The sequence below is a fragment of the Giraffa tippelskirchi genome, chromosome 5, assembly GCF_054371585.1.
Source record: "Giraffa tippelskirchi isolate mGirTip1 chromosome 5, T2T-mGirTip1v1.2.pri, whole genome shotgun sequence".
Taxonomy (NCBI): Eukaryota; Metazoa; Chordata; class Mammalia; order Artiodactyla; family Giraffidae; genus Giraffa; species Giraffa tippelskirchi.
Window position 1 is genome coordinate 43,848,161 of NC_137279.1, and position 288,358 is coordinate 44,136,518.

Sequence of the window (288,358 nt, forward strand, 5' to 3'; positions counted from 1 at the left end):
TAGAGCACAGGAGTCACAACTACTGAAGTCCCAGCGCTCTAGAGCCAGGGCTCAGCAACAAGAGAAGCCATCACAATGAGAAGCCTGTGCACCACAGCTAGAGAGTAGCCCCTGCTTGCCCCAACTAGAGAAGTGCCACGCAGTAATGAAGACCCAGCACAGCCAAAAATAAATAATCTTAAAAAAAAAAAAAAGTGTTTTAAATCATTTAAAGTGCTTAAAGAAAAAAAAAAGAGTGGTTCTAGGAAAAGTGATTCTGATGGGGAATGAAAATAAAACTGGTGTCATGATAACTGGAAGGAGTGTGGAGACTAGCTTATACCATGATAAATATTTTGTTGCTGCTGCTGCTGCTGCTAAGTTGCTTCAGTCATGCCCGACTCTGTGCGACCCCATAGATGGCAGCCCACCAGGCTCCCCCGTCCCTGGGATTCTCCAGGCAAGAACACTGGAGTGGGTTGCCATTTCCTTCTCCAATGCACGAAAGTGAAAAGTGAAAGTGAAGTCGCTCAGTCGTGTCCGACTCTGTGCGACCCCATGGACTGCAGCCCACCAGGCTCCTCCGTCCATGGGATTCTCCAGGCAAGAGTACTGGAGTGGGGTGCCATTGGACAGTATTACTCCCAGTGTCTGATACATGTGCTAGTCAATAAATGCTCACTGAATAAATGAGTGAATGTTTAGTAAATATATAAGTGACTGCAAGGTCAAGTTTTGGAAGATGGTAGAAGGAAATAATCCAGAAAATAATGATAATAATAGTAAAGGATGGATTTAAATTTAAATATAATAGAAAATTCTGGAGACCAAATAATATCCAATTAGATATGCTATCTTCAGAACTAGTAATCTATTTTAACCTTTTACATTTATTTCTGAAAGACTGATATTATCTTCTTTAACTGAGTATATTCATAGAAGAAAATCTAAAAATAGTGACACAATAAATTGACTCTAACAAAATACTGTTGGTTTTATTTAATTTACAAACGTTCTTATTAAGTATAATGGCATTTAATTATGTATTAAAACTCAATGTTAAAGCATAGCTTGACCTTCAATTTCAGTATGATTTAATCCTTTACTGGCAAAGAAGTTTAGTGCAAACAATTATGTTGTGGGTTAACAAATCTCAGTGTACTTTCAGTTCAGTTCAGTTCAGTCGCTCAGTCGTGTCCTACTCTCTGCGACCCCATGAATTGCAGCACGCCAGGCCTCTCTGTCCATCACCAACTCCCGGAGTCTACACAAACCCATGTTCATCGAGTCGGTGATGCCATCGAACCATCTCATCCTCTGTCGTCCCCTTCTCCTCCCGCCCCCAATCCTACCCAGCATTAGGGTCTTTTCCAATGAGTCAACCCTTCGCATGAAGTGGCCAAAGTATTGGAGCTTCAGCTTCAACATCAGACCTTCCAATGAACACCCAGGATTGATCTCTTTTAGGATGGATTGATTGGATCTCCTTGCAGTCCAAGGGACTCTCAAGAGTCTTCTCCAACACCACAGTTCAAAAGCATCAATTCTTCGGCGCTCAGCTTTCTTCACCGTCCAACTCTCACATCCATACATGACCACTGGAAAAACCATAGCCTTGACTAGACGGACTTTTGTTGGCAAAGTAATGTCTCTGCTTTTAAACATGCTATCTAGGTTGGCCATAACTTTCCTTCTAAGGAGTAAGCGTCTTTTAATTTCATGGCTGCAGTCACCATCAGCAGTGATTCTGGAGCCCAAAAAAGTAAAGTCTGACACTGTTTCCACTGTTTTCCCATCTATTTCCCATGAAGTGATGGGACCAGATGCCATGATCTTAGTTTTCTGAACGTTGAGCTTTAAGCCAACTTTTTCACTCTCCTCCTTCACCTTCATCAAGAGGCTCTTTAGTTCTTCTTCACTTTCTGCCATAAGGGTGGTGTTATCTGCATATCTGAGGTTATTGATATTTCTCCCGGCAACCATGATTCCAGCTTGTGTTTCTTCCAGCCCAGCGTTTCTCATGATGTACTCTGTATATAAGTTAAATAAGCAGGGTGACAATATACAGCCTTGACGTACTCCTTTTCCTATTTGGAACCAGTCTGTTGTTCCATGTCCAGTTCTAACTGTTGCTTCTTGACCTGCATACAGGTTTCTCAAGAGACAGGTCAGATGGTCTGGTACTCCCATCTCTTTCAGAATTTTCCACAGTTTATTGTGATCCACACAGTCAAAGGCTTTGGCATAGTCAATAAAGCAGAAATAGATGTTTTTCTGGAACTCTCTTGCTTTTTCGATGATCCAGCGGATATTGGCAATTTGATCTCTGGTTCCTCTGCCTTTTCGAAAACCAGCTTGAACATCTGGAAGTTCACGGTTCACGTATTGCTGAAGCCTGGCTTGGAGAATTTTGAGCATTACTTTACTAGCATGTGAGATGAGTGCAATTGTGCGGTGGTTTGAGCATTCTTTGGCATTGCCTTTCTTTGGGATTGGAACGAAAACTGAACTTTTCCAGTCCTGTGGCCACTGCTGAGTTTTCCAAATTTGCTGGCATATCGAGTGCAGCACTTTCACAGCATTACCTTTGAGGATTTGAAATAGCTCAACTGGAATTCCATCACCTCCACTAGCTTTGTTCGTAGTGATGCTTTCTAAGGCCCACTTGACTTCACATTCCAGGATGTCTGGCTCTAGGTGAGTGATCCCACCATCGTGATTATCTGGGTCATGAAGATCTTTTTTGTACAGTTCTTCTGTGTATTCTTGCCATCTCTTCTTAATATCTTCTGCTTCTGTTAGGTCCATACCATTTCTGTCCTTTATCGAGCCTATCTTTGCATGAAATGTTCCTTTGGTATCTCTAATTTTCTTGAAGAGGTCTCTAGTCTTTCCCAATCTGTTGTTTTCCTCTATTTGTTTGCACTGATCGCTGAGGAAGGCTTTCTTATCTCTCCTTGCTATTCTTTGGAACTCTGCATTCAGATGGGAATATCTTTTCTTTTCTCCTTTGCTTTTTGCTTCTCTTCTCTTCCCAGCTATCTGTAAGGCCTCCTCAGACAGCTGTTTTGCTTTTTTGCATTTCTTTTCCATGGGGATTTTCTTGATCCCTGTCTCCTGTACAATGTCATGAACCTCTGTCCATAGTTCATCAGGCACTCTGTCTATCAGGTCTAGTCCCTTAAATCTTTTTGTCACTTCCACTGTATACTCATAAGGGATTTGATCTAGGTCATACCTGAATGGTCTAGTGGTTTTCCCTACTTTCTTCAATTTAAGTCTGAATTTGGCAATAAGCAGTTCATGATCTGAGCCACAGTCTGCTCCTGGTCTTGTTTTTGCTGACTGTATAGAGCTTCTCCATCTTTGGCTGCAAAGAATATAATCAATCTGATTTCAGTGTTGACCATCTGGTGATGTCCACGTGTAGAGTCTTCTCTTGTGTTGTTGGAATAGGGTGTTTGCTATTACCAGTGCGTTCTTGTGGCAAAACTCTATTAGCCTTTGCCCTGCTTCATTCTGTACTCCAAGGCCAAACTTGCCTGTTACGCCAGGTGTTTCTTGACTTCCTACTTTTGCATTCCAGTCCCCTATAATGAAAAGGACATCTTTTTTGGGTGTTAGTTCTAGAAGGTCTTGTAGGTCTTCATAGAACCATTCAACTTCAGCTCCTTCGGCGTTACTGGTCGGGGCATAGACTTGGATTACCGTGATATTGAATGGTTTGCCTTGGAAACGAACAGAGATCATTCTGTCGTTTTTGAGATTGCATCCAAGTACTGCATTTTGGACTCTTTTGTTGACCATGATGGATACTCCATTTCTTCTAAGGGATTCTTGCCCACAGTAGTAGATATAATGGTCATCTGAGTTAAATTCACCCATTCCAGTCCATCTTAGTTCGCTGATTCCTAGAATGTCAACGTTCACTCTTGCCATCTCCTGTTTGACCACTTCCAGTTTGCCTTGATTCATGGACCTAACATTCCAGGTTCCTACGCAATATTGCTCTTTATAGCATTGGACTTTGCATCTATCACCAGTCACATCCACAGTTGGGTATCGTTTTTGCTTTGGGTCCATCCCATCATTCTTTCTGGAGTTATTTCTCCACTGATCTCCATTAGCATATTGGGCACCTACTGACCTGGGGAGTTCATCTCTCAGTGTCCTATCCTTTTGCCTTTTCACACTGTTCATGGGGTTCTCAAGGCAAGAATACTGAAGTGGTTTGCCATGCCCTTCTCCAGTGGACCACAATCTGTCAGACCTCTCCACCATGACCCATCCGTCTTGGGTGGCCCCACACGGCATGGCTTAGTTTCATTGAGATAGACAAGGCTGTGGTCCGTGTGATCAGATTAGCTAGTTTTCTGTAGTTTTAATTTTAGTGTGTCTGCCCTCTGATGCCCTCTCGCAACACTTACCGTCTTACTTGGGTTTCTCTTACCTTGGGCCTTGGGTAATTCCTCTTGCCGCCAGTGTACTTTACAGACCAATAAATGTGCTCTTATGGTTAAGACAATAAGTTAGTATAATTTTAACTTTCATATATTCACTCATTTATTCATTAAGTACATGTGTCAATCATTGTGTTAGAAACTCAGCATAAAGTGGTGAGTGAAGCAAGCATTTTGTGCAACTTATCACAGTCCAGAGGGTAAACAGAAGAGATAAAAACAACCCAGAGAGTAAAACAGGTAAACTAGTGAAGCGCTATGAAAAGATGAGATGATACAGAGATAGAGAATAAGGGAGGTGAGATGAGAGAAGTCATAACGGGCAAGGGGCACAAGGTGTCACTAAAAGCCTCGTTGTGCTCAGAGCTGAAGTAGAGAGCCCAGCTTTGTGATGTCAGAATGTAAGAGTTGACTACATTTTCCCTTCTTATTATTTTGGTCGAAGAAAAATTTTTTCTTTATGTATTATTTGTCAGCATTGGGTCTTAGTTGCATCCGGAGGGATCGTCCTTGCAGTGCACAGGCTTCTTTCTAGCTGTGAGGTTTGCGCTCCAGAGTGCACGGTTTAGTTGCCCCGCAGCGTGTGCGATCCCAGTTCCCTGACCAGGGATCGAGTCTACATCCTCTGCATTGGAAGGCAGATTCTTAACCACTGGACCACAAGGGAAGTCCCAAGATTTTTTAAATATTATGTAATTTTTGACTATGCCTGTGTCTTAGCAAGCACAATGGGTTTCAAGTCCTGCATTAAACTATTATTATTCAGTTCCATGACCAGTTAGCAGAGACCTAGAGAGAGCAAACCTGGCATTAGGTTCTCCCAATAGCATGAGTGTATATAAGCAACAGGCCTAGTCACACAGATCTAGTCTTCCAGCGTGGCCCATTTAAACAGAACTAAACTACATCCCTTTCTTGCAAAATACATATATCAGCCTTTCCCTTCCTTAATACTTTATTTACTAATGGATTTCAATCCTGAGTCCAAATTGCTTGTTATATCCTAGTTGATTCCCAGAACACATCCCAGGAGGATGAAAATGCATGGACTGTATTACAGCTGTGTTACATATACTTTAAGCCTAAATCTCTATTCCTTTTGACACTATGGACAGGAAAGGGGAAGGTGACTATTGCAAACTGGGCATCTATTATGAATCAAGCCCCAAGGCAATCATGCTATGGAAGATGTCCCCCACTCTTTTTTTGTTGTTGTTAAAAAAAGAGGTCTGTGGCTCAAAAAGGGTAAGAGATGGTGAAGACAGTTTGGACAACTCAGGACTGGACTGGCTGATTTCAAAATTTGTGATTTTGTTGTTACACAACCTATTGTACTATGGGGCAACTTCTATTACCCCACGACATCCATAGGGGAAGTGTGATGACCCTGCTTACCCTGTAAAGATGTGAACTGATCACGTACATATGAAGTACCTCTTAGTCTGCTGAGTGGGCTCAGTGGTAAAGAATCCACCAGCCAATGCAGGAGATGCAGTTTAATCCGTGGGTGGGGAAGATCCCTTGGAGAAGGAACTGGCAAACCACTCCAGTATTCTTGCCTGGGAAATCTCATGGACAGAGGAGCCTGGTGGGCTACAGTCCATGGGGTCGCAATGAGTCAGAAATGACTTAGCAACTAAACAACAACAACAGTCTGCTGAGTTCGTCTTGTAGGAGAAACCAGAGACACATGGTCCCTCAAGGAGATTACAATACTCTTATAAAGCCAAGACCAACTCATAAGTGTAAGGCAGGCAGAGTAAGATGATATGTAATCATAAGTTTATCGTGCAACAATAAACCAGAAAAATTAAATCCCAATGGCTTCATGAAGCAATGAAAGCTAAGTTGGATCTTAAAAGATGAGCTCAGTGTTAAGAAACAGAAAGTATCAGGGTGCACATTTCTGACTGAAAGGTAAAGCAATCCTCTTTGAGTTCTTCTAAGAACCTCTTAGACTCCAGGTATGTGGAGAGGTAGAAATAATAGTCATTATCAGGCTTGTACAAATCTGACCATGCCTTTTGTGGCTGTCCATGGTCTACAGTAGGGGTCTTCAACTTTTTTATGGTATTTTTCCTAACAGAATTTTGAAAAACTATGTATACTCCCATATTTTTAAAGATATATATTTAAATTTTTTTGCCACAAGTTTAAAGAGTTGTGTAATGTAAATATGACTGTACTAGGGAAGAAACCTTGTACTCTATTACAAGTTAATCACTAAAGGGATGTTACCTATAAGCTTGAACTATACATAATGACCCATCTCTGGGAACATTGACTCCCAGGTAATGAAGTTTAAGCTAAAATAACTAAGCATTAAACTAAAATAACTTTGTTTAGCTCCAGAAACATCCTGACCAGGCCCACCTGTGAAAGACCGTAGGAAATAAGAAATGAACATATCTCTTCTGGAGGCTGACTGGAACTAGTAAGTGTTTGCCTCTTCTTTCAGTATAAAAGAGGCATGAATTCAAATTCAGGTAAGATGGTTCTTTTCCTTGCCCCAATAACTCATCTTTGACTTATTGGCCTATTGTTTAGTGAGCAATATGAGCTTGGATTCAGTAACATAAACATTGAAAAATATATTGCTGCTGCTGCTGCTAAGTCGCTTCAGTCGTGTCCGACTCTGTGCGACCCCATCGACAGCAGCCCACCAGGCTCCCCCGTCCCTGGGATTCTCCAGGCAAGAATACTAGAGTGGGGTGCCATTTCCTTCTCCAATGCATGAAAGTGAAAAGTGAAAGTGAAGTCGCTCAGTCGTGTCCGACTCTTAGCGACCCCATGGACTGCAGCCTACCAGGCTCCTCCGTCCATGGGATTTTCCAGGCAAGAGTACTGGAGTCAGTTGCCATTGCCTTCTCTGAAAAATATATTACTTTACTCTTTAATCATATTCAATGATTCATAAATGTTAGTAATTCCATTCACACATTTGTATCTAATTTGTGTATTTATTCTTAGACATGTATACATAAAAACACACACACACACAAGTGATTAACTATTTAGACTCATGTTTCCCTTCTGCTTTTCCCCTAAATTGTTTTTAAACTTTTTATTTTGTATTGGTCCCTAGCTGATTAAAAAACAATGCTGTGATAGTTTCAGGTGAAGAGCAAAACCACTCAGCCATAGGTATATATATCTATTCCTCTCCCATCCACTAACTGAAATTGGCCTGTGCTGTGCTTAGTTGCTCAGTTGTGTCCAATTCTTTGCGACCCCATGACTCCTCTGTAGCCCACCAGACTCCTCTGTCCATGGAATTCTCCAGGCCAGAATACTAAAGTGGGTAGCCATTCCCTTCTCCAGGAGATCTTCCCAACCCAGGGATTGAACCCAGGTGTCCTACACTACAGGCTGATTCTTTACCAGCTGAGCCATCAGGGAAGCCCAAGGATACTAGAGTGGGTAGCCTATCTCTTCTCCAGGGGATCTTCCCTACCTATAAATCAAACCAGGTCTCTGCATTGCAAGCAGATTCTTTACAAGCTGAGCTACCAGGGAGGGCCCAAAGACAAATATCATGATATTACTTATATGTGGAATCTAAAAAATAATGATACAAATGAAATTATACAGAAATAAACTCACAGATATAGGAAACAAACTTATGGTTACCCACGGGGAAAGGTGGGGAGGGATAAATTAGGAGATTGGGATTAACATATATACACTACCATATGTAAAAGAGATAACAAACAAGGACCTACTGTATAGCATAGGGAACTATATTCAACATTTTATAATGATCTATAAGAGAAAAGAATCTGAAAAAATACATATGCATATATATGTATAATGAATCACTTTGTTGTCAACTTGAAATCAGCACATTATAAATCAACTATATTTCAATAAAAATTTTAAAATGCATCAAAAATTCTCAAAGCCAAACCCTAACCAAAACAAAAATCAGCTGCTTTCATATTGGTATTCCCTCTGCCTGCAAATATGACAAAGATCTCACAGACATGTGAGAAGAGAGACATGTAAACAAATAATTATAAGCATGTGATAAGTACTAAAACTGAGCTGTGTTTGGGGACCTGGAGAATGCAATAAAGGAAGTACTTAACTCTTTGCTGGGGAAGATTTTAAGAGAAACCAATATTTGGAGCGAATATATCAAGCTGAAATGAATTTATTACTTTCCTACCTGAATACAAATAAATTGGAAATAAAAATCTATTACCAAAGAAAAGCATTTAAAAAAATTAGAAGATAGTATAATTTTCTTCTCATTCTTTTTTTTTAAAGGTTTATTTTTTGATGTGGACCATGTGGAGGGAGTTTATCAAGTTGAAAAGGATATTTCAAGGACATAGTGCATACAAAAGCATGGACATGAAAAGAGGCATTCAAATGTTAACTCCATGTATTAGTTTGAGTCCAGTAAAGTTCTTTGTGATATAGCTTGATGGTTATGCACTATTTACAGCATTGATCAATAAACATACATCATGCACACATAATATGCCAGGCACTATGCTAGACAATGGAAAAACAAAGATGAATTATAAACAGGGGAATAAATGATTATGAAACAATTTGATAAATTCTATGATAGAGGAATGCTTTTGAGGCCAAAGTCCTGAGTTCAATTCCAATTTCTATACACAACTACCATGTCTCTTGGAAAATTAATTAACATTTCTGAACCTCAATTTTCTCACCAGTAACATAGGGGGAGCCTGGTGGGCTGCCGTCTACTGGGTCGCACAGAGTCGAACACGACTGAAGTGACTTAGCAGCAGCAGCAACGTAGGAATAATTGTACCAAAAGTAATTGAGTAGCTGGGTGCCAAAATTGCTTTAAGTGGTAGAAAGTTAGCAAAGGCACAGGAGTAGGTGGAACTCGGCAGCTTAAATACAAGTCTATTAATGCTTGCTCCTTGGAAGAAAAGCTATGACAAACCTAGATAGCATATTAAAAGGCAGAGACATTACTTTGCCAATAAAGATCCGTCTAGTCAAAACTATGGTTTTGCCAGTAGTCATATATGGATGTGAGAGCAGGCCCATAAAGAAGGCTGAACACCGAAGAACTGATGCTTTTTGACTGTGGTGTTGGAGAAGACTCTTGAGAGTCCCTTGGGCTGCAAGGAGATCAAACCAGCCAATCCTAAAGGAAATCAATCCTGAATTTTCATTGGAAGGACTGATGCTGAAGTTGAAGCTCCAGTACTTTGGCCTCCTGATGTGAAGAACTGACTCATTGGAAAATACTCTGATGATGGGAAAGATTGAAGGCGGGAGGAGAAGGGGACAACAGAGGATGATATGGTAGGGTTCCATCACCGACTCAATGAACATGAGTTTGAGCAAACTCCAGGAGTTGGTGAAGGACAGGGAAGCCTGGCGAGCTGTAGTCCATAAGGTCGCCGAGTTGGACACTGAATGACTGAATAACAAGCTTGAGAACCAAGTCATTTTCCCTATTTGGCCACTAGATGTCCCTGTGGAACTTAATAAAACCCTGCTATTTTTTGGCTTGAATAATAGAAAGGGAAGAACTAAAGAGCCTCTTGGTGAAAATGAAAGAGGAGAGTGAAAAAGTTGGCTTAAAACTCAACATTCCAAAAACTAAGATCATGGCATCCAGTCCCATCATTTCATTGCAAATAGATGGGAAAACAATGAAAACAGTGAGAGACTTTATTTTCTTGGGCTCCAAAATCACTGCAGATGGTGACTGCAGCCATGAGATTAAAAGATGCTTACTCCTTGGAAGGAAAGTTATGACCAATCTAGACAGTTTTTTAAAAAGCAGAGACATTACTTTGCCAACAAAGGTCCATCTAGTTAAAGCTATGGTATTTCCAGTGGTCATGTATGGATGGGAGAGTTGGACTATAAAGAAAGCTGAGCGCCGAAGAATTGATGCTTTTGAACTGTGCTGTTGGAGAAGACTCTTGAGAGTCCCTTGGACAGCAAGGAGATCCAACCAGTCCATCCTAAAGGAAATCAGTCCTGAATATTCATTGGAAGGACTGATGCTGAAGCTGGAAACTCCAATACTTTGGCCACCTTATGCAAAGAACCGACTCATCTGAAAAGACCCTGATGCTGGGAAAGATTGAGGGCAGGAGGAGAAGGGGACAACAGAGGATGAGATTGTTGGATGGCATCACTGATGTGATGGACGTGAGTTTGAGTAAACTCTGGGAGTTGGCGATGGACAGGGAGACCTGGCATGCTGCAGTCCATGGGGTCACAAAGAGTTGGACATGACTGAGCGACCGATCTGAACTGAACTGACCAATCCTACCTTAGTCCACCAACCCCAAAGCCCTCAACCCATGGGTTGTAATGTGTCTCAGGTCCTGACCCTGTCTGCACTCTGCCTTGATCTCCCTGTGTGATCCCTTGAGGTGTGCCGTGTCCTTCCTCCAGGGCTGTGAGTGATAAACTCTGTCTCATTTTCTCCCATGGTCCTTTATTGAAACATCAGCTCACCATCAGAAAAAAACAGTTCCTGCCTGAAGGTGAGAAATTAGGTCCTTGAGGGCAGCCAGGGTGGGAAGGTAAGGAGGTAGAGGAAATATTGGAAAGATGTTGAAGCTACAGGAGAGTTTGCTGCTTGTGAGAGGATGCTCTGAGTGCACATGGTAGGAGCTCAGGACTGAACCATATCAAGAAATAACACTGAGCCATAAAGAGATCCTAAGGGAAATCCTAAGGAAATCAACCCTGAATATTCCTTGGAAGGACTGATGCTGAAGCTGAAACTCCAATGCTTTGGCCACCTGATGCAAAGAGCCGACTCATTGGAAAAGACCTTGATGCTGGGAAAGATTGAGGGCAGGAGGGAAAGGGGGCAACAGAGGATGAGATGGTTGGATGGCATCACTGACTCAATGGACGTGAGTTTGAGCAAACTCCGGGAGAACCGTCTCCAGGACAGGGAAGCTTGGTGTGCTGCAGTACAAGGGGTCGCAAAGAGTCAGAGACGACTTAGCAAATGAACAACAACATAAAGAGATGTGAGTGCAGTCATGGCCAATGAAAGGCTTTCCCTTTTGGTGAAGACTGACCTCAGCAGAGCTGTGAGGTAGGACCAGATTTGTTTTCCTCATCTTTTGGGGGGTCAGGAGAGGGTAAAATGTGTTTCCAGAGGCTGGACCCTGAATGATTTGCTCAGTGGTATGTTTGTTTCTGGAACATGTACTCCCTCAGATGTCACACTGTGGATCTCTGTATTATTTGCAATTTTTCACTCTTCTAACAGTGCTTTGAGAAGAGATAGCACAACACAGGGCCCTTGGTTCAGGTTCCACATCCTCCACTTTTTATGTGACCTCGAAAAAGTCAGTCTCCTGGTGCATTAATTTCTTTATAAAACGGGTAATAGTATATTATCTAGCTACCTTGCAGAATTGGGATGAAGATAGAGTTAATGAATATGTGTAAAGCAGTTTTAACAGTACCTGGCATAGGGTACACATTTAACAAGTGTTAGCCATGGGTATTACAATCTATTAGCTATATATTTACACACATCCATGATTACTTCGTTAGGATAAATTCTTGGCAATATAATTGTTAGGTGAGAAAGTGTACAAAATTTTAATGCCTTCAGTACAACTCTCTAAATTATCCACCAGAAGATAAACTAAGTCCCTACTACCTTATCATAAGATACTTGCTTTAATGTCATATGCATGACAATCCACCACCCATGCAGCAATCAACTACAACTGCTCTCTGTATACTCACTCACCCAGAATGTAAGGGTGGTACCTGGTAACCTGTATTTTAAAGACATTCCCATTTGAATCATAAGAACTCAATTTAAAACAATAACTGTATAATTTTATCAATTGACCTATCAATTGCTATTAATAAAACATTTGCAGCATCAACACTTTAGACCAGGCTCTTTTTAAAATTCACCTTGGTTTCTACAACCTCTGTCCTGACTCATCTCCTATTTCTATGCCAGTTTTGTATTTCCAATAGAAATATAATGTGAGCCACATAAATTAAGGACCTGAAATATATCACTAGGATTACGTTTCTCCCCTCCCATCACTGGTTTGGTAGTTCTCTATTTGATCTAAGTCTCAGACAGACTCTGGTAATCAAGGTACTGTCATCCTCTGATTCATATCCTTAAAGTTCAACAAGTACAGGAGGAAAAAAAAAAAAAAAGAGTGTATATTTTGGAATCCTAGAAGGGAATTTTCCTAATCCAGGACAGTCCAGAGGTTATTGCATTAAATAGGGCAGGGCATCATGGTTGCATTCATAACAGGTCCCTATCCACTAGCTCTTCCTCTACTGTTTCCTGGTTTTTCTTCCTTTCCTGTAGCACTCACATTTAATCAATCACTAGCTCAGGGGGGCTTCCCTGATGACTCAGCAGTAAACAATATGTGTGCCAATGCAGGAGATGCAGGTTTGATTCCTGGGCTGGGAAGATCTCCTGAAGAAGGAAATGGCAACCCTTTCCAGTATTCTTGCCTGAGAGATCCCATGGACAGAGGAGTCTGGCAGGTTACAGTTCATGGGGTTGCAAAAGAATCAGACATGACTTAGCAACTAAACAATAATAAAATGTTAAACTGCTCTACTATTTCATTGCTTGATGAAACATCAGTGAGTGTGAATATGATTCAGTTATAGATGGTTTATTTAGTCTTGTATTGGCTTCTCTGAAACTCATGGGATATTATTATATACATATAATTTGATTCATTTGCTCATAGCCTGTCAAGTAAATAATACCTCTCCAAAAAAAGTATGCTAAAATACTTTTTCATTGATTTGAGGTAGTTGTTTGCAGTGTGTAGAAAGAAACATTTTAAAAAAGATATTTAAAAGTTAATAAGAGAACAGGACAAAAAAAAAACTAAAACAATACAAAAATATCATCCTTTCATTTCTATAACTACTTTGCAGAGTTATTCTATTCCTGAATGAGATGAATGATTTTTTCTAAAACCCCCCAAAATCTCTAGTCTGTATCTGATAATTGGGGCAGGATGAGATATATTCACTGTATCTATGAATCTTGTTTTGGAGTTTATCATGAACCTTCGGGTGGAAGCCTCTGCTAATTTGCGAGGAAACAGAGATGAAGGAGTAGAGGGATGGTATGTAAGGGGGCAACAGACAGCAGTCTCTACCAACAGTGACCCTGATGCAGAAGCACTGCGGGAGTCTGAAGATGTTGAGGAAGAAAGGCTAAAGTGGGGTGCATAAAAGAAACTTTTACTCGAATGCAGTTTCTCCAACTTGGCACTGTGGACATTTTGGGCTGAATAATTCTTACAGGGAGGCTATCTTGGGCATCCTAGGATGTTTAGCAGGACTTCTGCCCACTAGATGCCTGTAGCATCCCCTTCCCAGTTTTTATAACCAAAAATGTCTCCAGACATTGTCAAATGTCCCCCAAAGAGCTAAATCACCCTGGTTTGAGAACCACTGCCTTGATGGGAGAAAATTAGTAAAATGATTAGAAGAAACATTTCGTAGATTATTGAAATGTTCCCTATTTTTAAGTAGCTTTATTCACTCACATAGGTTTATCCTAAAACTAATTACCTGTGCTAACAATACAAAGATCCAGGACTATGGTTTTTGATACATTTTCCCAGACTGTTCCCAGTGGTGCTCTGTTCCTTGGTTTGAAACTAGAAGAAAAGAGGTGCTGGAACCTGCTAGTTGGCATTCCATTTTGCAAAATTTTTTTGCATGCCTGTGAAGTGCAAGACATTGTAGGGAATACAGAGGTACAATACACACAGACTTTGTTTTAAAAGAGATTACGGTCTCATGACAAACTATTTCCAGTGCCGTTCTCTGGTTTTTCCTTTTAATAAACACCTGGTTTATACTTGTTTCAGCAACAGAGAGCATTGCAAATAATGGTATGTAGTCATAAAATAGAATTGTCAAAGGAACAAAAGGACATACAACTCTTTTTAATACTTCACTTAAATCATTTTAGGAACTTAACAACTACATTAATTAGCTAAAAACAAAATCTCCTGCTCTTCCTCAGCAGTCCATTCCCCCAAATTTTTTCATTACTGAAATTTAGTCTTCCATCCATAAATTTATTTAGTCTTCCAACCATATGGATGGTTTATTTAGTACAAAGTCTTTGTACAAATCAATTAAATTTAAACACATATAATGAAATTATAATGAAGTAAAATTAATACTTCCCCATACTGATTCATAATATTTCTGTTCTTATTTTTATATGTATGAGATTGTAGACTTAAAAAAATATCCACAACCTAAAAGTTGAGAGTTATGTTTTATTTGGTGAGAATTTTTAGGACTTTAAGCCTGGCAGACAGCATCTCAAGCAACCCTGAGAGAACTGCTCCAAGGATACAAGGGGAGGAGCCAGGTTACATGGAAGTTTTGCAATAAAGAGCAGGTAGTCAGGAACAGCAAGTAATTATTGTTAAAGAAAACCAGATATCCCAAGTAGTGGGATTTAGTACTTTCCTATGTGTGGGAAGATACAAGAGTCTGGACTCACTGAAATAATTCCTTTGATAGGCACCTCAGCTCTCTGGGGCCAGTATCTTGTTTTCACACCCTGAGCTTCCTCAGGGCTCACGAAGGGGAGTTATTGCAGTCTGATGGCTGTCAGAGGGCAGGTATTCTTTCTTTCCTGAGTTCCCTCAGGGCTCACCAGCTCTCCATACGTGACAGCTGGCATTCCTGGTCACAACATCCTTGTTTACTGATATGGCAGGAAATATTCCATTTCTCAAGATGAATGAAAGAACAAGTAAAAGTCTGAAACAAACAGAAATGGGATGCTCAAGGGTGTTAATTTTATGACCTATAATCAAAAGAATTGACATAAACCCCACTGCACGTGTATCCCCTAGGATTCCTGTTTCTTTAAAACTGTAAGATGCCTAAATATGTATTTCCTTCTGACTGAATTACAAACACGTATTTACCTTCATACTACACTTTGTCAACCTTGCAACTTCAAATCCAAAGTCATGTCTTTTCCTCTGATATCTATCCCTTTATTCATGTACTAAGGGTTAAAAACATATATAACAAGCAAATGTCAAAATTATAGGATATCAACAGAAACAAGTAAAAATACTATATTATAGAAATGAAGCTCTTGACATAAAAACCAGGATAAACAGTTTGCTTTGATTTCAGGTGTGAGCTTAAACTCCCTTCTCCTTCCAGTTCTAGTTGACCCAGTTTAATTACACAAACTGTAATTTATAAGATGATTTATTTGTTGAAAAATAAATGTACTCTAAAATTCTAGAAACAACCACTTTTAAAATAGTGATGTGCTGTGCATTTTTACATGCAATAAATAACCATCTTGAGATAAAGGCAAAGCAGAAGCTACATCTCAATTCTAATTAATGGATCTGAATATTTACTAGGAGAGAGTCCAGGCAAGTCAAGTCACTTAATTCTTCCAAGTCTTATCTATAAAACGGATATAAATATCTGTCCTATCTTACCTTACACAGTTGTCCTGAGGTTCATATAAAAAATGTAATTATTAGGAGAAAATATCCTACAAATGCTGTAGCAGAACTGTTAATACTCATTTTGGAGTCAAATTCTTTCAGTGGAATCACTCCTTATCTTTGTTCATGCCTTACAGAAAGCTGGAGGTATTGTGCCCCCTGCTGTTGAAATGTGAATATACATATACTGAAGTCAAGTCGTGTCGGACTCTCTGCGACCCCATGAAGTGTAGCCTACCAGGCTCCTCTGTCCATTGGATTTTCCAGGCAAGGGTACTGGAGTAGGTTGCTATTTCCTTCTCCAGGGGATCTTCCCAAACCAGGGATCAAACCCAGGTCTCCCGCATTGCAGGCAGACGCTTAACCATCTGAGCCACCAGGGAAGCCCTTGGTTGAGCCCTCCTTCCCTAAGCCACCAGGGAAGCCCAGGGAAACCATATGCATATGGTTGTTGACTAGAAGAGTAAGAACAGTACTGGAAACAATGCCTCTTTATCAGAGTAAAAATACTGAGATAAAAATGTTTAAATCTTCAAAGAGGAAGCAACTACCCTAATGCAATAAAACCAGGACTTCCAAATTTCCTGCCAAGGTAGGTAAAACTAATCCTAATCAGATTTTTTTTTGGTTTTGAAACTTTATGATCTGCTTCTCTCATTTTGTTTTGTTTTTTTTCATGGTAAAGACTGCTTTATTGGTGGCAGCTAGTACAAGTCAATAAATATTGATCCCCAAACAACTCAGTTATGTATCAGATTACTGGTCCACAGAGAGCTGAATGAACTGAACAAACTGATGGCTGGAGGATAAACTGAAGTCAATCCTGCTTCTTGGGAAATGGAGCCACAGCCAGTTCATACATGGCATATGCCGTTCCACCAACTGTAAGAATCATGGTGGCTCTATACTGGAAGGCATCAGCTATCCCACCCTTCAGATGCACTGGAATTCCATATCCTCCTGAAACAGATTTTGTTTCTCTGGAAACTTATTTTCAAACTGCCTGCGTGAAGCAGTACTTATGGTCCTCTTAGTAATCTGATGGAGAGCCAGAAGATTCCGTAGCATCTTGGCCCAGTTACTGCCTACCAATGGCGACAACTTGCTTCTCTCATTTTGATTTCTTTGTACTTCTACTCCCTGAACTCTGAACACTTTGGGCTTCTGGGACCCAAACCAATCTTTTATACCGTCTCTTCCCTCCATTCCCCAGGCAGGCCAGAAAGCTTCTGATTAATGGCAGAAACTTCTTAATTAATTGAATGTTAGCTGAAAAAGATTTCAGAAAGTATTAACTGATCTACCTTTTATTAAGCTACTTGTTTCCAACTGCACAATAAAAGATTTTGGTACCCCCGGTACATGCCTCACAAATCACATTTTTGTTTTTCCTTTTCTACTGAGGAGGAGGGAGAGAGGGGAGGTGGTTATAATGGGGAGTATGATTGATAGAAAAATTAAGATAAAATAAAACATACATCCTCTAATGGATTGGTACTCAGCTACAGAGAATCTGTCATTTATTTTCCTATTTCTAATCCCTAGAACAATGCAAGTTCATAATCCACAATTGAGGTTCACACTGGTTTGTTGAATTAAATCACCTTGATTTGGATTTCTTAGATTGATAAAAAAGTCTACCAGCATCCTCAGTACCCTGAGATCTGTCCCTAGCACCAGTCTCACTGAAAACACTCCTCAGGCCCAGGCTTGGCCACTACTCCTGACTTAAAAAATATTTACAACCTAAAAATTGAGAGTTATGATTTATTCAGCAAGACTTTTCAGGACTTCAAGCCTGTGTGACAGCATCTCAAGTAACGCTGATAGAACTGCTCTGAGGAGGCGAGGGGAGGAGCCAGGTTGTATAGAAGCTTTGTAACAAAGAGCAGGTAGCATGAACATCAAAAGATTATTGCTAATTAAAGAAAACCAGATATGCTAGGTTAAGGAATTTAGTGCTTTTCTATGTGTGGGAAGATGCAAGAGTCTGGGCTCATTGCTATCCATGGCAGTAGCCTGTTTCCACAGAGAAGGCAATGGCACCCCACTCCAGTACTCTTGCCTGGAAACTCCCATGGATGGAGGAGCCTGGTAGGCTGCAGTCCATGGGGTCGCTAAGAGTCCGACACGACTGAGCGACTTCACTTTCACTTTTCACTTTCGTGCATTGGAGAAGGCAATGGCAACCCACTCCGGTGTTCTTGCCTGGAGAATCCCAAGGACGGCGGAGTCTGGTGGGCTGCCATCTTTGGGGTCGCACAGAGTCGGACACGACTGAAGCGACTTAGCAGCAGCAGCAGCAGCCTGTTTCCACATCCTGAGCTTCCTTCCCTCGGGGCTCACCATAGGGATTGGTATGGTCTGATGGCTGCTGTTCTCCTTCCTAAGTGCCCATGGGGCTCACCAGCTCACATTGGAGGACTACAATCACTAACTGTGACATCCTTGTTTACTGATATGGTAGGAAATATTTCATTTCTCACTGCCAGTCCAAACCCAACTTTCATTCCCCTGGCCTCCAAGACTCCAAAATGAAGTTTGTTCTTGGATTTGGGGTGATACTTTTAAGTAGTGTGAGGCTTCCCTTGTGGTTCAGCTGGTTAAGAATCCATCTGCAATGTGGAAGACCTGGGTTTGATTCCTGGGTTGGGAAGATCCAGAGAAGGGAAAAGAGAAGGGAACGCTACCCACTCCAGTATTCTGGCCTGGAGAATTCCATGGATTGTACAGTCCATGTGGTCACAAAGGGTCAGACACAACTGAGGAACTTTCACACACTTTAATTAGTATACAATGGCTTCATGCTGATGTCCTGGGATGTATTAATATCATTTCTATTATTTCCACCTCTGGTTCTGAGGTTCCCATTGGGGGGGAAAAAAAAAGTCTATCTATAGTCATAGTATACCTTAATGCTGGGCAACTGAGAAAAGATATAAAAGACATAAAATCCATCTTGACCACAAGAGTTGGAAAACTTTCTGTCCATGCTTTTGAAGATTATCTTTTGACACTAACATTTAAATATATTTTTTTAACTTAAAGGAGAATTTTAGAAGTTTCCAAGAAATCAATAATATTGTCTCCAATTCAGTAAACCATTTTATAAATTAATCTTTTATTTTTTATTTCACACATCAATATTTTATAGAAAACAAGAGCCTCTTAATGTTAAACTCTAATTACAATGTTTTATTCTGATCTTTCCAAAGTAGAGACCTCAATTTTTACACAGTCAGTAAATACAATAACTTAACACTTTCGAGGCTCATTTAAACATTTCCCATACAGTTTTACATATATCAATACTATTAATGGCTATATAACAGTCTATGAAAGCAATAGCAATACATGAAAATTTACTTATCCAGTTCCCAATTACTGGGCTCTTTTAAAAATTCAAATGAATGCACTCACTAGAAATATCTTTATACAAATAGCCTTTTTTTCTCCTAAAATATTTTCCCGGGCATATGCTACTCAGAGTGAGTTAAATCTATCAAAAGACAGACTGGTTATAGGGTTCTTATTACATTTTTCTAAATAGTTCTTCAAACAACTAATATAATAATGCTACTGGTATAAGGATACATGCAATTAAAATTTTTTTTCATGAACTACGTCAAAGTTGCTTAGTTTGCATTTTTAATATTAGGAAATCTGAATATCATTCCAAAAATTGACTTCTATTGTTATCTTCTTGTTTGAACTTAATTCTTTCATAAATTTGCCTAGTATGCCTTATGGATTTGCATTCACTTTTTAAAAAATAGAGTACTTTATCCTTGTATAATGCAGGTAGGTTTTACCCCATCTCTTGAAATGCAAGAATCCCTTTTTCCTCTGAGTCAAAAAGACATATTTTTGCTTATTTGCCTAAATTATCATAATTGTCAAATTATATAAATCATCCATTCATCCATGTTAAGTGGAAGTGTAGTAAATTTACATACTAACTTCACCTTATTGCCAGTTCTTTGGACATAATTTCATTTACATTAATCCTCACAATAATTCTGAAAACATTATTTCTACTTTATAGATGATGAAATGAAAAGTAGGCAAGATTTTCCCATGATTATACAACTGTAAGTAGTAAAGTGAGGACTACAATTTTGATTTTCAGATTTCCTATTTACTTCTCTTTCATTATAATAGGATGTAGTTCCTTCAATCTGCTTCTATATAAGCATCTTTCTTAATTTATCCCAACATAGTTGTGTAACTTTCTTTAAATGGCTTGCATATACTAATACCCAAACACTTTAAATTGCAGCTTATCATTGTTAGAATCTAGAAATAAGATTAATTTTTAAACGTTATATATCCTGCAGTTTTCTGAATTAGTCTTCTATGTTTATGATACTACAGGTTTCACTAGTTTAAAAGCCATATTAATAGAAAATATTTGTGCTTTCCTTATCTTTCTCATTTACATATGCTTAGTAAGCATTTATTACAATGATGAGTTTTCTTCAACTGTATATAAAAAATAGTGCCAAGATTATTTAATTTCTGGTTGAGAATTGTTTTTTATTTTTCCCTAATAGGAATGATATAAGTTCTTGGTTTTAATAATTACTTATCACAATGAGAAACAAACAAAGTCATTAACAGAGATAAATATTTTTATTAATATTTTTAAAGTTACCTGTAGTTAATACTTCAGATTTTTACTACTTTGTTCTGTTGATATTGATTTAATGGTTATTCTATTGAACACTAACCACATAATTCTGAGTGACAGTAAATAACCATTTTTCATTTGTTAATATTTTGCATTTGTTCAGATGAGACCCTTTTCAAAATGTTTTCCTCCTAGTACTGAGGCCATATTAACTTCAAAATGCAAGTGTTAGTATATCATCTTCCTGATACATAGATATTATTTATTCTTTGAACATTTGAAAAAGTTCACCAATAAGCCCATAAGAGTAAAATGGGTTTGTCAGAAAATTATACTAGGTTGGGACTTCCCTAGTGATCCAGTGGTTAAGACTTTGCCTTTCAATGCAGGAGGTGTGAGTTCAATTTCTGGTTGGAGAGCTAAGATCCCACTCACATGCGTCACAGCCAAAAAACCAACCAAAAAATAAAAAGGAAGCAATATTGTAACAAATTCAGCAAGGCTTTAAAAAAATGGTCCACATCAAAAAATAAATCTTTAAAAAAAAAAAAAGAATGAAAAGAAAATTATACTTGCCTCTAATTTTTAAAATGCTTTTCTTTGGTAATAATTTTTTATTTCCAATTTATTCGTATTCAAGTAGGAAAGTAATAAATTCATTTCTTAGTTTTTAAAACCCTTATTTTATCTAATCTAACATTTTCCTGTGTCTATTACTGTGGTTCTATCATCTTTTGCAACATCACATTGATATTCTCAAATTCTTATGAATAAAAATATTACTCATATTGAAATTAAAATATTTTCAATAGGTCTGGATTACCTTCACTTCCATTTAACATCTCAAATTCTTTTACATTTTCATAACTAATTATGAGGTCTATTTCAGACATATCAGTTGTTTCGATAAGTATAAGCCTAGAAGCCAACCAATAACAGATTTGCTAGATTCAAAATACATATATTAATATCATGACTTCTCTACTTCAATAAGTTGAAATTTACTTAAATTGTTCTTGTTTCATTTTCCTCACATACAGAAGAGCAACAAAAGTCTATTTAGAGCATATTTTGGCCTAGTAACATGTTACTTTTTATAACATCATAATGAAAATATAAATTAAAAAGAATAATTGTGTTAAAGCTTAGACAAATTCTACTTCAGTGAGATCCATAGCTCTAAGTTACATTTATTTTTAATTAATCTTTACTTTCATATTTCTCTGACTCAGTAATAAGCTGAGACGTCTGCCTACTTTGCTTCACTAGCAATGCGGGACTGCTTCTCATGAGCCAGTAATCTTTTCTTTCTCCTTCAGTACCTACACACTTCTAACAGTTAGCATTAGTTGAAAGATTTTGAAATGAAAGCCTGGATTTCAATGTTGGCTGTGCCACAAACCAGACTCAGAGTGAATTACTGTCTTGATTTCCTTTCTGAAAATGTATTATCTGCCTCACAGTTGTTGAGAAACTATAATGAAAGAGTACAATAAGTGCGTAGCACATAGTAAATGCTCTGTTCCAGGGCAAAAAATTGTAATTAAAGGGCTTACTTCCTATAGGATTATTATTCTCTGTCTGAGGAATGGAAATGGTGACTTAGGAAGGAAGTTTACTTCTTCTGACAGTTCCACAAGCTTGCCCTGCTAGAATACAAGCAGCTTTATAACTTCTGGTGGTTCTGGAAAAAAATGTTTCTATCCTCTAGATAACAGCTAAGAGGCAGGAGCTGATTATGAAGGCGTTCACCTTGTTACTTGCTGGGACACAACCAAAGGGACATAGTAAAGTTTCCTCTGATTTACTCCTAACAACTGTAGTGTTACTAATTAAAGTGGTGGGGCCAACAAAATGGTATACTTCACTTTCACTGAGAAATCTTGGGGAATGTACTCACAGATGGATTTTTAAAACCATCTGTAATCCCAGATTAGAAATGCTTCACTCAGTTTCTCCTTAGCAATTTCAGAACAGGCATTCTGAAATATCTTTTCCTGGAGCAGTTCATTTTTTCTTTAGCCTGAATTACTTAGAAGTTCTTTTCTTTCAGGTGCCAGAGCAGTGCTCTGCAGAAATTTTCTAAAATATCGAACCAGAACTAATCTTTCCCCCTAGATTTTCTTTGGACCAAACTGCCCAAGAATGAGCTTTGCAACTACTAACTGAACTCCCTCTTTCCAATGTATAAGACTGGGGTGACATCCCTGCCTCATTGATTACAAGGGTCAAGCAGGAGAATTAAACTGTAAGATGCATTCTAAACATCACCTTCACAAATAAAAGATCATGCAAAACTATTTTTCCAACAATTACAAACATATTTTATCATATTGGCACTTGCATTAGTTGCTATTGCTGCCACCATATCTATATGTTTATATTATAAACAAAAGACCCACTTAATTTCCTCTGTGTGTGTTTCACTACTCACAGGTGGTGGCAACTGTAATAGCTGTAAAAATAATTAAAATATTCCTTAGATATCACTGTTCTGTAGACAATAATAAAATTTAAAGATAATCAGCAGATATAATATCATCTTCCTTTAAGCATCATTGCTAATATGGAACTCTCACATATATACCCAGTACTAAAATAAAGCTAATTCTGGGTCATGGAGCCCATTCTGAAACAAAAACAAGTCCAATAACCAATAAATCAGTTATTGATAGCTTAACAAAGGCATCCAATGACTGAAAGTCACAAAGAGAATTATAGACAACATCTGCTTGGCATTCATCATATAACCACATCTAATTACTCATACAGGAAACTGTCCTTTAAATGAGAATATTCTGATGCCAGGACAAAGGCCCAAAGTAGCATTTCCAGTTTGTTTTTTTTTTCTAATGTTGAAGGTGCTTCCCTGAACTTTCTAGGTTTTTGCTTCCCTCAGAGGATTCTAGTTTGGCCACTGTTATATTATTGGTTCCAAGAGGCTCTGCTGGCTTATCATCACCGTCAAAGATAATGTCTTCTGGATTTGGAGGTGGGGGGCAGAATTCTTCACTTGGAAAGATCTCGTGGAAGAGTGTTTCAGCTTGCTTGACAGCATGCTCACTTCCGAGGCCACAGTCGGGCCCAGTGCAGACATAAACGTTGGAAGGCAAGCCATTATATGAGCTTCGGCTGACTCCCGAGGAATCTCTCATGTTAAAATAAAGAGCCCACAAGAGTCCTGGCTTTGGAAGCTCTTCCTTGTCTGCTTCTGTCTCAGAATACGGGGTGAATAATTTCTTCACCACTGATTCTAAGTCTTCTCTTGCTGTTTTGGAAGATGAACAGGTCAGATGTACCAGGTAGGTGTCTTTCATGCACGTCATGGTTGAAGAACACAATTCAGTGATTCGGACAGCATGTGCTCCCGGTTCCACCGGAGGTACTATCAAAATGGAAATCTGCTGATCTGAATCTGTCTTTAGGACAGACTGATCCGTAATGAGCACTGCCCTGGAGATCTGCTTGTATTGTACACTTAAGCATGTTTCCTCAGACAGGTAACTATCCTCCACAATGAAATATTTAGCATTTATCCTTTGACCAAGGTGATCTATAATTGCTTTACATCTTCCAGATTCTCTGTCAACTACAAGGCATTGTACTTTATGGCGAAGACAATATATTCCACCGAAAACTGCACACATCCTGCAGAAACACTGGGGAATTTCGCCTTGGCCGTATAAGGGAAATAAAAAGGGAGTGTTGCCAAACCGTCCAAGACACTGAAGAAAGTTTTTTGTTGCTTTAAGGCCGTCTACTGTAGTGCAAGATGATTCTGACGTCATGGCAATCGAGTGAAGTATAAAATGTTGGAGGCTGGGGGTTAATTTTTTGGTTTTCAAGTACTCTGAAAATGAGCATTGTGTGAAAGCTTGGTATTCCTCAGGATGTTGTTCATAATCTAAACAAAATGTAAGAAATTTCATTAGCATCCTCTTTTCAACCATAGTGAGCTCTTTGCTATTAAAGACATCTGCTCTGGAACAAGGCACCTGCTCTACTTTTCCTTCTCGAAATGCAAGAATCCTAGTGACATTTTTAAATTCCGCATAACGACTAACACTTGATTTGATTAACAGATCAATTAACAGTCCTTGAGAATAAAGCAGCTTCGATGACAGATCAATATTAAACCTCCTGCCTTCTTTAACTATTTGAGAGTAAGTAATCTTCTTTCTCTTTGGTGGCACACTGTTGTTTTCCAATACAGGTTTGATTTCATCTCTAGGGCCATCTGAAACTGTGTGGTTACAAGTATTATACCCACAATATTCTTCTTTCACAGAAGTTTCTGCTGCATCAGTTATTTCTTCATTGTTTTTTGGAGTGTCTTGTGTAGGCACTTCATAGCTAGCAACTTGTGATGAGTGTGTTTCCTCAGACAAGCATGCAGAATCCAGAGGTTTTATGAGGGTGCTAGATGCTACGTAAGAAGGATTTTTCTGCAGAGCATCAAGCTCTTCAATATTGCCATCCATGCCCTGACTGGTATAACAAAAAACTTCAGCGTGTTGAATGGTTTCATCCTTCTTGCGAAGAGGGATGGCTTCTTCTGTCTCATGGATCATGTCTTGCCATGCAGCAGGGCTTTCTTCCCCAGTGTCACTGTTTTGCCGATGTTCCTTCAACCAGGACAGCAACCCTGGAAAGCTGAAACTAGCCCAGTTTCCCCCATAGTAACTTCTCAAATCAAGATGCAGAACCCTTTGACCACTTCTGGAACATGCAGCGGCAAGAATGGATTCAGGCAGACCTGTCCCCATCACTATCACATCGAACTCTGTTGGGAGACTGTTGGCCATCCTGGAAAAGTGTCTGGTGACAACTTCTAATGAAGAAAATGTGTATGAATCTGGGCTGAGGGTTCAGAGAGGGTGTGAATACGCTGTAGTAAAATCTCTCCTTGTGATATTCCAGATCATCCCAGAGATACTGAAGTTGCAGGTTCCAGGTATTCAACTGCTACCCTTTTTTAGTATTATTTTCTTATAGGTCAGTAGCATAAAACCATGATAAAGTACATCTAATCATATCTGAGAATAATAAAACAAGTATATGGTGTTCATTTCTGCATTTCATCTTAGCAGTGAATGTCAAAATGTATCACACATGCATCTGTGACTGGAATTCTGTTCTGAAAGGAGAAAATTCAAGAAAGAAAACAATTATAAACAATACTAAGAGAATAATAATTTCAAGTATCGATAATTATAATCCTATGGAGCGTGACTTGATATCAGGACATAAGATTCTACTAAAGCAAGTCGTTACATGCTTTCTCACTCGTTTTCTAACTTCTTAAAAATAAGCAAAAGATATAGACTTCTCCAAGTCAGGCAATTCAAAAATGAAGAATGGATATAACAACATCCCACAAAAATATAGAATTAGCGTAATACAATTCTATAACTTTTGGTTTTAAGTATTTGAATAAATGGTACCCAAGTAGGAGACTGAATTGCAAGTAACGTGGCTCCACTGTGTTTATGGAAACATACTATATACTATGTGCACGCTGCTGTGATTATGCATATTTCTGTGGCCCATACAGTCTGTGGATGCTTCTAAGACAAATGAATAGAAGACTTTCTCATGTCCCACCCACCTTTAGGTTCTTATGGGAACAACATGAGACTATTTCAATTGAATGGGCCACTGCTATAATCAGAAAAGGGTTAACTCAATAAAATAACTAGCATATTAAAATGTTTAGGTATAAAAGAATCAGTCTACTGAAAATGCAGTTGTAAGAAATCCTTATATAAATGTGCATATGCACAGGTGTGTTTTTTAGGCGTAAGTTAAAAAGGAAAAGTCCTGGGTCCATATGTTAAAACACTGCAATATAAAATAACATCTACTTCATTGGAAAGACTGATGCTAAAACTGAAGCTCCAATACTTGGGCCACCTGATATGAAGAGCTGACTCATTGGAAAAGATCTTGATGCTGGGAAAGATTAAGGGCAGGAGAAGGGGACGACAGAGGATGAGATGGTTGGATGGTATCATTGACTTAGTGGACATGAGTTTGAGCAAACTCTGGGAAATAGCGAAGGACAGAGAAGCCTGGCATGCTGCAGTCCATGGGGTCACAAGGAGTCGGACACAACTGAGAGACTGAAGTACAGCTTCTAAAACCCATGTCAACAGAGGGTGATGTGCATTTTGTGAGACCCTAGCTCTGAGACTGAATCTCTTCATCCCAAGATCAAGGTCTGTCTAAACATCCTCTGCCAAGATTAGCATGTTTGCTGTTCTTATTTTTGAAGGGGTAGAAGGTGGTAGTAAAGAAAGTCTCTCCTGTTAATCTGTAGCATCATTCTGGTTGTATTCCATGTGCAGAACACCTGCATGGTGGTAGGTGTGGCCAGAGGTGCAATAGTCAAAGGGCTGAAAGGCATACTCACCTGGAAGTTCTTAGGTTGAAGTATTACACACACCACATGCTTGATGGCCTTTCTATCACTCATCATTGCACAGTAAGGGAGTTTCTTGAGCTGATTTTTCCTACTACTACACTTACTGAAACCTAGATCAGTGCATACTGGCCTGCCTAGTCTGAGATGACTAATTATCCTGGATACCGATATAACAAGCCATTCAATTGGAACTTAAAGTGACTAATTCACGGAATTGACAGTTCAGTTTAAATGAGATGGCAATCTTCACAGTCTTGTCTGGTCAAAGCCTCTGCCTCAAGAATATTAGGGATTCCACTTGCTTTTAGCATTCCCTAAGAAACCAGGAATTGAGCACAGAATGAAGTGGTTGCCTGGCCTACTCATATATATATGTGAATTACTTATTCTGCTTTCTTCCTGCAGGGTGTGGAGAGGAAGACAGAACCCATGAGGGTATGTGAAGAAGCGTAACCATAGTATGTACCTATTTTTGGCTTAGAAGGGGATATAGTAGAGGGTTGGGAGTAAGAGAGAGGATATAAGCCATAAGTGCTGAAACCAGCCACCTCCTAACCTACAGGTATCAAGGAATTCTCATAATACAAGGCAGGACAGGACAACCTTAAAGAACATTTAGCTCAATTACCCTGTAACCCCAGGTAAGAGAACTGATGGCTGGAGAGATTAAGTGACTGGGAGAGTCCACATGATGGGTTAGCCAAAGGACTGAGTGGGACCCATGCTCACACCATCAGGCCAGTGGTCTTTCCACTTGACAGAGCAGCCTCTCTAGAAGCCTCTGAAGTAAGCAGTCACTTTTGATATTTTAGAATGTCCTGCGCTTCACTACTCCAGGGTTAGTTAGTTCTTGCTTAGGGCTAACAGTGAGGAAAGCACCCTCCCTCTCTTTATCTTTAACTCTTATCTAGAAGCACAATGTTTGGAATTTACTCCAGAATCCGCCTATCAATGCAGGAGACACAGGTTCCATCCCTGGGTTGAGAAGAGCCCCTGGGGAAGAAAGTGGCAACACACTCCAGTATTCTAGCCTGGGAAATCCCATAGACAGAGAAGCCTGGTGGGCTACAGTCCACGGGTCGCAAAAGAGTCGAACACGACTTAGCAATTAAACAACAAAAATGTTTTCAGCTCTATCATAATCCACTATTGACCTGTCTCCCAGGGCTTGAACAAGACTCAGAACGTTCTGTCCCAGAGTTTTCACCTCTAACTTAAAAGCAGGTTAAAGTCTTTGTCGAAAGCACTAACTAAATGCCTAGAAAAAGAGAGTAGTGGTCAGGCAAAATACTGTGTGGTGAACATTTCTAGCAGTCTTAGAAAATCCTTTCAGATTGGGGTGGGAATGGAGCAGGGATGATGAGGGAGGAAGAGGATGGAAGAGAAAAGGAGATACAGTAGGGTGAGGCCACAAGAGAGAAGGGATGAGGAAGAAAGCAAATGTTGGTACTAATAAAAAACTCGACATACCCCTGTTTCCGAACTCCCAGGCACTGAGTTAGAATAGAAACTGAATTTCCCAGCACAGAAAATGAACTTCTTGAAGATAAGAACTTTAAGTGCTTATTGGGGAAGGGGTAGGTAGTAGTAGAATATTAGAATCATTGAGACAATCAAATAAAATTATGATTTCTATGACATTTTCTTGTGTCCTTCAACATATAAAAAAGGAATAATAACAAATATCCGGGTTTGTCATCACATAGAAGGTTGGTGAATAAAAAAATACTCTTGATAATGCTACAAAGATTTTATTCTTGTAAACTTGCCAAGATAAAAGCAGTAATGAATTATCAATGAATTTCAGGATTTTTTTTTTAAAGGAAATTTACCTGAGAAATATACATTTTTATTTCAAACTTTTGTACAAATGAAATTACTGGAGCACATACAAAATGATAATTTCTTTTCCAAGCTTAGAAAATAATGTCTTCAATGAAACGCTGGGTGGTTCATCCTTCAAAATGTCAAGTGTCAGTGAGACTTAAATCTTGCATCTGGGTTAAGAGTATTGTATTATCAGGTTCTACTTTAATGAAACCTACTGGTGGCACAGCTAATTATATGTTCATTTTCAGTTGGGATTCTCTCATCCATTTGCAATCTCACCTGACACTTTCGTGTGCTGGAAACTATAAGGAAGAAAACACAGAAATAATAGCTAACAGGATACATGCCAATGTGCATTCTGAGGACCTGAATAAAACTATCTCACTTCTTAGGAAGCAGTCAAAGGTTTACAACTGCTAATGGGCAAATTTTTAAAAAGAATTTACACATCGAGACTATGTTAGGTTTCTACCTCTCATTTTAGGAAATTAATATAGGAATTAGATCTCATCACCCTCTCCAACTTTCACAAATCAATCACTTTTTTCCTTGAATCTCTTAACTCCACGGCCCTTAATTTCTTTCCTCAAAATGTATAAGCCATTGTCTCGTGCCCTGTTGAATTAAATGAGGAGACAGAAAGCAGAGAAGTAGATGAGCAGGAGAGCGACCAGAGATGGGGTATGGAGGAACTGGGGCCACCGGAGAGCAGGGGCTGCAGACAGGCTGGGGTTTGGGTGGGCGTGGGGCCTGGTGAGCGCAGAGAAAGAGGGAGGTGAGCGAGGCAGGAGGACGAGGCCAGCGGGGGAGGAGGAGAGGTGCGCAGAGGGGGTGAGATGGGGGGAAGGTGAGGTCACGAGGGAAAAGTCGGGGCTGGGGTGGAGGAGAGGTCAGAGGAATAGAGGTCAGTGGGGAGGTGAAGTCAGGGGAACCCCGCCGCGAGGCTGAGGTCCCCAAGCGGGAGGGGGCGGAGCCGGGAGCAGGAGCGAGAGGGAGGTCCACCCCGACCACTCACCTCACAGACTGTTGCTGAAGCCCACTCGCCGATCGTGGTGCCCCCCACCCTGCTGCCCCTCAGGGGGAACGCGAAAGCCAGCGCAGCCTGGAGGATGGACGGTAGCAGATTGCCGAGGCTGACGTGGAGCAGGAGGAGGCGGGCGGGGCTGCGGACCGCGGCAACTTGAGGTAGATGACGAGCAAGCAGGTTGCTGCCCACGTCCGGAAGCCCCACGGAGCCGAGCAAAAGCACCATGCGCTCGCAGGTGCCCTGGCTGACAGGCGGAGTGAGGCTTGACTACTCCGCCCTTCCGGCTGCCGCCGCCGCGCCTCCCCGCTAGCACGACAGGCGCCGGCGCACTCGGTTCTGGGAGGGGCGCAGGGCGCCCCGAGGCACTCGATGGTATTAGATGCGGCTCCGGGCCTTTTCCCCGCCCCCGGCGCGCCTCATAACCCCGCCCCTTCCCGCCACTGTAGCCCCGCCCCGACTCGCCTTGTAGCCCCGCCCATTCCGGGGCACGTCCTAATCCCGCCCCCTGTCGCAGTCTTTGGAGAAGGAAATAGCAACCCACTCCAGTATTCTTGCCTGGAGAATCCCAGGGACAGAGGAGCCTGGTGGGCTGCCGTCTGTGGGGTCGCACAGAGTCGGACAAGACTGAAGTGACTTAGCAGCAGCAGTCGCAGCCTTAACGGAGTCCGCGCTCTCTCGGCCCCTTTCTCCCGCACTAACCTGTATGCCGGCTCCAACCCGCCCAGTCCATGAGAGCCAAAAGGGAGATCCACAGCGCTGGCTTCTCACTTCGCATCCCCACCCCTCCCCCAGCCCAGCCGGAAGACCTCTTGGCCTTCACCACTCACTCACTCTTTCAGGAACATTTATGGCCCATCAGGTGCTCACGAGGGGGTTATACGAGCGACCCCTAGCCTTGGCTTCTCCCCTCCCAGGAAGCTGTTAGGAACCGCTGCCAAATAGTGTCACACATTTAATGCAAACCCAGGGAGCACCCCAGGCCTGCTCATATTGTCCTTCGAGTCCTCCCTGCAGTAGAAATGGATACACCCTGTCACTAAGGCCCTCGCTGCGGCCACCCTCTAGCCCCACACCACATCTAGCAGGTGCAGAGGTGGTCTCTGTGTTTGAAGCAGCACACTTCCTCTGACCTTCTACACTGTGAAAATAGCAAGTTAAAACACAGGTACATGAACCGATCAGTCATTACAGGGCTGCGCCACTGCCCTACCCAAGCCACAAAAGGGCCCAAGGAGGACGCAGTCACTATCCAGACCCGCAGGCTGTCCTGGGCACTGCTGGCCCACACAGTGTCTGCGCAGGGGCAAAGAACCTGCCCTCCACAAAGATGTGTGCCTCCTCCCACCTCTATTCACAAGATATGTTGAGAATGAGTAGGGTCAGTGAACTGCCATTACAAGTGTTTTGGAGGTAAGGTCTAATCGTCAGGGCAGGGTGGCTCTCCATCATGGTGCATTGAGCAATAGCTGAGGGGCAGTGTGCTCTGCCCTCAAAATTTTGATTTGTCCTTAAGGCTTCCCAAAGCTTTTGACTGTGTGGATCACAATCAACTGGAAAATTCTTAAAAAGATGGGAATACCAGACCATCTGACCTGTCTCTTGAGAAGCCTGTATGCAGGTCAGGAAGCAACAGTTAGAACTGGACATGGAACAACAGACTGGTTCCAAATAGGAAAAGGAGTACGTCAAGGCTGTATATTGTCACCCTGCTTATTTAACTTATATGCAGAGTACATCATGAGAAACGCTGGTCTGGAAGAAACACAAGCTGGAATCAAGATTGTCAGGAGAAATATCAATAACCTCAGATATGCAGATGACACCACCCTTATGGCAGAAAGCGAAGAAGAACTAAAGAGCCTCTTGATGAAAGTGAACGAGGAGAGTGAAAAAGTTTGCTTAAAGCTCAACATTCACAAAACTAAGATCATGGCATCTGGTCCCATCACTTCATGGGAAATAGATGGGGAAACAGTGTCAGACTTTATTTTTTGGGGGCTCCAAAATCACTGCTGATGGTGACTGCAGCCATGAAATTAAAAGACACTTACTCCTTGGAAGGAAGGTTATGACCAACCTAGATAGCATATTTAAAAGCAGAGACATTACTTTGCCATCAAAGGTCTGTCTAGTCAAGGCTATGGTTTTTCTGGTAGTCATGTATGGATGTGAGAGTTGGATGGTGAAGAAAGCTGAGCGCCGCAGAATTGATGCTTTTGAACTGTGGTGTTGGAGAAGACTCTTGAGAGTCCCTTGGACTGCAAGAAGATCCAATCAGTCCATCCTAAAGGAGATCAGCCCTGGGTGTTCATTGGAAGGACTGATGTTGAAGCTGAAACTCCAATACTTTGGCTACCTCATGCTATGAGTTGACTCATTGGAAAAGACCCTAATGCTGGGAAGGATTGAGGGCAGGAGGAGGAGGGGATGACAGAGGATGAGATGGCTGAATGGCATCACCGACTCGATGGACATGGGTTTGGGTAGACTCCGGGAGTTGGTGATGGACAGGGAGGCCTGGCGTGTTGCGATTTATGGGGTCGCAAAGAGTCGGACACGACTGAGCGACTGAACTAAGGCTTCCAGTCTGGACTTACCTGTGAGATTAACCCACCCACTTTAAAAAAAAAACAAACCTCTTATAATTTTGTATTTTAGATTTAGGCAACCGTTTAACAAATTCTATATATTTAATGTTGACTATATTTACTGTCTAGTCTGCAGTAAGGTCTCAATAAATATTAGTTGAATGAATGAAGAAGGACTCATATTTTTCTCTAAAGCATTCATTCAATCATTGGTGCTGAGTCCCTGCTTATAAACTTTAAATTGTGGTGGTGATGGGAGAACAGACAATTATCAACTAAGTACATATGTAGTGTTGTGAAATGTGGCATTAAGAAAAATAAGGCAGGGCTTTCCTGGTAGCTCAGTGGTGAAGAATCCACCTGCCAATGCAGTAGACAAGAGTTTGATCCCTGGTGGGGGAAGAGCTCTCATGCCTCAGCAACTAACACTGTGTACCACAACTATTGAGCCCTAGAGCCTGGGGACCACACCTACTGAGCCCTGCAACTACAGAGTAGCCCTTGCTCACACAGCAATGAAGACCTAGCACAGCCAAAAATAAATACATACATAAAATTTTTAGAAACATAAATAAGCAGATAATTTCTAATTATCTTTAATTCCTAAAGGAAATCAGTCCTGAATATTCATTGGAAGGACTGATGCTGAAGCTGAAGCTCCAATACTTTGCCCACCTGATATGAAGAACTGACTCATTTGAAAAGCCCCTGATGCTGGGAATGATTGAAGGCAGTAGGAGAAGGGGAGGACAGAGGATGAGATGGTTGGATGGCATCACTGACTCAATGGACATGAATTTGAGTAAGCTCCAGGTGTTAGTGATAGACAGGGAGCCCTGGCATGCTGCAGTCCATGGGATCACAAAGAGTCGGGCACGACTGAGTGACTGAACTGAAGGCAGATAAAGGGTATTTGGGAGGGAGGGAAGAATTTGTTATTTTGTATAGCATGGTTACACATAGCCACCCTGAGTACAGTAGGTACAGGGTAGATGTAATGGAGTGGGTCCATTCTTGACATATTGGAGGAAAAATAAAGAAACCTATGTGGCTGGGTGGAATGAGAATTACAAAAATAAGGGCAGGGAACTAGGTGAGCAGTGATTGGCCGCAGGTTCTTGGCTATTTTAGAAAAATGACTTTGGCTTTAAAGTCCAAGGCAATGCCTATGTAAAAGGAATAATAGTGAAGGATAAAAAGAATAAGAGGCTGTTAGCAAATGTTTAAGAATTTTGGTAGATTTATTTTTATAACACTATGAAGGGTTAAGGTTATCTACTATACTTGGGGTTTCCCAGATGGCGCTAGTTGTAAAGAATCCAGTCGTAAAAATTCCTAATGTAGAAGATGCAAGAGACACAGGTTTGATCCCTGGGTAGGGAAGATCCCAGGGAGAAGGAAACGGCAACCATGAAAGGAAATGCACTGTAGCATGCTAGGCTCCTTTGTCTTCCACCATCTCCTGAAGTTTTCTCAAATTCATGTCCATTGAGTCAGTGATGCTATGCAGCCATTTCACATCCTCTGCCACGTCCTTCTCCTTTTGCCTTCCGTCTTTCCCATCATTGGTGTCTTTTCCAATGAGTTGACTCTTCGAATCAGGTGGTCAAAGGATTGGCGCTTCAGCGTCAGTCCTTCCAATGAATATTCAGGGTTGATTTCCTTTAGGATTGACTGGTTTGATCTCCTTGCTGTCCAAAGGACTCTCAAGAGTCTTCTCCAGCACCACAGTTTGAAAACATCAATTCTGCACTTACTCTTCTTAATGGTCCAGTTCTCACATCCATCATCCATATAGGACTACTGGAAAAACTATAGCTTTGAGAATACAGACCTTTGTCACCAAGTGATGTATCTGCTTTTTAATTTGCTGTCTAGGTTTGTCATAGCTTTCCTTCCTGGGAGCATCTTCTAATTAAAATTTAAATAAAATTTAAAATAAAAGGTCTTTCTGTTCAGCTCAGTTCAGTCACTCAGTCATGTCTGACTCTTTGCAACCCCATTGACATGCCAGGCCCTGGCATGCCAGGCCTTCCTGTCCATCACCAACTCCCAGAGTTCACTCAAACTCTTGTCCATTGAGTCGGTGATGCCATCCAACCACCTCATCCTCTGTCTTCCCCTTCTCCTCCCGCCTTCAATTCTTCCAGGTATCAGAGTCTTTTCAAATGAGTCAGTTCTTTGCAAAGTCTTTGCATCAGGTGGCCAAAGTATTGGAGTTTCAGCTTCAACATCAGTCCTTCCAATGAATATTCACGACGGATTTTCTTTAGGATGGACTGGTTGGATCTTGTTGCAGTCCAAGGGACTCTCAAGAATCTTCTTCAACACCACAGTTCAAAAGCATCAATTCTTCGGTGCTCAGCTTTCTTTATGGTCCAACTCTCACATCCATACATGACTACCAGAAAAACCATAGCCTTGACTAGACAGATCTTTGTTGGCGAAGTAATGTCTCTGCTTTTTAATAAGCTGTCTAGGTTAGTCATAACTTTCCTTCCAAGGAGTAAGCATCTTTTAATTTCACAGCTGCAGTCACCATCTGCAGTGATTTTGGAGCCCAAGAAAATAGTCTGCCACTGTTTTCACTGTTTCCCCATCTATTTCCCATGAAGTGATGGGATCAGATGCCATGATCTTAGTTTTTGGAATGTTGAGTTTTAAAGCCAACTTTTTCACTGTCCTCTTTCACTTTCATCAGGAGGCTCTTTAGTTCTTCTTTGCTTTCTGCCATAAGGGTGGTGTCATCTGCATATCTGAAGCTATTGATATTTCTCCCTGCAATCTTGATTCCAGCTTGTGCTTCATCCAGCCCAGTGTTTCTCATGATGTACTCTGAATATAAGTTAAATAAGCAGGGTGACAATATACAGCCTTGATGTACTCCTTTTCCTCTTTGGAACCAGTCTGTTGTTCCATGTCCAGTTCTAACTGTTGCTTCCTGACCTGCATACAGGTTTCTCAAGAGGCAGGTCAGGTGGTCTGGTATTTCTATCTCTCTCAGAATTTTCCACAGTTTGTGGTGATCCACACAATTAAAGGTTTTGGTATAGTCAATAAAGCAGGAATAGATGTTTTTCTGGAAATCTCTTGCTTTTTCAGTGATCCAACGGATGCTGGCAATTTGATCTCTGGTTCCTCTGCCTTTTCAAAATCCAGTTTGAACATCTGGAAATTTACGGTTCATGTATTGCTGAAGCCTGGCTTGGAGAATTTTGAGCATTACTTTACTAGCGTGTGAGATGAATGCAATTGTGTAGTAGTTTGACCATTCTTTGGCATTGCCTTTCTTAGGAATTGGAATGAAAACTGACCTTTTCCAGTTCTGTGGCCACTGCTGAGTTTTCCAAATTTGCTGGCATATCGAGTGCAGCACTTTCACAGCATCATCTTTCAGGATTTGAAGTAGCTCAACTGGAATCCATCACCTCCACTAGCTTTGTTTGTAGTGATGCTTCCCTAAGGCCCACTTGACTTCATATTCCAGGATGTCTGGCTCTAGGTGAGTGATCACACCATCGTGATTATCTGGGTCATGAAGATATTTTCTGTACAGTTCTTCTGTGTATTCTTGCCACCTCTTCTTAAAAGCTTCTGCTTCTGTTAGGTGCATACCATTTGTGTCCTTTATCGAGCCCATCTTTGCATGAAATGTTCCCTTGGTATCTCTAATTTTCTTGAAGAGATCTCTAGTCTTTCCCATTCTCTTGTTTTCCTCTATTTCTTTGCGTTGTTCACTGAGGAAGGCTTTCTTATCTCTCCTTGCTATTCTTTGGAACTCTTCATTCAAATGGGAATATCTTTCCTTTTCTCCTTTGCTTTTTGCTTCTCTTCTTTTCCCAGCTATTTGTAAGGCCTCCTCAGACAGCCATTTTGCTTTTTTGCATTTCTTTTCCATGGGGATGATCTTGATCCCTGTCTCTTGTACAATGTCATGAACCTCCGTCTATAGTTCACCAGGCACTCTGTCTATCAGATCTAGTCCCTTAAATCTATTTCTCAATTCCACTGTATAATCATAAAGGATTTGATTTAGGTCATACCTGAATGGTCTAGTGGTTTTCCCTACTCTCTTCAATTTAAGTCTGAATTTAGCAATAAGGAGTTCATGATCTGAGCCACAGTCAGCTCCTGGTGTTATTTTTGCTGACTGTATAGAGCTTCCCCATCTTTGGCTGCAAAGAATATAATCAATCTGATTTTGGTGTTGACCATCTGGTGATGTCCTTGTGTAGAGTCTTCTCTTGTGTTGTTGTAAGAGGCTATTATCAAAAACTAAAAACAGCAACAAAGAGGAAACTAAAAAGCATTGAAAGAATGTGGAGGAGTTAGAACCCTGCTGTGCCACTACTGAGAATGTAAAATGGTGTAGCCACTGTGGAAACAGCTTGGCAGTTCCTCAGAATGTTAAACACATTTATCAATGATCCAGTAATTCTGCTCCTAGACATATAGCCAAAAGAATTGAAGGCAGGGACTGGAGCATGTATTTGCACACAAGTGTTCATAATAGTATTATTCACAATAGCCAAATGGTGGAAATAAAGCAAATGTCCATTAATAGACAAATGAATAAAAAATGTGGTATGTACATACAATGGAATATTATTCAGTAATAGAAATAAATGAAATTCTAATACATGCTACAACATAGATGAACCTTGAAAACCTTAGGCTGAGTGAAGTAAGCCAGATACAAAAGGACAAATATTATAGATTCCACTTATATGCGGTACCTAGAATAGACAAATTCATAGTGACAGAGGGTAGAGTAGTAGTCACCAGGGGCTGTGGGGAGGGAGAAATGGGGAATTAGTGGTTAATGGGTACAGAGCTTCAGTTTGGGGTGATGCAGAAGTTCTGGAAATTGATAGAAGAGATGGTTGCAGAAAATTGTGAATTACTTAACGCCACTGAATTGTACATTTAAAATGATTGAAACGGTAAATTTTATGTGATGTATATTTTAATGCAATAAAAGGCATATGCTAATTATGCCTGCATCTCACTCCCCCAAAGTACGAAAAGTACAGTATAGGCAAATGTAACCAATTTACTGAGTGAGCTGGACTCAGTATGTTGTTGTTTAGTTGCTAAGTCCTGTTCCACTCTTTTGTGACCCCATGGATAGTAGCCTGCCAGGCTCCTCTGTCTAGCACAGTGCAAGCAAAAAGTAATTTTATTCTCTTTGGTACTATTCATTTCAAATATTTTCTTTCCACCGATTCTTCACTGCCCTTGGTTGACATTTTATCAGTTCTCAAAGCCTTTCTGATCACCTTCAAGTAATACAAAGTCTGGAATATTGTAATTCTGACACATTAAAACTCATAGAAAACTCATCTGTCAACCCTCCAAAACAGAGCGTGCAATAGCCTGGAGAACTTTTGGGGGGTGGGGAGGTGGGAGTGGAGGGAACAACAACCAGTTTCTCCCATTTCCTTGAGTACCACCTTTGATGCTGCTCTGGGCCCCTCTGGGATTTTGAGGAAAATCTTCCTTGATTGGTAAAGTTGTCATCTGATGTTGGTGCCCTCTTCTTGTGCAGATTTTCAGTTTGCATTTTTCCCTCCTGGGGTGATCTGTGGAGTGTCTAGAGGACCTGAGGTCACTGGAGATATTTCTCCCACAACTTTGTTGACAAGGGCAATGCATCTCTGTTAGCTGGAGCCTTAGTTTTCCCTCTCAGACCCTGACTAGGGTCCCCTAGACCCTCCAGGCAGTCTTCTCCAATAGGGTCCCTCCCAAGATGACCCAGTTTGGAGTCTTGCATCTGGCCCTCTGGAAGTGTGTATGCATCCTTATCTCACCAAATTCTGGATGTGGCCTGCTGTTGGAGAACTGGCCAGACACAGTCTCTCTTCTTCAGGGCCTATTGGGTAGAAATAAGTGGATAAAAGTTATGGTCACATGACTACTCTAAAAATTTTCTCTGGAGGTGTTCATTAAGGGTTTCTTCAACCTCATAATGAACCTGCCTTCTCTTAAGCATTCTGAAGGAGAGAATAGACTAACATGTGAAGAATTGGTTTCTCAGTGCCTCCGTACATCATCCTTCATGGGCTGTATAGCACTTTTTTTTAAAAATGGGGGAATTCCTCAAGCCTGTTGTACCATGGAACCTCTGGCGAGACAGAAAGAAGTCTATTTTAATATCCTTCCACACTGGAGCGTTAATTCATTACAACCTCTATATTTCAAAAAAATCTTTTACAAAGTATGACAGTGTCAATGGAAACAGGCTTTTGAAGTGTTTTTGTTTTTAATTTAATTTATTTATTTTGCTGCATCAGAGCAGGATCTTTAGTCACAGCATGTGGGGTCTAGTTTCCTGGCCAGGAATTGAACCTGGGCCCCTTGCATTGGGAGCACCGAGTCTTAGCCATTGGACCACCAGGGAAGTCCCCCAAAAGACAGGTTTTATCTGCCACTCTTGTTTGGAATCACTGGTAATCCTTAGCCTTCTGTGCCATGAACATGACAGCTAAGAGGAAACTTCAACCCTTACTCTACCAAGTAATCTCTCTCCAAGGAGCACATCTTTCCCAGGCCTGTCTAAACTTTGATCCCCAGTGAGAAGAGGAAGAAGCCTTGAGGAAATTCTGGCCAAATATATCTAAACCATTTCCTGTCTTAGGAAACATAAGTTAGTGAATGTAATTGAACTTGAAAAAAAAAAATCTGGCATACCTTCAAGTTCTGAATGTCAATTCTTTTTGCACCTACAGCTGAATTTCTTTATTGAGTAAACTATTAGCCTTTCCAACATCTCCTTCCTTTTCAAAACACTTTCTCCTCTTGGTTTCTGAAATACTCTTTTCTCTTGACTCATCTACTTCACTGACCACTCCTACTTAGTTTCCGTCAGTGGTTCTTCCTAATCTCTCTGACCTCTGGACAGTGGCATGCTCAAGGTTTGGTCCTCAGTTTTTTTGTTTCTTCAGGGAGATCTTATCTAGTCCAATGGCTTTGAATACCACCTAAGTGCTGATGGTGGCTTCCCAGGAGTTCGGTGGTAAAGAATCCACCCTGATGCTGGGAAGGAATGGGGGCGGGAGGAGAACGGGACGACAGAGGATGAGATGTCTGGATGGCATCACAGACTCGATGAACATGAGTTTGGGTAAACTCCAGGAGTTTATGATGGACAGGGAGGCCTGGCGTGCTGCGATTCACGGGGTCACAAAGAGTCGGACACGACTGAGCGACTGAACTGAACCAATGCAGAAAATGTGTGTTCAGTCTCTGGGTCAGGAAGATCCCCTGGAGTAGGAAATGCCAGCCTACTTTAGTATCCTTGCCTGGAAAATTCCATGGACAGAGGAGCATTACAGGCTACAGTCCATGAAGTTGCAAAGAGTTGGACATGACTGAGCAACTAAACACAGCAGAGCAAGTGCTGATGATTCTTAAGCTCTCCCCTGAACCCTAGATTTTTACATCTGACTATTCAATACACACAATTGTTTATCTAATAGGCATCTCAAACTTAACACATCCCAAATTGAACTCTTAATTCTCCCCTCAAAATCTTCTCCCACTGACTTCCTCCCCAGAAGTGAGTAACTAGTCTATCTTCCCAGAATCCCTGGAATTATTCTTGATTCTTCTCTTGCTATCACATGCCCATCTAATCTATCAGCAAATTCTGTCCTATCTACCTTCACACAGCCTGACATCTTAGCCCTATCTTCATCTAAACCACTATCATCTCTTATTTGGATTACTGAAATTGCCACCTAGTTGGTTTTCCTGCTTCTACTCTTTCTCTTCTTCAATTTATCTCTACTAAGCAGTTGAATGGAGAAGGAAATGGCAACACACTCCAGTACTCTTGTCTGGGAAATCCCATGGACAGAGGAGCCCGGTGGACTACAGTTCATGGGGTTGCAAAGAGTCAGAGATGACTGAGCAACTAACAAGCAGTTGAAACAATCCTGCATTCTACCCAATAGCAGATTAGTGATGACTGTATAGTCTGTCCTTACAATAGATCTGGCCCCACCTCTGACTCTCTGATGTTATCTCCCCACCTTCTCTTCCCATACCATGTCACCCCAGTCACATGACTGCTTTGTTGTTTCTCAGACATATTAAGCACATTTTGCTATCAGGACTTTATGCATGCTTTTCTTGGAATACCTTTCTACCATTTATCCACATGGCTTGCTACCTTACTTCTCTCTGGTTTGTGTCCAGGTGTCTTTCTGTTAATGAGTCCTTCTCTGAGCTCCCTCACCCTTGTCCTTTGACTTATCTCCCAACCCAACATACTTTTACTCTTTTTCTTTAGAGTATTTATCATCTTCTGGCATATTATTTACTTATTTGCTTGTTTGTCTGTCTTCTCTGTTAGACTGAAAGCTCAATAAGCTCTTTTGTTCACTGCTGTTTCCTCAGTGCCTAAAATAGTACCTAACATGAAGCAGGTGTTCAGTGAATATCTGCTGAATGAATGGATGGATGAAAATGAGAATGCATGAGAATGGTAGGAAAAGTGGTCCTTCATGTGTCACTACCTGTACTTTGAAAGCTTTAAAGGGAAAAGAGAAGGAACAAAAGAAATTAGGAGATTTTTTTCCTACATAAAAGTCTTATTTTGTCTTTCTTTTAGTAGCCAGAGATGAATATTAAGGAGACAGTGTTACAACTGGAGGTACCCAGCAATGCTACCTGATTCACTTTTGAATGCAAGGTCTTGCAGATGTTTTTAAAGATGGACTTCATCTAACTCACCTAAAGCATAGGAGGTTAGCTCATGGTGGATAAAATATTAGACAATCTCTCCTTCCAATAAAGAGTTAAATATTGGAAAATTTGATTCAATAGCAATTACACTAAATAGTATTGGCGTATCGGAGCTTGCAATTAGAGGAAAGGAGACAAAGAGAAAGCTTCTTCTCATTCAACTAATGATACCTTGAAAGTACATTCCTCTCAGCAGGAACTACCTCTTCCCCATACTGACTTGCTTTATTATTTTAATTGAAGGACAATACGTAAAGGAAGAAAAAGTATTTTTATTCTCTATGACCTCAAAAACTATCTTCATTTGTCACAGAAAGGTCAGACACTGAAATACATTTTCATCTTCAGAAGTTCAGGTATCCAATCAAGTATGGCTGCAAGAATGAATGTGAATTTTACTCTCCAGGGCATATCCTGAAGAAGGCAAAATGAGGTGAAAAGAGATACAGGAGGGAGAAGGTAATGCCCAGTTTCCATACTTGGCCTTTATCCATTTTTCTTTCCTCTTAGGCAGTATAAACACACACCCCACACCCACACATACATACACACAAATTTGTGGAGAAAGAAATCTCAATCTCCTCTTTATGAAAGAAGGAGGATGTTACAAAGGTATTATGATGCAATAAGGACCATATGAAGGACACTGGTAACATTATGAGGTCAGGAGTTTTACTGAAGCATTTGCCTATATGAAATGCATTAGACCTAAGTCAGTGTTTTCCCTGCTATACTCCTGCCCACAGTAGGGGATGTTAAGATCAAACGAATGAGACCTAGGGCAAAAATTGAGGCAGCAGGGAGGCATTGTAACAACTGGGAGGTTTTCCAAGTTGGCAAATTTACACTGTTATTTCTGGACAGAAATAAAAGATTCCCTATGTCCTTATGGATATCAGGGAGGAAAAACGTTTCAACACTTCACTTCAGGTTAGCAGTTTCAGGACAGCCTTGAGAGGGTTTGAAAGATTGGTTGAACACATAACATCCCAGAAAAGAGATGAAAGAGCCGGCTTGTTTACCCAAAAAGAAGGTAAGATCAGTGAACACGGGGCAGTCCAGTTGGGTCTGTTGATTAGAACTGGGAATACTCTCAAACAAAAAGATGATAGAATTTAATAATTTACAAATTACTTTAATAAATATAATTTGATTACTTCTTGTAACAGGGAGAGGCAACATAGCTGAATAGCAAAAACATTGAATGGAAGGGTGGTGACTGACTCTGTCCTTGAATAGCTCGCTAAGTGGACTTGAGGAAGCTCTTTTCATTTCTCTGAATGTTAGCTCTCTCAAATGTAAAATTAGGGGGGTGGATTAAATGACATCTAAGGTTTCTTCTGTGGAATCTACCATTTGATGTCTTACTGGTTGCTCTGGGACTCTCAATAGGGCATTGCAGGCATGTTTAATCACTCCATTGTGTCCAACTCTTTGTGACCCCATGGACTGCAGACTGCCAGGCTCCTCTGTCCATAGAATTTTCTAGGCAAGAATACTGGGTAGCCATTCCATTCTCCGGGGGACCTTCCAGACCCAGGGATCAAAACCAGATTTCCTGTATCACAGGCAGATTCTTTACCACTTGAGCGACTAATGCATAGTGACCATTCGTAAGCCACATGAACCACCCGCTGTCACTTTACTTGAGGGTATCACAAGGTCATTAAGAATTTTATAAGTAAGGAAAAGTTTCCTACCTCATCATGATTCACTCTCTGGGCCTCTCTTCATGTCTCTCGGCTGGAATAATTTCAAGCATGCCAAGGTAAGGAGATGGTGGTGAGCAGTGGTCTGCCAGGATTATTAGAATCAGATATCAACACAGAACTGAATGTATAGCTCCATGGTCAAGGTTGAAGGGGAGTGGTGTAGTGTGTAGCTTCACATCATTGAGGATAGCAGTGAAGAGTAAGGCTTAATGGTAGAGTAAAATTCTAACAGAACAAATCCTGCTGTTGTAAGGAAAGTAGTGGGGCCCACATAACTTCTAGAGGGTCAGCATGGCCTGCCTCTTAATATGCCAGCCTGGAGTAGGAAATGGCAACTCACTCCAGTATTCTTGCCTGGGAAATCCCATGGATAGAGGAGCCTGCTGGGCTACAGTCCCTGTAGTTGCAAAGAGAAGGACACAACTGAGTGACTGAACAATAATGACAACAACAGTTACAAATAAGTGAAAATGTTGACTTTGGGTGTTCAAACCCAAACCAGTATTATTTGAATAGTCTTGTTGACTTAAAAAAGATGCACAACCTGAGAGTTGCGAGTTAAATTTTATGGGGGGAAAAATGGGGACTGCAGTCTGGGAGACAACACCTCAGATACCTCTGAGAGACTGCTCCAAGAGGTAGTGGGGGAAGATCAATAAATGAGATTTTGGTGAAATGGGAGTTCATGCAATCAAGCACTTATCTTACAAAAGATTTTCTGCTAGTCACAAGGAGCTGATGTCACCATTAAGAGATTTAAGACTTCTCTAGATATGAGGAGATTGCAAGGGATGGGATCATTAAATCAGTTCCTGAAAATATCTAACTATCTAAAGACCTGTTCCACCAGTTTTCCTGGAGCTTGTGCCTGCGTGCTAAGTCACTTCAGTCCTATCCTACTCTTTGTGACCCTATGGACTAAAGCCCACCAGACTCCTCTGTCTATGGGATTCTCCAGGCAAGAACACTAGAGTGGGTTGCCATGCCCTCCTCCAGGGGATCTTCCCGACCCAGGGATCAAACCCAAGTCTCTTACAACTCCTGCATTGGGAAGTGGGTTCTTTACCACTAGTGCCACCTAGGAACCCCTGCTCTCCATCCTGAACTTCCTTCGGGGTGTGTCAAAGGTCAGCTGCTGCAGCAGCACAGAGTCAATCCCAGCAAAGGCAGATGGCAAATGCCCTTGACAACTGCCAATTTGTAGTTGATAGTATTTAAGAATTTACAAATCATTTTAATAAATACAATTTAATTACTTCACATAACAATTCTAAAAGGCAAATATTACTGTCATTGCTATTTTTGTTGTTGTTGAGTTGCTAAGTCATGTCCAACTCTTTTGTGACCCAATGGATGTCTAGTCAAAGCTATGTTTTTTCCAGTAGTCATGTATGGATGTGAGAGTTGGACCATAAAGAAAGCTGAGTGCCAAAGAATTGATGCTTTTGAACTATGGTGTTGGAGAAGACTCTTGAGAGACCAAACTAGCCAATCCTAAAAGAAATCAGTCCTGAATTTTCATTGGAAAGACTGATGCTGAAGCTGAAGCTCCAATACTTTGGCCACCTGATGTGAAGAACTGACTTATTGGAAAAGACCCTGATGCTGGGAAGGATTGAAGGTGGGAGGAGAAGGGGATGACAGAGGATGAGATGGTTGGGTGACATCACCGACTTGATGGACCTGAGTTTGAGTAAACTCAGGGAGTTAGTGGTGGACAGGGAGCTCTGGAGTGTTGCAGTCCATGGGGTTGCAAAGAGTTGGACATGACTGAGACTGAACTGAACTGGACTCTAGTCTGCCAGGCTCCTTATTGCTAATAGCTCCATTTTATTTGTTAACAAATGAGAGATATGTAAAAATAATCAGTTCATATCACTCAATTCCTAGGAGTTAGAGCTGACTCAGACCTTTTATTAATAGATATGCTTTTGTTAAATGATTGAGAACTTGGCTGGGCTTTCTAAACTACTCAATAAGCTTTTATGTTTCCCTAGTCCCCTTGTCAGTTTGTTTTAACTCTCTCTGTAACTGATTTTCCAAACCCTTGCTCTTTTTCTGAGTCCTCAATAGGATCCCACCTCCTCTCAGTCAAGCATCCAACATCATAAGTGAAAGCAAAGCCAAAAGACAAGAATTCTCTCAAACTCTCTTTCTTCCACTTCCAAATTACCTAAAGCAATACCTGTCCTTTCTTCCATGCCTCCTCCCCTCCAGAGCTGTTGCTACCCTGCTGCAACAACTGCAAAAACCTCCTTTTCCACTGGTTTTGTCCTCTAAAACTAAAATTATGATGACAGTCCTTACCTTGATTTTCTCTTCCTTTTAAGCTTGTATGTTTTTCCTTTGCTTCTCTGCTAAATTTCCCCATAGTGTCACCACTTTGTTTTCAGTCAAGTACGGCTTCCTTCATCACTTTGCTGAAAAATCCTCTTACCAAGGTATTCGATCATCTACTATGCCTGCCAAATTCAACAACTTGTTTATGTTTTCCAGCTTACTTGGCCATTTCACTGCATAAACAGTTAGCTGCTACTGCTTCTAGAAATTCTCTTCTGTGTCACTCATTAACACCACTCTCCTCTTATTTTTTCCTCTCATTCTTTCTTTGCCCCTTTTTCTCTTGAGCTTTGCCTGCGTTGTCTCTCAGTCTTATAGCATAGACATCATCTACCTAGTCTCCTAAGCCAGGTGTCTTGGTATAAATTTTGACTCTTTATTTCATGGTATCTCACTCTTGGGTTATTATTGTTATAACAACAATGGCTTCTTTATACAATGGTCTTCTTGCCAAGAGTGATTCCTTTCTGTATACTTCTGCTGGGAGATTTTCCTTTAAAAATCTGTTTAGAATTTCCACATTCCTAGTATATTAGAGCACCCTTAAAATCCATATACGTTAACTTGGCATCATCCCCTAACCTACTCCAGTTGTAGCTCCTTGGAATTGCCCTGTCTGCACCTTCTGTCCTAACATGAACTTCTCAGCATTTCCAAACCTCACATACTGTTAATGACTCTGATTTTGCACATGTCACCCCTGCAAAGTGGTGTACATTTCCTTCCTTTTGGAGGGCCTATGAATACTTCCTTATTTTTCAAGATCCAAATCAAACATCACTTCTTTACAAAAACTTCCAAACTTTTCCTGAGCAAAGCCATCCTTAGAAATTTTGATGCACTTTATTGCCATCTCAAGGAATTTACTGCTAATCTTAACTTGTTGAAATTGGTATACATGTGTGTATTCCTGCCCTTTCTTTCCAGCATTGAACTGTGAGTGCTTTGAAGAGTTGGTAACCTCAGGGTTAGCCCAGAGTCTGAAGCCAGGAAGTACTGCTTAAATGTGTGCTAAACAAATAAACCTTGCTTAAATCTACAAGCTTGCAATTACAATGCCACACTGAAAATTTCTTTCCCTAGTATATATGTTTATATACACACATATACATATATATATATATATATGTTTAGAGAGAGAGAACACATATATATTATAGACATATATATACATTTTTATAGTACATTATACTATAACTAAAATGTAATGTACTAGGGAGTATAGTTTATAGCTGTATATGTATATGTATGTGTTAGATTTGATCAAAACTAAATACTGCTAGATAAATTACCTTTATGGCAGGGACTAAACTAAAAGATTGAGAAGGGAGAAATATAATCTGAATTTTGATCAGACTGCTAATACTGGCATACATTCATTTTTGTTGTTGTTGTTGTTTAGTTGCTTAGTTGTGTCTGACTCTTTTGAGATACCATGGACTGTAGCCCACCAGGCCCCTCTGTCCATGGGAATTCCCAGGCAAGAATACTGGAGTGGGTTGTCATTTCCTTCTCCAAGTGATCTTCCCAACCCTAGAGATTAAACCTGTGTCTCCTCCCTGGCAGGTGGATTCTTCACCAGTGAGTCACTTGGGAAGCCCCAAATCGGGTCTACCTCTCACCAGAGGCAAGATAGGCAAGAAGCTGAGAGCTAGAGAGAATATTTCTTAATGGCACCATTGTTTACCTCAAAAACTATATCAAGTATATTGTAGGAGCTCATCTGGGCAATATTGCTCTTAAATCTTCTTGTTAATTACCCAATAGACTTAAAATCCTCTGAGGAAAGAAAAGTCTTACATTCCTTATACAGTGGCATTTAGAATGAGACATCTATCTGTACTAGTCGGTATGAATTTAAAACAGCTAAGCTATTTGGATCTCTCATATGAATTTCAAACTTAATATTACCAAGACTGAATGGTTTATTTTTCTCAAGAAATATGGCTCTTACTCATTTGCCCCTGTTTTGGTAAATTGTACCAATATCTATTCAGTTTTGAAATCAGAAACCTGAGTGTCATTCTAGAACAAGGTTTCTCAACCTTGATACTGTTGACATTTGGGGCTTGATGATTCTTTGTTCTGTCTGTATGTGTATTCTATGTGTATGTGTGTGAAGCCAGGAATGAGGGCGGGCTATCTTGTGCACTTCAGAATATTTAGTGGCATCTCTGGCTTCTACCCACCCCCCGGCCCCCGCCCCCAGATGTCAGTAGCATCCTCATCTCTCGTTGTAACAATCAAAAATGTCTGCAGACATTGCCAAATAGCCTATGAGAGAGGTAGGGAAAACTCTCCCAATGACAACCATTACTCTAGAATCCAGCCTGTCCTTCACTCACAAATTCTGTCCCCCAAACTTCCAAGCTATTAATAAGTCTTTGCAATTCTACTTCCAGCCATATCTCACCATCTCAGTAATCTCTCTCTGGTGCCTGTGTGTGTATGAGTGTATGAGTTGCTCAGTCATGTCCGTCTCTCTGCGACCCCATGGACTGTAGCCCCCCAGGCTTCTCTGTCCATTGAATTCTCCAGGCAAGAATACTGGAGTGAGTTGCCATTTCCTTCTCCAGGGGTCTTCCCGACCCAGCAATTGAACCGAGGTCTCCTGCATTGTAGGCAGATTATTTACCATCAGTGCCTATACCACTTATCATCCAGTTGAGGACACTTTCAAGAATGAAAGGGGTTGTTATTAATAATTAAGTGCACAAAACAGGTGGGCTTCCCAGGTGGCTCAGTGCTAAAGAATCCACCTGCCAATGCAGGAGATGTAGGAGATGTTCGTTCAATCCTTGGGTCAGGAAGATCCCCTGGAGGAGGAAATGGCAACTCACTCCAGTATGCTTGCCTGGGAAATCCCATGGACAGAGGAGTCTGGCAGGCTACAGTTTATGGGGTGGCAAAGAGTCAGACAGGATTGAGCAACTGAGCACACACGCACAGAGAAAAGAGGCATAAACATATCATCTTGACCTAAGCCTCCACATCTGAAACCTGAATTAAATGCTCAAACCCCTCACTAACTTTATAGTTTTCATCCTTGTCTCCTCATAGCAACCAGGGTCTTTCAAATGTTCTAGTGATAGCTCACCATCATGCTTAGAATAAAATACAAACTTCTAATTCCAACTTGGCCCTCCTTCCTCTCTGATCTCACCTCATGATAACTTTCCCCAGTCCTCACTATACTTTGTATCACTGACCTTTTCAGAATGCACCAAGCTCTTTCCTGCCTTAGCATCTTTGTGTTTGTCAGCCTCTACCTAAAATGCTCTTATCTAGCTTTAGCATATGTCTGACTCCTTTTGCTTATCAGGTCTCATCTTTTTTGCTTTTTACCTGTCCTTAGAAAGGGATTCCCTCAGGTCCACCCTCACCCACCAGCACAGGATACTTCTGTTAATACACATCTCCCTGTTGATTTCCTTCTGAGCATTTATCTCACTCTCAACTTAATGATTCTCACATTGTTACTAAGATATGACCTACTTACAGTAAAGCACAGAAAGTGCACTATTCTTAAGTGTATAACTCAATACATTTGGACAGGTGTAAACATACCTGTAGGTATCAACTAGATCAAGACAGAGAATATCTCTACCATTCCAGAATGTTCTCTCATGCCCTGTTATGCAGATAACCGCTAATCCAGTGTCCATCTCTAGTAATTAGTCTTGCCTGTCATAGTCTGTAAATATTTTGTTCACTTGATTTTCTGTTTATCCCATTAGAATACAAACTACCAGAAGAAGGGGTCTTGGCTACCTAGTTTTCCATTCTATGACCACTGCCTAGCTCAGCTCTGACACATAAGTTGCTTAATGTATATTTGTGTCTAACTCCTTGTTGTCCTATAACTCAATAGCTATGCCCCAGTGAATCACAAAATTTGTCAAAAACAACATTCAGTCAATGGTGTGGTTTGTGTACATGTGTGTTTACAGTGTAAAATAGTCAACAATTGTTCTTCATAGTGATTGTAATTATGCCCATTTAATAGATGGGAAAGTAGAAAGTCAGAAATATTAAGTTACTAGTATGGCTCACAAAAAATCAATAATTAACAAAGCTAGAGTCCAAATTTTTTTTTTTTTTACTTTGTCTAGCATGTGGCAAGTTAGTGATAAAAAGTCAGGAAAAGTCAGATGTTATCCAAGACTTTAGGAAATTTGACATTAGTAAAAATTATTTCAAGCAGAGAGATTTTAGAAGAGATAATGCAAAACAGATTGGAGCCTTTCGACAATTACAGAACAACTGCAAATAGTAAAGAGAAAGAGGGAAGTTACACAAATAATGACAGTAGATACGAAGAACATTATTGAATGGGTTCTGCATGTAAAGGATTGGGATAAACTGTGAAAAATAATGCATTACATGGGTGTAGGGGCAGGAGAATTCTGGGAACCAAGGAACCTGCAGGTAGGTTGTTACCACACCACTTCCAGTAACAATCTCTTTGCTGAGACCTAAGAGGAGTAAGGGGCAAGTGAGGGCTCAGGATCTGTGGGTGTTCCATTGAAAGCTGGCATGCAGACCTGTCTTTCATATGTTGAATGAATTCACCTCTCTTTCCCTTAACATGTATCAGAACTTTATTAGGAGCTGAACTCTCTCATCACATACTCCTGTTCCCATTCTTCTTTCTTTCACAGGAGTTCCCCCCACCCCCAGTAAATTTCTTGCAATTCTGCATCGGTCCTGGGGTCTGCTTCTTAGAGAATCCAAAATGAAACACCCTCACTTTACATCATATGTAAAAATATGCTGAGATGAACTAACGGCATAATGAAAAAAATAAAATAATATAATTTTGGTGAGAAAGAAAAACAAAACAAAAGAAGACATGCTCTTTGCTCACTTTTATCTTCTACCCAAGATTAGTTCGAGGAAATACTCCTGTTAGTAAAACTTCTTCCTAATAGGAAAGAAGTAATTCACTGTCTTACCTTTGTATTCCTGAACAAGACTTCTAAAATAATTGAAATAAAATCTATGAAGGAGATACTAAACACCAAAATAAATTATTTCTTTCTGACTATGTAATATTCTAGCCAAGAGCTTAGTTATATTCCCATGGAAAGATCTTTAAACTTTAGAAGTTTTTATAGGTTGAAATAAGGAAATAGATTGGGCTTCCCAGGTGGCTCAGTGGTAAAGAATCCACCTGCCAATGCAGGAGACATGGGTTTGATCCTTGAGTTGGGAAGATCCCCTGGAGGAGGGCATGGCAACCCACTCCAGTATTCTTGCCTGGAGAATTCCCATGGACAGAGGAGCCTGGTGGACTACAACCCATGGGATCACAAAGAGTCAGATACGACTTAGCAACTAAACCTTCACCACCAGGAAATAAATTAGAAAATAGAAAAAAGCAACTAAAAATGCAGTATAGTCCTTTGAATTTTCTGACAATGTTCTTGTGCTTTGTTACAATGCAGATGTAATTGATTATGACAAGTTTTACAAGATGGTACAGGAACTCTTTGGTCCGGAAGTGAAGAGCCAAGATGTGAAATGCTTTTATAGGAAGCTCTGCAACAACCCAGATGCATCTATAGACTGGTGTGAGGTATCCACTTTTCTTGTTTGTAATATGAAATCCTGGTATTATTTTTCCTTGTTCAGCAAAAAAAAAGTGTTAACCCCATGAGAGTTAACCACAGTGTGCCTGTGGGCACATTTCAATGCCTATACCCATTAAAGGCAAGGCACTGCCCATAATTAAATGTGAGTAAGGCAGACAGAGTAAGGTTTTCATTACATTCTAAATGAGATATTCTTGTTCAGTAGTGTCAATGTATATAAATTTCAGTATATCCATATTTTTAAGAGAAGAATGAAGTTAATCAGCTCTTATGTTTTCTGAGGCATTTTCTTATCAGTATGGTATTGACTCCTTAGATATCATTCTGGTGTTATTGGAAGAACATACAGAAGCATATTTGATTGCAAAGTAATCTGTGAACTATGGAAAAAGAGAGGGGAAATTCTTCACTTCTCATTAAAACTCACAGAAGACTGCATTCTATAGATTTGTTTATAAATCTAAAAGGATTTGAGGTAACTTAGAACTGAAAAAATTGCACACTGCATACAGAGTAATCAAAATGATCTCTTAAATTATTTGACTGTCTCTGAAAAATCAGTAGATACATTAGAAAAAGAAAAAGCAAGGATTTAATGGATTTGACTATCACATTTAAGGAACTAGTAAATATGTATATATAGTATTTTGAATCGAAGATTTAGAAAAGATACATCTTCTCAATTATATATAGGGCCATCACAAAATTGACTATGTGGAAAGCTAAAGGTAATATTTCAATTGATTCCAATTTGATAAAATTAGAAACCAGTAGTAAATGATAGCCCAGATCCTCAAAGTCAAACAAATAATTTCATCAATTAATTTGGGGGAAAAAATTGCAAACAAAAAAATATTTCTATTAAGCCTTTAAGGAACACAAAATTCCTGAACTGAAACCGAGAAAGAACCTGCAGGACCTTCCCAGTAGGTCTAGGACAATACAGACTGCTGTGTGTCCCTGTTTATTGTTGATTGGGAAAAGCAGCTTTAGAAATATACCATAACTCCCTAGGCTCTCCATGTGGAGCAAAGGACAGGCACTAGCAGTTAATGTTTGGGGAAGTAAAGAATGCAGAAACAAAGACAGGAGAGTCAGGCAGGAGAGTACCTATAACTTGAGCAGTTATGGCTATAGCTTAAAGAGTTAAACATAGCAGATCTGTCACAAAGACCCCAGATTCTGTTTTAAAGACCTAACCCTAGTATGAAGCATGTACCTAACTTTTGCAGATATTAAAACACCCATCAGGTTGACTGCAACTTTAACCAGAAGTTCACTGCATCAGTATGCCCCTGGCATGTAGCCCCCAGACTAGTTAGAACCAGAAAACTGAAAATGGAGATTCCAACACATCAGCTAATCAGGGAATTTGAGCACAAGCTGATTTTGATTGTGAGCACAAGCTGATCACATACCCTGATTCTTTGCATCTGACTTATTTCACTTAGCATAATACTCTCAAGGTCCAGCATGTTATTGCAAACAGCAGGATTTTCTTTTACCTAACCTAACAACTCAAACTCATGTTCATTGAATCAGTGATGCCATCCAACCATCTCATCCTCTGTCATCCGCTTCTCCTCCTGCCTTCAATCTTTCCCAGCATCAGGGTCTTTTCTAAGGAGTCAGTTTGTTGCATCAGGTGGCCAAAGCATTGGAGCTTCAGCTTCAGCATCAGTCCTTCCAATGGATATTCAGGACTGATTTTCTTTAGGACTGACTGGTGCTCAGCTTTCTTTATGGTCCATCTCTCACATCCCAAAATGATCGCTGGATGTATTGGCTGGACCAAAAAGTTCCTTTGGTTTTTTAAATAAAAATAAAAGACACATTTTTCATTTTTCACCAAGAACCTTATTGAACGATGTATTCAACGCTTTGTTCCACTGCCTTCAGCAATTTTTCAGGCAACTTCATAATTCCATCTTCCCAAAACTTCTCACCTTTTTGAGCAAAGAACTGTTCCAGTTGCCTTTTCCAGTCTTCAGGGGAATTGAAACTTTTTCCATTAAGAGAATTTTGTGAAGACTGAAATAAATGGACATCTGAAGGTGCAGTGTCTGGTGAATACGGTGGGTGAATCAGAACTACCCAGCCAAGCTGTAACAGTTTTTGCCTGGTCATCAAATAATCATGAGGTCTTGTATTATCCTGATGGAAGATTACACACTTTCTGTTGACTAATTCCTGACACTTTCCATTGAGTGCTGCTTTCAGTTGGTCTAATTGTAAGTGGTACTTGTTGGAATTAATCCTTTGGTTTTCTGGAAGAAGCTCATAATAGAGGAGTTCCTTCCAGTCTCACCATATACACTACATCACCTTCTTTGGATGAAGACCGGCCTTTGGTATGGTTGGTGTCATTTTGCTTGCCCCATGATCTTTTATATTCCATATTATTATACAGTATCCACTTTTCATTGCCTGTAATAATTTTTTTTTTCAAAAAATGGAAAGTTTTCATCACATTTCAGTAGAGAATTGCATGCAGAAATATGGTCAAGAAGGTTTTGTTCATTTAACTTATGTGGAACCCAAACATCAAAGTGATTAACATAACCAGGCTGGTGCAAGTAACTTTCAATGCTCGATTTGGATGTTTTGAGTATATTGGCTATCTCCTGCGTGGTATGACATTGATTGTTCTCAGTGAGTGTCTTGATTGGATTGCCATCAACCACTCTACCCGACCACAGAGTACTGTCTAGTTTGAAACCTCTAGCATGAAACTTCACAAACCACTTTTTACATGTTTCATCAATCACAGCACCTTCTCCATACAGAGGACAAACTTTTTTCTTTTTCCTTGCATTGCAACTATGTTTTAACGTTTCTTGAAATAATGAAGCATAATATGCCAAAATGTTGCTTTTTTCTTTATTCAATATTAAAAATGGCTACATAAAAATTCACCAGTCTGATAAGTTTTTTTTAAAAAAATGCATGCTGATATGACAGCTGTGACAATCTAACAAAATTGTTTGTTTTTTTTAAATTTTGAAAAAATTCCAATTTATCATAGCCAAGTTCTCACAGTTCATTGCACACTTAAAACTGCCTTGAATGCATTTTGTATATTATGCTCATACAAACATTTCACAACCGTCTAGCTAACAAACTTCTTTAAATTTCCTGAACACTTTGTTGGATTTTACCACCTTATTTTTTCCTATTAGGGTAAAACCACTTCCTTTATAATTAGCTGGTGTCTGCATAATGCTCCCTCCAGCTCTATTTCAAAACATGGAAATGAGTATTTTGTTAAACTTATTTCAGCTTCCACATGAGACAAAAGTCTATATTACAGTTGTAACAGACTGAGAATAGCTGATTACAAAATAAAACTCATTTTAAAATTAAATATGGCCATGATAAAAAAAAATCCCCTTCATATGATAGAGTTATCGTGATATAATATCATGATTAATAACATCACCCCCATAAATTTGATTTTTGTCATTTCTTGCTTTCTGAAGGGCTCAGAATACTACAACCAAAATGACAAAACTTAGGGGAAAAGGAAGTGAGAATTTTTTAAAATTGCAGCAAACAAAATATCCATAAACTAATAATTAAGAATACTTAATGTCATAGATTTTAGAAATGGGGATTTCAGTTATGAATGAGAGGGAATACATTACTTATGTGGAGACATAAGTAACTTTTTTATTGTTTCTGGGCTGTGTGATACCAACTTTAATAGTTACTTTTATTAGAGTCATACAAACAGGTGTTAGTTACAAAATTAAAATAAAATGAGTCGAAGAGAAGATGTAAAATGAATACTTCCCATTTGAGACCAAATATGAGGAATGTACACTGCTCATTATTAACAACATTTATGTCTACATTGGAAACACCTTCTCTTCATTTAATTTTCGTCATTTTGCCTGGAGGCACATTCATGGAAATAAGGGAGCCATTCATTTTTCCCTTGTCCCACAGCTAAGCAGTCAACAAAACTCAAGGACTAGAGCGAAATCCATCTTCTCTTCTCCACCCTGCTGCCTCAGCTGTAGCTCAAGCCATCACCCATTCACCTGGTCCTTCAAAACGACATCTAAACTGGTCTTTCTGTCTGCACTATTGCTGTAAATCTCATTCATACCTCTGTGATTATTCTAAATTCTCAGCCTAACTAAAACTTTCATTGGTCCCTCACCTTTGATAGAGTCAATTTCAAGCTCTTTACTTGGGTTACAAGACTCGTCATGAGCTGGTCCAGCCCTCCAGCCTTACCCGGTCCTCTTTCAAGCACAACAGTGCTGTGAAAGACTTGTAATCATGGATATACTTTGGGAGACCATAAATTGTTTGAGGACAAAATTCAAATTCTATGTATATATTTTCCCAGTATAATTATTATTGCTAAACACTGTTTCACATCCCTAGTGTTTTTTGTTCTCCTTTTTAAAATTTATTTCTTTTTATTGAAGGATAATTGCTTTACAGAATTTTGTTGTTTTCTGTCAAACCTCAGCATGAATCAGCCATAGATATACAAAAATTCCCTCCCTCTTCAACCTCCCTCCCATCTCCCTCCCCATCCCACCCCTCTAGGTTGATACAGAGCCCCTGTTTGAGTTTCCTGAGACATACAGAAAATTCCCATTGGCTATCTATTTTACATATGGTAATGTAAGCTTCCATGTTACTCTTTCCATACATCTCACCCTCTCCTCCCCTTTTCCCATGTCCATAAGTCTGTTCTTTATGTCTGTTTCTCTATTGCTGCCCTCAAATAAATTCTTCAGTACCATCTTTCTAGATTCTGTATATATGTATTAGTATACAATATTTATCTTTCTCTTTCTGACTTACTTCACTCTGTATAATAGGCTTTAGGTTCATCCACCTCATTAGAACTGACTCAAATGTGTTCCTTTTTATGGCTGAATAGTATTCCATTGTGTATATGTACAACAAATTCTTTATCCATTCATCCATCGATGGACATCTAGGTTGCTTCCATGTTCTAGCTACTGTAAATAGTGCTGCAATGAACATATATGTGTCTTTTTCAATTTTGGTTTCCTCAGGGTATATGCCTAGGAGTGGGATTCCTGGCTCAATGGTGGTTTTATTCCTAGTTTTTTAAGGAATCTCCATACTGTCTTCCATAGTGGCTGTATCAATTTACATTCCCACTAACAGTGCAAGAGTGTTCCCTTTTCTCCACACCCTCTCTAGCATTTATTGTTTGTTTTTGATAATGGCCATTGTGACTGGTGTGAGGTGATAATCTCATTGTAGTTTTGATTTGCATTTCTCTATTAATGAGCAACGTTGAGCATCTTTTCATGTTTTTGTTAGCCATATGTAGACTTTTTTGATGATGGCCATTCTGACCGGAGTGAGGTGATACAATGATATCTCATTGTAATATTGATTTGCATTTCTCTAGTAGTAAGAGCAGAGAAGGCAATGGCACCCCACTCCAGTACTCTTGCCTGGAAAATCCCACAGACGGAGGAGCCTGGTAGGCTACAGTCCATGGGGTCGCTAAGAGTCAGACATGACTGAGCGACTTCACTTTCACTTTTCCTGTTCATGCACTGGAGAAGGAAATGGCAACCCACTCCAGTATTCTTGCCTGGAGAATCCCAGGGATGGCGGAGCCTGGTGGGCTGCCGTCTATGGGGTCGCACGGAGTCGGACACGACTGAAGCGACTTAGCAGCAGTAGCAGCAGCAGTAGTAAGAGATGTTGAGCATCTTTTCATGTTTGTTAGCCATCTGTATGTCTTCTTTGGAGAAGTGTCCGTTTACATCTTTTTCCTACTTTTTGATTGGGTTGTTTGTTTTTCTGGCATTGAGTTGTATGAGCTGCTTGTATAGTTTGGAAATTAATCCTTTGTCAGTTGTTTCGTTTGCTATTGTTTTCTCCCATTCTGAAGGTTTTCTTTTCACCTTGCTTATAGTTTTCTTTGCTGTGCAAAAGCCTTTAAATTTAATCAGGTCCCACTTGTTTACTTTTTTTTTTTAATTTCTGTTACTCTAGGAGGTGGGTCATAGAGGATCTTGCTTTGATTTATGTCATTGAGTGTTCTGCCTATGTTTTCCTCTAAGAGTTTTATAGTTTCTGGTCCTACATTTAGGTCTTTAATCCATTTTGAGTTTATCATTGTGTATGGTGTTAGAAAGTGTTCTAATTTCATTCTTTTATATGTAGCTGTCCAGTTTTCCCAGAACCATTTATTGAAGAGGCTGTCTTTGCCCCATTGTATATTCTTGTCTCCTTTGTCAAAAATAAGGTACCCATAGGTGCATGGGTTTATTTTTGGCCTTTCTATCTTGTTCCATTGGTCTATATTTCTGTTTTTGTGCCAGTACCATACTGTCTTGATGACTGTAGCTTTGCAGTATAATCTGAAGTCAGGAAGGTTGATTCCTCCAGGTCCATTCTTCTTTCTCAAGATTGCTTTGGCTACTTGGGGTCTTTTGTGTTTCCATACCAATTGTGAAATTTTTTGTTCTAGTTCTGTGAAAAATGCCTTTGGTAATTTCATAGGGATCATATTGAATATGTAGATTGCATTTGGTAGTATAGTCATTTTCACAATATTGATTCTTCCTACCCAGGAACATGGAATATCTCTCCATCTGTTTATGTCATCTTTGATTTCTTTCATCAGTGTCTTATAATTTTCTGTGTACAGTTCTTTTGTCTCCTTAGGTAAATTTATTCCTAGGTATTTAATTCTTTTTGTTGCAATGGTGAATGGGATTGATTCCTTAATTTCTCTTTCTGACTTTTCATTGTTAGTATATAGAAATGCAAGTGATTTCTGTGTATTGATTTTGTATCCTGCAACTTTGCTAAATTCACTGATTAGCTCTAGTAATTTTCTGATACTATCTTTAGCGTTTTCTATGTACAGTATCATGTCATCTGCAAATAGTGAGAGCTTTACTTTTTTTTCAATCTGAATTCCTTTTATTTCTTTTTCTTCTCTGATTGCTGTAGCTAGGACTTCCAGAACTATGTTGAATCATAGTGGTGAAAGTGGACACCCTTGTCTTGTTCCTGATCTTAGGGGGAATGCTTTCAGTTTTTCACCATTGAGAATAATGTTTTCTGTAGATTTATCATATATGGTCTTTACTATGTTGAGGTAGGTTCCTTTTTTGAAGGGTTTTAATCTTAAATGGGTGCTGAATTTTGTCAAAGTCTTTTTCTGAATCTATTCAGATTGTCATATGGTTTTTATCTTTCAGTTTGTTAATATGGTGTATCACATTGATTTATTTGCATATATTGAAGAATCCTTACATCCTTGGAATAAACCCAACTTGATCATGGTGTATGAGCTTTTTGATGTGTTGCTGAATCCTGTTTGCTAAAATTTTGTTGAGTATTTTTGCATCTATGTTCATCAGTGATATTGGCATGTAGTTTTATTTTTGTGTGTTGTCTTTGTCTGGTTTTGGTATTTGTCTGGTAGGGTGATGGTGGCCTCATAGAATGAGTTTGGAAGTATTCCTCCCTCTGCAATTTTTGGAAAGAGTTTTAGAAAGATGGGTATTAGCTCTTCTGTAAATGTTTGATAGAATTCTCCTGTGAAGCCATCTGGTCCTGGGCTTTTGTTTTTTGGGAGATTTTTGACCACAGCTTCCATTTCAGTGCTTGTAATTGGACTGTTCATAATTTCTATTTCTTCCTGGTTCAGTCTTGGAAGATTGAACTTTTCTAAGAATCTGTCCATTTCTTCCAGGTTATCCATTTTATTGCCATATAGTTGTTCATAAGTCTCTTATAATCCTTTTATTTCTGCATTGTCTGTTGTACTTTTCCCTTTTCATTTCCAATTTTGTTGATTTGATTCTTCTCTCTTTTTTTCTTAATGAGTCTGGCTAAAGGCTTGTCAATTTCGTTTATCTTCTCAAAGAACCAGATTTTACTTTTATTAATTTTTACTATTGTTTCTTTCATTCCTTTTTCATTTATTTCTTCTTGGATCTTTATGATTTTTTTTCTTCTACTACTTTTGGGGGTTTTTTGTCCTTCTTTTTCCAGTTGTTTTAGTTGTAAAGTTAAGTTGTCTATTCAATGTTTTTCTTGTTTCTTGAGGTAGGATTGCTATAAACTTCCCTCTTAGAATTGCTTTTGCTGCATCCCATAGGTTTTGAGTTGTGTTTTCATTGTCATTTGTTTCTAGAAATTTTTTGATGTCCCTTTTGATTTCTTTAGTAAACTATTGGTTATTTCAAAACGTGCTGTTTAATCGCCATGTGTTTGTGTTTCTTACAGTTTTTTTCTTGTAATTGATATCTAGTCTCATAGCATTGTGATCAGAGACGATGCTTGATATGATTTCACTTTTCTTAAATTTACTGAGGTTTGATTTGTGACCCAAGATGTGGTCTATCCTGGAGAATATTCCATGTGCACTTGAGAAGAAGGTGTATTCTTCTACATTTGGATGGAATGTCCTGAAGATATCAATGAGATGCATCTCATCTAATGTATCATTTAAGACTTGTGTTTCCTTATTAATTTTCTGTTTTGATGATCTGTCCATTGGGGTGAGTGGGGTGTTAAAGTCTCCTACTGTTATTGTGTTACTATCAATTTCTCCTTTTATGTCTGTTAGTGTTTGTCTTATGTATTGAGGTGCTTCTATGTTGCGTGCATAGATATTTACAGTCGTTACATCTTCCTCTTCGATTGATCCCTTGATCATTATGTAGTGTCCTTCCTTATCTCTTATAATCTTCTTTATTTTAAGGTCTATTTTGTCTGACATGAGGACTGCTACTCCAGCTTTCTTTTGCTTCCCATTTGCATGGAATATATTTTTCCATCCTTTCACTTTCAGTCTATATGTGTCGTTAGGTCTGAAGTGGGTTTCTTGTATACAGCATATCTATAGGTCTTGTTTTGTATCCATTCAGCCAGACTGTGTCTTTTGGTTGAAGCATAACAAAATTGTTTTGAGTGAAGGTGAAGAAAACTAAGTGCTACTAGAGCCATCTTACAAAATATAAATAAAAAACCATTTTGGCCAACCCCCAAAATCTCTTTGTATTAGCAATGCTACAAAAGGGTACATTTTCTTTCTCTAGGTTTTAGATACAAATATACTTGGAAAAAATTGATGTTTATAGAGTTATGAAACTTTAGGACTCAACTAAAATATCATCTGGACCTGTGCTTTTAGTTTATAGTGAGGAAAATTAAATGTAAAGAGATCTAAAGAAATGTGATTGTCTTAAATTTATAAAGCCAGTCACTAGAAGATTCAAAAGAAGATACAATCTTCTTTTCCTGCAATAGTATGTTATTCTAAATTTCCAGTGAGCAATTCACAGACATGTTCCTTCTAGGAGCACATCCAGTTAACTCAAAGAAGAGCCATCCCAGCACATAGACATCTGGGATGTCTATGACTGTGTTCCCCCAAAGTAAATTTAAATTGAATTACTTTAAATCTTCCCAGGAGACTCAGTGGTAAAGAGTCGGCCTGCCAGGCAGGTGACATGGGTTCACTGAACCCTCCCTGGGTCAGGAAGATCCCCTGGAGAAGGAAATGGCAAAAATTCCAGTATTCTTGCCTGGAGAATCCCATAGACAGAGGAGCCTGGTGGGCTTCAGCCCATGGGATCACAAAAGAGTTGGACAGGACTTAGTGACTAAGCAACAAAAATACTATAAACCTGAAACTATCTGCTAACTTCAAAAATGTGAAAAGAAAAGAATGCTCCAGGATAGGTTAAAAAATTAGTTGCATACTGGTTTTTATTTTCCTTTATCTGCTTTCTATTTTCTCCAAATAGTCTACATTGAACATGTGTTCCTTAGGTAATCAGGAAAAAAAAAAGTATAGTTAAAAAAGATAGATCACTTAATGCATGTAGCAAGCCCTTTAAATAATATAGTTAAAAGAAAATTAATACTCTAAAGCATCATCAATAGTCATAAAATTCTCTAAAATGTCCCACTGGTTACTAGACTGAAATTTAAACTATTGAAAGAGAAATTTTGAAATTCTCAAGGCTATGGCCCATCACAAGAAAGGAGATGTTTTCTGTTCTTACAAAACATTTTTTGTAAACCTTTTCTTTCAAAGTGTAATAATGCTAAAGACAGCTAAATAGGGGTCTCTTTGGAAAACCTTTATGTGGTATAACATCTCAAATTTTTTCTAAATAAATGCTAATAATTTGATGTTTTTAGTGTTCTTTGGAAATTGCTTATGGTAAGCATTGCAATATTGTGTCACTGAGCTTAAAAATAGCAAAATGTGTCATTTTCATAAGAGCAGATGTCCTATAGGATGGAAACTATCATAGATGTAACTGTAAATCACATATATGACAGATTGCGTGACTAATGTACTGACCGGGCAAGCAGCAAAGGTGCCCAGTGGACAGTTTAGAACTTGCAAAGAGGATATTAACACAAATATTTATTTCTATTGTCATTTCACATTATTATCTGAAAATTATCTCACACAACTATCTGAAGTTAAGTAGTCTGCTAATATTGGTGTTTGTGTTGTATTTTGCACAAATAGCTTATTGTATTGAACTGCATTTATAAAAGGAGGATGTGATAGGCAGAATGCTAAAGATGTCCCCCATGCCAGCCACCCGCCCCAAGATTCTTGTCCTGTGATCATCCAACAAAAGATCAAAGTAATTTAAGTACTGCTGTGAAGGGACTTCGCAGATGCAATTACGATGACTAATTAGTTACCTTAAGATAGACTGTCCTGGATTATCTGGGTGGACCCAATGTAATCACAGGAGTCTTTAAAAAGGGAAGAAGAAGGCGGAAGAAGATACTGAGTGTGAAGGTTTTGAAGCACCATTGCTGGTGCTGAGATGTAAGGGCCCAAGTAGTAGGACTGAAAAGAGGCCTCTGAAAGGCAGGGGCAGCCTCACCTGACTGTTAGCAAGGACATGAGGACCTCGGGCCTTCCTTTCAGCATGCTCTCAATCCTTCAAAGGGAATTAGATGCTGCATGCAAAATGTTTTGTACTCAAGGAAAGGTAGCAGCAATTTCTGAAAAGTAATAAATTTCTTAATCTTTTAATGAATACTGCTTTTGCTGATGGGAAGAAAAATGGAAAAATACAAGAGTCTTTGATAATCTTGGTCTTCCCAAGGAATAAAACCTAATTGTAGGAAATTATTAAGGCAGTTGATAGATGTTGTGAGGTTTGGATGTGGGAGAATGTAAAGGAAGAAGTAGTAACATTCCTCATGTTCTTCCATCAGAAACAACTGATGGAAGGCCATGTAAACACATAATGCTAAGCCATTATCTACATCAAAATAAACAAATGTTATTATAACAGACTGATATATAGTTGGTCCCTCACGGGCAGTTTCTTAGAAAGGTGCACTCCCAGGCTTACAAGTCAGAACTGCACTTGAGTAAGATCCAGTGGTTCATATCCACACTTGAATTTCAGAAGCTCATTCTGCTTATTTACTAACAAGACCAACTAGTCTCCAGTTTATGAGAAATACAGTGTGTCATTAACTTCTAAGAACTTTATTTCTGCTTATCATAAGACAACTAAAAAAATAGCTATCTTATGTTTCAAATTCCTTGGAATTACACAATCTGACAATTTATTCACGAATAGAAAGCACTTTATTTCTTCAAGATAGTCTTTCCATAGTAATTGATTAATGCAATTCCTGGAGGGTAGGATTTGGAACAGTAAAATTCCAAAGTGAGTGAAAGTGTTAGTTTCTCAGTTGTGTCCAACTCTGTGCGATCCCATAGACTATAGCCCACCAGGCTCCTCTGTCCATGGAATTCTCCAGCAAGAATACTGGAATGGGTAACCATTCCCTTCTCCAGGGGATCATCCTGACCCAGGGATCAAATTCGGGTTTCCTGAACTCAGGCAGATTCTTAATTGCCTGAGCCACCAGGGAAAGCCCACCCTCTGCCCCCCCCACCCCCCAATAAAGAAATGAAAAGTCTTGTTCAGGAAGATTTATGGAAAATGGGTAGGAACAGTTATTTGAGAGTGGCCAAATTCAGCATCAGGGTTCTTAATTGAGCACTGAGAACTGTCTGATGAAGAATGATTTGATTTCCAAACAAGTGCCAGCTCCTAATTGAACTATCAGTCTGAGCAAGGACATCAGCCTGGGACATCAGTTTATTCATTGGAAAGAAAAATCTATGACTGCTCAAAACTCATGCCCATCAGCATGCAGTATGCTGAATAATATTAAACTGCCTTCTGATATTTATATCAGAACTTTGTATTTATGAAGCAATATGTTGACTGTTAATTCAAAGTAAGCCTTCAGATTCAACTGACATTAAATCTCTTACTCGACAACCATTTCTGAGATACTGTGCATGTTTACCTGTGTTGTTTGAAATTTCAGATCTTTGGCTACTTTTCCTCTGAAGAAGATTCTCTTACTAGCCAAATGGATGAAGAAAATTTGGTTTTCCTCGTTTCTAGAAAACAGCGAGTTGTAATTTCAGGTGATAATTTAATTTCCCTAACAAACTAATGTGGGTTTTAATATTTTCTCAAAAATAAATAGTGGGAATACAACATTTCCGTTGAACCATTTTCCATCTTATTTACTTGATCAGTAATTTATAACAAGAGAGGGGAGTGACAGTTTCAAATGCAGTATCAGAAGAAACTTGCAGTTGAGTTGGAAATATTATCGTTGCTCTGAAGGACACTAAGTAGGGAATATAAGGAGAGAAAATTCACATTTTTCAGAAATGGTTCAGATCTCAAGTTAAATCTCTCTACAATGTCACCTCAATAATGTGTATTCTAGTACCAAATGGATCAATCACATTTTTAAAAATATATATTCTTAAAATTGAATTTTCAAGTTTTCACTTATTAGAACTCTTTCCCAAGCTCCCACCCTTGATTATCTTATGGAGGTTAGCCTTACACCTCTCAAACTGTGTATTTGGGTCAATAACAGGAGTATTAGCTCAGTTTGAGGTCTCCAGTTTACATATGTCGTTTGCTTTAAAATTTGAGCCTGGGGCCCATGAACTCATTTCCCTGTCCACTACTGAAGCCATGGGTTTTCTTTCTTTTCTTCCCTCCAGGGAGGCAGAAGTCCAGGATGTGGAAAGGAAACCTCCAGAATCTGTCTCTGTCCTCAAACATTTCAGCTCAAAGTCTGAGATAAAGGGCATAGTCTAGATAAAATGTGGTGTTCTTTAAAAAAGAAAAAAAACAAACAAACCCTGAACTTACTTCAGTCTTTTGTGAACAAAACCCACCCTGGTTTTTGACCCTTCCTTAGCCCAACGATAGACCTCACCAGAGCATAAACTCTGGGCTTCTCCATGGGAACTATCATCAAAGAACAGAAGCCAGGGAGCAGCGGTGATGCTGCTGTCATCACTTATTCAAGAGTGGCCAGTGACCAGGGGAGACGTGTTTCTGGCCTCCTAAATTAGAATTTCAAAAGCATCTTTATAGATGGCCGTTGAGTTCTGTAACTTGTTTATTCACTCAACACATATTTGTTAAGGTCAACTTTGTAAGCCAGGCTTCCCTAGTGGCTCAGTGATAAAGAATCTGCCTGCTAATTCAGAAGATGCAGGTTCAATCCCTGGCTCAGGAAGATCCCCTGGAGAAGGAAATGACAATCCACTCCAGTATTCCTGCCTGGAGAATTCCATGGATAGAGGAGCCTAGCTGGCTACAGCCCATAGGGTTGCAAAAGAGCTGGACATGACTTAGTGACAAAACAACTTTGTGAACTAGATGACTTTCTAAGTTCTGGGGACACAGTGGTTAACAAACAATCATAAATCCCAGACCTCATGGAATCTACATTCTAATGGTGGAAGAGACAGACAATTTGAAAAAAAAGCGAGTAAATTAAGAACGATAGAAAAAAAATAATAAAGTGAGCAGATTGCGGAGAAAAATAAAGCAGGAGTGTGGGAGGAAGTTGGTTTGGACATGCGAACATGTGTTGGGGCTTTAAACAGGGTAGTTGGGAAAGACCTGGAGGAGATATGAAAGTAAAGGACACACTTCAAGCTGGCGTGAAGAGGTGGGGGAGGGAGAATAGTAGAAGAGGGGGAGGTTAGAGCAGCAACATTGGTGAGGGCACTGATGTCCAGGGCCCTGTGGCCACACTAAAGACTTCTGAGACAAAAAGCTGTGAGAGGGCCTGGCCTGAGTTACACTTCAATAAATGTTCTGGCTTCTGTGATTAAAGTGGTCTATAGTGGAGAAGGAATGGAAGCAGAAAACATGATGGTGGCTTGGCATAAAATATTCTCAACAGTTTTTTTTTTTTTCATGTTGACCCCTCCAAGGAGTCTTTTGGAACTTCTTTCCTAATTGCAGGCCCCTTTCATCCCCAATGGAGAAGGCAATGGCACTCCCAGTACTCTTGCCTGGAAAATCTCATGGACGGAGAAGCCTGGTAGGCTACAGTCCATGGGGTCGCTAAGAGTCGGACACGACTGAGCGACTTCACTTCACTTCATCCCCAACTCCCTCTAAACCTCATTCCCCCAAACTTCAGACATTTTAATACCTCAGATACTGTGTCTCTGCCTATGTACTGTATGTATATCCAAACTTTGACCCAGAGAGTAAGAGTTGTTCACATGTCTTGCCCACCAAGAACCAATTTGTACCCTTTTGGGGAAAATAGTTTCTCTGTTGAGAATGTGTGGGTTAGGCAGATAATACTGGAGTATGAAATTTGTTCCCTTGCCTTTTCTCTCTTAACATTTGCAATTATAAAAACTTGATTTAAATCATCCCGGGAAGAGGCTCAATATGTGTGGTTTTGTCATTCAGCACATAGGCAAAGAAACATGAAAGTGTTTTCTCCAAAATGCATAAAGTAAAAAAAAAAAAGAAATCCTAAAACAATATTAAGACAGTTTCATTTTTTTGTACTGGAAAGCCTGAGATAGTATTAGACTTTCATTCTGTGTAAATCATATGGTGACAGTTCAAAGAAAGAATTCCTGAATGTGAAGATCTTAAAATAGAAATAATTCTAAAAGACCTTTGGAAAACTCATTCTCTGAAATGTGCATGTGGAGGTGGGGCTAGGTTGTGATCTTAACAACTTCTACGGGAAGTCATGGACCACGTTTAGTTGGAAAGCATTAAAAAGTCAGATTAGTATCTCTAGGGATAATTAAAAAGCAATAGTTGCTCATTTTTTTGGTTTTATTCTACTTTAGTTTTAAAGTAACTAGAGCCTTTCTAGCTTAACGCTGGTTGTTTCCTTTTTCTTTTATGATTAAAACTCTAGCAAGTGACTTTTAGGGTCTTTACTGCTAGGAGCTGAAATGAGTGTGTGCCATTCACAGGTAGTAGAAGACGGGATGTGATTAAGTGCATTGTCAAGATTCCTCAGTTGGATTTGCTAATAACAGCTTCTCAGAAAGGAATGATAACAGTCTTTAATAGCCAGGTAATTTGAGAGCTTGGTTTCCTTCCTCTCTCCTACCTTTCTCTTTTGTTTTGTCTATGCATTACGCCTATGTATCAGATGCAGCAGAAACCATAATCATATTTCAGAGTTATTCCAAGAAACAAAACCAAGTGTTATTAAAACAAGAAGCTTGCTCAACCCCAGAGCAGCTTTTGAGAATTTAGTAACCACATTTGTCATTGTTCCTCAGGGTACCCCACTGAACCACGTGCATCCACACAATTAAAGGATGCCCTTAGATAATTTCTCAAATAAAATCATAAAAACTCACAAGTCAAGTGATTTTGTCATAATACTACCAAGTAATAAAAGGTTCCAACAAGAAACCTTGTGCTTGAGGTTTAAAAAAAGGCTCAGATGCTAGCTCCTCTATTTTACCATCCTGTATGTTAAGCAGGGAACTTTATGAGCCAAGTTACATCTTTTCCTGTCTCTTTCTCTCATATTTGTAAAATGAGGACAACAGGATCAGTCCCACTGCCCTCAGAGCACTGTAGTGAACATCAAATGAGATAATGAATATGGGAACATTTTAAGGCATTGCTATTATTAATGTCATTTCTTTCTAAATTTATGTTTTTGGACTTCTATTTTCAAAATATGAGGGATTGTAATGGAATGTATGATGATATGATAAAATATGATATAGACAAGTGTTTGGTGTTCAATATACAAAAATTGATTTATTTATTTTTAAGTAGAATCAAGCTTTATACAAATAAAATATGTTTAAAATAATTATCACATGATTAAAATTTCAACAGTGATTTTCAGCCTTTCAATGATTTTCATCACAGGCAGCCAGATTGCGTCAGAGGGCCGCCTGCACCCAGAGGTGCAGCAGGAGATTCTGAGTGCAGGTGTGGAGACTGGCTCCCCCTACCGACCACAGCTATGCATGTTACTTCTAGGCCCCAGTTCCTCCTTATCCAGACCAGAGAGCATCTCTCCCTAGGTAGTTGTTCTGTTTGCATGATTTAATCAATATAAACCACTTAGCTTCATTGTAAACCCTTAGTAAATAATGACAATTATAATTATGAACAAATAATGTGAAAATAAAAATGGATTTGCCTCATTAAGTAGGCTTCCCTTGTGGCTCAGCTGGTAAAGAATCTGCCTACAATGCAGGAGACCTGGGTTCAATCCCTGGGTTGGGAAGATTCCCTGGAGAAGGGAAAGGCTACCCACTCCAGTTTTCTGGCCTGGAGAATTTCATGGACTGTATAGTCCACTGGGTCGCAAAGAGTTGGACGCTCACTTATTAAGTATGAAAACCTTCCTCAGTCTCTTTTTTTCTCTATGCATTATTTTCCTTTTCATTTTTTTACCTTTAATTCTTCAAAAATAGAACTAATATGGTATCTAAAGAAAAACAGTGAGGATAAAAATGATGATGTTCATAATGAAATAGTTCAGGATTATGTGAAATAAGTGAGATGGCATTATCAAATTTCCAGAGATGAGTGTGTATGTCTCTTTCTCTTTCATATACACATAGGGTTATGAAAATTTTAGAGCAGATAAGGGAATTTTAAAGTGACTTCCACTAAAGATGGAGAGAAATAGAAGAGAAATTTCTCTAATCCCTTTATTTTTTCCTTTAGAAAAAAGTCCCTGGTTGGAAAAGTATTTTTGAACTCTTCAGATGAAAGACCACAACTAACAGTTCTAGTAATCTCCTTGATTCACATTTTCTTCTTTTCACATAATCCATCCTTCTAGAAAGCCATTTTCTAAACTTCCTCAAAGATTTGAGCATGCAGAAGAAACTAGGTCATTAATAAACTTCAGACCCTTACCTTTACCTTGGGAGCAGTTAACATGCCTTAAGGGTATAAGAGGGCTTCCCTGGGGCCTCAGTGGTAAAGAGCAAGCGCAAGAGACGCAAGAGATGAGGATTGGATCCTCGGGTTGGAAAAATACTATGGAGAATGAAATGGTAACCCACTCCAGTATTCTTGCCTGGGAAATCCCATGGACAGAGGAGCCTGATGGGCTAGAGTCCACGAGGTCACAAAAGACTCAGATATGACTTAGCAACTAAACAACAACAACAAAAGGGTATAAGAGGCTGCTCATGTACTTACTAGCTCTCCTTAGATAAATCTATGATTCTTCACTAGTATAGTACTTAGGATATTATATTCACTCAATACATATTTATTGGGGCTTCCCTAGTGGCTCAGATGGTAAAGAATCTGCCTGCAATGCAGGAGACCTGGGTTCGATCCCTGGGTCGGGAAGGTCCCCTGGAGAACAGAATGGCAACCCACTCCAGTAATCTTGCCTGGAGAATTCCATGGACAGAGGAGCCTGGTGAGGTACAGTCCATGGGGTTGCAAAGAGTAGGACACGACTGAGCGACCAACACATACACATATATTTATTTATTGAATAAAAGAGAAAACCCACTAGATAGAATGTTCTTAAATCTTAGTAACTTGAGAGATAACTTTCAAATGAAATGCTTTTTTTTCTATATCAATCTATATTCACATTGACCTATTTACCATTCTTGCCATTGCTGTTAGCATTATTTTGCAGTCCCAATTTTTAGTATCAGAGGTTGCTCTGAATAGTTAAAGAATGTGAGGAAGTGTGCAAATAGAAGGAACAAAATCATTAATAAAGTTTAAGAGCACAGTAACTGGGCTTAAAGATAAGACACAGAAGCATAAAGTTGCCTAAAGTGAACAGTGAATTATTCCACAGAGACAGGCTTTTCAGAAGCAGGAGGAACCAGAAGACTCACAGAAGGTAGAAATGACAAATGAGGTTAAACCAAGGAGATACCATAGTGCTTTATAGCTAGCATTTTCATCTTTAATCTTAGTGCCAACGGGGGTTCATTATTCTCTTCCTTTTTTTTTTAATAGATGAAAGTTCAGACCAGTACCAATGTTACAGTAAGTATTTTTTAAAAATTCTTAATCAAGTTAAAATGATTGATGGTAATTCTTCCATAACTAATCAAAATCTCAGTGAAGAGCCTGAATAGGCTCTGAGAATAAGATGTTTTCATAGGTTGTAGTTTTATCTTTATTGACTAGGATCCAAACTAAACCTTGAGCAACAGCAAAGAGGACACAGATCTTGTTTTCTGAGTTAATTTGCTTGGAAATTGATTATTCCCTGGAAGCTTCAATTTAAAAGCTTTGGCTGCTTTTCTAAGTGCTCACTATTAAGGAATGTACAAAAAAAAATGAGCAAAACCCACACATTGTGACGACAAGGAACTAGTCAGTGATAGTTATTTGAAAACATTTTAAACTTGAAAACAGTGTAAAAAACTTGAGTAAAATTTTGTAATTGATTTAATCCATATTACTAATTGGAACAGTAATCTTGTGGCCAATGTTGTAAAGCTATGGTGACTTCCCACTGTAGAATCTGTGGCTTCCCACGGTGGAAACCGTGGCTTTATGAGGGACAGGGAATGGTTGGCTTTTGCCTTGCCTGTATGCACTGAAATGCACTGAGGTACCAGGCAGAGGAGTCTCTGAGTCTCTGTTTCTTAAACTTTCTTAAAATTCCTAATGGGTTTTACAGAAGATTCAGGGCATACTTGGAGCACTTGGAGAAGTTTCTGGCACAGACACACTCACCAGTGGGAGCCTTTGTTCCTGTAAGATCGTGTACTGTCAGTGATAGTATGGGTCCAGGCCATGCCAACCTGGTGGCTTTTGGAAGGCATGAGGCAAACTTGTTGGCCTCAAGTTGATCCCTGACCAGATGATCACCAAGGTCTTATCCAGCTAAAAATGTTAAGCATGAGGACAGGGCCAGAGAACTTGCTTAATCGGTGCCCTAAATCTAGTCTTACCTTCTGTGAAGAAGTGTTCTCATTTAGAAGAACAGCGCATAAAGATGAGTGCTTGGCCAGTGGCTATGTGCTTCCAGGGAGCTGTGCCAAGGCCCCGGCTGTGCCATTCTCCAGCTGATGGTGCTGAGAAACTCAGGGTAAAAGGGAAAAATATGAGAGCCTCTTGTAAAGACATCAAAGAAGAGATATTGTGTGGCTCGTCTGCAAATAAGGAGGCAAAATGGTGCTTTTAATGTAACTAATCTACTCCTTAGTAGCCATCATTATGTGATAGAACAAAACATGATATAGTTCAAAACGCAACATTTCGATTCCATGTTTTTCCATCAGGATACCTCTTGGATTACGGGATGTGATTACCTCTCACAGCTGAAACGAATTGTTGCTACTACGGAAAGGACCATTATTGTCTGGGATTATAAAGCTCAAGGGAGCAGCCAGGTACTGTGTTAAAGGAAATACTCAAAGAAATTGGATTGTCTTTTCCATACTGGTAGGATATGAGCAAATCACTTTCTGTATTGAACATCAGTTTCCTCATATATAAAATGAAAGTGAAGTGAAAGTTACTCAGTTGTGTCCGACTCTTTGCAGCCCCATGGACTATACAGTCCATGCAATTCTCCAGGCCAGAATACTGGAGAGGGTAGCCATTCCCTTCCCCAGGGGATCTTCCCAATCCAGAGATTGAACCCAGATCTCCAGGATTGCAGGCAGATTCTTTACCAGCTGAGCCACCAGGGAAGCCCATAAAATGAGGGGTTAGCTATTAATAAAATAGTCTAGTCCAGCAGTAATATTCTGAGCCTTAATTAAAAGGGAACATATTTTCATTTAGCGTATGTTTAATTTGTTTTGTTTTTGAGAGCGAGAGATTGACTCATTTTACACCTTTCTCTGAATCCAAGTATTATCTTTGATTAGGTTCATGTTATCCAGTTCAGACTTGCCCTTCAGTCCAGCTTTATTTGGCAAGAGAATTACTAAAATCAAATACCTAATTCTGGCAAAACAATTTAATGGGGTAGTTCAGTTCAGTTCAGTCGCCCAGTTGTGTCCGACTCTTTGTGACCCCAGTAAATGAAATGTTACGACTTAACCAATTTACAGTATTTATTGAGCATCTGCAGAAACAAAGAAGAACATGTTCCCTGTACTGAAACAAAACTCAGCCTTGAGGAATCTCGTGAACAAACATAATACGTAATACAATGGTACAGAAAATTATAAAGTAAAAAAGAACAAGTGCTCAGGGAGAGGTGAGATCACTAAGAACTGGGGTTATTTAAATATGCCCCTAGGAAGCAGGCTGACTTTGAAGGACATGGAAGACTAAGAAATAATTTACCCTTCCTCTGTGCCATACTAGTCTCAATGAAAAGTAAATTTGCTTGCTATGCTTGTCCACAATATTGGCCAGCTAATGATGCCAAGATGATTTTAAAGAAGACAGCTGTTTGCTCAATGTATTTTAATATGTGATGTGTCACTATCTCATGTCATATAGTTTGATTATAATCTCCTCCCTCTCACTCTCTTGTTTTGACTCTTGATTTTCAATCTCATAGAAGCCTCCACTGTGTCGAAAGCATCTTCTTCCATGCTTCAGTACCCCTGCTTCTTCTCTCTTTCCCTTCTCATATTACCCCCAAGATGGGTCATCTCTTAAATCTCTGTCCTTCAAAACTTGAATCTCAGGTAGATGCTGTAGCCCTTCTTTACTTCCTTGCAGTGGCTAAGCACTGCTAGAGAAGAACTCAGAACCACACTATTTGGCATCACTACAAAGTAAGGCCCTGCCACCTCACTTGAGCCCTCAGGGTCTTCTATCAGTCTGTTTCTGATTCTTTTTTTTTTTTTTTTAACAATAACAAGAAGACATTTATGGAGTACTGAAATGTCAAAAACTTAGCTAAATATCATAAATGCATTATCACATTTACCCCTCATGGCAACACTATGAAATAGATCCTATTTTATTGCCATCTTATACAGGATGGAGCTGACAGTTTAAAACTAGCTAACTCCACTTGTTGCCACGTGAGTGCATATACACGTGTGCTCAATCATGTACAACTCTTTGTGACCCCGTGCACTGCAGCCCGCCAGGCTCCTCTGTCCATGGGATTTCCCAGGAAAGAATACTGGAGAGGGTTGCCATTCCCCTCTCCAGGGGATCTTTCTGACCTAGGGATTGAACCCATGTCTCCTGTATTGTTTCTGATTCTTGCCAACTCACTTTCCCACTCCTGGTAAGCGTTCCCTTTCAGCAGGTTAACTTCTTCCTGTTTCTGAGAATACTGAGTCTGGAAGGTTTGTCCTCTTTCAAATTCCAGCTTTTTAACTAAGAATGCAACACTACTTCCTTCCTTTCTTCGTTTCTCTCTCTAAAAACAAAATCTGACACTTGCTGTATCCAACACCCCCCCATCCCCTCCTGCCTTGTCCAGAACAAGGCTCCATAGCTTCTTCCCTTTCTTTTTTTTTGACATTAATCTCGTCTCCTAGGATTCTCCTTTTCAACCTCCTCTGAATCCTCCTCTCAACCAATTCAGATCCCAGATCGGAGGTCAACTTCCGTGACCGTGGGACCCAAAGTGACCTCTTCAGTAACTCTCTATCACAGAGCTCTGGCTTATTTTTTAAAGTGTACATCCCATTATCTGGAATTATCTGTTTTATTCATCTGTCTCCCCAACCTGGGATAGTAGTTCCACAAAGTCAGAAACTTTTGTTCATCACTAACAGCCAGTGCCTAGAATGGTTCTTGCCATATTGTAGGTGCTCAATAAATATTTGTTGAATGACTGAATGAACCTGTCAATATGTTCAAGTTTTATTCATTCTATATGAAACAAGACAGATTTTAAAAATTTTAAATACTTTTTGCTTCTCTCTTAGGTAGAAACTAAGTTCCAGGAAAGCAATGGCTATATAACTTAGTGAACCCAGTTTGATAATACAGAGGCAGCTGGATAGATGCTTGCTGCATATTTCTGGATACATGTAGATGTTAGGATATTTTTCTCCTTGTAAAGTAATTGGGACTTTGATATTAGATTCTCCCATTTACCGTTCATTTTTATTTCAATGGTCTTTTAACACCTGAACTTTTTTTTGCTTCCTGTTAATATTGCTTTATAAATTCAAGAAAGGAATATTCAGAGTAATATATCAGAAAATCTCATTATTTATTGGGCCAAAGATAGATACCTCACAATTTTCTCCAACACAACACCCAAAAGCACAGTGTTGGGCTCACAGCAAGTGTTCATTAACTTCTACTTAGTTAACTTTGTTTTTTTCAAGTTCCTTTAACAGTGGGAGTATCTAAAATGAAAAACATCAGAAAAGTAAAATCTTATAAAAAATAGGAGCAATATTTAAATTTAATATTTAGATATTTAGAGCAACACAATAACATTTAAAGCATTCTTCTGTTTCTAGGAAAACTATTTTGTCATAAAACCAATGGATCATTGCCTCCTCTGTGTGTGTGTAGTGTCTCTGCCTGACCAACTCTGCCGAGATGACATCCTCTTGGGGGATGATGGTGGTTTTGTGAGCAAATTCACAGTAAATAGTGAAGACTTTGGATTAAAGCAGGCAAAATCAAAAAAAAGATTACAGAATCAAGTCTTAGACTCAAAGAACTTCAAAAGGTAAGGATATTATATGGGTATTCCAATAGTTTTAATATAGACATTGTACAAGTATTTATATAATGGAAATAATATGCCAGACCCCATGGTAGATATTTTAAATACAAAGCTGAAAAAGATTTTTTTTTTTTTTTACCACAAGGGACTTCCAGTATAACAGGGAAGACAGGAAAATCAGCAACTGAAATCCCTATTTCAAATGCTATTGACAGTTAAAATCTATAGATACTTGAATGAATTAAAGAGTTCAATGAAAAATTAAATCATAAAAAAGGAAAAGGTACATATGACTGTTTACTAATATTTAAATATGCAAGAAGATTCTAAACATAAAAACAATGGATACAGGATTCAAATAAAAAGTTTGATAGATTTGACTATACACAAAATCAAAAGATAATATCTTGAAAATAAATAGCAAACTGGGATAAATATAAAAATATGACAGACAATGGGTTACTGATCTTTAATTGGTATTAGAATTCAATTAAAAAATAATAATTTCTCAAGATAAAAATTGGCAAAGATGACAAACAGATAATTTACACACATACCCACACAGTAGAAAGAGTCATTGAACATTTCAAACTGATCATCAGGCAAAAATGCTAACAACAGATATCTCCAACTGATGAGATTATGGGTGATTTCTATTGTCTGCTTTATAATTGTAGTGTTTTTGAAGTTTTTAGAGTAAGGCATATATTAATTTTATTAGCAGAAAAACAGACATTTTACTAAACACAACCTTTTTATTAATCAAAGAAGTGCAACTTAAAATCATATACGACTCCTCACTTATAAAATTAGAAAAGATTAAAAATGGGTACGATGCTGTGAGATAGGCATTCTCGCTTACTGCTTGTGGTGAAAAAAATGAATTGAATCCCTTTCTGGAAAGCAATTTGAGCAGATGCATCAAGGGTCTTAAAAAACATTTATACATTGAGACCTGTGATCCCCATGTGTTTAAAAATTTAAGCATGATTATCACAGCATTATTTCTAATAATGAAACATCCAGTATCCAATAATAGGGAAATGATTAATTTAAATAAGGAACTATTTAAATAAATAATTTATGCATTATATAAATGTCTAGTATAATATAAATTCTATAAGTATATTTACATATTTTAAAAATGTCTATACGGAGAAGGCAATGGCACCCCACTCCAGTACTCTTGCCTAGAAAATCCCATGGACGGAGGAGCCTGGTAGGCTGCAGTTCATGGGGTCGCGAAGAGTCGGACATGACTGAGTGACTTCACTTTCACTTTTCCCTTTCATGCATTGGAGAAGGAAATGGCAACCCACTCCAGTGTTCTTGCCTGGAGAATCCCAGGGACGAGGGAGCCTGGTGGGCTGCCGTCTATGGGGTCGCACAGAGTCGGACACGACTAAAGCGACTTAGCAGCAGCAGCAGCAGCAGCATACATGTGTAATATATTTATATGTAAAATACATTTTTATCAGAGTCCTAAAAAATGTTTAAGGCATCAAAGGCATGCAATAAATCACTGTATAACCATATTAGAGGATGCCATGCATCTCCATTAAATTATGTTTTGAAAAATATTTAATAATATGGAAAATGTTCATAATATAATATGAAGTAAAAATACTTTTGTTTTTCTTTTTTTTATTAAATTAGTTTATTTTCTATTTTTTAATTTTACAATATTGTATTTGTTTTGCCATACATTGACATGAATCCACCATGGGTGTACATGTTTTCCCCTTCCAGGACCCCCTTTCCACCTCCCTTTGAATCTAGCTTAATTTAAAAAATTCACAGATGTCCATATGTATATGTGTCCATGTGTGTGTCTGTGTACTCCTATGTAGAAAGAAAAATGCTGAGTAAAAATATACCCAAACATTAACAATGATTCTCTTTGGAACCTCAGAGAAGTGACTTTTATTTTCTTCTTTATGTTTTTCTACTTTCTAAATTTTGTACAAACAAAATTTTTCTTTCACAATAAGAAAAAACCTTAAAAAATACAGGATTATATTTTGTTATTAATATAGCAAATGTTTTATCCCAGAGTTAGAATATGTGATTTAAATCTCATTACAGCTATTGCTACAACAGAATTAAGACTAGTCCATTGCTGAAACCCTAAGAATGACATAATACTTGTCTGGCTCCATTTTCCATCTTTCATATATGAACAGTATGACTTAGTTCCACCAAAGTACTAGCCTCTAATGGGAGACTTTCCCAAAATGTGATGGGCTGTTCTATCCATTATCAAGCACTTTATTCCTATTAAGATAGGCTCCTAGATGCTGAGACACGAATCTTCTCTTTATTGAGATGTGTGTCTGCTGTTGGTGCTCTTTAGTCACTAAGGAGTGTTTGATTCTTTGCAACTCTGTGGACGTACCTCACCAGGCTCCTCTGTCCAGGGGATTTCCCAGGCAAGAATATTGGAGTGGGTTGCTGTTTCTTTTTTCAGGGGGTCTTCCTTACCCAGGAATGGAAACCAAGTCTCCTGCATTGGCAGGTGGGTTCTTTACCATTGAGACACCTGGGCATGACTTAAATTATTTGACACTGAAGTACATATGGTGGCTCAGACAGTAAAAAAATCTACCTGCAATGCGCGAGACCTGGGTTTGATCCCTGGGTTGGGAAGATCCCCTGGAGGAGGGCATGGCAACCCACCCCAGTACTCTTGCCTGGAGAATCCCCATGGACAGAGGAGCCCGGGGGACTATAGTCCATGGGGTTACAAAGAGTTGGACACGACTAAGTGACTAAGCACACACACACACACACACACATACACACACACATATATATATACTTAGGCTGAGTGTTGAGGCAAAACATTGTAGAAATTAAAAAAAGAAGTAGCCAATATTCAGAGTTCAAAATTTAACACATTGTGGCATGGAAAAAAGAAATCTCCCCCTTTACTCTGTTTAATTCAATTTGTCAAACTTTCCTGCCTTGAGTTATAAACATATTTATTTCTCAACTACAATCTAAGAACTTTGATGATAAAGATTTTACATTAATCATCTTTATGTCCTCAATACCTGGGATTGAAGACATAAAGCTCAATCAGTGTTTTTGACTGAGGAAACAAATACACTGGCTTCCCTGGTGGCTCAGCAGGTAAAGGAGCCACCTGCAATGTGGGTTTTATCTTTGGGAGCATGGCAACCCACTTCAGTACTCTTGCCTGGGAAATCCCATGGACAGAGGAGCCTGGTGGGCTACAGTCCATGGGGTCGCAAAGAGTCAGATGCAACTGAAGCGACTGAGCACAGACATGGCACACATATGACAGTTGTCCTAGCCTCAGCTTCACCAGTGATCTGGGATTGCAAACTTCCTTGTTCTTCAGTTTTGAATGTACTTATGGGAAATATGAAAATGAATTGACTCATACAAGATAAAAAATATTATAAAACAGTCTTCTGTTTGCTTGATCAGAATTTTTTCAATAGGGTAAGGATGATAGTGGCTTCCCTGGTGGCTCAGTGGTAAAGAATCTACCTGCCAATGCAGGAAACTCAGGTTTGATCCCTGGTTTGGGAAGATCCTATGGAGAAGGAAACAGCTACCCACTCTAGTATTTTTGCCTGGGAAATTCCAGGGATAGAGGAGCTTGGCAGGTCATAGCCCATGCGTTCGCCAATGAGTTGGACATGACTTAGCGATTAAACAACAGCAGCAAAAGATGATAGGGTCAATAGTGGACTGAAATTCATCTAGATTAAAATTTAATTCTGAATCTATAGCTCAAAATCTGATGACAAACTTTTATTTTTTATTTTAAAATATGCTAGATGATGAAAGTGTAGTTAAACAATTGAAAGTTGCACAATGCATAGGATACTGTTAATACATGGAGGCTTTACTACAGCTGAGAGCTGCAATTTGGCTAAAGTAAAAGTGAAATAACAAATAGAAACTCAACATGATGTGTCTGTGAGTCTAACATAATCCCCTTTTCTTCTTGTAATTCCCAGTGTTAAAAGGAAGCTACATAATGACTGGGTTATGAAAATTAGATATATTTCAGCCTTAAATTGCTTTGGATCCTGCTCCTTAGACAGTGTTCATTCATTAGTTTTGGAATCCTTGAAGAGAATTGAGGATAATTTGTAAGTACAATTGTTTATATACATAAACATTTTGTGACTTTCAGGTGTTTTCCTTAAATTCATGTCAGCCTTGGAGCTTTTAAATTGGTTTTTAGAAGTATCAGATGTTAAATATTCCATTTGTTCAATAAGATTAATTAGATTTTTCAGAAGGCAGTTGAAGTTACACAAATATGAGCATGATTTCTCTTTTTTTAGAAGCAATGCTGCTCATTTGTTGTTTATTGCTGTGTTCTGTTAAAACAAATCAATATTTATATATCTATATTTTCCAAATATAATTCTATTGGTAAAACTTTATACTTTAAAAATCATTCTTATAGGTCAATTGACTAGCCAGTTACCTATGAGTATCTGTAGCACAACCATCATGTTTCATGTTTAATAAATACACAAAATGGCTTTCTTATAGACAGGTGAGTTTGAATAGTGTATAATGTTAGTTCCTCCCTAGTTAAATATTTATTAATAGTTATATTGATATATACCAAGGTTATACTAATATATAGTAACTGTAAACAGCCATTGTATTTTTTAAAGAGAGATATATCCTACAGCCTGTATAAACCTCAAAAACGTTATGCTAGGTGACAGAAGCCAGACACAAAAGACTGCATATAAGAATTCCATTTAAAGGAAATGCCCAGAAAAGACAAATTGATGGAAACAGAAAGTAGTAGATTAGTGGATGCCTGGGAGCAGGGGGAAGCAGGGATCCCAAGTGGGCACAAGAGAACTTTCTGGGATTAGAGAAGGCTAAAGAAGAAAGAAATCACAAGATCACATCAATAGATGCAGAAAAAGCACTTGACAAAATCCAACACCCATTCCTGATAAAAACGCTCAATCTGGACACAGTCATTATACAAGTTTTAGAGAAACAACTCAAAATGGATCATATCAGTTCAGTTCAGTTCAGTCGCTCAGTCATGTCCAACTCTCTGTGACCCCATGAACTGCAGCACGCCAGGCCTCCCTGTCCATCACCAACTCCCGGAGTCCACCCAAACCCATCTCCATTGAGTCGGTGATGCCATCCAACCATCTCATCTTCTATCGTCCCCTTCTCCTCCCGCCCTCAATCTTTCCCAGCATCAGATACCCAAAGATAAAATGCAAAACTATAAAACTCCTAGAAGAAAATCCAGATGACTTTGGGTTTGGCAATAACATTTAAGATACAACTGCATGAAAGAAATCATTGGCAAACTGGACTTCATTCAAATTAAAAACTCTGTTTTGAAAAAGACACCATCAAGATAACAAGAAGACAGGCCCTAGATTAGGAGAAAATATTTGCAACATATATGTGATAAAGGACAATTATCCAAAATATACAAAGAACTCTTATAATACAACAATAAAGCAACTTGATTGAACAATAAGCAAAAGATCTGAGCAGACACATTACCAAAGTAGGTATACAGATGGCAATAAGTATATGAAAAGATGTTTCACATCCTACATCACCAGAGAAATGCAAACTAAAGTCACAATGAGATATCATCACACACCTACAAGTGCCCAACATCCAAAACACTGACAACATCAAATGCTGGCAAGAAAGTGGAATAATAGGAACTCTCATTCAGTGCTGCTGGGAATGTAAAATGAGCACAGCCACCTTGGAAGATAGTTTGGCAGTATTACTGATCACCCTCCCTAAAACTCTATTCTCTTGGCTTCTGAGAAGCCAGAGTTTTCTCCCAGGATCTTAGGTTTGTTCTTTTCCCTTGTGATTTCTCTTTTTGCATCTGCTATTTTTGTGATGGCATTCTCCAGAGTTTTGTCCTTAACCAACTTTAATATTCACTTTCTATGCAAATCTTGGGCTATTTTCCTCTGTCCCAATATATTAATACCTGTATACTGATGAAACCCAAGCTGACTTGAAACCAGACTTACATATACCTGCTCACCATGTCCACCTAGATATCTCATAGCCCCTTAAATTTATTGTTCATAGCTAAATTTTACTTCCCTCATCTTTTAATCTATGCCTTTTATAGCATTTTAACTTTTCTTGGTAGCGCTGAAATGGTGCACCTCAGAATGGGACTTGACCCCACGTGGTGGGACTCGGACTCAGCCTAAAGCCAGATTGGGACCTGAACTCACGATTTTTTAAGTAGAATCACTCACCTGGTGTCAGGGCTTACTGTGGCTCAGGTTCTTTGTGCCTAAGTACAGAAGGAATTCAGTGAGAGGCAAAGTGATAGGCAAGAAGTAGATTTACTTACATAGGACGCTTGTGAGAAATGCAAACAGGCTGGTGGGACTCTGCCCTGAGGATTAAGTGAGCTACATTTTTATAATCAAAGGAAAGTGAGGGAGGGGGAAAAGACTGCCTTCTTCCTCATTCTTCAAGTAGATGCCAGGCTTACATCACTAGCTCCTCATTCCTATTGGGCGGGAGAGTGTCTGACCCTATGAGGTCAAACTAGGACTGTCATAGTGCTTATTCAAATCAGCTGAAAGGTGGTAACATTTTTTTCTTTCACTTAATGTCTCGGGGGCATATCTCATACTTTATAGTTCAGCAGGCCTGCTTCATTCCACAATGATCCGATAGCTTTCTTGAGCGATCATTAATTTACAGAGGTCTCCCATCTGTTAGGACAAGCTGTACTTGGTCCGAGTTTACAGCATAATCTCTCTGTAATTTCTCTGTGTGTTAGTTGCTCAGTCATGTCTGACTCTTTGGGACCTCATGGACTGTAGCCAGCCAGGCTCCTCTGTCCATGGAATTCTCTGGGCAAGAATACTGGAGTGGATTGCCATTCCCTTCTCCAGGGGATCTTCCCAACCCAGGGATTGAACCCCAGTCTCCTGCATTGCAGGCAGATTCTTTACCATTTGAGCCATCAGAGAAGCACAGCTGTTTCTTCATCTAATACAAAATCATTTGTTAAGAAGGGTCTCCTATACATTAATTCACAGGGACTGCATCTTAGCTTTTCTTTGGGGGCTGCCCTTATTCTCATTAGAGTAATTGGTAATATTTGGACCCAGTTTTCCTGAATCTCTTGGCATAATTTGGCTATAGTTCACTTCTAAGTATTATTCATTTTTTCCACTTTCCCTGAGGATTGGGGTCTCTATGCTGTTTGAAGGGAGTACTTTCTCCCAGGGTTTTAGCTACTTGTTGGGGCATTTTAGAGGTAAATTTAGAGGTATCACTTTGTATAGATTGAGGTAATCCAAAATGGGATTATCTCCTTAAGCAAGTTTTTTGTTACCTCTGAGGCCTGTTCTCTCTGTGTGGGAAAAACCTCTACCAATCCAGTGAATGTCTACCACTACCAATAAATATTTGTATCGTCTGGACTTGGGCATGTGAGTCATGATAGTATAAGGATTAGGCACAATAGAATAGATGGATTCCATTGCTTTATTAACAGTCCTTAGATCTTGTACAAATTGATACTCCCTAGTGGGTTTGAAAATGTGTTCCTGGTGGCTCAGTTGGTAAAGAATCCACCTGCAATGCAGGAGACCTGGGTTCAGTCCTTGGCTTGGAAAGATCCCCTGGAGGAGGGCATGGTAACCCACTCTAGTATCCATGCCTGGAGAATCCCCATGGACAGTGGAGGCCTGGAGGGCTACAGTCCATGGAATCACAAAGAGTTGGACATGACCAATCCACTTTCACTTTCAATATTGGTATATTACATGGTGACTGACAGAGTACCATCAATCCATCCAAAAGTTATTCCTTTACTAAGGGAAAAGATTCCTCTTTGTGCCTCTGATTTTAGGGGGTATTGCTTTTTGCAGGGATATTCCTGCCCAGGTCTTAACTTAATAACCACTGGCTGGATATCTTTGGTCAAGCCTGGAACCTCGATACTCCACACTCCAGGGTCTACTAAGGCTTCCATATCAGCTTCAATCTGTTCCTTTTCACTTTCCATTAGAACCGTTTGGTGAAGGGGATGATCCCCTTGCTCCTTGAGAAACAGAGTGGTCCCTAATTTAGTTAATAAATCTCTCCCTGTTAAAGGGATGGGACAATCAGGCACAAACTGAAAGCAATGTGAAAACAATTGGCCGTTGATGTTTCACAGAAGGGGTTCCAGGAAACTGTGCCCTTGTCTCTTCCCTGACACTCTATTGTTGTTTAGTTGCTAAATCATGTCTGACTCTTGCAACCCCATGGACTATAGCCTGCCAGGCTTCTCTGTCCATGGGATTTCCCAGGCAAGATCACTGGAGTGGGTTGCCATTTCTGATCTTCCTGACCCAGGGATCAAACTCAAGTCTCCTGCACTGGTAGGTGAATTCTCTTTTTACCACTGAGCCACCAGGAAAGCCCTGACACTCTATTACATATTCCTTATGATTGCTAAGGTTTCCAACCCTTTGGGTTATTATGGAGAAGGTTGCAACAGTGTTTACAAGAAATTCTATCAAGTGGCCCACCACATCAACGATCAATCATGGCTCAACATTAGTTATGTAGATAGTATCTCTAGGCAGAGAAGCTTTCAGCCTTGAGCACTGTCAGTCTTCTGATTGTGAAACCATTAGTGGTCCTCAATGGTCACTCTCTGGCATCTAGGACATTCCCTCTTCCAATTCTCCGGCTTTTTGCAAAGGCATGTTAATTGCAATCCTCCCTCCAGTGCCCCTTTTGTCCACACAGAGTACACTGGCCTTGTATGGGTACCCATTGACCCTGTGGTCCACTAGATCCACAGATTGGCTCAGCAAAGTCAGCCTCCCAGTTGGTGGTCTCTGAGCAGACAAAGTCACTGCAAGTATTTGGAGCCTTAGTATATATCTTTGAGCTATTTCAAATCCTCAAAGGTGATGCTGTGAAAGTGCTGCACTCGATATGCCAGCAAATTTGGAAAACTCAGCAGTGGCCACAGGACTGGAAAAGGTCAGTTTTCATTCCAATCCCAAAGAAAGACAATGCCAAAGAATGCTCAAACTACCGCACAATTGCACTCATCTCACATGCTAGTAAAGTAATGCTCAAAATTCTCCAAGCCAGGCTTCAGCAATACGTGAACCGTGAACTTCCAGATGTTCAAGCTGGTTTTAGAAAAGGCAGAGGAACCAGAGATCAAATTGCCAATATCTGCTGGATCATCGAAAAAGCAAGCGAGTTCCAGAAAAACATCTATTTCTGCTTTATTGACTATGCCAAAGCCTTTGACTGTGTGGATCACAATAAACTGTGGAAAATTCTGAAAGAGATGGGAATACCAGACCATCTGACCTGTCTCTTGAGAAACCTGTATGCAGGTCAGGAAGCAACAGTTAGAACTGGACATGGAACAACAGACTGGTTCCAAATAGGAAAAGGAGTCCGTCAAGGCTGTATATTGTCACCCTGCTTATTTAACTTATATTCAGAGTACATCATGAGAAACGCTGGGCTGGAAGAAACACAAGCTGGAATCAAGATTGCTGGGAGAAATATCAATAACCTCAGATATGCGGATGACACCACCCTTATGGCAGAAAGTGAAGAAGAACTAAAGAGCCTCTTGATGAAGGTGAAGGAGGAGAGTGAAAAAGTTGGCTTAAAGCTCAACGTTCAGAAAACTAAGATTATGGCATCTGGTCCCATCACTTCATGGGAAATAGATGGGGAAACAGTGGAAACAGTGTCAGACTTTATTTTTTAGGGCTCCAAAATCACTGCTGATGGTGATTGCAGCCATGAAATTAAAGGACGCTTACTCCTTGGAAGGAAGGTTATGACCAACCTAGATAGCATATTGAAAAGCAGAGACATTCCTGCCATTTTGTGCTACCAAAAAGACTCATTGAGCTGAACAATGTACTTTCTGGCTTAAGAGGTGATACATCTCTGTCCATTCTTAACACCAGCACAACCGCAGCTCCAGGGCAGAGGAATGGATTTCTTTTTAAACAGAAACAATGCAAATGATGTATTAATATCATATCATGGAGTAAATAGATTCTTTGGGTCAGTAAGAATTTAATCATTACTTACAGTTTTTTTCTGTGGGTAAATAGATTCACAACAACTTAGAGATGAACTTAGAAAGAAAAATAAACAAGTTTTACATTTAGCTTGTGTTTTGCAGGCCTGTCAGAGAGTTTTCCATGCCAAGAGGAGCAAACACTTTCTGTTACTGTATAAAAGCAAACGTGATTGTCACTGGAGGTAAGAGGACAGTCCGCGTTTACACAGAGATTTTCTACTTTGCAAATAGTGCTCTCCTTAATTAGCACAGTTGCAGAGTTTTCACACAGCTATAGCATTTTACTGCTGACAAAACCTTTTAGAGAATTTTTAAGTTTGTATAAAGTCAAATCTGTCATTCTTTTTCTTTGTGGCTTTTTGGTTTGGTGGCACACTTTGAAAGGCTCTCCTTAGCCTGAGAGTGTGTGAAACAAATTTTCCTACATTTACTACAACTTTGTTTGTTTTACAGTTTAACTTTAATCTCTCTAGAACCTGTTTCAGTGTGTGAGAGCATGAATTCCTTGCCTGGGGACCATGTGTGGACTTTAAGGGAGTCCTATAGCCCCTTAGGCTGAATAACTGTGTGTCTACGTGCATTTTTCTGGAGAGAAAGTCCAAAATGTTATCAAATCCTCAAAGGAGTCCTTGACAAAAAGATCAAAAGCCAATGGTTTAGCATTAACAGAGAAGCGGACTAACGATAGAGTGCTTAAAACTACCAACATTAAAGGGCTCAGATTATCTGCTGAGAGTAAGAGGAAAGATGACAAATATAAGAAACTTGAGGAGAAAGATGGAAGGACTGAGCTGTTCTGCTGGCCTGACTCCTTATCTTTCAATCTGGGATGCTAAGACTGTGACGGCTTTCAGCCTGGGCTCTGGAGTCAAGACTGTCTAGGAACAAATACTAGTTTTTTTACTAGCAAGCCCTGGATAGGTTATTTAACTCCCCTAAGTTTCAATCTCAGGCTTCCCAGGTGGTGCAGTGGTAAAGAATCCACCTGCCAATGCAGAAGACTCAAGAGACGCAGGTTTGATACCTGGGCTGGGAAGATCTCCTGGGGTAGGAAATGGCAACCCACACCAGTATTATTGCCTGGAAAATTTCATGAACAGAGGAGCCAGGCAGGCTACAGTCCACGGGGTTGCAAACAGTCAGACACAACTGAGCAATTGAGCATGCACGCACAATACATTAATGCATAAATGAGTAGGAACATATTAAATCAAGAAAAGGACTCATAGAATATGTATGAGAATTCATATTTATATATGTAAATACAATGATTACAAAACAGCCTTGACAAGAAGAAGTAGATCCAAAACAAGTCAATCATAGCCTCCTGGAAGAAACAGACTGTGATTTGATATTAGAAGATAGATAGTGAGAGTCACTCAGTCGTGTCCAACTCTTTGTGGCCCCATAGGCTATACAATCCACGGAATTCTCCAGGCCAGAATACTGGAGTGGGTAGCCTTTCCCTTCTCCAGGGGATCTTCCCAACCCAGGGATGGAACCCAGGTCTCCCGCATTGCAGGCGGATTCTTTACCAGCTGAGCCACAAGGGAAACCCAAGAATACTAGAGATGGGATCATCTCCAGCAGATCTTCCTGACCCAGAAATCAAATCGGGGTCTCCTGATTGCAGGCAGATTCTTTACAAACTGAGCTATTAGGATATGATTAAAGATGAGAAAGACTCTTTAAACTGTGACCACCCGCATCCCTGAGAACATAAACAATCTTCACATGTCCTTCTTTCAGGAGATGATAAAGTGCTCCGGTTGTGGCACCCCAACATCAGCACCAAGCCAGTGGGGAAACTTGTGGGACACATGTTCAGTATCACTGAGATTGTGACAAATGAGAAAGACCAACATGTTATCAGCCTTTCTTCTGCAAAGGTAACCAAAAGAAAACAACAAAAATGAAACAGAACAATTCTTTCCCTTAAAGTCAACTATCGGAAAGTATAGAATACATACAGTTTTTCACTGAAATAGCTGATAGTCAAAGAGAAAAATATTGTTAATATGAATAAGAGAATAAGAAGTCACTGTTCTCTGTTTCTATTGACATCAATATAAGAAAGAACATGTGTTTAAAGGCAAGAGTAAAAGGAATATAACATTGGGAAGAGAGCCATTATTCTAAATAGTAAAACATAGTATGGCCCTTCTGTGATCATTAAAGACAGAAAAAATAAGGATTTCTAGACACAGAAAACAAACTTATGGTTACCAAAGGGGCAAATGGGTGGGAGAGAGATAAATTAGGAGTTTTGGATTAGCATATACAAACTACTATATATAAAATAGATAAACAACTATTAGATAAACAAAATAAAGGTCCTACTGTGTAGCACGGAGAAGGAAATGGCAACCCACTCCAGTATCCTTGCCTGGAGAATCCCTGGACAGAGGAGCCTGGCGGGCTGCAGTCCATGGGGTTGCAAGAGTCAGACACTACTGAGTGACTAAACCACCACCATTGTATAGCACAGGGAACTATATGAATATCCTGTGATAAACCATAATGGAAAAGAATATGACAAGCAATATATATATTTGTGTAACTGAATCACTTTTCTGTACACCAGGAACTAACATAACATTGCAAATCAACCATACTTCAATTTTTAAAAAAGCAAAGAAAAAAAAAGTATTATTGTTGTTGTTGCTATCACTACACAGTATTTTAAATGTTCTAAACAAAGTAATAAAAAAGAAAAAAATGACTTATGACTACTAGAAATGAGGAGACTGCATATTTGCAAATCATGTGATTGCTGAGAAAATTCAAGAAAACCAGCTTAAAAGTTTTAGGACAGATAAATTCAGTAAAGTGGATGGTTATATTGATGATTGCAATTTATAAAAATAAATTTCTATGTAAGAACAGAAACCAGTTAGGAAAAAATGGTCAAATGGATAGCATTCACAAGAGCAAAATTGTATGAAATGCCTAGAAATAATCTTAACAAACAATATTCACTATTAATGTTAAGATAACTATGAAGTTCTGAGGTACATTTAAGAACATGAATGTAGGGACTTTCCTAAATGAGAGTATAGTACTGTGAAAGATATCCTGCATCACATTAAGCTATGCATATTTAATGCTATTTAGGATTATTTAGGAGCTTCCCAGGTGGTTCTAGTGGTAAAGAATCCACCTGCCAGTGCAGGAGATATAAGAGACATGTATTCAATCCCTGGGTCAGGAAGATCCCCTAGAGGAGGGCATGGCAACCCACTCCAGTATTCTTGCCTGGAGAATCCCATGGATAGAAGAGCCTGGTGGGCTGCAGGCCATAGGGTCACAGTCGGACACGACTGAAGCAACTTAGCACAGACGGGAAAGAATAATTTAGACCTCAGTTTGCCAAATCTAAAGTTACTATAAAAGTGTTGACATACAAAAATATCTTAGAAACTTTAGAAAATAAGATTACAAGATGACACTTTCCCTATCAGATATTAAAACATTTAATAAAGCCTCAATAAATAAAACATAACAGTAGTCAATGCAGCAATAGACACATCTATGAAACAAGAGAAGATTCACACATGAGTGTAAATGGGAATTTCATATATGATAGAAGTAGCATTTTAAGTCTGTGAGCAAAAGATGGTTTGTTCACTACATGTTGGGAAAACTGACTAACCATACTAGGAAAAAATAAGTAATCACATCATTATTTCATAATTAACAACAAAATACATTCCATATGGATTAAATATTTTAAATGTAAAATATAAAACCATAGTAGTTGTAAAATTTTCCAGAAGAAAACACAGGTGAATATTCATATAGCCATCAGGTAACTCCTATGCATAACATCTACAACTAAAGAAAAAAAAATGTGACTACACAAACATTAAAACTGTAAATTATTATAAAAGCTGTCATTTATAAAATGCTTACCAAGAGTCAGGCACTGTTCTCATTATTTTACATCACAACTTATTTGATGCTGGTAACAATCCTGTAATTATCCCAATTTTGCACATGTAAAGAAAAATGACATCTATATACTTGCATTAAATAAATGTAGCCAATCTTGTGTCTATCCTGACCCCAGACAGCCTTCTTACCGCCATAAAAAAGGTTAAGACAGATAGCAGAGGGGGAAGCATGTAACATAAATGACATAAACTGGAATAATATTCTTATACAAATAAAAAAACTTTAACAAATCAGTAGAAAAATAGGATGAAGAAAGGAGCAAGGAAAGGACACAGGCATGTTAACATAGTGCTGCTGAGGGTGAAGCTGGCAAAAATTTGAGGGGCATTTATTCTAATAAAATAATCAGATAAGTGCCCAGAGATCAATGTAAAAGGATGTTTATGGTGCTATTGCTTATATTGGTTTAAAAAAGAAAAAAGAAAAGGAATAAAAAGGAAGATAAAAAGGAAGGGTAAGGGGTAGGGAGTGAGAAATTCAGTTTCTAAAACTAAGGCTTTTATTCAGTAATTTATTTTCCCTCAGTTTTATTGAGATATAAGTGATATATAACACTGTATGAGATTAAGATTAATGTGTCATTAAGCATAATGATCTGACTTACATTCATCATGAAGTGATTACTACCACAGTTGGTTTAATGAACACTCATTATCTAATATTGAAACCAAAAAATGAAAAAAATGCTTTTAAAAAAACTTTGTAATGAAAATATTTAGGATTTATTCTCTTAGCAACTTTCATATTTGTCATACATCAGTGTTAGCTATAGTTATCATGCTATACATTATACTCATAGTATTTATATATCTTCTAACTGGAAGTTTGTATCATTTGACCACCTTTCTCTAATTCCACCTCCCCTTAAATCAGCAATTTATGATATCTCTTTTTATATCATAAAAATTGTCACATAGACTTTCAGCATCATATGGATGAATATTGATATGAAAATGTATACACAATATGTTGTGTAAAATATAATAAAATAGTATGTAAGATATTAGTCCACTTTTAATATATGTGTCTATCATATATTATCAGGGATGATAGTGATTATGTGGGTAGCAAGGTTGTGGATGGATTTAAATTTTTTTCCCTTTTTGTTTTCCTTTCCTTTTTCTTTCTTGTATTTATATATTTTTAACAAAAAATATACATTGCTTTTATAATAAGACTATTGTTAATTTTTAAAGTGGTACTGGAAAGACAGTAAGACTGTTGAGGCATAAAAACTAAAACATTATGATGGAGAGTCCTTAAAAAAGCTAGGAATAAAACCACCATATGACCCAGCAATCCCACTCCTAGGCATATACCCTGAGGAAACCAAAATTGAAAAAGACACATGTATCCCATTGTTCATTGCAGCACTATTTACAATAGCTAGAACATGGAAGCAACCTAGATGTCCATTGACAGATGAATGGATAAAGAAGTATGGTATATAGACACAATGGAATATTACTCAGCCATAAAAAGGAACACATTTGAGTCAGTTCTAATGAGGTAAATGAACCTAGAGCCTATATTCAGAGTGAAGTAAGTCAGAAAGAGAAAGATAAATATTGTATACTAATGCATATATACGGAATCTAGAAAGATGGTACTGAAGAATTTATTTGCAGGGCAGCAGTGGAGAAACAGACATAGAGAACAGACTTATGGACATGGGGAGAGGGGAGGAGAGGGTGAAATGTAGGGAGACAGTAACACGGAAACTTACATTACCATATGTAAAATAAATAGCCAATGGAAATTTTCTGTATGTCTCAGGAAACTCAAACAGGGGCTCTGTATCAACCTAGAGGGGTGGGATGGGGAGGGAGATGGGAGGGAGGTTCAAAAGGGAGGGGATTTTTGTATACCTATGACTGATTCATGTTGAGGTTTGACAGAAAACAACAAAATTCTGTAAAGCAATTATCCTTTAATAAATAAATAAACTAATTAAAACAAAAAAAGTTCAGGCCATTCATGTTCAGAGGTGAAGAGACAGCAGAAACAAGCTTTCCAGTTTCCTTTAGATGTAGTGAGTGTATTCAGTGATGCTCTTTCAAGCACCCTAGCAGCTCTACTTGGGCAAAGTACTTAATATATTTCCCTCAATTTCTTTGTCTGTAAATTGTAGTGGTGCTTAGCTCACAAGACTGTTATAGAGAGATCGTTCCTTTGATTATTCAGCAAGCATCTCTTTCTTGAGTGTCCTGTCTGTTTCAGGTATTGTTCTGGGTTCTGGAGACAGAAAACTGAACCAGGCAGTCAAGGCCCTTTCCACAGGAAGTTTACATCCTAGGGGGAGAGGGAGAAAAGCAAAGTAACAAACACATAAGAAAACAGAATGATAACTATTACAATGAATAGGAAATACCACATTGTGATATGATTCAGTATTACCTCTGAAGAGGTGACATAAATGTTGAAATCTGCATGACCAGAGGAGCCAGCCCCATGAAGATCTTGGAAAGGAGCAATTTAGGCATAAAGAATGGCAGTCCAGGCACATACATGTTTTTGCTTAAGCTAGCTTCCTCTTCTCCTTCTCCATCTCCTTCCCCTCCCCCCCTTTCTCCTTCTTCTTCTCAGCAAAAATCATAGATGGGTTTTACACATTTCACATTCCTTCATATTACTTCATATAAATTAGCTTTCATCACATCAAGTTTTAATAAATCACCACGGGTAGTCATGTACCTACTCTGTGCCTTTATCTAAGCTCTAAAAGTAGATTTTCATCCTTCCTCTGAGACTTGCAGACTTTCCACCAGGATATTATTTTCTCCTGCACTGGTAAAATTCTTTTTCTAGTTGCAGAGGTCAAGTATTTAATAGCTATGCCACATCTATTGCTCCCGAAGGATTGACAAACATTGAAAAACAGAGAGAAATACAAATTTCAGTTGCTTTTATTTTATTAACAAAAACAAGAATGATGGTTGACAGGTGGCGCTAGTGGTAAAGAACCTGCCTGCCAATGCAGGAGACATAAGAGATACAGGCTCCATCCCTGGGTTGGGAAGATCGCCTGGAGGAGGGCATGGCAACCCACTCCAATATTCTTGCCTGGAGAACCCCATGAACAGAAGAGCCTGGCGGGCTGTAGTCCATGGGGTCACAAAGAATCGGACATGACTGAAGCAACTTAGTACGCAGGCGATCTTCCCAAGCACAACTCTATAGTTATCAGAGGTTATTTTACTGAGAAGGAGACATGCTTTTATGATTTCTAACAGATGAAAATGAGTGTTTAAACACTGTTATTTTCTTAAATTTTCACTTTGGAAAGTGATACGAAAGGTAAAGCTTAACTAGTCTGTGGGTATGGCTTAGAGCACGAAGCAATGTCCTGAAACCAGGAGCCAAGTGGATAACTCATAGCAAGTCAGCGGTTTGCCCATCTGGCCTGCTGCTCAGCTGGACTTCATCTTATTCATGACTATGTCTAAGATATTGTCCTAAGTGAAGATTTTTTCCTGCCCTCTCTCAATTCCAGGCACATGGCTTAGCACATGGCCTCTGAAATCAGGTAAATCTAAATTTAAGTTCTGGCTCTAATAATTTATGACCTGGGGTGAGCCATTTGAGACAGTTGAGGAGGATAATAGAATACAGGCAGACCTTGTTTTATCATGCTTTGTTTTATTACGCTTTGAGGATGCTGAGGTTTTTACGAAGTAAAGGTTTGCCACAACCCTGAGTTGAGCAAGACTATCTCCACCATCCTTCCAATAGCATTTGCTCACTTTGTGTCTCTGTGTCAAATTTTAGTAATTCTTGTAATATTCCAAACTTTTCCACAATTAATACTGTATTCGTTATAGTGATCAGTGACTTTTGATGTTACTATTGTAATTGTTTCAGGGCACCATACACCATGCTCATATAATCGATAGATACTATTTGTGTCCTGACTTCACCAACTGGCTGTTCCCTCATATCTCTCCTCTTTGGCCTCCCTCTTCCCTGAGATACATCAATTGAAAATAGACAATAACACCACATTGTCCCCTAAGTGTTCAAGTGAAAAGAAGAGTTGCACACTGAGGAAAGATGTGTCAGGCATCCGCACTTAAAAAGGGCCCTCGCGCCAAAAATGTTAGACTCGTGGGCTACACAGGGATGGTCTCACATGAAAGCAGCGCTTCAGGGTGACAGTGGTAACTGTTTATCCAAAACTCGTAGAGAAATATAAGTAAAATGAAGAAGCACAGGAACCTCTCTCAGTTAAAAGATCAAGAGAATTCCCATGAGAGAACAAACAATGAAACAGACCTGTCCAGCCTACTAGATCCCAAGATAATAAAAATACTGAAGGAATTAAAAAAGGCTATCAAAAGAAATGCCTATTAATATAAAAAAAATCAAGAAACTATAAAGAGGAGCCAATTAAAATTAGAAAGAAAATCATTTGCTAAGGTGAAAGCTGAGCTAAAAAGCAATAAATAGTAAACTGAATGATTCAGAGAAATGAGTAAGTGATCTGGTTCAGGAGGGAGGGGACATATGGAAAAAAACAATTAAAAAGTGGGAGGAAGATCTAAAGAGATATTTCTGCAAAGAAAACATACAGATGGCCAACAAGCACGTGAAAAGATGCTCAACATCACTAATTATTAGGGAAATGCAGATCAAATCTATAATGATATATCACCTTACACCAATCAAAATGGCCACCATCAACATATCTATAACAATAAACGCTGGAAAGGGTGTGTGGAAAAGGAAATCGTAACTGTTGGTGAAAATGTAAATTGGTACAACCACTCTAAAAAAAAGGTAGGGAAGTTTCTTAAAAAAAAAGAGTTACTATATGATCCAGCAATCCCATTCCTGGGCATACATCTGGCAAGGACAAAAACTATTTAAAAAAGATACGTGCACCCCAATGTTTGTCGCAGCACTATTTACAACAGCCAAGACATGGTAGCAACCTAAATGTCCACTGACAGAAGAGTGGAGAAAGAAGATGCAGTACAGATATAAAATGGAATATTGCTCAACCATAAAAAGAACAAAATAATGCCATCTGCAGCAATAGGGATACACCTAGAGATCGTCGTACCAAGTAAAGTAAGTCAGACACAGAAAACAAATATCATATGATATTGCTTATATGTGGAGTCTTTAAAAAATGGTATCAGTGAACTTATTTATAAAACAGAATAGAGTCGCAGATGGAGAAAACAAACCTATGGGTCACCAGCGGGGAAAGAAGGAGCAGTAAATTGGGAGATTGGGATTGACATAAATACACTATAAATAAAGCAGATAACTAATAAGCACCTACTGGATAGCAGAGAGAACTCTACTCAATACTCTCTAATGGCCTATATGGGAAAAGAATCTAAAATATGAATACGCTTAGCTTATTCACTTTTAAAAACGGTGGAAAAAATAAGATAAAATAATGACTTTTAAAAAAAAATATTTTTAAACTCAAGTTCATAAAGATATCCTCCTCTAAATTTTTCTAAAAATAGATTTCTTTTAATATTTAGGAGCATGATGTCTGTATATGTGTGTGTGCATATGTGTGTGTGTATCTATATGCTTGCTACTCCATATCTCCTCACATAGGCACTTAGGCCTCAGTTTAGAAATAGATCTAGTCCCTGAACCAGAGGTTACTTTGGTTTAGTTCCTTCTCAGTCTCCTTTTCCTGAGCCAGGAGATCTGCTCTGGGCACTGCCTTGAAGTGGTGAGAGTGCTTGTGGTCCTGTCTGCCCTGCCAGAGCTGCTCCCCTGCTGCCACTCTGCCCCAGACAGTGCCCAGGCTCTGGTTGGAGCCCACTCATTGCTTTGTATGCCTCTCTTAGTTGGATCTATTCAGATCAGTTCAGTTCGATCGCTCAGTCATGTCAGACTCTTTGTGACCCCATGGGCTGCAGCACACCAGGCTTCCCTGTCCATCACCAACTCCTGTAGCTTGCTCAAACTCATGTCCATTGAGTCCATGGTGCCATCAAACCATCTCATCCTCTGTTGTCCCCTTCTCCTCCTGCTTTCAATCTTTCCCAGCATCAGGGTCTTTTCCAATGAGTCAGTTCTTCGCATCAGGTGGCCAAAGTATTGGAGTTTCAGCTTCAGCATCAGTCCTTCCAATGAATATTCAGGACTGATTTCCTTTAGGATGGACTGGTTTGATCTCCTTGCAGTGTAAGGGACTCTCAAGAGTTTTCTCCAACACCACAGTTCAGAAGCATCAATTCTTTGGCACTCAGCTTTCTTTATGGTCCAAATCTCACATCCATACATGACTACTGGAAAAACCGTAACTTTCACTAGATAGACCTTTGTTGGCAAAGTAATGTTTCTGCTTTTTAATATGCTGCCTAGATTGGTCATAACTTTTCTTCCAAGGAGCAAGCGTCTTTTAATTTCATGGCTGCAGTCACCATCTGCAGTGATTTTGGAGCCCAAGAAAATAAAGTCTCTCACTGTTTCCATTGTTTCCCCATCTATTTGCCATGAAATGATGGGACCAGATGCCATGACCTTCATTTTTTGAATGTTGAGTTTTAAGCCAGCTTTTTCACTTTCCTCTTTCACTTTCATTAAGAAGCTCTTCAGTTTCTCTTCACTTTCTGCCATAGGGGTGGTGTCATCTTCATATATGAGGTTATTGATATTTCTCCTGGCAATCTTGATTCCAGCTTGTGCTTCATCCAACCCAGCATTTCACATGATGTACTCTGCATAGAAGTTAAGTAAGCAGGGTGACAATATACAGCCTTGACTATTTCTTTCCCAATTTTGAACCAGTCTGTTGTTCTATGACTGGTTCTAACTGTTGCTTCTTGACCTGCATACAGATTTCTTAGGAGGCAAGTCAGGTGGTCTGGTATTCCCATCTCTTGAAGAATTTTCCACAGTTTGTTATGATCCACACAGCCAAAGGCTTTGGCATAGTCATTAAAGCAGAAATAGATGTTTTTCTGGAATTCTCTTGCTTTTTTGATGATCCAGTGGATGTTGGCAATTTGATCTCTGGTTCCTCTGCCTTTTCTAAATCCACCTTGAACATCTGGAAGTTCTCAGTTCATGCATTGGTGAAGCCTCACTGGGAGAATTTTGAGCATTACTTTGCTAGCATGTGAGATGAGTGCAATTGTGTGGCAGTTTGAACATTCTTTGGCATTGCCTTTCTTTGGGATTGGAATGAAAACGCCTTTTCCAGTCCTGTGGCCACTGCTGAGTTTTCCAAATTTGGTGACATATTGAGTGCAGCACATTAACTGCATCATTTTTTAGGACTTGAAATAGCTCAGCTGGAATTCTGTCACCTCCTCTAGCTTTGTTGGATCTATAGAGATTACATGTCTTGCTTTGAAGCCTTGCTGTTTCTTTCTGCTTTCTCTCTCTTTTTTTTTTTTTCCAAGGAAACTTCAAACTCATTCATGAGATATTTATTAAAATAACACATTTAGGGAAAAAAATCAATACAATGTATACATCATTACTGAAAACTGTATACCATCATACAAAAAAGGATTTTATTTTGGGAAATCAATTCCTAATTTATGGCAAGTTTTACTTTAGAAATAAAACCACAAAACAACACAATCTAATTCAATCTTAAAGGCTGGCATGCTGAGCAAGGAATGTTCTTATTCTTTGTAGAAGTTCCTTCTTTACACTGTCAGGTACCAGGGCTCTGCCTTTTGGTGTGATTTCAGCCACCAAGTCATCAACAGTAACGTGTTCTAGTCCCTTTTCTTTAATTACCTCTTTACAGTGTGCCTTCAACTGATCCTTCCAGCCACATTCAATTAGTTTAGCTCTCAGCAACTCTTTGAGGCGTTCTCTTTCTCCAGTTTCTATCAACTTTTGGTTAATCGCTGCTCTCATCTGCACATCTTTGTTCATCTTGCTAACCACCATCACCGCGGGCGAGGGCCGTCCCTTCCCAGCGACGAAATGACCCTTGCGCTGACGACCGTTACCTACCACACTCTTCGGCTGCCCGGACCTAGACCCTCAGTCTGCTTTCTCTTTTTAACTTTACTATCTATCTGTGTTTGGAGAAGAAATGGTGCATCAAGGCACCATACTGCAAATTCATTGCATTATTCTGACCTGAGCTCTAACTCTTTTCTAAAAAAATACTTTTTATTTTATATTGGAGTGTAGCCTGTTAACAATGTTGTGACAGTTTCAGGTGGACAACAAAGGGACTCAGCCATACATATATGTATCCATTCTCCCATAAATTCCCCTCCTACCCAGGCTATGATGTAACATTGTGAACTCTGACTCTAATAATCTTTATGCAGATTTAAAGAAAGAGAAGCAGTTAGCTAGATAGATAAGAGTGCGGAGAGGAAACAGATGATAGCAAGAGTATGTGTGAATGTGCAGAGACAACAGAGAAAAAGAGGTTTTTGAAAGTGGAAGCAGTTTGGTATGACAATAACTAGAACAACCTAAGGGGAGAGGGCAGCAGAAAAACCTAGAGGAGAGATGCTGCGTAATGAGGAAGGTCTTTGTGCCTTCTGCCAGCCTAACAATCACCACTTCCCTAAAAACATACAAAAGAAGTAGAAAATAGAATCATTCTGCAGAAAACATCTCAGGTATCAAAAGATATTCACAGTGATTCACTGAGGTGGAGAGTGCTGGTGTTATTACGTCCATTCTAGAAACAAGAAAACGGAGACTTAAGAAATTTAAATGATGGGCTAGAACTGAAGCGCCCCAAGCCTCTTTTGCTTCATCCTTTGTTCTTTCTGTGGGCTTCCCTTGGGGCTCAGCTGGTAAAGAATCCACCTGCATTTGGGAGACCTGGGTTTGATCCCTGGGTTGGGAAGATCCCCTGGAGAAGGGAAAGGCTGCCCACTCCAGTATTCTGACCTGGAGAATTCCATGGACTGTATAGTCCATGGGGTCGCAAAGAGTCGGACAACTTACCCTTTCATTTTGTTCTTTCCACCAACCACAATTCAGAGCACATACACAAACAGTGAAAAGACCGCCAACCATGAAGCATCTCAAACAAAACAACAGAACTGGAAACAGAACAGAGATAAACTTCTTTGACACTCCTTGATTGCACTTTTAGATTCTTCCTCTGCTTGTCTGTCTGAACCTAATTCATAAATAGGCTCTGAACCTAACTTCATAAATTGTCCTAAGGGACTCCTCTACTCTGTTATGCAAACAGTGGCAAGTTTCGATATTCTAGATACTCCTCAAACTTTCATTTTTACTAGCACAAAGGAAGTAACAACTCCCAGTTGTACAGGTTCTGAGTAATAGTGGCCTGCAGAGGATATACAAGTGAGCCAAAGTTCCTGATCGCATGATTTTGACATTTATATGTTTCTGCATATAAGTACCAGCCTGCCTTCACAACAGTGAAGTTTTGAACTCAATTAACACTAAGTGTCTTAAGTAAGAAGTTAATACCTCTGTTAACAAAACTACTTATCAAATCTTTATATGTAGTTCTATAAAATTATCACTCATTTATTCAACAAATATTCCAATTTAGTAAGTACTATATAATATAGCAATAGGTAATGTATATAATAATGACTATTATGACATAAAAATGTTATTTAATGCTGATGCATGCTAGGACTTTAAACCCTTCATCAAAGCACTTTTCTTCCCTGAAGTTTAATCACAATGTAACTTTCTGAAAAAGAAAATAAAAAGAATAATGAAGAATACTAAGACTAGCTGTTTCAAATGACCAAGTAAACTTGACCTAGTTTTGCTGAGTTTGTACTTTATTGTTCTTTCTATTATATTATCCCAAGTTCTATCTGAGTAACTAACCTAGGTCTCTTTCCTTCCTCAAAGGAGAGCACTAATAATGTATTTACCTATAGTCTTCCTTCTTCAGTGCATTGTCCCGACCCAGGGATTGAACCTGCATCTCTTAGGTCTCCTGCATTAGCAGATTTTTTTTTTTCTTTACCACTAGCACCACCTGGAAAGTCCCTCCTATATCTACACCATCCCTAAAAACTGTTTTCTGTAATTCTTCATTCCTGGATAGGAACAGGGAAGGTTCTTAGAAACCTCATTTAGTAAGACGTTCTCATCTTAAGTCATGAAAGAGCAGTTTGAAACCCTCCACCTGAACTATGCCGTGTCTGTTTTCTAATCTACACTATAGAATAGAAAACAGAGAAATGTGGCTTCAGATAAACTGTTAGTCATAACCAGCCCTTTATTATTCCTCCAGATTCTTAAAGGATAATAAATTCTATGTCTTTCCCCTATCTTTTTTAAGGACAGAAAAAATCTAGTTCCTATTGGCAAACTTTTAATCACAGCTTTTATTTTCTTCTGACATTAATGAATAACAGTTGAATCACGAACCAAATAAAAGTTTAGCAAATGAGTGCTCATCATACAAATCATACTTTCCTTCAAGTTTTTAAGAGCATATTGCAGATTCTGAAGATGGTTCACCTCAATAGATTTGAGTAGGGAAAGTAAAGTAGAAAAATGGTGACCCATGTTCTTTATCCCTCCAGGTTTTCAGAGTATGGGATATACAGACTCTTTCACTATTACAAGTCTTCCACGATAGCCAGGGAGGACCAGGAGACATGCAGATTTACTCTATGATATTTGATTCCAATCATCGCATGCTTATTACAGGTAAGTACACTCAATTAATGGGCTTCCCAGGTGGCACTAGTGGTAAAGAACCCACCTTCTAATGCAGGAGACATAAAGACATGGGTTCTATCCCTGGGTTGGGAAGATCTCCTGGAGGAGGGCATGGCAACCCAATCCAGTATATTCTTGCCTGGAGAATCCCATGGACAGAGGGGACTGCTGGACTATGGTCCATAGGGTCACGAAGAATTGCACACAACTGAAGCAGCTTAGCATGCCTGCATCCACTTAATGACAAATAAAATCTTGATTTTTTAAAATCTTTTTTTTTTAACTAGCACTTGATCACTGACCAGAAGAAAAACAAAACTAGAAGGGAAATTTATAAACTGTATAGATAACTGAATTCAATTCTGTTCCTTTCTATTTTTCTATAGCTTGGTGGATGAGGACTTGAACCTAGGATGCAAGGTGATGGGGTTAAAGCTGCTGCTACACATAGGGCAAATCCAGCTCTGCACTGAGTGTTGGAGCAGGAATATGATCCATCTTAGCGCAGCTGCACCAGCATGCTGAGTCAGTGCCCCTTTTCTTCAGGGAGGCAATTTGGCCCCATGTACTCTGGTACTGAGACAGTTACTCAGTGGGTAGGGTGTTGACCTTCCCACCTGCCTTTGCTTCTAGACAAAGAACTGTGAAGAGAGAGGATAGGGTTCTGAAGGACAGAGCCACCAGCACTGATGCTGACAGATTTTTTTTCTCCTTTTCCTGCTGCCCCTGATAAACATGCTTACTAAAGAGACAAAAGACCCTGTTAGGCATTTGGGTTGAACATTACTCACATGCATATCCTCAGAAGAAGCTTTAGAAGAAATGAACAGTATTAACAACAGTTCCTCCTTCTGTAACACCAACCCAGAATGCATTTCCTATTGACCACCTTCTCTGAGTTCCTGTGGGATTAATAGGGCAGAGAAATGATTGGTGCTATCTCTGCTGGTAGAGAATATGAATTATTTTTAACTTTTAGGTGTTTTCTGGATTAGAAGTAAACCAGAACTTCATGTTTAGTGGATAATTTTACACATTCTAAAGCAGAAATTAACTCTAGTTGTAAGCACCCCTCCTCTATACCATCTCCTCTAAGAATAACATAAAAATGGCTACAAACAAGTTTTCTCTTAGTGCCCCAACTTGCATGTTTGATTTACTAGGCTCAGTATTTCCATCCCATTTATCATCAGAGTAATTAAAGCCTCAAGTATCAAGGCAAAAGTAAAAACACAAAAGACAACCATAGATCAAAATTTCTTCGTAACTTTATGTAATTCAGATAATACTCTGCTTACAACAATATAGAGCTCTGTGTATTGCTTAATCACTAAAATCACATACATTGACTGCAACCGTCAACGTGACATCAGAATTGCATGAAGATTAGCTCTCAGATTTTAATTTGTGCTTTTGTTCAAATGAAGCAGCCATAGTAATCTTATAAACCCCAGGGACAGCAACACCACATTATAGAATATGCTGTTATTACTGTCACCGTTGTTGTTTTTGTTACTCTAATAAGACAACTACCATTTGATTAGTTCTTTCACAAAGTGCTTTCATGGACTTTATTTCATTTGATCTGCACAACCACCACTGAAGTAGGAATTATTATTCATCCTATTTTATAAATGATAAAATTAATATTAAATATTTCAGGTGACTAGTATAAGGACGTTAGTTGAGATATACAGGTGGGATTCAGTCGCAAAGTTTCTGACTCTGGATCTACTTTCTTTCTCTGTATTGCTTTGTTTCTATACTGCTAACTTGTGTATCTAGCCAAACATGGAGCGGATTGCTACTTGTTCATAAGCATATCTAGCTTTGTTGTCAGTTCAGATAAAATCCATTACAGTCAGTAGAATATGAAGGAGCTCCATGTGTTGTCTGATTATCTGGTTACCACATCCCTCTCAGATTTCCACCCTGTTGTATTTGAATTGAGAAATACTACCAGAAGAGCCACCTCCATTCTCTTTACACATGAGTAGACTTTATCTTAGAATTCAACACTTTAGGAAAGTAACTCTTGCTGAAATTTTTGCTGCAGTTGAGATTTCTATGGAGAGACTTGAGAAAAAGAAGGGCCAGCCTTTGGTAGCTTAATCTCCACACCAATAAATTAGGGAAGAAGCTTCATTTCTGTTTGAACTGTGGAATGCTTTGAGATCCTTATGTATATTTCTAGACATTACACTAAAACAAGTTGATTTTGAGAGTTAAATCATACTTGCAGTTTATAGGATTACTGTAAAAGCAAACCAAATGCCCTGATGAATGGATAAGGAAGTTGTGGTACATGTACACAATGAAATATTACTCAGCTGTAAAAAGGAATGCACTTGAGTCAGTTCTAATGAGGTGGATGAACCTAGAGTCTATTACACAAAGTGAAGTAAGTCAGAAAGAAAAAGACAAATACTGTATATTAATGCTTGTGTATGGAATCTAGAAAGATGGTATTGACAATCCTACACACAGGGCAGCAAAGAAGACACAGACGTAAAGAACAGACTTTTGGAATCGGTGGGAGGAGAGGGTGGCATGATTTGAGAGAATAGCATGGAAACATATACATTACCATATGTAGAACAGATAACCAGTGTGAGGTCAATGCATGAAGCAGGGCACTCAAAGCAGGTGCTCTGTGACAATCTAGAGGGATAGGATGGGGAGGGAGGTGGGAGGGAGTGTTCAGGATTGGGGGGACACATGTGTATCTATGGCTGATTCATGTTGATGTATGGTAAAAACCATCACAATATTGTAATTGCCCTCCAATTAAAATAAACACATAAATTTAAAAAATGCAAGTAAGAAATACCTGCTCTCCATCTAATTCACTATGGTAATTTGGAAATTAATCTTATTTAATACTGTTGCAAGCACTGGCTTGCAATCATTTTCATTCACTACCTGTAATAAGACCATGTTTTTTTGTTGCTGTTTAGTTGCTAGGTTGACTCTTTTGTGACCCCCCTGGACTGTAGCTTGCCAGGCTTCTCCGTCTATAGGATTTCCCAGGCAAGAGTACTGAAGCAGGTTGCCTTTCCTCCTCCAGGGGATCTTCCTGACACAGGAATCAAACTCTCATCTCCTGCATTGTGTAGGTAGATTTTTTGACCACTGAGTCTCCAGGGAAGCACAAGGCCATGTTTACAGAGTGCTTTACTCTTCGTTGGTTGAAACAGCTTTCTAACATATCCCAATCACTAAATGGAAGTTTTCCATCAGCAAAAAGGTGGCCATCACCTTTATTACTGTACACTAGATAATGTAGCAGGCACTCTAAAGAAGGAAAAAACTGACTATAGAAAGTAGGAAAATAGTGGTCACTGAAAAGAAGATATCAAGGAAGCCCAAGTGCCCTACACTTGAAAATTAATGAAGCCCGAAATGAATGCTTTTCTCTGGCTAAATCATATTTGTTTTATTTGTCAAAGATGTTTTTGAATAAATGAATATGTTTTTACCTCATTCGGTCTCCTAGGCATTAATAATCTCACTGATCAGCTATTTCCAAACACAATTAGTTGAATAAAATGTTTTGTGGTTCAAATCTTCTAATATTTGTTATTTATGAGATTCTTATTTCTGTTCAAGGATCTAGTGTTATGGACATGTATCCTTTAACTAGGATGATACAAGATACAAAACAGGTCCCTCACACCCATGAACGAGAAATCAATGTCATGCTTTACAACAAATATTTTCACCAAGTACTTACCATCTGCTCTGAGTCCATAATTAAGGTGAGTACATATTGACTCTTCAGGAAAAAAAAAGCAAAGATAGAATTTTCTCTTCTTATAGATGAGTCTTTGAGTGATTAAATAAAGGCAATGGCATATATGATGAAACCTTATGTTAGAGTTATTTTTAAGCTTTCATGAATGCATGAGAAGTAAGCTTTTTAATGCAGCTCAGTCTGCTTGCTGTTAGGCTACAGGTTCAATTTAAAAAATGAAGCTAGTTCTTATGATTAAAACAGGAATTTTAAGGGAAATATGTCAAGGAAAAAAGCCTAGTGTGCGTAAAAAATTTTTAAACTGAGCTATAGGGAAGAGACTGTTAAGAAGAAAAGAAAGAAATGTATAGATGTTTACTCTAACCCCTATAGGTACAGGATATGTGCCAAGCGTCTTAAATCCACAGTCTTGTTTAATCTTCACACTAGTTCTCTGTGTGAGGTTCCGTTTAAAGATGTGGAAATTAGGATTCAAAGATCAAGCAACTTGCCTCAGTTCATATAACTAGTAAGCATCGTGGCTGGGATACGAACCCAGGTTTGTCTGAAGTGAATACCAACCTCCTTTCCTCTGCAATCCTCAGGCCATGTCATTAATGTGTTCCCTAGAGGCCAGAGTTCTGGACCATCCTAACTCTATTTGTATTTACGACCACTGACTTCATCTAGCAGTGATGGCTGGAGGTATTTGCCTGAAGTGTTTATCCTTTTATTTCATGCATGCTCTCCAAAAGGAGACATAGGGAGCAGGAGAAAGCATTTCTCAGAGACTCTTCAAATTCCCTCTCAACCTTTGACCTTCTGTACTCATCTGCTGGAGATTTTCTCAGACCAAAATCTTCTAAGTTCATGTAATTATCAGTTATTTCTAATAATGCCTACAGAATAAGTAGAGGGAAACTAAAACCTGGCTGTTGTCATGAAATACTGACCTCTTAAAGGGAAAGTGTCTTCCTTGCAAGGTAGGGAGGGGAATAGAAGACATCTAGGTGAGTTTTCATACCTGACTGGTTGGAGACAGATCATACTTTAGGCCAGGAAATGGGTGGCCCCTGAGACCCCTTCCTGTAGTGGTCCTTATTCCTCATTCTCCCTTTAGGACCTCATCTACACCCAGGGGAGCACAGAGGTTAAGAGCATGGGCTTTAGGGCCAGCCTGACTTCATTCAGATCTTGGCTCTGCCACAGCTCAGTCAATGGCCCTCTATCATCTGGTCTTCAGACCAGTGATTACATCAGCTACATCTCCTCCCACTCTCCTTCTTTAACTCCAGCTGCAACAACTGACTTTCAGTTCCCTGGAGGAACCGTGCACCTTCCCATCTCTGGCCCTCTGTTTATGCTGCCTCTGTTTCCGAATACCTCGAGTTCAAACTGTGTTGCCAGTTCAGTTTGCTTACTGGAAGTCTAATACACACCTGAAGTTGGCAGATCCACGAAAAGAGAAAAATTCAGACCGAGACTGCAGGTCTCATGCTTCTACTGCATTTCTAAAGAGATAGTGATAAGCTTTGACATGTTTCTAGGCTATCTGATTACACCCGATCTTCTCTGAAGTCTCAGCCTCCCCCGCCCTTCCTCCCCTGTTCTCTCTGTTAAGAACTGGGCCCATGTCCCTAATCAGAACACTCCTTGGAAAGGTCAATGAGCCCTTTCCTTGGTTTTCTCAGATTTCACACTGTTAACTGTAGATTCTGTCCCATGATCTCTAGATAATTTGGATAAATGACAACAGAGAATACATTCAATTTTATTTCTTTGTGCGCTGACCTCCTGTTACATTTCTAGCCTGCTGCTAGGCTTTCTGCATGCTGAGGGTAGCATCTGATTGCTTTCTAGATAAACAGGGGCTGCCTGGGAAGAGTTGTGGCTTGTCTCATCTCACCTACATATATTACAGAAACACCCTGGGGTAGCACAGTGACTATTAGACAGACTACATCTTTTAGACCTTTCTTTGATTAAACCAACATTCATGGCAGAATGTTGGAAAAGGTGTTAGGTGCGCCCTGTGCCTATTTTGAGGCTATTTTGAATATTGTAAAATTGATGAAAACTGAAGGTCTTATGAAGTATTTTATTGTTCTTTCTTGTAGGTATGGGAACTCGAAACTGGCCTCCAAATATACCAGATTTTAGACCCTCATGGCTTCAATGTTGAACTGACTGCTGCAGCTATCGATGAAAGTGGATTTCTTTTTGCCACAGGAGCATATAATGGTCAGACTAATATCCAGAATATGGCACCCCTGCTTTAGTGTCCCAAGAATTTGTTCTAGGATCTCGTCACAAGTTGCTTGGGTTAGAGGGGAAGCATGAATCGAGCTGGAATATGTGAGCATGCCAGTGAGACTGCTGTGCCTGACTGAACATGCTAGGCTCTCCTCTAACGGACATTAATGTCCTGATATTGATGTTAGTCACAATCAATACCTTACTTATATAGATGCTTATCAGTTTTCAAAGTCTTTCATATATATCATCTCAGTCCATTTTGACTGAGACTTATTTGTGTTGCACTGACTCACTCTGTCCCTCTAATTTTGAGTACGATCAGCTAAGAGTTACTACTGGTGTTTAGTTGCTCAGTCATGTCCAACTCTTTTGTGATCCCAGCCATGGACTGTAGCCCTCCAGGCTCCTCTGTCCATGGTATGTCCCAGGCAAGAATACTGGAGTCGGTTGCCATGTCCTTCTTCAGTGGATCTTCCCTACCTAGTGACTGAATCTATGTCTCCTACATTAATAAGAGGAGCCCCCAGGGAAGACCCATCAGCTGACACAGACATTCTATTTAGTGCTTTTCATAATATTTTTTACTGAAAATATGGGACTGGACAAAATATCCATCCAACTTTGCCATATCACATTTAGGATTCTGTATTGGACTTGTTTATAAGTCTAAGATGCTTAAGGGCATGTGTCATGTCACCCCTGAGAGAATGTCATGCTCCAGTTGGGCTGTGTCGTTTGCTGCTGTGGAGAGTTCATAGAACTTGTTGGAATCAGCCTTCTCTCCTTTCACCTTACCTTATTCTGAACTCCCACGAGAGAGACAAAATGACCTAGACAATATGACCATCTGTCTCACTATATATATATAGTGATTCCCCTTCTCCAGGGGATCTTCCCAACCCAGGGATCAAACCCAGGTCTCCCACATTGCAGGCAGATTCTTTACCAGCTGAGCCACCAGGGAAGCCCATATTTCTTCTAGGGATATATTTACTAAATACATTCTTGTTTGTAAGCCAGTTGATGGATTGAGTATCTTGAGTGAAAGTCAGAGTTTTTAAAGTGTGAGCAGATAACAATATACATTAAATAAAATCCAGAATGCTGAGTTGATGGGGTGTGAATAAATGCAACTTGAGGTCCCTCTAAAAATCCATGTTAGAAGATAATTCTCTACACTGAGTAGAGAAACAGGCATTCAATAAGTATGCTATCATTTCACCTGGCCCTTTCACGAGGATCTCCTACATGAACAAAATTAATTAGAATGTATGATTCCAAATGCAAGAAGAAACTTAACACCCTTTTTGCATTTCCTTTTTATGTAACCAACAACTCAAAACATTTTGTTTTCTACCTGCTGGAATTCTTTTAAACCTTTTATTACCCAGTAGGATCTAGTTCTAAAATATGTTAGCGCCTTAGGAAATGACACTATTGGAGTGACCTTTTACTGTTAATAATCACAGTGGCATGATTTTAGATAGATAGATATTGGAGAGTATTTAGCAAACTGGAAAGCGTTGGGATAATAAAAGCAGGAAAGACCCAACAAAGACAGAAAACTCACACAGGAGAATCGGAGAGTTTCAAAGAATATGTTCACAAATTTCAAGACATTGCCTGGTCCTGTTCATTTTTTATCAGCCTGTGACAATGAAGGCATGCAGAAATATATTTTGTACACAGCAAGGCTGGGGAGACTCATGAGTCAGTCTCAATAGGGAATAAACTTAGGATAAATTGTTGCAGAAAGCTTTCAATTAGATTGATTTTCTCTGAGATAAAAGCCATTCTTTCTAAAAAATGATTTTTTGCTTATAGAATCTTTTCTCTGTGTGTTCAGGAACAGTTAAAATCTGGGACTTTGGCAGTGGACAAGAGTTGAAGGTGTTACCAGAAGGGAAAGACTGGAAAGAGGAAGAGCACTGGCTGAAACGCCTGATTTTCCTGAAAGCTCAGGAAAAACACCAATACTTGCTCCTCTCTTTGGAGCGCAACGGAAAGATCAAAATGATCCAGGTTTGCAATCCCATTTCCACGTACTCTATGTGCTCTTCTTGGGAAAATCAACTGAGCATGGATAATCCCCATTTAACTCTTCTCTTGCCAGCCAGCGGAGGATAGGATTTCTCCACCAGCCTTCCTAGAATGTTCCTAATTAACCTTGCCCATGTCCAAGCAAAGAGCAAAAAAGAATAGCTGGTCGACACTGCCCATCCAATGTTTGCTGAAGGGATTAGCCGGGATCCTTCTGGAGTAGATATCAAAAAGATTAAATTTACATACAGCTGCCACCTCTGACATGGTTTTATCCTCATCTGCAGATAACTCACTGGCAGAGCTGCTCCCCAGGAGGCTTTATGAAAGGGAGCAATGATTCCTCTCTGAACCATATAACCCATAATGCGTTCAGGGGATGTTCAAGGCACTGTTTCAGTTTGTCATCAAAACTGCTTTGTGTACTTAACAGTTAACATGGCAGTCTGTTCAGGGATGTTTTGGAAGGACTGAAGTAGACTAAATTTGTTTTTCCTGTGTGTCTTTTACCACTTAAGCACACTAAAGCCTTCTTCATACTTAAAATGAAAACTAGATCATTTACCCTGGCTATTGACTGGATATTTCCCTGCCTAGAACTCAAGGACTCTTTGCCCTTATTCTTTCCCTTTTGAAGATAGTGAAAAACTTCCCTGATTCAACTAATCTTTCTTTGCTGTCTGAGCAATCCAAAATGGCACTGTACTAGAAAGGAAGTTCTTCAGTGGAAAGAAACAGTTGTAAATTTCTTTTAAAAGATTTTCTTTGTAATTCTGCCATGATGAGGATGTGGAATTCTTACTGATGGACACAATTTCCTCAATATATAAAATGAAATACTGAGAAACATGGTTAAAATTTGAATAACATAAAGACTAAAGGAAAAAGATTAATGTTCTTTTAGATAATTGAGACACAAACAGTCAAGAAATCAACACAATTCTATTTAATTATGTATGAAGTAATTTGTAGCAAAGTGAAAACAAGTTGATAGCCAAGTCAATACATGACTAAATGAACATTTAGTCTGATTTTTCTTTTTTTTTTTTCTGAATTGACAAAATAAAGCAATAATTTAAGTATCATCTAAACATAGCCACATTCCTTCAGAAAACAGAACCTACAGGTAGCATTATCCTTGAAAACTGGGCATAGACACTTGTGGGTTTTCAGCTTGTGAAAGAAGAACCTAAAAGATGACACAAAGCAAAGAGGTCATTAGGAAACTGTAACTTTGGGCCTCAATAAAGTTTTGGCTAGAGATGGCACTAGTCTTTCTTATAGCTTACCATTTTTTCAATGGATGGCCTTAAACTGAACATTCTTATTCTTTATTTCCCATTTTTTTACCACCTGGTCCTGACACAAACGTGCACATCCCTTGCCCCAGCTCATGCAGTCATTCATGTTGACAACTTTACTTTCATCAGAGCTTGGTCTACAAATATACTCAATTTCTAGGGAGATGAAATAAAACCAAACTTATCTCCATCCTCTTATCCCTTGGAATCTTTAATTGCTGTAATGTTTAAAAAATAAATTAAAGAAGTAATAAATAAAACAAGCTCACTTACTCCCTAAAAAAGTGGCACTGTAGAAAGGAACTTCTTAGTAATATACTCTCAAATGTGACAAGGTATTAATTTCTCTGTTTTAAGTTAGTGCAATCTCAACAGACAAAATCTGCTATTATAAACACTCCTTTTTAAAAACTGCAAAATGTAGCATGGTGCTGTTCCCATGTCAAAATTGCTTTTAGATCTACTATAGCAGTTTTTGCTTTGATTATTTTGATCTTTTATGTCTCCAGAACTCCATAGTTGAACTTGATGAGGACTGAAAACCTCTCTTATTCATATTTGTATTCTTGCTCTGCCCAGAGTAGGTGTTCACTAAGGATTGACAGAATGAAGAAATATAAGAAACCCCTTGTAAGGTATACAATAGTAAATCTATGGGGCATTTTAGGATATTTTGTTAATGTTGGAGGGGGGAAATTTACAATAAGGATAATGTTGAAAACACTTATTTTTATTATTGATATCTTATTATTTGCTTATCACTTATGATCTGCCTATTCAAAGTAAAATATGGTTTGATTTTACATACTTAATTTTTGGAATACTTTCATTTATTCACTCATTTTTTTCAGTAACCATTTACCAAATGTTTGCCATGAACCAGAAAGATATCTCCCATTTCACAATGGGACTTATAATTTAATAAGAAGGACTGATATTGCTCCACCTGTTATATGTGTTATGAATGCTTGCACAAAGTGCTATAGAAATTAATGATGGCAGGTGGTGCCTAGCCTAATCTGGGAGTCAGAGAAGAACTGCTTTCCTCTGATTTCCAATTAAACTCAACACAATTCAAGAAATCCTTTGTGTGCTCCACATACAGTAGGTATTTTTCTAAATCCCAGGATTCTATATTAGGTAACTACTCAGGACAGTCACTGAAAACCATGAAGCATTGTGGATAAAATATTTCCTAAATCTCCCAGCTGGTATTAAAGAGATGACAATACAGTAAGTAAATAGCAGACCAAAATTTTAGCGCCTGTGTGTGTGTGCTTAATCACTCAGTAATGTCTGCCTCTTTGCGGCCCCATGGACTGTAGCCTGCCAGGCTCCTCTGTCCATAGGATTTTCCAGGCAAGAATACTGGAGTGGGTTGCTGTTTCTTTCTCCATTCATGAGTTACAGGACCTTTTATTTGGTCTATATGTAGCTTCACTGTCTTGAAATGACAGTGCTGTCAATGAGCAATCCAATACTGGTCTGAGTCTTCTTCCTTTGTAGAAACTTATTCTTTCTCTCTGCAAATTTATAAGCTGTTATCTTTGTCCTTGGAGTTTAAAGTCTATGCCTATGTGTGCATCTTTTCTCATCAATTTCACAGGAAACTCAATCTGAAGTCCTAGATATTTCTTCCAGCTCAGGGGAGTTTTGTTGTATTATTATTTGCTTCTTAGATGTCTCTTTGGCATCTGTTTCTTTTTCTAATTCAGGAACTCATATTATTTGCATATTCAGTTCAGTTGCACAGTTGTGTCTGACTCATTAGGTCTTCTGAATCTGTCCTCCAGATTTCTTATGTTTTTCCTCTGTTTTTGTTTTGTTTTAGCTTTGCAGACTCTTGAGATAGTTCTCTACTGCTAGGCTATTAGTTCAAGTCTCAGACAGGCACTGTCTCCTTTGACTCATCAACTAAATTCTTAAACTTGAAGATCATGTGTTGGTTTTTGTTTCTGTTTTGAACTCCCATGCTTTTGCACTGTGGTGTTGCAGAAGACTCTTGAGAGTCTCTTGGACTGCAAGGAGATCCAACCAGTCAATCCTAAAGGAAATCAGTCCTGAATATTCATTGGAAGGATTGATGCTGAAGCTGAAACTCCAGTACTTTGGCCACCTGATGCAAAGAACCGACTCATTGGAAAAGACCCTGATGGTGGGAAAGATTGAAGGTGGGAGGAGAAGGGGACGACAGAGGATGAGATGGTTGAATGGCATCACCGATGCAATGGACATGAGTTTGAGTAGGCTCCAGGAGTTGGTGATGGACAGGGAAGCCTGGCGTGCTGCAGTCCATGGGGTCGCAAAGAGTCAGACACGACTGAGCAACTAAACTGAAGTATTGTTCAGGTTTGCTCAAGTTATCGTACTTCCCAGAAGTTCTAGCTACTCTGGGATCTGTTCTGCATGTTTTGTCTATTCTTCTCTCTAGATTCTAGGCTCACAACTACAGTTTTTCTTCTCACTAGGCTTTGGCTACTAGAAAAATGCAAGAGGTGACAATCCCAAAGGTCGGATATACAGCCATGGTGTTCTTGAGGGTTGGGGTTCAGCATTCTCCACAGCAGTCCTCTGTTGGGACACCATCAGTAAGCCTTTCTGCTGCCCATTCTCTTCCCAATTTCAAAAGTACCAAAGGCTGTTACACACTTGTTCAGCTACTCCTCTACATCCTTGGAAGCAAGGAAAACTATGCATAAACCATAGCACACATTGCCTCCTCCACACACACCTCTGGGGATTTAAGGATACTTGCAGATGAAACATCATGCTCAAATCTCATCCTAGGAGTATCTCTGAATAAGGGTGCTCCCATGTCCTTTCTTGGTAAAATGAAATATTAGTAACTCTAAATCAATCTTTTAAAAGATTTAAAAAATTTAGTGTTCTGTGAATTCAGAAAGTCTGAGAGCTACTATCTGAAATGGTTCAGCTGAAACCAGCTGAACTTATTAAAATCACTGTAGCCAATTTATCTCATCAAGGGAGCCCACAACCCTAACCAAGCTATTGCTCAATATATCAATATCTCATCACTATTTGGACATTGCTGAGATTCCTTCTACTCCCATGATGTTGCAAACACTAAAAAATCAACTAGTATATAGGAGTACCATTGGCTCACACTTTTGAATTAACACACATATGAGATAACAGAGATGTTAGATATACACCTAGAAACATAAAGTTTTTAAAAATAGGACTTTTATCTATGAAATAAGGAAAAAAAGGCCCCATAAAGATATATACCTTGTCCAAGGTCTCACTAGAACTAAGACTAGAAACACATTGTCATCATGCCTAGAACCAATATTCTCTTCATTTTACCACAGCTGCCTTTCAACCTACAAAGATCCCTGCTCTGCCAGCAGAATAACCTTTAAAAAGAAGCTTTTATCCCCATATAAAAATTGAAAATTCTAAAACTAAAAGCGTCTCACCTACAATAACCAACTAGAAAACAGAAAGAATGATGACAATAGCAAATAAAAATCAAAGGTACCTAAAACAAATCCAACAGTAACATACAAGATTCTTGTCGGGGTGGGGGGCGATCTTAAAGGACATAAAGACAACTTGAATAAATGGGATATCACAAAGATATCTTCACTACAGTCAAATTAATAATAAACACCTGTCTTAGAAAACAAGTAGAAAAACAAGTCACAGACTGTGAAAAGACAAATGTACCCCAGGTAAATAAGATTAGGAACCAGACTATCAAAAGAAACGACACAAATCCAGAAGAAAAAGCAATAGCCCGAGAGAAAAATGGACAAAGAACAGATAAGAAAATCAGATGGTTCAAAAATACATGAAAAATATGTTCAACTTACAAAATTAGGAAAATGTGATAATGTAATTAATAAATTTTAAAATTTTAAATGTCTTATTTTAAAACTATCAGTTAGCCAAAAATAATTTTTAAAAAATCAAATGAAACCAAGTTTTGACAAGAATGTTAAGAAAGAACTGGATGCACATATCTTAAAATTTAATGATTCTACACTAGGCATATGCACTAGAAAACATGCTATTTGTCCATAAAAATATGCAGTGAAAAATCCACAGCCTGAACACTCACCAGTAGGAGAGTAGATAAGTAAATAGTAGTATATTCATACAATACTATGAAGCAGTTAAAAATAAATGAGCTAGAGTGCCATGTAATTACTTGTATAAATCTCAAAAATAAATTAAGTGAAACAAGCAAGGTGAGTAAGAATCCATAAAGTTTGATATCATTTTATAAAAAGGTTAGAAGCCTGAAAGCAATATCATATCATGTAACATACATATGAAAAGTATTAGTCACTAGGTCATGTCTGACACTTTGTGACCCCATGGGCTGTAATCCCCCAGGCTCCTCTGTCCATGGGATTCTCCACCAACTGGAGTGGGTTGCCATTTCCTTCTCCACGGGATATTCCCAACCCAGGGATCAAACATGGGTCTCTTGCATTGCAGGTGGATTCTTTACCATCTGAGTTGCCAGGGAAGCTATATATATGACTAAAACCTGAATATGGCATGTGGGTATAAACTTTGATGACTAAAATCATATTCAGGTTACTAGTTACCTCTAGAAAGTAAAGAAGAAAGAGGAATTATATTAGGGAGGGGAGGTAGATATATATTAGGACAGGGACAGATCTTAAGAAGATCTGATAAAGCTGAGTGGTGAATATATCAATGTATGTTCCATTTTTCTCTATGCCATTAAAATAGCTCCAAATAGTTAACTGAATTTTTCATGTACTCACTGGATTTCTATTAAAGGGTAAAGAAGATGATATTTACCTTGTGGTGATATGGGAGCTGCCTGATGTTGTGCCTGTCCTACAAAGTGGGAATCGTGTTGTGCAGCTAAGGGTGTCTGCTAAAGACAGGAGCATGGCTATTCCCTTCCCAGATGTGGAGCTGATAGTTGAGAAAAACTTTTCTCAACGTGTTGTAAGTTTCTTCTTGAATTTTTTTCATTTTTATTATGAAAAACTACAAATGTATACAAAATTAGAGAAAATAATACAATGTATTTTCATGTCCTGCTAGCCAGCTTCAAAAAGTATCTATTATGGCCAAATTTTTTCCTCATTATTTCTACCACTTCCCCATGACCACTGTCAATGTATGGATTATTTTGAAGCAAATCCTCAACATTGTGTAACTTTATCCCTAAAAATTTTGGTATGTATCTCTAAACAGTAATGACTCAAAAATAGAATGGTAACAGTATTTTCTCAAATATTTTCTAAAATAATTTATAAGACATCTTTAATATAATCACATCACAGTTTTCAATGTTCCCAGATCTTTTCATACAATAATTATTTCTTACAGTTTGTTTCAACCAGAATCCAATCAAGGTCTATTTGTTGCATTTGGTTGATGTCTCTTTAAAGCTGTAATTATCTTTCCATATCTTTTTTCCCCTTGTAATTCATTTCTTGACAATACTGCACAATTGGTGCCTGGTTTCTCATTTTCCAGATTTTGCTGATTGCACCCTTGTGGTAAATTGAAGAAGTTCTTCTTTACTTCCTTTAATCTGGTAGTTATATCTGGTGCATACAGCTTTAATTAAAAAAAAAAGACTCTATACTACGTGGAGGTCACTATAGTACACATGTCATTACCTCCATCAAAATTCACATAATATTGGTTTTTTTTGGGGGGGGGATGTCAGCAGCCATTAATGATCACTACCTAGGTTTATTATTTCATTCAGAGTTGCCATTTTACCATTCTGATTCATTTGTTAGCTGGAATGTGTCTCTAAATAAAAACTATTATCAACTATTTAGTTACACCGAGGTACAGTTCAGATAGGAAATCAAAGTAACTGACTGATTGTTTTCTTACATTTATCAGTTTTCAAAGTAAGAAACTGGTTCTTTAGCATCCTACAAAAAGTGGTCAGTGGATTTTATTTGTTTAGTATCATTATCAGATCACAAATTTAAATATTCTTGATGTGTTTCAGTCTACTGCATTATTGATTAATTCTCAAATTGTCCCATCTCAAGCTAGTTGGACACTTCAGGTTTCTGAGTTCTTTTGACATGACCCTAATAGTTCTGGATAACTTTCAGGTATGACAAGTTTTTAGATTAAATATTTTTATGTACATGCATCATTTGTCTATTCTTTGTTTATATTTCTATCTAGATTTTTCTTTTTTTCTAATGTATTAAAAAGCTCTTTATGTATTAGAAATATAAGAATACACACATATGTATAAATAATTAGGAATATGTATTAGGAATATCAGTCCTCTGTGAGAGAAGTTTCAAATATTTTTTCCCATTTTCTTATTTGTGTTTTCACTTTGTGTATGGTCATTTTTGCCATGGCAATGTTAATTTCTGAGCAGCTTGGTGTAGATGAGGTTTCAACAGTTTATTACAAACTGCTGCTGCTGCTGCTGCTGCTGCTAAGTCGCTTCAGTCGTGTCCGACTCTGTGCAACCCCATAGACGGCCGCCCACCAGGCTCCCCCGTCCCTGGGATTCTCCAGGCAAGAGTACTGGAGTGGGTTGCCATTTCCTTCTCCAAGGCATGAAAGTGAAAAGTGAAAGTGAAGTTGCTTAGTTGTGTCCGACTCTTAGCGACCCCATGGACTGCAGCCTACCAGGCTCCTCGGTCCATGGGATTTTCCAGGCAAGAGGACAGGAGTGGGTTGCCATTGCCTTCTCCGTATTACAAACTACTCTTGGAAATAATCACAATTATTCTTTCAGCTCCACTCAGGGAGTCCATTAGCATTTCATGTTTTCATCTATCTAAAAATAGCTAGGCTGTTTTAACATCTCCTAGATTTTGACAAGAAGAGTAAGTTTGGGATCATATCAAGAGGTCACAAAATTGTTGTTCACGTTTTCTGGCTAATTATTATTTCATCACGTTTACATTATATGATTTTAACTAGATTTTCCAACATCAGTTAATAAAATTTCAACTTTTTGTTTTCAGCTTTTATTTTTTAAGCTTCTTATATTTCTCTAGTGATATCACTTATTAATATCTGGTTAATTTTGTCTTGCTGTCCTAAATATTGTTTTAAAAATCTAAATAAGGAAAATGTATCATCAGACTATTTTTGTTACAGGATATTCTCTGATTTTCAAAATTGTAAGTAGATTGAAAGAAACCAATATTGTTTTCCACACACAGATAAAAACAAGTATCTCCTGACAAGTCCTTAGTAATAGATCCTTAGAGTTACAGGACCAGGGTCCTTAACTCCCTAATTTAGGATCCTTGACTTCTCTGTCCATGGGTGGACTTCCAGGGGTGTAAAAAGTCTTTGTAATTATATATAAAATCTCTTTTCTGAAGAGCATATGGTTCATAGGTTTTTCTTTCTCAACATTTCATTCTGAAAAATTTCACAAATATAGAACAATTGGCAGCTTTATAAAATGAGCACCTATAAAACCCTCCACTTAAAATTGACTCTTTACAATTATTTTACAATATTTGCTTCACTGTATATGTAGTTACATATTCATCCCCTATTCACCCTTCAATCCACCTTGTTTTTAAAATGTATTTCAAAGTAAGATGACAATATCAGTACATATCATCCCCAAATACTTCAATATATGTATCTTTAACTAGAATTTACTATTTACATTTTTTTTTTAGTAAAATTTACAAATAATAAAATGCACAGAATTTAAGTGTGTCATTCAATGAATTTGAATAGGAATATATACAAAATACAATCCAAACCCCATCAAGATAAAACACACTTTCATATCCCTGCCAATCAATACTTGCCCCTCACTCAAGACAACTACTGTTCTCATTTTTTTTAGATTTGTTTTTCCTTCTTCTAAAATTCTATGTAAGTTGAATCACACAGTGTATACTTAAATATTCTTTAGTAGGTTTTTGAGACTTTTGTATGTCACTGCACGTATTTTTAATGAGCACCTACTATGTATCCTGTCCTAGGGGTCATTAACTTACCGAGCTCACTGGGAAGGATGTGGGTCTCCTGCCACCACTGTTTTATTGTTTTAGGGCATCTGTATAGTCAAAGCTATAGTTTTTCCAGTAGTCATGTACAGATGTGAGAACTGGACCATAAAGAAAGCTGAGCACTGAAGAACTGATGCTTTTGAATAGTGGTGCTGGAGAAGACTCTTGCGAGTCCCTTAGACTGCAAGATCAAATCAGTTGATCTGAAAGGAAATCAACCCTGAATAGTCATTGGAAGGACTGTTGCTGAAGCAGAAGATCTAATACTTTGGCCATCTGACGTGCAGAGCCGAATCGCTGGAAAAGACCCTGATGCTGGGAAAGATTGAAGGCAAAAGGAGAAGGGGGCAGTAGAGGATGAGATGGTTAGATAGTATGAATCTGAGTAAACTCTGAGAGATAGTAGAGGACAAATGAGCCTGGTGTGTTGCAGGCCATGGGGTCACAAAGAGTCAGACATGACTTAGCAAATAAACAACAAAAAATGACTGATAAACTGAAAGACATGCTATCTTTCCCCAGAACTCTCAAAACAAAACTCTAATGGAAAATCTGATGACTTCATCCAGATCAACAGGAATTAACTTTATGGGACCAGATGAACTGATAAACATGGTTTATAACTTCATGACTTTTTGGAAAATATACTAGTTTTAATCTTTGTTTTCCAAAAGAGGTTTCCTCTTATGCTATAACTTACAACAAGTTGATAAAGTATAGCTTTGTAAACAAAGATGTAATCATTGTTTTAATTTGTTCTTCATTTCCAAATGTGTTTTGTGTCTCCATGCTGCCCTATGACTTTGTTAATATTACTCACTGTATTACTTATATCCTGTCTATTTTATAAGGTTGTTGTCTCTTACTGTATCCAGTGTATAACTAGGCCCTGTGACAAAACTAATGATGGCTAAACATTTTGAGGAAATAGATAACATTTATGACTCATAAAATAATTCTAATAGTGTGATTCTAGGTACAGAAAGACACAATAAGGTGAAAACATTTCCTGGATCATAATGGACTAGTAAGACAGAGGATCCAGAGAATCTTTAATTATCAACTGAACCTAATCCAGAAATTAACATCCAAAGTGGCATATCAACAAAAATTTTTGTCAGATATAAGAAGAACGTCCCAGCACCATGGGACAAAAATTGGTCATGAAATGTCTCCCAGGTATTGCTCAAATTTTGGACCAAGATGAAGAACTGAGAAATAAAATATTGTCTGCCATATCAGTAAAAAAAGATATCATAGTCATCAGTGATTGTAGCCGACTCTGATGGTGAGCTGGTAAGTCCTGAGGGAACTCAGGAAGGAAACAAAGAATACTTACCATCTAGCAGCCATCAGACTGCCGCCACTTCTGATGGTGAGCCCTGAGGAAACTCAGGATGTGAAAACAGGATACTGGCCCCAGATAGCTGAGGGGCATATCAAAGGAATGATGAGAGCCCAGACTCTTGCATCTTCTCATACATAGAAAACTGTTAAATTCCTTAAGTTGAGTTTCCTTTTATTAACAGTAATCTTTTGTGTCCTTTGTTGGATAATTCCTATATATCCTAGCTTCCTCTTCACCTCCTTGGAGCAGTTTTCCCAGGATTACTTAAGATGCTATCTCCTGGGCTTAAAGTCCTTAGTATGTCTGTCAAATAAAACATAAACTCTCAAAAAAAAAATTGTATGTAATTAACAGTTTATCTGAATTAACAGTTATCTGAACAGTTTATCTGAATGCTTGAATTGTATTAAAAATTTCTCTGGGTTTACTGACATTCTGTTTAACTAGAACCTAACATAGTAGGTACCAAAAAATACTTGAGGCAAGACAACGGAAACATATCAAATAGCACTGGCAAAAGAAAGTCCCTAGTGATATTTAGAAAAAGCTTTCATAGAGTGGCATGGAGCAGAAGCTAGGCCATGGGTGAAAGGAAGGTCAGTAAGTTAGAAGAGCTAATATAGGATATTCTTTCAAGAAGTCTGAAAACAAGAGAAAGATGGGAAGGCAATTTAATGGTTGATAGTTTAGGCTGAAGGAAGAAGACAATAGATGCAGAGTATATTTTTTCTTGTTTTATTAAATTCTACAAATTAAAATAGTTTATGCCAAAATAATTTAGATTTTACTAAATTTCATGCTTTAGGATTTAAATATATACATTTTTTGGTTTAAGTTAATGAGAGAACAACAAAATATACACATTGTGCTTTTACTGTGCTTAGATACTGTGTTCATGATGGTCACTGGGTCTGTTTCTTTCCCTCTTCAGAATCCTGCTGTTAGTATAGAAGTGAACTGCATCGATCTATTACAAATAGAAGGATATAATTTGATAGCTGCTGGAACCTTAAATGGTGTGATCATCTTATGGAATTTTGTAACATCAACTGTCAAAGAAGTGTGAGTTGCATTGTTTCCTTAAATACTATACTTATTTCCATAAAAAGCTGCACTGCAGAAGAGTCAAAGTAACATTCATTACTTAAAAAAAAAAAAGCAACACGTAAAAGTGATGATAATTTTCTCAAGGTGTCTTTCCTGGAGGCTATCTTTATAAGCAGGGTATGTACTAAGTGTCTAAATCCCAGAATGATATGAATAAAGTAAACCTTAATTATTTGTATTCCCAAGTGCTTTTACATTTACTCTTCTTGAGTATGTACTAGAGTATGTACTTTATGTACATAGAGTATGTACTAAAATATGTACTAAAGTTAGTATATGCTTTCCATGTACACTCTTGTCCAAATACATAACTTTAACAAATATTTAAAATATGTAGTAATTTTAAATAATAATCTAAGAGTTTCAAGCACATATATCCAATTGTCTACTGGCAATTACCATATGGATGACTAACAAGACCTGTAAAGTCCCACATGCCCAAGATTTCTTCCCAATCTACCCTCCCCCATCTTGTCTGGTATTCCCAGTGACACCAGCGTCAAATGGTGAGAGGTAATTAAGATGGGTTTTCCTTCTCATTCACCACTCCAACACATCCAGTTTACTGGAGTGGTCAAAAAGTTCTTTTGGGTTTTTCCATAAGCTCTTATGGAAAAGAGCTCCACCCAATACTACAGGTCAGTACTAACAAGGGCATGACATATTCAATTCTACATCTCAACCAACTAGATTTGCTCTGTTTCACAAAATTTACCCTCCCCTTGCAATCCAGTTCTAAATATGCTTACCATTGGTTGTAAGGGATATAATGTAATATTGTATTATTTGTTACGGATGTGTTAAAAATAATAACCTTTCCTCAGTTGTGTAATTGGGCTCTAAGCAAGGGCCATGTGTCACCCTATATCAAGAGAGTTTCTAAAGTTGTACTTTGAGGTATAAGATGGCCAAGAACCTTAACAATGAATTAAAAATAAAATCAATTCTATTTAAGCATTTTGGGGAAGGAAAGGGGTATAAAGGAGAAGAGAGTCAGAGAAGACAAGGGAAAAGAAGAAGAAAAAGCAAAAGAAATCTCTGCCTCTCTTAGCTACAGTACTTGCGTATGTCTGCTGCTGCTGCTAAGTCGCTTCAGTCGTGTCCAACTCTGTGTGACCCCATAGATGGCAGCCCACCAGGCTCCGCCGTCCCTGGGATTCTCCAAGCAAGAACACTGGAGTGGGTTGCCATTTCCCTCTCCAATGCATGAAAGTGAAAAGTGAAAGTAAAGTTGCTCTACCTGGACTCTATGCCCCTTTTCAGTCTATGTCAGAGTTTTTACTTTTAGCCAAGTTTTGGGAGGAAATATTCCTTTCTTTTTGGGACTCTGGGTATGCTTTTCTTTGTCCCTTAAGCTGAAGTAGCTGTTTCTGCAAACCCCTCCTCTTTACTTCAGCTCAGGGTCTGCTGGGCCCTGCCCCTAGAATTGCTATCATCCTTCAGTTCCTTTCCTCCAATCCTTGCCCTTAGGCTTTTCTCACAGACTGTATACGTGTCACTTTATTCCAAAATAATAATACCACACAATTCCTCATCTTCTTATTAATACAGTTTTCACACTGTGTCAGCTTATGTGTGACTCACTATTTTGGGAAAGCATCTACTAGACTAAAAATGCAAAGACCATAATCTACTGCCACAGCTTAAAAGAGATGGCAGCTCCCCTGAGAATATTCCCAATTCAAAGGTGGAGATTCTTCTTGAATCTATTCTTGAAGCGCTATGCGGTTTGCCAAGGGAGCATGCAAATCCAGCACCCAAAGAATAACTGACTACAATCGGTCATACAGTGTCTTCTTCCCACAAAAAGATAATTATATTAAAACAATTGATTTATAATCACTGGATTATTTTGCAAAACATATAATTTAACTGTCCAAAGTAATTTAGGTCCAGTTTAAAGATTCTAAAGTTAAGGATGGCCATCTCTACCTCTACCTCAAACTTTGTCTAAGAGCCCTTCACCAGTCAGGAGAAATTGTCCTCCTTTTTCTGTTCCAAGTCCCATGCTTTTTTGGGTGCAAACTAGAAATTGTTAGTGCTAATGAATAATCCACTTTACTATGCAGTTCACTTGCAGAGCAGAAATATGTAAAATGTTGGAGCTCAACAAGTCATCAAATTTGCACGCTCCTCCTTTGAGCTTGGTTCACTCCCCAGCAGGTCCTTCATCACTTATCCATCCAAATTAGCAGAGGTAATTTTCATAAAGGAAAAAGAACAGTTTGTTACAACATCTAATTCCTATAAGGAATATCAAACATGGCTTTAAAAGCCTACTATGAAGTGCCAGGGCAGACAGTGGGGGACCATCCTTCTACTTCCATGAAACTACCTAGGAAGGTGTTCTTGGGAATCTGAGTCAGTTGGAGATTGGAGCAGGAAGAATAGTGTGATTACTGAATTACCTGCTTTCCTGTTCCAGTTAATTATAAGGCGCTGGTGGCTCAGAGGTTAAAGCGTCTGCCTTCAATGCAGGAGACCCGGGTTCGATCCCTGGGTCAGGAAGATCCCCTGGAGAAGGAAATGGCAACCCACTCCAGTATTCTTGCCTGCAGAATCCCATGGACGGAGGAGCCTGGTAGGCTGCAGTCCATGGGGTCACTAAGAGTCGGACATGACTGAGTGACTTCACTTTCACTTTGAGGGTAGTAACTACATTTTATTCTAATTTCTCACTGCACTTATTCAAAGAGTAGAAATCTATTCTTTAAACTGTGTGAAACTTCCAGGAGGTTGTATAAGCTCACTCTCTGAACTAATAGACAAACTCATTGAATTAAAAGATTTCTAAACACTAAAAGATCATGTTGTTATACAGATCTTTATTAAGGAAGAGTTCAAATGCTATACTTTTGGGTTTTCTCTCCATATTCAATGATAATCAACATTTCAGGAGTTGATTATCTCTGCATGGAATATATAATAATGTACGTTACCTTATTTGTAAATTTTTATCTTATGAATGTATGCTTATTCCTAGGTATAGACCAGAAGATTGCTTCACTGCAGACCCTGACTTGGACCCTAAACGCTTTAGAATTAATGACATACTATTTCTCTTTCGTAATCCTGAATGTGTAAGGTAACTCAGCACTTACTGATCAAGAAATATTGTCTGGGACTTAAGTGGATGATATAAAAAGAGTTCTCCTCATCCCAGCATTTAGGAAGGTACAATTGAGGGAAGGGTCTTCCCAGGTGGCACTAGTGGTAAAGAATCCACTTGACAATGCAAGAGACGCAGGAGATGCGGGTTCGATCCCTGGGTCCAGAAGATCCCCTGGAGGAGGAAGATGGCAACCCACTCTAGTATTCTTGCTTGAAAAATTCCATGGACAAGAGAAACCTGGTGGGCTACGGTCCATGGGGTCACAAAGAGTCAGACACAACTGAATGACTGAGCACACACACACACACAACTGAGGGAAGATATATTTGGACTGACATTCTTGGCTTCAGCTTTCTTCCCTATTACTGTTTTTGTAGATGGATGGCTCCAGGGGGATCTAATTTGCTGTGTGGTTATTCAGTTTCCCCTTACCATTTCAGTCCCACAGCAGAGAGGAAAAATGCTCACTTGACCCCACTTGCAGCTAAAATACAACTCTATGAGCACTGATGTAAAGCAGAAAAAAAAAAAGATTTATAGGGCAAATATGAAAGATCATATGGAAGCAGGTTTCATATGACATCTGCTATAACTGAGCAATCGTCATCCATTTCCAAGAGAGCAGGGGATTTTTTTTTTTAAGTTTAAGAAAAGGTGTTTTTCCTATTTATATTTTCTCGAGAGCTCTGATTTCAATAGGTAATGAAAAACACATCTCTGGAGAGAAATCAAAGGCTTCTGTACTATCTCATCATACAGAAGTGAGCCAGAATATAACACCTTCCCTACTCCTTGACTTGAAACGTTCTCATTCTGAGAATATTTTGAGGACCTCATCTGTATATATCTGCACCAGAACACTAAGCCAGTTTGCAGCCCATTCTAGCAGAACTGGAAACTATAGAACAGAAGTTACTAGGTTTTCCAGGCCTCCTCACAGCCACCTCACTCCCCACCATTTCAGTGTCAGAGCCTCTGGGACTAAATCTAGCCTTAACAGTGGGAAAGAACAGATTTTTATTTCCTACACCTGAGCAGTATCCACACTAAAATCCAGAGATGCTGAAAAAAAGTAACCAGCTGAAATTAAAACAGAGGAGAGCACCTTCTGAGTACGAAAGAGTATCTTAACTTTTCCTCCTTGGGATTCCTCCCTCTCCTTATAGGAGATCAAGTCAGGATTCCATATGTTCTTCATCCCAATGTGATTCTAGCAAGGGTCCACAGAGTAGCAAGGTAAGCAAGAGAAAAGGAGAGTGTGCTTTCCTGTTATCGCCAATGTTGGCTCAATAATTTGTTGCATGTAGTAGGTAAAATCTTTTTTGTTTTCCCTAAAAAGCAATGTCTAAACTGTTTTTATCTTTTTTCCCCTATTTTTCAAGACTTTCCTATCTGCAAATAATCATTAATAAAATAAATGACATAGGCTATTTTTATGTTCATTAAATAATAATTTTAGACTATCTCTTTTGCTAAAAAGTATTATATACATTTCACAGAGGAAAGAGACAGCATGTGATTATGTTACAACACAATGTAATGAAATGGTTTTCAAACTGTGTTTTTGGTTCCATATTTTGTATCTTTTTTACACATTTTTATTTCTACTTAAGATTTTGTTTGAAGGAAAGTTTTCCCTGCATAAATTATTTTAAAAGTACTAGCATAGTGGAAATAATCAGCTTGTAAGGATGTGTCAAACAGACTTGTACTTAAATCCAAGCACTCCATTTATTACCTGATTAGCTTTAGAGATGTCACTTAGCCTCTGAGTTTCCATTTCTTCAGCAATACAAAGGGAAGAGTAGAACCTAACTGGTATGCTTGCTAATGGAATTAGAGACATTATACACCAAGAACATAGCAAGCTCTAGGTATTTAATTACTCTCATTATGCTACACTGGAGACGCTAGGAAAAGACTGTGTTATAAATACCCTATTTATAAACATGAAAATCACTGCAATGCATCTTTTCAAAGAACTAATTGTAAAATAACTTTAAAATTAATGCTTGGAGATATAAATTTAACTATGAAAAAAATCTATTCATTCAGTGTATTGCATTTCCTTACAATATCATAAACATTCTCTTTTTCTCCCCGAATTCAGGGAAGCAAACAGAGCATACACGAGAGTGAGGTTAAAGGTTAGTATGCAATCTCCTCCCTTTCTTAGCTTCTTTGCCATAGGGAGTTTAGGGGTGGGGTTGCCATGTCCTTCTCCAGCGGATCTTCCCCACCCAGGGATCGAACCCATGTCTCCCATATTGAGGGCAGACGCTTTACCCTCTGAGCCACCAGGGAAGCTCATAGAATACTTAACAACTAATGTATATTCTTTTTTGTGATTAAATGCTGAGGTGCTATAGGATTCAGTAATCTAAGAAGCAGCGTTTACATTATTATGATACCTTTATAACTATTAACTTTAGATTTTAAAAATCCAAAGTACTACTGAGCTTCTTAGTCTCCAGCCCACTGTCCTGAAGCTTATACTAGATTCATAACCCTTTTTTGACTATGTAGGACCCATACTGGATGTATATCTAGTTTTAACTACCATGTACAATGCAGAGGCTTTTGTAATAGATCCAAAAATGAGCTCTTTTAATTTTTTCCAGTGATACAGGATTCCATTTGTTAAAGGCTTTTTTTTTTTCTCTGCCCTGACTGAAGTTCTCTAAGATTAAAAAAAAAAAAATTAAAAAAATTCTAGGGAAAAGAATGTGAGTTGTTTTGTTTTTTTTTTCTATTTTCCTACTTGCTTCCTCTTTTATATTCTATAAAATTTGAAATGCCAAGTACAACAAACACTGGTAACTCACTAATTTTCCAACAGGTGAGCAAACGGATGTTGCTGTGAGAGAGCAACAGCCAGTGGGCAAAAAACATCCTGGAGGCACCAGTGTAACAGATACTCAACCACCACCTATCCTTGTCACTGCACACGAGGACGGACATCTCCGCTTGTGGACTATGGAGGTCAGGGCCTGTCATTTGCCTGGAACAGCAAAGAACGGGAAAGATAAAAAGGATTATTGAATAAACCTTAGCCCCCTAAGGTTCTATATAGCATCTAATTTTATTACTGTTCAATCTTCTAGCCAAATGGCTGGTTTTGCAGTCTCTTCACTGAAAATACTACTCAAAAATTTAGGTCAGTTTTGTAACTCAAAAGATCAAATCATCAAAACTGCTAAGACAACTACTGTATTTCCAGTCTTTCTTTACAATGATCTATGAATACATTCCACTATATATTTCACTGGATATTTAAATAATCAGTTCAGTCACTCAGTCATGTCCAACTCTTTGTAATCCCACGGACTGCAGCACACCAGGCCTCCTTGTCCATCAAAAACTCCCAGAGTTTACTCAAACTCATGTCCATCAGGTCAATGATGCCATCCAACCATCTCATCCTCTGTCATCCCCTTCTCCTGCCTTCAATCTTTCCCAGCATCAGGGTCTTTTCCAATGAGTCAGCTCTTCGCATCAGGTGGCCAAAGGACTGGAGTTTCAGCTTCAGCATCAGTCCTTCCAATGAATATTCAGGACTGATCTCCTTTAAGATGGACTGGTTGGACCTCCTTGCAGTCCAAGGGACTCTCAAGAGTCTTCTCCAACATCACAGTTCAAAAGCATCAATTCTTTGGTGCTCAGCTTTCTTTATAGTCCAACTCTCATATCCATACATGACTACTGGAAAAACCATAGCCTTGACTAGATGGACCTTTGTTGGCAAAGTAATGTCTCTGCTTTTTAATATGCTGTCTAGGTTGGTCATAGCTTTTCTTCTAATCAGCAAGCATTTTTAAATTTCACAGCTGTAGTCACCATCTGCTGTGATTTTGGAGCCAAAAAAAAATAAAGCCTGTCACTGTTTCCATTGCTTCCCCATCGACTTGCCATGAAGTGATAGAGATGAAGTCATGAAGATGGCAGAGTAGAAGGACATGAGCTCATCTTCTGTGAGAACTCCAAAATTACAACTAACTGCTGAACAACCATCAACAGGAGAATGCTGGATCCAACCAAAAAAAGATATCCCATGTCCAAAGGCATAGGAGAAGCCCCAGCAAGATTGTAGGAGGGGTGAAATCACATTTAGAATTGAACACCTTACCCGCCAGAGATGCTTGGAGGGCTCAAACAGACCTTGTGCACACCAGGGCTCAGAGACCCCACAGAGACTGAATCAGAACTGTGTTTGAGTGTTTCCTGTGGAGACAGCAGTGGACTGCTGCAGGGGTAGAGGCTTTGGGTACAGTCGACCTGGGTATGGCATAAGCCCTCTTGGAAGAGGTCGCCATTAACCCCACCATAGAGCTGCCAGATCTTACACAGGACTGGGGAAACAGACGCTTGGAGGGCACAAACAAAACCTTGTGTGCACCAAGACCAGGAGAAAGGAGCAGTGATTCCACTAGAGACTGACCCAGACTTGCCCATGAGTGCCCAGGAGTCTCCATTGGAGGCCTGGGTCAGTGGTAGCCTGTTGCCCAGTTGGGGGCACTGAGTGCAGCAGTGCCTGCATAGGACCTTTTGAAGGAGGTCACCATTATCTTCATTATTTCCACCATAGTTTGGCCTCAGGTCAAACAACAGGGAAGGAACACAGCCCACCCGTCAACAGGAAATCAGATTAAAGATTTACTGAGCATGGCCCCGCCCATCAGAACAAGACTTAGTTTCCCCCACAGTCAGTCTCTCCCGTCAGGAAGCTTCTATAAGCCTCTTATCCCTATCCCACAGAGGGCGGACAGAATGAAAACCACAATCACAGAAAACTAATCAAACTGATCACATGGACCACAGCCTGTCTAACTCAGTGAAACTATGAGCCATGTTGTGTAGGGCCACCCAAGATGGACGAGTCAGGGTGGAGAGTTTTGACAAAACATGGTCCACTGGAGAAGGGAATAGCAAACCACTTCAGTATTCTTTCCTTGAGAACCCCATCAGTTCAGTTCAGTCGCTCAGTCGTGTCCGACTCTTTGCGACCCCATGAACTGCAGCACGCCAGGCCTCTCTGTCCATCACCAACTCCCGGAGTCTACACAAACCCATGTCCATCGAGTCGGTGATGCCATCCAACCATCTCATCCTCTGTCATCCCCTTCTCCTCCCCGCCCCAATCCTACCCAGCATTAGGGTCTTTTCCAATGAGTCAACCCTTCGCGTGAGGTGGCCAAAGTATTGGAGTTTCAGCTTCAACATCAGACCTTCCAATGAACACCCAGGATTGATCTCTTTTTGGATGGATTGATTGGATCTCCTTGCAGTCCAAGGGACTCTCAAGAGTCTTCTCCAACACCACAGTTCAAAAGCATCAATTCTTCGGCGCTCAGCTTTCTTCACCGTCCAACTCTCACATCCATACATGACCACTGGAAAAACCATAGCCTTGACTAGACAGACTTTTGTTGGCAAAGTAATGTCTCTGCTTTTAAATATGCTATCTAGGTTGGCCGTAACCTTCCTTCCAAGGAGTAAGTGTCTTTTAATTTCATGGCTGCAATCACCATCAGCAGTGATCTTGGAGCCCAAAAAAATTAAGTCTGACACTGTTTCCACTGTTTCCCCATCTATTTCCCATGAAGTGATGGGACCAGATACCATGATCTTAGTTTTCTGAACGTTGAGCTTTAAGCCAACTTTTTCACTCTCCTCTTTCACTTTCATCAAGAGGCTCTTTAGTTCTTCTTCACTTTCTGCAATAAGGGTGGGGTCATCTGCATATCTGAGGTTATTGATATTTCTCCCAGCAATCTTGGTTCCAGCTTGTGTTTCTTCCAGCCCAGCGTTTCTCATGATGTACTCTGCATATAAGTTAAATAAGCAGGGTGACATGAACAGTATGAAAAGGCAAAAAGATAGGACACTGAAAGATGAACTTCCCAGGCTTGTAGGTGCCCAATATGCTACTGGAGATCAGTGGAGAAATAACTCCAGAAAGAATGAAGAGATGGAGCCAAAGCAAAAACAACACCCAATTGGAGATGTGACTGGTGATGGAAGTAAAGTCTGATGCTGTAAAGAGCAATACTGCATGGGAACCTGGAATGTTAGGTCTATGAATCAAGGCAAATTGGATGTGTTCAAACAGGAGATAGTAAGAGTGAACATTGATATTTTAGGAATCAGTGAACTAAAATGGACTAGAATGGGGGAATTTAACTCAGATGACCATTGTATCTACTACTGTGGGCAAGAATCCCTTAGAAGAAATGGACTTGACATCATAGTCAAAAAAAGAGTCCAAAATGCAGTCCTTGGATGCAATCTCAAAAGCCGACAGAATGGTATCTGTTCGTTTCCAAGGCAAACCATTCACTAACACAGTAATCCAAGTCTATTCCCTGACCAGTAATGCTGAAGAAGCTGAAGTTGAATGGTTCTATGAAGACCTACAGACCTTCTAGAACTAACACCCAAAAAAGATGTCCTTTTCATTATAGGGGATTGGAATGCTAAAGTAGGAAGTCAAGAGATACCTGGAGTAACAGGCAATTTGGCCTTGGAGTATAAAATGAAGCAGGCCAAAGGCTAATAGAGTTTTGCCAAGAGAACGCACTGGTCATAGCAAACACCCTCTTCCAACAACACAAGAGACGACTCTACACATGGACATCACCAGATGGTCAATACCGAAATCAGATAGAATATATTCTTTGCAGCCAAAGATGGAAAAGCTCTATACAGTCAGCAAAAAAAAGACCAGGAGCTGACTGTGGCTCAGATCATGAATTCCTTATTGCCAAATTCAGACTTATATTGAAGAAAGTAGGGAAAACCACTAGACCATTCAGGTATGATCTAAATCAAATCCTTTATGATTATACAGTGGAAGTGAGAAATAGATTCAGGGGATTAGATCTGATAGACAGAGTGCCTGATGAACTATGGACGGAGGCTCGTGACATTGTACAGGAGGCAATGATCAAGACCATCCCCAATAAAAAGAAATGCAAAAAGGCAAAATGGTTGTCTGAGGAGGCCTTACAAATAGCTGAGAAAAGAAAAGACGTGAAAGGCAAAGGAGAATAGGAAAGATATACCCATTTGAATGCAGAGTTCCAAAGAATAGCAAGGAGAGATAAGAAAGCCTTCCTCAGAGATCAATGCAAAGAAATAGAGGAAAACAACAGAATGGGAAAGACTAGAGATCTCTTCAAGAACATTAGAGATACCAAGGGAACATTTCATGCAAAGATGGGCACAATAAAGGACAGGAATGGTATAGGCCTAACAGAAGCAGGAGATATTAAGAAGAGATGGCAAGAATACACAGAAGAACTATACAAAAAAGATCTTCACGACCCAGATAATCACGATGGTGTGATCATTCACCTAGAGCCAGACATCCTGGAATGTGAAGTCAAGCGGGCCTTAGGAAGCATCACTATGAATAAAGCTAGTGGAGGCGATGGAATTCCAGTTGAGCTGTTTCAAATCTGAAAAGATGATGCTGTGAAAGTACTACACTCAATATGCCAGTAAATTTGGAAAACTCAGCAGTGGCCACAGGTCTGTTAAAGGTCAGTTTTCATTCCAATCCCAAAGAAAGGCACTGCCAAAGAATCCTCAAACTACTGCACAATTGCACTCAACTCACACTAGCAAAGTAATGCTCAAAATTCTCCAAGCCAGGTTTCAACAGTACATGAACTATGAAATTCCAGATGTTCAAGCTGGTTTTAGAAAAGGCAGAGGAACCAGAGATCAAATTGCCAACATCTGTTGGATCATTGAAAAAGCAAGAGAGTTCCAGAAAAACATCTATTTCTGCTTTATTGACTATGCAAAGCCTTTGACTGTGTGGATCACAATAAACTGTGGAAAATTCTTAAAGAGATGGGAATACCAGGCCACCTTACCTGCCTCCTGAGAAATATGTATGGATGTGAGGAATAGCAGAACTGGACATGGAACAACAGACTGGTTCCAAATCGGGAAAGGAGTACATCAAGGCTGTATATTGTCACCCTGCTTATTTAACTTATATGCAGAATACAACATAAGAAATTCCAGGCTGGATGAAGCACAAGCTGGAATCAAGATTTCTAGGAGAAATATCAGTAACTTCAGATGTGCAGACACACCACCCTTGTGGCAGAAAGTGAAGAAGAACTAAAGAGCCTCTTGATGAAAGTGAAAGAGGAGAGTGAAAAAGTTGGCTTAAAATAGCATTCAGAAAACTAAGATTTAAATAACATGATAGTATTAATGATGAATACATCATTAAAAACTGTAAGAACACTGAAATGTGGAATAGCCATGAAATTTTAGCTTTCCAAACTACTGGAAGAAGTTTTTACATTATATGATGGTCCTAAACACTTTACAATGAAGGGACAACTTTCATTTACTGAAAGATTTTAAATGATTTGGGGGTGGAAAGTAGGGCAGGGGGTTTGAATTAGGTGGACAGAAATGACAGAAGTAAGGATCTTGAGCAGACTGATGATGGTGAACAGCAAGGAAGGTGGCATCACTTATAAGATTCATTTCCAGAGGGCAACCCAGAAAACAGCAAGTTTTGTATGGCAGATAGTGAAGGTCGACAACAGAACAGAACAGCATACTGTCTGCTGTATAAAACCTCCAACTTGATCAGTTGATTCTAACTTATTAGTGAGAAACTCTTGGTTTGAAAATGCTATGAAATGCTGTAAACAATAATTTTCCCTGAGACAATCCAGTTATTGGAGCAGTGACGTTTCCCCCTCAACCCCCAATAGGTAAATAATAAAAGTGTGAGAACAATAGGAGGAGAAAATACTATATTCAACTAAATCTCAGGAAACAAGTAGCAGATTCAAAACTTTTCTTCCTATGTTTTGACTTATTCTCCAAGTAAGTACAGAAATGTGTATGAAAGTCAGTGATGACTTACACTAAGCACTGAAAAACAATCTGTCAAATTTGAATCTCTTGCAATCTGTCTCGTACCAATATTCAAAAATAGATATTTCTGAAAGAACAAATACAATATTCTGGCTTAAAGTAAGTGAGAAACACTTAAATCTGAAAATCATGTTTATTTAAAAGAAGAATATGTCACTGGAAAGGGGTTGAGGAACTGCATGAAGAGGGTTATTGGAAGCGACAGAAAACAGCCTACAAGTATAGAGGTGACCTGCAGTAATGAGAGTCTAGATGGTTATCATTAACAGTTGACCCCACTTTTACTAATATTTAGTTTCAAGGAAATAAGTCCCTATAGATAGTTTCAAATTATTTTTATTACAAAGAAGAGAAATCATGTTATAATTAGTAGATAGCTGTTGGGATAAATTATCTATAAACTCAACTCCAATACTCATGTTCATATAATTTATTACCATATTTTATACAGGGAAGACTACTGAAAGATATTCTACCTTTCACAAAACATGCTGCCATTTCTCTGACATCGCTGTTCACTGATTCATGTGCAAGAGTACTACTGACTGGAAATATGGGTAAGTCACTGCTGTTATGCAGTTGGCCACAGGTATCTTAACAACCTACATGATATAAAAATGGGTATAGGATAACACCGTGACATTTACTGAAACAAAAGGAAGGATGCCCAAGCCGCCAAGTAAACAGAAGAATGATAGGATGTCAGGAGAACCTATTTCATTCCCAGCTCTGTATTTAAAGCATGACAGATGATTTCTTCTGTCTTTAAATTTGGTTTAGGACTGTTGTTGTTCACTTGCTCAGCTGTGTCCGACTTTTTGCGACCCCGTGGACTGCAGCATGACAGGCTTCCCTGTCCATCACCATCTCCCGGAGCTCGCTCAAAATCATGTCCATTGAGTCAGTGATGCCATCCAAGCATCTCATCCTCTGTCATCCCCTTCTCCTGTCTTCAATCTTTCCCAGCATCAGGGTCTTTACTAATCAGTCAGGTCTTTGAATCAGGTGGCCAAAGAATCAGAGTTTCAGCTTCAGCATCAGTCCTTCCAATCAATATTCAGGAAGGATTTCCTTTAGGATTGATTGGTTTGATCTCTTTGCTGTCCAAGGGACTCTCTCAAGTCTTAGCCAACACAACAGTTCAAAAACATCAATTCTTCAGCACTCAGCCATAATTATGGTCCAACTCTCACATCCACACATTACTGGAAAAACCACAGCTTTGACTATATGAATATTTGATGGCAATGTAATATTTCTGCTTTTTAATATGCTGTCTAGGTTGGTCATAGCTTTTCTTCCAAGGAGCAAGCATCTTTTAATTTCATGGCTGCAGTCACCATCTACAGTGATTTTGGAGCCCAAGAAAATAAAGTCTATCACTGTTTTCATTGTTTCCCCGTCTATTTGCCATGAAATGATGTGACATGATGCTATGATCTTCATTTTTTGAATGTTGAGTTTTAAGCCAGTTTTTTCACTCTCCTCTTTCAATTTAATCAAGAGGCTCTTTGGTTCTTCTTCACTTTCTGCCACAAGGGTGGTGTCATCTGCATATCTGAGGTTATTGATATTTCTCCCAGCAATCTTGATTCCAGCTTGTGCTTCATCCAGCCCAGCATTTCTCATGTTGTGCTGATGGTGATTGCAGCCATGAAATTAAGAAATGCTTACTCCTTGGAAGGAAGGTTATGGCCAATCTAGATACCATATTTAAAAGCAGAGACATTACTTTGCCAACAAAAGTCCATCTAGTCAAGGCTATGGTTTTTCCAGTGGTCATGTATGGATGTGAGAGTTGGACAGTGAAGAAAGTGGAGCGCCGCAGAATTGATGCTTTTGAACTGTGGTGTTGGAGAAGACTCTTGAGAGTCCTTTGGACTGCAAGGAGGTCCAACCAGTCCATCCTAAAGGAGATCAGTCCTGGGTGTTCATTGGAAAGACTGATGTTGAAGCTGAAACTCCAATACTTTGGCCACCTCATGCGAAGGGTTGACTCATTGGAAAAGACCCTAATGCTGCGTAGGATTGGGGGCAGGAGGAGAAGGGGACGACAGAGGATGAGATGGTTGGATGGCATCACTGAGTCAATGGACATGGGTTTGTGTAGACTCCGGGAGTTGGTGATGGACAGGGAGGCCTTGCATGCTGTAATTCATGGGGTCACAAAGAGTCGGACAAGACTCAGCGACTGAACTGAACTGAACTTATTCTGCATATAAGTTAAATAAGCAGGGTGACAATATACAGCCTTGATGTACTCCTTTCCCGATTTGGAACCAGTCTGTTGTTTCATGTCCAGTTCTAACTGTTGCTTCTTGACCTGCATAAAGGTTTCACAGGAGGCAGGTAAGGTGATATAGTATTCCTATCTCTTGAAAAATTTTCCACAGTTTGTTGTGACCCATGCAAAGGCTTTAGCGTAGTCAAGCAGAAGTATATATTTTTCTGGGATTCTCTTGCTTTTCCTATGATCCAAAAGTTTTTGGCAATTTGATCTCTGGTTCTCCTGCCTTTTCTAAATTCAGCTCGAACATCTGGGAGTTCTTGGTTCACATACTGTTGAAGCCTAGCTTGGAGAATTTTCAGCATTACTTTGCTAGCATGTGAAATGAGTGCAATTGTGGGGTAGTTTGAACATTCCTTGGCATTGCACTTCTTTAGGATTGGGATGAAAACTGACCTTTTCCAGTCCTGTGGCCACTGCGGAGTTTTCCAAATTTGCTGGCTTATTGAGTGTAGCACTTTCATAGCATCATCTTTTTGGATTTGAAATAGCTCAGCTGGAATTTCATCATATTCACTAGCTTGCTCGTACTGATTCTTCCTAAGACCCACTTGACTTTGTACTCCAGGATGTCTGGCTCTAGGTAAGTGGTCACACCATTGTGGTTATCTGGATCATTAAGATTTTTTTTGTATAGTTCTTCTGTATATTTTTGCCACCTCTTCTTAATATCTTCTGTTTCTGTTAGGTCCATACCGTTTCTGTACTTTATTGTGCCCATCTTTGCATGAAATGTTCCCTTGGTGTCTCTAATTCTCTTTCCAACTCTATTGTTTTCCTCTATTTTCTTTGCATTGTTCACTTAGGAAGGCTTTCTTATATCTCCTTGCTATTTGTTGGAACACTGCATTCAGATGGGCATATCTTTCTTTTCTCCTTTGTCTTTTGCTTCTCTTCTCTTCTCACATATTTGTAAGGTCTCCTCAGACAATCATTTGGCCTTTTCGCATTTCTTTTTCTTGGGGATGGTTTTGATCACCACCTCCTGTACCATGTTATGAACCTCTGTCCATAGTTCTTCAGGCACTCTATCAGATCTAATCCCTTGAATCTATTTGTCACTTCCACTGTATAATCATAAGGAATTTGATTTAAGTCACACCTGAATGGGGCAGTGGTTTTCCCTACTTTCTTCAATTTAAGTCTGCTGCTGCTGCTTCTGCTAAGTCGCTTCAGTCGTGTCCGACTCTGTGTGACCCCATAGACGGCAGCCCACCAGGCTCCGCCATCCCTGGGATTCTCCAGGCAAGAATACTTGAGTGGGTTGCCATTTCCTTCTCCAGTGCATGAACGGGAAAAGTGAAAGTGAAGTCGCTCAGTCGTGTCCGACTCTTAGCAACCCCATGGACTATAGCCTACCAGGCTCCTCCATCCACGGGATTTTCCAGACAAGAGTACTGGAGTGGGGTGCCGTTGCCTTCCCCGAATTTAAGTCTAAACGTGGCAATAAGGAGTTCATGATCTGAGCCACAGTCAGCTCCCGGTCTTGTTTTCGTTGACTGTATAGTGATTCCATCTTCAGCTGCAAAGAATATATTTTATCTGATTTTGGTATGGACCATCTGGTGATGTCCATGTGTAGAGTCATCTTTTGTGTTGTTGGAAGAGGATGTTTGCTATAACTAGTGCATTCTCTTGGTAAAACTCTGTTAGCCTTTGCCTTGCTTCATTTAGTACTCCAAAGCCAAACTTGCCTGGCCCTCCACGTATCTCTTGATTTCCTACTTTTGCATTCCAGTCCCCTAAAATGAAAAGGATATTTTTATTGGTGTTAGTTCTAGAAGGTCTTGTAGGTCTTCATAGAACCATTCAACTTCAGCTTCTTCAGCTTTATTGGTTGGGGCATAGACCTGGATTACTGTGATAGTGAATGGTTTCTTTGGAAATGAATAGAGATCATTCTGCTGTTTTTGAGATTGCATCCAAGTACTACATTTCAGACTCTTCTGCTGACTATGATGGCTGCTCCATTTCTTCTAAGGGATTCTTGCCCACAGTAGTAGATATAATGGTCAGCTGAATTAAATTTGTCCATTCCAGTCCATTTTAGTTCACTGATTCCTAAAATGTGAATGTTCACTCTTGCCATCTCCTGTTTGACCACTTCCAATTTGCCTTGATTCATAGACCTAACATACCAGGTTCCTATGCAATATTTTCCTTTACAGCATCAGACTTTACTTTCACCACAGGATACACCCACAGCTGGGAGTTCTTTCTGCTTTGGTTCAGGCTCTTCATTCATTCTGGACCCATTTCTCCATTGATCTCCAGTAGCATATTGGGCACCTACCAACCTGGGGAGTTCATCTTTCAGTGTCACATCTTTTTGCCTTTTCACACTGTTCATAGAGTTCTCAAGGCAAGAATGCTGAAGTGGTTTGCCATTCCCTTCTCCAGTAGACCACGTTTTGTCAGAACTCTCCACCATGACCCATCCATCTTGGGTGGCCCTACATGGTATGGCTCATAGTTCCTTTGATTTAGACAAGGCTGTGATCTATGTAATCAGTTTGGTTCACTTCCTGTGATTGTGGTTTTCACTCTGTCTCCCTCTGATGGATGAGGATTAGAGGCTTGTTGAAGCTTCATGGTGGGAGGGACTGGCGGTGGGGAAATCTGGGTCTTCTTCTGGTGGGCAAGGCCATGGTCAGTAAACCTTAAATCCAATTTTCTGCTGATGGGTGGAGCTGTGTTCCCTCCCTGTAGTTTGGGCTAATAGCATAATGGTGACCTCCTTCAAAGGGACTTATGCCAGCATGCCGTGGTTCCACAAACCATTTAGTCAGTGCCCCTGACCCCACAGCAGGCCACTGTTGACTCGTGCTCCACCAGAGACTCCTGGACACTCACAGGCAAGACTGGCTCAGTCTCTTGTGGGGTCACTGCTCCTTTCTCCTGGGTCCTGGTGAGCATAAGGTTTTGTTGTGCCCCCAAATAGTCTGCTTCCCCAGTCCTGTAGGAGTTCTGTATAGGACTCCCACCCCCTTATTTGCATATTAGGAATAATGTAAAGATTTTATTTATAATCTTAAAAGGGTTATGTTGCATTAACCTTCATTCTAAAGGGAGTCATGCACAAGAAGAAAGGGATTATTTGTTCTTTATGAGGGACTTTTATTGTTATAACCAATATAGTTGGTCTTAATTCTTTCATGTAACACTATTCTTTTTTGTAAAGCTTCCTTCCTATTTCCTCTCTTCTTTTGAATTAAGCCTAAGCTTTCTTTTCTTCTCTCAAGCTTAGCCTACATTACCCTTCTTTCTATTTTCTAATGTAATCTTGAGATCTGGATCCAGATATTGCTATTACACTAATATTTAAATTTTATGTCTCCTCTTTTAAAAACTAATTTTTCATTTCAAAAGTTACCTTACAAAAGCCTCAACGTATTATTTTGTATCAACAATTACCTGAGTCTTCTGGAGATTGTAGAAAATAATTACTTATGTTTGCATTCAGTATTACCAGTAGATTTACAACATTTATTTAAAACTATATTTATTTAAATGAACTTATTTACAAAATAGAAACAGACACAGAGACAGAAAACAAACTCATGGTTACCAAATGGGAAAGTGGGGGAGGAGGGAAAAATTAGGGTAAATTAGGAGCTTGAGATCATCAGATAAAAACTACTACATATAAAACAGACAAACAACAAGGTCCTACTGTAGAGCACAGTATACAGTAATGGAAACAGTGACAGACTTTATTTTCTTGGGCTCCAAAATCACTGTGGATGGTGAGTGCAGCCATGAAAACAAAAGATGCTTGCTCCTTGGAAGAAAAGCTATGACAAACCTAGACAGTATATTCAAAAGCAAAGACAACACTTTACCGACAAAGGTCCATATAGTCAAAGCTATGGTTTTTCAAGTAGTTAAGTATGGATGTGCAACTGAACTATAAAGAAGGCTGAGCACTGAAGAATTGATGTTTTTGAACTGTGGTGTTGGAGAAGACTTTTGAGAGAGTCCCTTGGACTGCACGGAGATAAAAAACCAGTTAATCCTAAAGCAAATCAATCCTGAATATGCACTGGAAGGAGTGTTGCTGAAGCTGAAACTCCAATACTTTGGCCACCTGGTGTGAAGACCCAACTCATTGGAAAAGACCCTGATGTTGGGAAAGATTGAAGGCAGAAGGAGAAGAGAACGACAGAAGATGAGATGGCTGGATGGCATCACTGATTCAATGGACGTAAGTTCGAGCAGACTCTGGGAGACTGTGAAGGACAGGGAAGCCTGGTGTGCTGCAGTCCATGGGGTTGCAAAGAGTCGGACAAAACTGAGTGACTGAACAACAACTGTATAGCACTGGGAATTATATTCAACATCTTGCAGCAAACTACGATGGAAAATAATCTGTAAAAGGATACGCCTATATAACTGAATCACCTTTCTGTTCACATCACAACATTGTGAGATTTCATTTTGACACTGCCAACACGTAGCTTGTCACATTACTCCGATATCTGATTTTCACCTGCAGATTACTTGTAATATCAATCTTCTGGCAGGCTTTAACTGGTCTATTAGTGCCTGGGGACACAGCTGGCTCTGTGGCTCCTACATGAATAGCACCATAAGGGGCTTCTTCAGCATACTCGATCTTCCACCTCCCACAAGCAGCTGCAGTCTCCCTGGAAACAAAAGCATTGGATCATCCTTTCCGACATTATTTACTGAATAGTTTAGTAGCCCTTTAATGTAATCAATTCCTATGACTTGTCCACTAGACCCAACCATACATGCAAAACATGCAGTTTAAGGGTCCCACTTCCAGCTCCAACAGCTTTAGCTCCTTCATGCAGCTGATCAAACAGAAGTTCTAGTACATATGCATGCATATGTGAAGTACTAATTGTTGCTTGGAACCCCATAGAGTATGAAGAATCCATATAAAGGTTTCATTTTGCATAGTGAGAACAGTCTGAGGCCAACATTACTTCAAATACTTTGCCTTGAGGATTCCGTTTTTGTGGAGGTTGTGGATTAGCTCTCAGGGGCTAGCACCACCAGATTTCCAGGCCATTGCTAAGAACACTCGGAGCAGGTACAGAACCAGTGCAGCAATGGTGCCTTGCGGTGTCTCCAAGAGTGAGACCACCTCCCACATGGTCACCACCCTGCTCGACTCTCTGCTGTACCTGCTGTGGTGGCACTACACCTCTCAGATACTATTTTATTTACCATTTAAAATGTTTGAATCAAAACAACTTGATCAAAACAAGTCTGAGTAGTATTAATAATTACTTAGACAAGAGACTATCTAATTAAAAACTCCAATGTTTCAATTTCATACAGAAGGACACACAATCCTTTGCAGTATCAGTTCCTTCTTGGAATCACCTCATGATGAAAAGGTAAGAACTTCAGTTTTAGTTTAATTACTGAATCAAGACATTTACTGAGCATTTCTCTGTGCCAAATGCCACAAAAGATAGAAATACAGGACAAGACTACCTACTCTCAAGTCATATGTGATACTACTGAAACTTAAGCTATATGACAAATAACAGTGGTCTACTGGAGAATATAGGGGATGAATGAGTGAGTGAGCAAACAAGCCATTGGTCATCCTGCATCTACTTCATGTTTTGACTTATTTGTTAGAGTCTGCCCAGAGCTTAAGAGCATCATACCTCATGCAGTCCTCCACAGTCATTGCCTTTATCTTATACAACTTCGTAGAAGGAAGTTTCATAACCTTTCCTAGAAACCCAACCTGGTATCCATACATTATTATTTTCAAGAAACTCTTCCCCTCTAGTCTAAAATCACTCTTATGATTAAATATGTTGTTCTATTTTTAGTGTTAATGCAATGTAAATGTCACCATCCTTAGTTGATAACCATTTAAATATGTACTTCCTGGGACTTCCCTGGCAGTCCAATGTTTAAGATTCCATGCTCCCATTGCAAGGGGAGCGGGTTCAAACCCTGATTGGGGAACTAAGACACCAGATGCCTCGCAGCATGGCTAAAAAAACAAATGCACTTCTTGTGTGTGTGTGTGGATATGCCAATATATCTACATATACTATAAAAATTCAAGATTAATTAAAGACTACAGCAAGGAAGCACTGTTTTATCATAGGTTTATTTCCCTGTAAGTTAATACTTCAAATCCAAAAGCCAAATAGTAGCTTAAACAGCAATGTTTTGCTTCTGGATTACAGATATTAATATTAATGCATGGATACATTGATTAGGATGGGATTCCTTGCAGAGTGTTTTAGAACACTTATTATTTCAAACATTATCTCATTTGATCTACAGAGTTTTTGTTTCCAAGAACCCATTATAGATTTTATAAAGTTCAGATACTTAGCTTCAGTATGACTATCTTCAGTTTGCAGAAGGGAAATCAGAAAGCAACTTGCCTGGGATCACATCATAGTTAATGATGAAGACAGAGCCAGAACCAGGGTTCCTGTCCTCTAATCCAATGCTCTTTCCACATGTAATACATACCACCAGCAAATGGAAAGCACTAAGTTTCAACTTACTGTATCAACTATATGGCATACTGTGAGAGGAACAAAAACAATCATATGCCTGAATCATGTATGAGAAGAAGGTTATCTAATCATTTTCTCTTACTTATGATAATTATCAATATTCTCATATTAATTTTAGCAGATAAAAAATACAATTCAAAACCTACATTTTCACAAATGGACTTCCTACAAACTGGCAACCGAGACCTTTCAAAATTCAGAGAAAATATTTAAAACAAAGTTATGTGTTGATATTGAATTAGAATAATAGTGGGATTGATTTTTAAAAGCATTTTCACCAATTGAAAAGAAGAGGATCTATTTTAATAACATATCTAAATTCTTCCCTATCCAACCTCATTTCAACCTTCTCTTTATTTGAACAATGTGATTTTCTAATTTGTATCTGGCTGCCTATTTATAAATGCACAAGGGACTCTGGTCATAAAATGCCTCATTATTACATACACTAATATGTACCATGCATTAAACAAGATTCAGTTATGGATTACAACTACAGTGAAAACTTAATAAGTCAGCCTATAAATCAGAGGTTAATCTGGTCCTCTTGAGACAATACCGTTTAAAAGATGATCCATGGAATACCAAGTCTAAGAGATACAGTAGTCAAAGTCTATCTACATAAAGAGAAATAATATATCATATATTCACATGCTTACAGAAAGAAAGTTTTATTCAGTGTTTTTTCTAATTACTAGTTGTAATACACTAGGGGGAGTCATAAAATCAATTAAGTAAGTGGCAAGCAGTACTTTTGTGAAAATAGAAGAGAATGGAGTGGAATGAAATATTGGGTTGGCCAAAAGGTGTGTTTGGCTTTTTCCATATCATCTTATGGAAAAAGCCAAACACACCTTTTGGCCAATGCAATACAACAGAATAGAACAACAGACAGTATCAATTGTGCATTATACACAATATAGATTAAGTATCCTTTGTGAAGGATACTAAAACTTGTTTCAGATGCATGTGCAGGTACCACATGTGTTTACTGGGTCATGAAGTAAAATGTATTTCTTACTATAGATATGGTCCATATTAATGAAATCCTTGCCTTAAGAGAATTCCATCCCAAGGCAGAGAAAGAACCTTTGGGCAACCAAAGTTCTTGAAAAGCTTTGAGAAAATAAGTAGAAGGATGTAGATTTTACCCTGGTTCTCTAAGAATAGGGAACTGAATTAGGTCAAGAAATCTTGGAAGAATTGTGCCTAACTTACTATGTTAAAGTCTAAATGAATTTGGGTCTCATAGAACTCTGAGCTGCCAGAATTCTAGCTCCCACATAGATGGCTGGCAAGAAGTAAGGTCTTAGTCTGGATTCATCAGTAACAGAGAGGGAACATGTTTTATGGGGATATTACTACAGAATAAGTCTCCCAATTGACAACTCTAGTTCACATGGTTTAAAAATTTCTTCTGGAGCCCATTTAGAGGCTCTAAACTTGAGGATAAGTCACATCCTGAAGTGTCAAGATGTCTTTGCGAGAGAATGAGCTGGGTCCAATCCTTTTGTCAATTCTTTGTGGTATGTAAGTAACATATATATCCCCCAATCACCACCAACACCCCCCTTCCAAAACAAACAAAAAAATAATTAGCCAGGGATCTCTGGATAAAACTTGGAAATAGGAAAAGTCTTCTTGCCAATCTTCCCTTTGGTCATCTTCTTTTAACTCTGCTTTCTCCTGCTCCTGATTATATTATATATAATATTACTATATTATATTATATAGTCCCCCCACAACCCTTCTCCTAAGGATTTTCTTTCATCTAGTCTTCTACTAGTTTTCAACTAAATGAATTGCTAATCCTCAGTTAAATGATAAGATGCTAAAGGTGTAAGATATGTCCTGTCCCACGGATATACATAGATTAACAAATATCTAAAAATAGAATTTTTGGTACCTCAACAAGCAATAGAAGAGATAACTGGGGTGGGGATTTCACTGTCTTGCACAAATGTCTACACCATTCATTCATTAGCTTAGCTCTTTAATGATTAACGTTTTTGTTCAAGATTGTATTTGGATCAGTACGTACTTATTATAAGAGATATGCTTTATTGTTGCTGTCTAGAAATTCAAGCAGCTTCTTGCCTGGCGTGCTCATTCATTAGAAATTGTTCAAATAATCTATGTAGAAGAGAAACAAGTGGTACTTACTGCCTCCATCGATGGCTCAGTAAGGTATGGACCTTCATATTGTGAATTCAGGTTGTATGAGGTAAAGGATTTTAAGCTAAACTTTGAGCATATACCATAAGTGGAATCTTGATTAGCTGATTAAAACAAATAAAAGGTGGCACCAAAGGGCTTTGAGAAGGTAGTCACTAATTTGCAATTTTCCACACTCAAGAAAATGAGATGCCATGCTCATCAACACTAAAAGGTATACTTTCAACACAAGTGTTCTTGTAGATTTATTTCAAATCATTAAGCAATATGGGTAGCTCAGAGAGATAGGCCCAAGCCCAGGGAAGACTACAGGATACATAGGATGAGAAGTCATTACAAAATATAGGAAAGAACAACTAATACTGAGAAAAGTGAAAGTGAAGTAATTGTTTCAATGAAAATGTAATTGACATTAAAAGTCTACTTGTTTTTGTGGTTCTTTTCTTCCTTGGTTGCTCCTCTTACTTCAGAGGGGTGAGCACAGTGCTACCATTGGAGCAAACATATGATTTACTAGGACTGTAATCAATTATAATCTCTAGAAAGCCTCCCCTTAGGATCAGTTTTTTTAAAAACTGAGGTTTTAAATAATATTATATTAGTTTCAGTTATACAACATAATGATTCAATATATGCATATATTGTAAAAGGATCACCTTAATAAGTCAACACTTGTCACCATACATAGTAATAAAACTTTTTTTCCTTCTAATGAGGACTTTAGAGATCTACTACTTCAGAATTAATAACTACAGTGGCCATGCTCTACCAAGCCTACTTGTTTTTAATTGCCTAGTGATGCTAAGTATACATACATAAAATGCTAAAAATACATACACACATATATATACACACACACATAAAGAGAAAGGAAATTTCATGACCATTCTTGAGACAAATTGCTAAATATAATTCAAACCATATTTCAAAAAGATACATGCAAGCCAGTGTTCATTGCAGCACTACTCACAATAGCCAGGACATGGAAGCGACCTAAATGTCCACTGACAAATAAAGAAGGTGTAGTACATATATACAATAGGATATTACTCAGCCATTAAAGAGAATGAAATAATGCCTTTTGCAGCAGTATGGATGGACCTAAAGATTACCATACTAAGTAAAGTCGCACATGATATCACTTAAATGTAGAATCTTAAAAAAAAAAAACGATACAAATGAGCTTATTCACAAAACAGAAACAGATTCACGGACTTAGAGAATGAAATTTTGGTTACCAAGGAGATGGGATAAATTGGGAATTTGCCATTGACATGTACATACTTCTCTATTCAAAATAGATAACCAACAAGGACCTAGTATATAGCACAAGGAACTAGGCCCAATACTCTGTAATAACCTGGGGAAAGAATTTGGAAAAGAATATATACATGTACATGTATAACTTAATCACTCTGTTTTACACCTGAAACCAACACAACTTTGTTAATCAACTATATTTCAATATAAAATAAAAAAGTTTAAAAAATTACATTAAAAATCAAGATAATGAATTGGCCTCTTAAGGGCATAAAAGTAGGTAAGATCAAGGGAGATAAAGAGGTTTCAAAGTGTTCTCAAGAGTTTAAACATAATGAAGATGAAAAGGAAGAAATATTTTATGTTGTGTGAATGACCATGGTCTGAAATTCACAAGACCCTAGCTAGCTATATGAGCTTGAGCCTGGTGATTCAGACCGGGACAAGACCATATAGCATGTAGCAGATGTTCAGGATTTGGATCTTCATCTTGAAATAATTAGCAACCAAAAAATATTAAGTGGGTAAGTAACATAATTAGTAGAGTTTATATATAGCTCAGATAGTAAAGAATCTGCCTGCAATGCGAGAGCCCTGGGTTTGATCCCTGGATCAGGAAGATCCCCTGGAGAAGGGAATGGCTATCCACTTCAGTCTTCTTGCCTGGAGAATTCCACGGGCAGAGGAGCTGAGTGAATAACACTCACATAATTTGAGATATGTTTTAAAAATAATGATGTGTGAGGTATGGATTTTGGAGCAGCAAAATTGGGAGCACAGAGACCAGTTAGATGTCACTGGTGAATACCGTGGTGTGAACTCAGGGAGTGGTAACAGTGCTAGGAATAAGTATTTTGGATTTGAGAACTGTCTAGGAGGCAAAATTCAGAAGACATAAACTTTAACTGCAAGAGAAGGTAGGAGATGTCAAGAATGATTCCAGGCATTATAAAACTAGATGAATACTAGTGTCATTCACTGAGAAAAGCAGCACTAAAAAAGGAAAACATTTGGAATATGGAAAGATGGAAATCTTTCAGAAATATCGAGTTCCAGATGAATCTTAAAGATAAGATCTTATTTGAGGGCAAACAGAGCTGCTTTCTCTGTCAAAGAGATCTGTTGTTTTATTCATAGGAAAAATGAACTGACATGAAAATTACATTTAATTATTATAGATGTTTTCCCAAACTCTGTCCCTTGAGTCTCTGCTCCAGCTTATTTTCAGTTGTCATCAGAAGTGTTAATTGGGCATTATAATGTATGTACACACACACACACTCCCCACACATTACATGTGTGCACACCTCTATCGTTTATAAGCTTTTCCTGCTCAAACCAGTTATCTATGGCGTGGAGAAATTACTTTTACAATTCCTTCAAGTGAAGCTATCCCTAAATACTCAGTTCAAAAAACATAGCTCTATTAACAGCTATCTCAGAATATAGTTCTTTTCACAAATAAGTCTTTCTGCTAATACTCACTGCCACTTCCTAAGTGTAAGTGAAAGTCGCTCAGTTGTGTCTGACTCTTAGCGACCCCATGGACTGTGTGTAGTCCCTCAGGCTCCTGTCCATGGAATTCTCCAGGCAAGAATACTGGAGGAGGTTGCCATGCCCTTCTCCAGGAGATCTTCCTAACCCAGGGATTGAATCCAGGACTCCTGCACTGCAGGCAGATTCTTTACCAACTGAGCCACCTGGGAAGCATTTAACACTCTAAATCTTGTTTGTTAAAAAGATTGATTTTATCATAGGAAAAGGGATAATAAAGGCTTAGCTTTGGGACAGAGGATAGAGAGGGGTAAAGATCCAAATCTATATCTGACTCCTAGAAAATCAGGCTGAGAGATAGGATTAGTCATTTGGGAACATTGCACATGAAGTAGGAAACATCAGAAAACAAGAAGACCAAAAGTTACTTCAGTCCTTGCCTCCAGCAGAATGAATTTAGAGTTGTCCTGAAGCTAGTCCCTCACCCCTCTAACTTCTGTGTTGAGAGGGCTTATCGATTTCACTTTGGTCAAGTCTCTGGGAAGTCTATAAAAACATCTACATAGCGCTGGGGAATTAAAGTATGAAAGGAAGGGTACATTGTCAAGCCACTGTCAGGTGTGAGGACTTGAGCCTGAAATCAAGACATAAATGGAAGATCTGTCAGACATTATTTTGTGTCTTATTTCCATAAGACATAGGGCATATACTCTTGCTAATGACATTCTGTATGACTTTAAACCATGTGAGTTATTTAGAAGGACTCTTTGGAGTGAAATAATGCATGTGTGTAAAGAATCACTTCTTTTGCCACCTTATTGCAGAACTCAGTTTTAAAAAATCGTATGGCGTTTCCATAAAAGTAGAAAATGCGGATGACGGTTGAAATGATTTTGGTAAGAGTGAAACCATTAGTAGATGTCTCCTCCCATAAGTTCTGTTGATGCTGATACAGAAATTAGACAGCTGAGATATGGTCCATTCTACAGCCTAATTCAACTGACAAGTCAATATAAGTTGAATGAGCACTACTATTTGGGGAAAAATCCATTTCTAGTCTTCCGGGTTTAATAAGTGGTTATCATAAGTACAGATTTAAAACGACATTTCCAAAATTGTTGTAGATTAGAATTCCAACTGGTAAAAATGTTTATGTTATGATTAGCTCCACATATTTAATAGGTAGAGTTCTGGACTCGAGTTTAAAATCCCTTCTGGGCCAAGAAAAATCTACATAAATGACCTAAACAGAGTAACTTCCACTGAATTCCAGTTATTTTCTTCTCCCTACCTTTGCCTTTCGCCAGGCTCTGGCATGCCCTCAATGGTCATTACTGTGGATATTTTGGACAGCGAAGGACCTTCGAACTATCACAGACAAGTGATTTTATTTTGCCTTGTGATGTTACTGAATATCCCATAGAAATAAAAGAAGAAAGCAAATTCACAGAGAAGAAGCTAACATATGAATATCCTCTGGTATTTGACCAGCAAAGGTAAGAGCGTTTGGTATTCTTTAGGTGAGCAGATGAAATTAAACTATATGATACTGTCACACTGTGCTGAAGATGGAGAATTCAAAGATGAAAAGCCCAGAACTTTTCAGTAATTTTGCAACTGAGGGAAAGGGAGAAATAAGTAAACAAAAGCTGTAATTTGGTATAATAGTACTTCTAGGAACATGAGTTGTTAAAATAATCACAGAAGAGCAGACAGGATTTGATCGAACAAAGATCAAGGAGACAACTGCCAAAGTATACACACTAAATAGTGAAAGACCATGTTATAGTCTTTCAACGCTTGGAGTCCAGGAGGCAAGTAGTAAGGATATAATATCTTGTATAATATAAAGCAAGAAAAGTCTATAGGGGCCAAAGCACAATAAGAGTTTTAAGGCCCAACATAAGGATTTTTAACTACAGAAATCACCATGATACAATACAGAAGGGGAAGAGGAGGTCTGAAGAAAAAGATGGTGAATTTGGTTTGGGACAGGTTTAAGTTTGAGATGTTTGTGGGACTTCCAAGCGGAGATATTTAATGAGCAGACAGATCTGTCTGGAGCTCCCCAAAGAGGTCAGACTTATAGGTAAAGGTTTTGGTGTCATCAGCATCGTAGTATTTTCAATCTGGATAAGTCACTCAGGTCCTGTATACAGAGTGAGCAGAAACAGAAAACTGAGGAAGAAATCAAGAAATGGCCTGTAAAGAGCAGACCAAAGAAGAGAAACCAGTGAAAAACATTAAGAAGGAATAGCCAATAGGTTGAAAGGAAAGCCAGAAACAAATGGTGCGATGGAAATCAAGGGACGAGAGAGGAAGAAAAGTGAGAGGACACATTTGTAGAATGTGGTGGTGAAATCACATAGGACAATAGAAAAGTAAACAGTGGATCCAGCACGTCTGTGAGCTGAAAGGTCACTAATGATTCTAGCAAGTGAAGTTTCAAAGAGTGATGGGTAAAAATTGCATTGTCATGGTTGAGAAATAAATGGGAGATGTGAGGTGATGACAGCATAGATTACTTTGCTAGGAAGTCAAATAGCTGTAGGACTGAAGAAGAGTTTGTTTCATGAGTTTGCTTGTTTGTGAGGGAGACTTGAGCATGCTTAAAGGCATAGGGGAGGGAGGACAGTCCCCCAGTAAAGAATAAAATGCTGGTGAAAAGTTGTTTTATGCTTTTGCAAAGCTCAGTCCTGGTTTTGATTGTGGCTGAATCTTTGTCATACGGAAGCAACTAGTGCTCATCTGCAGAGAAGGCAATGGCGACCCACTCCAGTATTCTTGCCTGGAGAATCCCAGGGAGAGGGGAGCCTGATGGGCTGCTGTCTATGGGGTCGCATAGAGTCGGACACGACTGAAGCGACTTAGCAGCAGCAGCAGCGCTCATCTGAGCTTTCAACATCAGCAAAGCCCAGCCCTAAATGGTAGATGTCTAAATGTCTAGCCTTCATAGGACTAGAATACCTAGACTGGTAATATCCAGCAGATCACCAGTATTCTTGGCCTTCCCTGGTGGCTCAGCTGGTAAAGAATCCGCCTGCAATGCAGGAGACCTGGGCTCAATCCCCTGGTTGGAAAGATCCCCTGGAGAAGGGAACGGCTACCCACTCCAGTACTCTTGGCCTTCCCTGGTGGCTCAGCTGGTAAAAAATCCGCCTGCAATGCAGGAGACCTGGGTTCAGTCCCCTGGTTGGAAAGATCCCCTGGAGACGGGAACGGTTACCCACTCCAGTATTTTGGCCTGGAAAATCCCTAGACTATCCATTGGGTCGCAAAGAGTCAGACATGACTGAGTGACTTTCACTCACTCACTCAGAACTGGAATAACTGACAAGATGAGTCCAAAGTGGAAAGAATCAGAGAAGATTGTCTAAGATAGAGTCTTTTAGGGAAATCCTGAGTAAGTCAAGGCTGGGGAGACACAATGCCATCATCTAGTCCAAAAGTCGGTAGAACAGTTGTAAACAGGAATTGAAGCTAAGAGTCATAAGCCACACAGAACTTGGTTCAAAACAGAAACAGTTAGGGAACAATTAACGAGGGCTCCAAATGATTGCCAAACCACACTGAAGTGTTCAAGGCTTGTCTTAGCTGGGCAGTAAGGAGTACTGGGGAAGACATCTGGCTAAAATGTAAGAAGTGTGATAGTAGAGCCAAGACTCATCAGGATATGGCAAAGTTCACCAGGCAAAGCTGATGAGTCTCCTTGGGTAACTGCTGAGTCTTGAGAATCCATGTACCTTAGTACTTAAAACACTATATTCTGATTTGTTAATATGCATCTTCTTCACTATTCTCTTGAGTTCCTTGAAGACTAGGAGCATGTTTTATGTATCTTTATATATCCAATTCTTAGTTCAGTGCTTAGTACATAGTAGGCATTCAAAAGATGCTGTGGAACAAATAAAGAATGATTAATGGAGAACTTTACAAGCAGAGGCAACAGATATAAATGATAGATATGAAGTATGAAACAGTATGATATATTTGGGATAGGTTAAAGTAGGATATATGTTTACATTTTGTTAGAAGACATAGGTTTACATTTTTAATACTTAGTTATGACTTTTAAAATATATACATAAGTAAGTTTTAACTATAGTGGAAGTTTGACCTGAGTCACAAAAAATCAAACATTAGTTTTATACCAGAGATTTCTGTTTTTGTTTTTTTTCCCCCAATGGCTATTAATGAAGTTAACTCCATGGAATGTTGAGGTTTAGTAGAAATCTTGATGATTTCTTTGGAGGGAGATCTGGGGAGTGAAATAAGAGTTAAGTGCAAAGGTCACATCATTAGGACTGGCGCCATGGGAGCCAGAGAATTTGGAGGCCCAGACAAAGGACATGATGGATACTCGTTGAGTAGGCATAGGTATGTCCTTAACCATTTTTTTAATATGTGTGTGTATCTTTATACGCAGATGGCAAAAAATGAGCTCGATGTCTTTGCTCTTCAAGCGTACACCTCCTAAGGCCTTTGAAGTGGAACATGATTTTAAGTTTTTCAAGTCTCTTTCTTCTCCTAAGGTAGCTTTAAAAAACAAAACAAAAGAAAAAATCACTTTGCTTTTGTTTTTCTGAATTTAATATGTCCAGTGTATTAGTTTCCTATTGCTGCTGTTACATGTCAATAGAAACTTGGTGGTTTAAACCATACAAGTTAGTTATTTCACAGTTCTGTAGAAGTCTGACTTGCGTCTCACTGGTGTTGCCAGAGCTGTGCCTCCTTCCGTAGCCTCTAGGCAGAATCTCATATTCCCTAGTTTGTGGTTCCCTTCCTTCACCTTCAAAGCCAGAAAATCCTATTCTGTGATCTGGTCTCTCTGACCAGTTTGAAATGTTCTCTGCTTTTAAAAATCCCTATGACTAGATTGGGCCCACTTGGATGATCCATCTCAAGGTTTTTAATGTTAGCCACATCTGCAAAGTCCCTTTTGACAAATGAAGCAATATATTCACAGATTTGGGGTGGGAGGAATAGTGTGTGAATATCCTTGGTTGCCATTATTCTGCCTATCACAGACAGAAAAACTTTTCTTCGCGCAGAATAGGAGAGAAATATACATTGCGATTTATTCTATTTCAATTTCTAAAACTTCTAAAAAATGAATATAGCATGAGCCTTTAGGCTAAGGTCTAAATGCTTTCAAGTTGTGGTGCTGGAGAAGACTCTTGAGAGTTCCTTGGACTGCAAGGAGATCGAACCAGTTAATCCTAAAGGAAAACAATCCTGAATATTCACTGGAAGGACTGATGCTAAAGCCACCTGATGCAAAGAGTCAACTCATAGGAAAAGACCTGATGCTGGGAAAGATTGAAGGCAAAAGGAGAAGAGGGTGTCAGAAGATGAGCTGGTTAGATAGCATCACCAGCTTGATGGACATGAATTTGAGCAAACTCTGGGAGATGGTGAAGGAGAGGGTAGCCTGGTGTGCTGCAGTCCATGTGGTCACAAAGTGTAGGACACAACTTAGCGACTGAACATTATCACCACCAACAACTGGCATTAATTAATTAAAAATGGATTTCCTCAAGATCTTCCACAATACAAACCAAATTTACCTCTGATTAAAACTTATCTCCCATTTCTAACCTATAGTTGTCCAACCCTCTATAAATCAGACTAATTGTTTTTTCCTGAACATTTCTCTCAGTCTCCTGTCCCTACAGTCCACTGGGGCTACCCCTGACATATCCATCATCTCTCTGTCAAAGTCCATCCTACTTTGCCACTGACAAAGTATTAGTATCCAGTATAGGAAAAAATCAATAATTAGAAAAGATGGTCCAGTTTAAAAAATGGTCAAATACTTGGATACTTCACAAAAGGAAAAAAAAAACAATAACTGAAAAGACGCTCAGCCTCATTAGTAATCATAGAAACACACACCAATAATATTATAAGGTAGCATTTTATACCCACCAGATTGGCAAATACCAAAAAGTCTGATAATCGGTGTGTATTTAGAACAATCAGAACACTAATCTGCTGGTGGAAGTAGTGTAAATTGCTAGAATCACTTTGGAAAATTATGTGACAGGCATTATCTAGTAAATTGAAAATAGGCATACTCTACTAAGTATCAACAGAAATTCCTAAACATGTGTTTATGAGGCAGGAACAAGGCAGCTCATAGCAGTACGATTTGTAACAGCAAAAATCTGAAAGCAGCCTAAATGCTCATCAATAGTATAACTGGTAACTAAATTATGGCATATTTATAAATTAAAATACTATGGAGCAGTAAAAATAAATGAACTCGAATAACACTTCCCTACACGAATGGATGTTTGAAACATACTACTGAATAAGACAAGTTGTGCATAAGAATATATACATAGCCATTTCATTTTGATAAAAATAGAGGAAAGGCAAAATAAATAAAATATTGTTTTGGCAAAAAGTATAAAAGGCAAAATTATATAAACAAAAGCTAGAGAATTAAGAACACAACATTCAGATTGTCACTATGTTTGAGAGAAGATGAAAAGGACTGGGCATGGCACACTGACAACCTCGAGTTGAGGGTATTGTTCCAATTTGTAAAACAGAATATGTCATTTTTCACAGCATCAACTTCATGTTTAGTAAGTATTTAACACTTTCCAAATGAAACCATTTTATAAACCCTCGCTTTCTGTCCAAAGGGAACTCGGATAGCTTCTCCCAGAAGATAGGGTGACAGGCAAGAAAGAGACTGGCTGTGGAATGTAACAGACTTCAGTTTAATCTTAGGTTTTATTTTATCTGATAACTAATAATCTAATCTCTCAAAGAGTGTTTTTGAGGATTAAATGAGAAAATGTATACGAGGTACATTGTGGGCATTCAATAAATGTTAATTCCACTTTCCCCAAAGGCCCCAGTCTCTCCCTGCTTTGTGTCTCATAACATGTCCACTTACCAGGTTCTACATTGAAGTAGAACTATTGGTATACTGACTCTTACTTCTCCCCTCCACCAAGAAATCATAAGCTCTTTATGGGCAAAGATGCATGTATAGCATGTAACAAATGCTCGATTTTGTTGAATAGCACAACCTAAAAATAAAGATTGGTTTTCACTTTTAATATTCTTTTCCAATTTGAAGTGGTAACTGTTAAAGTAATTTAACTGAAATGTTAAATAAATTTGGGGAAAACTTTAGAAAGGTTTTAAAGCTCTTGAAACAGTTGAATGCACTCAATATTATAAGGCTTGGCCTCTTCTTACCACATCTTTATCTTCTCAGTTGGTTGGTAAAATAACAAAGGTTTAATGCTTGAGATAAAAATATCTTTCACTTAGGAATCTGATTTCTACTAGCAATTTTATTTTTCCCATTCCTTTTCATTCACAATTGTATAATATTTGTTCACTTCTTTTCATTTCTTTTTGACATATTGTTATTAGTAATAATAATACAATAGATTTAAATCTTATATTTGAGTAGCACCTTACTATATACATTTTGTCCTCATAAGTTGTCAACAGGGAGAGAATTTGCTTAAGATCATGCAACTAATAAGTGGCAGAGTCAGAATTTGATTCCAGGAATTTTGCCACTGATATAATATGCCCTTTTCATTAAACATTCACTGCTCTCTTTGCAGATTCGAAGACATGCCTTGGAAGGTTTCATGACTGAGAACAGAGAGGCAGGGATTGTTTTCGGTTCTCTGCCCATATACAGGGTGAGTTGGAGGTATCTAGGACTAGAGTGATTCCAGAACAATTAGGGAATCTGACATCTCATTCCTGACCCTGAACAAGCAATCACATAACCAAGCAGAAAGATGATTCCATAAACATGCTGCGTCCAAACCCAGAGAAATCTTTGGTTTTGTGTATCAGTGGCCTTGATCATTGTCTCTGTCATTCCACATTGAACAATACTACAGAAAAGTATTTCAAACTTTACCCTGGCTCTTCATCACCTATAGGATAAAACTAAATGCCTTTAGCCTGACATTCTCATGATCTGACCTCCACCTGAACTGTATAACCCCATTTTCCACCATATTCTCCCATGTACCCTACACTCCAGCTGTGCTCACTTACCATTCCTTAAGCATCACTGTTCTTCCCTCTACTGTGACTTTGCCTGTGCTGCTCCTCTGCCCATAACTCATCCACCCCTTGTTTCCCTCCAAATCCCTACTTCTCCTTCAAGTCTCCAATCCAGATAACCTCTGTTTTTTAATTAACCAAGAATAATAAAACAAAGACAAAACATTGCACCCTAATTTTAACATATAATATTGTTTTATAAAATGTTACTTCTCTTTCCCAAGACCATGTTGATAACCTCCTACAGGTATTAAACAGTTAAACTACAGATGATGCTAATGGGAAAGCATCAGAATTAATAGTGGACTCCTGGGATGGTGGGTATGTTTTAAAGTAGTTGGACCTTCTCACTCCCTATCCCCCACCTCTGAATTCATATTACAGAATTTATCACTGTTAAGTATGTCTTACTTTATTTATGGCTCCTAGGTACCAAGCCCCACTAGTCTAAGATTCCTTCCACTAATTGGTTCAGAAGCACAAAGGGAATCTCCAGATGGCATTCATGGAAAGAAGAAGGGAGGCCATGTTCAACATGAAAAAGTGAGTTAGTACTTAGAATTCCACAGTGTATACCATTTTGGTTTGGATTGTTTCTTATTTCTGGGCCTAAAGTTATCTCAGGTCTGACTCTGTCTACAAATATTCCAGGATGCATGTGTTTTAGCTCAGTGAGAAGGAAAACATAAATTTCCAGGACAGACAGAAAAATCAAGCAGGATCTCTGAGCCTGAGCAAATTAACATCCTAGAGTTAATTTCAGACTTAGGTTCATTGACTAATTTTAAAAGCCAGGCAGTATGGCATGACATATCTGATGGCTGTGTAGCCATCCTTACTTCCTAACTTTATTGTAGCTGCAGGATGGAGCCAAGACAGCAGTAAGTTTCTGGCTCACCAGTCAAGTCAAGGAGAATGTTTTCCATGTATTAGTAGGAAAACTAACAGAAAACTTTATAGCTAACATGGTATTTTTATAAATGATTCTTTGATTTTCATAAAGATCACAAAGAAAATATTATACACTCATTTTAGAACTGGGAAAAAAATGGAACCAAAAGGGTGATTAAAATGACTTACCCAAGATCATATAAAATTAAGTCATAACCTGAAGTCAACTTTTTACTCCAAATATCATGCTCAATCTCTTAAACTTAACAGCCTAAAAAACTAAAACATTAAAACTGCTCTATTAGTTCTAGGAAGTTTGTAGGAGCCTAATTTAAACTATGGCCGTGTATCTAGTTATTCAAATTGATCAAATATTAAGAGGAAGATCTAACAAATAGTAATTTTAATTATATTTTTTTGAACACAACATACGGCATGTAGGATTTCTTAGTTATCCAATCAGGGATCAAATTCACACCCTCTGCAATGGAAGCACAGAGACCTAACAACTGGATAACCAGGGAATTCAATTTTCATTTTTTAATTTATAGTTTATATTGGAATATAGTTGATTTATCAATACAATGTTATATTAGGTTCAGGTGTACAACAAAGTGATTAGGTTACACATATACACACTTCTAGTCTTTTTCAGATTCTTTTCCCATATAGATTATTCCAGCATATTAACTAGTCTCCTCTGTGCTATACAGTAGGTCCTTGTTGATTATTTTCTATATAGTAGTATGTATCAGAGAAGGCAATGGCAACCCACTCCAGTGTTCTTGCCTGGAGAATCCCAGGGACGGCGGAGCCTGGTGGGCGGCCATCATGGGGTCGCGCAGAGTCGGACACGACTGAAGCGACTTAGCAGCAGCAGCAGCAGTAGCATGTATATGTTAATCCCAGGGCTTCCTTGGTGGCACTAGTGGTAAAGGATCCGCTTGCTAATGCAGGAGACGCAAGAGACACAGATTTGGTTCCTGTGTCAGGAAGATCCCCTGGAGAAGGAAATGGCAACCCACTCCAATATTTTTGTCTGGCAAATTCCATGGACAGGAATTGATGGGCTACCGTCCATGAGTCACAAACAGTCGGACACGACTAAGCACACAACATATGTTAATCCCAACCTCCTGTTAAATCTCTCCTCTCAACCTTTCCCATTTGGTAACCATAAATTTCTAAGTCGGTGAGTCTGTTTCTGTTTCGTAAATAAGTTCACTTGTATAATTTTTTAGATTTCACATATAAATATCATATTTGTCTTTCTCTGCCTGAATTATTTCGTTCTGATAATCTCTAGATCCATCCATGATGCAAAAAGTGGCATCATTTTGTTTTTTATGGTTATTCCATTGTATATATGTACCATATCTCCTTTATCTATTCCTCTGTCAATGGACATCTAGGTTGCTTCCATGTCATGGCTATTACAAACAGTGCTGCAATGAACACTGGGGTTCATGTGTAATTTTGGCCCATGTTTTTCTCTGGATATATGCCCTGGAGTGGGATTGCTGGATGATACGGTAGTTCTATTTTTAGTTTTTAAAGGAACTTTTACACTGTTCTCCATTGTGGCTGTACCAATTTACATTCAAATCAATAGTGTAGGAGGGTCCCCATTTCTCTACACCCTCTCCAGTACTTATAGCTTGTAGACTTTTTGATGATGGCCATTCCGACTGGTGTGAGCTAGTGTCTTGTTGTAGTTTTGACTTGCATTTCTCTAATAATTTGTGATGTTGAGAAACGTTCATGTGCCTCTTGGTTATCTGTCTGTATTCTTTGGAGAAATGTCTATTTAGGTCTTCTGCCTATCTTTTCATTGTTTGTTTTTTTTTTTGATACTGATAAATACAAACAGCAGGAGCTGTTTGTAAATCCTGGAGATTAATCTCTTGTCAATTACATTGCTTGTAAATATTTTCTCCCATTCTGTGGGTCATTTTATTGTTTTGTTTCTAGTTTCCTTTGATGTGCAAAAGCTTTTAAGTCCCATTTGTTTACTTTTGTTTTTATTTCCATTGTTCTAGGAGATGGATTGAAAAAGATATTGCTGTGATTTAGGTCAAAGTCTGTTTTGCCTATATTTTCCTCTAAGAGTTTTATAGTATCTGGATTTACATTTAAGCCTTTAATCCATTTTGAGTTTATTTTTGGCTAGGACTTCCAAAACTATGCTGAATAAAAGTGGCAAGAGTAGGCAAATTTCTCTTGTTCCTGATCATAGAGGAAATAGTTTCACCTCTTCACTATTGAGTATGATGTTAGCTTGGGTTTGTCATATATGGTCTTTATTATATTAACGTAGGTTCCCTGTGTGCCCCCTTTCTAGAGAGTTTTTAATCATAAATGGGTGTCGAATTTTGTCAAAACCTTTTTCTGGATCTATTCAGATGATCATATAGTTTTTATTCTTCAACTTGTTGACGTGGTGATTGATTTGTGGATACCAAACAATCCTTGCATCCCTGGAATGAATCCACTCTGTGGTGTATGGTCCAATTAATGTATTGTTGGATTTTGTTTGCTAGTATTTTGTTGAGGATTTTTGCATCTATACTCATCAATTATACTAGCCTCTAATTTTCCTTCCTTGTGGTCATTTGGTCTGGTTTTGGTATCAGGGTGATGCTGGTCTCATAGACTGAGTTTGGGAGTGGTTCTTTCCTCTGTGATTTTTTTTTTTTTAATAGTTTCAGAAGGATAGGTGATAACTCTTCTCTAAATGTTTGATATAATTTGCCTGTGAAGTCATCTGGTCCTAGACTTTTGTTGGGAGTTTTAAAATCACAGTTGCAATTTTAGTACTTCTGATTGGTCTGTTCATATTTTACATTTCTTCTTGAGTCAGTCTAGGGAGGTTGTACCTTTCTAAGAATTTGTGCATTTCTTCTAATTTGTCCATTGCATTGGCATAAATTTCTGGCAGTAGTCTCTTATGATCCTTTATATTTCTGTGTTGTTTCTTGTCTCCTTTTTCATTTCTAATTTTATTGATTTGAGCCTCTTTCTCTTTTTTCTTTTGACTCGTAAGAGAAGTAAGCCTTTATTTTCTCATTTACTTGATGAGTCTTGCTAAAGCTTTATCAATTTTATTTATCTTTTCCAAGAACCAGCCTTTAGTTTCATTGATCTTTTCTATGGTTTTCTTCATCTCTATTTCATTTATTTCTGCTCTGATCTTTATGCTTTCTTTCCTTCTAATAATTTTGGGTTTGATTGTCCTTCTTCAGTTGCTTTAGGTGTAATGGTAGGTTGTTTAACACCTTTCTTGTTTCCTGAGGTACGCTTTTATTGCTCTAAACGTCCCTCTTAGAATTGCTATTGCTATATCCCATTGGTTTTGGATCATCATGTTTTCATTTGTCTCCAGGTATATTTTAGATTCTTCTTTGATTTCTTCAGTGATCCACTGGTTGTTTGGTTGCAAATCAGCTAGCCTCCACGGGTTTTATTTTATTGTCATTTTTTTTTTCTTATAGTGATCTATCCAGGAGAAAATTCTATGTGCACCTGAATATGTATTCCGCTGCTTTTGGATGGAATGCTCTATAAATATTGATTGAGTCCATCTGGTCTAATGTGTCATTTAAGGGCTATGTTTCCTTACTGATTATGTTTCTGGATGATCCATCAATGGATGAAAGCCGGTGTTAAAGTCCTCCACTATTACGTGTTACTGCTGATTTCTCCTTTTATGGCTGTTAGCCTTGCCTCCTATATGAGGTGCTCCTATGTTGGGAGCACATATATTTTCAATTGTTATGTGTTTTTCCTGGATTGATCCCTTGATCATTATGTAGTGTCCCTCTGTCTCTTTCAAAACTCTTTATTTTAAAGTATATTTACCTAATACAAGTATTATTAATCCAGCTTCTAGAGAGTTTTACTTGCATGCAATATGTTTCCATCCCCTTACTTTCAGTATGTATGTGTCCCTAGATCTAGTGTGGCTCTCTTGTAGAATGCATATTTATGGGTCTTGTTTTCATATCCATCCAGCCAGTCTAAGTCTTTCAGTTGGAGCATTTAATCATTTTATGTAAGGTAATTATCAAAATTTATGTTCTTATTGCCATTCTGTTCAGTTTTGAATTTGTTTTCATCTTTTTGTCTTCCCTTCCTCTTTTGTTCTCTTCTCTAGTGATCTGATGGCTATGTTTCGTGTTGTTTTGGTATTGTTTTTTCTATTTTGTGTGTATATATCTATTGTATATTTTTGATTTACAGTTGTTACCACAAAATTTTGATATAGCAGTCCATATATAAACAAGATTAAGTTATTGTTCTCTTAAATTTCAAATGCATTTCCAATATTCTGCATTTGTACTTGCCTATTATCATCATTGCTGGGTTTTTTTTTTAATTTTTATTTATTTTATTTTGGATGTGCAGCATGTGGAAAACTAAGTTCCCTAAACAGGGCTTGAACCTGCACTGCCTGCTTTGGAAGTGTGAATCTTAACCACCAGACTGCCAGGGAAGTCCCACAATTGCTAATTTTGGATATCATATTTGTAGTGGATGATTTCCTACCTTTACTGCATGTTTGCCTTTACTGGTGAGCTTTTCCACTCGCAATTTTCTTCTTTCTAGTTATGGTCTTCCTCTTCACTGAGAGAAGTTCCTTTAGCATTTGTTTAAGGCAATGGCAACCCACTCCAGTACTCCTGCCTGGAGAATCCCGGGGATGGCAGAGCCTGGTGGGCCACCGTCTATGGGCTCGCACCGAGTCAGACACGACTGAAGTGACTTAGCAGCAAAGCTAGTTTGGGTTGGTGGTGCTGAATTCTCTTAGCTTTTGCTTGTCTATAAACCTTTTCTCTTTTAAATCTGAACAAGAGCCTTGCTATATAGAAGTATTCTTGGTTGTCAGTTTATCCCTTTCACCACTTTAAATATATCATGTCACTCTGTTCTGTCTTATAGCTCACTTACCCATTTTTCTGCCTCCTTTATTCTGCTATTGATTCCTTCTGATGTATTTTGCATCACAGTTACTCTATTGCTCAACTTTGTTATTCTTTATATCTTCTAGCTCTTTAGTAAACATTTCTTGCATCTTTTTCATCTGTGCTTCCATTCTTTTTCAAAATATGGAATGATTTTTACTATCATCACATTGAATTCTTTTTTGGGTATACCACCTATCTCCATTTCACTTAAGCTTCTGAAGTTTTATCTTGTTCCTTCATCTGGAACATATTCCTCTGCTATCTTTCATTTTGCTTTTCTTTTTACTGTCTCCATTCTGCAGGCTGCAGGAATGTAGCTCCTCTTGCTCCTGGTGTTTACCCTTGGTGGCTGAGTCTGGCCTAAGAGGTTTGTGCAGGGTTCCTGGTGGAAGGAACTGGTACCTGTCCTCTGGCCAGCAGAAATAAGTTTTGTCCATCTGGTGAGCTGGGTCGTATTGCAAATGAACCCCTCCTATCATCTCCTTGTCATTTTTGGTTGGTTCCAGTCTTTTTTGTTAATGGTTTTTTTGCAGTTAGTTGTAGTTTTGATGTTTTCATGAGAAGAAGTAAGCTCAAGTCCTTCTAACTATACCATCTTGTCTCCTCTCTGACAAATTTAGACATTTCTTAACCTAGACTTTTGAAATCAAATGAGTTTAACTTTTTATATGCACGTCTTCCAAAAATATCTCATTGAAAACTTTCTCATTTATGGGATCATCACTTGACTTTATTATTTTTTTTGTAAGTCAGTGGACTCTGATGATATTAATATAGAATATCTATACCTTACAAAAACCTAGGAAGCTTCTTTATGTTTTCTTTTATTTTAACTAACCTTTTACAGATCAGGCAACAAATCCCAAGAATGGATAACTTCAGTAGTTTTAAAGCTTTTGCTCTTCTTCCATGCCCTGCTGCAGCCCCACCTGTGTATTTTTTTAAACACATTTTTACCCTGGAGGCACACCAGAGAGTTAAACTACTATTTATTTAACTATCCTCTTTTAGGATATTATTTAACTATCCTCTTTTAGGAGAATTAAAATCTCTACAAAAGTTAGTGTTAAAACTTGACTCCAAAAAATTGTGTTCATCATATAATCCAGTTATTAATTGATCTGTCTTTATTTCTCAGGTACAACGAAGGAGAAGTCTGAAAAGAAATTTGGTCCCACAAGTAAACCTGGCTTCTTCTTTCTTCCCAGCCATCCCCAAGTGAAAAGAGACAAATCAGAAGTGGCTGCTGTTATCTGAGCTGTACATCAAAGGTCAAGGACTCAGTGATACTCCAGTCTTTATTTCAGGATGAAAGTGAGGGTCTATCAATCAGTTATTGTTACCCATCTCGGTATCCTCACGCCATCCTGTCTGTGGGGAAGATTACTCAGGGTGCTCAGATGACCTCATCTCTGAATATCAAGCAAGTAACAAGCAGCCAGTTTGCCAACGTTTTTCCTTCATGGAAATCACTTACTGAATAGGCAATATTTCTCATTCACTGTCAGGAAAATGATACATAAAGAAAAAAAGGAAATAAATAGCATAAAGTAGATTTAAAATAATACAGTTATCAATGACTAGTTTTCCACCTCTCCCCATTGTTCACCCTAATTTATAACCTGAATTATTATCAGAATGCTTGCAGCAGGAGGCAAATTACTTATGTGTCATGCTATGTGCAATCAAAGAGAATTATTATTAAAAAAAAAAGTGTCAGTCAGGCCTCTAGCATTTGTCTTATTTATTTAGAGAAATGTCATATGGAAGAAAATGTCCAGAGTTTCTTAAAGTTAGAAGTTATTTGCAGTTAGTCAATATTGACTCTAGATGTTAGAATTTTAATGGTTATCTGATGTTGCCAGGGTCTATCTTTTACTGATACCTATATTAACTGATTCTGGTATTTTGATCAAATTATTAATTACCATTGGGTACTCATGTGAAAAATAAAAGCATCTACATTTGATGAATAATAAATGAGATTTTAAATAAGTCAAATGAAGAAGGTATCAAGAATTAAAGTCTGAAGACTGGCTGAACCAGGTCTCTTTGGGAAAATATTTAGGGTTAGAAGAAATAAAAGCATTCTGCTGTCAAGTATTAGTCTATTTTCCACAAAGCACAAGGCCACATGGGAAGAAAAACCTACAGTCCCTGAGCATTTGATACTGCCTTTACATTCTAGGAAGGGTTTTATGGTTCTGAAAATCGTAACATCTTCGGAAAACTAAACTAAGAAAACCTTTTATTATGTATAGGCATGTACTAACCATAGTAAGTCTAATTAACTTAACATCCATCCCCACAGATAGTTACAATTTTTTGTGTTAAAAAAGTCCAAAAGGACTTTCATGATCTGCTCTCTGTGACCACATGGGGGAGCAGCTACAGTGCAGCTACCTGAGTGTTGCTGAGGAAGTTTTTTTAAAATGATCTACTCTCAGGAACTTTTAGATATACAACACAGAATCATTAACCACAAGCACAGTGCTATACGTTACATCCTCGTGACATTTATTTTATAACTGGATGTCTACCTTTTAACTTCTTTCACCCATTTTGCCCCCAGAAGACTCCTTTTTAAAAAATTCTAAAAGTAAAGATGAAAATTCAAAGGCCCTTACGAAAATGATTTTATTTCCTGTCTTTAATCTCAGTTGTAAAAGAAGGTAATTTCCTCCCCATAGATTTCCTAGAATAAACCAATACTGAATACCCTGCCATTCACTAAATCCCTTTAATGTGGGATTCAGGGCTCTAAATTAGCATCCCTCTTTTTTGACTGAAGCATTCTCTCCGACCTCTTAACAGAAACATACAATTTCTTGACCCTCTTATAACTAAAAAAATATTTTGGAATTTTTGCACATTATGTAATAAATGATTATATTTTAGTCAGCATACTGTTAAGAATGGCAGTATAATAATAATATTTAACGATATACAAAACATGCAGAAAATTTTTGTATTTTTAATTTCCTTCTGATTTAAAATGCAGTATTTACATTACAATTCAGACATATGGGGAGAAAAGGGGTTTTAAGACAAGGAGTTTATCCTGGTATGTAGATAAACACAAACTAATCACAAAAGTCTTATAAGAAAAGAGGCAAGAGGGTCAAGGGCTACTCTCGTGACTCAGATGGTAAAGAATCTGCCTGCAATGCAGGAGACCTGGGTTCAGTCCCTGGGTTGGGAAGATCCCCTGGAGAAGAGAATGGCAACCCACTCCAGTATTCTTGCCTGGAGAATCACATGAACAGAAGAGCCTGGTGGGCTACATGGGGTCATAGAATTGGACATGACTGAGCAACTTTCACTTTTTTACTTTCAAGAGGGTCAACGTTGATAAAAAGAGGTTTGACAAGAGAAGCAGACTTTGGTGTAATATGCTTTGAAGATGGAAGGAGGTGCCACAAGTCAAAGAATGCAGGCTGCTGCTGAAACTAGAAAAGGCAACTAAACAGATTTCCCCTGGAGCTTCTAGAAGGAACATAGCCCTATTAGATTCATTTCAGAAATATGGTCTCCAGAACTGTAGGATAACAAATTTGTATTATTTAAAACCATTAAGATTGTCATACTTTGTTACAGCAACAGAAAAAACACAAATAAAGGGAGAAGGGGTTATAGTTAATTTCAACCTCCTAGGCAAGGTCTAGGCATTATTTTTGTTGTTGTTAATCTCCCTAGGTGATCACTCCTCACTTGCAGTCAGAGTTTAAAAGTAGTAAACTAGGAGGATGAAGGAGATGGTAAAATATTCTGACACCAAAGGAATGGCCTGTCATCACTAAGTAGCTCTAATACAGAAAATGCAAGATTACAGAATAAGGGATATAACACTTTGATACAGGACCAAACAACAAAGAAATATTAACCAGAGCAGTTTCAGACTATGCACACTTCAGCAGAGTGTCTGAAGAATCTGTTAATTCCCAATGAAGCCAAGCTTGGACATATGCCATTTTTTATTAGTATTCACTTATATATCTTGTGTTTTGTTTGCTTTGTTCTTTTCTAAGTTTGTTTCTAGTCAAATTAAATTATAAACTTTTTAAATGCAGGTAAAGCTTATACTTTTTATAATCTAATTTAAACGAATTCTTGGATCATTTATTGTGGAAGATATAATGTTGGTCACAAAATCCTGGTTATTTTTATTTCATAATATCCTGAAATCCCGTCTGCTATTTGGCCCAGGTTTGAAGCCAAGTCCACCCAACCTTCTGGGTGTGGCTAGGATATTTTGGGTGATATCCTAGCACCTTTTAGGATAACATAATTAGATTTATTCCAAGCTAGCAGATTTTACTCCTACCAAGTTGGGAACACCTGAGAATAAATATCAGTGGTCATCCAGACAGAAAATCAATACAGAAACATTAGACTTAAATGATATTGGATCATATAGACTTAATACATACATACTTCATCCCATCCCAAAGCAGCAGAATACACATTCTTCTCAAGTATACATGAAACATTCTCCAGGACAGGTCACCTGTTAGCTTACAAAAAAAGTATCAGTAAATTCAAGAAGACTGAAATCACATCAAACAATCTCTCTGACCACAACAGCATGAAACTAGAAATCAATCAAAAGAAAAAAAAAAACCACAAAAATGTGGAGACTAAACAACATGCTATTGGACAGCGAATAACAATGAATGAGTCATCAAAGAGTAAAAGGAGAAATTTTAGAAATATCTAGAGAAAATTAACACAGAAATAGGACATATCAAAATTTATAAATGCAGCAAAAGTGGTTCTAAGAGGAAAGTTTGTAGCAGCACAGGATACCTCAAAACACAAGAAAAATCCTAAATAATCTAACTTTACCCCTAAAAGAACTAGGAAAAAAAAAGAAGAGCAAACAAAGCCCAAATCAGAAGAAAGTAAATAATAGACATCAAAGTGGAAATAAATGAAAGAGACTAAAAAGAAAAGTATCAGTGAAACTAAGAGCTACTTCTTTGAAAAGAACCTTTACCTAGACTGACCAAGAAAGAAAGAGGCCTTAAATAAATAAAATGAGAAATTAAAGAGTGGACATTACAACTGATAACCACAGAAATACAGAGGATGACACCCGACTATTATGAACAATTATACACCAACAAATTGGGCAATACACAAGAACTGGATACATTTCTAGAAACATACTATCTTATAAGATTGAGTCATGAAGTAACAGAAAATCTGAATAGACCAATTACTGTAACAAGATTGAAACTATAATAAAAAATTCCCAACAAACAGAAGCCCAGGAACAAATGATTTCATTGGTATTAATAAATTCCATAAAACATTAAAAAAAATAATACCTATCTTTTTTAAAACTCTTCTAAAACACTGAAGAGGAAGGAACCCTTCCAAACACATTTTACAAAATCAGTATTAACCCAATACAAACACTAGACAAAGGCAATCCAAAAAAGGAAATCATAGGCTAATATCCTTCATAAACTTGTATTGTTCTATACATGCTGCTGCTGCTGCTGCTGCTAAGTCACTTCAGTCGTGTCCAACTCTGTGCGACCCCATAGACGGCAGCCCACCAGGCTCCCCCGTCCCTGGGATTCTCCAGGCAAGAATACTGGAGCGGGTTGCCATTTCCTTCTCCAATGCATGAAAGGGAAAAGTGAAAGTGAAGTCGCTCAGTCGTGTCTGACTCTTAGCGACCCCCTGGACTGTAGCCTACCAGGCTCCTCAGTCCATGGGATTTTCCAGGCAAGAGTACTGGAGTGGGGTGCCATTGCCTTCTCCGTTCTATACATAGAAAATTCTAAATACTCCACAAAAAAACTGCTAAAATAAACAAATTCAGTCGTTTCAGTTTAAAAAATCAACACACAGGTTTTTAGCATTCCTATACACTGATAACAAACTATCAAGACAGAAACAAAAAAATAATAACCCCATTTACAATTACATCAAAAACAATAAAATATCTAGGAATAAATTTAACCAGGGACATAAAAGATCTGTATGCAGAAAACTATAAGGCACTGACGAAAGAAATTAAAGAAGACCCAAATAAATGTAAAGATATTCCATGTTCATGGCAGAGGATCTGAATAGACATTTTCCCAAAGAAGATATAAAATGTCAAACAAGCACACGAAAAGATGTTCAAGCACATATAGGTAAATAGGTATATGTTGAAATATAAATATTAATATATATAGGTATATATTTATATACCTAAATTTACAGGTGTATATATGTATATGTATATATATATATATATAAAACTCATTCAACTCAACACAAAAAAAGAAATCCAAACAATACAAAAATAGGCAGAGGATATGAATAGACATTTCCCCAAAGAAGATATAAAATGTCAAACAAGCACATGAAAAGATGTTCAAGCACACTTATTATTACAGAAATGCAAACCAAAAGCACTATGATAAATCACCTCACTTCTGTTAGAATGCCTATTATCAAAAAGACAAGAAATACTGGAGAGAATGTGGCAGAAAAAGGAAACTTTTACACTATTGGTGCAGCCACTATAGACAACAGTATGCAGATTCCTCAAAAAATTAAAACTAGAAATATCACATGACCCAGCAATTCCACTTCTGGGTATTTATCCAAAGAATCTGAAAACACTAATTTGAAAATTGTACGCACCCCTATGTTCATTACGGCATTATTTGCAATAGTTAGGATGTGAAAACAACCTAAGTGTCTACTGATGGGTGAATGGATGAAGAAAATGTGCTATGTACACAGTTGTCCAGGTACATCTGAATTTCAGATAAACGTGGAAATTTTTTTAGAATGTTTCAAATATTGCACTAGGCATACTTGTACTAAAAAATGTATCTGTTTACCTGAAATTCAAATGTAACTGGGCCCATATTATTATCTGGTAAATCTGGGGGACAAAGTCAAATAAAATAGTAAGAGAAGGGTCAAGGCAGAGGTCATCACAGGATGTCTGGGCACATGTCAGGAAAGACTTCAGAGAGCTGGTAAGACAACTGAATCTTAAGCTGATAATTGTGTGGTCTGTGCCACTCATTTCAGAATTATTAACATATCATCATGATTTGTGATTTCACTTTTTGATGAATATATGTTTTGTGTACAGAAACTTGCTTAAAGACAGTAACCAGTTCTTTGCGTTCCCCATATCACCTAGTACGGACAGGCACACCTAAGGCATGCACTGATGTTATGAAAACACCCAAAGTTTCTGGCCAACCCAATAGTAAGTAACTGCATGAATTGATTCAAATGGTTTTACCTTCCCAAAGTGCAAAAATATTCTGTCTAGGAAATCATTGTTAACTGGTATTTTCTTCTTTAGTTTTTAAAAACTATAGCCAAGAGTCCTGTTTAGAACCTTTGGCGCCAAATTAGTAATAAAGATATGGGTTGTTCGTAGGGCAGTAACGTGTCAAGTCTCATGATGTAGTAGGCACATTTTTGATGTTTGGGGTGTTTTTGATGTAAGATCCCCATCCCACCCCACCCCCACATCCCACCCACATTTAAATCCCTTTTCCACCTACTACAGTTTGGAACTGTCCCCCACCTTCCACTAGAGGCAGCTCCGAGCTGATCCAGAGTAAGGTCTACTGCTATACAGGTGTTGGAACCACAAAGGAAGATCATTTTTCTGACCTCCTCTCCTAGCCTCAGCTATTAAGACTAGACCTGGGGGAGGCAGCCACGTCCCCATTTAGCATATTTTCCCCAAGTGGCATCTTTCCAACAATTTATAAGGTAGTATGTTGACATGATAGATGTTAGATTCATCATAAGACTTTAAAAAGAAATATGAGAAAAACATGCAGAGTAGGCAGTCAAAATGCGAGAATTTTTAAAAATCACTTTTTTCCCCTTTAACTCCTTAAATAGAGTCTGAATTTATCATTCATGCCCATCTCTGGACCAAGAGTATACTCTGTGGTCTAACCTAAGATTCTTTCCGATTTCTTTTTCTGCAATATTCCTAAGAAGACAGTAATCAGGTCAAGAGTATCATGAGGACTTGAAGTTTTACCCCATGTGGCTGCCAAAATAAAAAATGTCTTTAAAGTCTATGCACCATAACCCATTTTCATGACTGCTTGGTTAGTTTCTCCAGGCCAAAGATAAACAAAGCAGGACACCAGGTAAAGTAGTTAGGACAGACTTCAGTCAGTAATACATTGCAATAAGGAAAAGTGTCAATCATGAAGTGAACTCACCCTGGATTTGTACAGAAGTGACTGGGAAGATTCAAGAGAAAATAGGGGTGTGGGTGCGTGGTGACTCAGTAGAGTCAGGGAGTGAAAAATAAAAAAGAATGGGAAGGAGAACTGGAGAACTGACCTGAGACTGCTAACCAGAATTTATGGAAGTTAACCTCCTCCCTTCTTAGAGACGCTGGGTCTAGAGATCTTGTCTTTGGATGTTGACGGGAACAAATGCTGAATTCTTTCGGTAGCCTTGAGCTTTCTCAGGTAGGCACTTCAAGTGCGGCTGGGGTCACCCAAGGGATGTGGTGGTTGTTGTTCAGCTGCTAAGTCGGGCTCCACTCTTTTGCGACCCCATAGACTGTAGCCCGCCAGACTCCTCTGTATGGATTTCCCAGGCAATAATACTGGAGAGGGTTGCCATTTCCTTCTCCAGGGGATCTTCCCGACCTAGGGATGTAACCCGTGTCTCCTACACTGGCAAGCAGATTCTTCACCACTGAGCCACCAGGGAAGCCCAAAGGATGTGGACTTAATGTTACAAACTATGTTACTGTTTGTTCAAGTCTTTATAGACCAAGGTTGAGTCCTAGTTGAGAAGAGGGCAGAGGAGCCCGGCCAGTCAGGTTAAGTAAAGACTCTCTGTCACTTATCAATTAAATTACTTAGTAAGCGCTTCCTCCCCTTCCCGAAGTCTACAGGAAGGGTCCAAGGAATATATACCTCAAGTTGCACTTTCTGTGTCCCTGGAACCCACGTGCAGCACCTGTCAAGAGCCAGGGTAAGCAGCACAACGCAAGCACTAAGGACAATTCCAGCCAGGACCCTTTTTAAGTTTAGAAACTTCAACATAAACGCAGGGCGGCGCTCTCCCAGCTTCAGCGCCTGGACCTGAGGCCGCAATTAAGAGAGATCCACGACTCCATCAGCTTGCGAAAGGAACTCAGTGCGCGTTCCGGGAGCCATGCCCTGTAAGGCAGCTGAGCCAGCTCCGCTCACCCCTCCATAAGGACGCTTGGGAGTCCAGGGGCTGACTGCAGTGCAGGCGGCAGGTATCCAGGTGGCCAGGACGTGGTGACTCAGGCCGGAAGCAGGAAGCCGTGGGAAGCGGAGTAGACGTCGCAGAGGAGCTGACGTCACTTCTTCTAGGCGGAGTCTCGGGCCATCCCGCGCAAATTGAAAAGTCCGTCCCTCAGTGCTGCGCTGCGTCCCGGCTCCTAGCTTTCGGCGCAGCCGGCCGGCGCGCGGCGGCCCAGGTGAGTGGGGGCCGTGGCCTTGGGCTTCTGAGTCCGCACCTGACTGCCATCGGACGGACGGGAGAGGAGGACCTCCCCGGGAAGTAAACGGAGCCGGCTGTGCAGAGCACGCGGTGGATCCGGGCTGCTCCCCGCTCCTGCCCTTGGGATCCCGGGTCTTAGGGGCTGAAGAGGAGGATCAGGCACGTTATTAGACCCTGCAGCGGCCCTGGGGGACGGTGCGGGGGTGTATGGGCCTGGGGAGCGCGCTCAGCCAGACCAGGGCTGCGGTTTGGCTGACCGAGGGAGGGTCGTTTCGTTTTCCTGCGGAAGCTACCAGGGCAATTTTACCTGCAACCTCCCACCTTGCAAATGCTTGACAAGTATATTCTCCACGTTGTGCAGGCCAAAGGAACGTGTCTTCTGGAAAGGGCGTGTGGGCCCCCTCTTCCAGTCCGTGAGAGAGGGGATGGAGCGATGACGTTGTGCTGTCAGTACAACCTGGTGCCGCGGGGCAGTCCCCTGAGGACGCTTTGTGCCTAAAACCCCCGACTCCCTCCACTGTTTCATTGTGCTAAACAGGAAACATTTAGGAGAAACTTGTAAGTTTCACGACATGTATATATTATGTCGGGCTTCCCTGGTAGCTCAGTGGTAAAGAATCCGCCTTGGGGATTCCCAGGTGGCGCTAGTGGTAAAAAACCCGCCTGTGCAGGAGACAAGAGATGAGAATTCGATCCCTGGGTGGGGAAGATCCCCTGGAGGAGGAAATGGCAGCCCACTCCAGTATTCTTGCCTGGAGATCCCACGGACAGAGGAGTCTGGCGGCCTGCAGTCCATGCGGTCCCAAAAGAGTCGGATACGACTTGGCGACTAAACACCAGCATATACTATGTCAATTTTCCTCAAAGAAAGAAAACTCTTTTGAGGAACCTCTGAGAGGTAGGAGACTAATTGTTTTTCATAAACTGTAGTGTGAGGACCTCCTGTATCCAAATGACCTGCCTTGTTTAAAATTCAGAATGAATTCCCACCTCACTCATAGTCCCCAGGAGTGGAATTTAGACTGTAGGAAGAACTGAAATTTGAAAACTGCTGTACTAGACTATCAGACCTTTGATACAGGGTATCAGCAGCGTGAGTCTGTCTTCTGATCTTGTACATTCTTCTTTTCCTCCCAGACTTAAAACCTCTTGAGAGAGATTTATTTTAGGATATGCTAAGCAGCTGCTCAGTTTTTGTCATGGGGGTTGAGGAGGGGACAGTGGTTGCTGGGGAAAGGACTGGCAGCTACAGGTTTCTGTATAGAAAGGAGGCCTGGGGCTGCAACTCGGATGGAAGAGGGTGGAAAGCTAAAATATTTTTCTCGAACCTAATTGGACAGCAGGTGCAGTTTCTCCTTATTTGGAGATATTTTCAGAGAGTCTGATGGAGTTGCCCCTGGGCGCCACCACTGCTTATTAACAGAATGTTCATTGCTTGGAATAAAGCATTCTGATGGTGGTAAATTTCAGTCCTAAAAAAGTACAGCCTTAGTTCCAGAATTGTTTGTTTTATTTTTCAGTTGAAATGTCCTACAAAGTATTTTGCATGTTATTTCATATAATGCCTGTGCAAATGCAGGTGATGTAATAGCATACACAGTTTTATAGATGTTAACAGTGCCTTTTTGGAGAGAAGACAGACTCAGACTTTTTTAGTACCTTCTGCCTGCTTTGTTCAGTGTTAAGGGCTTAGAGTAAACACTAAGGAACTATCAAGTGGCATTAGGTTAGAGTACTAGACTATGGAGATTGTTTGACAGAGAGGGGCCCACTTAAAATATTAAAGAGCAGTGATTCTCAAATATCTGAACAATAACAGTCACTATATCAATTTCCAAGGTCTTTTTATTTTTCCAAAACTTTGGGGTAAATATATTTTGCTTTAAATGTTGTTGTTTTCCCTTTCTGTTTTTATATCATGTAGTTAACTTGGCACTATGGGGATACACGGATTGCTGCAATTTATCAAAGAAGCTTCTGAACCTATCCACGTGAGGAAGTATAAAGGACAGGTGGTAGCTGTGGATACATATTGCTGGCTTCACAAAGGAGCTGTTGCTTGTGCGGAAAAGCTAGCCAGAGGTGAACCTACTGATAAGTAAGTTTGGATCTTATATTAATTCTTTGTCAGTTAAGAATGAGACTTACAATGCCTTTTTTTCAGAAAGGAGTCATTTTTATTCAATGCAAGGTTTATTAAGAAGTGAGAATATTGCTTGAGAATATTGCCAAGGAACATTTCCTTCTTTGATGTAGGTCTAGTTTCCATTCTTTCTAATAAGCCAGAGTATTAGGACACTAATGGACAAAGGCCAAAGATTCTCTTCTTTTTTCTATTATCTAAGATAAAACTTTTTAACAATATTCTAAAAATCCATGGTGATTTCAGAATTCTACTTTACTGGGTATAGGCAACACATTTGCTAAGCCCTGTTAGCAAAACAAGGCAGTTGTTTCTAAGGGACACAGTGTTCTCATTCCCTTTTACTTCACTTGGGGCCAAAAATAGTGGCCATCCTGATATCCAGTCATAACTCTGTGCCTTCATTTGAGGCAGGAAGAATGCCTTGTGACCCTGGAATGAATCTACACATAGTAGTTTTAATTGTCTTGCCAGAATAAAAATCTAAATGCAATACATGATTCTTGTTTGCATCCCGCACTGGGGGAAAAACTGTAGCAGTGCTGTGCTACAGTCAACTTATGTGAGCTTGCTATACACTGTCTTCTCCCAGTTCAGCATTTAATGAGCCTGCATTGGTAGTTTATACACCATTGTAGAATATTCATGTCAAGGAAATTGACAAATGCTACAAATCAGGCACCCTTTCCCCCAGAAATGGTTGTTACACGTTTATCAGGTCACCACTGGTTATAAGCTTACTGAGACAATTGGATAAATTTTAATATAGACTGTATATTAAATAGTATTATATTACTATTAAGTTTCTTGGGTATAACAATGGTGTTGTTGGAGAAATCAGGTATTCTACTATTCCTTTAACTTTTCAATAGATTTGAAATTTCTCAAAGCAAAAGAAAATAGGGGTGGGGGGTGGGGAGGTAAAAAGACTAGAATTAGAATAATACAATGTCAGAACTGCAGGAATGTAAAAGTCTTTAATCTACACCTGAGGAAAACAAATAGCCCATAGCCCATTAGGATCCAAGGCAGGATTTGAATCCAAGTCTAAATTAGAGTTTATCTTGCTTAATTATTTTTCTTCATTTTCATAGGTATGTAGGATTTTGTATGAAATTTGTAAATATGTTACTATCTCATGGGATCAAGCCTATCCTGGTATTTGATGGATGTACTTTACCTTCTAAAAAGGAAGTGGAAAAGTCTAGAAGAGAGTAAGTGATACCTTAACGTAATTATTTAAGGTCTGACATTGTGGTCTCTATGATACAAATTTCTCTTTTGTTTTAGTTTGTTGAGGCTTGTTTTAAACTCGTACCTAAATGGATTTCCTTAAATAGTCCATGCATTCTGGAAAGGAATGTGTATTCCTCAATTATTGAGTGGATAGTTTTATGTCTGTCCAATAAATCAAGCTTATTGGTTGCAGTGTTCAAATCTTCCATATCCGTATTGGTTTTTTGAATTTTTTTAATGTGTGTCTCCTTAAGCCTACTTAATGATCTTCCCTGATAGCTCAGCTGGTAAACAGTCTACCTGCAATGCAGGAGACCCCATTACGATTCCTGGGTCAGGAAGATCCCCTGGAAAAGAGATAGGCTACACTCCAGTATTCTTGGGCTTCCTTGGTGACTCAGACAGTAAAGAATCCGCCTGCAATGCGGGAGACCTGAGGTCGATCCCTGGGTTGGGAAGATCCCCTGGAAAAGGGAACAGCTACTCGCTCCAGTATTCTGGCTTGGAGAATTCCATAAACAGGAGCCTGACTGACTACAGTCCATGGAGTTGCAAAGCATTGGACACAACTGAGCAACTTGCACTTTACTTAATCCATCAATTACTAACAAAAGTATGTTAAAATTTCACTATAATAGTGGAATTCTCAGTTTCCTTGTAGTTCTGTCCATTTTTTTTCCTGCTTTGTTTGTTTTGAAGCTATTTAATCGGTGGCATTCAGGTTTAGAATTTGTTATTTTTTTGGCATATTAGAACAATATGCACTGACTTTTTAAATTTCTGTGTTTTTTTGTTCTAAAGTCTATTATGTCTGATGTTAATATAGCCATAACAATTTTCTTTTGTATGTTCCTAATTTCTTTTTCTGTTGACTTTTACTATGTCATTGGTTTTAAGTCTGTCTTTTATAAAGAACACATCACTGTAATTTTTTTTATTGATTCCATCAGTCTTTGTCATTTTTAAAACTGTAGTTTCATTCTTTTTACCTTGATCTTAATTACTAATATATATCTCCTACCTTGTTTGATTTCTGGGTTGATTGTTTTTTCCACTCTTATTATTGTCCCTTATTTCTAGTTGAAAAGTGATGTACTCTATTTCTATTCTTTTAGTAGTTTTAATTGAAATTGTATCTTTCATATTTAACTCAACAGAATCTAGTATTTTTACAATAGACCTTAAAAAGGATTTCTGTATGTTCTTTAAAGAATTTCTGCATTTTAGTGAAGTGTCTATTCTACTGCTTTCATCTATTCTTGTTTTTATCCTCTGTTGGTTTGTAGGAGTCATTATGCTGTACAGGAGATACCACTGGGCTTAGTTGTTAAAGGTAGTGTGAGTCAGCCCCAAATAGAAGTAAACTTCACTGAGTGGGGTTGATAAAGTTGTACCCTTTATAATGGAAAGTTAGTTTTAATGGTATAAAAGCCTTGACTTACATTTTCTTAACGTGTCTTCATTACTTCACTTTCTTTTGACATGAAGCAGTGCTGTGAGAAAGTCTGATGATTTGTTGTGCATATGGGCACTGTAAATCCGTGTTCTTTTTGTCTAGAAGCCCATAAGATCTGAGTTAGCATAGTCAAGGAACAGGTGTGCACTTTCATATGAGTCAAGCATTTTTTATTCCAGGAAAAATTCTTGAATACAATTCAAGGGTATAATATTGTAATTTTTTGAGTCCTCTTCTCACTTTTTTTTTTTTTTAAATTTTGCAGAAGACGACAAGCCAATCTCCTTAAGGGAAAGCAGCTTCTTCGTGAAGGGAAGGTCTCAGAAGCCAGAGAATGTTTCACACGTTCTATCAATATCACACATACTATGGCCCACAACGTAATTAAAGTGAGCTAAATAAGAAGCTAAAGTAACAGATTACAGGGTTCATTTAGGCTAATGGGAGAGCAAGGAAGTGAAAGGAGAAAGATTATTCTAGGTCTGACCTTTAGGAAAGCTGGTTGTCAGAGGAAGAAGAGTATCTGTAGGTAGAAGAGAGGAGTCCAGCAATTTCCAAAGAAGAAATCCTGAGGAACAAATAGCTCAGCTCTCACTTTCTAGATGAGTCACTTACATAGATAAATGTTTTCTGCAGAGACGGAAGGAATAAATTCCTGGAGGTTCAATCCCACCCCACTCTTGTAATTTTCAACACTTACTCTTGAGTGTCTGTCAGAGATCTGTTGAAGTCAACTGGCCAACTCAGGAGATCTGCAGCAGATCAGATCAGATCCACCTGACCTGCTTCTTAGAAGCTTCTTTCCTTATTATCTGTTACCGTAAATCTTAGTGTCAGCACACCCACAGTCACAGCCCACACTTCACCCTTTTCATATCTGTGTTCAAACTATTTGGTAAACAAATAGGAAGACAGATAGTTATAGAGTGTGTTAGTTTCATCAGTTCAGTGTCAGGCTTGTGTTCTGTGGTAAGAGATTGTGGGGAAATAAGCGACTTGTGTTCTTTAGAGCACAATCATTCTTAAGATGGTAGATTTCTATAATTTGCAAAATTGAGTTTGCAGCTTGTATTCACCCACAAATGTATAGCAATATTTCTTTTCCCCTAATTCATACATTGATTTTTAAAAAAGATTTATTAGCAGCTATATGATTCAATATATAGCACTATATATAGTTCAATATTTAGGACTAAAAGTAGAAAACTGTACTTCAAAGGAAATGACTTCCAAAAATAATACTAGCATGTATTCAATACATGTTGAGGCTGGTGATAAATGGGTTTGATACAGGAAGTTGTTCAGTGCTTTCCAGATGCTGTTCTTGAGACTGACAAATCCTTTCTCACAGGCTGCTCGGTCTCAGGGAATAGATTGTCTTGTGGCTCCATACGAAGCAGATGCACAGCTGGCCTATCTTAACAAGGCTGGCATTGTACAAGCTGTAATTACGGAGGACTCTGATCTCCTTGCTTTTGGCTGTAAAAAGGTACCTAACATAAATAAAGGAGCTGAAGTTTTTTTATCTTATTTAATACCTGCAACAAATATCTACTTATGGTGTTAATAATTATTTTATTTAAAATGGTAAGAAAGTTTTTGCTGCTTGACATTTGTATAACCTGAATGATTTTTCAGATTAAGCCCTTAAAGTTAGAGGATTTTGTTGTTTTCTCTAAATTCTGTAGTGGAATGTAGCCTTATTTTTTAATAATGATTGCTTATATGCATTATATTTCTCAATTAGATTAGGTAAATAAGCTAACTTATCTACTAATGAGATGTTTTGCAGTTTTTCAGAATTATGTACAAAACTAATGGAAAATTTTACTATGATATTAAGATACAAAACTATAGGGTGGTCTCATTTTTGTTAATATCTGTTATTTATATTATCTATTTCATAAATGACAAGAAGGATCTGTGAAAAGGTTGATGCTGGGTAATAGAGTTAGATAAGACATTTGGGGTAATTTCTGTTTTCTTCCTGAATTTCTGTTTTCCAAATTTTCTGCAAGCGACATGTATTACTTTAAGACTAAGCAAAGGGTTACTTTAATATGTAAGAGTGGAAGGTAAGGAGAAGATGCTTTTTGTAAGAATTGCTCTTTGACACGATAACCCTGTAGTGCAGGTAGGAAGTAGGTGCAGAAAGGGTCTTCTTTACACCAGAGGCAAAACGATTGAGTACTGGCATATGACATTGTCCAGCCATGGCCTATGTTTCAATTTAACTTATTTGCAAATTTTACAATAATTACCTGGCCTACGTATCTGTCTGCTCACTTATGATACAGAACAGGAAAGATTTCTTAGAAATCCTACAGTGGATTAGATAACGAAAAATAAAAATGACTCTTACGGGTATTCACAGTTTCCCTTCCTCTTGAAGGTTATTTTAAAAATGGACCAGTTTGGAAATGGACTAGAAGTTGATCAGGCTCGTCTGGGAATGTGCAAACAGCTTGGGGATGTGTTCACAGAAGAGAAGTTCCGTTATATGTGCATTCTTTCAGGCTGTGACTATCTTTCATCACTGCGTGGGATTGGATTAGCCAAGGCCTGCAAACTACTAAGACTAGCCAACAATCCAGATATTTTAAAGGTAAGAGTGATTTACCAACTGTTGTGTTCAGTTTCTAAGCAATTCTTACATAATAGCTGAATCAATCAGAATATGGATCTTAAATATTCTATGATATCCATAACCAATCTTGTGTCATTGTTCAGCAGTTGACAAAAAATTAGTAGTAGTTTTTTGAAAATGAAGACTAATATAAAGAAACTTCAGGATAAGATATTCTAGGGTAGAAAAACTCAGCAATGGCCACAGGACTGGAAAAGGTCAGTTTTCATTCCAATCCCAAAGAAAGGCAATGCCAAAGAATGCTCGAACTACTACACAATTGCATTCATCTCACACGCTAGGAAAGTAATGTTCAAAATTCTCCAAGCCAGGCTTCAGCAATACATGAACCGTGAACTTCCAGATGTTCAAGCTGGTTTTAGAAAAGGCAGAGGAACCAGAGATCAAATTGCCAACATCCGCTGGATCATCGAAAAAGCAAAAGAGTTCCAGAAAAACATCTATTTCTGCTTTATTGACTATGCCAAAGCCTCTGACTGTGTGGATCACAATAAACTGTGGAAAATTCTGAAGGATATGGGAATACCATACCAGCTGACCTGCCTTCTGAGAAATCTGTATGCAGGTCAGGAAGCAACAGTTAGAACTGGACATGGAACAACAGACTGGTTCCAAATAGGAAAAGGAGTACATCAAGGCTGTATATTGTCACCCTACTTATTTAACTTACATGCAGAGTACATCATGAGAAACATTGGGATGGAAGAAGCACAAGCTGGAATCAAGATTGCTGGGAGAAATATCAATAACCTCAGATATGCAGATGACACCACCCTTATTGCAGAAAGTGAAGAGGAACTAAAGAGCCTCTTGATGAAAGCGAAAGAAGAGAGTGAAAATGTTGGCTTAAAGCTCAACGTTCAGAAAACTAAGATCATGGCATCTAGTCCCATCACTTCTTGGCAAATAGATGGGGAAACAATGAAAACAGTGAGAGACTTTATTTTGGGGGGCTTCAAAATCACTGCAGATGGTGATTGCAGCCATGAAATTAAAAGATGCTTACACCTTGGAAGGAAAGTTATGACCAACCTATATAGCACATTAAGAAGCAGAGACATTACTTTGTCAACAAAGCTCTGTCTAGTCAAGGCTATGGTTTTTCCAGTAGTCACGTATGGATGTGAGAGTTGGACTGTGAAGAAAGCTGAGGGCTGAAGAATTGATGCTTTTGAACTGTGGTGTTGGAGAAGACTCTTGAGAGTCCCTTGGACTGCAAGGAGATCCAACCAGTCCATCCTAAAGGAGATCAGTCCTGGGAGTTCATTGGAAGGACTGATGTTGAAGCTGAAACTCCAGTATTTTGGCCACCTTATGTGAAGAGTTGACTCATTGCAAAAGACCCTGATGCTGGGAAGGATTGAGGGCAGGAGGAGAAGGGGACGACAGAGGATGAGATGGCTGGATGGCATCACCAACTCGATGGACATGAGTTTGGGTAGACTCCTGGAGTTGGTGATGGACAGGGAGGCTTGGCATGCTGCGATTCATGGGGTCACAGAGAGTCGGACACGACTGAGCAACTGAACTGAATGTTAAAATGCACAATTTTTTGATTTCTGTCCTATTACTCTGTAGTAACGGTTCTCAAAGTTTTTGGTCTCACAGGATCCCTTTACACTCTTAAAAACTTTTTGTGACAATTATTTTTTATTATATGGGTTATAGCTATTGAAATTTACTGAGTCAGAAATTGAAAGAGAAGAATTTTAATGTTTATTAATTCACTTAAAATTAACAATAACTAATGCATTGCATTTTAACATAGATATCATATTTTTATGAGAAGTAATTGTCTCCTAAAGCAAATGAAAGTTATGAGAGGAATCGCACATTTATGTAAATCTCTTTAACATGGCTTAATAAAATACAGCCAGGTTCTCACTTCTTCATACAATCTGAGGAAGTGTCATGTATTTTCTAAACTCAGACCTCATTACATCACTGCTATATAAGTTCTCTGATGTCTTTTCCTTAAAAAATGAAGGAGATTATTCCTACCCTCACCCTACCTTGAGTAGTTCTCTTAAGCCCTTAGAGTTTGCAGAGCAGGATATCCAAGATTACGAAGTGTGAGTCCTTAGGGCTAAGGGTGGTGTACTGGAGTAGACAGATCTCAAGGCTGGGAGATGGTAGCAGATTTTGAAATAGGGCAACATGTACTAACTAGCCTGTGACTTCAGGATCACTTCAGTTCTCTGGGTCTTCTCTTCTTTGTCCCTTCCACCTTTAATCATGCATGACTCTAATAGGAGTTAAAATATTGACTTCTTTTTTGACATCTGATCTACAAATATTTGTGTGTTTTTTTTTAATTCTCAGGTAATTGTGTGTTTTGTTTTTTTGCTTTCTGGATGAAGGAGACTTTGAAGGTGAAGAACATATCTTTGGATTTTAAGTCATGACATGGTTGTGTTTACTGGTCAAGGTTTTTAATGTAGCTGAATGATGACCTAGACGGGTGGGTTGGGGTGAATGGGAGAAAGGTCCAAGAAGGAGGAGATATGTATACATGTGGTGATTCACTTCATTGTACAGCAGAAACTAACACCACATTGTAAAGCAATTATACTACCCCCCCCCCAAAGCAATTGATTTTTCTATCCCTCCTCATCCTTCTCTAATGTAAAGTGATGGATCTTGGGACTAATACTTTCCCTATTCTTTATCTTCAGGTAGTAAATAACTCCTAAATATATTTATACTCATTATTAGGTCATCAGGAAAATTGGACATTATCTCAAGATGAATATAACAGTACCGGAAGATTACATCAAAGGATTTATTCGGGCCAACAATACCTTCCTCTATCAGCTAGTTTTTGATCCCATCAAAAGGAAACTCATCCCTCTGAATGCCTATGAAGATGACGTTGATCCCCAAACACTAAGCTATGCTGGGCAGTATCCTTTCTGAACCAGAATGGTAGAACTTTGCACTCCCTCCTTATCTTTGTGGTGGTATTTTTAGTTAGACATTCAGTCAAAAGCTGGCAAATTGTTTTTGCTTTCTTTATTTTTTTCTTAATAGTGGAATCTTTATTTTGTTAAATTTAATTATCATGCGAGTTAAAAATTTAGAGTAACTTTTTGTTTATAAACCTGAAGCTCATCCATTATAACTTGCTAACTACTTAGACTGACTTGACAGAAATATGTACAGTCAGTCACTTAAGGTACATCCTCCAAAGGTGGCACTGAAGAGAACCACTCATGGTGAGCAACCTCAATTAATCAGGAAGAACACTCTGGTCATGTGAGTACGCCAGTTGAGGATGCTCTCCCCAGAGCCACTGGGCACGTACATACAGGGTGACGTGGAGCTGTGAGTCACCTGGGTAATGGCAGGGCTTTCCTCTCCATCTCCCTTGACAGGGAGTAAGTGATGCCTTGGGGCTTTGCTTCAGAAAACAGCCAAATCCTGCTGTGACTAGTAAACTATCATGTGGTTTCAGTAAAGCCAAATGTGGAAAGGAAGTAGGGTCCATTGAAGTCATAAACCTGAAGGTTTTCTCTGACAATAAATAGACCACACTTTTCTGTCTTAATACAGTATTGTTTGTTTGGTTGTTAGTAAAATTATTTTTCCTTAATCTTACCAACCTAGGTATGTTGATGATTCTGTAGCTCTTCAAATAGCACTTGGAAATAAAGATATAAATACTCTCAAGCAAATTGATGACTACAATCCAGACACTGCCATGGTAACATATTAAAGATTTCTTTTAAAAGCATATTTTGTTATTGCTTAGGAACTAACACTAAAGGCAAATCTTCACTTAGTAAACATCTTTTAAACATTTCTACATCCAGGCACCATACAGAGTGTTGATTGAAAACAACTCAATTCTAGAGAAAATATATCTCTTAGGGTATATATATCTCAATTATATATATCTCAAAAATATATCTCAATGGGTATATTGGTTAATTTTCTTAAAAATTGACCACATAATATATTATAAGACCTTTATACTTGACATATTTTTTTTGAATATACCAAGTGCTTAATGCCTTTTTCTCATCTCACCCAATCCAACCTCTGGCATTTGGCATTGTTGAAGACTCAAATCTAGAAATACCTCTTGGGAGTAAAAACTTTTTTCCTCTTTCACAGTTTAGCAGTACTTACTGAGTATCTCTGCTGTATGTCATTCAGCCCTTTCCTATTCTCTTTTACTTTTTCCCAATAGTATGTCTATATATCTCTTGTCATGTACACTCCCATCATTCTGTTTTCTGTTCATATTTCCATTCAGACTCTGTTCTCTCTTATGTTCAAATTTATTCCTTAATAAGTTCTTATGACTCTAATTGGAGAAGAAAATGGTAGCCCACTCCAGTATTCTTTCCTGGAGAATACTATGGACAGAGGAGCTTGACAGGCTACAGTCCATGGGGTCACAAGAATTGGACACAACTTAGCAACAAAACCACCACCACCATGACTCTAACTATCTCATTTATGCAGAGAACTTGCACATCTTTAACACAGTCTCTAATCTGTGTACCAGCCACAATAATTCTAAATGTCTCCTGGGTCTACATAAGTATTTTCCTATAACCTTAAATCTATCTACAATGAAAAGCAAACTCTATTTCTTATCAGCTTCCCTTTATAACCTTTATTCTTTTTAGCACTTATTACACCATAAATTATGTCTCAGTTGTTTATTTTCTGATTCTGTCCAATAGACTGTAATCTTCATAAAGCCAGGATTTTGTGATATTCATTGCCATATTTTATTTACCATTTTTTTGTAATGAATGTCAGTTACATGATCTCTATTATTCTCTCAGACTAGAAAATTTGGAATTTAATTTTTTTAATTAAAGTATTGTTAACTTACAACATTATATGATTGACCCTTGAATAATATGGCTTTGAACTGCACGCATCCACTTATTCATGGATATTTTTCAATCATAAATACTACAGTACTACACCATCTATGGTTGGTTGATTCTGCGGGTGATGGAGAACTATAAATATAGAGGGCCAACTATCAGGTATACTCAGGTTAACCCTCACATTGTCCAAGGGTCAACTGTATTAGTTTCGAGTCTACAATATAGTAATCTGATATTTTTGTAGATTATACTGCCTGTAAAGTTATTATAAAGTATTGACTATATTCACTGTGCTGTATGTTACATCCTTGTAACTTACTTATTTTATACCTAGTCTTTTGTACCTCTTAATCTCCTTCATCTGTTTTGCTCCTCCCCCACCCCTGGCTTCTCTTTCATTGCTACGTCCTCCTACTTCTTTTTTGTCTTTCTGGTTAATAGTTCTTTCTCACAGTTTCTAGTCTACTCCAGATCTTTACCTTTACTCACCATTCAGTTCTTTACTAAGCAATTATTAAATATAACAAACATACTCTGTAGTGTTCTGGAATATAAAGAAAAACAGAGCATAATCCTTGCTTGTAAGATACTCATTGTCTAAGGGAGAGACACATGGTAATATACATAGAAATATGGCATGTCCCATAATAGAAATGTATTCTAGGCTCCATGGAAACAAAGGGGATGCACTTAACTCCACCGAAAGAGAGAATACCTTTTAATAATAATAACAGACATTTATTGAGCTGTTTTCTAAGTGCCATTCTAAGCACATTACACATAGTAACTTATTTACTCTGTAACAAGCCTCTGAGGGCAGTACCATTATTTCCACTTTACAGATGAGGAAACAATTAGAGGAAGATTAGGTGACTTGCTAGGTCATACATTTAATGAATAGGGGAGCTCTGATTCCAAGCCAAGCCCTCTAGTGTCTCCTAATAGCAGAGCTAGTGTGTGTCCTGTATTTACAAAGATGAGTAAATGGGTGAGTGGTTCCAGGCTAAAGGAATAGCATGTATGGAAGAGGATAGCATGTTAAAGGTACTCAAAGTAGTTCGTTCTGGCTGGACCAACAATGTCTCAGTGTTTGTCAGCTAAATGAATCAGAGCACCTTGAGAAAGAAAATGAGATGAGCCTAAAGTATATGGTCACAGAGAAACTGGTGACAAGTTGAGCATTGAGAAGAATCATTACTGTCATAAGCCAAGCTTATTAAGAGAGCACAAGTTTATAATGATACTAAAAAAGAACTTTATATTCATCAGCTCAAATTATATAATTCTTATACTCAGGTTGCTGTTTCTTCTTTTCTGATTTCTCTATTCTGTTTCTGGAACTTCTATTAGTTAGATATTGGTTTTTCCTTGTCTTTAGATTCTGGAACTTTTCTATCTTACTCATGTCTTTGTCCTCTTTTCTTTCTGGGGGAAACTTTTTTTCTATTTTGTCTTTCAACTTTGTGCTATCCAGTATGTAGCCACTGACCACATGTGGTTATTTAACATTAAATTAAATTTTAGTTCTCCAGTTGCATTGGTCACTTTTCAAGTCCTTAGTGGCTACCATGTTGGACAACACAGAACTTTTCTATCATTGCAGAAAATTCTGATGAATATTTAGTTTTTGCTATCATTTTCATATCTAAGAACCCTTTCTTCAATTGCGCTTTTTTAAAGACTGTTTCATTTCATGAATATACTCTCCTCTTTCCCACTCCTCTCAGAAATTAAATATTAATTATAATCTCTTGTACATTTTCTTCTCTCTGTATTATTTCTGTTAGCTTTGGACTTTTTTTTTTCCTAGAAAAAATTGTGTTTTGGCTTTTCTCTTTTATAGTGGAGACTTTTCTAACACCTAGCTTCTTGTCAGTTTGTTCCTATTTGGGAGAGGCACTGAGAAGCCTAAGAAGCTTTGTGTAAATGAGTGGGGCTTATAGTCCTGGGTTTTATTACTCTTGGTTGAACTGGTTAGCAACAAGCTGGCTTTGTTTTGTGAATTCTCAAACACAGGCATGTTTTCTCTGTACAGTTCTTTTTTTCCAAAATGGGATCCTCCAATTTCTACTTAGCTATGTAAACATTTTGAGAGCAACATAGGGAAAATAAATTGGGGTGGACCAGGAAGGGGTGGGTTTCCCTAGTGGCTCAGTCAGTAAAGAGTGCCTGCAATGTGGGAGACCTGGGTTTGATCCCTGGGTTGGGAAGATCCCAACCCAATGGCAACCCACTCCAGTATTCTTGCCTGGAGAATCCCATGGACAGAGGAGCCTGGTGGGTATGGTCCCTGGGGTCACAAACAGTCTGACACGACTGGGTGACTACCTTTCTTTTCTTGAGGAAGGGGTAGGGCTGCTCCCACCATTCACTGTTTAACCTTGCATTTGATCCCTGTCTTTAGACAATCGATCTTCTCACCTTTTGAAGTTTTTATGTTACTGTTTGTGGGTTTTGAAGGTCTGGTTGCTCTGAAGGCAGATGGGTATGAATTGACCATATTGGACAAATCGAAGATGAGGGCCCAGGAGCCATATAATCCTTTTCTTAGCCCTCCCCCTACTTGCGGCCTCCATGGTACTTGGTTCAAGTCTTTAAGTTTCTGTACGTGGAATAGATGTCATTCTTTTCTGCAGACACATGAGTTTGAGCTTTCTTAAGCTAGGTTCTTTATTTTTATCTTTTTATTGAGATATAGTTGATTTATAATATATGTTTCAGGTGTACAACATAGTGATTCACAATTTTTAAGGGTTATACTTTATAAAATATTGGCTATATTCTCTGTATTGTACAGTATATCCTTGTAGCTTTTTAACACCTAATAGTTTGTACCTCTTAATCTCCTACCCTTATCTTACCCCTCCCTCCTTGGGCTAGGTTCTTTAAATTTTTCTGTCTATACTCTTGTCTTCACTATGGTTTGTAAGTCACAGATATCTCCTAATTTTTCCTCAGATGGAGTTTGTGTTTGTTTCTTATTGGTTTGGCGTGATTTTTTTCTTATTGAATTATTATTGACACATTAGTTTCAAGTGTAAACATAGTGATTCAATATTTATATACATTAATAAATTATCATGATCAGTCTAATTACCATCTTTCACCATACAGAGTTGTTATAATTTTATTATTATTGTTTGGCCACGCCAGCACAAGGGATTTTGGTTTTCTGATCAGGGATCAAACCCATGCATCCTGCACTGGAAGCACAGAGTCTTAACTACTGGACCATGAGGGAAGTTCCACAATATTATTGACTGTACAGCCCTCCATATCCGTGGGCATCTGCAGATTCAACTAACCGCAGATCCAATTAGATTGAATCCTTAGATGCAGAATCCGTGGATGTGGAGGGCAGACAGTACTACTCCATTTTATGTAAGGGAGTTGAACATCATGGATTTTGATATCTGAAAGGATCCTATAACCAATCCCCTGCAGCCACTAAGGGATGACTGTATTCTCTGTGCTGTACATTACAGCTGTATGACTTATTTACCTTATAATTGTAAGTTTCTAGACTAAGGGGACTGAAAAGTCTTTATTCTGCTATCTTCTTTATACATTTGAGCTACTGATATTAATACAATTTCATCAAGAATGATTCTCAAGTTTCTCCTTTGTCTCAGAAACTCAAAAATAATTGGTTGTATTGAAAATGTTCAGATATCATTGGGAATGTTATGGATCACTAAGATGGCCATCCTTCATGAGACGAAACCCTTATCAGATCTTTTATTTCATGAGGACATTTCTTTCAGAACCACTAATTGTGCATCAAACTAATTATTATCATTTATATAAAATATATTCTTCCCAATCAGATTTTCTACTCTCCTATTTCTCTCTCTCTTTTTTTAATGAAACCATCAATGAGATCTAATGCCATGACCTATACTGCTTAAGCTGTCTTTATTATACCTTTTTTCTCAATTATTCTAAGTTAATTGTTGGTTCTTGTTCATTCTTAAAATATATTATGAATAATGTCACCTTGTTTTTTATTTATTTTTATATTTAATCCTTTCTTTAAGTGAAAGATTAGATTCTAGATTCGAGTGGGACTTTCGTCACGTGGAATTCACACCCTTAGTACCAGCATTTTTTATACCATTGTTAATTTCCCTTTGCCTCTTCTACTCTATTAGAGTATCATTGACATCCTTTTAGCAGATCATTGTCATCTAAAATATATTTATTGTGAATAACTTGTATTAGCATTAAAAATGATTATTTACCAATCTTTACTGTCAATAAGCTCTTTCTCAGAGAAAGTTATGCATGACTCAGTGTAGACCAAAGTAGCTTTCTGTTTAATACATAAGTATTGTTAACTGCTGCTACTCCTGCTGCTGCTGCTAAGTCATTTCAGTCGTGTCCGATTCTGTGCAACCCAATAGACAGTAGCCCACCAGGCTCCCCCGTACCTAGGATTCTCCAGGCAAGAACACTGGAGTGGGTTGCCATTTCCTTCTCCAATGCATGAAAGTGAAAAGTGAAAGTGAAGTTGCTCAGTTGTGTCTGACTCTTTGCAACCCCATGGACTGCAGCCTACCAGGCTCCTCCGTCCATGGGATTTTCCAAGCAAGAGTACTGGAGTGGGTTGCCATTGCCTTCTCTGATTGTTCACTAATACTTGCCTATTTAATACATAGATATTGTCCACTAAAGAAACTATTGTTTTGTAAATAAGATTGTTTCCATTTGAGCTCATCCAAGTTCTGAAGATAGGATAGTTGATTAAATATATAATTTTATGGTTTTAATTTTCAGATACTTTGTAAAGGGTATGTCAGTAATTAGAGGCTTATTTGCTAGGTGATTATTAAACTAAACATTGTATATTGAAATATTACTCAAATTTTAAAAGTTTTTTTCTGGTCATACTTCTTCAAATGTAGTTTTATTTCTTGCATTATTCATCTTAGGAAGATATATTTTTTATTTCTTAAAAATAATCTAACAAGTTTGCTTGACCCTCATTAGGAGAAAAACAGACCTAGGAATACAAGACACATTTAATGGAAAAGTATAGGATTAGCAAAGGGGCTTCCCAGGCGGCTCAGTAGTAAAGAATTCACCTGCAATGCAGGAGACGTGGGTTCGACCCCTGGGTCAGGAAGATGCCCTGGAGAAGGAAATGGCAACCCATTCCAGTATTGTTGCCTGGGAAATCCCATGGACAGGGGAGCCTGTCAGACTACAGTCCATGGGGTTGCAAAAGAGTCGGACATGACTTAGTAACTCAACAACAGCAAATAGGACTAGCAAAGTAGAAAGTGTTATTAGAGGATGGATATTTCATCAAAAGCAGTTCAAAGGAGTAATTTAATTATTTGTTTATAATTTATGTTGATACAGAGGGAAATGATTTAGCCATTTTTAAGTAACCTTTTTCTTTTTACTACTTTAGCCTGCCCAATCAAGAAGTCATAGTTGGACTGACAAGGCATGTCAAAAATCATCTAATATTAATAGCATTTGGCATAGGAATTATTGCCCTAGACGTGAACTGGATATTGTTTCAGATACTACAAAGGTGAAGGAAAATCCAAGTACTGTGGGCATTAAACAAGTGATTAGTACTAAAGGGTTAAATCTTCCAAGGAAGTCATCCATTGTAAAAAGACCAAGAAGTGGTATGTATTTTGTTTTTGTGAATACTAGTGAGAACTGGTCACATTTTAGAAGTCTTTGTTAAATCTAAGGTCGTTAAGATTTTTTTCCTGTTTCTTTTAGAAGTTTTATAGTTTTAGTTCTTACATTTAGGCCTTTGATTCATTTTGAATTAATTTTTTATATGGTGTGAGGTAAGGATCAAGGTTCACTTTTTTTGTATATGGCAATTCAGTGTTCTAACACCATTTGTTTAAAAGATATCCTTTTTCCACTGAATTGTCTTGCACATTTGTGGACAGTCAGTTGACCATATATGTGCAGGTCTCTTTCTGGGGTCGATTATTCTGTACCATTGGTCTCCTCCTACTTTATGCCAGAAAAACTGTCCTGATTCCTGTACCTTTATAGTCAGTCTTGAAATCAGGTAATGTAAGTCCCTAAGTTTGTTCTTCTTTAGAAAAATTGTTTTGACTATTTTGTGTTCTTTGCATTTCCATACAGATTTTAGAATCAAGTTGTCAATTTCTTTAAAAAAAAAAAAAGAGAGAGCCTGCTAAGGTTTTGATTGGGATTTAGTTGAATCTATAGATTATTTTCCCAGGTGGTGCTAGTGGTCAAGAACCTACCTGCCAGCGAGGAGACTTAGTAAGAGACTCAATTTCAATCCCTGGGTGGGAAGATCCCCTGGAGGAGACCATGGCAATCCACTTCAGTATTCTTGCCTGGAGAATCCCTTGGACAGAGGCGCCTGGCGGACTACAGTCCATAGGGTCACAGAGTCAGACACGACTGAGGCAACTTGGCACATGCATGTATTATTTTATGGAGAATTGACATCTTAATGATATCAAGTTTTCAGACCCATTTATTTATGTCTTCTTTAGTTTAAGCCTTCAGAAATGCTTTGTAGTTTTTAGTGTACAGGTCTTACACATATGTTGTCAAATTTATCCCTATATTTCGGATTTTTGATGCTGTTATAAATGATATTTTTAACTGCAATTTTTGGTTCATTGTTAGTATCTAGAAATACACTTGATTTTTGTATATTAATCTTGTGTTTTGAACCTTACTAAAATCACATATTAGTTCTAGTGGAAATCTAGAGCCTTGTAGTAGAGACAGACCTCCTTTTAGACCAATAGTCACCAGTAGTCTATACTGCTATTCAACTTGCTGCAAATTCATGTAACTAATATATAATAACTTTTGCTCTGCATTGTCCACTATGATAATATGAGACACTGAAGTGTCTTGATCAATTCAGGATATACTAAATCTATGAATTTCTCCAAATAGATAGCCTAACAACTTTATCATAAAAAGAAAATGAGGTTAGCATAGTGTAACTTCCTGGTGAAGGCTTTCTGGGGATCCTACAATATTTTTTTTCCTCTTCTGTAGAGCTTGCAGTTTCCTGCATAATAAACAGATTTTGGTTTATACAAGTTTGCTGACCTGTAGGTATTTTTTTTAACCTGTACATTTTTGAATTTGAGGTGTCAGCTTGTCTCTAGTATTTTGGCACCCTCCGCTGCTCTACCCATGTCTTAGTCATGAGCATTTACTCCCATGTGAGTGGAAGCTATTTAGACTGAGAAGTAGTTGGATTAATTTTAAGCACATTAATGCTATGTCTATGTCCTTGCCTATTTCAGCTTTACCACTTTTACATTATTTAGTCTTATGATTTATTCTTATACCATTAGAATACATTTGTTACACAACAATCTTCTAGAACTCTATAGCTATGTAATGAAGATCAGAGCTAGAGTACAAATTACTTTCCACTATAAGACAATCAAATATACCATCTCAGTGATGGTGTATATATACATATATTAGGTATAGCACCTGGTTTTAATGAAACATTCTTTTAAACCAAACATAGATTAATCATAGGTTTAATTTTTTTCTTCCCATGGTGGCTCAGCTAGTAAAGAATCCGCCTGCAATGCAGGAGATCCCGGTTCGATTCCTGGGTCGGGAAGAACCGCTGGAGAAGGGATAGGCTACCCACTCCAGTATTCTTGGGCTTCCCTTGGTGGCTCAGGTGGTAAAGAATCCACCTGCAACGAGGGAGACCTGAGTTCGATCCCTGGGTTGGGAAGATCCTCTGGAGAAGGGAATAGCTACCCACTCCAGTATTCTGGCCTGGAGAATTCCATGGACTGTATGGTCCATGGGGTCACAAAGAATCAGACACGACTGAGTGGCTTTCACTTCACTTAATTTTTTTTGTTTGTTTGCATTCAAAAGTAGGCCTTTTTTTTTTTTTTTACATTCAAATAGTATAATGAGTGTAGAGCCTTGCAGAATTGATTGTATCCTGAAATTCACACAAATAATTGACATTAAATCATAGTTAATTTTGAAACAGTAAAACACAGCCAAGGGAAGTTTTAAAAAAAAATCATTGTTTTTTTCCGTTTCTGATGCATAATTTAAAAAAAAAAAAGACTTCATCTTTAGGGCAATAGAACATAGGCTGTGAAACTGGGACCAAATCTCTAACTAGTCATGAAATAAAGATTTACAAATAATCTTATTTTTATTTAGAAGAGCTGTCAGAAGATGATATGTTGGATCAATATTCTACTTCCTTTACAAAGAAGATCAAGAAAAATAGTTGTGAAGGTAATAAGTCATTGAACTCTTCTGAACTGTTTATGCCTGACCTGGTAGATGGAACTACTGTTAAAAAAAGCTTAAGCACACCACCTACGACAAGAAACAAATTTGCAACATTTTTACAGAGAAAAAATGAAGAAAGAGATGCAGTTGTGATTCCAGGCACTAGAAGCAGGTATTGTTACATCTATAGAATGTTGTGTGTCTATTATATTATATACTCTGTTGCTGTTTATTTTAATTGTTATGAATATCATTGAATCTAATGAGACAGGTAGGACTTGGCTTAATCCAGTTTATCATGTATTGCCTTAGTTCCACTTAGACTTCTATTACTTTTGTTATCTCTTGATACAGAGCTAAAATAAGAATTGTAGACCTTATTGCATTTTGCATTATAATACCCTCTGTTACTTTGCCAGGGGGCAGGGAGGATCCACCTTCTTTTTTTCTATTTTTTTAGTTTGTTTAAGAGTTAAATATAATTTCACAAAGTACTTTTATAACTCCCCTGAAGTGACAGACTGAGTTCGCTGAGCAGGTTGAATATGTCACACAAGCAAGTTTTGCAACCCCTTCTGTTTCACTGACATGTGCTACCAGTGGTGACTGTTTTTCTAAAAGAAATCTCCGGAGTGGCTCTCATAACTCAAAAACTCTAGCCAGTGATCTACCTTTAGAAAACCACCTCACTTCTGTGTATGACAGAAGACGTGTGTGCTCTGTGTCCATCTCCTCACAGAGCTGTGCATATAGACTTGAATTAAAGGTATGTACTTTAATGTGATTATTTTAATCACATCTTGCAAAATGTTAAGTTCAGGTGATATTTTTCAGCTAGCCAGCATTTCTCTATGGATGACACAGTACACAGACTCACATTCAGAAATGACCTCTTTGACCCATGTAATGGAGCCAGAAAGCTGTCCAGTCATGGCAGCCACTCCGTCTGTGCATATCTCAACACAAAATGACCAGTTTTCCTGATATGTAATCAGTCAGAGACTTGAATAGTTTTGCAACTGTGGTGTTGATTGGCAATAGAAGTGCACATAATATATCCTCCTGCACATCCTCCTAAAGAACAGATGACACAAAAACAAGCATTGTTGTCTTGTCAACATCGGTAGACTTGTCAACCTGGATTGCGCACCATGGTGACTCATTAATCCTCTCTAACAATTATGCCTCAATATCCTCTGCTGTTTCATCAGTTTGTCTAGTTATGGTGCTAGCCAAAAGAGGAACCTGTGGCCCCTTTTGAACTGCAGCCTCTCCTAAAAGTTCATGACAAATGTCCTTAGCAGGATCAACTCCTCACCAGGAGTAAAGGGCTTCTTACTTAGCTTTAGCCATGTAATCAGCCACTAAGAATGATGCTGTCAGTGTAGACACATTTAATGAAGTGGTGGCCTTCAAGAATTGCTTATATTCTTCATGTTCACATTTTTTTTCTTTTGAAACTCCAGAGGCTTGTCTTTTAATCCTGAGTGCTTGGTCTCTGTGTGGCAAAGTAATTTTGAAGGTTTCATGGCTTCTCTAGATAGCCAATCACCACATATTATACAAAGCAGGCTTGGAGAATGTGAATTGCATGTTTCAATGAACCCATAATTTAAGTAGGACTCTTGCTATTTTCTTTTAAATGCAAGTTTCTTTTTGTTGGCAGTCTTAGAGTGTTCTGCTGTTTCATCACTGGGTCTTTCCCCCTTTTCAAAGAAGTTCTCCAGTAATGTTTGCTTTTTACTCCTTTTCACTAGGGTTTGCTTGTAGGCTTACCAAAACTGACTGAGACAAGTGTGCAGGGTGGAAAAGAGGCAAGGAATTAGAGGTGGTAAATAAAATTGTGGGCAGGCCACACATGAACTAAAAATAAGCATTGGATTCTGACTTAAAGCCTGCTACCCGATGTACATGTACAACTGAAGTACCTCAACTCACTTACCACTATAAAGCTTGCCACCAGATGCAGCTTAATTGTCACTTGCCATCACTGATAGGGTTTTGATATAAATCTGCAAGCATGTGATTTGTTATGATCTCTGTATATCTCTGCGTGTGATAATCTGTATTTGCAGCCACTCCCCAAAGCTAGCATCACTGCCTCAGTTCCACCTTAGATCGTTAGGCATTAGATTTTCATAAGGAGCACACAGCCTAGATCCCTCACTTGCATAGTTCACAGTAGGGTTCTCTCTTCTCTGAAAATCTAATGCCACCAGTGATCTGACAGGAGGCAGAGCTCAGGTGGTAATGTGAGCAATGCAGAGTGACTATAAATACAGATGAAGCTTCACCTGCTCATCCACCCTTTGCTTACCTCTTGCTTTGTGGCCTGGTTCCAAACAGGCCACTCACCAGTACGAGTCCATGGTCCAGAGGTTGGAGACCCCTGAGATGGACCACTCTGAACACACTGTGAAGAGTGGATTCTAGAGGGCCAATAGCTGTTGTCATAGTCCCTGCTAGTGAAGATAAGAATTTGAAGAGTCAATATTGTCTAGGGGTTAGGAATTTGGACCCTGGGGTTAGACCACCTGGATTTTGAATTCTGTCCTGTTTACTCATGAGATGTTTGACTTGGGCAAGTTAATTTCTGGGTGCTTCAGTTTCTTCAAGTATAGCAATCTTAGGATTGCTGATAGAATTAAATTATTAACATAAGTGAAGTGTGTAAAATAGTGCCCAATAGATGATAGACATACAATGAATAGCTCTGTTTTATTGACTTCGGATAGTGGTACCACAACTATAAACAGGAATTAGTAACTTTAAGAAAAAGAAAATTTATCAGCTTCTATATTTCTCCAGAAAACTTAGGATGTGATTTTTTTAATTTTTCAAGTTTAATAAATTAGGTTGCAGCCAATTTTGTCTAACCATGATGATGGGAGATGGTCATGAAAGAATGAACCATTGGTAATCCCTAAGCTCCTTTTAGGGGATGTGTCAAACCCTTCTCCCATCAGACCTTCTCAAGGAAACATTCACAGTGCAGTCAAATGATCATTTTGATTCTTGCTTTGTTAAAGGAAGAATTAACACCCTCATTAAAGGTGTTTGTTAACAATGCAATAATGAAAACGTGGCCGCACAAATGGAAAATGGGTTTCTAGATGATATATGTTGCTTTATACATTCTAGAAAGTTGACTTCTGTCATTTGGAGAAATTTTTGAAATTTGTGTTTTATCTTTCCTTTTGGGTGAAAATAGGATTTCCTTTTTCTGCCTCTTTGGAGACAGCTAATGAGAATGAAATGGCAATCTACTCCAGTATTCCTACCTGGAAGATTCTATGGACAGAGGAGCCTGGCAGGCTACAGGAGTCACAAAGAGTTGGGCATAACTGAGCACAAACAAGCAAAACAAATGAGAATAATGTTTGTGTATCTCTTCAGGTCTTGGCTGTTGAGTCATTGTGGAAGCTTAATGAAATCTCCATTCAAAGCTGTAAATAGCTGCTTTACATAGTTTAGTGAGATGTTTCACTAATAGTTCAGAGGGTGCATTAAGACATGCTTAGAAAAATATTTTTTTCTGCATCAACTTCCTGTGAAATAATAATTGTGAATGAAACTTTGATGTATAATTTTCTGATCTAGATCATATAGCAATATCTAATAATAACTAGATATTATTAAATTAGTTCTCTTAACTGATTTTCAAGGGTTTTTTTATATGTTATTCTCACAACAGTATTATGAGATATTCAGCTCAGCATTATTTTCTCTATTTTGGGCTCAGAAATTGAGGCTCTGAAAGGTTAAGAAACTTTCCCAGGGTTGTATAGTTAGTAACAGTGATAGGAAAGACTCCTAGTCATCGTTGACTAGTCATACCTAGTAGTGGTGCGTTGAAAGGAGCACACAGTCAGGTAGGCCTGGATTTGAATTGTCACTTATTCTTTACTTAGTCTTTCACATGCCATTTAACTTCTCTAAGCCTATTTTTTTAACTATAAAATATGGGTGATAATATTTATAAGAGAATATATATAAGACTGTTTCAAGACTAGCAGAAGTTATGTGAATCAGACAGCTGGCACAGGTGCCCAGTCACTAATATATATGCCAGTGGTCATTCCCACCCCATTCTTTTTAATGTAACATAACAGGAAGTGTATTAAATATGCAAAAGTTTGTCTCCAATTGCCTGTCTTTTGAAAGTCTGTTTTAAGTCTTTATCTTTATTATATAGATACTTATCCTAGAATAATGCATATTTATTTTTCGAGATCTAGAAATATAATTTACTGTTAAGTAACACCACAGGCTATTTAGAAAGAAGCAACCATCAACTGGGAGGGGTTCTGGGTTTTAATTCTGTTCTTTGCTGTTGTTCCGTCACCCAGTCATGTCCGACTGTTTGTGACCCCATGGACTGCAGAATACCAGGCTTCCCTGTCCTTCACCGTCTCCTAGAGTTTGCTCAGACTCATGTCCATTGAGTTGGTGATGCCATCCAAACATCATCCTCTGTTCTTTAGCTGATTAATTTTACAACCTTGGGCTCTGTTATTTTAACTTCTCTTACCTATGAAGTAGTACATGGAAAAATGTTTGAATATCACAGAGGTTTTTGTTTGCTGAAAAATGAACAATGTGATCAGATAAAGGAGCTGATGTTTTCTGCTCAATGAAAAACCAAATAAGACTTTTCCTTTCACATACTGCTTCCTTTCTGCCTTATACCCACACACATAAGCTAATGATTTGATGAAAATGTGAGAGGATTTTTACTCTTGAACATTTAGTAAATATTCAGCTTATCATCTTGGTTTTGAACTAATGCTTATTAAGGAGTACATTCTTTGTAAGTTTCATATTTAACTGATCATACGCTGTAGGATTTCCTTTTTAAACCTAAAAATGCTACTTGAATACATCCTTCCGAGTAATGATGCAATCTTTGTTTCATTTATACTGGAGTTTTTAAAATGACTTTTTTAAAGCTACTACCCTGAGTAAGTAGTACCCCTTTAGTAATATAGAATTTAGTCATTGATTTGAAAGTCTTAACCTCAATATTTAAAATAGCATAGAAATATATAGGGTATATAAAAAGCTTGGTAGATTAGTATGCTACAAGTTCCCAGACGGTTTACTACTAGGAGTTAAGTTAAAATGAGAGGTAAATAGCTAATTTATTTTACTTGTATTTTAATTTATTTATTTAATTTGTATTCAAATTATAAAATAAGAGATAATAGTTATTAAGTATCCTTTCTGTTGCATATTTCTTTATCTGTTCAAATATTTGAGTGTCATGCTTGTCTGCTCAGCTGCTCAGTTGCATCTTACTCTTCTGCAACTCAGTTGTGTCCTACTCTTTTGTGACCTCATGGACTGTAGCCTGTCAGGCTCCTCTGTCCATGGGATTTTCCAAGAGCACTGAAGTGGGTTGCTATTACCTGCTCCAGGGTATCTTCCCGACCCAGGGATCAAACCCACAGCTCCAGTGGCTCCTGCATTGGCAGGCGGATCAGCCATGTGTAAAGTCTATTTTGCCTTTATTTATGAAATTAATGTATTTATTTTTAAAAAGAAGCGACCATCTTTCCATTATAAATGTTGTCACCTTCGTGAACAAACTCAAATATTTCTTCATTCTTTTCGTTGTTTTTTTCTGTTAGGTTTTTTTCCAACTCTCTGGATTCTACTGATTGTATATCAAAGAAAGCAAGCAACCAGCCTCTAGCTGAAACTGCTGTCACAGATAAAGAAACCGATGCAGGTGAACCAGATTGTCTAGAGGACAAGAAGTTGGTTGATACCAGTGTATCACATAATTCCGGTGAGCAGATTCCAGATGATGTGACTGTGATGGCTGAAGAGTCTCAGTCTTTTAAGACCAGAACATTCACGAGGACCATCTCATCACCCACCTTGGGGACACTAAGAAGTTGTTTCAGTTGGTCTGGAAGTCTTGGAGATCTTTCAAGAGCTCCAAGCCCCTCTCCAAGCACAGCATTGCAGCAGTTCCGTAGAAAGAGTGATTCTTCCACCTCTCTGCCTGAGAATATTGAGCTGTCTAATGTAGCTCCGTTAAAGAGGGATGAGTCAAGTGATGAATCACATCCCTTACATGACGTGGGTTGGTCTTCAGAGTCTCAGGAAAGCATGGACCTGTCACCACACAATTTAAATGCATCAAAACTTTCTCAGCCTTCTAGTAAGGATTCAGATTCAGAGGTAAGTCACATTCTGAAGCCTTTTGTTTTCAAATTCATATGTAAGAGAAAATAGAGTGTTAATCAGATAATTGAGGAAATTTTGCCTGTGTTACGGAAATAATTGGTTGTTTTAATTTTTCACTCTAGACCTTACTGTGTAGAGAGTTCATGTTTTACTCATCTGAAGGGCTTCTCTATCTTTTCATATTTTAGGCTTATACTTTTAATCTAGCTATATATCTTGAATCATCACTATGTGTTCCACATAGTGTCTCAAGTTGTGGAATGCTTAAGACCTAAGAATGATAAGCTTATTGAAGTTATTATAAATTTAATATTTAAATCCTTAATATAGTCTTGAATTCAGACAATGTTTGAAACCTTACAACTAAATGACCCTATTAACATGATGGTGTTCATCTTAAGTTTTAATACTTAGGAAATATATATATTTTTTACTGTTATTATTCTTGTTGAAATTCCCCTTGATAACAAAACAAGATAGTAATGTAAGGGATTTTATGGTGTTCTGTTTAAATTAATAAAAGCATCCTAGCCATTTTTTCTTATTCATAAAATAGCTTTATTCTTGCTTAAATAAAATCAAAGCTCCAAATAACTACTATTTGTAAGACTCAGTGATGTCATATTTTAAAATGACGTGATGGCATAGAGCATTCTTTAAGTCTGAGTTATCTCAAATTTACTAATTTAACATACTTCATTTTATGGTCACAACTATAGTTACCAAGTTGTAAGAACAATTACAACCTTGGTAATGTTTGACAGAATTTTGAGGTCTGATAATCCTGAATATTAAACATCTAATAAATCTGTATGTCCCTATGTACCTGTGGTCTGTTGCGCATGTGTGTCCAGCTCTTTTGCAACCTCATGGACCATAGCCCACCAGGCTCCTCTGTCCATGGAATTTTCCAGGCAAGAATACTGGAGTGGGTTGCCATTTCCTTCTCTAGGGCATCTTCCTGACCCAGAGATGAAACCCACATCTCTGTGTCTCCTGCATTGGCAGGTGGATTCTTTACCACTGCACCACCTGGGAAGCCCAATAAATCAGTATACCTTGTGTTTATCAAAAGGAAAATATTTTATTCAAGTTCCTAAAGGAAACTTGAGTTGTATTGGACTCAAAGAAAAAAGCCTAGTTAAAATGTGGAAACAAATTCTTTTCATTTAGAGAAAGCTGAAATCAGTTAATGTATTCAAATCCAAAATCCATCCATGTAGTGTTTTTTAAGTAAGAGGGGCTTCCCTGGTGGTTCAGCTGTAAAGAATCGGCCTGCAATGCAGGAGATGGAAGTTCGATCCCTGGGTCAGGAAGATCCCCTGGAAAAGGAACTGGCACTTCAGTACTCTCACCTGGTGAATTCCATGGGCAGAGGAGCCTGGTGGGGTTACAGTCCATGGGGTCACAAAAGAGTCAGACATGACTTGGCAGCTAACAACAACAAAATGCCAAACCAAACCCTTGAGGCTTTTGCTTCTCTTTTCCTGTTCACTCACTTTGTGTTCAGTTCATCCATACCGGTCTCGAAGACTGTGTTTCTTTTAATGAGCCTCCCTTTTAATGTCATCTTTTTCGTTTTTCACGTCTTACTGCATTTTTCTCTTGGCACTATTTGGGTTCCATCACAGTTGCTGTTTCTTGAACATCTTTCATTAAAAATCACCATCTATTTGTGAGGATACTCTCAAGTCTTCCGAACTTCTTTGGGGTATTTTTGTTCCTTTTCCAGCAGACATCTTCCTGTTTTACTAACTTTGTAAAGCTTTTAGCATGTTTTACTGAGAAGGCTTACCAGCTCACAGCCTATGGGCTCATCACGCTGACAAAACTCTCCACATGTCTGTCTTCTGGGCAATCATTTTTGTGCTTACAGTTATAGAAACATAAATTCTCTCCCCTCACCAAAAAAAAAAAAAAACAAACTAAACTAAAAATCATTCATTAAATCATCTCTTGCCACCAGATGTGGTAAACTTCTCTTAGGATAAAAGGATTAGTGGTCAAACAATTGGGACAATAACAGATAACTTAAAGATTATGTTATCTTTCTTTATTCAGAAAATGTCACTGACGTTTCATTTTGAATATCAGTTTTTACTGTATGATTCTGAAGAAAATGCATTGGAGATTTCCATTGGTGGTTCACTGTGAAAAGCAACAACTGTATACTCTATTAAGTTCATTAACCCTATTTGAAGTTAATTAATCTTAGGATCTTACTCTTGATCTTTCTTTTAAGAAACAATATAGCCCAGAGTCATCACTACTATGAGCAAGGAATGTTAGTGTTTCTGTTAGTTACAATCCAAATTAAAGGAATATTTTTGACTTTTGCGTTGCTTTTTAAGTAAATAATGCTATGTAGAATCCCAAGATAAATATATATATTTTTAAATCCTCTTGAAAAATGCAGAAATGGAAAATCTCCTGAATTTATTTATTTACTTTCCAAAGTCCTTGAAAGGATACAGCATCACATGGATTCTATATCCAATGGCTTAAGCAAGAAGGTTGCTTAGAAATTTGGCATGAAGCATGCCATTGTTTCCATGAACATGAGTTGCCTTTCCCCAGATTACTCGAGTTTTGTTGAGCATTGTTCTTTGCTTTGTACACACAGAAGCATATCTCTTGCCTGGACAGAAGTCAGTTTCATCTCAGGCATATGTCCACTCAGTCATGTCCAACTCTTTGTGACCCCATGGACATAGCCCACCAGGCTCCTCTGTCCATGGAATTCTCCAGGCAAGAATACTAGAGTAAGTTGCCATTCCCTTCTCCAGGGGGTCATCCCGACCCAGGAGTCAAACTCGGATCTCCTGCATTGTAGGCAGATTCTTCACCGTCTGAGCCACCAGTCATAAACACCTTCAATTTTAAGAAGAGCTACGTGTTCCCTCTGGTTCTGGAGACCCCACTTAGAGCTTTTTAATCTATACTTTATACAATTTACTTCTCCAGCTGAAATTTCTTACTAGTTTTCTTTAGTGAAACTGGCAAAGATCATTCTTTCCACATTAATTTTCTTTTATTGTGTTTCATGCTTTTAATACTTTTTTTCTTCTGAGAAGTTACATTTTATTTACACTGATTTTTCTCAATTTACTTTTTTATGTTTTGTTGAATATCGGTCAGTTGTCATAAAGTCTTGATAGTAAAAATCTAATTTTGCTTTGTTTTTTAATCTTGGGGATCTAGGAATCTGATTGCAATTTTAAGTCACTTGATAAACAAAGTAACCAGAAATCCAAGCTACACTTGTTTAATTTTTCGAAGAAAGACACGCTTCTAAGAAACAAGGTAAAACACTTATTTAAATTAATTTTTAATTTCAGAAGCAGGGCATGCTTATTACCAGGAAATATGAATATAAGCAAAATTAAAACTCAAAGTGCCTGCATTCTTATTTACACGAAAATGTATACCTTCAAATCTTTAAGGATCATATTCGTACTTGATTTGTATTGGGTTGGCCAAAAAGTTCCTTCAAATTTTAAGTAAAACTAAAAGAGACATTTTTCATTTTCACCAAGAACTTTATTGAACAATGTATCCATTGCTTTGTTACACTACCTTCTGCCATTTTCCAGGCAACATTGTAACTCCATCTTCCCAAAACTTTTTATCATTTTGAGCAAAGAATTGTTCCAGGTACATTATTTTCAAAATTTTATAAAGACCAAAATAAATGAAAATCCAAAGTTACAATATCTGAATATGGCAGTTAAATCAGAAAACCAGTCAAGCTGTAAGTTTTGGCCTGGTCATCAAAGAAACCTTGCGGTGCCCTGATGGAAGGTTATACGTCTTCTGTTGCCTCTTTTCATTTAGGGCTGCTTTCAGTTGGGCCAGTTGGGAGCAGTACTTGTTGGGATTGATTGGTTGGTTTTTCAGAAGGAACTCATAATAGAGGACTTCTTTCCAATCCCACCATATACACATCACTCTTTTTGGATAAAGACTGTCCTTCAGTGTGGTTGGTAGTTCATTTCACTTGCCCCATGATCTCTTCTGTTCCACATTGTTGAACAGTATCCACTTTTGATTGCCTGTCACAATTTGTTCTTAGAGCGGAATGTTTTAATTATGTTTAAGTAGAGAATCACATGCAGAAATACTGTCAAGAAGGTTTTATTTTCACTTATGTGGAACCTAAACTTAAAAGCAATTAACATAAGCAAGCTGGTGCATATGATTTTCAACACTTGATTTGGATATTTTGAGTACATGAGCGAGCTATCTCCTGTGTGGTATAACTTTGATCTCAGTTTGTCTCCCTTTGATCACTGTCAACTTGAATTGGTCTACCTGACCGTGGATCTTCGTCTAGCGAGAAATTTTTACCTTTCTTGGAATGAAAAGTGAAATATGAAAGTGAAAGTTGCTCAGTCATGTCCAACTCTTTGCAACCCCATGAACTATACAGTCCATGGAATTCTCCAGACCAGAATACTGGAGTGGATAGCCTTTCCCTTCTCCAGGGGATCTTCCCAACCCAGAGATGGAACCCAGGTATCCTGCATTGCAGGCGGATTCTTTACCAACTGAGCCACAAGAGAGCCCAAGAATACTGGAGTGGGTAGCCTATCCCTTCTCCAGCAGGTCTTCCTGACTCAGGAATTGAACCAGGCTCTCCTGTATTGCAGTTGGATTCTTTACCAACTGAGCTATTGGGAATAATAAAGTATAATATTGCCAAAAATATTTTTTTAATTCCATCTTCAATATTAAAATGACTGCACATAAATTCACTAATTTTGTTTTTTTTTAAAGCACACTAATATGAAAGCTGTCACAATGCAATCTAACAAAATTGTTTCAAATGACGTTATAGACAAGGACAGTGCTATTAGAGCCATCTTATGGAAAAAACCTAATGAACATTTTGGCCAACCTAATAGGTGTTTAAGTTCTGAAAGCTGCTTTTTTTTTTTTCTTTATAGTATATAAAGATCTATTTCATGTACTTAAGTAACATTACTTATAATGACTAAAATATGCCATGGTGTGGATTTAACTAATCTTATGTTTGCCCTTTACTCTAAAAATTTTTGTTATACCAAACAGTATTGCAACGAAGATTTTGTTGGTAAATGTTTAAGTACTATACACATTCTTGATTTTTCATGGGGATGAATTCTGTCGAGTGGTATTACTGGTCCAAGGGCAGGTATGGTGTAAAGCTTTGATGTCTATTGCAAAAAGGCCTTCTAGAAACTGGATCCCTTATAAGTCAAGGGCTTTTTTCAATCAAACTATACAAATATTTGTGTGACTGCATAGTGAAAGCTTGTCAGTCAAAAGCCCATTTTATGTATTAAGTATCCTTACTTGCCAATATCAAAATACTAATTTCTAACTTAAAAATGGGCAAGGAACATGAACAGAGATCACAAAAGCAAAAAGTCCAAGTGGATGATTAACATAAAAAAGCATGTTCAACCTCATTAGTAATCAAATAACACAAATTAAAGTGATAAAATAGAATTTCTTACCTCTTACTTTTCCAAAAGTTTTTAATTTACTGAATTTTATAAGGGTAGAAAGTGCTGAGATGAATAATCACATTTAAGATAGCATAATCCTATTAATTGGTATGATTAATTATCCCAATAATTAATTAGGATAATAATTACTTAGGATAATCATATTTAGAAGAATAAGAATTGCTGTACCATTTCTGGAAAGCAATTTGAAAGAGTTCAAATAATTTAACCCAGTAAGTACATTCTAGAAGTTGAGCCTAAAGAGATAATGAGAATTTAAATACGAGACTACTTATTGCAATAGTGAAAAATTGGAGAAAAAAATCTAAATATCTAAAAAATAAGGGTAAGTGATCTAGTATATCTATTTGAAAGAAGGTCATATCTCATACTATATAAATATAAACCTGGAAGATATTAAGAATATAAATGTAAAATATGTAAATATAAAGTGAAAGTTGCCCAGTCATGTCCGACTTTTTGGGGACCCCATGAACTGTATAGTCCATGGACTTCTCCAGGCCAGAATACTGGAGTGGGTAGCTGTTCTCTTCTCCAGGGGATCTTCCCATCCTAGGGATTGAATCCAAGTCTCCTACATTGCAGGCAGTTTCTTTACTAGCTGAGCCAGCAGGGAATATAAGTTTCTTTTAAAAATCTGAGTGAGAAAAACTTTTTCAAACAGATCTTACGTTGTAAAAATGTCTATATTATTTTTGAATGAAAGGGAAACCATTCTATTAAATAATATGTGTAGCATGGTGTTTTTGTTTGCTTAAATGCTTGAAAATACACACATTGTATATGTTTGTATGTGTGTGTTAGTCACTTAGTCGTATCTGATTCTTTGTGACCCCATGGACTGTAGCTCACTAGGCTCCTCTGTCCATGGGATTTTCCAGGCCAGAATGCTATAGTGGATTGCCATTCCGTTCTCCAGGGGATCTTCCCAACCCAGAGACTGAACCCGGATCTCCTGCACTGCAGGCAGATTCTTTACCATCTGAACCTCCAGGGAAGCCCATGTTTGTATAATCATGGTAAAAAGTCTGGAAAGATATTAAAATTATTTGTGGTGATAAGACTAAAGATATAGAAAGTACTTTCTCAAAAGAAGTTACATCTGGACATTAAACCATCATCTTTTTACTATTATTATACTTTCAGATTTGCATTGTCAGTGTTTTACTGTCACTTGTGTTTTGGTGACAGCTCCCCAGATGAACCTTCCCTCTTGCTCCCTGGTGTCCATCTTCAGTATATAAAATCAAACTCATCTTTCTTTTTTAACCTATAACCAGTACTTCTTAAAACACATTTCAGCTGTAATAATATTTGCTCTGTGTCACTTAGTTTCAAAATCTGAGGGTTGTCCTCTTTCTTTATAACTTCCAGCTGGATCCTTCTTTTTCAAGGGCTAAAGGAAAACAATCAGACATCTATACCTATCTAAATTGTGTTTCTTTCTCTGTCTTTTTTCTTGCTCTCCCTTTTTCCCATCACCAACATCCTAATTCAATATTTCATCTTTCAGGTGTGAATCTTTCCATTCTTTATACACCCTGTACTGGGTTCATCAATTTTAAATCCTTGTTTTATATTACCACACTCATACTGTCCTAAAAAAAAAACAAACAGTAATATAACTTCAATGGCTCCACATTTCCAGCAGCATACAAGTCAATGGATTCAAGGCACAGATAAAGACAAATATCATATGATATCATTTAATCATGGAATCTTTTTTAAAAATCATGCAAATGAACTTATATACAAATCGGAAATAGAGTCACAGACATAGAAAACAAACTTAAGTTACCAACGGGGATAGCGGAGAGAGCAGGGTAGGGATATAAGCTAGGTGTTGGGGATTAACATATACACACTACTATATATCAAATAACAAGGACCTACTGTATAGCACAGGGAAATATACTCAGTATCTTGTGATAACCTATAAGGGAAAAGAATCTGGAAAGAATATATATATGATATATATATATCACTTCATGGCAAATAGATGGGGAAACAGTGGCTGACTTTATTTTTCTGGGCTCCAAAATCACTGCAGATGGTGATTGCAGCCATGAAATTAAAAGACGCTTACTCCTTGGAAGGAAAGTTATGACCAACCTAGACAGCATATTAAAAAGCAGAGACATTACTTCTTCAACAAAGGTCTGTCTAGTCAAGGCTATGGTTTTTCTAGTGGTCATGTATGGGTGTGAGAGTTGAACTATAAAGAAAGCTGAGCGCCGAAGAATTGATGCTTTTGAACTGTGGTATTGGAGAAGACTCTTGAGAGTCTCTTGGACTGCAAGGAGATCCAACGAGTCCATCCTAAAGGAGATCAGTCCTAGATGTTCATTGGAAGGACTGATGCTGAAGCTGAAACTCCAATCCTTTGGCCACCTGATGCGAAGAGCTGACTCATTTGAAAAGACCCTGATGCTGGGAAAGATTGAGGGCAGGAGGTGAAGGGGACGACAGAGGATGAGATGCTTGGATGGCATAACTGACTCGATGGACATGGGTTTGGGTGAACTCCAGGAGTTGATGATGGACAGGGAGGCCTGGCGTGCTGCTGTTCATGGTGTCGCAAAGAGTTAGACACGACTGAGCGACTGAACTGAACTGATTATATATATGTGTATATAACTGAGTCACTTTGCTGTACACTTGAAATTAATAGAATATTGTAAATTATACCTCAATTAAAAATCAATAGATGAACTTAAATGTCAGTAGAGATCTGTTTAAGTAAATTATGGTACATTTATACAATGGAAAAAACAAACAACCTATTCAAAACAAAATTCAGTTCTACATGTGAAATGGAAAAGTCTCCAAGATACATTATTCGGTAAAATCAAGATACATTAAGCAAGAAAAAAAGTGCACATTGTAGTATGATGCAGTTTTTAGTATGCTACCAGTCATGTGGTGTTTGAGTGTAAATAAATTCAATCATTGCACAGGAAACTGATAACAGCGATTGCTTAAAGGCAGTGAGGAAGTAAGAGAGACTCACTTTTCTGTCTTTTCTTTTGTAACTCTTGAATTTAGGTACATGGATCACCTATTAAAAATATCATGTAAGTTTTGCCGACCTAAACCCATTTTTGTACATTGATTATAGGTTATTTTTTGTTCCAGTGTATAAATAATTTTGTTTCAGTGTATGAAGTTTGAGATTAAAGGTAGTTTGTTTTAACAGAATAGTATTAAAACAAGCATTTAATCTTCAGATTCCTGGGCTGTACAAATCCATTTCTGTGGACAATCTTTCTACAACCAAGATCAAACCTCTAGTACCTGCCAAAGCCAGTGGGCTGAGCAAGAAGCCATCAAGCATCCATAAGAGAAATCATCACAATGCCGAGAACCAGCCAGGACTGCAGATTAAAATCAATGAACTCTGGAAAAATTTTGTATTTAAAAAGTGAGTTTCCTTGTTACTGATTCTAAAATAGGATAAATCATTTTTTTTCTATAATCTCAATTGCTGTCTCCTCTTTCTGTTTTCATATGAATCAGTTTCTTTTTCTCTTGCCCTAAGAGCTCTAATTTCCTCTGGTCCCTGTAACTGACTCTGTAATAATATGTAGTCTCAGTTTCTGTACCTTCTTTTAGTGAAAAGATGGCCATCTGAAAACCTCAGTTCTCAGTCTGGCTTTGGGGTCTCTATGTTGTTAAGCAAACTACTTTTCCAGGGCTTAAGTGCCTCAGGTTTTTTTCCTTCTAAAAGTTGTTTCAGACTTGAGAACGGAAAGATAATGCTGTATGGTTACTTCTGGACTTAAGGCAGTTTGTTTCCCTAAATTACCTCATCTAAAATGGGAAGAATCAGTGAGTTTATGAGATTATATGATGAATTAGCCAGATTTCTACTGTATATGGCAAACACTGTTTTAAGAGAGTTGATCCTACATATATCTACATTTTTTGAAATGCATCACTTCTGTTAGACAACATAGCATCACTTCATAATTAATTTATTTTCTTGTTCTTATTACAGCAAGTGTGCTAAGAATAAAAGCAAAGAGAAAGGGATGGGGGAGGTGACTTACATGGGATGATAAGATTAAACTTTACCTAGTAGAAATTGTTATCACAATCAGATGAGATAGTATGAGTGGAAATACTTTAATAAGTGCTGAACAATTATTTTTTACTTTACATTGTGTAAACTCTAGATTAAACCATATAGCAGCAGTTCTCAAGCTTTTTGCCTTTAGGAACACTTTATGGTCTTAAAAATTACTGAGAGCCCAAAAGTACTTTGGTTTATATGGTTTATAACTGTCAACATTTAACCATCTTAGGAATTAAAAGGGATATTTAGAAAATATTTATTTATTTTTAAATAACAACAATCTCATTTCATCTTAAAATTGATAGTATATTTTTACAAAACTATGTTTTTCAAAACAAAAGTGAGAATGACATGGTTTTACATTTTTGCAAATCTTTTCTGTCCAATTTAATGGAACTGAGCTGGATTCTTATATCTGCTTCTTTGTTTGATTTGTTATGCTTTGGTTGAGTTATACGAAGAAAATCTGACCCCACATGTAAATGCACTTTCGCATAGTAGCATTTTTTATTTAATTTTAATTTTTCTTCTTTTATATTACACCAAAATTCAGTAGGTGGTAGTTTCTTAAAAGTTGTAATATAGGATATGAAACCATATCAATTGATTTTTATGCTCTGTATAACATTACAGTCCACTGGCTCATATTGTATGTTGGTGTGCATCTTTTACTCATTCATAATTTTATAACATTGGTGTAGATCATTTGAAAAATGTGGACTTATTGAGTTGTGCTTATCTTTCAATTGTTGACACATTTCATTATACAATACTTTAAAAAATCACAGTCTTGCCAGCAAAGTCTTTTAAGTATTCGGAAGGTATCACGGGGCAGATATAAGTTTTCCAAAATTCTAATTTTCACTAGAAAGTTTAAATTTTGTCTCTGGCAACAAATGCTGTTAGGTTTGTTTTTTTTTTTTCTTAGAAATAACAAACAATCTCTGTTCATTTTAGAGAGGCCCTTTGCTAAATACTTCAATTTGAATTTCCATGGTGAGACTGACCTTTTTTTAAGTACTATCAGTATTTCTTAAACAGTTTGGTGATACTGTGGTGATTCATTGCCAGCAGCTTTACTTATCAGCACAAGTGTTCTTTTTTGGATTATCAGTACAAGTGTCAGCACAGTATGAAAAGCAGATAAAGTCTAAATACTATTATGAAGATAGTTTTAAATATTACACACCCCTCAAAAGGGTCTTGGGAATAGAATTAATTTTTATAGACATAGAATTTCCTTCCAAAATTTGGGAGCGGGGAAGGAGTAAAAAGAGGGCTTAAAAGTTTGTTCATGCTTCACGCATGCTGCTTCTCAGCCAGACTTGAGAAGGGTGCTAGAAAGAAAAGAACTAAAGTTGTTTACTGAAATCATTCTACCTTAGCTAGTATATATTTAGTAGTGGTATGGTACCTACTTTGAAAGATGATTTAGAAAGCAGTAACGGGTACTAAGAAGCAAAACTCAAATTTTGCAGGGCGTATTCAGAGGATAATTTGATTGTGTTACATAATGAATTGAGGGAAATTATACAGTAGAGGTTCTTATTCTCCTTATATACCTCTATTTTGTCCAGGCAGATTATTCTCTAATAAGCACTACCATAAAAATACCAAATTCATTTTATTATATTATATTTTGCAGAGATTCTGAAAAGCTTTCTTCTTGTAAGAAGCCAGATCCCCTGTCTCCAGTCAAAGATAACATCCAACTAACTCCAGAAGAAGAGGATATATTTAACAATTCTGAATGTATGCATGTTCAGAGAGCACTATTCCAGTAAACGCAAGCAGCTGGGAGACTGTTGCCTGCAAGAGAATCTCTATCAGTTTCAAGTCCTGTTTGGAAATGAGGCCATTCTGAAAGATTTGTTCTTAGATCTATGCTATTTATTTTAAATAGAACACAATTTTTTATATTAATTTCATAACTGTTCTTGTTTGGCTTTTTATATTTTTTTAAGAAGCTAACTAGAGAAATAACTTTGGAAGATCTACTCTACAACTTCCCCTGTGGTCCAGAGGCTAAGACTCCTTGTACCCAATGCAGGGAACCCGGGTTCGACCCCTGATCAGGGAACTAGATCCCACCTGCCATAACTAAGGGTTCCTATGCTGCAACTAAGACCCAGTGCAGCCAAAATAAATAGTTTAAAAACAAAAATCTATTCTAAAGATTTATATAATGTTGTCAAATACAAAGATGGTAAATGGAAAATCACAATTGTGTAATCATTTTATACTACAAGAAATTACTATACTTTTCCATGCTTTCATTTTTTTTCACCTGCCTTTTCCTGTCTTTCAGGGTTGAATTGGAAATACAGTTGCTGGGATGGGAGGGGTAGTTGGAAGTGTTAAAGATCATTGCATAAATGGGACAGTGCTCCGTTACCCCTGATGAGTTTGGTAGGTTACAGATTGACAGTGAAGGAAAATTGCTTTCAGCATCATATGAAAGGAACTACTTCTTATATCATTCATATTCTTAAACTTCCAAAATAGCCTGTTTCTCTTGTATATCTTTTTTGAAGTGTAGGCTAAAAATTCCTTAACTTATATTTAAAACTTATGTCCTAGGTGTGATGTAGGATATTACTACTAAAGCTACAGAATCTATGATTTGTCCATACTCTGCAAAGAAATAGATGGGAACCAAAACCAGGTATGCAAGTGAAGACCTGAAGTAAGAAAGTGAAGTGACGATCTGACAGGAAGTAAAACAATGATAAAAGCATCTGAGATATAGAGGATAAATGAAAGGGATTCAGAGCAGTTTAATTTTTAAATGAGACTTAGTAGAGGACTTGGATAAAGAGTCCAAGTGGAAAAAAACATAATGTTTTAAGAAACAGCATAAAAATTTTAAATGGACACAGTTTTTTTCTCAAAATCTGGAAAATGCTATACAAAGAACAAAAGCAAAATTGAACTTTCTGTGAATGTTTCCTATTACAGAACAAATTAAGAAAGGGAAGATGGCAACAGTGCTATAGTTTTTCAGTCTCCGAACCCCCACGTAACCACAACTGGATGACAAGGTCAAAATACCAGTGAACAACATTACAACAAATTCAGATGACATCATATATTTAAATCCCAAAATGTAAGTAGGTGAAGACAAGCCACCAACAGCCACAAGACTGCAAGGTGGTACTGACATCTATTTGGGAGAAGTAGAGAATGGCAATAGGGCATCTAATGGACATGAGAACAGAACTTATATAGAATAATTGTTGAAACACAGAGCAGACCAAGCTGCAAACAGCATTTAAAACTTTATGCAATCCAGTGGTAAGTGAATGCAAGAGGCCTGCAATTATATCTGAAGGACTGAAGCAATGTAGTCCATACGAACTTTTGAAATGATTTACCGTATTTGCCAAGGCTCCCTTCTAGGGGAACAGGGTCCCCCACAGAAGAGAAACTGCTGGCAAGTAAAACAAAAGCTTGAGTGGGGAAGAGACAGTAGACACAAAGGAAGAGGAATAGTTGACCAAGAAATCTCAGCAGAAAACTGTCTGTTTTTGAACACCGAAAAAGCAACAACAGCAGCAAAATGGCTGAGGTTTGAGAAGCTCCCATGAGCCATGCCTGCTCAAAGCTCAGGAAAGTTATTTTTACTTAAAAAGAAACTACAGAAAAATGTTTAGGTCAGTCCTTTACAAAACCGATTTAAAGAGTCCAGCAGTGCAACATCTCTACAGATAATGAAACTCTACCAGAAAGGTCCACTGAGCAGATCAAAACCAGTGTATTCGAAAATGTGCTAAAAGTTAAGGAAATGCTATAGAAAATGAAGAAAATTTAGAACTGGAAAAACTCAAAGGGGAAAAAAAAAAGCTCAGGAAAATGTTAGAAATAAAAATTTCAGAAATTAAAGCTAGAAGGAACACAAGCAAATAATCATACAGAGAGATGATGCCTTAAATAGGTAAGAAAAACAAAATGGAAAAAACTCCTTAAAAGATTAGCAAGTCACAGATATTGAAGATGGATCAGAAGGTCCAATATACAGATAATAAGAGTCTCTGAAGGAAAAACAACCTATAATTTCAGAAAAATGCACTCTTACACCCAGGATTATTGATCCAAAACAGCTAACACCAAGATGTAAGCGACAAGTTACTTTAAAGAAGGAAAAATCATCTGGGTAGGCAAGGACAGCAAGTGACATGTAAGAAAAATAATAATAATCATGAGATTTTTCCACAATTATTATTTATACCTGAAGAAAATTGAGTAGTGTGTTAAAGATACTCAAGGGAAAATGTAAGCAACAGATTTTATATTCAACAAAATCAACTTTCAAGTGTAAAGAATACAAACTTATCTATCAAACAAGAATTTGGAAACTATTGCTCACTTAATCTCTTCCTGAGAAATCAGAAAATAACCAAAATAAGTGGAGAAATAGCACCATAAAGATTGATGATGACCATCAAACATAGTGACTCGTACAACTAAAAATGAGAGCTAAAAGGGAAATATGATATGCAATGACTATGTGCCCAGATGATACAGATAGTAACAGCTACAGAGAAGAGACCATATGCAAAACATTTGGTTTAGCTCGAAGTAGTCTGATAATTGTTATTTTAGGACTGTTGTGTATATAATGTGGGATAGGGTAAATGAATATTTGTGGGATATTTTAATTCATCCTTAATTTTCTTGAGAACCAAGATTCTTCCCCAGCCCCAAGATTCTTAATGTCTAAGAAAAAGATTAAGACCAAATACAGAACAGCTTAATTTTTTAAAATGTAGTTATAAACTTGAATTGGAAGTACTGGTAAGTTTATGAATGTATATACACACATATTATATATACATGCATATACATATATGTGTATGTGTACATACATATACCCACACATACTAAAGACCCAGAAAAAAGTAACCAATTCTGTACCAATGAGCATCCCTATCACTAGTCTTAATATACCATTTTTTACTGAAAGAAATGAGAGCTTCTTGGAAAAGTAGTCTGGAAAAGACTTATAAAAGGCAAGCCTGGGATATCTTGTTAAAACAGAAGCCTTTAGTGAGTAATATTTAATTTCAAAAATGATTAAGGAGACACCTGAAGAGGACCCCACTCTCCAAACATGGGAGAATTTGGTCTTGAAAAGATAGGAACTGTCCTTTATTTGATCCCATCATAAACATTTTTAAAAATTGGTCACCTTCAGATGACAAAGTATCAATGCATTGTCTTGAATATGGGAAAGTAAAAGGAGAAATATCAGGCATTTCCTCTATCTTTATACTGTATACTTTATACTCCAGGCAAGAAGACTGGAGTGGGTTGCCATTTCCTTCTTCAGGGGATCTTCCCAACCCAGGAATCAAACCTGGGTCTCCTGCATTGCTGGCAGATTCTTTACCAACTGAGCTACAAGGGTTGCCCATCTTTATACTGTACCCAAACAGAAGATAAATCTCTTTCTAGTGCTCTAACAATGAAAAAGAGATATCACTGTTTTGCCAACCCCAGTGGATTAATGGATTTAGGTTTAGAGTGTCAGCTGCTGCTACATTGTAACTAGACGTTTCATTTCTCTTACTGAAAGAATCCTCTAGTCTTGCCGCAGAGATGAGACATCATTTCTCTGGATCCAACTGCAGAATTGCAGGAAATACAGGGGACAGAGGAAATAGGGAACTGCAACCTGAGTGTGCGATTAGCAAAATTCAGACAGCAAGAAATTACAGATTAAATGCCCTTGGATTCTCAACGGATAAATTGTAAGGAAAGGGAGAGGAAAATTCCATATTAAAAAAAGGACAAAACTAAATTAAATTATTTAGGGATGCCCACTCTGGTGATGAGACAATAGAGAAATATAAGCAAGTGATAACTATAAAATTTAGGGTGGTGGTTACAAGGAGTTCAGTAGTGTCCTACTATTTGTGACCCCATGGACTATAGAGTTCATGGAATTCTCCAGGCCAGAATACTGGAGTGGATAGCCTTTCCCTTCTCCAAGGGATCTTCCCAACCCAGGGGTTGAACCCAGGTTTCCCGCATTATGACAAGGTTTGCTTATAATAGCTTATTAGGGTATCAATATCATAAAGTAAAATGTTGGCCTTCTAATTTATTAGGCCATTTACTTGTTTTGTGTAGCCCTTCATATTTTCTGTTTTTTTCATTTATGTAAATATTTTTTAAAATGTTTACAATGTTGCGTTGGTTTCTGCCATACAATATTTTTTTTAAATCATATTATTCTAATAGTATTCCATCAAATTGAAAATATAATCGATCGTAAGAGCCATCATTAATTTATGTACCGTTGGGAATAAACTCCATCAACTTTAAGGTACACACTGTTCTCAAAAATGTTAAAATACGTATCTTAGACTAGAGGGCCTGCCACAATTCCGTGATACCCATCCTGTGCCTTGTGCACGAAATCAAGCAACTATCCTCATTTCCAAAAGTTAACTGGACAATCAGCACCAGACAACCTCTGTTTTTGAAAGACATGAAGCAAAGCTGAGGGAAAGGTGAGGTGCAAGGTTGAAAAGATGGGATAAAGTGAAAACAAACAGAACTCAATCTCACTTCCCCATTCTCTCTTTGTTTGGGATTCCAGCTGCACACACTAGGAAGCTAGAGGTTGTCACACAGCTGTTAGTGCTGTTACGTTTACTTTCTACTCTGTTTTTCAGTTTGGGTAATTTCTATGAACCCATTTTCTAGTTAACCAATGCTTTCCCTGACTCTTCATCTGGGTTATTCTGCTTTTTGTTTTTATTACTTGTATTTCTAACTTACAGTTTCCGTCTCTCTGCTGACATTCCCCCAACCTGCTCATGCACATATGGTCCATATTTTACACAAGGCGTATTAACTATAGTTATTTTAAATACTTTGATATTTCTAGTATCTGGGTCACGTCTGAGTCTGGTTCTGTATCTCGTGTCTTGAAAGTGTTTTCATTTTCCTTGTTTTGTGTTTGTTTATCATGTTTTCTGATTGACTTGTATGCCATATATTGATATAGGAAAGTAGTGACTGAAGTAAATAATGCACTTGGAAATGAGCATGCATCTTCCACTAGGGGTTAGAGTGAGGCATTGTAAAGTCTACTCAGGAGTTGAACTGGCTTGGGTTTATTATTGCTGTGACAATAAAGCCCTCTAGTGTGGTGCTAGGGTTTTTAGTTTTGTTTGTTTGTCAGTGTTCCTGCTCTGTCTTCAGTTTTTAGCCTTCCTCATGCACTTATGTCTCAGAAGGGGTCTATCTTCAACCCTTTGCCCCTCTCCATCAGTAGACTGTTGTTGTTTATTGTTGCTTGTTTAATGACTAGATGCAGCCTGTGCTGTGCTGAGCTTAGTTGCTCAGTTGTGTCTGACTCTTTCTGACCCCATGGACTGTAGCCCACCAGGCTCCTCTGTCCATAGCATTCTCCAGGCAAGAACACTGGAGTGGGTTGCCATGCCCTCCTTCAGGAGATCTTCCCAACCCAGAGATCAAACCCAGGTCTGCCGCATTGTAGATGCATTCTTTTACGATCTGAGTCACCAGGGAAGCCCAAGAATACTGGAGTGTGTTGCCTAACCGTTCTCCAGGGGATCTTCCTGACCCAGGAGTCAAACTGGGGCCTGTTGCATTGCAGGTGGATTCTTTACCAGCTGAGCTACCAGGGAAGCCCAGATGCAGCCTGAGGGTAATGTAAAACTATATCAATTACATTTGACTTTATAATCCACTGCATAATCAATATTATCCACCTTTGTTTCTCAATCCCCAGCAAGTTCCTAGCAATATGATCAGTGTTTCAAGTTCTTATTAAATGACTTCTGGCTACCAGGCACTGCATACTGTATAGCACTTGAAGTCTTTATAAACACGTGTCTGTTTAACACTTCTTGACTCATGGCTTAGCAGGGGCAGAAGAATAATTGAATGCCAGATAGGGATCAGAAGACTTGATATATATTAATAATTCTGATTTGCCCAAAACTCTTAAGTGACCTTGGGTAAACTATTGAAACTTTGTTGTCTTCTTTTTTTTCTCATAGAACAAACATTACAGCTCCAAAATTCTGTGAACCAAACAGTAAATACTCTTGATTTATCCCTGGTGGCTCAGATGGTAAAGATTCTGCCTGCAATGCAGGAGACCCAGGTTCTAGCCCTGGGTTGGGAAGATCCCCTGGAGAAGGGAATGGCTACTCACTCTAGTATTCTTGCCTGGAGAATTCCATGGACCAAGGAGCCTGGCGAGCTACAGTCCATGGCGTTGTTAAGAGTCAGACAGGACTGAGCAACTAACACACACATTTTAAAGTCTATTCCAAAGGCTCCACAAGAGGGCAGCTCCTCCACATTGCTTAATGTCTGAAAGAATTCCACAAGTCTTTAAGTCTTTAAAAACTCACCCTTGCATACAATATTTTACTTTTGTTTCTTTTAATTGTACAAGTCAGGCACAAATATAGTCACACTTATGAAAAAAGTACCAGCGTTACAGACTAACTTCAAGTCTCTTAATTAGTACCCCCAATACTAATTTTCCCTACGTCAGGTTGTGGGTATTTTATTTTTTATGAAGTTTTATTTTCTGTGACTTCTTTAAAACAATTTCTGAAACTAACTTGTTTTAATCCACATAGGGTTTAAACATCTTTTCCTAATTTGGATAGATTAGTTTTCCTTTAATTATTCTCTTTAACTCCATAAAATGCATGTCATAATTAACTTATTTCTTAATGACATTTAGATAATGTTTTCAGTATTTAAACAATGTTGCAACAAAAATTCCTATACTGCATTTTGGAAAAAAGTGAAAATTCTCCCTCTCAAGATTTCAGAGTAATTAAGATTTGAAAGCTAATTTATTCAACCAAAAGAGGAATGTTTTAGTAATTTTACTAGCCACAAAAATATATAACAGGAAAGATATTACAGAAAAGGGGCTAGAAGAAGGAGAAACACTTGACAGCCTTCCTTGGAAAGTTTACTCCATTTCATGATATAAATCATTCTGGATGCCAGGATGCTTCATAGATATGTTTTTGTTGTAGAGAAGATTAGATCTATACAACAAATGATCCAATTAATACAGAACAGAGACAAGAAAGACTCAAGTGTGACTACCCAGTGAGGGTAGGTTCTGTGTCTTGGTTACCTCTTTGTCTTCTACACTGTGAGGGACATGTTTGATGGGAATAAGCCAGAGCTGTTTATATGTCATATACACAAGAAAAAGAAAAAAAAATGTGTCTGGTGTTACTGCATGCGTACAAGCTAAGTTACTTCAGTTGTGCCATATTCTTTGCAACCCCATGGACTGCAGCCTGCCAGGTTCCTCTGTCCATGCAATTCTCCAGGCAAGAGTACTGGAGTGGGTTTCTATTTTCTCCTTCAGGGGAATCTTCCCAGCCCAGAGAATGAACCCACGTCTCTTCTGTCTCCTGCACTGGCAGGCAGGTTCTTTTCCACTAGCGCCATCTGGGAAGCCCCTGGAGGTATTAATGGGATATAAGTTGTACCTATAGCAAATATTCCAAGAGAAATAGACAGGTTCTTCTTTGGAACTTTTTTAGAATTTGGAACCTGATTGTCCTTGAATGCGATGTGTGAAACGAAGGCAGGTAAAGAGGCAGTTGGGATGCTTTCTGTGACCAAAACTTAGAGAAAGGGATGTACAGAATATGTTTGCAGAAAAGTGAAACTAGCTTTGCCAGACCATTCTAAACATGGAGGTTTGTTAGGAGGCTACAGGACCAACGGTCAGGTGTTGTCAGGAATGTGAGTGTTGTGTGTGTGTGTGTGTGTGCTCAGTCCTGTCCTACTTTTTGCGACCCCATGGACTGTAGCCCATCATACTCTTCTGTCCATGGGATTTACCAGGCAAGAATACTTGAGTGGGTTGCCATTTCCTTCTCTAGAGGATCTTCCCAACTCAGATCAAAGCAGCATTTCTAGCATCTTCTGCATTAGCAGGCAGATTCTCTACCACTGTGCCAAACCATACATTAGAATAAATAAGAGGTGGAGAAGCAAGAATTTGCCTAGAATCTTAAAAATAATGGGCTTGGAACTCCCTCTGTGGCTGATCTCATCAAAGCCTGCCACCTCTCCAACCTAGTTTTCAAACTGTGGTCCAAACTCACATTAGGCTTATTTTCCCCTTTCTATTTCCCTGTGTCTATGGGATGCTTTGATGTCAGAAGAGTTTAATTTTTTTCCCATAAGACACAAACACCTGAAAATTTGACTCATTAAAGGAGACCAAGGATTATGGCAGTGGATTTTTGGAGCTGTGGGGCAGGACCTTAAATCATTTACACTTACCCCCATAGGACCTGGAGGCAGGCTACTCACCTTTATTCTGGGATGCCATCTTTTGATTTCTGAAGAGATCATCTGTGATGATATTTGGGGACTAAAGGAAGAAATAGTCTTTGGAGGTATTGAAGGGGTATTCTTTTTTATAAACTTAAAGTGTTTAATACCTACATTTGGAGGTATTGAGGGGGTATTCTTCATTTTGATCTGAACTTTAAAGGTTTGTACACTGGAATGACAGTGTCTGGCCCTTTAAGAACTGTGTAGATGAGGAAGTTGCCAGAGAAATGTTTAAGAAAATATTTCCCCTTAGAGCACAATATTTTCTACTCCCAGCTTTTCAACTTAAAATTCAAGAACACGTTAGCAGCATGGTTTTTTGTGTTGTTCAAATTCTACCACCTGTGCAATCCAGAGCATGTTACTTTGTTTCTCTGAGCTTCAGTTCTCTTTTCCAGAAGAAATGAGAAAATATAGGTAGTAATTAACAAATACAGTGTCAAACACAATGTGTGCTCCCTGCCTATTCCAATGAGGGAAATAGTGACGATGAAGACATTTGTGGTATTGATAAACCAAGTCTATTGTCCAGACTGACCTTGTCTTTTTCACATGCCATTACCCCTCTGATCCTCAAGCTGTTCATCAATTAAATGGTGACAACATTAACTTACACTTTTTGAGTTGTATGTACAAGCGATTGTTGTAAGTGTTTGCATATATTAACTAATTCATTTGATGCTTACAGTCCCCCAGAGTAGATATTGTTTTTATTTTACACACAGGGTAACTGAGGCAGAGAGAGAAGTTGGTTGTATCAATTGCCACAAGGTCACACAGCTAGTAAGTAAAAGATCCAGAGGTCAGCCCCAAGTGGTATGTTTTTTGCTTGTTGTTGTTTTGGTCACCAAGTTATATCTGACTCTTTGCGACCCCATGGATGTAGACCACCTTGGGATTTCCTGTCCTTGGGATTTCCTAGGCAAGAATATTAGAGTGGATTGCCATTTACTTTTCCAAGTATGTATATGTGTACCAAATGGTATGCATACTATTTTTGTGGAATATTAAAATGTAAAATTAATAAGGGACATAGTAGTTGCTTGGAATATAATCACTATGTTGGAGAAAGTAGTGATTATGATAGAGGCCTCTCTATAGGTACAGTTATATGATTAATGTTCATCAATGGAATATGAGTGAACACTATGAGATATTACCACGTTAAACACTTTAAGTCTGACAAGGCTAAGTGTAAGTGTCTTTTCCACCTATTTTTCTCACCTAAAATTGTGGAAACAAAGGACCTTGAGGTGACAGAATTTCAAGTGTACAGCAGCATGTGCACCTGAATTTCTTCTGAAACAATGCCAAACAGGGAGTCTCCTACCTGTATTGGAGTGCGATGTGGGTAAAAATCAACTTTTTTTTATGTTTATCTATTACAATTAGGGGGCTTCCCTGGTGGCTCAGCAGTAAAGAATCTGCCTGCAATGCCAGAGATGCGGGTTTGATCCCTGGGTCAGGAAGACCCTCTGGAGAAGGAACTGGAAACCCACTCCAGTGTTCTTGCCTGGGAAATCTCATAAACAGAGGAGCCTGGAGGGGCTACAGTCCATGGGATGGCAAAGAGTTGTACTTGACTTAGCTTGTGGACTTGACTAAGTTGTGTTCGACTCTTTGCCACCCCATAAACTGCAGCACACCAGGCTTCCCTGTCCTTCACTATCTCCCCGAGTTTGCTCAAACTCATATCCATTGAGTCGGTGATGCTATCTAACCATCTCATTCTTCTGCCAACCCCTTATCCTCTTGTTCAATCTTTCCCAGCATCAGGATATTTTCCAGTAAGTCAGCTCTTCACATCAGGTGGCCAAAGTATTGGAACTTCAGCCTTAGCATCAGTCCTCCCAATGAATATTCAGGACTGATTTCCTTTAGGATTGACTGGTTTGATCTCCTTATAGTCCAAGGACTTAAGAGTCTCCTTAAGTCCAAGACTCAAGAGTCTTCTCCAGCACTACAATTCAAAGGCAGCAATTCTTCAGTTCTCAGTATTCTTTACGGTCCATCTCTAACATCCATACCTGACTACTGGAAAAACCATAGCTTTGACTATACGGACCTTTTTGGCAAAGTAATGTCCCTGATTTTTAACCATTAAATGGCAATAATGATTATTTTTCTCAAGTATAAGTATCTAGGAAAGAAAAATATCATAAAGTTAATATGAAATACGTAAGATTCTTTCTTCTTGAGCAATAAAAAGACATTTTGAAAGCCCAGAGCTTAAGGGATTGGTTAGATGATATTGAATGGAGATGAGAAGGAAGGCAAAACCAAGAAAGGGAAGAGAAAAGGGCCTCAAGTCAATCATGTCTCTGTGGAAGACTGTCAGACCATAACAGGATGCCAGCACCTCTAGTCATTGCCCCAACCTACTCCCACGCCTGCATAGAGTCCAGGAAGGACATTGTCTATGGAGGAATGGCCCTAGGATCCGCAAGCCTTCTAAGACACTCTTCTGACTAGTGAGGCCAAGTTCCCTCTCCTCCCTGTGGACTCAAGGACTCAGAGTGAGTCCAGCAACTGAATGAAATCCTAGCTTCCTGTTATTGTTCTTTAGTTACTAAGTCACTTCTGACTCTTTGGTGACTCCATGAACTGTATCCTGACAGGCTTCTCTGTGGAATTTTCCAGGCAAGGAATACTGGAGTGGGTGGCATTTCCTTCTCCAGGGGATCCTCCTGACCCAGAGACTGAACCTGCATCTCCTGCATTGGCAGGTGGATTTTTTACCAGGAAAGCCTACCTAGCTTCCTAGGCAGGAGAAAAGGCAAAAAAATAGTTTTAATGAAGAAGTTTTAAGTAGTGAAAGTGAAAGTCTCTCAATGTGTCCAACTCTTTGTGACCCCATGGACTATCCAGTCCATGGAATTCTCTAGGCCAGAATACTGGAGTGGGTAGCTGTCCCTTCTCCAGGGGATCTTCCCAACCCAGGGATCGAACAGAGATCTCTCGCATTGCAGGTGGATTCTTTACCAGCTGAGCCACAAGGGAAGCCCATAAAAGAGCAGAATAACCTACTTTTCTTTGTGTCCCTCAAAAAACCTAGAGAATATTTGGCTTTTTCTATGTCATCATCATTAGGCTGAAGACTTCAATGTCCAGTGTTCTGCATGGAACGGAACCAGGTATGACCCATGAAAATCATGGTATCTTCAGAGACAGTGGAAGAAATCCAAATGGTCTTATTTATTCTTAGGTCATATCTGAATAAGATGGCAGGACTGCTGTGCTCCTGGATGTAAGGTAAGGAGGTGATCAGCATCAAATGGGGAAGCTGAATCACTAGAACCATAATTAATGCATAAAAGAAGCACAATCAGGTGAAACACCCTGATCTGAGAATAAGGAGAACTGGGTCCATCTATCCATTTGACCAGTGAGTCAGTTTCCATGGATCTCAGTTTCATCATCTTTTAAATGCAAGATCCTGAGAATAATAATCAGTGTTCTACACACATTCCTAGACCTGTAAAAATATGAACAAAATATGCTGGAAAGCTGCAGAGTGCTATACTACTTTGATACATATCTGGATTTTAATGCTGGCTTTACATATTTTTATCTAGACAAATTGTTCAAACTTTTCGGAATACCTGTTAATATTTCTTACTGTGAAAAATAGCAATATGTTTCAGGGTAAGGTGAATCACTCTTCAATTTGCTTCATTACTGTAGTGTTACAATGTCCTCGCATGAAACTGTTTCTATCCGTAACTTCTTAGCTTAGGCTCATAGGACCATTTATAGGGAGGACCAGTGCTTTTTGTTTTAGTCACTGTTGTGTCGGACTCTTTGCCACCCCATGGACTGTAGCCCACAAGGCTCCTCTGTTTATGGAATCTTCCAGGCAAGAATACTGGTGTGGATTGCCATTTCCTTCTCCAGGGGATCTTCCTGATCCAGGGATCGAACCCTCATCTCCTGCAATGGCAGGCAGATTTTTACCTCTGAGCCACCAGGGAAGCCTCGATGACCAATGAATGACATTGTAAATTTTAATTTCTTTAGCAAAAACAAAATTTTTAAATAGTAGTGAGCGAAGTTGACTTTCTTGAACCAGCAACCAGGTGGCTGTTTCATTTCCTTTCTCAGAACTGACCTCCTCCTGCCCAGGGAGGGGGAATGGGGAGAAGGGAGGGTTGGAGAAGGCTGATGTCACACAGCCCTACATAAAAGCCTCCTCTGGGCTCCTGCCGGCAGTTTGGAAGCAGCTGGAAGGATGAATTAGGTCCTGGTGGTAAGACTTTTTTTTTTTTTTCCCAGGCAGACACAGACACAACTGTTGAGCAAAATGCAGACTCCACAGAAAAGCCCAAGCCTCAGACCTTTCAAGCAGAGGAAGAGCTTAGGTAAAGCTCTCAGAATAGCTGTCTGGGTTTTGGCCCTTGAGACAGCGAGAGAAGGTACAGACTTCTGTATATGCTGATGTGCTCATTTAGTCTTAAATGTTCACAGCAACCAGAAGAGAGGAAGTTGCTGGAATCAGAGTGAAGTTCCCAGGCAAGATCCCGGTAAGACTCCATTGTCCTGGGGAGTGGGGGTGGGGGTGAGGGCTGGGATTAGGGGCAGGAGGGCTGTGAGATCCTATTCTTTGCAAAACCAAAACCCAGCCAATGACCTCCTTCTTTCTAGTCCAAGTTCCTAAGACATAGAAAACTGAGGTGTATCCTTTGACATTTGCTTCAGAGGAGATTCAAGTTAAAACCCTTGACAGGTGATAGTGGAGCGCTACCCCAGGGAGAAGTTCCTGCCCCGGCTGGACAAGACCAAGTTCCTGGTCCCACAGGAACTGACCATGACCCAGTTCCTCAGTGTTATTCGGTAGGTAGCCAAGTGCCTGTGGGGGTGTGTGTTGTGCGGGCTTGGGCGTTTGGAACAGTGAGAGATGGGATGTGCAGAGCGAAGGAGAATGATTTGTGCTTCCCCTTTCTCTTCAACTATGCCTTTCTGTGTGTGTGTGTGTGTGTGTGGCTGTCCTGCATCTTCGTTGCTGTGTGGGCTTTACTCTAGTTGTGGCCAGTGGAGGCTACTCTCTAGTTCTGGTGCACGGGCTTCTCATTGTGGTGGCTTCTCTTGCTGATGAGCATGGTTCTAGGGTGTGTGGGCTTTAGTAGTTGCATCACATGGGCTCAGTAGTTGTGGCTCCCGGGCTCTAGAGCACAGGCTCAGTACCTGTGGTGCAAGGGCTTAGTTGCTCTTTGACATGTGGCATCTTCCAGGACCAGGAATTGAAGAACCTGTGTCTCCTGCATTGGCAGGCGGACTCTTGGACTCTTTACCACTGAGCCACCAGGGGAGCCCCAACTATGCTTTTAAAAAGGATGATCTCATGAGTAACCAATTTTAAAATGATGTCAAATATATTGCTACCACCCTAAAATAAGTGAGTGCTCCCAATATTGATGTATCAGCTATTTTTTCCTTTGTTTCCACATTTTACTGGTACTGTGCTTTAATTTCTGCCTTCAAATTTCTCTAAGAATTTTTCAGAGGAACCTTTAGAAACTGGTCCAAAGCCCTGTTTTCAGCTATTTTAAAAGCCCAGTGACAGCATTTTACCTCTAAATATTTTCCCCCTTGTGGCTGGGAGGGAATTTGGGATAGGAAAATGCACTGTCCACCTGCTGAATCACCAAGCAGGAGAACCACACCTTCCTCACATCCTTCTTTCTTCCATTCAGAACAAGGAAAGGTGTAGAGTAAAACCAGTGTTGCTGACTTTGAAGCTTAAGGGATTGAAGTTGTCATCTGCCAGCTGGACTCAATAAAAAATGATATGAAACCAAAAATAGCTGACTAAGGGCTCCATAAACATGGCTGGTATGTGAGTCTCCCTGTGCTGAAAACAACCTCTCAAAAGTTTTGGCTGATGCAGACAGTTTCATCTGAGAATTTATTATGATTTTTTAAAAAATGAGCTCTTTCAGAAGACCCTGCATTCTTCTCAGACCTACTTAAGGGTTAGGTTAATCCATGGAAATTGGGGCAACTCAAGGAGAGCCACAGTCGGGTCTAGACCCCTCCTTCTGTCAGCATACAGGCTGCTGGGGCACAGCATGGCTTCACCAAAAAGTGAGTTTTGACACAACTTCCTCCTTTTTTCCATGCAGGTACACCTCCAGTTATCATACTCTTCATCCTTCATCCTAATAATTTTGAATCTTTGTGTGTATGTTAGTCACTCAGTCATGTCCAACTCTTTCCAACCCCCTGGACTGTAGCTCACCAGGCTCCTCTGTCCATGGGATTTCCCAGACAAGAATACTGGAGTGGGTTGCCATTTCCTTCTCCAGAGGATCTCCCCGACCCTGGAGAACCTGGTCTCCTGCATTGCAAGCAGATTCTTTACCATCTGAGCCACCAGGGAAGCTGTTGAATCTTTACATTAAATCATAATGGGTGCTTAATATCAATGTGTTTAGATGACTTGAATCTTAACATTAAGTCATTAAACACACTGATATTAAGCACACATTATGTATCATGCCCTGTGCTGGGAGCTGCACAAAGAGCAATGAAACATACAGACCCAAAGTCCTACGCTAAACAACATTCAAATTAGAGTTTTCACTCTTGGAGACCCCTCACCCTTAATAAAATGAGACCATAGTGGAAGAAGAAAGGAGATGAAGGTGCAATGTGGGAATATAGAAGCCCCATCTTCAGATCTACTCTTTCCATGTAGAACAGGCATTTGCTCACCACACGAGAGCAGTGCAATGGTCAGGGTTTGGTCTTTGGATTATCCAGTGTTAGTTAACCAGATTCTGAAACTACTTCCTCTCCCACCCACCACATAAATTTAACTCCTCCTAGCTAAGACTAGGGGTGTAATGTCTGTACCTCTAAGGTCTGGATGGAGGGTGGTCAGACAGGGCAAGCCACTGCCAACAGATTCATCTTGCTCTGCTACTAAAACAATTCAGAACTCCTATGAATCTAGCCAAACACGGCTGCTTCTCTGCATCCACAACCCAAGGGGAGGGATTTATACTTTTGCATAGTAATGTTTTTCCAAATGGGCTTCCTTGGTGGCTCAGATGGTAAAGCGTCTGCCTGCAATGCAGGAGACCCGGGTTCAATCCCTGCCCATGTTGCTCAGTGGTAAAGACTATGCCTGCCAATGCAGAAGATGCAGGTTTGATCTCTGGGTCCAGGAGGAAATGGCAACCCACTCCAGTATTCTTGCCTGGAGAATCCCCATGGACACAGGAACCTGGGAGCTATAATCCATGGGGTGGCAAAGAGTAGGACACAACTTAGCAACTAAACAACAACAACCTTTTTCAAATGTCACCCCAAAGCTGCTTAACTGACATGTCAAAATACACAGCATTATGTGTTTTCTTTGCACCACTCAGGAAATTCTTAACTTAAAATTCATAGCAAACTGAGGCATATTTACTTAGCATTTTTGAGCTAAGAATATTTTTTCTAGTTTTTAATGGGATGGTCTCACAGTCTGGGCTCATCTATGAGTTTGAAGACATTTCAAATCTCCAGAAAAATGAACAATCTTTTAGCCAGTTTCTAATAAATTTATCTTATTTACTGCAGAGAGATAGAGAGCTACGATAGGCAGATTCTTTGATTTCTTTTATTATTATATTTTTAATTGTGATAAAACATTATTTTAATCATTTTTAAGCGAGCAAATCATGGCTTTAAGTACATTCACATTGTTGTGCAACCATTATCAGTATCCATCTCATCTTCCCAAAGGAAAACTCCGTCCCCATTAAAGACTGCTTTTCCCATCCTCTCCTCCCCTAATCCCTGGAAACCAGCATTCTACCTTCTATCTCTATGAATTTGACTATGCTAGGTACCTCATGCAAGTGGGATCATATGGTATCCTTTTGTGACTGACTTATTTCACTGAACATACTGTCCTTAAAATTCATCCATATTGTAGCATTTACTTGTCAGAATTTCCTTCCTTTTTTTAGGGTGATTAATACTCCATTGATGGATGGACCACGTTTGGTTTATCTATTTACATGTTGACGGACACTTGGGTTGCTTCCATCAGATTCTTTAGCTTCTGTGCCTTAGTTTATCGTTATTAGGGAATGAAATGGAACAAAGACTGAAGTTGTATATAAAAAAGTTAAGTAGAGACTTTCCACTTTCCTTGCGGTCAGTAATTAATAATCTGCATGCCAATGCAGGGGGCGCAGGTTTGACCCCTTGTCTGGGAACTAAGATCCCACATGCCTTGGGGCAACTAAGCCTGTGCAACCCAGCTGCTGAAGCCTTAGGGCCCTAGAGCCAGCGCTCCACAAAAAGAGAAGTCATCCTAATGAGAAGCCGAGGAACAGCAACTAGAGAGTAGCCCCTGCTTGCCACAACTGGAGAAAGCATGCACGCAGTAACGAAAACCCAGTACAGACAAAAATAAAGAAATAAAAATTTTCAAAAAAGGTAATGACCAGATATAAATTCCTGTTTTAGCAGTCACTAGTATAAGCAAGCAAATAGATATAAATGACACTTTGAAAGACTCTGGGGAGCAGCAAGATTGGAAGTTAGACTGCCTGTGAGTCTAGAGTAATGTTTCAGGGCAAGTTCTGCCTGCCTCACGGTCTTACAGATTCCTGGGCTGCTTCCAAGATCTACTAAACCAAAACCTGTGGGATGGAGTCCACTTTCAACAGGACTCTCCTACGTAATTCTAAAGTTTGAGGGTAAAGCCCTGGAGTAGAGAGGTGGGGGCATCTTGGGTAGATAGGCTTACACTGGCCAAATAAATGTAAGAAAGGCTGTGGGTCATTCCCTTCCAGGTTAACTTTTTCCCTTCCAGGTTAATTTTTCCCCTTCCTGCCCCCCGCACACCCTCTTCTCCAACCCAGGAGCCGCATGGTCCTAGGGGCCACTGAAGCCTTTTACTTGCTGGTGAACAACAAGAGCCTGGGAAGTATGAATGTGACCATGGCAGAGATCTACAGGGACTACAAGGACGAGGATGGCTTTGTGTACATGACCTATGCCTCCCAGGAGATGTTTGGCTGCTTGGGGTCAGCAGCCCCCGAGGATGGCAGCAGCCTTGGGGAGGACAGGCCCTGCCATCCTCTCTAGCACGTGTCCTCTAACCATTGAGTTCACAGTGCAGGAGGCACGGATTGCTTTCTGTGTGTGCGGTGATGATCCGGGGGCAAAGCCCCCTGCAGTGATCAGCACCAACCATGACAGAGAGGCAAGACCTGCCGTGTTTCCTTTTTTGTGCTCACCCTCTTTGGTGGCCCTTGAAAATTTTGGAAATAGTCTTTTCTGAGAAGGAAGTAGTTAACTTGTGCAATGAGCTGGGGAGGTATTTTAAGTGTTTCCTGTGATGGAGGCCAAGCTGGAGGCCCTGGAGGTCTGTGATCTGCCTTGGTGGGCAGGAGTCCTGAGTATGCTTGGGCGTGGAGACCCTGTGACCTATAGTTGGTCTCCATGGAGCCTGGTGCAGCCATCCTGAACTGCCTCATTTGGGAGTGGTGGGGTGGGGGAGGCGGGTGGAATGACTGCAGAGGGGAAGTGGCCTTATCTATGTCATTAAAGAGATTATTGTTATTTCCACAGCATTCACTTGACTTGGTTGTTTCCCCTCATGTTCTTTTATTCTGTCTGTGCCCCTCATAGATTTATGCCAAAGTGGTGACTGCTCAGTTTCAAATAATTTATAGAAGTTTGTGAGTGTTGTTTCTTTGGAGCATCTGAGCTGATTGCCAGCATGCCCATGGCTGAGAAGGGGCTGAGAGCAGTGCCCACAACAGCGCATTTTGTGAGTGCACACAAAGGGTGACAGGTGACAACAGAGAGCATACTTCTTGGTGGATGCCTCCTGCAGAGGAGTACTCAGTGGCTACTTTAACAACGGGAGCCTGCCCATCCTGCCCACCTCACACTGCAGCTTAGAAGTGGATCTGGAGCTTTTATACCAACAACTAGGGAGCAGACCCTGCCCCTGACAGGGCTGTGACAACCACAGAACAAAGAGAAGGCCCCGACCAATATTCAGGGAAGGCTTGGATCACCACAACACCAATTATATCCCCAACCCAGGGGATAAGGGCCAACAAACACCGAGGAAAGATGTGGTAGGCATCCATAGTAAAAACAGACTTTGCATCAAAAATACTAGACTCACACAGGCTACACAGGGACACTCTCACATAGAAAGAGTCTCAGACTCTCTCACTGATTTCCTGTTGCCAAGCGTCTGATAGGAGGAGTTTCTTGGTTCTTCAGGCATCATAGGGCTTCCAAGTCAGGGCTCCATTGCTCTTTCAAGAAAGTATATTCCGTGCCTTCTCTCCCTGTTATTGTCTCTAACTGTGTGTGCCCTGCTCTTCAACACAGAGGACCCTGCTTCTCAGCCATCCCCCCAACTCAAACTCCCAGGCTCCTAGGGTCTGAGTATCCCTCATACCATGAGTCTAAGTCACTTGAGACTAGCAGGGAGGAGGATATTTCTCTCTCTATCCATCTTTAAGTTCCCATGGTTGGACTAATAATTAAATTGACATGACAGATTAAGAGGAGAAAAACAAACTAATTTGTGCACCCACAGATCCATACAAATGGGACCTAAGAAGTATGAAAGAGGTGGCCAAATCAGGCAGAATTTATACTTTTTAGACATAAGCAATACATTTCTGAGGAATGGACAGGATAAAGAAACTTGGGCTTAGGGTGCCCAGTTAGTGAGGAATCTAAAGACTTTGGGCTTGGGATGGTAAATGAAAAGAGTACAAGGTTTGTTTATACAGGCTTCTCAACACCAAATGCTCTATCTCTGGTGATAAGGGTGCCCTTCTATCTTCAGATGCAGGGAGCACACCTTTGACAGGAGATTTATTTTCTGCTTTTGAGGAGACAGAAAGGAGGCTCAGAGTGTCTATCTTGCATTGGCTGTTTCTTAAATAACTTCAATTCAAAGTAAGCAATATGCCCTGTGACTTACTAGGGGGCAGCCTGCCCTGGGCCCCAATAACATCTAGAATCATGGGCGATAAGACCACTCTGCTTTTTCTTCTCATCCCTTGAAAAAGTATCCTATTTATAGTTCATCTCTTTCCATCCTCCTTCCAGCTCAAGTAGGATAAATTCCATGGGTATAATTTGAGCAGGTACATAACCCAACATTATACCAGGAGAGGGCCTCCCTGGTGGCTCAGCAGTAAAGAACCCACCTGCCATTGCCAATGATCTCCCTGGATCAGGAAGATCCCCTGGAAAAGGAAATGGCAACCCACTCCAGTATTCTTGCGTGGGAAATTCCATGGACAGAGGAGCCTGGCTGGCTAGAGTCCATGAGGTCACAAAGAGTTGGACACAATTTAGTGACTAAACAACAATGACATACCCAAACCTTGTAATCAGACAAACCTGGATTCAATGGCTAGGCCTGTCTCTGTTCTCAGCACAGTTACTTTCTCTCTCTGTGTTGATTTATCTGTCAAAACTGTGGATTGTACCCTAGGACAGCGGCATAGACATTTGTTGTACAGGACCTTGCACTGAGAACGGCCCCTTGGTTTACCGCTTTGCTATTGCCATCTTGAAACTCTTAACTTTCTAACAGGAGCCATGCATTTTCATTTTTCACTGGGCCCTGCAAATTACACTGCCAGTTCTGTCTAAACAATCAGGTTAATATGAAAAGAGCCACATGCAAGTGAGTGAGATTGGTCAATTGTTACAGAGTACTTACCATGACCTAGATTCATGAGAAGATTCATGATATCTCATTTCATAGACAGATGGTAACTTCTATTAGCACATCATGTGTGAAGGGCCAGACTGCTCTTTCCATCTGTGCCACCTTGGGAAATCTCAATGCCTCAGATGCCCTCAGGGTCATCATTTATAAGATGTAGATAATAAAAGTATTTACCCTGTGGGGTTTGGGAGAGGATTAAATGAGGTGATATATGAATCATTCCTAAAACAGTGCTTAGCACATAGCAAGTTATTCATATTCTTATTATATATTTAAAATTATTTTGTTTGAAGCTGTGTTTTAGTTTAAATATTGTATGTTAATACAGAGTAATTGTAGGTACCATAGAAATAAACAATGAAATACAAATGGCCAATAAAAATTCGAAAAGACATTTCATATTTCACATAGCTGAAGGAATACAAAGAAAGTTAGTTATGGGATGGTTATTTTTCACTCATCTTACTGGGGAAAATTTTTAAAATGATAATACTCCATAGTAGCCAGATTATGGGAGATAAGTACTCTGGAGCATTGCTGATGAGGAATACAAATGTGTTCACAATTTTAGGGCAATATGGCTGTGTTTACCTAAGTTTTATGCCAACAATCCCAATCCAAGGAAATGCAATACTTGCAGAGGTAGTAAACATATATTCACTCATTTATTTATTTATTGAATGTATATTGAACATTTGTTTAGTATCAGCTGAAGTCCCTGATTCGTGGACTCCCTTAAAGGAGATAATGAATCAGAAGACATGATTTCATGTAATTGTAAGTATTATTAAGACAAAGAAGGTCAGCCCTTGATTAAAGAATGATGAGATAGGCAACAGGATAGTCTACGGATGAAAGAGGAAGGCCTTGCTAAAGAAATGGTGCCGAGGGCTTCCCTGGTGGCTCAGTGGTAGAAGAATCTGCCTGTCAATGCAGGAGACATGGGTTCAGTCCCTGGTCCAGGAAGATCCTACATGCCATGGAGAAGCTAAGCTCGTGTGCCACAACTATTGAACCTGTGCTCTGGAGCCCAGGGATTGCAACTAAAAAGCCCCTGTGCCTCAACTACTGAAGCCCCATGCCCTAGAGTCCATGCTCAACAAGATAAGCCGCTGCAAAGAGAAGCCCACGCACTGCAACTAGAGAGCAACCCCCACTCTACGCAAGTAGAGACAAGCCTGTGCAGCAATGCAGACTTAGCACAGCCAAAAACAAACAAATACATAAATAAAATTATTTTTTAAAAAGGAAGTGATACTGAAGCAGAGACCTGAAGGAGGGTGTGCTGGCTCCCTCTATGGGAAGGTCGTTTACTGCAGCCAACAAAGATAAAGAGGGCCCAGAGGGAATACAGTGGCTCTTCAGGGCCCTTCAGCAGGAAAGGCAGTGTAACAAACAAATGACTACTAATAAAGGGGTAAAAGAGTGCTTTCTTGCTTTCTTTGTACAGCAGTCATCTGTACACTGAAATATTATACGAAGCTGAAAAAAGTGAGAAGACTTGCTTGTACATATCTGGAAATGTGTTGGTGACACATTTAGTGGAAGTAAAATTACATAGAGCAATGTATTAATAATCTTATTCTGATAAAAATATGGAAATGTGTGTATATTGTTTTGTGTAAACATTTGGGAAGATCTTGAGATAGAAAACCAAGTATTATGGATGGTTGTAGAAGGGGATTAGAGAGCTGAAAATCAGTCCAAAGGGTAAAAGAGAGTGTGACAGATCAGTGGATTTACAGTGTCATTCTCAAGGTTTCTTAAGTTTTCTGCTTCTCTACAGAGTAAATGGAAGGTGCTAATCATATATTTGCAAGGATCTTCTTGTTGTGAAGTGGTTTCCCTTGTAAATAGTGCTGCAGGGAAAGAATATCCAGATCACACTGATGACTTATGTGCCTTTAATTAGTGCATTGTTTTGTGCTGTGATTTTCACATCATTTGGCCTGTTTCGATCCCATCAGTGGGTGATAGATTCCCCATTGACAGCTCACAGACTCTTGATCCAAGGACAGGCCCAGGAGCAGGCGCTCCCCACCCATCCCAGGCTACCTGGGCAGACTATGGGGCATCCTGAGTCCCCGCCAAGGCAACACTACCCTCTTAGGCTAGGATCAAGATTAGATAAAATATGATGCATAAAACACCTGGCAGATCTCCTGGAAAACACTGTATGCATGTGTGCTAAGTCACTTCAGTTGTGTCCAGCTCTTTGAGGCACCATGGTCATGCCCGCCAGTCGCCTCTGTCCATGAGATTTCCCAAGCAAGGATACTGGAGTGGGTTGCCATTTCTTTCTCGAGGGGATTTTCTCCACCCAGGAATCAAACCTGCATCTTCTTCATTTGTCTCCTTCATTGGTAGGCAAATTCTTTACCACTGAGCCACCTGAATGCTCTTCCACAAGGGGTTTTTGATGCACACTGAGAGAAAGAACATAGTCATGGAAGCCAGAGAATAATCAAAGACTGCACACGAATGTTGTAGAATTTATAGATCATGGGAAAACATCACCAAGAGTCAAAGGAATTATCTGAATTATTCAGGTACTGACCTTCACTTTTCCTGGATTGGATTTTATTCTCTGAAGAATCATCCTAAAGGTCATGTGGAATTTTCTTTTTCCTCTTCTTATTTTATGAGATCCGGTCTAATAAGGGTGCTTGTACTTTCTGTCCTTAAACATCTTACATTTTGGTTCTACTTTATGATCCCATCTTAGAGGAAGAGTAAGATTTTTCTGGATCTCTGTTCCATCACATAAACATTGTTTCTGCTTCTCTTAAACCTCCCTTGAGGGATCCAGTTGGCTTTGAAAAAATACGTCATTTTGCTCTCCTTTTTGAAGACATTTTGCATGAGGGAGGCAGCAGCTTGCTCTCTCTCATCTCCATTCCCTCATTTCCTTCCCTACTTATCTCCTATATGCATTGGAATATGCTGCCTTTGTTCTGAAAGTCCAGGAAGCTAGTGCAAAGGGAAGAAGGAGAAAAGTAGGAGAAGATGTAGAGAGGTGGGCAGGGGAGAAATCAAGCAAAACATTTATTTTCTTAGGATTTTGTTCTAAATGTGATAAGATGTCATGAAAGAGTTGCAAGCACTGGGGTGAAGTGATCCAGTGGACACTTTAAGGTCATTTCTGTGACTGTGATGAGAAAGGATTGAAGGCAGAAGTAGATATAGGTGGTCCAAGTTAGAGCCTGTGGCTTGGATAAAGAGGTGGCCAGAAAAATGAAGAGGAGTGGCAAAATCCAAGGACTAATTTGGAGGTTAAACTGCCAGGGCTTGAGGCACTTGATATGGGATTGGGGGAGAGGAATTCAGGGTGAAGCTCAGTGTCAGCCTGATGCAATGCATTGATGGACATGGCTGCCATTTACTGCAGAAGAAGGACCTGTAGGATGAGGCTATGGGAAGACTAAAGACTAAATTTTACAGAAAACCAACCTCTTCATTTTGGACTTCCTAGGTGTAAAATCAGAGAAGGCAATGGCAACCCACTCCAGTACTCTTGCCTGGAAAATCCCATGGACAGAGGAGCCTGGTAGGCTGCAGTCCACGGGGTCGTGCAGAGTCGGACACGACTGAGCGACTTCACTTTCACTTTTCATTTTCATGCATTGGAGAAGGAAATGGCAACCCACTCCAGTGTTCTTGCCTGGAGAATCCCAGGGACGGGGAAGCCTGGTGGGCTGCCATCTATGGGGTGACACGACTGAAGTGACTTAGCAGCAGCAGCAGCAGGTGTAAAATGTCTACAGCATCCAAGGGAGGCTGCCCTCTAAGCAGCTGGTTTCAGAGTACACAGCCTGGGAGAGGCCTTCCTCTCCCTTTGTCTTGCTTCTTCCTTTGTAAGCTGAGCTGCCCTCACCTCCAGCATCACCCCCATCTGTGCACTGCGACAGATTAAATTCAACACAGATCCTGAGGATCTTCTGCACATGGGGCTGCTCCTTGTCAAGGCCCAAGTCTCAGGCTGTGGAATCACCTCCCACATCTTAGGTGCACAGATTTTCCCTGTTGCTGGAGGTCAGGGATAGTTCTCTGACCCATGCTAGGGTATGGTCTAAACTGTGCTGGGAGTAGGGACACACACTGGAGACAGTGATCAATTGTCAGTATAAGAATCCAAATAGTAAGAAGGAATGAGGGAACATAAAAATGGGAGGAACAAAAATGATGAGAATTCACCGAGATGCATATATCTCCAAGTTATCATTTGAATTGAAACCTTGAAACCTCAGACGGTAGAGAATCTGCCTCCAATGCAGGAGACCCGAGTTTGATCCCTGGGTTGGGAAGATCCCTTGGAGAAGGGAATGGCAACCCACTCCAGTATTCTTGCCTGGAGAATTCCATGGACAGAGGAGCCTGGCCGGCTACAGTCCATGGGATCGCAAAGAGTAGGACACAACTGAGCAACTAACACTTTCACTTCTGCCCTATGAAAAGTCCCGTCCTCAGCCCCACCTTTAGATCTTGGCAAGAAAAGCCCTTTTCCCAGGTGCTGACTTAAAGGATACTGTTCTAGGCCTCTCCAGTTACAACCCTTCCCATGGGTCTGAGTCCACAGTGCCCACCAGAACCCATGACACTTCTGAACAGTGCTAGGATACCAAAGCTCCAGAATTAATTACCTACACAAATTGGTACAGCCTACTTCCAGGGCCTTCCCTGTCTAAGCAAATCACCTCATGTTATTGGTTACAGCAAGGAGGGAGACCACATCTTTGAACGAGGACAATATATCACCCACACCTCCCTCCTACTGTTGCGGAAAGGTATGCATAGGGAGTCTGGCTGCTCGCTGCTCAAAAGCCAATAAGCAGGCCAGGTTGGTGGAAAGGAAAGTTTGCTTATTTCAGATGCCCGGCAACTGTGGGGGGAGGGTGGCAGGCTTTCTCCCCGCCCCCAACAAGCAGCGGGTGAGAACATTTATAAACAGAGTGGAGGGGGTTTACATGCAGAAATAACATACTCATCTCTAACAGTCATCTTCAATTGGTCATCAGTGGTAGGGCTAGCATCATCTTGGTTGTTTTAGATACAGTTAACCTTCAGTTCCGGGGTGCATTTGTTCCCTTTCTTCACGGTCAATTCTCAGAATTTTGGCAGCTCAAGTACAGTCTGGTCATCATGTAGTTAGTTTCTCCACCTGGTGTTTTGGTATCTATAAGACAGCTCACAGGATATGGCTCAGAATATTATCTATAGCCCTTGAGAAAGAGCTAAAGGTCCTTGACTATGCTTAATAACGACATTATTATTATTTAACCTCCTTAGACTGTTTTCCTTTGTTTCAGCACTTCTCACTTCTCTGATTAAACTTATTCTTTGACTAAAGTTTTCCACCGGCGAAAATCAAGGCAGAAGACATGGTGGGGTTGGGGGGCAAGGATTATAGAGTCCTGTTCCATTTCACTACCACCCCATCCCAATGCAGGATACTGATGTATCAGATAACTCTAAATTTGAACCTGACTTTCAAGGTTTTATGAAGATATGTTGTTCAAGGTATGAGGATAGTATTCTAGAACCAGCTTTGTTTGAGCCCACACTCAACAAGCCAATCACTGAGACACTGAATTTGCATCAGAGAAAGGATTTATTCACAAGGCCACCAAGCAAGACAGGAGAACAAATCTCAGGTACACATCCCCAAAGGGACAAAGAAGTAGGGTGGTTAGGAGTTGGGAAGGCCGTCCCTGAGTCACATGTTTCTTTATGGGATGCATGTTAAAAATGGAGGCACTTAACATCTGAGCATGGAGTTTTCACCCCTCTGACATCAAAAGGTCATACGTCTGCACAGGCCCAGTTTTAGGGTTGGTGATCCCAACCAGATTTAGCTGGGTCAAACTGGAAAAGAACTTCCTCCGAGTTTCTGAAAAACAACTTAAACACCTCTTACTATTGTGACCCATATGTCAGAGATGTTATCTATAGGGGATGGTTGAAAGTGAAAATGTTAGTGTCTGACTCTTTGCGACCCTATGGACTGTAGCCGACCAGTCTCCTCTGTCCATGGAATTCTCCAGGCAAGAATACTGGAATGGGTTGCCATGCCTTTCTCCTGGGGATCTTTCTGACCCAGGGGTCAGGTCTCCCACATTGCAAACAAATTCTTTACTGTCTGAGCCACTGGGGAAGCCATAGTGGATGATTAAGTAGTCAAAAAATCCTTAAGGCAAGGGCTTCCCTGGTGGTCCAGTGGTTAACAATCCACCTGCCAATGCAGGGAACATGGTACAATCCCTGGTCTGGGAAGATCCTAAATGCTGTGGGACAGATAAGCCCATGCACCATAATTTATGATGCCCAAGTGCCTAGAGCCTGTGCTCTGCAACAAGAGAAGCCATGCAATGAGAAGCCTGAGCACCTGCTCTCTGCAACTAGAGAATGCCTGCTCGCAGCAATGAAGACCCAGCACAGCCACAAATAAATAAATAAAAATTTAAAAAAAAATTAAGGTAAGTTTGGTCAGTGAAGGCAGATTATAAGCTGAGGGGTTTTTAACAACCTATACCCTTAACTGTTGTTCTGTAAGATGAGGTCAAGAATTCCAATTAGTCACCAGTTTCTATTAACCCTATGGGGCACAGTTTCAATAGAACATATTTTTTTTTTTTTTTTTTTTTTCAGTGTAATTTTCTTTTTTTTTTTTTATTATTTTTTTATTTTTTTTTTTATAAATTTATTTATTTTACTTGGGGGCTAATTACTTTACAATATTGTAATAGTTTTTGCCATACATTAACAAGAATCAGCCATGGGTTTACATGTGTTCCCCTTCCCGAACCCCCCACCCACCTCCCTCCCCCTCCCATCCCTCTGGATCATCCCACTGCCCCGGCCCCGAGCCCTTGTCACATGCATCGAACATGGAATGGTGCTCTGTTTCACATATGACAATACACATGTCTCAATGCCATTCTCCCAGAACGGCCCACCCTCACCTTCTCCCTCAGAGTCCATAAAATTGTTCCATGCATCTGTGTCTCTCATTCTGTCCCGCATATAGGGTTATCGTTACCATCTTTCAGATTCCATATATATGCATTAGTATACTGTATTGTTGTTTTTCTTTCTGGCTTACTTCACTCTGTATAATGGGCTCCAGTTTCATCCATCTCAGTAGAACCAAAAGAAAAGAATCAAAAGAAATGAGGAAAACCTCCGGGACCTCTGGGACAATATGAAACGCCCCAACATTCGAATCATAGGAGTCCCAGAAGAAGAAGATAAATGGAATATTACTCAGCCATTAAAAAAATAGAACATATTTTATTTAAAATTTTAGTTTGATTTAAACATTACCTATTTAAATATGTGGTACATAGACCTTCGTTTGTACTTTTACCCTGATTATTATTATGTTTGGATCAGGCTAAAGTCCTTATAATCCCTGTTTTGCTCAGGCTGTAGGGAAACACAGAGGAATGGGATGGCACAGGGGGAAAGAGTAGGCAGTCAGTCTTAGGAATCAGCCTGAGGTGGGCCCTAGAGTCCCCAGTGTTTTCCAGTTCCACTCTGTCTGGAACCACTGCACGTATCTGGAAAGTTCCAACTAGCTACAGAAATGCAGACTTTTCTTCATGAATAAGCGAGGGTCACCCATGACCACCAGGTGGCACCAATCCAACTTTTGAGGGTCTAGAAGTGGGAAGCATTGGATTGCTCTCCAGTAAATATATAAAGATCCAAACCATTTCAGACCTCTTAAGGGGTGTATATTTCAGAGGAAAGTCCTCTGAAAGGCTGGCATGGGGGAAGAGTGACTATGTATAGATGTGGGGGAAATGTCATTAGGAAAATTAAAGAGTGTCATTGATGTAAACGCTAACCAAGGGGATCCCAAATTAGGCAACCAGAGATTAGAACTGCTGAGACCTTGAAAGTAACAAAACTCCGTATAGGAAAGCACAGTCCTCTCAACTCCTGACATTGTCATGGCAACTGGGGCCCAAATGAAGTCATCCCAAAGGCGGGGAGTGACCCAGGTGACTGGTTGGGGGAGGAACTGGGGTGAAGACTCAAACCACCAGGAGGGAAATGGAAATTATGGGAGGAAACCAGAGAGAATGTCTGGTAACAGAATAAAATTAGTCACAGCCATTAAGCTACAGCCACAAAATCTTGAAGAGAACTTTTGGCCAAAAAGAAGGGAAAAGACTCAGAATTTACTTTGCTCTTGCATATGTCTCTCATCAGGGGATATTAAAACATTTCACTCACACCAAACACTTTGTTCAGGGAGCAGTTGCATCCAGTTTACGAATAGTGCAGTCAAGTCAGTGATTCATGCTAACAGAGAGCATGGAATGTATGAATAAAGACATTTCATGGGAACTGGCCCTAGTATTAAATATTTGCAACTCATTTGGGCCCCCAAGATTAAGCCTCTTGTTTTATCAAACTTGTCTCTAACCTCGTGAATACAAAGGTAAGGCTAAAGGAAAATTACCTTTCAACAACCATATTGATTGTAGAAAAACCAAAAAATTAAACCTAAGGGTTTATAATGAGAAGACAGTGTAGATTGGCTTCACTAAGGAGAGGGGCAAAGGCAGGATTATAGTAGAGATGACTTTCTCATATCTATAGCTGAAATCACAAGGTTTCTTGGGAAACGTAAATAACAATACTACCTGCCTTAACAATACTCTTCTACCCCTTGATAGCTTTCAGCCTGAGGAAGAGAGAACAACTCCTCACACAAGCCTAAATCCTTAAGTCTTTCTTTTCCAGTAGTCATGAACAAGTGTGAGACTTGGATCATAAAGAAGGCTGAGCATCAAGGAACTGATGCTCTTGAGAGTCCCTTGGACTGCAAGGAGATCCAGTCAATCCTAAAGTAAATCAGTCCTGAATATTCATTGGAAGGACTCATGCTGAAGCTGGAGCTTCAATACTTTGGCCACCTGATGTGAAGAGCCAATTCATTGGAAAAGACCCTGATGCTGGGAAAGATTGAAGGCAGGAGGATAAGGGGACAACAGAGGATGAGATGGTTGGATGGTATCACTGACTCCATGAACATGAGTTTGAGCAAGCTCTGGGAGATGGTGAAGGATAGGGAAGCCTAGTGTGCTGCAGTCCATGGGATCGCAAAGAGTCGGACACGACTGAGTGACTGAACAACAACAACTGAAATGCCCTATAGTTCGTCACACTGTGAGTTCTCCTTTGTTGTAAAGAGTTAATAAACTCAGCTTTAACTAGAGGTGTGTTCCTTGATGACAATGATAAGCCAATTTACTATCCCATAAGATTGGAGGGGATCATTATTCCATAGACTCCAGATTTACTTTTGTAAATCCTGCTTAATTTTCTTCAGAGATTAATCATGGTTTTATCCTCTGGTGATTTGAACATTTTATCACATCTCCTTTTATCTCTTATAATGCTTTTGCCTTAAGGTCAGTTTTGTCTGGTATTAATGCAACTATACAGATTTGGGAAAATTAGTGTTATATATATATATATATATATTTATATATATATTTATACTCTTTTACTCTTAGTCTGCATGTGTGATTTATATATACCTCTTTTTATTGGATAATAAATTTTAATAAATTTTCCTTTAGTTACAGTCCATTTGCATTTAGTATAAATAAGTGACACATTTGGGTTTTATTATTCTATAAAACTTATGCTTTGGGGGCTTCCCTGGTGGTCCAGTGGTTAAGAATCTGCCTGCTAAAGCAGGGGACATGGGTTCTATCCCTGGTCCCGGAAGATCCCAGATGCCATAAACCAACTAAGCCCATGCGCCACAACTATTGAGCTGGTGCTCTAGAGCCCACAATCTGCAACTACTGAGCCCATGCACCACAACGACTGAAACCTGTGTGCCTAGAGCCTGGGCTACACAACGAGAGAAGCCACTACAGTGGGAAGCCTGTGGATCACAACAAAGGGTAGCCCCTGCTTGCTGCAACCAGATAAAGTCCACACACAGAAATGAAGACCCGGTGCAGCCAATAAATAAATAAATCTTTTTTTTTTAATTATGATTTTTCTTTTCCTGTTTTTTATTTTTTGGCCTCCATTTATACTTTATCTGACATCTATTATTTTTTTCTTTTATTTTTCTTTTGACATTTTTTTTTATTAGTCTACCTGTCTCCATTTTATTAGTTTAGACGTTTTATGCTTCTGTTCTTTTTGTGGTGGAATGAGAAATTACAATGTGCCTTATTAACACATTAATGTCTAAATTTAATTTATTTACCTTATTGTAGATAATAAAAGAAATTTAGAACACTTTTAACTCCATTTACCACTCTAGATTACTGTTTTACTTCAGGTCTTTTAGTTTTACCCCTTTTTAAAAATTCTATATGACATTATTTTTCTATTTGATGAAGTTGGACATCTGTCTTGATTTTCCCATATATTTATTACTTCCTTTAGAATGTCTACCGGTGAGACACTCTCAATTTTTATTTGATCTGAAAATGTCTTTGTATTGTTTATGTTCTTGAAAGATACTTCATCCCATATGGGATTCTAGATAATACTATTACTTTTTTTTTGACTAATTTAAGATATTCCCATTAACTTCTATTTTCTGCAGTTTTACTGTGATGTATCTAGGCATTGTTTTTTAAAAATTTACTCAGCTGGGGATATGATAGGCTTTTTGAATTGAAATCTTTCGAACCTTTATCAGTTTTGGAGAATTCACTATCATTATTTCTTCATATACTACTTTTCTTAATTCTCTCTCTTCTCTCAGTTAAACTGGAGCTTCAATTAAATGTACAGTAGACTATTTATACTAATATTCATATTGCTTAAACTTGCTACCATATTTTCTTTTTGTCTATGTGGCATTGTTCCTTCTGACCTATCTTCTATTAATTTCTCTTGTTTCCAAACTCATCCATTATATTAATTTTGAATTTTAATTATTGAATTTTTTCCTTTGGAGAACTTCCTTTTTTTTTTTTTTGTATGCCGGAATCCAATTTATAATTTTCTGTTTCTCACAGATACTGTTACTCTTCAGTTCAGTTCAGTCCCTCAGTCATGTCCAACTCTTTGCGACCCCATCAACTGCAGCACACCAGGCCTCCCTGTCCATCACCAACTCCCAGAGTTTACCCAAACCCATGTCCATCAAGTCGGTGATGTCATCCAACCATCTCATCCTCTGTCATCCCCTTCTCCTCCTGCCCTCAATCTTTCCTAGCATCAGGGTCTTTTCCAATGAGTCAACTCAGTAGTTGTGGTGCATGGGCTTAGTTGGTTTATGGCATCAGGTGGCCAAAGGATTGGAGTTTCGGCTTCAACATCAGTCTTTCCAATGAACACCCAGGACTGATCTCCTTTAGGATGGACTCGTTGGATCTCCTTGCAGTCCAAGGGACTCTCAAAAGTCTTCTCCAACACCACAGTTCAAAAGCATCAATTCTTCGGCACTCAGCTTTCTTTATAGTCCAACTCTAACATCCATACATGACTACTGGACAAACCATAGCCTTGACTAGATGGACCTTTGTTGACAAAGTAATGTCTCTGCTTTTTAATATGCTGTCTAGGTTGGTCATAACTTTCCTTCCAAGGAGTAAGTATCTTTTAATTTCATGGCTGCAATCACCATCTGCAGTGATTTTGGAGCCCCCAAAAATAAAGTCAGCCACTGTTTCCCCATCTATTTGCCATGAAGTGATGGGACCAGATGCCATGATCTTAGTTTTCTGAATTTTGAGCTTTAAGCCAACTTTTCACTCTCCTCTCACTTTCATCAAGAGGCTGTTTAGCTCTTCTTCACTTTCTGCCATAAGGGTGGTGTCATCTGCATATCTGAGGTTATTGATATTTCTCCTGGCAATCTTCATTCCAGCATGTGCTTCTTCCAGCCCAGTGTTTCTCATGATGTACTCTCTGCATATAAGTTAAACAAGCAGGGTGACAATATACACTATTGACGTACTCCTTTTCCTATTTGGAACCAGTCTGTTGTTCCATGTTCAGTTCTAACTGTTGCTTCCTGACCTGCATACAGGTTTCTCAAGAGGCACGTCAGGTGGTCTGGTATTCCCATCTCTTTCAGAATTTTCCACAGTTTATTGTGATCCACACAGTCAAAGGCTTTGACACAGTCAATAAAGCAGAAATAGATGTTTTTCTGGAACTCCCTTGCTTTTTCAATGATCCAGCAGATGTTGGCAATTTGATCTTGGTTCCTCTGCATTTTCGAAAACCAGCTTGAACATCTGGAAGTTCACAGTTCACGAACTGCTGAAGCCTGGCTTGGAGAATTTTGAGCATTACTTTACTAGTGTGTGAGGTGAGTGCAATTGTGTAGTAGTCTGAGCATTCTTTGGCATTGCCTTTCTTTGGGATTGGAATGAAAACTGACCTTTTCCAGTCCTGTGGCCACTGCTGAGTTTTCCAAATTTGCTGACATATTGAGTGCAGCACTTTCACAGCATCATCTTTTAGGATTTTAAATAGCTCAACTGGAATTCCATCACCTCCACTAGCTTTGTTCATAGTGATGCTTCCTATGGCCCATTTGACTTCACATTCCAGGATGTCTTGCTCTAGGTGAGTGATCACACCATCGTGATTATCTGGGTCATGAAGATCTTCCTTGTACTGTTCTGTGCATTCTTGCCACCACTTCTTAATATCTTCTGCTTCTGTTAGGTCCATTTCTGTCCTTTAATGTGCCCATCTTTGCATGAAATGTTCCCTTGGTATCTCTAATTTTCTTGAAGAGATCTCTAGTCTTTCCCATTCTATTGTTTTCCTCTATTTCTTTGCATTGATCGCTGAAGAAGGCTTTCATATCTCTCCTTGCTATTCTCAAGGAGAACAGCAAGGTTATGGTTTTTCCAGTAGTCATGTATGGATGTGAGAGTTGGACTATAAAGAAAGCTGAGCACCGAAGAATTGATGCTTTTGAACTGTGCTGTTGGAGAAGACTCTTGAGAGCCCCTTGGACTGAAAGGAGATCCAACCAGTCCATCCTAAAGGAGATCAGTCCTGGGTGTTCATTGGAAGGACTGATGATGAAGCTGAAGTTCCAATACTTTGGCCACCTGATGCGAAGAGCTGACTCATTGGAAAAAACTCTGATGCTGGGAAAGATTGACAACAGAGGATGAGATGGCTGGATGGCATCATCAACTTGATGGACATGGGTTTGGGTGGACTCTGGGAGTTGGTGATGGACAGGGAGGCCTGGCGTGCTGCGGTCCATGAGGTCGCAAAGAGTTGGACATTACTGAGAGACTGAACTGAACTGAACTTGCTATTCCTTGGAACTCTGCATTCAAATGGGTATATCTTTCCTTTTCTCCTTGCTTTTCACTTCTCTTCTTTTCACAGCTATTTGTAAGGCCTCCTCAGACAGCCAGTTTGCTTTTTTGCATTTCTTTTTCTTGGGGATGGTCTTCATCCCTGTCGCCTGTACAATGTCACGAACTTCCATCCATAGTTCATCAGGTACTCTGTCTATCAGATCCAGTCCCTTAAATCTATTTCTCACTTCCACTATATAATCATAAGGAATTTGATTTAGGTCATAACTGACTGGTCTAGTGGTTTTCCCCACTTTCTTCAATTTAAGTCTGAGTTTGGCAATAAGGAGTTCATGATCTCAGCCACAGTCAGCTCCCGGTCTTGTTTTTGCTGACTGTACAGATACTGTTTAGTAAGTCATATTTTAAATACTATAATCATCCTTTAGAATAATTTGTGTCTTATTCCAATTTTCAAAGTCATTGGAGGTTAGTTTATGTCATCTGCTGTTTTAGCTGATTCCCATTCAAAATGTATTTAGTTATCTTTGATGATAAGCTTCTCAAAGCCCTGGAATAGTTACTAGTGTTCCTAGAAACATAGGCTAATTCCTCTACTGAGAGTTTACATTTGTATTTTCTAAATTCCTGGAGCATTACCAGTTCGCAACCACTTAAATTCACCATTTGATTCTGATGTGAATGGGATACAATTCCCTGGAAACATGGGCATTAGGTTTATAAACTCTCAGAGACACATTTTTTACCCATGCAACAACAAGAAAATTCAATCTCTCCCAACAAGAAAATTCTTCCTATAGCTCTAGAAAGATGGGGAATGGTAATGGATTTCTGCTGATTTGTCTAATTTTGAGGAAGACATCTTTTGTCTTTCTTCTCTAGAGGGTGCCTTGGGCTTTTATCTGTCAGCTTCTCCCCACATGTCAATTTAGCAGCTGCTTTCATCCAGACCAGCAAATGCCCCAAAGGGCAAGAGTCAGCTCTGGCATTCCTGCTCTCCTCCCTGTTCTTCCTTCTCCTGTATTTTGGGCTGCATTTCTCATTATATTTCAGTTCTTCTATGCTTTAAGAAGTTTTCAGATATCTTCTAGCACTTTCATCTCTTTCAGTAGAAATGCTGATCTGAATAAACTAGACACCCCACAGTCCCCATTACCTGACATGGAAATTCCTCAAAGGATATTTCTTTCCTGTCTCCCACTTTTGTGACTTGCCGTGTCTGAATACCAGCAGCCAAAGTCACTGAGGTTCACTGGCTTCAGTTTCCTCAACTGTAAAACAGGGTTAATGATTTTCATTACCTCATAGAATTATGAAACTCAAGTAAGATAGATAAAAGTTCTCAACAAATCATAGATACTCTTTTCTTTTTTGTGTGTGTATGCTCAGTCATATCTGACTCTTTGTAACTGCCTGTTACCTCTTTGTAACTGCATATACTGTAGCCCATCAGACTCTTCTGTCTATGGAATTCTCCAGTCAAGAATACTGGAATAGGTTGCCATTCCCTTCTCCAAGGGATCTTCCTAACCCAGGAACTGAACTTGTGTCTCTTGTATCTTCTGCATTGGCAGGCAGATTCTTTACTACTGTGCCACCTGGTAAGCCCCATAGTTATTATATATACATATAATAATGTCTATATATAATGAATTATGTAAATGATAAATATATATAATAAAGATATTTATTATATAATGTGGGGGAGAAAACATAATTTTCCCTCTACGTCCTCTTCTAACCTCTTTGCAGCAGTTCCTCAGAGTGATCTGAAATGCTGTCTTCTGGGCTATAGTCCTCATTTTGCCCCATATAAAATTTAATGCACAACTCTTATATTGTACATTTTTCTTCAGTCACTAGTCGGTGGGAAGCATTTTGCTTTTTTAAAAGTCCTCAGTGATTCTAATGTTCAGCCAGAGTTAAGAATCACAGTCGTCCTCCTCCCATTTTTCCATTGGCTGTTTATAAAAATAAACAATTTTTTTGTGGAAATTCATTATATATTCTGATACTAATATTTGACTCTTACATGTGTTTACAAGGATTCCCTATATCCTATATTTAACGATGCTGCAACTTAATGAACTCTTTCATGAAAAACTATTAACACAGCATTCCAAAAGAAATTCATAGCCTTTAAGACACTTACCCTAGAACATATAACATATAATCACCACATACATGCGCATATACATAAATATATTAAAAATTATGGAGAACATAACATAAAAACATCATATAGCTATTAAATTGAAAAAGATCACAAGTATTGATAGTGTGAGTTTCTTTTTTAAAAAAAAATTAAGCATGGGGCATTAGATATAGCAGCTTCAGTAAATTTTATTAAATAAAGATAAACTTTTGAAGAATTTTTTCATAAGAAAAGACAAATATATCCTTAATCTTTTTATAGTGGTAACTTTGCATTACTGTGACTAGAGGGGAGAAGGAAAGACTTTTTAAATAAAATAACTACTAATAAAAAGTAGAAAAATATACCATCATGTAGTCAGAAAAATCTGAATCCTTCAGGTTTAGCACTTCATTTATTCAATTATTATTTAATGGAAAACCTGCTACATGCCAGGTACTGGGATGAAGTATCCATAGAAGACAAGGTGACTGAAAATTTTAATCCTGTATTTGAACAGGGCTCTCAAGGAAAGATTATGTATATTTTTATAATGCTCCCCCTCCCCCAGAAATCCAGCCAACAAATTTATAGGAAAGGATCTAAGACTGGTGCTAGCCAGGACATCAGAGCAGAAAAAGAAGTATTTGATGAATATGATTTTCAAACTATCCTTAAATCAAAAGATATCTCAAGAAATGACAGAGGGTGTCACAAAAGCTCCAAACTACATCTCCCAGTGCTCTGTGGACTTGTGCTGGATTTGTCAAGTCCTGTGGTCATTGCCTATAGCAGAAGCAGTGAGTCTGCACATGCTTGGTGGTCTCTGTCTACAGAACAAAAAAGCACTCATGATTGGGAAGACATCATATATGGCTTCTAACAGTCCTAGACCTCCCTTCTGCTGCTTCATGATTCAATTGTTCTTGTGAAAACTGGCTAGACAGATTGAAGACCCTGTGTGTGTGTGTGTGTATGTGTGCTCAGTTGCTCAGTTGTGTCCAACTCTCTGCAACCCCATGTTACACAGTTCACCAGGCTCTTCTGTCCTTGAGATTCTCCAGGCAAGAATACTGGAATGGGTTGCCATTTTCCCCAACCAGGGATCGAACCCACATCTCCTGTGTCTCCTGCATTGCAGGCAGATTCTTTACCACTGAGCTGTCGGGAAAGCCTGAGCCCTGTAACTACTTGTCAATGTGTTTGTGAAACATGGGAACTATAGAAGCACTAGGTAAGCTTTCATTTACTATGAATTTCCCTTGTAGTAAGAGTTAAATACTGTGTGAAATTTTTGACTAACAATCCTCAGAGTGAGTTTCTGATGAAAATATTACCGAGTTGGAGCTCAAATTTCTTGCTGCCCGACAGGCCAGCAAGTTGAGAGACAAGGTGCTAAGGCAAGGAATAGCACTTTATTTGGAAAAATGGCAAACCAGGAAGATGGCAGACTAACATCTTAAAGAACCGTTCCATTTGGGTTTGAAAACAAGCTTCTTCTGTGCTCCAGAGGGAGAGATAAGAGAGACTAAGATCAAAAGGTGAAGGGCTGTTGCAGAGTTCTTGGAGCTTGCCCGACCTTGAAGGTGACATGTTAATTCTTTGGTATTGCAGCATTTGTTCATAGTAGGCCTGGACATGCTGTTCCTGTAAGTCTTCAACTGGTGTCATTTCCTGTCCTAAGACAAGTGTTCTTTCCTGTCCTGCAACCGCTTATCTCTTTATGAAATATGTGATCACTAAGCAAAGGAGTTATCTTCTAATAATTCATACTTCAAGCTATAGGTCACAATCCTTTTATGATTAATGTGCCTGTGTGTGGAATTAGCAAGGCAATTAGCTATAGTGTGCAAAATTTAGAGCTTAAAAGAAATAGATTCACTATGGAGTCAGATTAGTTCTTCCCTGTTACAAGAAGAAATTGCAAAATAATTATTTATAGAATAAAATTAACTTGTCTATAGATAGTACAAATCAGTTTACATTATCAAGGGAAACAGCCTATCTTGGTAAATCCTGCTTTGGGATGAAAGCAAAAGCTAATTGCAAAAGATCAAAGAGAAACGGGCCCCAAATGCTTGGCTGCCATTTCCTAGTTTTCCATCCATAGGGAAATGGAACGAATTACATGTAGTAAGCATCATATAGGAAAAGGAAGTTTCTATCATCCTTGAAGAAAAAGAAAACTCACATTAAAGGATACTCCTATGGGCACAGAAGTAAAAATGTGTTGAAAGGAGAAGGTTAGTGATGTTTCTGATCATTCAGTTTCAATGTGTAGTGGATTTTCATCACCAACAAGTGATTCTTGGGCACCAGCTGAGTGTCCTACACTTTAACTCAGTTATGACACTATCTGTCTGGAGATAACCTCAGATCCCATGGATTATGGGCTCAGTCTTACAAGTCTGTCTCCCTCCTATTTGCATGCTCAGTCACTTCAGTCCTGTCTGACTCTTTGCAATCCCATGGACTGTAACCCTCCAGGGTTCTTTGTCCTTAGGATTCTCTAGGCAAGAATACCGGAGTAGGTTGCCATTTCCTCCTCCAGGGGATCTTCTGACCCAGCTAAGGAACCTGGATCTCCTGCTTTGCAGGCAGATTCTTTACTGCTGAGCTGTCAGGGAAGCCCTTTCTCTCCCACTTCAGATGCCAATTCCAAGTCCAGGTTAGCTCTGCTTCTGACCCAACTGGATATAAGTCAGAGGTTCCCATGACCAGTTTCTCTGGTTCAATTAACTTGCTAGAGTGGCTGACAGAACACAGGAAAATTTTTTACTTATTAGATTGCTGGTTTGTTATAAAAAGATATAACTTAGGAACAGTCTGATGGAAGAGACATATAGGGCAAGCTACAGGGAAAGGATGAGGAGCTTCCATGCCCTCTCTGAGTACATCGATCTCCAGAATCGCCACCTTTTCACCAACTTAGAAGCTCTCAGAATCCCATCCTTTTGGGTTTTTATGGAGGCATCATTACAGAGGCTTGTTGATCGAATAATGATGAGACATTGGTGTTAACCTCCAGCCTCTCTCCCCTCCTCAGAGGTCAAGGGTGGGACTGAAAGTTTTAACCTTCCAATCACTTGGTTGGTTCTCTTGGCAACTAGCCCCCATTCTTTGATGTGGCTTAAAAGTCACTTAACAGAATAAAACAAAAAACAGAACAAAAGACAGCTTTGTCACTCTCAGTGCTTAGGAAATTCGAAGAGTCTTAGGAGGGTTCTTCTGGTGGCTCAGTGGAAAAGAATCTGCATTGCCAACACAAGAAACAGTTCAATCCTTGGATTGGGAAGATCCCCTGGAGAAGGAAATGGTAAACCACTCTGGTATTCTTGCCTGGGAAATCCCATGGACAGAGGAGCCTCATGGACTGCGGAGTTGGACATGACTTAGAGAGTGAAAACACATATACACGGATTTTAGGAGCTCTGGGCCAGGAACAAGATCAAATACATACTTCATATTATAAATTATAATATCACATTAACAGAAAAGAGAACAAAAACTCTTAAATGGTTACTTGGGGGAAGGGAAGGGGCTAGATGTAGAGGACAAAGAAAGGGGTACTTTGCCTCTTTCATTTCCTCAAAATACTTGAGTTTTCTGTAGTGGCAAGTCTTCACATATTATTTATGTGATAAAATTAGGCAACATTAAAAAAAAAATCTGGACAGAATTCATCAGTTAATGGCAAAATTATACTTGTTTTTCAGGTCTGATGTAAAAATGTACTCATTCACTCAATCATTCATTAAGTCCCTAATTATCAAGTTCATAAACTACCAAACAAAAGGGCCTCAGCAATGAATAAGCTGGATTTACTCCCTGGCATGACAGAGTTCAAATTCTAATGGAGAAAGGCACAGGTTAAATAGCTAAGCCGAAGCTCACTAGGAGTGCAGGTGCTCTAACCTAGGGCTACCTGAGCTCACATAGAAAGGCCAGGCAAGAAACATTCAGACAGGATTTAGCAACTTGATAACAACAACAAATGACAGCAAAAAACAAACAGATTCTGCCCTGGGGACAGACTCTGAATTCCCAGACATTAGAGTAACAGGACAGGGGAGGCTGACCCTCCCTTTAAACCCTAGACACTAACAAAGAAGTTTCTTAGTAGACCACAGGGCCATGTTCAACTTCTCTTTGGGCCAGTCTGACCCTGGGAGCAATAAATTTGGAAAACAGAAAAATTACTCAGGCTCTTCAAAAAATACACTTGAAATACATTTTCTGGTTGACTGTATGAAGCCCTGCTGTCCTTCCCCAGCCAATTTCCAAACAGCTTTTCCATTCCACGGCTTCCTCTTTCCTACTTTCCACTGGTAAGCCCTGAAATACTTCTCCATACCAGAGCATCATTTTTAATCCCTGAGAGTCACAACCAAACACCTGCAAGCATGACTCATGAAAGAAATGAATCATGGCTTTCTGACAGAAAAATGTAGGAACTATAAGGCAGGACTCATTTTTTTTACTTTCTCTAAATGTATTGGAAGCAATCTGATCATCTATTACCTGTGATGCCAGTTTGTGGTCTATTCTGAACTATATTATTTATATATGGCATTTAGGGAGAAGGGAAAGAAGGAGTTGCTAGCATCTGAGTGTCTGAAGCTGCTTTGGTTATATAGAACTCATATTAGATCATCTATTCTGTGGAAGAGATTTCTCAAGTGGCTCAGTGGTAAAGAATATGCCTGCCAATCCAGTATTCTTGCCTAGATAATCCCAGGGACCGGGGAGCCTGGTGGGTTGCCATCTATGGGGTCGCACAGAGTCGGACACAACTGAAGTGACTTAGCAGCAGCAGCCAATGCAGAAGACGTGAATTCGACCCCTGGATTGGGAAGTTCCCCTGGAGAAGGCAATGGCAACCCACACCAGTATTCTTGCCTGGAGAATTCCATGGACAGAGAAGCCTGGCCAGCTGCAGTCCATAGCGTTGCAAGAGTTGGACTCAACTTAGTGACTAAACAACAACAACATTTCTGTGGAAGAGTTGGACACTTTGGTACTTAGGGCTACTGGAGGCATATTCAGTTAACAGTTTCTCTAAGATCACAGTTCTACGCTAAGTCAACTACTGCTCTACTCATCAAGGACTAGGGTTGTTACGTTTTAATGGAAAGCATGGCTTTTGATGTCATTTATGCCTGGACCTAAATCCCAGAATCTGAGGGATTCTGATATTTACGTTTCTGAGATTTTGTTACCTGTTTCTGAAGGACTAAAATGAGAAAATACATGTTAAGTGATTAACACTGTGTCTATTAGTCATATTTTGCTGTGATAATAATCCCCCAATTTTTGTGGCTTACAACTCAAAGCATTTATTTCTCAGAGTTTTGCAGGTAAGTTATGGTTGGCTTCTAGATGTCTTCTCATTTGGGGACCAAGGTCGAAGGAGCAGCTCCTTTATGGGAGATGCTTGTCTCGTGGAGGACAGGAGCACAAAAGAGCTAGCAAAAACCTGGACTTGGTACTAGCATGCTCTCACTTCAGCCCACAGTCCGCTGTACAAAATAAGTTCCTATGTGGAGGGAGGGGAGGATGAATATTTGAGCAACAGTAACACAATCTATGAACTAAGCTGGAAACATGAGAGTTACTTACATGTTAGCCTCCATCCTTTTCCCAATGCCTGTAGGATTCAATAAATAAATGTGTCAATGATAAGCCAACTCTGTAGCTAGTCTAAAATTGTGACATAAAGTTGGTTGGCTGCTCTCCATGCTGAACCCAAATACCTTTGTCTTCATTAGTTTTATTTTCCAAGAACTGTCCACCATTTCCAGATCTACTCCCAAATTCCTCACTCCAACCACTTGCTTCACTCTCCCCTGCAGCACCTCACTTAACCTTGTGCCCTGACACTAACCGATGAAGACCCCCCACTTTCCACCCTCTCCATAACTCCAACAGCCCTGGAACCACATAGGATCCTGATACTCTAGGCTCTGTTTGCTAGGCACAAAATGACTGAGCCAGAATTTGACATCAGTCACCAACATCTTTGCCATTGAAACAGTGCATCAAGCATAAACACTTAGCCTGAAATATCCAAATAACTGAAAAATAATCTATAGTCACACGGCCATATCACATTGTTATTTTTTAATGTAAGTCTGTACATTTTAATAAATTCTGGTCTTTAAATGACTTTTCAGTGATATTGTTATTGGAGGAAGGAGGGAATTTGAGGTGGGCACAAAAACTATTTGGCAATCCTAACTAAAAGGAATAGAGGACTTCCCTGGTGGTCCAATGGTTAAGAATCTGCCTGCCAATGTAGGGGACACAGATTTGATCCCTGGGTCTGGGAAGATTCCCCTAAGCCTACATTCCACAACTACTGAGCCCAAAAGCCCTAGAGCCTGTGCTGCGCAACAAGAAGCCACTGTAAAGACTGCCTACATCTGGAAGTAAAATACCCTTATTGTCAGAGATAAGGAAACGGGGCTAAGAAGCCTGTATAAACAAACGTTGCTACTTTTAAAATTTACTAGCCAAAACTCTGTTTAGATTCTTCACTAACTGAGCACCTAAAACATGTTTCTTTGTCCTGTCAATATCTGTCAATTCCTCACAAATGTGTTATTTCTTTGTCTAAAAAGTTTAAAAGCAGTCTGCTTTGGCCAATTCTTAGGTCCCATTTCTATGGATCTGTGTGTGCACAAATTAAAATCTGTTTCTCCTTTTAAACTATCTTGTGTAATTTAATTATTAGTCCAGACACAAGTACTCATGAGGGGTAGGGAAAAATTTCCCCCTCCCTGATGATGGTATTAGAAATGAGTAGGGAGAGGCAGGTGGTGAAGTTACAGTCCTTTTGAGCACTTCTGAGGATTGATGGCAAGGGAATTTTCAATGGTTTACTGAGCCCTTAACTTACAGCTGTGCTGAGCAAAGAGAGTGCACAGTTACAGAGGCCTATTTGGGTGGTATTTCTGAGCTGTGAATATTTTTTTTCTAGTTAGCAATGAGATGGCCTTGGACTTTGAGCCCATCTGAGAGTCCTGGGACATTTTAAGTCTCTAGGAAAATGAACAACCTTCCAGCCAGTTTGCTTTCTTTTTTTTTTTTTTCATTGACTTTATGTTTTGTTTGTTTGTTTGTTTGTTTTTGACTGTGCTAGGTCTTCCTTGCTGCACGTGGGCTTTCTCTAGTTGCAGTGAGTGGGGGCTACTCTCTAGTTGAGCTATGCAGGCTTCTCATTGTGATGGCTTCTCTTGTTGTGGAGCACGGTCTCTAGGCGAACAGGCTTCAATAGTTGTAGCTTGTGGGCTCAAGAGAGCAGATTCAGTAGTTGTGGCCAAGGGGCTTAGTTGTTCTGCATCATGTGGGATCTTCATGAACCAAGGACTGAACCGGTGTCCTCTGCATTGGCAGGTGGATTCTTAACCAAGGAAGTCCCACTATTTCCTTATTTTTTAATTGACTTTATTAAATGATGCATGAATTAGGCAGCATGCCATATAACAAGTAGAAAAGTGCTTTTCAGCCAGTTTCTAATAACTCAAAAAAAATTTATTTGTTTTTGGTTGCATTGGGTCTTCACTGCTGCATGCAGGCTTTCTTTAGTTGCAGTGTGTGTGTGTGTGGGGGGGCTACTCTCTAGTTGAAGTTTGTGGGCTTCTCATTGCAGTGGTTTCTCTTGTTGCAGAGCACAGGCTCCAGAATACTCAGGCTTCAGTAGGTGTGGGCTTCCCTTGTAGCTCAGTTGGTAAAGACTTTGCCTGCAGTGCAGGAGACCCAGTTTCGATTCCTAGGTTGGGAAGATCCCCTGGAGAAGGAAATGGCAACCCACTCCAGTAATCTTGCCTGGAGAATCCCATGGACAGAGGAGCCTGGCAGGCTACAGTCCATGGAGTTGCAAAAGTTGGACATGACTTAGTGACTAACCTCCCCCACTCCAAGCTACTTTATTTGATGTGATTTGTTAATTAAACAAATATTAATAAGGTTTAATGTATGCCCATTACATTACTATGAAATAAAGAGTGTGAAGTGTGTCATCAGAACAGAAAAACCCAAATCTGGTAGTCAGGGAGGGCTTTCTGGAAGAAATGACATCTAACCCAAAAGATGGGTATAAGTTATCCAGGTAAAGAGGGGAAGGAAGAGTGTTCCAGTCAGAGGGAACAATAAGAAATGTTGGAAGAGCTGAAATTCAGTTATTATGCAGGAGCCCACAGTGAGGGTGGCAGGAAATGTGAAAAAATCAGAAAGATGGGCAGAGGCCTTGGTGTCAGGTTAAGATGTTTAAACTTTATATTAAGGTAAGATAAGGGCATTAAACATTTTAAGGAGGGATGTGCCCATGACCAGATTTTAGTTTTAGAAAGACTATGCTTTCTAAGGGTGGAATAAGATGATTGGCTTTTCTTTTTAGAAAGAATCACTTGCCTATAAGGAGTTAAGGGAGGTCTATAAGTATTTAAGGAGGGTACCATTGTAAGGTTTTAAGGAGAGTGACAAGATGAGATATGCATTTTAGAAGGAGTTCTAAAAGGTATAAATGGCTAAGTAACTGATGACCCAGAGGAAGCAGTGTCAAGTTGAGAGTCAAGACCTCCACCATGTCCTACCTCTGCTTTCTTTGCCAGCGCTGCAGCCAGCCCCTGAAACTGAATCACTCCATAGAGCCCTCCCAGGAACCTGGAGCTTTGATGTTCATCTCAGCTCAGGGAGAGACAAGAGAAACACAGGAAGGAGGTCCTCCCTCCAGGGAGGAGGCAAACTTTGAAAATCTACAGGATGATGCCTTTTGCAGGACTCCTCACCCCCGCAGTGGTGGGACTTCCTGGGACAATTCCAACTTCACCCTGCTTGGGAGGTTGGAGCCCCGGAGGAGTCTTGACAGCATCCAGAAGACTATTAGGGACAGTTTTGACATCCTCTCTGGTGAAACAGAGGTGGACCACCCGCTGTGTGTGGACTGTACTGACTATCTTTTAGAGGTACTGGACATTGAACTCGCCATCACAGAATCTGACGTTGAGAACTACAAACGCTGTTTGGAGACCAGGGAGTGGATGAGTGAGGACAAGAGGGAGATGCTGCAGGAGAAGCTGAAGGGCCTGGAGCTGGAGGAAGCGAGACTACTCCAGGAAGTGGCAGAGGTGGAGAAGAACCAAGAAAGGGTAGCAGCCGATCTCGAGGCAGCCCAGGCAGAGACTAAGATGCTGGAGCAGCAGGAAAAGCAGTACTGGAAGGACTACAGTAAACTGAAATGGCAACAATTAGAACTACATGAGGAGCTGAGCAGTGTGGAGATGCGACTACGGTACACCCAGATCCAGTGGAACCAGTTGGAGAAAACCGACATCTTTAATGCCACCTTTGAGATCTGGCATGATGGCCCCTTAACCATCATCAATAACTTCAGATTGGGCTGCCTCCCCACTGTCCCTGTGTGCTGGAGTGAGATCAATGCGGCCTGGGGACAGACAGCCTTGCTGCTCCTTGCCCTGGCCAATAAAATTGGACTGGAGTTCCAGAGGTACCGACTCATCCCCTGCGGAAACCATTCCTATCTGAAGTCTTTAACAGATGACTGTGCCGAGTTGCCATTGTTCTCTAGTGGGAAGCAGAATGTTTTCTTACATAACAGATTTGATCAGGCTATGATGGCTTTCCTGGACTGCATGCAGCAGTTCAAGGAAGCAGCTGAGAGAGGTGAGTCGGGTCTCTGTTTGCCTTACAAGATTCATGTGAAGAAAGGCCTGATGGAAGACCCTGGAAGCAGCAGTGGATTCTATCCCGTCAGAACCCACTTGAACACGGAGGAGGACTGGACAAAGGCACTCAAGCTCATGCTTATAAATTTTAAGTGTAGTCTCACTTGGATCTCCTTAAGGTATTGTCGAAAATAACTTATTCTACGAGGGGGAGATTATTTTTTTGATTTAATATATATTTGTGAAAATGTTATCAGATAAAATTTAAAACTGAAGCATGTGTGTTTACATATTTTGGGTTGTGCTGGGTCTTCGTTGCTGCGCGTGGGCTTTCTCTAGTCGTAGGGAGCAGGGGTTACTCTTCCTTGCGGTGCTAGGGTTTCTGATTGTGGTGGCTTCCTTCCCCTGTTGTGGAGCACAGGCTCTAGGTGCATGGGCTTCATCAGTTGTGGCGCTCGGGCTCAGTAGTTGTGGTTCATGGGCCCTAGAGCACAGACTCCATAGTTGTGGCCCACAGGTTTTAGTTGCTCCTTGGCATGTGGGATCTTCCCGGATTAGGGATCGAACTCATGTCCACTGCATTGGCAAACAGATTCCTATCCACTGCACCACCAGGGAAGTCTTATAATATGTTTATTTAAAAAAATGAATGGCCACACAGGCACTAATTTAAGATTAAAATATTGTCCAGAGCACTCATCTCACTCGCTAGTAAAGTAATGCTTAAAATTCTCCAAGCCAGGCTTCAGCTTTCAGATATTCAAGCTGGTTTTAGAAAAGGCAGAGGAACCAGAGATCAAATTGCCAACATCCGCTGGATCATTGAAAAAGCAAGAGAGTTCCAGAAAAACATCTATTTCTGCTTTATTGATTATGCCAAAGCCTTTGACTGTGTGGATCACAATAAACTGTGGAAAATTCTGAAAGAGATGGGAATACCAGACCACCTGACGTGCCTCTTGAGAAACCTGTATGCAGGTCAGGAAGCAACAGTTAGAACTGGACATGGAACAACAGACTGGTTCCAAATAGGAAAAGGAGTACATCAAGGTTGTATATTGTCACCCTACTTATTTAACTTATATGCAGAGTACATCATGAGAAACGCTGGGCTGGAGGAAGCACAAGCTGGAATCAAGATTGCCAGGAGAAATATCAATAACCTCAGATATGCAGATGACACCACCCTTATGGCAGAAAGTGAAGAAGAACTAAAGAGCCTCTTGATGAAAGTGAAAGAGAAGAGTGAAAAAGTTGGCTTAAAGCTCAACATTCAGAAAACTAAGATCATGGTATCCAGCCCCATCACTTCATGGCAAATAGATGGGGAAACAGTGTCTGACTTTATTTTTCTGGGCTTCAAAATCACTGTAGATGGTGATTGCAGCCATGAGATTAAAAGATGTTTACTCCTTGGAAGGAAAGTTATGACCAACCTAGACAGCATATTAAAAAGGAGAGTTTACTTTGCTAACAAATGTCTGTATAGTCAAGGCTATGGTTTTTCCAGTGGTCATGTATGGATGTGAGAGTTGGAATATAAAGAAAGCTGAGGGCTGAAGAATTGATGCTTTTGAACTGTGGTGTTGGAGAAGACTCTTGAGAGTCCCTTGGACTGCAAGGAGATCCAACCAGTCCATCCTAAAGGAGATCAGTCCTGGGTGTTCATTGGAAGGACTGATGTTGAAGCTGAAATTCCAATACTTTGGCCACCTGATGTGAAGAGTTGACTCATTTGAAAAGACCCTAATGCTGGGAAAGATTGAGGGCAGGAGGAGAAGGGAACCACAGAGGATGAGATGGTTGGATGGCATCACGGACTCAGTGGATATGGGTTTGGGTGGTCTCCGGGAGTTGGTGATGGACAGGGAGGCCTGGCGTGCTGCGGTTCATGGGGTCACAAAGAGTCGGACACGACAGAGCGACTGAAATGAACTGAACTGAACTGAACTGATTGTCCAGAGCAACCCCAAAGTTATTGCTGTCTTCCCCAGCATGTTTGTCCTCTTTCCCATTTTTCCTAAACATTCAAAAGGACAAAGATTAAGTCACAAGATGACAAGACAATTTCTCCATTAAAATAGGATAAAGATTTTGGAAAAAACTGAAATGGGTGGTGGGGGGTTGATGAGAAGACAAGGTATTGAGAGAGGTGCTGACATGCTCAATCGTGGCTGACCCTTCGTGACCCCATGGACCGTAGCCTGCCAGGTTCCTCTGTCCATGGAATTTTCCAGGCAAGAATACTGGAGTGAGTTGCCATTTCCTTCTTCAAAGGAGAGAGGTGGAAATCTTTAATTTTTTATGAGGAAAGTACTTGGGCCATTGTCTGTAGAACTTTGGAGTCAGGAGGTGAATATTAAAAGATAATTACATTTCTGCTGTGATATAGTAAACCCTCTTCATCCCAGAAAAGCTTTCAATAAACTTTCTACACTTTCTTCAGTGATTTAAAGTGAGAAGTGTGTCTTTGAGCTGTGCTATTATGCTGAGACTAAACCTTAGGAGGTGCTGTGGAGACCAGAGAAGACTGGTAGCAATTCTACTGACCAATGCTCAGGTAAGGGTCACAAAGTGAACCCTTACAGAGAACTGAAGATTGTAAAAATCAGAGGATGCTGCAAACTGTGGGACTTTCCTGGTGATCCAGTGGTTAGAACTCTGTGTTTCTCCTGTAGAGGGCACAGGTTCGATCCCAGGTTAGGGAGCTAAGACCCTGCATTTGGCTGCACCATGCATTGATGCCAAGTTTTTTTTTTAAACAAAATACAAAAATTTCAAAAAAGCTTATTGTGTCATGTCATTTTCTCGATTCTCCATTGCTCTCAGAAGAAAGTCCCAAATTCTTACTGTGACTTTTAGCCTGGGTAATCTTTCCTTCCTGCCTCTCTAGGCTCACCTCGTATTTCTCCCAGCTCCTTTCTGTTCCCAAATATGCTAACTTCACTCTGCTTTTGCCTTTTGCCCGTGCTCTTCCCTGTATGTTTTCTAAAATTTATTTTTGGTGTGCTAGGTCTTTGTTGCTGTGCCTGAGCTTTCTCTAATTGCAGTGAGTGAGGGCTAAACTCTAGTTGCAGTGTGCGGGCTTCTCATTGTGGTGGCTTCCCCTGTTGTGGAACAGGTGTGGGCTCTAGGACGCATGGGCTTTAGTAGTTGTGGCACACGGGCTTAGTGGCCCGTGAAATCAGGATCAAGGATGGAACCTGCATCCCCTGCACTGGCAGGCACATTCTTTACCACTGAGCCACCAGGAAATCCCTGATAGCTACTTTAGCTTAGTGGTCCAGATGATGCCTAGAAAGACCCTCATACATATTAAACATCTGTCAATAGAAATCATTGTGGAAAATAAGAACAGGAAGTTGACTTATTTGTCATGGACTCAAGGCTTCCCGGGTAGCTCAAATGGTAAAGAATCTGCCTGCAGTGAGGGAGACCCAGGTTCATCCCTGGGTCAGGAAGATCCCATGGAGAAGGGCTTGGCAACCCATTCCAGTATTCTTGCCTGGAGAATTCTATGTACAGAGGAGCCAGGCAGGCTATAGGCCATGGAATCGCAAAGAGTCGGACACAACTGAGCAATTAACACACACACAGATGTAATTTGGGGGCTTCCCAGGTGCTGCTAGTAGTAAAGAAACTGCTTGCCAATGCAGGTAGATGGAAGAGGCACAGGTTCGATCCTTGGGTCGGGAAGACCCCCTGGAGGATGGCATGGCAACCCACTCCAGTATTCTTGCCTAGGAAATCTCATGGACAGAGGAACCTGGTGGGCTTCTTCCATAGGGTCACACAGAGTCAGATAGGACTGAAGCAACTTAGCACGCAAAAGTAATAGAAAACTCCTAGGAGATTAAGCTTCCCTGGTGGCTCAGACGGTAAAGAGTCCACCTGCAGTGCAGGAGACCTGGGTTTGGTCCCTGGGTCAGGAAGAGCCCCTGGAGAAGGAAATGGCTACTCACTCCAGTATCCTGGACGTGGGGTTGCAAAGAGTCATTTGTGACTGAGCGACTAACACTTTCACTTTCAGCCTTCAGACCTATTTACTGGAACAAGTTAAATGCCATCTTAAAGAAATAATCAGATTAGTCTAGAAATATGGCTGCATGTGGCCTAGGTTTTAAGAAGTCAACATTTTTTTTTAGGTAGGAGGTATGCATTAAAAGAAAAAAATGAGACATAACAACTGAATATAATGAGAACCCTGAGATGAGAAAAAGGAGCCCCTGACTGCTGTCACTGAGCTGGCCTGACTCTAACAGCTGGAGTTCTCCTAGATAACATAAATAACTTCACAGAACAAAAGAATCCCCTCACTCCATGATTGTGATGGAGCAAGACAAGAACAAGTCTAGTCTATAATGCTGTCTAAGAGACAAAAAACAATAACATTTCCAAACCACAAAAATGGCCAAACATTCCCCTTTCCTGCTGTGTTTCTTTTGCTTTCACATAAAAAGTCAAGATAATCATAGAATTGTCCTTGCTTTTGATAAGCCCAGGCAAAATCCCAAAACTCCACACTTTATTTAGATGCCACATTCATTCCTTCCCTGTGGCAGCTCTTTCCCTCCTTGCAGAGAACTGCTCAATCCAAATTTGTTCACATAGGTTCCCAATCTTTGGCTGGAGGGCAGCAATCACTTTGATTAGATCCTGGCTTGAAAAAGCAAGTTCAGTTCTCTCACTCAGTCATGTCCGACTCTTTGCGACCCCATGGATTGCAGCATGCCAGGCTCCCCCGTCCATCACCAACTCCTGGAGTTTTTTCAAACTCAGGTCCATCAAGTTGGTGATGCCATCAAACTATCTTATTCTCACTGTCCCCTTCTCCTCCTGCCTTCAATCTTTCCCATCATCCTTCCAATGAATATTCAGGACTAATTTCCTGTATGATTAACTGGTTTGATCTCCTTGCAGTCCAAGGTACTCTCAAGAGTCTTCAACATCACAGTTCAAAAGCATCAATTCTTTGGTGGTCAGCTTTCTTTATAGTCCAACTCTCACATCCATACATGACTACTGGAAAAACCATAGCTTGGACTAGATAGACCTTTGTTGTCAAAGTAATGTCTCTGATTTTTAATGCTGTAAAGGAGAAAAGGAAAGATATCCCCGTTTGAATGCAGAGTTCCAAAGAATAGCAAGGAGAGATTAGAAAGCCTTCCTCAGTGATCAATGCAAAGAAATAGAGGAAAATAACAGAACGGGAAAGACTAGAGATCTCTTCAAGAAAATTAGAGATGCCAAGGGAACATTTCATGCAAAGATGGACTCGATAAAGGACAGAAACAGTATGGACCTAACAGAAGCAGAAGATATTAAGAAGAGGTGGCAAGAATACACAGAAGAACTGTACAAAAAAGATCTTCACGACCCAGATAATCACAATGGTGTAATCACTCACCAAGAGCCAGACATCCTAGAATGTGAAGTCAAGTGGCCCTTAAAAAACATCACACGAACAAAGCTAGTGGAGGTGATGGAATTCCAGTTGAGCTATTTCAAATCCTCAAAGATGATGCTGTGAAAGTACTACACTCAATATGCCAACAAATTTGGAAAACTCAGCAGTGGCCACAGGACTGGAAAAGGTCAGTTTTCATTCCCATCCCAAAGAAAGGCAGTGCCACAGAATGCTCAAACTACTGCACAACTGCATGCATCTCACACACTAGTAAAGTAATGTTCAAAATTCTCCAAGACAGGCTTCAGCAATACATGAACCATGAACGTCCAGATGTTCAAGCTGGTTTTAGAAAAGGCAGAGGAACCAGAGATCAAATTGCCAACATCCACTGGATCATTGAAAAAGCAAGAGAGTTCCAGAAAAACATCTGTTTCTGCTTTATTGATTATGCCAAAGCCTTTGACTGTGTGGATCACAATAAACTGTGGAAAATTCTGAAAGAGATGGGAATACCAGACCACCTGACGTGCCTCTTGAGAAACCTGTATGCAGGTCAGGAAGCAACAGTTAGAACTGGACATGGAACAACAGACTGGTTCCAAATAGGAAAAGGAGTACATCAAGGTTGTATATTGTCACCCTACTTATTTAACTTATATGCAGAGTACATCATGAGAAACGCTGGGCTGGAGGAAGCACAAGCTGGAATCAAGATTGCCAGGAGAAATATCAATAACCTCAGATATGCAGATGACACCACCCTTATGGTAGAAAGTGAAGAAGAACTAAAGAGCCTCTTGATGAAAGTGAAAGAGAAGAGTGAAAAAGTTGGCTTAAAGCTCAACATTCAGAAAACTAAGATCATGGCATCTGGTCCCATCACTTCATGGGAAATAGATGTGGAAACAGTGTCAGACTTTATTTTCTGGGGCTCCAAAATCACTGCAGATGGTGATTACAGCCATGAAATTAAAAGACGCTTATTCCTTGGAAGGAAAGTTATGACCAACCTATACAGTATATTGAAAAGCAGAGACGTTACTTTGCCAACAAAGGTCCATCTAGTCAAGGCTATTGTTTGTCCAGTAGTCATGGATGTGAGAGTTGGACTATAAAGAAAGCTATGTGCCAAAGAATTGATGCTTTTGAACTGTGGTGCTGGAGAAGACTCTTGAGATTCCCTTGGACTGCAAAGAGATCCAACCAGTCCATCCTAAAGGAGATTAGTCCTGGGTGTTCACTGGAAGGACTGATGTTGAAGCTGAAACTCCAATACTTTGGCCACCTCATGCAAAGAGCTGACTCATTGGAAAAGAACCTGATTCTGGGAAGGATTGGGGGCAGGAGGAAAAGGGGATGACAGAGGATGAGATGGCTGGATGGCATCAATGGACATGAGTTTGAGTAAACTCTGGGAGTTGGTAATGGACAGGGAGGCCTGGTGTGCTGCAGTTCATGGGGTCGCAAAGAGTCAGACATGACTGAGCGACTGAACTGAACTGAACTGAATTGAGGTTGGTCATAGCTTTTCTATGCTTCGCCCATGTTTGGTCGCTCCCCTCACAGGGACCTTGGGTGTCTCTTGGCATTGGCAGGTTCCTATAAACCCCTGACTAGGCTCCCCTTTTGGGGGCTGCCTTCAGCCATTATGAAGCACCTAGAAACTGCAAAGCAGGGCTCATCATTTGCTTCACTCAGAGCATGTCATTCATTCACACAAACACACTGTAGAGTTAGTAAAGTAAAGCAGAAAATGTGTATGCTGATAAAGCAGAGATGTTAGAGCTCTGAGTGTTCTTACCTTGTCCTGAAGATCCTGGACAAGCCCCCAAGATGATAGCTTACAGTGAACAGTGTTGGATTCGTGATCTCTGAAGAAGGTTTAGCTTCAGGACCAGGGACCAGGCTTGATCACTCAGGAGCTTTTGTGTAGAAGTTTTATTAAAGGGAAGAAGGGGACAGAGAGAGCTTCTGACATAGACATCAGAAGGGGGATGAAGAGTGCCCCCTGAAAGTTGAGTTTTAAGCCAACTTTTTCACTCTTCTCTTTCACTTTCATCAAGAGGCTCTTTAGTCGTCTTTGCTTTTTGCCATAAGGGTGGTGTCACCTGTGTATCTGAAGGTATTGATATTTCTCCTGGCAATCTTGATTCCAGCTTGTACTTCATCCAGTCTGACATTTCATATGATATACTCTGCGTATAAATTGAATAAGTAGGGTGACGATGTACAACCTTGATGTACTCCTTTCCCTATTTGGAACCAGTCTGTTGTTCCAAGTCCAGTTCTAACTGCTGCTTCTTGACCTGCATACAGATTTCTCAGGAGGCACGTCAAGTGGTCTGGTATTCCCATCTCTTTCAGAATTTTCCAAGATTTGTTATGATCCACACAGTCAAAAGCTTTAGCGTAGTCAAGCAGAAGTAGGCTAAATTTTCCCGTCACTCCAGGTATCTCTTGACTTCCTACTTTTGCATTCCAGTCCCCTATAATGAAAAGGACATCTTTTTTTGGGTGTTAGTTCTAGAAGGTCTTGTAGGTCATAATAGAACTGTTCAACTTCAGCTTTTTTCAGCATTACTGGTTGGGACATAGATTTGGATTACTGTGATATTGAATGGTTTGCCTTGGAAACGAACAGAGATCATTCTGTCACTTTTGAGATTGCACCCAAGTGCTGAATTTTGGACTCTTTTGTTGACTATGATGGCTACTCCATTTCTTCTAAGTATTCTTGCCCCCAATAGTAGATATAATTGTCATCTGAGTTAAATTCACCCATTCCAGTCCATTTTAGTTCACTGATTCCTAAAATGTCGATGTTCACTCTTGCCATCTCCTGTTTGATGACTTCCAATTTACCTCGATTCATGGACCTAAGATTCCAGGCTCCTATGCAATATTGATCTTTACAGCATCAGACTTTACTTCCATCACCAGTCATATCCACAACTGGGTATTGTTTTTGCTTTGGCTCTGTCTCTTCATTCTTTCTGGAGTTATTTCTCCACTCTTCTCAGTAGCATATTGGGCACATACCGACCTGGGGAGTTCATCTTTCAGCGTCATATATTTTTGCCTTTTCATAGTGTTCACGGAGTTCTTAAGGCAAGACTACTGACGTGGTTTGCCATTGCCTTCTACAGTGAAGTGAAGTTGTTCAGTCGTGTATGACTCTTTGCAATCCCGTTGACTGTAACCTACCAGGCTCCTCTGTCCACGGCATTTTCCAGGCAAGTGTACAGGAGTGGGTTGCCATTTCCTGCACCAAGGGATCTTCCTGACCCCGACCCAGGGACTGAACCTAGGTCTCCAACATTTCAGGCAGACTCTTTACCCTCTGGCCACCAGGGAAGCCTGCCTTCTCCAGTGGAACACGGTTCATCAGAGCTCTCCACCATGACCCATCCATCTTGGGTGGCCTTACACGGCTTGGCTCATAGTTTCATTGAATTAGATGAGGCTGTGGTCCATGTGATCAGTTTGATTAGTTTTCTGTGATTGTGGTTTTCATTCTGTCTTCCCTCTGTGGGATAGGGATAAGAGGTTTTGGAAACTTCCTGATGGGGGAAACTGACAGGAGGGGGGTGTGTGCAGGAAACTGGGTCTTGTTCTGATGTCCATTCTCAGTAAATCTTTAATCCAATTTTCTGTTGATGGGCAGGGCTGTGTTCCCCCCCCCCGCCATTGTTTGACCTGAGACCAAACTATGGTGGAGGTAATGAAGTAATGGTGACCCCTTCAAAATGTCCCATGCATGCACTGCTGCACTCAGTGCCCCCAACCCTGTAGCAGGCCACTGCCAACCCATGCCTCTGCAGGAGACTCCTGGACACTCACAGGCAAGTCTGGGTCAGTCTCTTGTGGGGTCACTGCTCCTTTCTGCTGGGTCCTGGTGTGCACAAGATTTTGTTTGTGCCTTCCAAGAGTCTGTTTCCCCAGCCTTGTGTAAGTTCTGTAATCAAATCCCACTGGCCTTCAAAGTCAAATTTCCTGGGGGTTCTCAGTCCCTTTGCCTGATCCCCAGGTAGGGAAACCTCTTGTGGGTCCTAGAACTTTCTTAACAGTGAGAGAATTTATTTAGTATAATTGTTCTGCAGTCTGTGGGTTGTCTGCTCGGTGGCTCTATGTTGGGGTTAATGGCGACCTCCTTCAAGAGGGCTTATGTCATACACAGGACGGCTGCACCCAGAGCCCCTGCCCCTGTGACAGGCCACTTGAAAAAGCAACAGACAGCTCTAAGAGACATATTGCGAAGAATTACTGAAATTAGATCATACAGAATTTGTCTTTCTCTGTCTGCCTTATTCTTTAATTTTTAAAAAGAAATAGTGTAATGGTCAGGTATATACAAATCCTTTTTTTTTTAAATTTGAAAAATGTCATTATCAGAAGTTAAATAAAAAGCCCCAGCTCCTCAGCTATACTACTTATAAACTAAATAGAAAGGAGATATTCTCTTTAATCTTTCATCTTATCTTCTAAAACATGGAATTAATGGTAGTAATTTAATTGTGGGGGTTCACAGACAATATTTTAAGTTAGTAAAGTACTTGGCACATTTTATTATCATTTATTGTTAAAACTATGAAGATGTTATAAACACCTTTGTATTTAAGTTTGTGTACTTATACGAGTATTTCCATATCATAAATTTCTGAACAGGGAATTTCTGAGTAAATGGATATGAATATCTTCTAAGTTAAAAAATTTCTTCACCAAATATTGTTCTATAATGATTGCACACAGACCCACCCTGACACCCATGGAACCTAGAGCAGAAGCACCAGTGAAGTATGTATAAACACTTAAACCAAGCTACAGGTGTTCAATGACATACATTTTATCTTCCAGCCTTGACAAATACACCTTCATCATCACTTCAAAGGCCAGCTTCAACTTTGGAATTCTCAGACACCTTGAAGTTCCAGGATGAGATGCTTCGTGGGTCCACAGTCCAGGAACTCGCTCGTGCTTCTCTCATGCTACCCTGTGAGCACATCAGTTTCAAGCTTCCTCCACAGCTCTACAAGCAGCCATCCTTCAGTGGCCCCTTAAGGCCAAAGGTCCAAGCAGCAAAGTCCATCCTTGGGAAAACGGACTAAAAAGAGAGGCCTGTGTAGTTTCTGATATGAGTACTGGGCCACTTGCACAGAGAAGGACAGGGTCCTAGACACGTGGAGTATGATCTCGAAGGGGAGGAGCATGGACTCCAGGTGGGCCAGTCCTCTTAACCCCTTAGAACCTTACTCCAGTGGAGAAGTAGGCAGCAGATGAAGACCAGAATGGGGTTCTCTAAAGTACAGAGAGGCCCCTCTTGCTCATGTTTAAGGAGGTATTGGTTTTACAAGCTTATATTCCTGTTGAAGTTGCCTATTCCATCACAACAAAATAACACTGGATAGTAGCAATTTTGAAAACATTTACTAATCTTTTACCTGAGAAAGCCCCAATGTTTCAACATGAATTTCTATAATTATCATTATATATGGTTATATATATTGTTATATATATAATGCTTGCATCCATTTGGATTTCCTCTTTGTTGAACGAAGAACATTTTGTTAATAATTTTTAACATTGTTCAATTGAATTCCAAGATTTCCTGTATACTAGGGAAGTTAGCAATTTGTCATAAGGGTTGCAAACAGTCCTCACCTCCAGGTTTTCTTTGATCATATTTGTAATTGAATTGGTTATCTAGAAGTCTTAGTTTCAATTTTTATGTAGTTAAAATTAGTAGTGTTTTTTTTATGGCATCTGAGTTTTGTGTCATGGTGAGAAAGATGATCTCCATTCCAAGATTATAAAATTATACACCCATGGTTTATTTTCATCTAGCACAATACAGTTTCACTGTTTTTACATTAAAATATTTGATGCATTCGGAATTTATTTTAATGTAAGACTTGATTTGGGTCTCATGTTCTTTTATTCCAAATGGAAAGCTCATTGTCTCAATTGCATTTATCAAATAATCTATCCGTTGGCACGGGTGATCTAACTTTCCCCTGCTATAATCATGTTTTATCTCCCTAACAACACTCCACACTCAAGACAAAGACTATTTTCTTGAGACACTCACGTCACGTCAATGGGCGGGTCCTCAACAAATGTGCTCAGAAGTGTTCAACAAATATGAGGGATAAATTGGAGGGCTTGCTGTCATCTAGTGAGAAAATGGCTATTACAAAGATTAAATGAAATATTGGGACTTCTCTGGTGGTACAATGGGTAAGAGTCCACCTGTCAATGCAGGGGATGTGGGTTTGATCCCTGCTCCAGGAAGATTCCACATGCCATGGAGCAACTAAGCCCATGCGTCACAACTACTGAAGCCCATGCTCCCTAGAGCCTGTGTTCCTCTACAAGACGCGCCATCACAATGAGAAACTGGTGCATCACAAGTGGAGAGTAGCCCCTGCTCTCTGCAACTAGAGAAAGCCCATGAGTGGCTACAAAGATGCTAAGTCATGTCCGACTCTTTGCGACCCCATGGACTATACAGTCTATGGAATTCTCCAGGCCAGAATACTAGAATGGGTAGCCTTTCCCTTCTCCAGGGGATCTTCCCAACCCAGGGATCGAACCCAGGTCTCCCGCATTGCAGGCGGATTCTTTACCAGCTGAGCCCCAAGGGAAGCCCACAAAGACCCAGCACAACCAAAAAAATAAATAAATAAATTATAAAAAAATCTTTAGGTTGTTAATTTATATATAAAGATTAAATGAACTAGTACCTGTAAAGTTCCTAGGATAGGACTGGTACATATTAAGGTACTACTCCTCTTGTTTTAGGACTTCCCTGGTGGCTCATATAGTAAAGCATCTGCTCACAATGTGGGAGACCCGGGTTCGATTCCTAGGTCAGGAAGATCCTCTGGAGAAGGAAATGGCAACCCACTCCAGTACTCTTGCCTGGAAAATCCCATGGATGGAGGAGCCCGGTAAGCTACAGTCCATGGGGTTGCAAAGAGTCAGACACGACTGAGTGACTAAATTTTCACTTTCATTCTTCTTTTGATTAGGTTAAAAAATTATATCCAATATTATATTTAGACAATGGCATTAACAACATAATGAGAGAAGAACTTTTATCATTTTAGTCAAGAACTCTACTTCTTGCCAGTTTCAGTGCATGAGTCACTCCTTCCCTCCTACTCTCCATTATTTCTGAATCACACAGAACCTAGCAAGGCAAATAGCTGTATGTGACCACTGACTGGGTGACCTCAGATTCTCTTTTGTTTTTTAATTCACGTGGCTTACCATCAAGATCAAGATGTTATAGAGGAAAAAAGAATAAAACACAACAGTAATGTTTCTTGTTGCTTGTTTTTATTTTTGCTTGTTGTCACTATAGTAATGAAGAAAAAAGCTTTTTCAAAGCCTGGGTTGATTCCATATTTACCAATATGTAATCCCGGCATGCTGAGATTTATGGGGTCACAAAGAGTCAGACACAACTGAGCAACTGAACTGAACTGAACTAATCCTAGCTGTGTTATTTTCCCCAAGTCTATTTCCTGCTATGTCTCTGTTGATCTCTAAGCCTGCATATGAGATTTCTAACCAGGTACTGTCACTTAGCAAAGAGCCTACTTCCTATTTATTTCCCACCAAACTTTCTGAGGGCAGAACTTTCCAAAGCAGACTGATAATCACATGAACCAAGTTCTAGCTCCTAGACAGTCCTGGGCAGTATGAACACTGTTCCCCACCTCCTCCCGCCCCCACTTTAGAGAAGTGCCCTAATTATGGTGAATCTGTGTTCATTCTGCTTCTGCTCTAGTAAAACCAACTTAACAAACATGTTTTGAGCAAATACTTTTGCCCAGCATGGTCCTGACTGGTTGAAGCATCCTGGAAAGAGCATCAGCTTTGCAAGCAGACAAATCTAGTTTGGGAAGATAGCCCACCTTGGCCCAGTGAAGTTACTTAATCTCTTTGTCAGTTTCCTCATCTATAAAACTCGATCATGTGATTTGGAACAATCCATGAACAAATGGACAAGACAGCCCACTGCAGCAGAGTAATCCATCCAAGCAAGATCTGGGGCTTCCCTGGTGGCTCAGATGGTAAAGAACCTGCCTGCAAGGCAGGAGACTCGGGTTTGATCCCTAGGTCAGGACTCTGGAGAAGAGAATAGCAACCCACCCCAGTATTGTTGTCTGGAGAATTCCATGGACAGAGGAGCCTGGTGGGCTATAGTCCATGGGCTCACAAAGAGTCAAACTGAAGCGATTTAGCAAGCACATGTAGATCATTTTAAACCTTCTTCCAACTGTAATATTCTATAATTTTGAAATGTAAAGCCAGAAGAAACCATTTCTTCCAGAATCACAGCCAATTGTTTCTGTATTAAATTAGGTTATAAATTAAAAGTAACACATGAGGTTGAAAAGTGAAAGTGAAAGTCACCCTGTCTTGTTCCACTCTTTGTGACCCCACAGACTGCAGCACATCAGGCTCCTCTGTCCATGGGATTCTCCAGGCAAGCATACTGGAGTGGGACGCCATCCCTTCTCTAGGGGCCTGGGTCTCTGGCATTGCAGGCAAGTTCTTTACTGTCTGAGCCACCACATGAGTTACTACTTGTTTTTTTAATTTCGTTGTTATTCAATGACACTGGCACTTGCCGAGAACATTTGCCATTTGCCTCTGTGGGAACTGAATCCTGTGCTGATGCAGCTGTTGACCCTTTGACACGCCCTGAAGGGAGTTCTGGGTGGAGAATGAGACACTTTTGCTCCAGGAATGCTGGTGGACTATGTCTTTAAATAGTTAGGTATTTTCAGGAATTGATTTAATGAGCTCAATCCTTACATCTCCTTATAGCTAGAAAAGCCCTAAATCCCTTCATGGTGACATCATCTTCCTTGTGACTAGCAGAAAACCTTTTGTCAGATAAATACTTGATTGCATGAACTGTCCCTTCACCAAAATCCTATATATTGACCTTGCTCCCTACCTCTTTGTTGCAGTCTCTCAGAGCTATCTGAGGTGCTGTCTCCTGGGCTGCAGTCCTCATTTTGCCCCAAATAAAACTTAACTCGCAGCTCTCACATTATGCCACTTTAAGTCACCAGCTATTTTTTTAAGTTCTGAAATTTCTATTTGAGAAAGAGAAAAGTACATACCTTCATATCAGGGAGCTGGCCTGGTACTTACAGATAAACCAGTGTTTTCCTGGTGAACATAGCAACTTCATAGAGCAACTACATCAGACAAGGCCACTCTGTGACTATCCATGGTGGATCAAGATAAAAACAAGACCTCTCTGTAATCATGTCTGAACACAGGCAAAAACACAGGCATTGTCCAACCTACAAAAGCTACCCAGACCACAAAAATGACCAAAGAGCCCCTAACTTGGCCGGTATGAGTGACTGCTATTTCTTCCCTGATCACAGCTTAGCCTTTTGTCATTCTTCTTCTCTTATAAATAAGATTTATTAAAATACCTAAGTATGGAATTTCCCCTGCTTCCTAACAGCACCCAATTCAAAGCAAAACCCTTCTGCTTTAAACCTTTTCCAAATCACCAACACAAGTCCAAATCCCATAATACCTTTATATCACCTCTTAACATGTTTTCCATTGAGTGCATGCCCCTTCACTGTAATGGGCAATAACCCAACTTGTTTAATCATAGCTGTGCTTCTGGTGACCTTTGGCTGGAGATCATCAACACATTCAAAGCCGAACTATTCTCCAGAAAATTATTACCAAATGACCAATTTCTAGTGCTTTTTGCCTCTCAGAAAAGAAGCCCAGAGACTTCTTGAAGCAGAATATAGTTCAGCTTCATTATTTCTGCAGTTATAGAACATTTAACTTAGCTTCTTAGGGCTTGGAAATACCCAAACAGTATGTGTCCAACACACATCATAAAGCCTAAGAGACTTCATAACTTCAATAGGTGTGTACATATGAAACTAATATAATGTTGCAAAACAGCTAAACCTCAATGAAAAAAATGTTTCTTTTCTTTTTTTTTAAAGATTTAAAAGAAACTTAAATGGATGAATCTGAATTGTCTGAAAATACCTCAGTCAGTTGGGAGTGAGGGTGGGGTTTGATAGGGGAGCAATGTAGTGTGGAGTGTGGGGAGTGATCTCCAGCCAAAGATCACCAGAAGCAGAGCTATCGTTAAACAAGTTGAGTTATTGCCCATTACAGTGAAGAGGAACGCACTCAATGGAAAACATGGATCTTGGTAAGAGCAGTGTGGAGGAAAGTGGGGTTCACAGCTGGGCAGAAGGGGATCCCACTTCACTGACTACCATGAGAATAGAAGCCTCTGGAATTGTGCAGCATGGCAAGCCTGGATTAAAGGGTTAAGTGAAGAGCAGCCAGAAATGTTAACAAGAGTTTCATGCAACACAAAGATTAACCAAAGGGCATCTAAAATTGTCAATCAGAATGCTTAACTGCTGAGGATGCTGAAATGAGAAATGCAAAAAAAAGAAAAAAACCCCAATAAAAGAAAACACAACTTCCAAATCCTTCGTGCTGCCATGGCAACTGGAGCTCACAATGATGGCATCATAAAGGCAGCTGGATTTGAGCACATGTGACTGTTGGGAGCTGGAGGGTGGGGAGGAGGACGAGGGCAAGATCCCACCATGAGGGAAATGGAAACTGGGCAAGGGAAAATGCACATTAATCCTGGTAACAAAAATAAAATTGGTCACAGCTGTTAGCTGTAAGAGAGGAATAAGTGGATTTTACTTTTGCATGATGTCTTTTCACCAGAGATTGTTAAAACACACTTAACTATCACCAATTCATTCCTTGAACACCTCGCTGAGAGTGCTGTCACCCCTTTTATGGGCAATATGGTCAGTTCAGTGACTCATGATTAGGGGAAAAAGGTATAAAATATTCCATAGCAACCGGCCATTGTACTAAATATGAGTTTACAAACTCATTTGAACCCCCAAATTCTCCTATACCAAAAGTTCTCTAACTTTATTCAGTAAAACTTAACATTAAAAGAAGTTTTTAATCTCAAAATAGGGCTAAATGAAATGCATTGTTAAATCTTGGTAAAGGGTATGGAGGAGCTCCTTGTGCCATTCTTGCAGTTTATCTGTACCTTTGAATTCTATCAAAACACAAAGTACAACAAAATAACTAGAGCAGCTATGTCCAGTGCTTTTCTCAGGGCAGGGCTTTCTAGCTGTGGTATCCACTGCTATGGCCCAGTGCCAAGTCTAGGGCTTTGCCCACAGTAGGTGGTCAGTCAGTGCCTGTTGCATGAATGGGCATTCAGTGAACGATAGCAACTGTTCCTGAGTGTAGTTTGCCAGGGCATTCTCACTGGAGTACCGACCAAGCAGCTCCAACAAGTCCTTTATCATGAGGCTATTCTCCAATGACTTCCTTGGTCACTAATATTCTTTCACCCATTCACACATATTTTCCAAGTGACTCTAGGATGCTAGGAACTGTGCCAGATGTTGATTCAGAGTTGATGAATTTCAAGCACATGGACTCATTACATTTATAGGCTGGTAGAGGAGACAGACAGGAAACAAGCAATCCACAAAAGGGAACTGGCCTGCAGTGGTGACAGGGATTATGGAGGAGGGTACAGAGAGCTCTGAGAGCCTGGGGCAGAAAAAAAGAATAAGAATGAGCCACGTGTAATGAGCAAAGAAGAAAGTGGTATAACGTGAGCCTGGAGAATTGCATGGAGGCTGGTGTGAGGGAGGAAAAATGAATTTCCCTCTACCCTCTAGGTTCTTGAGTGGTGTAATAAAAGACAGAGGAGCAAATGAAAAAGTGAAAACAATTATTAATGTGTATACTTGGGAGACGGGCTTCCCAGGTGGCGCAATGGTAAAGAATCCGTCTGCCAATGCAAGAGACACAGGTTTGATTCCTGGATCGGAAAGATCACCTGGAAGGGGAAATGGCACTCCAGTGTTCTTGCCTGGAGAATCCCATGGACAGAGGAGTAGTGGTGAGTATATCCCCACCTATATTGTGGGAGACCAGAGTTCAATTTCCTGATGGGGAGTCAACAAGCCCTTTTTAGGCTTCCCAGGTAGCTCAAACTGTAAAAAATCTGCCTGCAATGCGAGAGACCTGGGATCGATCCCTGGGTGGGGAAGATCCCCTGGAGAAGGAAATGGCAATCCACTCCAGTATTCTTGCCTGGAGAATTCCATGGACAAGTAGCCTGGAAGGCTACAGTCCATGGGGTTGCAAAGAGTTGGACACAACTGAGCAACTAACATGTTCACTTTACTTTCAGTTGTGATAAGAGTCAATCTTCCCTTTTTGATGAAACTCCCAGGGAGGAGATTCAGAAGAGTTGAGCTCCTTTCAGAGAATCTGTCTTTAGGCAGGAAAAGGGAGTTCAGAGAAAGCCTCTCCCTGCATTTTCTGTTTTTCAAGTGCCTATAGCTCAAAATAATCAATATGCCAAAGTGTACGTGGGGGTAACATATTCTGCTACCACTCATAAGCCACTTCAGACCTTGTAGTCAAAGTTACGGACTTGAGTTTTAACATCAGAGCAACAGGAAGCATGAAGAAAGCCAGTCTTAGGAGGAAACTTCTAAAGATCTTTCAAGCTATTGTCAAAATCTGAAGTTCTTTCCACTGAGTCTCACTGCCATACCCTTTGGAGGGACAAAGATGGAATTTTTAAAACCTAACAATATAAAGATAACCTCTATTTATGACAGCCAAGTGAGGATTCTTAGGCACTGAAGCTCAGCAGGCCAACTGCCTAATGATAGTAGTTTCTGCTTATTTAGTGCTTAATCTTCCTCAAGCATTATTTTAAGCTCATTACACACATTAACTCATTAAATTGTCATTAAGTCTATGAGGTAAGCACTATTTTTATTTCCATTTTTACAGATGAAGGTTTTGAGGCTCAGATAATTTTAAGTAACTTTACCAAAGTCCCAGAGTAAATGAGGGAAACACTATTCATACCTTAGCAGGCTGGCTCCCAAACCAGTGGTGACGATACTGAAGGGATAAGGATATGTCACCTCAAAATGTGTCATAAGGATTATTGGTATAATGATTATTTTGAGCTGAAGGCAATTGAGAATTAATAGATTCAGGCAGAGTTCTCTGTTCTCCCTTATCTGCCTAAAAGCAGGGCATAAATTCCCCCTTGTAAAGGTGCCCCTCTGTACCAGCAACAGTAGAGCAACTCTTATCACCATAGATGGAAAGAGAAGTTTTCATAAACAGTCCTGACTAAAATACTCCTTCTCTTCCATTAGTGTCCTCATATACAACTGACCCTTGAACAAATTCAGGGGTTAGGGGTGCCAACCCTCTGCAAAGTTGAAAATCCATGTGTAACTTCTAATAAACCCCTCCATATCCTCAGCTCCACATCCCTGAATTCAACCAACCACAGATTCAACAAACCTCAGATCATGTAGTAGTGTACGCGCATGCTCAGTGGCTCAGCTGTGTCCTACTCTTTTCAATCCCATGGACTAGAGCCCACCAGGCTCCTCTGTCCTTGGGATTCTCCAGGCAAGAATACTGGAGTGGGTTGTCATTCCCTTCTCCAGTAGTAGTGCAGTATATACTACTGGAAAAAATCTGCATGTAGATAAAACTGAGTAGTTGAAATCAATGTTGTTCAAGGGTCAACTGTATTTCCTAGCTACTTCATGATTTATCATTCCTCAAACCCTTCTCCTTTGTTAAAATGATATATAATCTACCAATTCTAACCATTTCTTTGAGTTTCACTGCTTTTCTGTGAACTCATCGTGCAAATAAATACAAATAAAAACTGTATACTTTCTTCCTTGTTAGTTTAATTTGCAGGCTCCCAGGGATTGAATCTAAGATAGTAGGGAAAAAGTTTTTCCTCCTTTGCAGTAGAATTGGGTGTCGAGATCACCAAGAGATTGAGCATGTCACAGGACTGTGTGGTGTTCCAAAATTCAGATACACAGGTCCCTGGATTCCGAACCACGATGAAAGCACTTTGGTGACAGAAAACAACCACAAAGTGAAACATACATCGGACACATTTTAGAAACAAATAACTGCCCCACCCCCCACTCCCCAAGCCCACTTGGATTCTGTTTTCACATAATCTGGTGAAGAAGGTTTCTGGAGAAATCAAAGGAAGTTCAGGCCTTGGTCCTATGCATCCCCAGGCTTCTTACTTTTCCAGGGTCTCTTCTTGACTCTCCAGTCTGTTGGAGCTAGGGCCCCTGGACCTCAGGGCCAGGACTCGAGCCTCCTTCCAGGTTTCAGGGACCTCTTCTAAGGCACTGATAGGAGCTTCAGCTCCCAGAATCTGTCTTACTCTATTCTCCTCTTGCTGCTTGGCCTACATGTGAATTCTCTTTGTCTGACAGTCTTCCTCTTGCCCCAACTCACCTCTGGTGGAGGTCTGCCCTGACGTTCTGGACCACAGTCACGCTGATCCGGGATATGGATGACAGCTGTTAAGTCACACAACAGTGGCCATCAGCAGGGCTGAAACCCTCAGTTCTTGAATAAAAAGTCCAGTGTTTCTCAAAGTCTGTGTTGACCAGACCTGTAGCAACAGATCCCCTGGGAGCCTCTTAGAAGTATTTAGGCCCTTCCTTCAATTTTCTGAATTGAAAACTGTCAGGCTGAGGCCTGGAAATCTCATTTAATAAGCCTTTCAAGCAGAGTTGATAAGTGCTGAAGCAGAGTCACGAATCAGACAGGTTCAGCAAATTGTGCCCCATGGCCAAATTCAGGCTTCCAACAGTTTTTCTACTGCTCATAAGCTAAGAATGATTTTTGTATTTTTCCCAAGTGATTGAGGGAAAAAAACTAAAAAGGGATGATATTTCAAGATATGTGAAAAATTGTTTTAAATTCAAATTTTGGTGTTTATAAATAAAGTTTTATTGGAACACAGACATGCCCATTCATATACATACTGAGTTATAATGGTAGAACAGTGACAGAGACCATAAGCCCGAAATATTTACATCTGACACTTTGGACAAAATTTTTGTTGACCTCTGCTCTAGGCTGTTTTGAAATCTACAATGTTTGTCATGGTGTGGCAGCTATCAGCTGCACTCTAAAACACAGGCTAGTTACACAGATTTCACTACACAGAATCTATTTCTGTGACTTGCAGCTAAATTAATTTGCGTCTCTAAAAAATGCTAATAATGGAATCAGGATTTGGAAACATTTCCAAAGGCCCATCCAGTCCCAAATCCAAATAAATGAAGCATGTGTGCTCAACTGTGTCCAGCTCTTTGTGACCCAATGGATTGTAGCCTGCCAGGCTCCTCTGTTCCGGGGATTTGCCAAGTAAGAGTACTGGAGTGGGTTGCCTTTTCTTCCTCCAGGGAATCTTCCTGATCCAGGGATCGAACCTGCATCTCTTATGTCTCTTGCATTGGAAGGTGGGTTCTTTATCACTAGCTCCACCTGGGAAGCCCCAGCTTCTGGTGTAAAGAGTCCGAAGAAACAAGGCTAGGCAGGTAGTTCAATCATTGAGGACCTTGTGCAACACACCACGGAAGTCAGAATTTATGCAGTATGTAGCGGGGCATCACTCAAGTGTTTTAAGAATGAGGATGCCGAGACTTCTCTGGTGGTAGAATGGCTAAGACTTCACCTCCCAATGCAGGACGCCCGGGTTCAATCCTTAGGTCAGGGAACTAGGTTCCACATGCCACAATTAAGTGTTCACATGTCAAAACTACAGATAGAGCATGCCACAACTAAAACCTCGTACAGCCAAATATGAATATATATATACATGCTAAGTCTCTTCAGTCATGTCCAACTCTTTGCAACCCTATGGACTATAGCCCACCAGGCTCCTCTGTCCATGGGATTCTCCAGGCAAGAATACTGGAATGGGTTACCATGCCCTTCTCCAGATATATATGTATGTATATATATATATGAACGTGGGCATCCATTTTTTTTTAATGCTGCTGCTGCTGCTAAGATGCTCCAGTCATGTCTTTAACGCTAGATTGTATTAAATTCCAGGTATACAAAACAATGTTCTTGCTGTAAAGAAATGTCTAATTGGAGAAGCATATATATGAACAAAAAAAGTTAATAAATCAAACAATTTTAATTTAATGTTAGGATTTTTAACATTTGTGAATTCAAGAGCAAGACACCTTCAATTTGGACGTGCAGGTTCCCAAATGACCCCAACCTCCCACAGAGAGGTGAATTGAGCAGTTCTGAGTGAGCCACATGGGATGACTATAATGTATGGAGTCCAGGACCACGACCAGGGAAACTGGCTCCCAAAGGAGAGCACTTCAGCCAGAAGCGTCAGCAGTAACAAGTCTGTGGGCAGGAGAGGTGTGTCTGTTTAGGGAAAGTGAAGTTGTTCAATGTGATTGGAATTTAAGACTCTCATGGGGGGTAAAAAACATCTGGGAGATATTTGTGATGAAGACTGGGTTCTGAAGTCTGACCAAATAGTGTTCAATTTCCAGTCTTATTCTTACTTGCCTGGTGACCTTTCTTAATCTTCCACCTCTCAATTTCCTCATTGCTATTAGTAAAATGGAAATCATAATTGCTCCTACTTCATAGGATTATTATGAAGTTTAAATAAAATCTTTCACAGAAATAATGTAGCACAGAGCTTGGCTTATAGATGCCAGTGAATGTTTGCTATTATTTTAAATTATTATTTGCATATGAGTTCAAAACAGTCAAGCCAAAAACAAATTATAACTACATTAACCCTGTTGGTTACCAGAGGTGGGAAGTGAGAGGTGAGTGAAATGGGTGAAGCAGTCAAAATGCACAAACTTTCAGTTATACGATAAATAAGGTCAGGGATGTAATATACAGCATGGTGACTATAGTTCACAATACTGTATTGTATATTTGAAAGGTTCTGAGATTATATCTTAAAAATTCTCATCACAAGGAAAAATTGTGATTATGTGACATGATAGACGTTAATTAAACTTACTGTGATGATCATTGCACAACATATACTTTCATTAAATCATTAGGTTTTACACCTTAAACTAATACATAATATGTCAATTATTTTTCAATAAAATTGAAAAAAAAAATCAAACAGGCCAAGTGGTTCTCTTTCCCCTGGTTAGGGATGACCACACCCATCAGAGTCCTTTCTTAGTGCACATCTGGTACATACATTTATCACTACATTTTCTAAATTATTTTTCTTTACGTCCTTAGTACACTGACTGTGTTGTAGTCAGTATCGAGGGCTTCCCGGGTGGTGCTAATGGTAAAGAGCCGGCTTGCCGGTGCAGGAGACATAAGATATGCAAGTTTGATCCCTGGCTCAGGAAGATTCCTTGGAGGAGGGCATGGCAATCCACTCCAGTATTCTTGCCTGGAGAATCCCATGGACAGAGGAGCCTGGTGGGCTACAGTCCATAGCGTTGCAAAGAGTCAGACATGACTGAAGCAACTTAGAACTGAAATCAAGGTTTGCTCCCTTTCTTAAACATTAATAGAAAGTATTTGCCAGATTTCAGCAGTGGCTGTGCAGAGGCCATTGTAGGAGGCATGAGATCCCTGGGAAAGATTCCTGCTACTGCAGAGGCAGAAACCACCACCTTGGGATAGGAAAGCCCTGCCCATAACTACATTTCACATTAAAAGCTGATTTCAGATTTCATTTCACTTTGCTTTGCTTCAAGTGTTTCTTAGATAACTCACTTTCCAATAAGACAGAGAGGAGGTCAAAGGGCAGAGACATTTTTTTTTTAATGACTGAATGTTTCTCGTATTGCCGTAAAATATGAATTTTATTTCACACCAGAAGTGGAAAAGGAAACAAAAAATTAGCATTGTCCTCAAACTAGAAAAAAAATTATTTAGGGAGTGGAGTAAGTTACCATTCATGATCGTCACTCTGGGGTCCACACCCCTCTCCTCCTGAGCTTCCTGATAATACCCACCTACACAGGTACTGGTCCATAGCCCTTCCTCTACTCCTCTGAGAGACTGGCAGGCTGAAAGCAACTCCCAGTCAAGTTCAAGGGCAGTTTCTGCCCAACTCCTGGAGGTTTTACTGACAGCATCCATTTCTCAGAACTGGCTGCCTACCTTCTGTGGAGACTGGTACGTTTTCCTGCTTTCTACCACTGAGTCCGTTAATCCAAGTTGAGTTCAAGCCCAGGCTGGCTCACAGCACTCTGAATGGCTGGCCTGTCAAGTCCAAGGTTCTCTAGTATTTGTAATCAATTCAAGAGTCAATCCTAAAGGAAATCAATCCTGAATATTCACTGGAAGGACAGATGCTGAAGCTGAAGCTCTGATACTTTGGCCACCTTAGGCAAAGAACCGACTCATTAGAATAGACCCTGATGCTGGGAAAGACTGAAGGCAGAAGGGGATGACAGAGGATGAGATTGTTGGATGGCATCACTGCCTCGATGGACATGAGTTTGAACAAGCTTCGGAAGTTGGTGATGGACAGGGAAGCCTGGCTTGTTGCATGCAGTCCATGGGGTCGCAAAGAGTTGGACACGACTGAGTGACTGAACAAGAACACCTAGTATGGTGTAAGGATGGTGTGAGTCAAAGTTACCTGGGCAATTTTTAGCTCTGTGTCAAATACCTACTGGTTATTTAAAACAAAAAACAAACAAACAAAAAACCTGCCAAATTGTCTGAAACTAAGTCAAACTAAATCAATTTGTCCCTGAGTTAAGTAAGATGACAAAAACAATTTAATATGGTCTTAATACATGGAACACTCCAAAATTTTATTCTAAATCATTTAGTCCCTTCTGTTGCTCATCTTTCCCAACTGAAATAAGTGACCCACTCAAGGTTTTTTGGAGGTTGAGGATAAAGTCATAAGATTTTACCTCAAAACTGTTTAAGGACTGACAGGCCAATCTTGAATCAGGACTTAAAAGGAGCCAAGAGAATTGCATCTAAAAACAGACAACTTCCTTTTTCTCTAAAAAAAAATTTAATTATTTATTTGACTGCTCTGGGTCTTAGTTGCCACATGTGGAATCTAGTTAGTTCCCTGACAAGGGATCTAACCTAGGCTTCTGCATTGGGAGCTTGGACTCAAGTCCAACTTTTTTTTTCCCCATTTATTTATTTAACCACACTGTGTAGCTGTGGGGATCTTAGTTTCCTGACCAGGGATTGAACCCAGACCCACTGCAGTGAAACCACCCACTGCATCTTAACCACCAGACCGCCAGGAATTCCCAGATAACTTTCTATTTCACAGTCATTCTAAGTGACTCTGCAGCTAAAGGCAAATAACTATAGAGTAAATTGAAGTCAGTCTTCCCTTCCTCCCCCACCCCCTATAGGAGAATAAAGTCACTAAATGGTCTTTAGAAATAAAGTGAAGTTGCTCAGACTGACTCTTTGTGACCCCATGGACTGTAGCCTGCCAGACTCCTCTGTCCGTGGAATTTTCCAGGTAAGAATAGTGGAGTGGGTTGCCATTTCCTTTTCCAAGGGATCTTTCTGACCCAAGTATCGAAGCCTGGTCTCCTGCATTGCAGGCAGACTCTTTACCATCTGAACCACCAGGTCTCAGGCTAAACTCAGAAAATCTCTCTTCACAATCAAGCAAAAAAGTACTATACCCTAAACTTGACCTGTCTTAGAAGGGATTTGGAGTTTCCAATCTCTGGAGTTTTCAAAAAATCCAATTCTAATGTAATTATAATTAAGAATAAAGGGAGTGGCATTCTGCTCTCTTTTCTGCCCCCACCCACTCCCACCCTCCTACATGCATAACAACACCCTTTCTCCACCCCAGTCACTTGGTTAAATTCTTCAGGTTTCAACCTGAAAAATCACCTTTTCAGAGAGGTCTTACGAAATCTGAGTCTATATATGATTACCAAAAAGTGTAGATATTCATTAGTTTTGCCCTTTATTTGATCTGATTTTTATGACTTAAGGTATTTGGTCTTTGTTAGTCATTTGTCCAAAGGTACTTTGGACACCAAGGTTCTGGTCTGTTGTGACATATTCATCATTTTCCAGTGTCTTTATCTATGCTTTTGTATTTAAACAACCTCCTTGCTATCTTCAAATGAATCTTTGAAAAAATAAATGCAAACAAGTTGAAAATGTGTTCACTGTCTTAATAATGGTTTGTTTATTCATTAATTCCTTTGGTAATGATACTTTAGAGGGAACCATGATCTTAAATTCACAAGCAATTATTCACCTTGTTTTATGACTGAAGCTGGTCATTTTCAGTGACTGAAAATCTTTTGCCCTCTGTCCAGAGGACAAAGGAATCATGGAAGCTGCCTCAATTCAGGAAAGGTTCTTACCCACTGACACCCTCCACTTCCCACTCCTACTCAATTCTTGTTGATCCAGAAATCTGCACTATTGATTTTCAAGTGTTAATCCAACTTTGGTCCCTGAAAAAACATTCTAATATCATCAGTTGGTGTGTGAAAGGCATGGTAGTAGGTGAGCTTTCTGAATTAGGGGCTTAGGGCTGAACATTACCCACTCAGTGCTTTTCTTTTGGTAAAAGGCATCAAATAAAGGTAAAATAGCATCAACATCTGGCATGGGTGTGCTAAGTTGCTTCAGTTGTGTCCGACTCTTTGCGACCCTATGAATTGTAGCCCGCCAGGCTCACAGATTCTTCAGGTAGGAATACTGGAGTGGATTTCCATTCCCTTTTCCAGGGAATCTTCCTGATCCAGGGATCAAACCCGCGTCTCCTATATTGCAAGTGGATTCTCTACCACTGAGCAACCGGGGAAGTCAACTTGTTTTATTTCTGCTTCTAGAAATTCTTTTATCCCTCTCCTGTCTTCCTTTGTCATGGTAGTCTGTGGTCCTCACTCCTCAACCCTTCTCCCAGAATTCACCAGGCCACTTGTTCCTTTATGATGGCTCCAATTGCTGTGGCAATACCAGGACTTGGGAAGACTGCTTTCCTTTATGATGTTTTGCTGTTTTCAGGGTCTCTGTAGTTCTTTTCTGTGGACTGGTCAGCATGCAAGTCAAGGAGATGCATTTAATATTCTACCTACTTTTCCCTCAAGTAATATCTGATCTTCTCTGTATCTAGAGCTAGACTTTGCAGAACTTTCAGATACACCTATTAGGAACTTTAACATTTGGACAGGTCTTTCCAGGTGGTCCAGTGGTTAAGAATCCGCCTTCCAATGCAGGGGACACAGGTTATACCCCTGGTCCAGGAATATTCCGTATGCAACTAAGTCCCTGAGCCACAACTACTGAGTCCCCTCTCTGCAACAAGAGAAACCACCCTAATGAGAAGCCAAAGCCATCACAACTAGAGAGTAGCCCCTGCTCACCGCAACTAGAGAAAAGCCCACGCAGCAACAAAGACTCAGCACAGTAAAGAAAGAAAGAATTTAAGAAAATTCTTTTTAAAAAATCGGAAGGATTTATGTTTATTAGAAACAAGCTATTAATACTTGGCCATTTCTCAATCTATTAAAGTGGTATTGGCGCCACCTGGTGGTGTTTTCGAGCTCTGACTGCAATGTCGATGGAGACCACTGGGATTCCGAACACTAGTTATGGAGTCCATAGTGTGAAGGAAGTAATTTCTTGTATAGTCCTGTTAATTGGAAACTTGCCTTATCTGTGATTTCATCACTTGTGAGAAACTTATATGTGATTTGAAATTTTTGAAAAGTCTGCTTTTTGATGACAACCTGCTCAGAAAGTCTTCATGTTCTGTAACAGGATCCAGAGATTTGTCAGATAAGGACAATGCAACGAGATTAAATAAGCCCCCTCAGACCCACAGGGCCAGAGCCTTCTTTTGAACTCAGGTCTGTCTGATGACAAAAGCCTGGCTCTTCCCAGGACAGCCCGCTGTCTCTTAATACAGTACTGGGCCAATGTGCGTGCTCAAAAAGTTGAAACAACATTTATGTAAATAAAGCACAGTTACCGTACTTTACCAAGGAGTGGAAGGAGAAAGCAGCAAAGGCGTTACCCCCTAAAATGTCTAGATCAGTGCTTCTGATGCAGAGCAGGGCCTTGAGGGGCTCCTGGGCAGAGGCTTCTTTGTTCCCCAAAGGTATGATTCCAACCTCCGTGACCTTGCCTGAGTTCCAAAATGCAAATTTGAGCAGTTGCTAATCAAGGGAGGAGCAGCCACAAAACCACCTGAGGCCAGCTTAAAGGGACCAGAGAGACTCACCAAGGTTAGGAGACAGGCCACCTGAGACCCTGAAAGTGAAAGTGTTAGTTGCTCAGTGGTGCCCAACTCTTTGAGACCCCATGGACTGCACCCCTCCAGGTTCCTCTGTCCATGGGATTTTCCAGGCAAGGATACTGGAGTGGTTTGCCATTTCCTTCTCCAGGGCTCTTTCTGACTCAGGTATCAAACCCAGGTCTCCTGCACTGCAGACAGATTCTTTACTGACTGAGCTACCAGGGAAGCCCACCTGAGACCTTGCACACACCCTAATCTTGTCAGCAACCCCACTCTTATGAAAATTTGTAGAAGAAATAAGAATGCAAGACTGTTACTGCCTTGATCCTCATCACGTACCCCTGTCTAACTATATAACCTCTCCCTACTCACAAGGGAGTGGGCAGAGTTCTTGAGGTGCTAACCTTCTGTATTCCCCCCTTGCCTGGCAAAGTAATAAAACCACTCTTTCCTTCTCCTCCATAACTCTGTCTCCATATTTCTGTTTGGCATTGGTGCACAGAGAGACAAGATTTTGGCATCAATTCTCAAACTCTAATATGCCTATGAATCACCTGGGGGATCTTGATAAATTGCAGATCCTGGCTCAGCAGTTCTGACAAGGGGCCTGGGATTTGACATCTTAAAGAAACTCCCCGGTGAGGCCTATGCTGCTGGTCTGCAGACCACACTGTTTCTAGGGTAGACTCTATACCAGTGGTTTTTCAGCCATTAGGGGACATTTGGTGATGTCAGTGTTACTGAGTCCAAGCTCACTCTGCTTGCCACATGACACACCAACGAATCTGAGAGAAGAGGTGTTGAGACAAGAGACTTTATTTGGGAAGCAGCTGACCGAGAAGATGGCAGGCTAGTCCTTCGAAATAACCCTCTTGTCAGGCTGTGGGTGCCAGGTTCTTTTATAGATCTGAGAGAAAGAAGCAATGAGGAACTAAAGTCAAAAGGCAGAATAGAGAGGGAGAGGCAGTGGGGAAGTAAAGTGAAAGCGCCTTCAGTCTTGCAACATCTCCTGCAAAACATCACCCCCTTTGGAAGAGGTGTGTTACTCTCTTCTGTTCACAGGTGGGCAGGGATGAACTATCTCCCCATGAGCTGAACAAAGGTACTTTACAGTCAGGCAGAAGGGCAGGGTCCTCCAGGCAAGCCACTGAGTATGATTATAATAACAAGAGAAACAAAAAGCAAGTCAAAGAAACGGTTTTCAACATGGAATCAGAATAGGCTTCCGCCCTGCAACATCTGGAGACATTCTTGTTATCACTGCTGGGAACCGATGTCTAGTGGGCACAGGTCAGGGTTGTTGCTAAACATCCCAAAACCTCAGCATCCTCAGCCAAGAGTTATGTGCCCTGATGTCAATTTCACAGAGATTGGGAAACCCTGATCTAGACATAGTCTTAGATGACTTGGGACCAGCTGCTTGAGAAGAGAGTTTGCTAGAAAATAGGTGTGAATTGGTTCTGTTCATTCATAGAAGAAAACAAAACACAGATATATATATGTGTATATATATATATATATATAAACAAACAAAGCACATATCTCCTGCACATGTTGTAGAGGCAAACAAAGGATGAGGGAGCATGGAGACAGTGCTGTGATAGTGCGCCGGGAATAAGAACACCATCTGACCCATGAAGAACTCTTGTGTGTTCTATATTAAACTCTTCCAGTCCATGAGTATTAATACAAAATCAGTGAGTCCAGAATAATTGGAAATCTTGTATAAGACCAAAACAACATAAAGGATAAATATTTCTATTTTTATATATCTCCCAAGATATCTTGATGATAAAATTATTACTGTAAACCTACAGTAGGAGGTAAGCAAACTTCTCCTGTAAAGAGTCATATAGTAAATATTTTAGGCTTTGCATATGTCACAGTTACTCAACTCAGCCATTGAAGCACAAAAATAGCCAGAGATAATAGTAAACAAATGAGTGTGACAGAGGTTCAATAACATTTTATTTACAAAGTGGGCCCCAGGCCAGATGGCCCATGGAAGAAATTGCTGACCTCTGGTCTAGGCAGTCAAACGAATCTGGGGTCTCTTGTTAGCTATGACACAAGCAGCTACACTTTTTATCTGACCCTTTTGGTTTTCTGCAGGTGGGGAGAAAGTGACTAATGCATTACAGCAGGCACACACACACGCGCGCGCGCACACACACATACACACAAAGGTCTACAAACAGCACAATCCAATTATTCTAGTATCTCCCTCTTAAGTTGACACAGGAGTCTCTATTTTATCACTGAGTGTTAATTAACCACCTAAGATGTGTTTCAAATCCTAAAAGGCGATGCTGTAAAGTGTTGCATTCAATAAGTCAGCAAATTTGGAAAACACAGCAGTGGCCACAGGACTGGAAAAGGTCAGTTTTCATTTCAATTCCAAAGAAGGGCAATGCCAAAGAATGTTCAAACTACTGTACATTTGTACTCTTTTCACATGCTAGCAAGGTTATGCTCAAAATCCTTCAAGCTAGGCTTCAGCAGTATATGAACTGAGAACTTCCCGATGTTCAAGCTGGATTTAGAAAAGGCAGAGGAATCAGAGATCAAATTGCCAACATTCATTGGATCATGGAGAAAGCAAGGGAATTCCAGAGAAACATCTACTTCTGCTTCATTGACTATGCTAAAGTCTTTGACTGTGTGGATCACAACAAACTGGGAAATTCTTAAAGAGATGAGAGTACCAGACCACCTTAACTATCTCCTGACAAACCTGTATTCAAGTCAAGAAACAACAGTTAGAATTGAACATGGAACAACAGACTGGTTCAAAATTGGAAAAAAGTACATCAAGGCTGTATATTGTCACCCTGTTTATTTAACTTGTATTCAGAGTACACCATATGAAATGCCAGGTTGGATGAATCACAAGTTAGAATCAAGATTGCTGGGAGAAATATCAACAACCTCAGATACACAGGTGATACCACTCTAATGGCAGAAAGTGAAGAGGAACTGAACAGCCTCCTGATGAATGTGAAAGAGGAGAGTGAAAAAGCTGGCTTGAAACTCAATGTTAAAACAGTTAAGATCATGGCATCTGGTCCCATCACTTCCTGGCAAATAGAAGGGAAAAAGTAGAAGCAGTGGCAGATTTTATTTTCTTGGGGTCCAAAATCACTGTGGATGGTAACTGCAACCATGAAATTAAAAGACGCTTGCTCCTTGGAAGAAAAGCTATGACAAACCTAGAAGGAATATTATTAATATAAAACAGAAACATCACTTTGCTGGCAAAGGTCCACATAGTCAAAGTTACGGTTTTTCCAGTAGTCATATATGAATGTGAGTTGCACCATAAAGAAGTTTGAGCACCAAAGAATTGATGTTTTTGAACTGTGGTGTGGGAGAACTCTTGAGAGTCCCTTGGACTGCAAGGAGAGCAAACTAGTCAATCCTAAAGGAAATCAACCCTGAATATTCATTGGAAGGACTGTTGCTGAAGCTGAAGCTCCAATATTTGGCCTCCTGATGCAAAGAACCATCACATTGGGAAAGACCCTGATGCTGGGAAAGATTGAAGGCAAAAGGAGAAGGGGCAGTAGAGGATGAGATGGTTAGATAGCATCACTGACTCAACGGACATGAATCTGAGCAAAGAACTGACTCATTTGAAAAGACCCCGATGCTGGGAAAGATTGAAGGGGGGAGGAAAACAGGACGACAGAGGACAAGATGGTTGGATGGCATCACCGACTCAATGGACATGAGTTTGAGTAAGCTCCAGGAGTTGGTGATGGACAGGGAAGCCTGGCATGCTGCAGTTCTTGGGGTCGCAAAGAGTTGGGCATGACTGAGTGACTGAACTGAACTGAACTGAACCTGGATGGGGGCTTGGTTCCTCCAGAAGAACTCAAAGGTATTGTTATTACAGTCCTTGAATAAAAAACAGAACCCAGCCCCAAGGCTGTACTATTGTTTCTTGACTGCTCTTCCTGTGTTTCTGCTTTCTCTGATTGGCAACTGTTTGAATCTGCCTTTTGGAACTCAAGGAAGGTAGAAGAGGCTGGATGAAGCCTATTTTCTACAAATAAGAAACAGGGGACACAAAGGCTTTTTGTGTCCAGGAGCCCCACAAGATCCTTCTCAATTCCAAGGAGACATAGACCCAGCACTCCAGCAAATTCAAATGTCCATGGATAGATTATTCATTATTGGCACATATGACAATCGGTTAGGCATTTGGAATAATTGGAACTGTTGACAAAAAATTTGCAGATCTCAAGAATTGTGGTTCAGTTTTACTTGGGACAAAATGAGGACTGCAACCTAGAGACAACACCTCAGATGAGTCTGAGAACGTGCTCCAAAGAGGTAGGTGGGGGTGGTCAATATATATGACTTTGGTGAAGGGGGAGTTCAATGCAATCAAGCACTTATTTTACAAAAGATTTTCTGCTAGTCATGAGGAGCTGATGTCACCCTGTAGGGATTTAGTGCTTTTCTAAATATGAGAAGATGCAAGGATTGGGCTCACAAAATCAGTTCCTGAAAGTATCTAATTATCTGAAGACCTGCTCATTGCCAGTTTTCCTGGAGTACAAAGTGTCTCATTCCTGTTCTCGACCCGCAACTCTCTTCAGGACATGTCGAAGGTCAACAGCTGCAGCTGCACAGGATTCATCTCCTACAGAGTCAGATGGCAAATGCCCTTGGCAAGCACCAGTTTGCAGTTGACAGGACCTAGGTACTTCCTTCTGTTAACAGGATAAATTCCAGTTGGTTCAAATGCTTAAGCATAAACAAAATGAAACCATAGTGCTAGAAGTAAACGCAGGATTTTTAGATATTTTTTTAATAATCTTGGAGTTTGAATAGCCTTTGTTGCCTGAAAAACTGGGTTCGCCTCTTGGTGGAGCTGAGCCAAAAGATATAACCAAGTCAAAAATTAGAATGTTAATATGTGTTTTTAGTTCTGATGCATAATTCAGAAAAGACTAAATATCTCTCCCAGCTGATTCAGCACCAATATATTCTCTGGCCACATTCATCTGAAGGCATGATGAAAAGCAAAAATCATATCTACCATTTGTGTGGAGAACATGACTCTTTTACTTTCCTGAGCCCTGCATGAAAATGGGTGCCTTTTTCCTATTTAATGATAAATAACATTTGTGTAGGGTTTTCAAATGTATTACCTCATTTTCACAAGAAGTTAATGCCAAAGCAATATTATTACCTCTCTACAAATGAAGTATCTAGGGCTCAACAAAGAATTGACTTGCCCACTGGCACCCCGCTGATAAAGCAGCAAGGCCAAGACCAGCTTCCAAGGAGAACCCTGGGCTCCGTGGCCTCTTCTCTTTCCACCCTAACACCATGGCCGTCTGATTTCAGCGTTTCTAACTTCGCAATGTCAGGTCTATTCCAATACTGTTGCTTAATTTTGATATCTTAATGGATACCTTCCCTTTATAACCAGTGTGATGCCTGACTTCTTACCTACATACAGTAATACTTGGCTACATGAGTTGTTTGGTTTGAAATGAGTTTTCTAGATTTCCTACCTAAAATTCACCAAAAATTTGCCAATTCCATAGCTTCTGCTTTCAGTTTTTGAGGGTTAATCATGGGAGGACGAGGTAGAAGTGTCTTTTCCTCAGTTCCCACTTTCTAGATAATGGATTTTCAAGGACAGCTTTAATTAATGCTGGCAGAATTTGAAATCTGTATTTCAGTGAGCACAGGTTTCCTTTGCTGACTCACTCTCAAGAGTGCATCACACAGATGCTATAGCATCATTTGCCATCCACAGAGCTGAGACTCTTAGTATAGGAGCCAAGTGCATTTAAACTTTTGTCTGCCAGTGCTAATGTATTGGCCTTCATCTCATCCATCTTTGTTAGTAATCGGGCAAGACATCATAAATGGTTTCTTCTCTATTTTTTCCTCTAAATGATATAATGAATATTGATGTAACCAAAAGCTCATGAGTAGGTGTGATGGATGGTTACTAGGAGAAAAGAAAATCAATGTAGTATAACCTCAAATCTCAGTTTGAATTCCACTTTAGGAACCTATTCTGTGGTTTAGAAAGAAATGATTTTGATGCCAGTTGTTTGTGAATTGACAAGGAAAAAAAAAGATCTGATGACAGTTTTGTTCAAAGGATGAAGTCTCAGACAATGGAAGGTGGAACTAGCACAAGCTCTGGGATGTAGTTTTTGGGACAGTTATCTCCTCCTGCAAGGCTAGGTTCTTCTAGTACTAGAGATTCATGGTGAGAAGCTGTGTCCTAGGGGAGGAAACATGGACTTGAAAGTTAAAGCTGTTTTGAATCCAGCATTCCAAATTGTAACCGCGTTGTATCTCAATCGTACCTCAATTTAAAAAATGAAAAGAAAATTGTAACCCTGGCATAATGTTTAACTGTTCCAAATCTTATTTTCTCTACCTCTGTAGTAGAATTACAATGCCTGTTTTGCAAGTGTGTGTGTGCTAAGTCCCTGCAGTTGTGTCCGACTCTTTGTGACCCTATGGACTGTAGCCCATTGGGCTCCTCTGTCCATGGGATTCTCCAGGCAAGAATACTGGAGTGAGTTGCCATTCCCTCCCCAGGGGATCTTCCCAACCCAGGGATTGAACCCACCTCTCTTGTGTGTCCTGTATTGGCAGACAGGTTCTTTATCACTAGTTCCACCTGGGAAACCCTGATTATCAGTAATTCATGTGCTGCTGCTGCTGCTGCTAAGTCACTTCAGTCATGTTCGACTCTGTGCGACCCCACAGATGGCAGCCCACCAGGCTACCCTGTCCCTGGGATTCTCCAGTCAAGAACACTGGAGTGGGTTGCCATTTCCTTTTCCAAATTCATGTGCAGTGTCTGGTATAGACATGTACTTCATAGAGAGTAGCAATTATTCTTATGCTTCCTGTCAAGGGATTATTTTGTAGAGAACGTATAAGATTATTCTCTTATTGATTCACAAATGAATATTTTTATATATTATTTACTCAATCGCTTCTCACCTTTTGGCTAAGATCAAGTGTAGTATGGGGCTTCGCAGGTGGCACAGTGGTAAAGAACCCTGCCAATGCAGGAGACACAAGAGACTCAGGTTCCATCCCTGGGTCTGGAATATGCCCTGGGGAAGGAAATGGCAACCCACTATAGTATTCTTACCTAGAAAACTCCATAGACAGAGGAGCCTGGTGGGCTACAGTCCACGGGGTTGCGAAGAGTCAGACACAACTGAGTGATTGAGCACACACTCAAGAGAAAATGATAACATAAAAAGCTCCCTATTCCTCCTCATCATCTTCTTTTTTTTTTTTAAATAATTGTATTTATTTATTTCTCGCTGTGCTGGGTCTTTGTTTCTGCATGGGCTTTTCTCTAGTGGTGGAGAGTGTGGGCTACTCTGTAGTTGCAGGGCACTGGCTTTTCATTGTGGTGACTTCTCCCTATTCTTCTTCTTAAGTAACCCCTTTGAGATCCCTGGTCTTAATCTACAAAGCTGTAAGGATAATGCTAATAGTATTATCTACCTTTAAATATACACCAAGATTTCCATGACAGAAATTGAGATATGACATGCAAAAATACTTTGCAAGATGTAAAATGTGTTGCAATAGTATTTTTAGGCCTCATCTCTCAGTATTGAATATTAGTGCATTTAGGAGAGTCAGTCTTTCGAAAGACTGATTGCGAAGCAGATGTGCATTTTTCTACATGTGTGTTTTGTACAATAGCAGACCTCAAACGGGTGTAGGTGATGGCCAGGAAAAGGCATTTCTTGTAGGAATTTGTCATGTCTGACAATCAGATCTTCTTCCCTCGTTTGTCTTCCAGTCATTTCTGTTATAAGTAAACAGCTGTTTACACAAACACCACCGAGCAGTGGAACTAACAACCTTCCTTCAGAATAGCTAATAATAATTTGGATGGCTAGTGATGGAGAATGACAAGCAGCAAGCTGCAAGAGCATAGGGGGTGCTTCCTTATTGTTAACCCGAGTCTAATATATTTGGAGCTATTTATTTACCGTTCTGCTCTGTTTTTACAAGCTCAGCTTTTTCTCCCGTTTAAATTAGTTAATTAATTTATTTTTGGCTGCGCTGAGTCTTGGTTGCTGCTCTTGGGCTTTGTCTAGTTGCGGTGAGTGGGGGCTGCTCTCTGTTGTAGTCAGAGGGCTTCTCATCGCGGTGGCTTCTTTTGTGGGGGAGTGCAGGCTCTAGGCATGAAGGCTTCTGCAGTTGTGGCATATGGGGTTTAGAGAACAGGGTCAGTGGTTGTCATGCACGGGCTTAATTGCTCCGCATTGTGTTGAGTCTTCCTGGACCAGGGATTGAACCTGTGTCCCCTGCATTGGCAGGTGGATTCTTATCCTCTGCATCACCAGGGAAGTCCTGGGGCCTTTATTTTTAAGTTGTGATGATAATGGTGGGGATGGGTGTTATTCATACTTGTTATAATAAATCAAATAATACCGAGTGTATACAAAATATGAGAAGAAGAAATATTCCTTCTCCCAGGTTTCAGAGGTATAGAACATTGACAGTTAGATGTGGGTTCTTCTAGATATACATGAGTTTTTCAGCTATTGTGAAAGTCATCAGGGGACTGACTTTGAAAGCTGAGAGAAGGAATCAATATCCTGGAGAAACAGAATCTCTTGCTGTCAGGCTTTCAAAACAATTACAAGGAGGTTATCTGGGAGATCAACAAACTCTTGGAAACTGTATAAGAATGCAAATATGACTATAGTTAACAGTGCTGGATGGTATAGTTGAAAGCTGTTTAGAGAGTAAATCCTAAAACTGCTCATCACAAGGAAATTAAACTTGTTGTAGTCATCATTTCACATTATATGTTAAGTCGTTAAGCTGGGTACCTTAAACTTACACACTGCTGTATGTCCATTATATCTCCATAAAACAAAGAAAAACAATGAAAATAATTCTTGTTTCAATGGCATAATCCCCCTACACACACAGATGGCAAATAGTTTATAATCTGATCATGGCACATTTTTGGCAGAAAAAAAAAATAGAAGATTCCCTACCCTAATGCCTAGGAAAAAAAAAAATTCTTACTCCTTAGAATTGAATTTGAAAATTTTCTGACTTAATTCCAATCTCCTTTTCCCATTTCACTTTCCACCACACACAGAATCTTAGGTTTAGGAACTTCAAAGATCATCCACCTGTAACAATGCTTCTCTACCTGCAACAAGTGTACAGATTAACTGGGGGTGTTGTTTGAATATAGATTCTGATTCAGTAGCCTGCACGAGATTTGGGTTTCTGCATTTCTAGCAAGTTTCCAGGCCTATACACCACACATTAACAAGTTCTGAATTTCCTTGGACAGTTCTTCTGTTAATTCCTATTTTATTCCTAAGGGCTGTCTCCTTGTAGCTTTTCCCAATTAATCCTAGTTCCAAACGTTTCAAGGTTGAATCCCTTTTCAAGGTAAATCCCACCTAACGGATCTGTAAACATTTGAACAGTTACCAGGTCACCTCTAGGTAAACATCTCCATTGTCTTCAACCCTTCCTGCATGTCAGGGCGTTGCTATTCTTACAGTCCCGTGCTTCATCCCTACCTCGGTGACATTGCTATTCAGTAGTTTCTGGGTCAAAGACCTTCTCCATCTCATTTGCCAGCATCTTGCAAGGGTCCATTTAAACACCGTATCTTCTCTGCTGCCTAGGGTTCTCTCCCTCCTCACACACTCCCCCTCCCATCCTAACCAGGGTAATTGAGAGAGTGGCCTCCTAACTGCTGTTGTGTTTTATTTCACCAAACTGACCTTTAGTAATGGGTTATAATTGGATCATCTTAGTATCCCGAGTCTATCATGGAAGCAGACACTTCGAGTGTGCTCAAGAATTGTTTACAATATCTTTAATTATGTTCACTTCTATC

The 288,358-nt window shown here is 39.3% G+C and overlaps 5 protein-coding genes, 2 long non-coding RNA genes and 3 pseudogenes across 48 annotated transcripts; 4 read left to right on the plus strand and 6 right to left on the minus strand.

Moving 5' to 3' along the window:
- Positions 1-14,705: 14,705 nt before the first annotated feature.
- Positions 14,706-18,346, minus strand: LOC145507091 (uncharacterized). Its single transcript, XR_014054553.1, has 3 exons — positions 18,275-18,346; positions 15,920-16,090; positions 14,706-15,212 (listed from the first exon to the last, which is right to left on the minus strand). It is a non-coding gene; the product is annotated as an uncharacterized LOC145507091 (long non-coding RNA).
- Positions 16,664-17,180, minus strand: LOC145507086 (cytochrome c oxidase subunit 7A2, mitochondrial pseudogene; annotated as a pseudogene).
- A 664-nt stretch (positions 18,347-19,010) lies between the features above and the next one.
- On the minus strand, positions 19,011-80,250 carry CHML (CHM like Rab escort protein). 4 transcript variants are annotated; one of them, XM_081492906.1, is made up of 3 exons: positions 80,109-80,250; positions 37,881-38,299; positions 19,011-25,690 (listed from the first exon to the last, which is right to left on the minus strand). In XM_081492906.1, exon 3 carries the CDS (start codon positions 25,361-25,363, stop codon positions 23,408-23,410), a length of 1,956 nt encoding a protein of 651 aa, XP_081349032.1. In that variant the 5' UTR covers positions 25,364-25,690; positions 37,881-38,299; positions 80,109-80,250; the 3' UTR covers positions 19,011-23,407. The 4 variants fall into 4 exon arrangements, with proteins under 4 accessions (XP_081349032.1, XP_081349030.1, XP_081349031.1 ...); XM_081492904.1 differs by having other exon boundaries at positions 19,011-25,695; positions 38,238-38,299; positions 80,109-80,239; XM_081492905.1 differs by lacking the exons at positions 37,881-38,299; positions 80,109-80,250 and adding an exon at positions 29,828-30,142.
- On the plus strand, positions 41,503-159,579 carry WDR64 (WD repeat domain 64). 28 transcript variants are annotated; one of them, XM_081492889.1, is made up of 30 exons: positions 41,880-42,208; positions 50,675-50,805; positions 63,185-63,287; positions 66,132-66,235; positions 67,054-67,211; positions 69,136-69,165; positions 70,413-70,523; positions 73,530-73,744; positions 77,734-77,868; positions 83,934-84,013; positions 85,581-85,720; positions 98,273-98,399; positions 102,021-102,169; positions 104,262-104,385; positions 106,247-106,422; positions 112,521-112,694; positions 113,768-113,833; positions 118,006-118,136; positions 121,165-121,266; positions 122,460-122,529; positions 123,404-123,440; positions 124,133-124,275; positions 130,655-130,760; positions 137,801-137,859; positions 141,095-141,204; positions 145,254-145,442; positions 148,373-148,478; positions 151,545-151,625; positions 152,431-152,544; positions 158,995-159,579. In XM_081492889.1, the coding sequence occupies exons 6-30, from the start codon at positions 69,136-69,138 to the stop codon at positions 159,076-159,078; spliced, it is 2,859 nt and encodes a 952-aa protein (XP_081349015.1). In that variant the 5' UTR covers positions 41,880-42,208; positions 50,675-50,805; positions 63,185-63,287; positions 66,132-66,235; positions 67,054-67,211; the 3' UTR covers positions 159,079-159,579. The 28 variants fall into 28 exon arrangements, with proteins under 28 accessions (XP_081349012.1, XP_081349014.1, XP_081349010.1 ...); XM_081492891.1 differs by lacking the exon at positions 41,880-42,208 and adding an exon at positions 42,630-42,943; XM_081492893.1 differs by lacking the exon at positions 123,404-123,440 and having other exon boundaries at positions 122,460-122,551.
- Positions 95,179-95,766, minus strand: LOC145507088 (transcription and mRNA export factor ENY2 pseudogene; annotated as a pseudogene). The gene has a single exon (XR_014054550.1). The product of XR_014054550.1 is annotated as a transcription and mRNA export factor ENY2 pseudogene (transcript).
- On the minus strand, positions 124,217-137,636 carry LOC145507089 (protein-L-isoaspartate(D-aspartate) O-methyltransferase-like; annotated as a pseudogene).
- On the minus strand, positions 158,961-167,166 carry LOC145507090 (uncharacterized). The gene is made up of 2 exons (XR_014054551.1): positions 166,784-167,166; positions 158,961-159,357 (listed from the first exon to the last, which is right to left on the minus strand). It is a non-coding gene; the product is annotated as an uncharacterized LOC145507090 (long non-coding RNA).
- A 48-nt stretch (positions 167,167-167,214) lies between these two features.
- EXO1 (exonuclease 1) lies at positions 167,215-205,925 on the plus strand. Of its 4 annotated transcripts, none has more exons than XM_081492901.1 (15): positions 167,215-167,498; positions 167,701-167,897; positions 169,264-169,437; positions 170,577-170,696; positions 172,440-172,563; positions 173,526-173,663; positions 174,567-174,779; positions 177,537-177,724; positions 178,428-178,524; positions 185,088-185,313; positions 187,853-188,099; positions 193,558-194,116; positions 197,324-197,425; positions 202,860-203,053; positions 205,353-205,925. In XM_081492901.1, the coding sequence occupies exons 3-15, from the start codon at positions 169,277-169,279 to the stop codon at positions 205,489-205,491; spliced, it is 2,508 nt and encodes an 835-aa protein (XP_081349027.1). In that variant the 5' UTR covers positions 167,215-167,498; positions 167,701-167,897; positions 169,264-169,276; the 3' UTR covers positions 205,492-205,925. The 4 variants fall into 4 exon arrangements, with proteins under 4 accessions (XP_081349027.1, XP_081349026.1, XP_081349028.1 ...); XM_081492900.1 differs by having other exon boundaries at positions 167,215-167,316; XM_081492902.1 differs by having other exon boundaries at positions 167,215-167,316; positions 187,856-188,099.
- Positions 205,926-213,270: 7,345 nt separating this feature from the next.
- Positions 213,271-223,650, plus strand: MAP1LC3C (microtubule associated protein 1 light chain 3 gamma). Of its 8 annotated transcripts, none has more exons than XM_081492909.1 (8): positions 213,271-213,318; positions 214,030-214,137; positions 214,801-214,858; positions 217,281-217,327; positions 218,348-218,433; positions 218,540-218,595; positions 218,799-218,905; positions 222,937-223,650. In XM_081492909.1, the coding sequence occupies exons 5-8, from the start codon at positions 218,376-218,378 to the stop codon at positions 223,160-223,162; spliced, it is 447 nt and encodes a 148-aa protein (XP_081349035.1). In that variant the 5' UTR covers positions 213,271-213,318; positions 214,030-214,137; positions 214,801-214,858; positions 217,281-217,327; positions 218,348-218,375; the 3' UTR covers positions 223,163-223,650. The 8 variants fall into 8 exon arrangements, with proteins under 8 accessions (XP_081349035.1, XP_081349038.1, XP_081349037.1 ...); XM_081492912.1 differs by lacking the exon at positions 214,030-214,137 and adding an exon at positions 217,166-217,209 and having other exon boundaries at positions 213,287-213,318; XM_081492910.1 differs by having other exon boundaries at positions 213,293-213,475.
- A 26,143-nt stretch (positions 223,651-249,793) lies between these two features.
- On the plus strand, positions 249,794-251,089 carry BECN2 (beclin 2). Its single transcript, XM_081486169.1, has one exon. It carries the CDS (start codon positions 249,794-249,796, stop codon positions 251,087-251,089), a length of 1,296 nt encoding a protein of 431 aa, XP_081342295.1.
- Positions 251,090-288,358: the final 37,269 nt, after the last annotated feature.

What these genes read in the sequence shown, in the direction of transcription:
- CHML (XM_081492906.1), bottom strand. Translation starts at nt 25,363, where the DNA reads ATGGCCAACAGTCTCCCAACAGAGTTCGATGTGATAGTGATGGGGACA.
- WDR64 (XM_081492871.1), top strand. Translation starts at nt 42,064, where the DNA reads ATGGATATCAGGGAGGAAAAACGTTTCAACACTTCACTTCAGGTTAGC. An exon ending in GAAAGATCAAAATGATCCAG is followed by an intron (nt 106,423 to 112,520) that starts GTTTGCAATCCC and finishes TTTCTATTAAAG; the next exon opens with GGTAAAGAAGATGATATTTA. An exon ending in TAGTTCTGGATAACTTTCAG is followed by an intron (nt 113,834 to 118,005) that starts GTATGACAAGTT and finishes TTCCCTCTTCAG; the next exon opens with AATCCTGCTGTTAGTATAGA.
- EXO1 (XM_081492901.1), top strand. Translation starts at nt 169,277, where the DNA reads ATGGGGATACACGGATTGCTGCAATTTATCAAAGAAGCTTCTGAACCT. An exon ending in TTGCTTTTGGCTGTAAAAAG is followed by an intron (nt 173,664 to 174,566) that starts GTACCTAACATA and finishes TTCCTCTTGAAG; the next exon opens with GTTATTTTAAAAATGGACCA. An exon ending in ACACTAAGCTATGCTGGGCA is followed by an intron (nt 177,725 to 178,427) that starts GTATCCTTTCTG and finishes TTACCAACCTAG; the next exon opens with GTATGTTGATGATTCTGTAG.
- MAP1LC3C (XM_081492907.1), top strand. An exon ending in AGTTCCCAGGCAAGATCCCG is followed by an intron (nt 218,596 to 218,798) that starts GTAAGACTCCAT and finishes AACCCTTGACAG; the next exon opens with GTGATAGTGGAGCGCTACCC. An exon ending in CAGTTCCTCAGTGTTATTCG is followed by an intron (nt 218,906 to 222,936) that starts GTAGGTAGCCAA and finishes TCTCCAACCCAG; the next exon opens with GAGCCGCATGGTCCTAGGGG.
- BECN2 (XM_081486169.1), top strand. Translation starts at nt 249,794, where the DNA reads ATGTCCTACCTCTGCTTTCTTTGCCAGCGCTGCAGCCAGCCCCTGAAA.